This window comes from Medicago sativa, chromosome 5 (genome assembly GCF_051527215.1).
Source record: "Medicago sativa cultivar Bolivia chromosome 5, Bolivia_mono, whole genome shotgun sequence".
NCBI lineage: Eukaryota > Viridiplantae > Streptophyta > Magnoliopsida > Fabales > Fabaceae > Medicago > Medicago sativa.
Window position 1 is genome coordinate 60,450,722 of NC_140753.1, and position 231,814 is coordinate 60,682,535.

Genomic DNA, 231,814 nt, shown 5'->3' on the forward strand with positions numbered 1-231,814 from the left:
TCAAAGTATTGACTTTTCTTACGTCACATCTTCTAGGGCACCAACAATCAATCATTATGACCTCGCCATAAAAGATGAAGCTTGAAGATGAAACCTGAGTTTGAGAGTTGTTTTTGGCCGTACAACCACCACCCATCTTTACGGATTCAATTTGAACAAGTTTTATTGAAGAATTTTGGGAATTATGGATTGTAAATGAGAGATTGGAAAATTAGGGTTTCAGATATATATATAATTGGGGAAGAAAGAGCAGTTGTACAACAGTCCTGAAGCAGGACTTTTTTTCCAGTTCGATCAATTTCGTTTATGCCTTTTTTTACCTTTCGATCAACTTAGTCCTTGAATATGTGACATCTTACTTGGGAAGCCACGTCACAGGTTAACGTCCTACGTCATCACTGTTAACGACCCAACTTGACATATGGACTCAATTGAATGACATTTGTAAAATTCAGGCCTATTGACTATTTTGAAAAATTCAGAGATGAAATTGATCAGTGTATACTAATTCAAGGACGAAATAGCCAATTCATTCCTTATATTGACATTATGTTTTTTTTTTTTTTTTGTGGTGGCCGGGGTTTGAATCCCGGACCTTGCATACATTATGCATTGTCCATACAAACTGAGTTAAGCTCACGAGGACATTCAGATTATGTTTTAACTGTATTTCTTCCTTTTTCTATCTCTATTGTTTTTTAATAATAAAAAAAAGAGAAAAAATTGTCGTAAAAGTTATAAGAAAATAATCGTACAAATATCATTATCCATTCAAATGTAATGATTCATTTGCAAACATGTGGATTTCTTAAAAAAAAGAAAAAATGTGGATGGTACCATAGATTTGAAGATAGAAAAAAGAGAACTAACTAAAAAATAAAACAAAGTAAATGAATAAATCATTTTATGAAATATAGAGACACAAGTGTAATTTTGTGAAACAAATGAAAATAAAAGAACAACAAACGTGCGAGTTCTGAAAGAGCTAGGTTAGAAGATGGAACAAGAACATGGAAGCTTTGAAAGGTTCTTAACATGGACATCACACCTTGGAATATCAGATTCACCAACAACAAACACCGACCAATCTCAACACTCTCTTTCCTCTCTTGGTCATTCTCTCTGCGTTTCTACCTTTCCTCACTCTGGCGGGTAACTCCCAATCAAAACTTTACATTTTTCCTTTTTTTTATTACAATTACAAACTTTGCATTTGTTTTCTTGGGTGATTAATCAAAGGGTAGTGAAAAAAATGATCTTTTGACTTATATTGATGTTAAGAAATTTGACCATTTTGTTGTATTGTTTTGGAGAATGTTGCAGTAGAGGTTTGGGTGCTGTGAGAGATCTTAAGAGGGGAGAAATTATTCTAAGAGTTCCAAAATATGCTTTAATGACTAGTGAGAGTGTTACTATGGAAGATAAGAAGCTATGTCTTGCTGTCAATAGACACTCTTCTCTCTCCTCTGTTCAGGTTTTTCTTCTTAACTTTACTTTAGTGAGGTTTTTCTTCTGTTGATGGTTTTTTTAGGTAGTTGTAACTGTGTTTGCTTCATAGTAAATACTCAATTTGATCCATGAAATTGTAGGAATGTATCAAGCTAGTTCACTGCATTAACAATATTTCAAAATGATACATGACTTTGCAAAATGTTAATCGGATTTGTTCCTCTGTCGGTATTCGTAGGAACTGTAAAGACATTAAGTTTGTAATGTCAGAGATGCATCTGAAACTAAGTAAATAATGTCACGAATACATTTGATAACAGAGTCTGATCAAGAGACGGACCTAATTAACAGTTGATAATGGATAAAGCCAATAGTTTTTTGTATTTAATTCTTAAAATCGTAGGGAGAAGACGATCTGGTACCTGCATTTAATGAAATTACAAAATAATTATTGAAATCGAAAATTTTCTATCGCTCTAGTCCCTTTAGATCGGTCAATTTAGTCATAAAGATTGCCTTCATGAGTCCAATGTGATGGATGATTTTCAATTTAGGGATCATTAGATTTTGTTTTGTTCACATGTTACAACAAGCTGATTTGCACAGCCCAGTTGGGGGCACGCTTGGCATGGTTGGTGTGACTTGAAAGCCAAGCTATTGCTGAGGCTGGACTTTATTGGACGAGGTGAGCTGCCATGACTTGAACACTCAAACCAGTGCTGAGTTGGATCTTGCTAGTCAGTCCAGTCAAGATATAGGGAGCCAAATGGTATGGTCGTCTATACCAGACCACAATCCACCAAACGTCAAGTCTGTTAAGGCGTAGACATTTGTTCTTTATCTGATCGACCCATACCAGTTTATAGTCCACCAAACGTCAAGCCTGTTAAGGTGTAGACGTTTGTTCTTCATTCAGAAGACCCATACCAGTCCAGTTTTCATAAACCAAATTGCCTGAAGTGTGCAATGTTAGAGACTAATGGTCTGTTTGGATTGGCTTATTTGAGCTTATCCACTGACATAAGTTTTGTGAGACAGTTTGGGAGAACTTTTGAAAACAACTTATGGCATGTTTATAAGTTGTTTTCAGCTTATTTTTATAAATTCTCCAATATAACTTATGAAAACAGCTTACAATTTATACAAAATTTAATTTAATTTTATCCCTTTGCTATAGAAATAACTTATACATAAGCGCTCATCATGATAAGGGCTTGTGCTTTAAGCTGCAAATATGTTGGTTGTCCAAACAGGTCTAAATGGTCAAGTTACTCCTCTTAATTTTAATTACCTTCCATTGGTTATTGAACCAATCCAATTTTTTGTTAGAATTATTGTATGCATGGTTAAATCAGGCATTGAGCCTACTTGTTAGGATTTGGTTTCATCACTATTGTTGTGTTACTGTTATGCATCGTTAGTTTTTTACTTTATTCTTATTTTTGAGCTTTTTTATATTGCAGATATTGACTGTTTGCTTGTTATACGAAGTTGCTAAGGGAAAGACTTCAAGATGGCATCCTTACCTCGTCCATTTGCCGCAAAGTTACGACTTGCTAGCCATGTTTGGTGAATTTGAGAAACAAGCTCTGCAAGTTCAGTTTCTGTTAGAATTTTTTAGTTTATCTCGTTAGGTTAGATTATAGCATCTTGGCTAATGATACTTATCAGAATGTGACATGTACTTTGTGTTATAAATAAATCATCTTAATTTGTGATTATCAGGTGGATGAAGCTATGTGGCTAACAGAAAAAGCTGTACAAAAAGCCAAATCAGAATGGAAAGAAGCTCATGCCTTGATGGAGGAACTCATGTTTAAGCCTCAGTTTTTAACATTTAAGGCTTGGGTTTGGGCTGCTGCAACGGTTAGTAAGCTCATGCCTTTCTGGTACTTGGATCAATGTTGTAACAGACTTATTTCGGCTAATCTTCTTGAATCAATGTTGAACGTTGATTCATTTTGGTACATCAGATACCTTTTCATGTGCATTACTTGTCATATTTTATAGCCATTTCAGTTGTCATGAGTAAATCAGAACTCACACTATTGCTCTATCATCTAATCATATTAAACTCTCAAAAACCAGATATCTTCTCGGACATTGCATATACCATGGGATGAAGCTGGTTGTTTATGCCCTGTTGGTGACTTGTTTAATTACGATGCACCTGGAGAGGACCTATCTGGTATTGACGACGTAGATAATTTTCAATCAAATGGAGACAAGAATGAAATGGTAGACGAAGAGCATATTGATTTTAATTCTCAGAGACTAACTGATGGTGGGTTTGAAGAAGATGCTAATGCATATTGCTTTTATGCCAGGACAAATTACAAGAAAGGCGACCAGGTAGTGCACAACTCTTGGAAATTTTAACATAACCATTAGGTTTACATATTCAATTTAGCATGTGAATATTACCCTGAATAAAATTTATCATAAATTGTACATCAAGCTAAAATTCCAGAAACAAATTGTTGCCTGTCTTATGGATGTAGACTATGAACTATTACAGGAACTGATTTTCTTCTTTCCATATAAATATTTTCAATTCGAGTCAAAATTACACCATTGTTTTCGCTCTATCTTCATTCCACCATTTAGTAGATAGGGAATGATAAGTTACCTTGTTTTCACCAGGTTCTATTATGCTATGGAACATACACAAATTTGGAGCTTCTTGAACACTATGGATTTCTCTTGCAAGAAAATCCAAATGACAAAATTTTCATCCCTTTGGAACCTGCTATGTACACTTCTACTTCATGGTCTAAGGAATCACTCTATATCCATCCCAACGGAAAACCTTCGTTTGCGCTTCTAGCTGCGTTACGATTGTGGGCAACCCCTCATAATAAAAGGAGGTCTGTCGGACATCTTGCATATTCTGGTTCTCAACTGTCTGCCGACAATGAAATTATCATTATGAAATGGTTGTCGAAAACTTGTGACACTGTCTTAAAGAATATGCCAACATCTATTGAAGACGATACCTTACTCCTGAATGCATTGGAGTGTAGTCAAGACTTTATAACTTTCATGAAGATTGTTAAACTTATGTCATCCAGGGATGAAGTTTATACCTTCTTAGAAGCTCATAATATAACAGACGCACTTGGTTTTTCTGATATAATTTCATCTATAAAAATGAGAAGGGCAATGGATAGGTGGAAATTAGCCGTCTCATGGAGGCTCAGGTATAAGAGAGTCCTTATTGATTGTATCTCTTATTGCAATGTAATACTGGATTCTTTCATGAAATGATGTTATGATTAATTGTTGTAATGCAAATAAGGTTTTTCCTTATTTTTGTAAGGGATATGATTTACTGGAGAGTGAAATAGGAAAGTCAACCTTGTACAACAGTAATCTGAGCTTTTGCTGATGTGTCTCAATAGTTTTTTAGTTAAAAAATTCATTGATGTCAATGTAGTGTTTAGATTTTAAATGATGGGAATGCAAATTTTATAGCACTATTTAACATTCATTTTCTGATGGTAAGAGTTGAACGAATCAAAATATAGGCCATGCCAGAAGCAACTAAATGTGTAGATTATAGTTCTAAATGTGAGCATGTTTATATATTTACATGTTTATTTCAATGACAAGATTAGTACCGTTTAAGATGATGAGTTAGAAATATGTTCTACTAGTGTATTTACATCACAGAAAGGTTGTTTGGTTTTACAAGTACCAACGTTAACAGAACATTTAAATTCAAAAATCTCCTATCACTCATTCGATAAAGGAAATGTGTGGCATACTAGGTGTTTTATACTTGCGACAAGGTCATGAACACTAATGCTTACACGACACTTGATAAAGAATCGTATATAGTAATTATGTGTGTAGGTTCTTTAACAAGTGCCTCTAACTCTAGTCTTTATTATGGCTTATCTTCTCATTATAAGAAGTGAAGCCAAACACTATCTTAAAAGAGTTGTTAATTAAAAATGAGGCTATTTATATACCAAACTTAGTTATGATTTTTTGAAAAAGTTAGAGATAGATGGGGAGTTTATGACATCTGTGCTAAATGTTACGATTCATTCTTGCAATTCTTGCCTGTTTCTTTCGTAATTTTAGAGCTATGCTAAACGTTACGATAGAATTTGTCCACGAAATGCAAGAATAGGTACGTGTCAACTGTTACCAAACATAAATATTTGTTTTGAAGAAGCAACCAAACATAAATATTGATATTGATAGAAGAATAACTTGAGAATTGTTTTAAAGAAGTGAAGATCAAATTGAAATATTCATATTTTTATGGACCAAATTGACGACGTCTTACAAAGTCAAAAATCATTTTAATGGTTTACTCAATTTCAATTTTTTTTTTGAAGATGAACCCAAAACTATTGATCCACGCTATAGAGCTCTTACATTAGAATTATACAAGTTTAGTTCATCGACAAACATAAATGTTACTATTATAGTGTTCATAATCGGCGACCAATTTTTTTATATGGTAGTTTTTTTTTTTTTTTGATTTGAGAGATTTTATATGGTAGCTAGTGACCAATCTTTTTATTTTTATCATCGTATTAAAACCTATTAAGTTAGAAGAGATTCTTCACCATCTCATAAAACGCTAATCACTATAATATTTTTTTACGAGTATCTATTTATTTATTTTTGAACAAATTACAAATATTTATTTAGAATTTTGAATTTTGTACAAATATCTATTTAAATTAGAAGAAATTTCTTACCATCTTAAAAAAAAGAAAGAAATGTTAATCACTACTCCCTCCATCCCAAACTATAAGCAAAACTAAAAAAAAGTCACACTTATTAAGAAAACTAAAACATAAGAATTTGGAGTATAGTTTTTTGTGTTTTCTTTGAAAAAAAGTTTTATAGGAAAATGAAAAACAATTTTCATTGGCTATTGGTTATGAAAAAAATGAAAGAGAGAGAAAATTGAACGTAATTTGCATTTAATTTTATGAGAATAAACAAAAGTTTTTCTTGAAAAATAGATTTTTTAAAAAAACAAGATTAAATAGGATAAAAGTTTGTCTTTTTTGCTTATATTTTAGGACAATGAAAATGAGTTTTTTTTGTTTATATTATGGGACGGAGGGAGGATAATTTTTTTGTACGAACATCTATTTATATTTTGGGTTAATTATGTTTTTAGTCCCTATAAAATAGCGACCTTGTAAATTTAGTCCTTACTTAATTTTAATAGCATTTTTAGTCCCTATAAAAAAAAATTTACTTATAATTTTAGTCCCTGCTAAAACAAAGTTTGATTAATTATCATTAAACTCTTAAATTTTTGAACGATTTTTTTAAGACAAGATTAGAACACTATGAAAGGTTCGTTTACTAAAATTTAGAATTTTCTGACATGAAATGAATTAAATATGAATTTTTTAAAACGACAAAAGTTAAAGATAAAAAGTAATAAAATCTGGATGTAGAAATCAAATTTTGTGATAATTTTTTGCGGAGGAACTTTTAGTAATGTTCTAAACATGTCTGCAAAAAATTGTTCAAAAATTTAAGAGTTTAAGCATAAATTAAACAAATTTGAATTGAGTAGGGACTAATACTCAGTGCAGAAAAACAAAATTAGGGACTAAAAATGCTATTAAAATTAAGTAAGGACTAAACTCACATGGTCGCTATTTTATAGGGACTAGAAACATAATTAACCCTTATATTTTTTTAACATATTAGGAATATTATTTAGTTAGAATTCAGAATTTTGAACCAAAAAATAAAATAGAATTCTGAAAACCGGGAAAAAAAGAATTGTGAATCCCAACAAAACATATAAATATATTGGATTCAGTTATGAGTCAGTCAGTGTTCACCGAACTTGGGAGAGGGAAAATCCGAACGAAGAACTTCGACGAACCAAAAGGTACCATTGTTCTTGCAACTTTGAAGTGTTCTTCGTTGTTTCTTCAAAATTTCTAAGTTTTCTTCCAAAATTTTGATTCAATTCTTTCAAACTTGCTTTCAATGTGGAACAAAAGTTATTCTATGATCTTGCTTTTTATGGTTGTGGAATTGTGTTGTTCATGGAAATGATGTGATGTGGAATTATGGTTTTTAATAGAATTTTATAGAATTTAAACTATCAATTTAGTCCGTAAACTATACAAATGTAATAAGTAGTCTTTAAAGTGTATAAAAATTGCCAGTTTAGTCCCTAAAGTAGATAAAAATATATCAATCTAGACTTAGTCCGTAACATATTAATAGCAAAGACTAAATAGGTGGATTTTATACTCCCTCCGTTTCAAAATGAGTGTCGTTTTAGGTGTTTACACACATATTAAGAAATGCAATGATTAAGAGAAAGAGAATGGTTATTTTACCAAATTATCCTTATTAACTATTGGTTAGTTTTAAAAGTAATACTTTGAAAGTAGTGTGCAGAGTATTAATTGGAGGGTACAATTGAAAAGAAAAAGTTATTATTGCATTGCAAAACTGAAAGCGACACTCATTTTGAAACGGAGGGAGTATAATTTATGGACTATTTATTATATTTACATAATTTTCGAACTAAGTTGAAGTGAAAGTGATATTTTAGGGACTAAATTGATGGTTTATTCTTTTGGGAGGTTAGAAGCTAGTATACCAATGATGATGTGTTAAGTGGAATCTTAAGTGGGGTGTGAGCATGGGGGTTTGGCGTGTATGTGAAGATAGGAAGGAAAGGTGAAGTAGCTTGAATTTGCATCGAGTCTATTATTTATAGGTGTTATATACACCCTCCGGTCATTATTATAAGCAAAAATCAACATTTTAGATTCATTCATTAAATGATGTATGTGATCTATAATAAAGACTATATACATCATTAATTGAATGAATCTAAAATGTATAAAAGTGACCGGAGGGTGTATTTTTGTTGGAATGTTTTACCTCTTTTTCCTAACTTTGAGTTTATTAGGAGACAAACAAATGCAGCAGTTGACAGTTCACACCCTTTCTAGGTAGGCTACATCTTCGACTAGTCGATACCTATTTCTTTTGGTGAATATATTGATTTGAAATGCAATAAGTTCATTTTAGTCAAAAGAAAAACATGCTAGTTTTTGTTAAGTGCTGAATCATTTGACTGATAAAGCCGGTCATAGACTATGGTGTATTTATCTTGCTCTAATCTCAACATGTCTTCTGGTTTGATTAGTTGGTGTTGATATATCTGTTTCTTTAACTGTTTTCTTTCTGTTCTCTCCCACATATGTATAAGCTATTTTCCTTTCTTTTTGTAGTTACGTTGTTGGTTTTGGTTTGGACATATATTGGTTATTTTTCTAACGGACCAGTTTCTGTTAAAATTAGTTTAGGGACCTATTTCAAAATCCACAAGTAGTTCAGAGACTTGCAAAGTATTTAAACTACTTTCTTATTTTTATCATTATTAGTCAAATGTTCTAATGGAGGCGGGTACCGAAGACTGTGAAGAGACCGTTGATTCCTCAGAAGATGTTAATGAGAAAAATTCAGTTTCTGTGATGATTTCCGACTCAAATGCATTTGATTGCTCCATTTGTTTTCAACCCTTGAGTATCCCTGTGTTCCAGGTATGCATGTAAATTGTTAATTTTTTTAATAACAGTTATTTTTTTACTTGAGAATGGTTAATTTGTTGCCATATTTTATGCAGTATGTATGTTTCTGGTGATTAAATGTGTTCCTCCTACTTTACCAATAAATGGTTTTAACTTTACCAAAGAAAACTTCATACCCCCTTTATATATTTTTGAGGAAAACAATTTGCGAATCATGGAGTTTGGAGAATGATTAATATTTTCTGTTATCCTGTGGTGCCTGTCTAATTTTCTAGCTCAAAGAAATCGAGTTCAAATCTCTATTAATAAAGCATGAACTGATGCATCCCTCTTACCTTACCTGCATAACATGCTATTGCTAGAAGCCTTTGAAAGAAGTTATTACTTATTTTAGTTGATTTTATTCTAGATAATGATTAAGAAGCTAATTTGATGAGTTCTTGTATGTTGCAATTCAGTGTGTTAATGGTCATACTGTTTGCTCTACCTGCTGTGATAAACATCGGAACAAGTGTCCCAAATGCTCAAAACGTATTCGCTTAAAACGTTGTAAAGCCATTGAGAATCTATTGCAATCTTTCGAAATGTCATGCCCGAATGAAAAACATGGCTGCAAGGAGACAATGCGTTACAATGAGAAGAAGAAGCATGAAGAAGAATGTATGTATATGCCATGTTACTGTCCCCTTTCAGGTTGTGACTTTGTTGCCTCATCAGAAGTGTTGTCCAACCATTTCAGCCACAAACACAAGGATTCTCGAAGCACATTTTCTTATGGTCACTCCTTCATCGTCTCCTTAAAGTCTAATGACGAAGCCATTGTTCTTCAAGAGGAATGTGTCAGCAAGCTGTTTATCCTCAATAATAGTATTGTGAGTCTGGGAAATGCGGTCAGTATTAGCTGCATTGGTCCTAACTATTCTGAGCCGCGGTATCAGTATGATATATTGGCCAGGTCTCAAATATGCAGTTTGAAGTTACAGTCTTTTCCGAAGAATGTCCAACGCGTTACTTTAGCAGCTCTTTCTTCAAATTTCCTCGTGATTCCATTTGGTCATTTTGGTTCTTCTGAACTTCTCGAGCTAGAAATTTGCGTAACCCCCAAGGTACCTCCTATCTCTTCCTTTTCATTACTTTGGTTGTTTTTCAAATTATACTATTATTTTTTCTTTCACCTTTTGGATTTATACTCTAGAATTTTATCTCAAATTCATCCGTTTTTTTAAATGCCAAAGACGGTTGTTAGTGTTTTGTATTTGTATTCGTTTTGGACTAGTTCCTGAGATATCAGTATCAAATATTTAATTTCTTTCATCCTGCTGTGTTGCAGTAAAGGTTGCAATGGATTTTTGTTTTCTTTCTCGTGGTTTTATTAGTGATTAATTTGTTGGCAATCGTGTCACAGATGCAAATCTTCATAAAGACCCTGACTGGAAAGACCATCCCCCTGAAGGTGGAGAGTTCATACACAATAGCAAACTTGAAGGCGAAGATTCGAGACAAGGAAAGAATCCCAGTGGATCAGCAATGTCTGGTCTTTGCCAGTAAGGAACTAGCTGACTGCCAGACCCTTGCCAATTACAACATCCAAGAGAAGTCAACCCTCAACCTCATTCTCCGTTTCGGTTCCAGATCCTTACCATAAAGATAATTACCCTAGAAGTAGATATTAGAAAGTATTGATAACATAAAGTGTTTGACTTTTGCTCGTTTTGTTTTATATTGAGCTGTATAGTTATTTTTTACTGGGGATGGTTTTCTGCAATTGAGGAAACAGATTTCGTTTTTATGAATAGCTGAAATTGTACAGAAATTCTCATATAGATACATGTAAATCAGTAATTACTCTTGCAGTATAGTCAGATTGAAGCTTAATTGTAGCACCGAAGTATCATCGTGATCAATAAAAAAGTGGTGAATTTAAAAGAAAGCAAGACTTTTATGTGATTCTCTGATGAGTGAGACAAATTTACGTACGTGATTTGAAGTCTAGCCAGATTGTTAGTGAGTCATTCTTGTTTTGGTTAATGACTCTGTTATTTGTGTTTTGGTTAATGATAGGTATCATTTTTGATTTTTTCTGTGTACCTCGTCTGGTACTTGCTCCAATGTTATAACAGGCCTATTTTGGCTAATCTTTTTGACTTACGTCAAATTATTTCAATGATTAGAGAAAAGGTTTAATTGAACATTGATTTTTTTTGTTCTGCTTAATACATCAGATGCCTCTTTATGCACATTACATGTCATATTAATAGCTATTTTACCTTTCATGGGTAAATCAGAATTCACACTTTATGATCTAAACTCTAAAAAACCGGATATCTTCTCCGACATTGCATGTACCATGGGATGAAGCTGGTTGTTTATGATCTGTGGGTGACTTGTCCATGTAACTGCGTTATCAGATGGAGAGCAGATTGGTTTACCTTTCAGAGACTAACAGACGGTGGGTTTGATAAAGATGCTAATTCATATTGCTTTTATGCTAGGAGACATTACAAGAAAGACGATCAGGTAGTACAAAGATCTTGGAAATTTTAACTTGTAAGTTGGTCATATGTTTGTTTGCTGTTTTATTTCATTCAGTTAAATTAAAGTATATATCTTCATTTTCTGTTTTATAACTTATTTGAATGACAGTATGTATTGGCAAAAGTTCTTTATGTATGCAAATATGAAATATAGAAGAAATAATTTGACTGACTCCGGTAGGCTGTATCAGGTGCAAAGTAATCGGCAAAAGATTTCTGATTTGAGCGGTCATGTTTGAGTTTTGAATTATTTTCTCTTGACTCACGTTGATTCATATTAGATGTAAAATGTGATAATTGTGCCTATTTGGTTAGGATAGCGCAAAGCATATCCTAATTAACGGTATATTTTTTTTTTCCTTCCTTATATTAATTGATGTATATGAATATTGGTATAGAAAAGTATAGGAAGAGGGGAAACTAGGCACACAACAGAAGACCTTTTAGTAGACGCGGATCACTTCTACAACTCAAAGTATCCCGTGTTGCTTGGAGATGTTTAATGTCATCCATTTCAAGTAGCATTTCCATGTAAGTCATATTTTTAAACCATCAACACAAACTCAGACACAATGAACCAATGTTGCCAGAGATTTCTATAATTGGTATTGGCTCAAATTTAATAATTAATTAATGTATGACTATAAGCAGAGGTATATTTATACGATGTTTCAGCACTATTTTTGTTTTGTCTATATTTAAATTCTGTGTTAAGGTGACAGTTAAAATTATTTCATTGAAACATTTAAGAGTAAATAAACTGTATATATAGGATAATGATAGGTCTGTCAGTTATGAAGTTGTTTGTTAGTTATTGCGTATAAATAGAAAGAAAGGGGTAGAGAATGGCCTCGTCATTTGACAGTAATAGGGTTTTATGGCCTTACTTGTTCTGTAAGCAAAGGGGTTTCTTTCCCATTTTCCAGCAAAAGGATACATATTCTATCAGATAATTTACGAAGCCATGAAATGTTGGTGCTAGGCGGAGTTGTTTGCGTCTATCACCATCCTTTTACAATGAGTTTTGGGCTCCATTCTCCGCCAACTGTGAACAGACAATGAAAACATAGATCAATACTAAATTCCAAAGCTTTATCACACATCTTGCAATTAGTAGAACAAGCAACTCCACAATATTGTAACTGTAGTCTACTTGGAAGACAATTACGATACACGTGACAAGAAGTTTTTCACCTTTGGTGGAACCTTTTTACGCCAAATAAGATACCATCTCCCTGCAACCTAAAAGTGAGAGGTATCAACAAAATCATTAATACATAAACGATACATGCTATATATAAAATATCCTCTTGAATCAAAGTGAATAAGGGAGTAGGAACGATTTTGGTGGTTGTACTATGATGAAATAAAGAGTGCACTAAAGGACCATTCCAAGATTTTGTTGACGCTACTAACAAATGAGCCACTAGTAGTTGTCCAAAGAAGCATGGATTGTAATTGATATTTGGATTTCATCTGTCACTTAAACCAATTCTAATCCCTCACAAAAATTTGAGTCATCACTAGCGTGCCACCCCTACTTGTGCCTTCATCGAGTACGGGTTTAGTACTCCAAATGCTTTCCACACATAACTGGAGTTATGGAAGTCTAGCACCAAATAAATAACTCGAAAATAACTTAGCTTTTGAAAAACGAGTGGTAAAAATAACATTTTTTTGCCAAAAATATTAATAATAATCAACTAAAAGACACTAACATCTAATTAAACGATGTATTTTCACACTAACACAATCAACTAAAAGATACGAACTAATATGTCCGGGACACCGTTCATAGATAGTCAATGAGGGGCCACCATCACATGCCAAATTAACTATAGCATTTGCACAAGAATTTGCTTGTCTAAAGGTATGACAAATTCAAACTTCTCAATTTAGCTCCAATAATCTTTTAATATTGATTAACAGACTCCATCCAACAGCTGACCCTCCGTTACCATACTCAAGATTAGACACCACTACTCTTGAATCTACATGAAGCTCCAACTTATGAAAGCCACACTCTCTAGCTATCTTTAAACCTTAAATTCCCCATAACTCTGCTACAAATATACTACACACTCCCATACACTTTGAAAATCCACATATCCACTCATTACGCAAAATTCCTCCGCAACCAGACACACTATTACCTCCAGTAGCTCCACCTGTATTTAGCCGAATCCATCCCATCGCTGGAGGTTGTCACCTAATATTCTCCATTACCAAAGTTCTATTATCCATCCACGGTTTAATGGGCAACACAAAAGTCTCATCTTGCATCATTTTGTTTCTCCAATTCCACATCGTGTGACAAGCTGATTCCCAAAAAACTGCCCATGTCGCAGTACCTTCCAGCTATGCTCATATTAATATTAATCAATTTCTCCAAGCCTGCTGCAAATAATTGGACCTGTTGTTAGAACTAAATCCTCATAAAGAATTGTAGGAATTGATGCCATCCTATTAATTATTTCACTAGGCAACCACTGCAGCAATTCATTTATGGACCGGTCGCCATTCTCATTCCCAAGGTCTGTCACCATACAATTACTCACGTGCTCTCGAATATTAATTCCCAGTTCTGCAATTTGCAGCCATTCCTCTACCCAACAATGCTCCCAAGGTTTGACACTTTCACCATTTCTAACAACCCAAAAGGCCATAGAGGTTAATTTAGGCCAGAGCTGTACCAAATGTTTCCACAAACTCGAGTCATTATTTTTTGGAATAACCTCATCCATTGCCAAATTACTTCTGTCATACTTGCCTTTCAAAACCATACTCCAGAGAAACTTTTTGCCCCTTCTCAATTTCCAACCAAGCTTAAGAAGACATGCCCCATTCATTTCTTCTAATCTTCAAATTCCAAGTCTTCCACATCGCTTCGGCTTTTTCATGGTACTCCAATTAACAACATGCACGTGCTTTTGGAAGTCATTATCACCCCAAATGAAAACTTTTTGCACCTTTTGAATCTCTTGTAGACATGTCTTTGGTATTGCACCATTTTACCAATTGATTTATTCATGCTATGGATAATTTCTTGAGCCACCACTATATTTTCATGAATACATCTACCAAGGATGAAGCCTGTCTGCTTAGGAGATACAATAGTAGCAATGCAATCCTTCATTCTATTAAGTTGCATGAGAACGTAGAGTTACATAATGAAATGGGTCTAAATTGATTCACGAATTGCAGATCCTGAACCTTGGGAATTAAGCAAATATCTGTAAGGTTCATCCCGCCAATAAGATCCGTCTACGCCAATGTTCCGTAATAAAATCTCATATACTCTTACCAACAACATGCCAAGACTTTTGATAGACACCTGCAGGATAACCATCTGGTCCAGGCGCCTTCCATGGAGTCATATTAAGAACTGTCTTATTAATTTCTTCATCTCCAAGAGACAAACTCAGCTGCTCTACCCACACCGCCTATAACCGAGGAAAAGGAAATATTTATTTGAAACCAAGAACTAGATTCAATATCCGTAAAAACAAAATTTACTGACCAACACTTTCACATCTTTATTCTTCTTGAGCCACTTCCAATTTGCATCTCTAAGCTTGATAATTTTATTACGCCTCCTTCTTTGCACTGTTTTTAAATGATAGTAACACGTATTTCTATCACTTCCTAGATCTTTGAAACCACATAATCTCTTCCTGTCGAAGCAACTTTGCTATCTGATCCACTTAAAGCTTCTTTTACAATCTCAACCAACCACCATGACCTCAACCCTATTGAATACATTTTTGGATACCATCCAGCCTTGACATAATTGTCCGCTTCGCATGTTTAACACTGTCAATTGAACGTAATTTCCAGTTATCCACTTGATTATGAAGAGAAGAGAGATTACGCATCACAATGTCACTAACATTCCATGTGCTCTTCAACATCTCTTTATATGACTCCTCCAACAACCAAGCACTCTCCAACATAAATGGTGTAGGCATCTTATCATTCAAATCACCATGATGAAGATAGAATAAGGTGATGACATGAGAAATCTAACCTCGCCAATACTCACACATAAGCATTAGGAAATTCAATCCTCCAATGATCATTACAAAGCGCATGATTCAACCTCTAAAAAATGCGACCTCCTCCATGATAAATAGGACCTCTCCAAGTAAAGTGGTATCCTATTGCACCAAGGTCCATTAATCGACAATCATCAATTCTATTCTTGAAACTAGAACAGTTTCTAATTGATGTTGGAGCTCGTCCTTTCTTCTCATTAGCCACCACAATTTCATTAAAGTCACCCCCAAACTTTCAAGTGAATGAATTGAAAATGCTTATGCAAAGTCACTACATTCATTGTCCCTCTTCCACGCTACAACAATCTCGCGCACCTTTGGGAAGTCATAACCATCAAACCCCAACAAACTAAACATCTTACGCAACTTCTCAAGACCCACTCTAGTTTCCATAATCACCAAAATATCTGGTTTATTCACATCAACATACTTCTTACAGAACATGTAAAATTAAAGCAGTACTCCCCGCTCCTCTACTATTCCACATTATGCTGTAAAATCATAAATAACAAAGTTTATATCCATTGGATCGCCGTTTCCAAAACCCGGAGTCTCTTCAACTAACTCCATATCTGACTCTTCTGCTCGAGATGCATTTTGATCATCTGCATGAGAGTAAACCATGGGTGGCTAAAGAGCAATTTTTTTAGGTTTAAATGTGTAATTGGTCCTTGCACTTTCAACAGATTTTGGCATTGGTCCCTGCACTTTTTTTTGTTTGGCATTGGTCCCTGCACTTTGTAAAAATATTGGCATTGATCCCTGCACTTTTTTTTGTTTGACATTGGTCCCTGCACTTTGGAAAAATATTGGTATTGGTCCCTGCACTTTGGAAAAATATTGGTATTGGTGCCACGTGGCATGAAATGATTGGGACCAATACCAATATTTTTACAAAGTGCAGGGACCAATACCAATATTTTTACAAAGTGCAGGGACCAATACCAAACAAAAAAAAGTGCAGGGACCAATGCCAATATTTTTACAAAGTGCAGGGACCAATGCCAAACAAAAAAAAGTGCAGGGACCAATGCCAAAATCTGTTGAAAGTGCAGGGACCAATTACACATTTAAACCATTTTTTTAATATATTTTGTAGTTTCTCTACGAGTGTTTTTTTTTTCTTTCTTTCTTTCTAATACGTGAGTGTTTTGTTACACGTAATATTTAACAGTCTGATTTTAATTTACTAGAACAACGTGATTATGCTTTACTCAAACTTTTTTTTGATAATATGTTCCCGTGTTTCAGGTATGCATATTTTTATTTTTTTAATATTTTCTTTGAACAAGCCAAAATGGAATAGAAAATTGCTTTTTTGACATGAAATACTTCCTATTGACACAAATAATTTATCAAAAAGCTCCCAGCGGTAGTTAACTACCGTTAGGAAACACGCCGGTAGTTAACTGCCGCTGGACCCAGCAGTTGTTAACTGCCGCTTAATTCTTTCCCCCCAAAACCAGAAAACCCTACCTCCTATTCACTCATCACCTTCTCACCATTACCTAAACCAAAAAAATTCCCATTTGAAAAATGTTGTGTCAAAATCTTGGTTCCAAATCAATGCTGATCGATTGCTAGGACGTTTCTACACACAACATGCATCAAAGAACATGTATTTCAAAGTTAAAATCCATTACATTTGATTGATTTTTTTTTTTTGTACTGTCACGCGTTGTAGCGGCAGTTAACTACCGCTGGGAGTGAGCGGCTGTTAACTGCCGCTAGACACTTAGAAAATTTTCTAAATTTTCAACTGGCAGTAGCTACTGCCAAATTTTTTTTTTCCACAAAATTTTTTCTTTTGTTTTTTTGGTTTGTTTATGTTATTATATGATATTAGATACATGTTTATTAATTAGTTTAGTAATTGTATGTTGTTTATTTATAGATAATGATGAGAATGCGGGTGATCGAAAACCTAGAGTTATCGATTCCATTAAAGTTGAAGCTCCCGCTAAGGTCGAAACTTCCGTTAAAGTTGAGGCTTCAAGCGTCAATTCCGATGGGTGGAAACTTCGTGACAACGAAGTGGACACGGCTCATTTCTTTTCGACCCGAGACACATGGAAAGATAAAGACGAATTGCTCGGTTGGGTCCGTCGACAAGCAAATAGGGCTGATTTACGGTTATCATTAGAAGATCTTGTGAAGGTAGAAATGCTATGTTGGAGTTGGTTTGTGAACGGAGCGGCGAGCACAAAGTGCCGAAGACAAAAGTGAAGCATGAAGCAACTGGATCAAGAAAATGTGGGTGTTTGTTCAAGGTGCATGGATATGTCGTTAGGGAAGACAATGCTTGGAAATTGGCTATTCTTAATGGCGTTCACAACCATGAGATGGTGCCGTATGTAGATGGGCACCTTCTTGCCGGAAGATTAGCGGAGGACGACAAAAAGATTGTACATGACTTGATCGATTCTTCGGTGAAACCAAAAAATATTTTGACAAATTTGAAGAATAAAAGGAAAGAGTCCATGACAAATATCAAGCAAGTCTACAATGAACGACATAAATTCAAAAAGGCAAAAGGGGGTGACTTGACGGAGATGCAATATCTAATCACAAAGTTGGAAGATAATAGATATGTTTATTACGTAATAGGAAAAAAGGAAAGTTAAACCGTTCAAGACATATTTTGGACTCATCCAAAATCGGTAAAGTTGTTTAACAATTTTCCGACTGTTTTGATAATGGATTCCACGTACAAAACCAACTTGTATAGGATGCCATTGTTTGAAATAGTTGGAGTCACCTTAATCTATTTGACATATTCGGTTGGTTTTGCATTTATGACGTCGGAGAAGGAGGATAACTTTACTTGGGCTTTGCAAATGTTGCTTAAAATTCTTGGACCAAATAGCGATATGCCTAAGGTGGTAGTGACCGACAGGGACACGGGTATGATGAATGCCGTAACAAATATTCTCCCCAGTAGTAGTGCAATACTTTGTTATTTCCATGTTGGCAAAAATGTTAGATCAAGAATCATCACCGATTTGCAAAATTAAACAAAATGTTGTTGTGGTGGATGAGCAAAAGAAGATTGTCGACGAGGAGAAGCATAGTAAGTTGGTTGATACCATATTTGATGCATGGGAAAAATTGGTTGAATCTCCTACTCAAGAGTTATATGCTGGTAATCTAGTGGAATTCCAAGATGCTTGTAAGGATCATCCAAAGTTTCTTCACTATGTTGAAACTACCATTTTGAAGCCTTTCAAGGACAAACTAGTGAGGGCATGGACAGACCTTGTGTTACATCTTGGGTGTATGACCATGAATAGAGTTGAAGGAGCTCATGGTGTGGTGAAGGAATATTTGTCCACCTCCAAGGGTGATTTGGGTACTTGTTGGCAAAAAATAGATGAATGTTGGCAAACCAATTTGGGGAGATACAATCATCTTTTGGTAGGAGCGTTACGGTCTTGGAACATCGATACAAAGATGTCACTTTGTACTCCGGGTTGGGGGGTCACGTGTCTAGACAAGCCATGAACTTTATTTTTGTGGAAGAAGAGCGTGCTAGGAAAACCTTGTGCATCGAGAAGAAAAGTTGCGGCTGTGTTCAAAGGACGTCGTATGGCCTACCTTGTGCATGCTTCATTGCTATGAAAATCCGTCACAACAAGCCCATTCGATTGGATGAGATACACCCACATTGGCATAAGTTGTATATGGGTGAAGAAGAAAGTAATGAATATTTGTTTTCGGTCGCGGAGGAGTGACGTTCTATCCAAGAACGTCTCAAAAGAGTTCCGTTCCAAATGAAACTAGAAATCAAAGAGGGTTTGTCGTTGTTAGCGTTTCCGGAGACCACATTGTTGTCACCACCTCCAAGAAAGGTGGCAACCAAAGGAGCTCCCAAAAAAATCAAAACTACACGTAGTAGGATCCCATCTTCGTGGGAGACTATTGATTCTCAACATCCGGAAAGTCAATCTTCACCACGAAAAAAATCTTCACAACCTAAAAGAAAAGGTGCTCGCATTGGCATTTCTCCAGTTCCAGTTCCTATGCCTAGCTTGGTTTCAAGAAATTATGATCCATCGAACCCTATGCATTACATGCCAAAATTCATGAGACCATACATTGAGAGAATTGTGGATGTTATTGGTGACGGACATTGTGGGTTTAGGGCTATAGCCGAATCCGTGGGTTTGACGGAAGAAAATCATGTTATGGTGCGGAGAGCACTTATTCAAGAGCTGAAAGAGCACATGAGCAAATACATCGAGATATATGCGAGCGAGGACCGTTATAAGTACATTTTGGATGGATTGCATCCCCCCAAAAATCCTAGTAGCTTTACACCTCCCGACAAATGGTTGACATTGCCGGATATGGGACACATCGTTGCATCATGTTACAATAGGCCGGTGTTAGAGATGGCTACCTACTTAGACTACATCTCCGAGACTTTTTTCCCACTTAGAGGTCGGCCTCCGGTTAACCCGAAAAGCAACATGATTTGCCTTGGTCTAATCCTAAATCATTTTGTCCTTCTTTCGTTGAAAGATGGTTGCCCACTATCTCCATCATCCACGGAGTGGAAGCTACATAGGAGCGAAGAGGCGGCAACATGGGAGGATGAATTCTTGGATCAACACGATCGTTTCCGAACACTCATGGACATTGAGCTAAAAGAGAAACCGGTTCCACCAAAAAAGCCAACAAATCAAGACAATCCAATTATGTTTGATGACACTCCGGTTAAAGCAAACACCGAATTTGAAGATGTTCTGGAACATTTAGATGATTTGCTTTTATTAGATGAAATGTGACACTTTTTAGTCGGTGTTAATCCATTTTTTGGTCGATACGCGCCGACGTAATTTTTTGGATATATAATGTATTGACCAATTTTTTGGGTGATATGTAACTAACCTTTAACTATATATATATATATTTGAGTTTCGCATTTATTAGTAATTAATGTACATTACGTGTAATGTGTTGCATAATGTGGAAAATTTGACAAATTTCAAACAATTGTGAAACGTTAACGCATTATCGGTTTTGTGTAATGTTACCGAATAATCGATAAACTATGAAATGTTGATGTTTGTGATTGCTGGATGTTGTTGTTTCGGTTTGCTTTCCTCCGAAATTGCCGTTTGAAATAATAGGTAAAACATGACAAATTTCCTGGGAAAAACCAGTGCATACTGCACTGGTTCCGTTAACTGGTGTGAGCGGCATTTAACTGCCGCTAGGTTCCAGTGGTTGTTAACTGCCGGCGTATTATTAAGCGGCTGTTAACTACCGCTGGGGGCATTTATATCATTTACTTGTGTCATTGTGAAGTTTTCTATGTCAGAAAAGCAATTTTCAATGGAATTTGATATATCAAAGTAAGTTATTCATCTCGCACAAGGCGTGCAAAAGAGAACCAACCAAAAGGTTCCGTAAGTGTAGCTCAGTTGGTAGCTATCAGAGATAATTTGTGCAGGGGCCGAAGTTCGAACCCCAGATTCCCCACTTCTCCATACATAATGTGTGTGAATCTAGCCACTAGGCTACATGACAAAAAAAAAGAGAACTACCCAAAAAATTACGGAGTTAAGTATGATACCTCAGCACAATAAACATCACAAAAAAAGAATAAACAAATCAAGTTACAACAAAACACCCATACATGATAAAGGGTGCCACCACCAGTCATTATAACTGTAGGTGAAAGTAGTCAGATGAGCCTTTAACCATTGAAAAGACATCCGCTTTACGTTGTCCGTTATTTGATGAAGATCCACGACCTTCTGATTGAAAACTCAATTGTTCCTTTCCTTCAAAATTACCCAGATACATGCAAGCCACAACAATTTCATGAATGTATGTGTAAATCGCGGTAACCCTGCTATGTGACTGAACTGAAGAAAGTGATCGCAGACCCTGTCAGTAGCAACGAAAGAGATACCTAACCACCACAAGACAAGTAACCACACGCTTCCAAAGGTAGCACAACTAAAAAATAAGTGACATGCAGACTCCTCAACATCGCAACCTCCTACACACTTGTTGTCTTCATGTTGAAGCACACGACGCCGCACAAGATTATCTTTTGTCGGTAGTGTGTTGCGAAGAAGTCTCTAAGAAAATAATGAAACCTTCAGCGGGACATGCTTATGCCAAACATCATCAAACAAACCCCTTGCAAGAGGTTCATCAGTGGTCGTTAGTGATGACAGTGCATCAACACTAGTTTCTTAGTCATATTTGAGTCCTTTTTGTAATGTTTTGAGAGTCAATTACTTGTAATTCATGGTGAAATCAGATCAAAATAGGAATAAGAGCTCGACAGGAGAAATTGATGAAAAGATTGAAAAATGCCTAAGAATGAAGCATCGTGCCACGATGGGAGCATCTCGTGGCACGTTTGATGAACGTGGGACAAAGGATTTGTCACTGGAAATTTCGTGCCACGATGAAGTCTGGAATGTGCAACGATAGGAAAGTTTATCTGCTGCCACGTAGGATTAATGAAGTGATCGTGCCACGATTGGATCGTAACGTGGCACGATGGTGGGCTTTCTGAAACCCTAATTTTGTGTCTATAAAAGCCAGAACATGCAGTGGATCTCACCCAACTCATAGTTGGTTCTGGTTTATGTATGTTCACTATTTTCTATGTATTTGATTGTTTAGTTATGAGTAGCTAAACTCTTAGATTGATTAAGCCATGAGATGAATCTTTGTGATCTGTGAACCATGTAATTTGTTACGAACTCTCTTTGACATCAATGAAAACTTAGTCTTTATTCAGAATTATTTGTGTTTATTGCTTTTCATGATTATTGTTTGTATGACTACTAGCCCTAGCTTCTTGCAATTACATGAATTAATCTTAGGAATTGAATGACTACTAGCCCTAGCTTTTAATCCTGAAATAGTAATTCTGTTTAACTCAGCACTAGGAACCTAGAGATAGGAAATTGAGAGTTATGACTTAAGGAATAACGTTCTGACTTTGCTTCCACGGTTATTCAATCTGGTTAAGAGATTAATAGGGTTATAACTTAGGAAAGGGTTTTGAGTCAAGAGATTGATCAAAACCACTTAGTTAATCCGTCGTAAAGCTAGGTTAATTTCATTGAGAGAGAAGAGAGGCAAATTACTCGCAGTGAGCAATAGAGGATTCGAAAGGCTTGATCATCTGTTTTTAATCCAATTATCAAACCATTTTATTTACTTTGTTTAAGTTTTATAAAACCAAATCCAACTGCCTAGGGCAACCCATAAATTTACTACATCCTTAATTTTAACGTTTTTACCGAGTAGGAATTGAAACAGTCCCTGTGGATACGAACTTATAAATTTTATTACTTCGATAGTTTTGGTAGACTTGCCAAATATCTATCAAGTTGAATCATTTCAACTTGGTAATTTCGTTATTATTTAGGATTTCTGTCATTTATATTTTTTGTTTATATATAAAAAAAAGGAAAAAAATTATTATTTATGCTCTTCACTTCTATTTCTTTGTGCTTTTCTACTAAAAAGTTTATCCAAGTTTTGCAGCTATGATAGACAGGTTACTCCTCTATAACACAGAAGAGATTGCTAAGTTGCAGTATGAAAAATATATGCTATCTTTTAAGATCAGAATTTTGGACAACAAAATCTCGAGTTGTGGTCATTATGAGGCGAATCAACCAGGTAGTGATTGTGAAGGGAAGAAAGAGGTGATCAACATCGATTACAATACTCAACTGCAAAATATTTTAGATGATTTCTTGGTGTCAAATCAAGTTTCATTTGAGAGGTTTGATGTTCAGTGTGGTGATCTTGTTGAGAAAGCACATGAGTCTCAAAGGAAGTTGGTTAAGATGGAGACAAAGTGTCACGAGGTTGTGTTGGAAGAAAATCCAAAAGTGAGGAGTGTAGATATTTTCTCAAAGTCTGAACCAACAGGGGTTAAGGAAATCCCTCGTGTGCAAATGGATGCATGTCCTTCTCTAAGGTGGGAGAGCTTAAATTCCAAAGGTTTAACTGTGAGTGCATGGGAACATCTACTTCTTTGTTACAAATTCATGGAATTTCTACCAAACAAGAGGAAAAAGAAGGATGATGTGTTCTTTCTGACATATTTGCCACCCTAACAGTGGTTGAAGCGTCAAGCTCAATGACGTAAAAGAAAGCGCTAGGTGGGAGGCAACCCACTGAATTTATTTTCAGGTAGTATTTCTTTTATTTTTCTTTTACTTTTCAAACAACAAAACATAAAGCTGGCAGGATTGTTTTTCTTTCAAAATCACATGTGTGAACCTGCCAAGAAAATTGTGATATGATACTGATGTTGTGTCACAATCTTCTCCTCATCAACTCTTTTTCAAAAATTCATGTCCAGAAAAAGTTTTTCATTCTACCATTCAGATTGCGCCACGCTATTTCACAACGCATCGCGATTATAAATGGTCAAATAAAGAAACTGGACTTTGACTACTGCAATTGCGTCGCGGCAATATCCATCGTGACACATTTTTCTCCAAAACTTTTGAGTTCCTCTCTGTTGCTCAAATCGCGTCACGCTGATACTCAACGAGTTACGATTGCAGCAGTTATTTAAATTTTTTGACCGTTACTATTTCAATTGTGTCATGCCACATCTCTAACGCGACGCGATTGCACCTATGCCTATAAATATCCAGCCATTTCTCAGACCTTCTCACACCTTCTACCCTAGTGTTACTCTGCCAAAAATTTTCTCCAACCTTCCCCAAACTCTCAAACACGAAAATCACCCCTTTTCCATCACTTTTTCATCTTCTCAAACTATCCCAACACCAATTTCATCCAACATTCTCAATCTAAACCATCATCTTCCCTCAATTCACATCACCATTTTCATCAAACCTTCACAAAAAGCCTACGTCTTCATCAAACCATCAACCATGGCCCCCAAAAATCCAATTAAACCCAAGAAAACCACCAAGCAAACAGCCACCTCAAGCCAAAGCCAACCCAAACGCAAAAGAACCGACCCTATCCCTCCATCCGACATTAACCCTTTTATCTCTGAAGAAGCAAAGGAAAGGTTTGACGAAATCAAGAGTTATGAGGTTGTGGGTGAGCGAAAGTTTGAAGTCACAAAGCTCACCAAGTATCCAATGTTGACACAATGATTAGGCAAAGGGGATGGGAGGAATTGAATGGAATGGTGAAAGGTCTCAACAACAAATCTGTGATTATGGAGTTCTTTGCTAATGCTCGTTTCTCGCCCACTGTGTATCAAGCTTATGTTAGGGGAAAGATGATCGACTATAGCCCTGATGCTATTAATTCTTTGTTGGGATTGACACCACCGGAAGAGTGTGAAGTGCAGAGGTTGAGGAGAGAAGCGGCGAATATGCCAAATAGCGAGTGGGATGAGTTGCTTGCTAAGATGCATAGGAGGCCCATTACTGGCTCTTATGAGAGGTTTGATAAATCCCGCGAACGGATGGATGCTTATTTTGCTCACCAGGAGCGGTTTGCGGCGTTTATGAAGAAAGAAATCACTGATGATTTCGAGGCAGGGGAGAAGAGAGTTGCTGATGATTTCTTTGATGGATTACCTGCTGCAGGAAGTGATGAGGATTTGGATATGGGGCTGGATCACTGATGGTTCAGCTGGATTTGCTTTTATGTTTTCATTGTACTTTCCTTTTAGTACTTTGTTTTATTTTGTATCGTTTGTATGTATTGTCAAATGTCCATGAACTTGTTATTCCCCGTTTTGTAATGAATCTGCACTTGTTTATTATTGATGAATTTGTTTGTTTTATTGACTTTTTCCAGTTTAGTAACAAATATTTGTTCAAGTGGTATTCCAAGAGTTCAAAAGGAGGAATGACTTGTGATTTCAAAGGCGAAGTGTACAGCAGTTAAAGATAGGTAGTCACAACTCCCAGATATCATAACTGTAAGGTTCATGGCCAAATTTTCTTTTTCAATTTACTTATATAGAGTGTTCCATGCTTATACATTTCTAGAACTTGCATTGTTTCTCTACTATCGATTGATCGTTGTCATTAGCACACTGAGGCAAAAGTGCTTGGTCCTGTGAGCCTTTTTGAAGCCTACCCTGTTTATATTGGAATAATTATCCTTTCTTCAGCCAAATTGAGCCGGTAGGATTAGATCTTTTTGTTCGGTGACAAACTGCATTACAAGCTTAGAGACTTTTAGGACTTGTCCCATATTGTTTTTCTGAGTTAGGCATTGTAGACTGTTGCTAAATATTAAGTTTGGGGTTGCTATTGGAATTTGCAACCAACTAAGTTGGGGGTGGAGGTACTAGAGAACAAAGAAAGAACATTATCATGAAAAATACACTAAATTGGTGTATATACACTCAAAAATGATGTATCAAAAAAAAAAGAGAAAGAAAAGAAAAATAGAATGAAAAAGGGACAACACATTGAAAATCAGAGTAACTTTAAACTCGATTGTCCCAATAGTTACAAGTATTCTCTAGTACCTTTGCAATAATTGTTGTTCCATAAGGTGAATAAATGATGGATTGAATTTTGTGCTTAACTTCCGTAGGAATGCCTAACTTAAATTTTGTGTAGCCTACTTATCCAAATATTATCCCACCTTCACCTAAGCCCCGTTATAACCCTTAAAGACCTCAAAGTGTGCATTGACATTGATTTTGATTGACGTTTAGAAACTTTTCAAGCTTATGGTAATATGTAGATTGCATGTCGACTGTGTGTGAACCCTTTTCATATTGCTGCGTGGAGTTGTGAATTTGTGGTTGCTAACAAGTCAAACTAGCTCATCTTTAGCTAGTAAGGTGTTGAACTTTTGGAATACACGTGGAAGCATATCAAGATGTGTCGAAGACTTGTAATTCATGACGGTTTGTTATTTTCAGATGCTTCTTATTGTGTATATATAGGAATTTTTCATAGGAAATACTCTTGGTTTGAAAATTATATATGATATATTATTCATTATTTTTTTTTAGGAAGATATATTATTCATTATGTTCTTTGGTTGAATTCAGTTCAATGTTTTTTTCTTTCTTTCTAACGTGCAAACCGATAACAAACTAAGGGGTTTGGATTAAATCATGTGTAGATACTAATTTTTAGAAATATGGTTAGGTTTCCGTTCACACACACTATCCAATCATATGTTCATTGAATCAATTGGTTACTCTACTTAGCATCGGAAATCAATCGATACAGTGGATTTTACGTCGTTTGCCAGACATGAAAACATATGATGAGGGATATGTTCACACATAATTGAATCCTATAAACTATATACTAATTGATTAAGAGGATGCACCAAATGAATAGTTGACGACGTCTAATCCTAGCACAAAATCTTGGTATTCATATTTGCAACTCCTTTTACAAATTGTTTTCTAAACAAACTCTTTCACAACCTTGATTAAGAATATTGTAAACTTGAACGGTTGAAACTATTGTAACAAGGGACAAAATACTTTTGGTGTTTTTTTTCCTTAAGAAAAATACTTTTGGTATTTTCTCACGCAAAAGGGGAATGTTAATCGGAATAACTCGTCAAGAATAGGAATTGCACTTCCGTAACATTGTGGCGGGCTATGTCACATGACATAGCCAGTAATATTGTGCCACATGTCACTTCTTTTTTTTTTTAAAAATCATATGAAATAAAAGAAAAGAAACAAAGCAGAAGCAGAACGCGTTCACTTCGACACTTCCTATTACACTCTTCTCCTTCTCAAAAACAAAACCCACCACCATCATCATTTGTTTTTCCTTCACCACCGGTCATCACCGCCAGTCGCCTCCACCGCCATTGTAAGACCCGTAATTTTGAAAAATAAATAAATATTGATAATATAATATTATGTTACTTCGTCTATTTTAAATTACGATCAAATAAAAATAAATAATACCTTCGACGATGAATTTTTATCGTTACTCGAACATTTTGTGATTTTTGTCGCGATAGTGACTCATGATAAAAATTTTGAAAAATTTCTCGAGAATTTAATTCTCAGTCTCTTTGACAAATAAAAATTTGATCGCGCTTAATTTTTTAAAACTAACTCCGCTTTGTGCGGAATTCTTTGTATAGACTCATAAAATTATTTATGATAGATTAATGTAGTGAAAATAATTTTCTAGTCGTGATAGAATACTGGAATAAAAAGTTATTTTACCGGTGCACGTATCATTATCAACTGTAACACCCCGTTTTCCCTACTTGAAAATTTCATTTAAAATCAGAGTATTTAATTCATAAACGGAATGTCACATACTACTTTTAGGTCATAAAATAGATATTAATAAATATCCTTCCAGGTCCAACATCATAAAAGTATGGAAATACGCAGCGGAAATAGTTCAACATGAACAAAGTCTTGGCACGCAGGCCTTATCAGAAAATCTCATAATTTGATTCAATACTTATTCGTAAAAAGTTCATAAAGACACGTAAGGAATAGATAAGAAAGCAAGCCCCATCCCGTTACGTATCAGAGCACCTAGACACAAGTGAGGAGTCCTCTCACGAACACTTCTAATCTTTAATACCTGCACATTACCCACGGTCGAGGCAACATATACGCAGAAGGGGTGAGATTTCACAGTCAACAAATTAAGCATATAATTCATCAAAATGCATTTAACAACGTAAGACATCTCTAAAATATTAAACATTTATCACTTAGCATCTTAACAAATCATAATTAATTATTATCATCATATATCATCATTAGTTCGTAAACAAATATCATTCTTAATTCATAAGCAAAATCACCTTTAAATCATAACCAAGTATCATCATATATTTAACAACTCAAGACATCATAACATCAGCATTAATATTCATTTAGTATCATATTATTATCATCATCAATCATAAACAACATCATCATCAAACATAATCAAAGCATAAACAACCATCATCATCAAATCGTTAGATCCTCATTAAATATAAGTTACGACGACTCTGCAATGCAACAACAACTTCAACAACAACTTAGACAACTTCGACAACAACTTAGACAACTTCGCAACAACTTAGACAAATTCGCAACAACTTAGACAACTTCAACATCAACTTAGACAATTTCAACAACAACTTAGACAACTTCGCAACAACTTAGACAACTTCAACATGCATGTGGTACCACCAGGGCATTAAGCCCCCTTCGCTAAGGTCGCATTTGGACCTGTCGGGCATTAAGCCCCCATCGCTAAGGTCATATAGGACCTGTCGGGCATTAAGCCCCCATCGCTAAGGTCATAAAGGACCTGTCAGGCATTAAGCCCCCATCGCTAACTATGCAACAACACAACTCTAAATGCAACAACTTGGACAACAACGTGAACATCTTATGCAATTCCATTAAAATGGACAACTTCTTAAATCATGACAACTTAGACCGACTTATACATCTTTCGCTAAAACTCAACAGCAACATGATAACTCAGGAATATCATAATAATGAACATCAATCAATAGGCAACAACATCATAAACATCGCACATAAGTCACATAATAATCATATAGCATTAACACACTAATCGTCTCATTAATCATCATAATTCAATAGTAATAGTAACATAGCAGCACATAATCAGCATCATAAAATAGCAATATCATTCAATGAGAAACAACATTATAAACATCTTTATAAATCACATATTAATCATATATTATTATCATTCATCATCTTCTATTAACATAAAATCATATTAACTTAAGCTCTCTGGATACTTTATAATCTCATGAACAACTTTCATCCCTACCCCAAGGTCATTTCAAGACTACATGTGCGAAAGGATCGCAAGGAAGCTAATCAAGGCAACTAAACATCACTTACTCGCAAGGTGGGTTACATTATGGCAAGGAACTACTCCTATAACCCTTAATTAAATCCCTCTCATTAAGCTTATTGATTTGGGGCCTTAATGTACATCTTAGGAACCCTTTAGAGGCATAAAAATGGGTCAAATATAGTTTAAGTCAACACTGCATCGTGGCACGTTGAGGTACCATCGGGGCACGTTTGGACAGCCTAAAAATGGTTTCGGTTCTGGAAAAATCGTGGCACGTTGGGCTTCCATCATGGCACGTTCATAGTTTGACAGACAACTTCAGATTTTCTACCTTTCACGTTTTCGGCCGTAAAACTCAAACCGTTGATCCGTTTTCGATGCCGTTTTCGCCTACGCGCTCCTGACACTAAGCTCTATCATATTCTACAGAAAAATTCAAGTTTAAACCACTCAAAAAAAATCGTTTTCCAAAACCTCACAACCCTAATTCTTAAACTCACCGACATCTCATCTAATCACATAGTTTTAGCTTCAAAATTACTTCTGATAATCATTATGGGGATTATCTAAGGTCTAATTACAGTCTCTTCATCAATCTAACAACCTTTCATCAATTAATCCTCAAACTCCCTCAAACCCTAATTCATCAATTCTCACAAAACTCAACCTAATCATGCTAAATCCATTTTTCAGAATCATACTCTTAATAATATTGAAAGTTAGTCTCACCCTTACCTGGTTATAGATGAAAATCGATGGCCTCCCTCTTGTTCTCCTCTTTTCTGACTTTTCTCCCTTTTTCTCCAAAAACGTACGTTCTGCCTAAAAACTTTTCTCAACCTAACTCCTTCTATTTATAACCTCACTCTAATTTCTCTTTACACCTCTAAAAATACTCTTTTCACACCACAGCCCAAATTCTAATATTTTTATTTTATTTTTCATATCTTATTTTATTTATTAAATAAAATAAGTCACCCAACGTAACAACTTCACAAAATCATATACTCCTCATAATCTTATTTATTTCTAAATTAAATATATCTCTCACAAATAACAAATATATTCACATAAATACATTACATAAATATCACGGCACATAAACCATATAAAATCACATAAATGTTCTCACCACATAAAATCATACGAAATCATATAATATTCACATCTCATCACATAATTCATATAAATATATATAAATATATTTCCAGGCTCAATAAATAAACCAATAAATCAAGTAACAAGGAATAAATCAAGTAATTAAAAAGTGGGCGTTACAACTCTCCCCCACTTAAAGAATTTTCGTCCTCGAAAATTAAACCTCCTGCAAACAACTCTGGATTAGTCTATACAACAAACAACAATTCAAAACAACATACAACAAACAACGAGTTAGAACAACAAAAGACAATGTAAAATTATTACACAACACTACGTGGCTTGACACGACTCTACTACTTGGCCGGACGGACCGACCTGCTCTGATACCAATTGTAACACCCCGTTTTCCCTACTTGAAAATTTCATTTAAAATCAGAGTATTTAATTCATAAACGGAATGTCACATACTACTTTTAGGTCATAAAATAGATATTAATAAATATCCTTCCAGGTCCAACATCATAAAAGTATGGAAATACGCAGCGGAAATAGTTCAACATGAACAAAGTCTTGGCACGCGGGCCTTATCAGAAAATCTCATAATTTGATTCAATACTTATTCGTAAAAAGTTCATAAAGACACGTAAGGAATAGATAAGAAAGCAAGCCCCATCCCGTTACGTATCAGAGCACCTAGACACAAGTGAGGAGTCCTCTCACGAACACTTCTAATCTTTAATACCTGCACATTACCCACGGTCGAGGCAACATATACGCAGAAGGGGTGAGATTTCACAGTCAACAAATTAAGCATATAATTCATCAAAATGCATTTAACAACGTAAGACATCTCTAAAATATTAAACATTTATCACTTAGCATCTTAACAAATCATAATTAATTATTATCATCATATATCATCATTAGTTCGTAAACAAATATCATTCTTAATTCATAAGCAAAATCACCTTTAAATCATAACCAAGTATCATCATATATTTAACAACTCAAGACATCATAACATCAGCATTAATATTCATTTAGTATCATATTATTATCATCATCAATCATAAACAACATCATCATCAAACATAATCAAAGCATAAACAACCATCATCATCAAATCGTTAGATCCTCATTAAATATAAGTTACGACGACTCTGCAATGCAACAACAACTTCAACAACAACTTAGACAACTTCGACAACAACTTAGACAACTTCGCAACAACTTAGACAAATTCGCAACAACTTAGACAACTTCAACATCAACTTAGACAATTTCAACAACAACTTAGACAACTTCGCAACAACTTAGACAACTTCAACATGCATGTGGTACCACCAGGGCATTAAGCCCCCTTCGCTAAGGTCGCATTTGGACCTGTCGGGCATTAAGCCCCCATCGCTAAGGTCATATAGGACCTGTCGGGCATTAAGCCCCCATCGCTAAGGTCATAAAGGACCTGTCAGGCATTAAGCCCCCATCGCTAACTATGCAACAACACAACTCTAAATGCAACAACTTGGACAACAACGTGAACATCTTATGCAATTCCATTAAAATGGACAACTTCTTAAATCATGACAACTTAGACCGACTTATACATCTTTCGCTAAAACTCAACAGCAACATGATAACTCAGGAATATCATAATAATGAACATCAATCAATAGGCAACAACATCATAAACATCGCACATAAGTCACATAATAATCATATAGCATTAACACACTAATCGTCTCATTAATCATCATAATTCAATAGTAATAGTAACATAGCAGCACATAATCAGCATCATAAAATAGCAATATCATTCAATGAGAAACAACATTATAAACATCTTTATAAATCACATATTAATCATATATTATTATCATTCATCATCTTCTATTAACATAAAATCATATTAACTTAAGCTCTCTGGATACTTTATAATCTCATGAACAACTTTCATCCCTACCCCAAGGTCATTTCAAGACTACATGTGCGAAAGGATCGCAAGGAAGCTAATCAAGGCAACTAAACATCACTTACTCGCAAGGTGGGTTACATTATGGCAAGGAACTACTCCTATAACCCTTAATTAAATCCCTCTCATTAAGCTTATTGATTTGGGGCCTTAATGTACATCTTAGGAACCCTTTAGAGGCATAAAAATGGGTCAAATATAGTTTAAGTCAACACTGCATCGTGGCACGTTGAGGTACCATCGGGGCACGTTTGGACAGCCTAAAAATGGTTTCGGTTCTGGAAAAATCGTGGCACGTTGGGCTTCCATCATGGCACGTTCATAGTTTGACAGACAACTTCAGATTTTCTACCTTTCACGTTTTCGGCCGTAAAACTCAAACCGTTGATCCGTTTTCGATGCCGTTTTCGCCTACGCGCTCCTGACACTAAGCTCTATCATATTCTACAGAAAAATTCAAGTTTAAACCACTCAAAAAAAATCGTTTTCCAAAACCTCACAACCCTAATTCTTAAACTCACCGACATCTCATCTAATCACATAGTTTTAGCTTCAAAATTACTTCTGATAATCATTATGGGGATTATCTAAGGTCTAATTACAGTCTCTTCATCAATCTAACAACCTTTCATCAATTAATCCTCAAACTCCCTCAAACCCTAATTCATCAATTCTCACAAAACTCAACCTAATCATGCTAAATCCATTTTTCAGAATCATACTCTTAATAATATTGAAAGTTAGTCTCACCCTTACCTGGTTATAGATGAAAATCGATGGCCTCCCTCTTGTTCTCCTCTTTTCTGACTTTTCTCCCTTTTTCTCCAAAAACGTACGTTCTGCCTAAAAACTTTTCTCAACCTAACTCCTTCTATTTATAACCTCACTCTAATTTCTCTTTACACCTCTAAAAATACTCTTTTCACACCACAGCCCAAATTCTAATATTTTTATTTTATTTTTCATATCTTATTTTATTTATTAAATAAAATAAGTCACCCAACGTAACAACTTCACAAAATCATATACTCCTCATAATCTTATTTATTTCTAAATTAAATATATCTCTCACAAATAACAAATATATTCACATAAATACATTACATAAATATCACGGCACATAAACCATATAAAATCACATAAATGTTCTCACCACATAAAATCATACGAAATCATATAATATTCACATCTCATCACATAATTCATATAAATATATATAAATATATTTCCAGGCTCAATAAATAAACCAATAAATCAAGTAACAAGGAATAAATCAAGTAATTAAAAAGTGGGCGTTACAACTCTCCCCCACTTAAAGAATTTTCGTCCTCGAAAATTAAACCTCCTGCAAACAACTCTGGATTAGTCTATACAACAAACAACAATTCAAAACAACATACAACAAACAACGAGTTAGAACAACAAAAGACAATGTAAAATTATTACACAACACTACGTGGCTTGACACGACTCTACTACTTGGCCGGACGGACCGACCTGCTCTGATACCAATTGTAACACCCCGTTTTCCCTACTTGAAAATTTCATTTAAAATCAGAGTATTTAATTCATAAACGGAATGTCACATACTACTTTTAGGTCATAAAATAGATATTAATAAATATCCTTCCAGGTCCAACATCATAAAAGTATGGAAATACGCAGCGGAAATAGTTCAACATGAACAAAGTCTTGGCACGCGGGCCTTATCAGAAAATCTCATAATTTGATTCAATACTTATTCGTAAAAAGTTCATAAAGACACGTAAGGAATAGATAAGAAAGCAAGCCCCATCCCGTTACGTATCAGAGCACCTAGACACAAGTGAGGAGTCCTCTCACGAACACTTCTAATCTTTAATACCTGCACATTACCCACGGTCGAGGCAACATATACACAGAAGGGGTGAGATTTCACAGTCAACAAATTAAGCATATAATTCATCAAAATGCATTTAACAACGTAAGACATCTCTAAAATATTAAACATTTATCACTTAGCATCTTAACAAATCATAATTAATTATTATCATCATATATCATCATTAGTTCGTAAACAAATATCATTCTTAATTCATAAGCAAAATCACCTTTAAATCATAACCAAGTATCATCATATATTTAACAACTCAAGACATCATAACATCAGCATTAATATTCATTTAGTATCATATTATTATCATCATCAATCATAAACAACATCATCATCAAACATAATCAAAGCATAAACAACCATCATCATCAAATCGTTAGATCCTCATTAAATATAAGTTACGACGACTCTGCAATGCAACAACAACTTCAACAACAACTTAGACAACTTCGACAACAACTTAGACAACTTCGCAACAACTTAGACAAATTCGCAACAACTTAGACAACTTCAACATCAACTTAGACAATTTCAACAACAACTTAGACAACTTCGCAACAACTTAGACAACTTCAACATGCATGTGGTACCACCAGGGCATTAAGCCCCCTTCGCTAAGGTCGCATTTGGACCTGTCGGGCATTAAGCCCCCATCGCTAAGGTCATATAGGACCTGTCGGGCATTAAGCCCCCATCGCTAAGGTCATAAAGGACCTGTCAGGCATTAAGCCCCCATCGCTAACTATGCAACAACACAACTCTAAATGCAACAACTTGGACAACAACGTGAACATCTTATGCAATTCCATTAAAATGGACAACTTCTTAAATCATGACAACTTAGACCGACTTATACATCTTTCGCTAAAACTCAACAGCAACATGATAACTCAGGAATATCATAATAATGAACATCAATCAATAGGCAACAACATCATAAACATCGCACATAAGTCACATAATAATCATATAGCATTAACACACTAATCGTCTCATTAATCATCATAATTCAATAGTAATAGTAACATAGCAGCACATAATCAGCATCATAAAATAGCAATATCATTCAATGAGAAACAACATTATAAACATCTTTATAAATCACATATTAATCATATATTATTATCATTCATCATCTTCTATTAACATAAAATCATATTAACTTAAGCTCTCTGGATACTTTATAATCTCATGAACAACTTTCATCCCTACCCCAAGGTCATTTCAAGACTACATGTGCGAAAGGATCGCAAGGAAGCTAATCAAGGCAACTAAACATCACTTACTCGCAAGGTGGGTTACATTATGGCAAGGAACTACTCCTATAACCCTTAATTAAATCCCTCTCATTAAGCTTATTGATTTGGGGCCTTAATGTACATCTTAGGAACCCTTTAGAGGCATAAAAATGGGTCAAATATAGTTTAAGTCAACACTGCATCGTGGCACGTTGAGGTACCATCGGGGCACGTTTGGACAGCCTAAAAATGGTTTCGGTTCTGGAAAAATCGTGGCACGTTGGGCTTCCATCATGGCACGTTCATAGTTTGACAGACAACTTCAGATTTTCTACCTTTCACGTTTTCGGCCGTAAAACTCAAACCGTTGATCCGTTTTCGATGCCGTTTTCGCCTACGCGCTCCTGACACTAAGCTCTATCATATTCTACAGAAAAATTCAAGTTTAAACCACTCAAAAAAAATCGTTTTCCAAAACCTCACAACCCTAATTCTTAAACTCACCGACATCTCATCTAATCACATAGTTTTAGCTTCAAAATTACTTCTGATAATCATTATGGGGATTATCTAAGGTCTAATTACAGTCTCTTCATCAATCTAACAACCTTTCATCAATTAATCCTCAAACTCCCTCAAACCCTAATTCATCAATTCTCACAAAACTCAACCTAATCATGCTAAATCCATTTTTCAGAATCATACTCTTAATAATATTGAAAGTTAGTCTCACCCTTACCTGGTTATAGATGAAAATCGATGGCCTCCCTCTTGTTCTCCTCTTTTCTGACTTTTCTCCCTTTTTCTCCAAAAACGTACGTTCTGCCTAAAAACTTTTCTCAACCTAACTCCTTCTATTTATAACCTCACTCTAATTTCTCTTTACACCTCTAAAAATACTCTTTTCACACCACAGCCCAAATTCTAATATTTTTATTTTATTTTTCATATCTTATTTTATTTATTAAATAAAATAAGTCACCCAACGTAACAACTTCACAAAATCATATACTCCTCATAATCTTATTTATTTCTAAATTAAATATATCTCTCACAAATAACAAATATATTCACATAAATACATTACATAAATATCACGGCACATAAACCATATAAAATCACATAAATGTTCTCACCACATAAAATCATACGAAATCATATAATATTCACATCTCATCACATAATTCATATAAATATATATAAATATATTTCCAGGCTCAATAAATAAACCAATAAATCAAGTAACAAGGAATAAATCAAGTAATTAAAAAGTGGCCGTTACATCAACCGCGATCATTTACGTTTAAAATTATGTGACGTGTTATGGAAACGAATAATCATGATGAGTTTTTTAGAAGTAACTAAGTGTTTATTGTTATGGAATTAGCAGAACTTAAATTAATTAACGATATAATTGTAACTAGTCAAGTCTAATACTTGCTTTATTCAAAAATACTTGCTTTATGAATGAAAATATCTACTCTATGGTGAAAACATCTACCCTTATCCTCTTTCTAATTACACGTCACAAACATATTAGATGATCCTAATCTTTTCACTTATGTTATATTTTTTTTTCAAAGCCCTTGTGTTATATGTATCCAAACCAAACCAAACCAAAGGTTATATATATATGTATTTACACAGAACAAACATTCTACTCCATCCTCTCATTTCATTTTTCTTTCTTTTGTCACGTCTCTCTCTCCCTCCTATCTTCATACTTCTCTCTTCTTTCTTCATTCTTTCACTTCATCTTCTCTCTTCCTACTTCTCTATCTACAAAACCATAAGCCTCTCATGTCTCTTGTTCCTTCATCTTCATACAAATTATCATCCACATCTAACATAAGAATAAATTCTCACATCATCCTTTTACTTCCTTTTCTATGATCTTTCGGTTCTTCTTTTTCCTTCTTTCTCATATCTTCTACAAAACCTTTTCACCTCTATCGACATATACACAACAAGCCAAAGCCAAAGCCGATCAATCTCAAAGGTTGGTCTTTCAAGGTTGTCATTTTGTATTCCTTATGATTTTATCATTTCACGGTCATTCTCGATTCACTTGCTATGTTGTTTTTCCCAAACCTTCTATACTTTTAATTAATCATTGTTAGAGAAATTTCATCCAAGGCCACACGTATAGGATGTTTGAACATAGGCTATATACTTTTGACTAAATTTAACTATTAAGAACATGATCGATATTTTGCCAACCATCTAATTCATGGACTTTATTCAAGACAAAATAGAATAAATAACCCTAACTATAAGTTAAATTTTTAAATAGTATAACTTGATCCTAATAAAATATAGTACCTACTTTGTTTTGCTTCACCATGAGTGCCTGCTACTACTACTCGTGGTTGGCCTGCGGTAAGTTTTGGTGGTGTTGCTACAGTTTGCAGTTTTCTTATGCTGGTGTGTGTTTCCTGCTTTATCTCCCTTGTTGTTCTGCTCATTTTTTTCTGGTGTTTTTTTAACTGTCCAGAATGGTTCTTCTTCTTTCGTATCTACTCTATACTTAGCCTTATATCCTTTTTCCCTTGATTTAATTATTAATTCTTATTCAGATTTTATTTTGGTCAAAGGGTTATCAATTTTAATCATAAAGAGAGAAAAATATAATTATGTTTAATAACTTTAAAATTGGAATAACTCCTAGTTGAACTAGAACTGGAAATAACACTTTAATTTGGTATTTCTATCTTAAATTATTTCAAATTCTTTTTCATGGATATAAATTTAATTGAGCAAAAAAAACTTTTGGAAATAGTTTGAGATTTTTGAAAACTTCCGCAGGAAAAGAAATTAAATAAATTGACATATTGGATTTCGATTTGTTTCTTCAAACCATCACTAATAAACGCGTAATCTTGTGAGTTGTAAAATAAAGATGTTAAGTTAATTTCTAGAAGACTTATTAGTTCTACACATGGACTTTGGAAAGTAAAATTACTTTTTTGTGTGAAGATAGAATATGAAGTAGGATTAATTTTAACTACTTTTAGTCTAAAAGTCAATGATTTAGTTAGTAACTTAAAAGGGATAGAAAGGTACTATTATTTTTAGAATAACAACTTTAGAGAAAAAATTATATATGGGTTGGAGGTTTCTCGACAAACTAATTTTGGAAATATATATAGATATATATTGATGTAGCTTTGGGACTGTCGAAAAGAAAAATAAAATATATAACTATGTGTCTATATAGAGAAAAAAAAATATAATGTTAAGTTAATTGAAGTAGACTTAAGAGTTGAATTTATGGACTTTGAAATTAAACTTAGTTATGGTGTGAAATAGATTATTTAACATGACTGATTTTTCTTCTTTTCGTAGTTTTAAGGGAATCTTAAAATTGAACCTTTGTTATTACTTTTGGTCTAAAACCAATGAGTTAGTTAGTAACTAAAAAGAATAGTTATTAGACACTAAAGATACTAATATTTTTAGAATGAGAACTTTATAATAAAAATTTATACCGGCTAGATTTATTTTTCTCGAGGCAATGTTTTAGAAAAATAATTGTTTTATTATGTATACTAGGTCCTTTAGAAATAATAATAATTAAATGACTTAAGGATTAACTTATTTAATTAAACAACTATTAGTGAAAAATAATATTCAGGACGTTTTTGATAAATTTAGACCGCGCATAAAAGTTTTAACGTACTTGACGAAATTCAAGAAGTTATTATATAAAAATAAAGTAGACTCCGTCGATTTTTCTTAGAAGTTTAACAACAAAAACGTTAAGAATTATTATAATTCTTGGTTAGTTTAAAATGAGATATATAACTTGATTGAAGTTAGAAATGTTTTCTTGATTAAGAGTAATTTTCAAGTGTTAGTTAATTTTAGGAAAAGAAAACTTCTAATAATTTTAACTTTTACCTAAACAAATAAAATAAATAATAATAGGAACGATAAATCCCGGCTTTATTCATGATCTTCAACACCGTGGTCTCCTTCGGTAGAAACTAGTTGAGTTTTATCTTTCTTGCTCTCTTTCAAGTTCGAGTCGTATTTTCTTGCTTTCTCTCGAGTCCGATCATCTCTCTCTGCACTCCTTTACTTTTCTTTTCCGATTCCTTGAGTGTTGGTGTTGTGAACTTTGAAAGAAGTGAGAGTTGAGTGAGAATAAAGTGAGATTGTGAGAGTTTGGAGAAGTGAGTACGAAGAGACATAAAAGTATTTAATGGGAGAGGTTATTGGAACTTGGAGGGACTTTGATGACTAAAAGAATTTAAGGGACAAAGGATAAATTTGTGAGGATGAAAAGCTAGTCGAGGTAAGGACGCCTATCCACTTTCTAGATACTCTTATACATGTTAAAGTGATTATGTATATTTGCTCTTTTTCTTATGTGTTTTCTTATAAATTTCAAGGTGATTAAATGACAATATATACGTGATCATTTATGCATGAGAAATTAAAACAATTGTTCATGGTATAGTTAAGTAGTAATATGTGACTAAAAGTCCATATACATGGTGAAAATATTATGTTCATCCATTTCATAGTAAACGTGGACACCAGAGAGGAGTCACGAGGTGCACACCGGAGAGGTAGCACGGGGTGCGTTTTAAAACCACCTTATCCCGTAGTGGATCATTGAGTCTGATAGATGAGTAGATACTTATCTACTTAGTGGCGCGGCCACAACCCTCTGCGGAGCGGTGATAATTTCCGGAATCATATGCATGTGATGTCCTGTGATAGGCTTCACACTCATGTAGAGTCTGCATTGCATTAGGAATCGAGTCCTTATAATTTTTAATTGTCTTATTTTCTATTTGTTTCCATACATGGGTTAAAATGAGATCTTTAATCCATGTATAATGTTTTCTCTGTGTATGCTTCTTGTATATTTGTTATTTTCGGATTGGTGACCCTTTCAGTGGATGTGTGGGCTATATGCCATAGATTATGATGGCACCATGGGATTCCGAGATGCTTTCATCGGAGGCGACGAACTTCAACTTCTCTGACAACGGAACTACTATGTCTTGGGGATTTGACCCGGCCTTAGGACGGGTCACATTTACGGGCAACGTACTCGCAACTAGCCATATAGTTATTAGGGAGCCAGATGTGAGTTTATCGTCATTAGAGGGTCTAGTACCCAACTTTCTTCATTTTAAAGTAAAAGTTCAGCTTAGTAGTCCTCTAATTTTGGATAGTACTTTCGAAAGGAAATTCTCCCTATGCGTAGGGATGTAATCATGTCATGTAAATTGTTGAACTGTCATGTAAAACTCTATATAAATCTGACGCTTGTTTTGAAAAGGAACCTTTAATTTATTTTGTGAATAAAAATCTATAACTTGTGCTTAATCAAGTTTAACAGTTTTATTTCGTTATAAAAAAAAAAACTAACACAATTTTTAGTGCTGAAAAACGGGGCGTTACAGCCATTGACCTGCCATGAACCTGCCGTTTTTTTTCTTTATCTATTTTTCTTTTGAACGATTGAAATGCCCATGTGAATGAGAAAAAACCATAATAAAAATCAAAATTTCAATGAAAGCAGAGAATAGGAACACATTAGGAACAAAGCAAACCTTTTTGAACTAGTTTCAATTCATTGGGATTGAATTTTAGGAAATTTAGGGTTTTATTTGAGGATGATACATAACCCATTGCAATGTTACATAAACTCTGTTTTTAACTCTGTTTTTTTTTAATGGATTGACTTATGTTGTTGTTGCTGTTGTTTTTGTTGTTGTGAAATAGGAAAAAGAATTGATTGATCCTTGAGAATTTGTGTCCTTGTCATTCCTTCTTTATTAATGTTTTGTATGTATTGTTTTGTATGCACTGTTTTATTGATCACTATGCCATGATAGACCCTTAGTTCAATTCATACTTCAAAATACCATGCCATGATAATTTTCGTGTTTATGTTTCTTACTGTTACATAAACTCTACTTCTTCTTTTTTTTAATAGCTTGACTTATGTTGTTGTTCTTGTTGTTCCTTGGATAGTTTGATCAAACATGGCATCTACAAATGTTGATTGGAAGCCAGAGGTTGGAATGGGATTTGATAATATGGAAGAGGCTAAACAATTTTGGCTTGCTTATGGTTTACGTGTGGGCTTCAGAATTAGAGTACGTTTTACAAACAGGAAGAAAGACGGTAGTGTAACATCATGTAGGTTTGTTTGTTGTAAGGAAGGGCTAAAGAATAAAGGGAACAAAAATACACTTTCAATTTTTAGAAAAAATTGCCTTGCAAGAATTACACTTTCACGTTGTAAGAACGGGAAAGTTGGCTATCCATGAGTTTCTAGATGAACATAAACATGAACTACAAAATCCAGAGACTACACACTTGCTTCATTCGTCAAAGAAGGTTACATTCGTGATGAAGGTTTCTAGATGAACATAACCATGAACTACAAAATCCATGAACATAACCAAGAATAGGTAGGATACATTAATTAATGGGAAATCAAGGGCGTGTGGCCATATTTTGCTTCATTCGTCAAAGAAGGTTACATTCGTGATATTCTTCAGATCAGTAGCGGCTAAAATCATTACCAATGAAATTGCCTATACTTTATTTCTTGTTTCTCTGTGAGTATTTTGTTTTAATAGCTTGATTTTATTTTACTAGAACAACGTGATTACGCTTTACTCAAAAACTCAATTTTGATAATATATTACTTTTTTTAATCACTATCAGGTAAATGGTGCAACGGAGCCAAGCACGAAAGACAATGAAGAGATCGTTGATTCTTTAAAAGATGTTAGTAAGAACGGCTCAGTTTCTCTTATAATTTCCAACCCTAAAGTGCTTGATTGCTGCAATTGTTACCAACCCTTAAGTATTCCCGTCTTCCAGGTATGCATTCGTTTCGTTTTATTTCTTAAGTTTTTTGTCATGTACAACATAACCATCAAGAGTTTTTAAATTAACAAAGTTTGATTTTTTTTTTTCACTTTAGAGGAGCCAAATTCCTCCAAAAACATGACTTTACTTGCCCTCGAGAAAGATGCATAACAAACGAGGTCTAGTCGTAAAAAGCGTGAGCATGATGATGATGAATAAATGGTTAGAGATAGTGATTCTATTTAAGGAATCACTTTCATTTATTTTAAATGCTTTGATGAGTTATTTTAAGCCTTATAGGCTTAATACTTACTCCCTCCGGTCCTATTTATAAGAGACATTTGAGTCAACAAAAGTGGATGTATCTGGACCAATTTTTTAACCAGATACATTAACTTTTATTGACCAAAATTTCTCTTATAAATAGGACCGGAGGGAGTATTTCCTTTACATTGGGTTTGAATATTTGTAACAATGAACTTTGATCAATAATTAAAAATGTCTTTAATTTTGTATATCATTCTATTTTAGAGATTTTATATGTTTACACTGAGGCAGGACGAAGAGGGCAACCGACCTAGGCCCAAAAAAATAAGTACGAAATTTGGGCCCCAATTTTTTATTTTAGGGGTCAATTAGTCCCTCAAAAAAGCTGCATAGTTTTTTGTATCAAGTTTGATGTTTGAGAATTGCTCTTCTTCCATTTGTTTTTGTTCATTCCCGTGCTACCTGAGTTAACTCACGCTAAAAAATGTCTAACCCACATTGAAAATACACCTACGTGAGTTAACTCACGTTCAAATTTTTTACTTTTTTACGGGAATGTACAATTGTAAATGGGAGAAGAGCAATTCTCTTGATGTTTATATATATTTATTAGTTAGGTTAAGACCCAAATTATAGGTTCGTCCTAGGTCAGCAAAATCTCAGAAATGGCCCTGTATGTATATGGTATGGACTTCTTGTATCGTTTCCCTAAACTTTGATATCTATAATGCCGTAACATTTTCGGTGCCATTGCCAGCTGCAGCATGTCATTGATTACATAGATTTAGAAAAGAATAAACTTAAAATGATTAGCTTTAAGTTGGTTATACTTTTGATTTTTTTTTTGGTAGTGGCCGGGGTTTGAACCCCGGACCTTGCATATTTTATGTATTGTCCCAACCAGCTGAGCTAAGCTCACGAGGACTGGTTATACTTTTGATTGATACTAGCTATCAATCCTTACAAATAAATGTTTTATTTTATTTTATTCTAGCAATTGGTTCAAAGTCTAATTTGATGATTTTCTTTTTTGTTGCAATGCAGTGTGATAATGGACATATTGTTTGCTCTATCTGCTGTCCTAAACTTCGGAACAAGTGTCACAAGTGCTCATTGTCCATCAGCTCAAAACGCTGTAAATCCATTGAGAATCTATTGCTATCTATCGAAATGTCATGTCCGAATACAAAATATGGTTGCAGGGTGAAAATAAATTACAAAAGAACGAGGATGCATGAGGAAGAATGCATTCATAAGCCGTGTTATTGCCCCATTTCAGGTTGTGACTTTGTTGCATCATCAAAAGTGTTTTCTAAGCATTTCAGCAATAAGCATGGGGATTCTCAAATCAAATTTTCCTACGGGCAATCCTTCGTTGTCTCTTTGAAGTCTAATGATGAAACCATTGTTCTTCAGAAGAAAAACGATGGCGAACTATTTATTCTCAATAATAGTATTATGCTTTTAGGAAATGCAGTTAATATTTGCTGCTTTGGTCCAGACGCTTCTGAGTTTGAGTATATTTATGATATATTGACTACGCCTCATATATGGAAAGTGAAATTACGCTCTGTTGCGAAGAATGTCAAATGGGTTACTTTAGCATATCTTTCACCAGAGTTCCTTGTGATTCAATTTCGTTCTTCTGAACCTCTCAAGCTAGAAATTTGTATAACTTGCGTACCTGCCACAGTACCTCCTAAATCCTTTTCTTTGCTTTGGTTATTTTCCTATTGAAGTCTTGTTATTTTATTTTATGTTTTGAATTTATACTCTAGCAAATTATCTCAAATTTATCAGTTTCAAATGCCAAAAAAAGGTTCTTAGTGTTTTCTATTTTGGGATAAATTCTTGAAATATCATCAGTCTCAAATTTTCTTTTATTGATTTAATGGCAATTGTGGAGCAGATGCAAATCTTTGTAAAAAACCTGGATGGAGGTTATTTGACCTTTAAGGTTAAGAGTTCAGACAAGGTAGTCAATCTGAAAGAGAAGATTCTTGACAAGACGATGATCCCGGTGCACGATCAACGTCTGATCTTTTCTACTGAACAACTAGATGACGACAAGACCCTTGCCAATTATAATATCCAAAAGGAGTCAACCATCGAACTCGTCCTCCGCCTCCTTGGGGACTAGAAGACCACCAACACCATCGCTGATTACTACATCTCCAAGAGCAGACAACTGTCTACCTCATCGTTTGCCTCTGCCGGTGACCCTTATCAAAAATACAATCACTCTACAAGTAGAGAAATCATTCATTATTGATAACATAAAGTCTTTGTTGAAGATTTGATTGTTGTTCTTTTTGTTTTGTCTTGAGTTGTATAATGATTTTTTTTTTACTGGTAGATGTTTTGTCTTGTTCAGTAATTCTGATGTAGAGTGGCTAGCTCCTGCTCTATAGTTTGATTGAAACATAATTGCAGCACCAAAGCATCATTTGATCGATATGAATCAAGTAACTTGAATCCATTCCCTGTATCTGAAATAAAACTAGTGAATTGCAAGAGTTTAAACTTTAAGGCTTTGTTTGGGAGTTTGGAGGGGAGGGGAGGGGAGGGTTTTGGAAAAAAAAGGAAGGAACAAGTGGAAGAAATAGAAGACATTGGGAGGAGAGGGCTTTGGAGGTTAATTTTTTACTCATAATAAAAAATCCCCCTTATTTGGGGGAACTCAAAAATTGTATTGGGGGAGGGTTTTGGGGGGTTATGGAGGGTTTATATGAATTTTTCAAATCCAATCTATATTGTTATTATATTCTTAAAATTAAAAGTATATTAATCATAAGTATTAGTTTATCATTCTCTAAAAAACTGTTCTTTCAAAAAATGTGAATTTTTTGTCCATTTTTCTATATATTTCCAACCCCCCAAAACCCTCCCCTCCCTTCCCCTCCAAACTCCCAAACAAAGCCTAAGTGTCTGATCCCTATGAAACTAAGTTCCAATCAGGGTGTAAGATCTCAAGCACATTTTCAGTGTCGATCCTATGATAGGACATTTTAAGTTTTATTTCACCTATCAAACACTTGTTATAATTTTACTTTTTTTTTACTACGTTGTTTCACTTTAGTTTCATAACTATTTTTTGTTTGGTTTTAGTTAGTTTTAACGTCCAAACTTTAACATGGGAGGTTTCTTTCTCTTGTTGTTCATTACATCACTCTCTTGTCTCACCACAATCACAATCTCTGCAGTCACAGACACCTTAACCTCATCACAAATTCTCACAACAAATCAAATCCTATTACAAGATAAATAAAAGTGAAAAATAAGTGATCATGCATGCCATGTGGATAATAAAAAAGCAACGAGATGTGTTATACACATTAGAATCTCTGATATATACTATAATATAAAGAAAATAGGAGATGAGTTGTTTTTTTCGTTATCTCAATTATACCCTTAAAAAGGATGGAATGGAATCATTTCCTCTTATCGTTGGTTGACCAAACTTAGAAAGAATGAGATGGAACTAGTTATTGGTCAAAAATGGGATGGAATAAATAATTATTAAATTAATGTTTCATTCATAGTATCTTTCTTTCCCTTTTTCTTACATCTCTACTTTCTTTTATCTCTCTCCTTTAAAAAAAAAGAAGAAAAACTCACTTACAATTGGGAAAGGTGGTATCTTCTCGAAACAACCTAACAATTAAGCTCCTAACAATTAAGTTTTTTGAAAGCAACAAAATCAACTAGAGTATATTTTTGAAAGCAACAAAATCAAAATCAACTAGAGTATATTCTCGTCAAATTGTTTTTTTTTTTTTTGAAGAAGATAAACTAGCTCACCTAAATTGGCACAGGAGAGAATCGAACCTGAGACCTCGAGCAGGAGCACACTCCCAGATCCCAAGCAAATGCCACCAGGCCAACCCGAATGAGTTTCTTGTCAAATTGATTATATACTTCCATCTTCTAAAAACGACATAACACTTAAACCTTGGAGGAAACAACAATCTACCGCTAATGGGTCAAATACAAGTTTTAATGATTTTGAATATTGATAACTCTAAACAGAGAATAAAAAATATCTGATAAGTGTCAAAATTACATGATTTTACATGTACATTTTATGGAACTTATTTACTTATTTTGCAAGAAACCTAATGAAAATCCCATATTTTGTGTACATATATGAAGAAGCTAGGTTAATTATAAATTCCTTGTACTTTCACCCTTTTTCCAATACATTTTTTAGTTTTTTGGAAGATTAACAGGATGAGTAGCTAGGAAAAGAACAAGGGAAGTGAAGTTGAACCACTTTTCCTGGCAAGCCATGAAATGGCCGAGCGAATTAACAACGAAAAGATGAAGTCTAAAACAGGTCAGATGCACCATGATGAGTATTTACTTGGCCTGAAGAATTAGGGCGGTTTAATGACCCACATGGTTGGGCTGATAACACCTTCAAGGTGAAGAAACATCTATTCGCCCGATAAGTGCATAAATGACCAGAAGAATTTACACTTCAATGAAATCTATAAGTAGGTGGCTTCATTTCCATTTTAGGGCATTCTTCCTTGTTGGATTGGTCCTAACTATTTTGAGCTGCGGTATCAGTGTGATATATTGGCCAGGTCTCAAATATGCAGTTTGAAGTTACAGTCTTTTCCAAATAATGTCCAACGCATTACTTTATCAGCTCTTTCAATAAAGTTCCCCATGATTCCATTTGGTCATTTTGGTTCTTCTGAACTTCTCGAGATAGAAATTTGCATAACCCCCAAGGTACCTCCTATCCCCTCCTTTTCATTAATTTGGTTGTTTTTTCAAATTATACTCTTTTTTTTTTCTCTTTCACCTTTTGAATTTATACTCCGAAATTGTCTCAAACTCATCTGTTTTTTTCTCTTTCACCTTTTGTTTTCTTTCTCGTGATTTTATTGGCGATTAATTTGTTGGCAATTGTGTCACACAGATGCAAATCTTCATAAAGACCCTGAAGGTGGAGAGTTCATACACGGTAGCAAACTTGAAGACGAAGGTTCGAGACAAGAAAAGAATGTCAGTGGATCAGCAATGTATGATCTTTGCTTGTAAAAAACTAGTTGACTGTAAGGGTTCTCAATAGATAATTGCAAATTGATTGTTAAACCAAAGGTAAAATTGATTTATGAGAACCTAATTAGAGTTGGTTTTTGTTGTTTTTGGATTTCCAAATTATTGTATTTGGATTTCCAAATTCTATTATCTGCCGAAGTTGTTACTAGGTTGAGTCACGACCAGGTCGTTCTCTTACATTTCGTGGCACTACCCAAAAATTGTGCAAGGTAGACTATCAACCATGCCGCCTCCAGGATAAAACAAGCCCAACTACAACTGTGCGGTTAACTACTGCACCGTAGAAAACCGTTCGAGAATTACACCCTCAAATATGGTACTAAGACCACTCTTTAATACTGAAACCACTTTAATATGGTATTGTTACCACTCTATTATGGTGCTAAGACCACTCAAATATGGTGTTACCACCATTCTAACCTTAATTTCTCCAAAGTATCAATATGGCACTACGACCACTCAAATATGGTGTTACCACCATTTCTCCTCAAATAAAAATATTGAATAATTTTTATATACCGTTAAGATCATTCTTGATTCCGACGGGACATTGTTTATTCCAAATAGGGACTATGATCTTAAAAGTACTCTTTATTCCGAAGGGACATATATTACCGAAGGGACTATGTTTTTAAGACCATTCTTAATTCTGAAGGGACATTAAACCGAAAAAGGGACTATGGTCTTAATAACACTCTTAATTCCGAAGGGACAGAAAGGAGTAGAAAGAGGAGAAGGACTTGTTAAACAAGTCGAAGGAGGGAGAAGAGAGGAAAGACTCGTCAACACAAGTCAAGAAAGGGAGAAGAGAGAAAGAGTTCCCGACAACTCAATGAAACTCTTTGGTGTGTGGAATGCACTGTGTGAGCTCTCTATTTATAGAAAAAATTCACAACTAATAAGTGAGAAACTTTGGGAACAAGTAATACATTACTTTGTCACATATTAGATCTAGTACAAAAATATCTCAATTGAGTACCAAAATTATTATATTTAGTACAAAAATATATTATATTATGTACCAAAATATATTTCAGATCAAATACTAAAATATATTAGATTGCGTACCCAAATATTTCAGATTGTGTTCCAAAATAGTCTAGATTGTGTTCCTAAAATATTTTAGCAAAACTTGGGGACTAAGAAAACACTTTCTAATAATGATTAAATTAATTTATTATTTAATTTATCATTTCCAAATAATAAAATATATATCAATATATATTTTTCTCTAGTGCTTATGTACCCCCATTAATTAGAGGTACACCCCCACTATATAAACACTACTAATGTGTGTGTTCCATCCGATGTGGGACTTCCACTTTTTTTAAATTCACACAACACTAGTTCTACCCAACATGGGTTGTGTTTAGTCTTTTTAACTCAATTTCCACACATGTTCCAACAGTTTTCTTAGTACATAAAAAGAGAAAGGAAAAAAAAGATAGAAGAAGATTAAGTCTTAGACTTAATCGTTACTCTACAAGAGAGTAGCAAAGGGAGAGAGGAGAGACTTCATTTTTATCTCTTAATCCTTCTTGCTAATCATTGCTCCCTTTTATATAAGGTTAAGAGATTATTTTCTTACTAGAATTATCCCTTAACTGTTGGATCAAGTGACACATATCCCTTTTCTCTAACCCATTGTTGATTCCACTTTGATGACTTGACTTTGCTTATATTTGGATCATTACACTAAGACAATCAAATCACTCATATATCACTAAATGATAAGCATTTGAATTTTAACACGATTTTTTTTTTCTTAAAAAAAAAAGATAAGCATTTGAATTTAGCAACATGATGAAGGATCCACCTAGAAATAAGTGTAAACATAAAATGTTTTACAGCAGCTGCACATATCCTTCCTGACATTTAGTCATCATGCCAATATTCATATATCCAACTTCAGCTGCAAAAACAACCTCAAAAGAGGTTGAAATTGCATAAAGGAACAACTACATAGAAGGTGCAGTAGAGAAATTGAGACACCAAACAAACAAAGCAATACAACAGATGAAGATGATGATAACATAAGTTCTCTACCTACCATTTTGCATCAGCAAGAATGTTCGGATTATGGTATCAATAATAATTAATCTATATGAAGTTATTGACTTCCAACAAAGACACTATGTGAACTCATTGACTTCCAACAAATAAAATAAGGAACTTACCTCTCAATAAAAGAAGGCCATAATTTTACAATTTTCAACTACCATAGATGAGGGTCATTTACCAACAATAGAAATCTAATCTAAATAAAAACAAAAATACAATTATTAAAAATTTTGAATTCCTCCACTCTCTCAAAACATGAGAACTTCTCTGCTACTACTATAATTCCAATCCTCCCATTTCACGATAGATCACTACATCTATTAAGTGCCAAAATCTCAAAACCTTCACATGATTTGATGCTTGCCTCCATATTTTCATAACCAGTAAACCACACAAACAAAAATCATGGACACTTCGGTCATTGATCTGAACACCAAGTTAATTGCAGTTTACTATAAAAATGGAAAACCACCCTCTTTATTTATGGTTCGGAATGATGTCACACTCTCTGGGTTAAAGGATCAATTGAATCAAATCAACCACATAGACACGTGGAGGGTGGATGGTGTTAAGTATCGACGTCAATCGACCGACTCAACTGGAAGAGTGCAGTTCACCCAGATCAGAAACGACAACGACGTGAGAATGATGTTCTCTATATTTGATCAGTACATTACTAATTGACTGATCAAGTTGGATGCTTCAATGGTCAGATCTGTTGAAGAATTTCAGAAAAGTTTGATCCAATCTAAAAACTACGAAGATAGCAGGGCTGATCTGCGATTAGTTATGTTTTATTTTATTATGTGTTTTACTTCGTTAAAAAAATCTTGTCTTAATATTTGGTAAAAAAAAAAAAAAACTTATATGATCTTAAAAAAATCTTGTCTTAATATTTGGTATAAAAAAAAAACTTATATGAACTTATATGAAGATAGATAAATAAATAAAATTCCTAAAAAAAAGAATATATAAAAAATTAAATAAAAGAAAATATAAATAATGGAGGATAGAGATGTCTAAGTCGATGAACCCTAGTCTTTCTGGAATTAGTTACTAACTGAAGAACGTGTTTTAAGATACTCTCAAATCAGTTCAATTGGTAACAGAGGTTTACACGGTCAGCCAGTTACATTTGTGAATGTAAATAAAAAGGTCAGTAATACACAGCACAATTTCATTTTGTACCAATAATTTAATTTAATAAAATTCTTTTGCGGTAACAATTTTTTGCGTAGGTTTCTCTTGGTTGTGCTGTCGGAGATGGAGAAGAAATCTGTGACTAATGAAAGGTTCAGCAACAACTATTTACACGATGATATTGTTTTCTCAATTCTATCAAAATTGCCTCTTAAATCTTTGAAGCTGTTTGAATGCGTACGCAAATCATGGTCCCTTTTATTTGAAAACCCTCGTTTCATGAAGATGATCCGCAACAACTTTTTCTCTAAAGACCCTTCTTGTTGCCATGATGCATCTCTCCTCTTACATATGTTTACACTAACACCACGTGTGAGTGAGTTGTATTCTCTTTCCGGTGAGAGATGTGAGAATATGGTCAAATTACATTTCCCAGATCCATTTCAACAGGATACTCAAACTCTCCACCGTCTCTATTGTTATGATTTTATCAATTTATGCAGTATTAGTGACTTCATTTTCGCCTACTGTAGTCTCCGTCATAACCTCGATTTTGATAGAAGAGTTGCACTATGGAATCCCACTACCGAGGATTTCAGGGTCATTCCTCCACACGGCTCCCAACCTTATGCTGCCAATGCTTCTCATGACGTGATTAATTTTCACTCAATGGATAATCTTCATGGATTTGGCTATGACCGTGCTACAAATGACTATAAGATGATTAGTTATGTAACATTTGTAGCCCCACAGTTGTTTCGAATGACAGGAGGTTATGTACCATTGGGTGATCATATATCTTTACAACCCTTATGGGAGATATATAGCCTTAGAAGTAACTCTTGGAGAAAACTTGATATTGTTATGCCTTCAACTTCTGGTACTACCAATCGAACTAGAGCGTACACAGATGGAGTGTGTCATTGGTGGTGTATACAACATTTTCAACATGAATCTAAAGCAGATTTGGTGTCGTTTGACTTGAGCAATGAGACATTCATTACCACACCCATACCCTTATACATAGATGACTGTACTGATGTGGACGATTATTGTTCATGGAGACACTTGGCAGTGTTAAATGGATCCATTTCCTTGTTCACATATCATGAACATATGGCTACTTTTAAAATATCAATTTTGGGTGAATTAAGTGTGAAAGAATCATGGACCAAGCTCTTCATTCTTGGGTCGTTGCCTTGCATTGAGTATCCTATTGGATTTGGAAAGGGTAAAATATTCTTCATTAGGAAAGACAAAGAAGTAGCATGGTTTGACTTAAATACCCTGATGATCGAGGAGCTTGGTGTTAAAGGTGTAGGAATTTTATTGTTTAATTATTTATTTTAAAGTATTATTACTATTTTCAGTAATATTTTTATTAATTAGTTTCCTTTGGACTAAGTCATATAACTGACTACCTACACATTTATAGCCTAGTCAATGTACACGTTACAGTTTCCTTCTTCAATCCTAAATAATAGTCTTACGGTTATGCTTATATTAATTAATTGTAACGTGAACATGTATCAAGGAGAGGCATATAAATTGGTAGCAGAACACTATGGGGAAGGGGGTTGCAGTTTATCATCTTATATACAATTGAAAGAAACTATATAAGTATAAACATTTTTTGTAACAAACTAAGTTCCCTTAAGCATCCAAGAGTTGTTCCTGTGCCCTCGCTAGTTCATATGCAGTGTTAGTGAGAAGTGGCTGTTGTATCCTGGAGAGCACTAGCTTTGGGACCAACTGCATCAGGTGATTTACCTGTGGTGGCGAAATGCTCTTAAGCCCAGTGCATTTGCACGCCTCAGCCAAAATTTGATAAGTTCCTCTATTCTGTACTTTATTTTATTATAAGTTAATTTGTTTGTGCTATTATTTCTTTTGATTTATTAGTTTATAATAATTCTATGTCCTATTTTTCCAACAATCTTAAGAGCATTTTTTGTTGGCATAGAATTATTATTGTAAATCCTAATTGTCACAAATCCTTTTCTATTTGTTTAATGTTGTGAATGAGAATTTGTTGACTGCGGCATGTTGCAATGTTTTTGATTATTATGATTATCGTAATTCTAACCTATGATGCATGAGTCTATAACTATTGCATCAGTAAGCAGGTACTGAAAGTGGCAGGGTTTTGTTCCTCTAGTTCTTATGATTGATCGAGAGTTTGGTGAACTTGATTTTGCAGAAAATGGAGAATAAATTCTGAGCCATATATTTCTCTCAGGTTCTATCTATTTTGCTTCATTTATCATTATTAAATATGATTTACTTTGTGCTAGCTATAAATGATGTATATCTATATGATATTGTGTTCAAATTTAAGCTGATAAGAATTATTGGCTACGTGTATTCTTGGTGCAATTCTAGTGCTAGGTTTACCTGTGAATATGGTATATGCTTTATTTGATAATAATTGAATTTATATGAGACTTGATTGTTTTTTCAGCTTCCTAATGGTTTTATAATTTATACAATGAAACTGAAACATGTGCACTTATTGGATGGTTATTTAATCTAGATGATACTAGTCCAAGTTTCTGATCTTGAGATTTATTTGAATAACACTTGCATATAACCTATTTTGTTCATTATGTGAATATCATATTGAAATTGCTTGTTCATGGTTTTAAGAGGTGAGCATGGACAATTTCTTTAGCCAAAACTTCCACGAGAATAATTAAGCTTGAAATTATTTTTCTCTTTAAATTAAATTTTGGTTATGCACCCGGTGGTGAATTTCTTACATGCTTGAATAAGTGAAATCTCCTTTTTACATGTGTGTGTCATTTATTCTCAATAAGAGAATTTACTTTTGATCGATGTGCAATTCTCAAAATGTGGGGGTTTTATGTGAAGTTGTTTTGTATTTAGTGACATTACTTGATTTGTCCATGCTCACTATTGGTCAGTATCTTCAACTTTGTGATTAACAACTACTACAAAGCATGCCATGTTTTAATGCTTTTGAGATTGGATTATTGTTTTGGAAAAATTCCTATTGTTGAATATGAACAATTATTTGGAAATAATTTTAAGCTTTTCGTTTGGTATAATTTTTCATTCTCATTATACATGCTTAATTATTCTAACTCTACTTTGATGATTACTATCCTTTGTGGAATATTATATAAACATGAAAGGTTTTGTGACATTAATCAAGAAATGAGTTTGGAAAATGTGTGATCAACCCATACTTGATATGCATGCTATATATGTATAGAATTTTTATATTGTTGTGAAGTATTTATTTTTGTGCCAAAATGTTAGCACATATTTCATGAAGAAACTTTTAAAAATTGAAAATTCTCAGTATAAATATTTGCGATATGCATGACAATATATACTCTTAGTATAAACTTGGTTTTTGTGAAACCAAGTTGATTTGTGTATCCATGAGAATATATATTTGAGAAATTTATTTGATTGTGAAATATTATTTAATTATATTATTGAGAAACTTGTGAAGATATATGATATGCATGAGTGAAATGATGAGTGCAATAGAGGTGTTATGTTGTCGCTTAAAATTAATTTAAGTAGACCTGAATATACTCTAGAACTCTTGATAAACTCATGAGATATATATTGAGATACACCTTAAAATATTGGTGACATGTTACATATTATCCATTGTATTAGAATAATACAATGATGTTTGATTTATCTATGTGTGGATTTATTTTCTCCCATGTGGGGGACTCGTCACTTGAAAAATAATTCAAGCAGACTTGAATAAAATCCACACAAGGATTTATATTTACCTAATGTGGTGGTGTTGTCGCTTGGAAGCATTTCCTAGTAGAACTGTATAATAAATCTAAATGTAGATTTAATTTTCTCCTATGTGGGGGTGTTGTTGCTTAGAATCTAATTAAGCAAACCTATGATAATATATCATAGATGATGATATGGTAATATATATGAGATACTAACTGAGAGACGTCTTAGTTAATGTATAATTTGCGATGCATCAGTATACTGAAAAATATTTATACATCGAAGGGGGATGGATTATGTCCAATACAAAAATTGAGAGTGATGGTAACCCAACATAGATTGTGAAAATTCGCAAGGCTATGTTCATATGGGTAAGAACAAGTCGCTTGTCAATTTGATGAGACACTATCCATTTTATTTTTTAAAGTTCATCCCTATGGTGTAGGATAGTGTATACTACAGCGTTGTAGGTTGAGTTCATGCTCTTAATAAATCTATAGCTCATGCATTTGAGTGGTGTGCTTGACTGTGGTGTACACTTGATAGATTTACCTATATGAGTGTTGGAGGTGGGGCCGCCTCTATGAAAGCTTGGGCAGACTTTCTAGAGCCACTCATGAAATCCAGGCACAGGTGCAAGGCCAAAATGCACCACACCGAGTTGAACAAACTTTGGACGAGAGATCAATGTGAGTGATGAGGTCACTGATTCACATACGGAATGAGGTTCATAGAGGTTATAATCTCACCGACATTCTAGTGGATCAAATTTCATTTGCTCTATGTGCTAGTTCATAGTCCAAAAGACACTAGTGCTTATGCATTGATTTTTCACGCTCTTGGGAACACGTAAAACTTTAAAATAAATAATTGTGGGGGATTGTAGGAATTTTATTGTTTAATTATTTATTTTAAAGTATTATTACTATTTTCAGTAATATTTTTATTAATTAGTTTCCTTTGGACTAAGTCATATAACTGACTACCTACACATTTATAGCCTAGTCAATGTACACGTTACAGTTTCCTTCTTCAATCCTAAATAATAGTCTTACGGTTATGCTTATATTAATTAATTGTAACGTGAACATGTATCAAGGAGAGGCATATAAATTGGTAGCAGAACACTATGGGGAAGGGGGTTGCAGTTTATCATCTTATATACAATTGAAAGAAACTATATAAGTATAAACATTTTTTGTAACAAACTAAGTTCCCTTAAGCATCCAAGAGTTGTTCCTGTGCCCTCGCTAGTTCATATGCAGTGTTAGTGAGAAGTGGCTGTTGTATCCTGGAGAGCACTAGCTTTGGGACCAACTGCATCAGGTGATTTACCTGTGGTGGCGAAATGCTCTTAAGCCCAGTGCATTTGCACGCCTCAGCCAAAATTTGATAAGTTCCTCTATTCTGTACTTTATTTTATTATAAGTTAATTTGTTTGTGCTATTATTTCTTTTGATTTATTAGTTTATAATAATTCTATGTCCTATTTTTCCAACAAAAGGAGACAGTCGTATTTCTCCGTTAGTAGTTTACAAGGAAAACCTTCCAATTAGTGGAATTAAAAAATAATTGTTTTTCTTGTTTTCACCTAGGGGTTTAGGATTAAGGTTATTATGGTATTTGCTTTGTCAATTTTATTTTGAATGTTCACTCTACTTTTACAAACTGGTTTGGTTTCAATATCAATTACAACCGTCTTTTTCCTTTACCAAATGGCCTCTAGTTTAATGTATGGGAAACTTGATTATCTGATGAGGAATAACTCTTTATTAGAACTTCATTGCATTCTATATTCAATTATATATGCATTTCTGTTTAATTTTGCGCTTCATTTTTTTCATTTGCATTTCCAAATCCAAATCAATAAACTGAACATGTTCAAGCTTGATGGCTTAGTTCAAATCAATTAATCTTTTTCATGTCCCCATTATTATAAAGAATCTTACCAGTTTCGGTAATTAAACTTGCCAAAGACTGTTCAGTTTATTTTGAATTCTCTTATTATTTTTGTCTTGTGAAATCTGGGGGTTAGTTTACTTTTTAAATAACAAGTCATCTTTACCTATTTATTGTATTTTGTGATTGGAGCATAACAAGGTGACCTAGCCTTGAAGAAAAGAGCAGGACAGTTCTTTATGAAACATATTACATGAATGTGCATAGTCCAAAATGAAAAAGTAAGAAGTCCATGTTCTTCGAAAATCAGAATAACTATACACCTCAGGAAACGGTAGTACTACAAGAGTTTTCAAGTAAAGGCTATAAACAGTTCTCATATGATTCATGCTTCAATTATTACTGTTGGTACATACTATCACAAATATAGGTCTTAGTATGTTTAAAAATTGATATTTGTTGCTGATTTGTTTAAAAATTGTAATTTAGTGAAAGATGAGTTTTTATGAGCCTATCCCACTTAGGGGGATAAGACTTTGTTATTGTTGTTGTTGTATGAGTTTTTATGGTTCCATATGGATGAACAGAGTTGGTTTTCAATAACTTGAATGTTGCATTTTTTTTTTTATGGTGCCTTTGAATATGATATAAATGTATTGTTCCTTGTGAATCTTTTGCTTGCATTCCATTTAAAAGAAAAGTTCTTAGAGTTGCAAATGGCCAATGCAAAGGTATTGCAAGATGGATAGACTCGGGTGGGGTCATGTTGGTCCTTATCTAATTAATGATTTTGTTCAATACCTTGATGGACAAAGGCTATATAAGAATCAAGACTATGCGTTGCTTTCTGCAATTTTCATTGCAAAGCTTGTAAATGCTTTCCACGAAGGCATTGGATCATTAGGTTGCAGCAACTTCAAGGCAAGACCGCACTTCTAGGGAAATAATCACTTTGAGGCAGCAATTTTGAGGCACGACATCATTTTAGAGTCCGAGACTTTTTTATGTTTTTTCCTGAGTGGACCATTATGACAACGATGTACACATCGTGAGACCAAAATGAATGTTTTCCCTAATACATTATGATAAAAATTTGTTATATTATTACCATGGGGTTTAGCGTATAATATATAAGCATTTTAAGCACTGGTCAAGGTCGAATTAGATTTTTATTCATCAAAACAAAATAATAAAATATCTATACAATGAGATGAAATTCCAAAACGGACCCAGATAAATTCATCAGGGAGACGCCAAAATCAAAATACTACACCTAAGAAAAAGAAGTGTTGTATTAGGAAAAATAACAATTAAAACGATACAATGCCATGCCACGACAGTTTGAATAATTTTTTTAACATGACTATCCAACCAACTAAGTGTAAGGGTTCTCAAAATAGAGAATGTGATAAAATAGATAACTGCAAATTGATTGTTAAATCAAAGGTAAAACTGATTGATGAGAACCTAATTAGAGTTGGTGTTCTTAGTACATAAAAATAGAAAGGAAAAAAAGATCGAAGAAGATTAAGTCTAAGACTTAATCCTTACTCTACAAGAGATTACCAAAGGGAGAAAGGAGAGACTTCATTTTTCTTCACTAGACCATAGACCCGTGCTACCGCACGGGTCCTACCACATAGAAGTTAATCGAATCAATGAAAATAATGTAACCATACATAGTCATAGAAGTTTTATATCATACATAACAAAATGAAATGGTAGTTAACAAAATTGAATAAAATTGAATACTTGTTAACAAAATTGCACATAGCCCTGCACTGCTCGATCTTAAGTCACATCATAAAGAAAAACGGAGAGCATAAAAAAAAGTGTCATTACCGTAAAGAATGGAAACAGAAAATTTAACAAAAAATATACTGCATCAATTTTTTCGTGATGCAATATTTGTTGTTAAATTTTCTGTGCATATTGATGCAAAGCTTTTCCATATAGCGTGACAAATGTGTTTAATATATTTTTTGTGGTTATTTTTTGTTATTGGAGCATATTTGATATATAGCATATATAGCATAGTCGATTAACTTCTCCGTGTATTAAGTTTTTTGTGACCAATTGATATAAATACGTCATAAATGCTTTTAATAGGTAGTAATTGGTAGAATAATTAGTGCATAATGCATAAAAGCAATTAAAAGCAATTGTTATAGGAAAATATGCAAGTTAAAAGTTTTCAGTTGCCACAGTGCGTCATTCGTTGTTAATTGCATTAAAAGTGTATTATTCGTTTTTAATTAGCATTTAGTAAGTTATTCGTTTTTTAATTAGCATTAACTATGTTCTCATGGAGTAATTCAAATTTGATTTCTCATGTGACGATATACCTATTTTGTCGGTTTCTAAGAAATAAATATGTTGATCTCTTAAGACCTTATATTGCAAATCAAATGGCCTTTATCGTCCATGGTTTGAGATATGATCACTACATAATTAATCAAAGAGCCATGATGACTATTATTATTATTTCTATAAATCGGTGACTGTATTTTTTTCACTATTTTTATTATAGTTTTAGTATTTGTTTAGATTGCAACAATAAGATTAATAGATGAACTTATTCTGGTTTCTTTAAGAAAATATAATTAATCTGGTTTTCAATCGCAATATATAAAAGTCTACAATAGATGAAAATAATGAATCAACCAAAACATAGCATCCTTCAATTGAAAATAATAAAAACATATTCCCTCTGGTCACATATATAAGTAAAAAATGACTTTTTAGGTACATTGAATAATTAATGTATCCGGTCACATTTACGGGTTAGATACATTAATTATTCAATGTACCTAAAAAGTTGTTTTTTGCTTATATATGTGACCGGAGGGAGTATCAAATAGGAATTACATGACATTAGATAGCACGTAATCAAAACCATCAGACAACTAAAAATCAAATGTGCAAAATAGGAATGCATTGGGGGCCAAAGTTTTTACTCCAAGCCTTAATGTCGTCCACTCGTACAGATTTGTTGCGATGCAAAACATTTTCCAATCCCCTCCGAACTTGATTTCGTCCTTGTCAAAAAGAATGACCACATTGAACAACCAATGATGTCCGCTATCGTCAATAATTGCCAATTCTTTGCAATTCTTGTCAACCATGCTATCAAATACTTTAGCATAGGAGAAAGTCTGTGTAAAATAAGAAAACAGACACATGAGATCTTATAAATAAATCGACATTGACAAATAACAAACTGAAATATGTGACTAAATCTATAAAGATTGTATACCAGTTGATCAGATGTTACATATGCAAGTGTTAACCATTTGGTGACACTAAATTTAAAACAGTCGCATATGTGGGGATAAGGAGCGGGGTAGTCGATCTGGACAGATCCAGGTGCTGCATTAGGACCGTAAATTAATTGCGCTAGCCTTAAACGTAAAGGAGGGAAATAACTCGGATACTTGATTTCATAGTTATGGCGATCGTGAACCCGAATCACAAAAAGTTGAGGGAAAGCATTGATCAGAGATATCCAACCACCATGCTCTAATTTATAGGCCTTTGTTCAGTTCTTCTATTCCATGAGAGAAATACAACTTTCCATCATATTTATCCACGACAACCTCAAATTGATTGAGTCCTGGATCGATTAAAGTGGCATACCTATTCAACTCATTGTCTATCTCCTTGTTGAAAGCTGTACCCAATATCAAATGCGTCTATATTGGAAACATATATCAAAATAAATCAATTATGCTTTTTATAGCAACTAAATAGCAAAATATTCTCTTTCTTCTATTTTACTTTCTAACAGTATGATTGAGTTCCAGGACTTTTTGTATAAAATACCTCGTCTGGGTGGTACTGCACATGATATGTGCGCCACTTTAGCTTCAGCAGTTGCATAAATGCAGGATCTTCAACGTGATACTCCCATAGTGCAACATCTGCGAAGGAACAATGTTAATATATTATTGCTGTTCCATAGCTACGATATATTTCACTCATCAAAAAATAAGAGTAATCAGATGATATTAACATAAAGTTTCTATTAAACAAAATATACATGAGCATGAGTATAGAGCGAAATCCGTGATATTTTTTGCTGTCGTGAGGTCTAACATCATAGAATTACATGATCATATGTTTTATTAAGGCTTTGATTCGAAAATATGCACCAAAGTTATAAGGAGAAGACAACATTTTATAGAATGCTAATTAATGTGAATGACCATTGTGCTTCTATTGGTAGTAATTCACATACATTGCGAAAATTAAAAGCAATTAATTACCAGCCTATTTTATAGAAATATTTAAAGTAATTCCTATTTAGTCGAAATACTTTTTGGACAGTGGCATATCATTTTATTTAAAGCAATTAGTTATAACAATTTAATTATAGTTAATGGCATATAATTTCGACTTTATTTAAAAAATGTATGTGTGAAACATTGTAATGTCAGTACAAAGAACACCTTTTGATCAGCAATTAGTTAGGGGATTGTTGACCTACTATATTTGCATTAAATACGTCTTCAATTGCATTAACTAAGTAATATGAGAGAAAATTTGTAGACTTTGAATCAACGGGTGTGATCAAGTGTGAAAATAGAGGTTGAACGGATGAGATTAGATTAGTCATTAGTACATGTTTAGGAGGGAAAAATGCACGGGATTAGGGCAAAGAAGGGTGAATTAGGGCAAACATGATAGCCAAGCAAGTCTAGCTTTTATAATAAAGGATATCCTTCTTGCTAATCATTGCTCCCTTTTGTATAAGGTTAAGAGATTATTTTCTTGCTAGAATTATCCCTTAATTGTTGGATCCATAGTCACATAATTCGCTGGCCGAGTGGCGAACCGCTAATTGGTTCGCGCGAACCGATTCGCGGTTCTTTCGCGTATTGGTTCGCTCAGATTCGTGGAGAAATTCGTCAAAACTCGCGAACCAAGAGTACCCGTAGAAGCTAGCGTCGTGAGAGTAAGGGCGATAGCTGTAAGTTGAAGAACGATGTTGTAGCTTGAATGTGAGAAGAACGCGAGCAGGAGTGAAGAAAGCCAGTTGAAGAAAAACTGGACTGGTAGCGGCTGCTGCTGTCTGAAAGGAGGAAGAAGATAAGGAAATTAGGGTTAGTGTGTTGGCTGGGCCCTTGCTGGACTGAACATTCTTTATATTGGGCTTTTCTAAATTTGGCCCAATGAATTGAGAATTGCTATTTGCTACTCAGAAGTAAACAATATAATAAGTATGGCTTTTGTGAAAAAAAATTTAAACGTAAACCAATTTTTTAAAGTAAAATATTTTATTTATTTTTTGTATAAAAATTCTAGTAAAAATAAATATTTTTCTTAAAAATTTATTGATGGCTTACTATATTTAATTAGGTAATATTAGTATTACGAACCGAAGCGTACCGAAGCTCTATACCCCTACACGTACCGAATTCTTCTAATGTCACGTACCGCGAACCCGTACCCGTACCGCGTACCGAGCGAATTGCGAATTATGTGACTATGGTTGGATCAAGTGACACATGTTCCTTTTCTCTAACCCATTGTTGATTCCACTTTGATGACTTGGCTTTGCTTATATTTGGATCATAATATTGACTGCCTGACCCTTGCCAATTACAACATCAAAGAGAAGTCAACCCTCAACCTCATCCTCCGTTTTGGTTCCTGACCCTTACTTTAGAGATAACATAAAGTCCTTGACTTTTGCTCGTTTTGTTTTATATTATGTTGTATAGTTATTTTTTACTGTGCATGATTTTCTGCAATTTAGGAAACAAAATTAGCTTTTAACATTAGCTGAAATTCTGCAAAAATTCTAATATATAGATACATTAAATATGTAATTACTCTTGCCATATAGTCAGATTGAAGCTTAATTGTAAGACCAAAGTATCATCATGATTGATAAGAGTCATGAATTTAAAAGAAATCAAGACTTTTTTGTGATTCTAGACGAGTGAAACAAATTTACGTACGTGATTTGGAGTCCATACAGATCGTTAATGAGCCATTCTTGTTTTGGTTAATGACTCCGTTATTTTTTGTTTTGGTTAATGATAGGTATCATTTTCGAATTTTTTTGCGAACCTGCCTGTTACTTGCACCAATGCTGTAACAGACCTATTTTGGCATATGTTTTTGACATCTTGCTACATACGATAAATTATTCAATGATTAGAGAAATAGTTTGATTGAACATTGACAATTTTTTTTGCTTTGTACATCAGATGCCTCTTCATGCACATTACATGTCATATTAATTGCTATTTTACTTGTCATGGGTAAATCAGAACTCACACTTTATCTTCTATACTCAACAAAACCAGATATATTCGCTGATATTATATGAACCATGGGATGAAGCTGGTTGTTTATGCCCTGGAAAGAATCAATCTGGTACTGAGGATATAGATAATTTTCTATCTAACATTTCAATCCTAGCAAATTGATTTTCAACTTCATTACAAGAAAGGCGTTTCGGTAGCAGAGAGGTGCAAATTTTAACTTGTAAGTTGGTCGTATGTTTTCTTTTTGCTTTATTTTATATAGTTAAAGTATATCTTCATTTTCCGTTTTTTTTAACTTGTGTGAATGATAGTATCTGAGTATTGGCGTTGTTTCTTTATGTATGACCATATGAATTATAAAAGAAATAATTTGACTAACTCTCGTATACGATGTATCAGGTGCAAATTAATAGGCAAAAGTTTTTTGATTAGAGATACGCTTGTTTGTCATTTTTGAGTTTTGAATTGCTTTCTCTTGACTCACATTGATTCTTTTTAGACGTACAATGTAATGCTTGTGGTTAGGATAGTGACAAGCCTCGTGCTTAATGGTATCCTTTATTTTATTTTATTTTATTTTTTCTTTATATTAAAGTGTAGCTGGAGGGAAAACTAGGAACACAGTATAAGACCGTTTAGTAGTTTAAAGCCATCCAACTGTAGTTGAAGTACCATTTCCATGTAAGTCATATTTTTATAGGTCTGTCAGTTATGAAGTTGTTTGTTAGTTATTGCGTATAAAAAGAAAGAAAGTCATTTGAGAGTAATAGGGCCTTATGGCCTTACTTGTTCTGTAATCAAAGGGGTTTCTTTCCCATTTTCCAGTAACAGGATACATATTCTATCAGATAATTTATGAAGCCATGAAATGTTGGTGCTAGGCGGAGTTGTCTGCGCCTGTCTTTTAGCATCCTTTTAGCATAAGCTAACTACTTTAGGCCTCAATAATGATCGTTGGGCTCCGTTCTCCGCCAAATGTGAACAGACAATGAAAACATAGATCAATACTATATTCCAAACCTTTATCACACAACGCGCAATTAGTAGAACAAACAACCCCACGATATTGTAACTGTAGTCTACTTGGAAGACAATTGCGACAAGAATTCACCTTTGGTGGAACCTTTTTGCACAAAATAAAATACTATCTCCCTGCAACATAAAAGTGAGAGGCATCAACAGATTTATTAATACATAAACAATACACACCACTCCAAATAGCCTCCATGCTTTTAAGCTTTCATATATTTTTTTTTTGCACAAGCCAACTTTCATATTTTTTTATCCTCTTGAATCAAAGTGAATAAGGGAGTACTAATGATTTTGATTGTTATACAATGATGAAATAAAGAGTGCACGACCATTCTAAGATTTTGTTGATGCTACTAACAAATGAGCCACTAATATTTGTACATCGAAGGATGGATTGTAGTTGATTTTTGGATTTGATCTGTCACTTAACCAATTCTCATCCCATACAAAATTTGAAGTCATCATTATTCATTAGTGTACCACCCCTACTAGCGTGCCACCCCTACTCCAAATGCTTTATACACATAACTCGAGTTATGGAGTTCTAGCAGGTACCAAATAAATAACTCAAAAAATATTTAGGTTTGAGAAAACGAGTGGTAAAAATAACCTTTTTTTTGGCAAAAATATTAGTTATAATCAACTAAAAGACACCAACGTCTAATTAAATGAGGTGTTACATGATATTGGATATTAATCAATGATGGGCATGAGTGCAATGAGCTCTGAACCTTCAAGCCACCAATAAGCCACCCGACCCACCTAATTCCTCAACACCTAAGATTTCGTTCCGTGACAAACTCCTGGGACCTTCTCAGGAAATCCAAACTCGCCCAAAAGAGGACATGATTGCTAAGAAACTCGTCCGTATCGAATTGGAGGATGGTAACTGCCTCTTACCTAAGGTCTTCATAGAACCAAAAGTATTCCAAGAGCTATGTACACCATGGAAAGATGCAATAGTTGTGAAGTTGTTGGGAAAGACCCTCGGCTACAACACAATGAGAGATCGTTTACAAAAAATCTGGAAGCTACAAGGAGGGTTTGAAATCATGGATAATGACAATGGTTTCTATATGGTGAAGTTTGATTTGGCAGCCGACAAGGAAAAAGTTATCACCGGTGGTCCATGGCTCATATTTGATCACTGTCTTGCAATATCACACTGGTCTCCTGAATTCGCCTCCCCAGATGCCAAAGTAGATCGCACTATTGTTTGGGTTCGTTTTCCAGGGCTGAACCTTGTTTACTATGATGAGAGCTTCCTACTAGCCATGGCTTCTGCGATCGGACGTCCAATCAAAGTTGATTCAAACACTCTAAAAGTCGAAAGAGGTAAATTCGCAAGAGTCTGCGTCGAAATTGACCTCACTGTCCCAATTATAGGAAAGATTTGGGTGAATGGCCATTGGTATAAAGTCCAATACGAGGGTCTGCATCTGATTTGTACCAACTGCGGTTGCTACGGACATTTAGGGCGAAACTGCACCACAACAGCGGCCTCCGTAATCCAATCACCGCCGTCTGAAAAACCATCTGCCGCTAGCAATCCAGAAGATTGCCAAGGACCGGTTCAGCACATTCAAACGCATTCAATGCAGACCTATGAAAACGGTAATAGCACAATTACTTCTCCTATTATTTTGTCACGTAATAATGAGGGAGATAATGGAAAAGTAATTAGTAATAATGAGGGAAATAAGGATCTTCATGGGGATTGGCTATTGGTAACAAGAAAAAAGAAATTGCCAATTAATTCAACCTCGTTTTCAGCTAAAGCCGGTAACAATAGCAACAACCGTTACAGTGTACTCTCAAATTCCTCACACAAAACCAAGCCTGGCCCACACACCACAAAGTATTCCCCACGCCCTAAATCAATAGCCATTCCACGCGCTAGTTCAAGCAAGCAAGAAACAAAAAGACGGCGCAGTGATGATGGCCATCATGACCAAACTTTTGACCCAACTGTTGACCCTCCCCTCATTGGACCAGCACGGAAAACCAAGCCTGCCAAGACACCACACCAAACAGTTACACACATGGAAACACTCTTAACTAAATTGTCTCCAAACCAAGCCAATACCAACGAAAATAATACTGACCCCAGCCCAACAATTGAATCCAACTCCACCACGCAAATTCCCAACGTCCAGGAGCTAGATAAAAACAGTAACAACTACAACATCTCCCCAACCAATAATTTTGTTACTAACCATGAGCCCAACCAGACAATGCCAAGTCATAGTGATGATCAAATGAAAAGCAACACAGACAGACAAGACTTCATTGAAGAAGATATGGTAACTTAGCCCCCCTCCCTCTCGGCCTTTCTTTCTTGTTGTTATCATGGAAGCTCTTTTCGATACCTCATTCCTCTCTTGGAACATCAGAGGGGCTCTCAGTAGTAACGCAAGAAGACATTTGAAAGAATTGATTCGTAAGCATCAACCTACTTTTATGGCTATTCTTGAAACTCATGTCCCGTTTACGAAACTCTCTGTCTTTTGGTCTAATATGGGATACACCCAGGTTCATATTATTGAAGCTAACGGTCACTCTGGAGGAATTTGGCTCCTTCAACATTCTGCTAGTAACATCACTGCCACCGTCCTTGACTCCAACCAATTCTCCATAACTATCAATATTAGCCATGGAAATGTCTCCACTGCATGCACTTGCATCTATGCCAGCCCCAATCATACTCAGCGCCCCAACCTTTGGAGCTACCTCGCAAACATCGGCGAAACCATCGATATCCCTTGGATGCTCTTAGGTGATTTTAATGAAACTCTTCTCCCTAGTGACCAAAGAGGTGGTATATTTCACTATAATCGAGCTGCTCTCCTCTCCCACTTCATGAACAATTGCAACCTCCTTACCTCACAACCTCAGGTGGTCATTTCACTTGGCACCGCAACAACAATGGCATTCGCATCCTTTCCAAAAAACTTGACCGAAGCATTGCTAATGTTGAATGGCGTGTTTCCTTCCCTGAAGCTTTTGTTGAGGTTCTCTGCAGACTCCACTCTGATCATAACCCTCTCCTCCTCCGTTTTGGTGGCCTCCCTTTAGCCAGAGGGCCAAGGCCCTTCCGCTTTGAAGCAGCTTGGATTGATCATAATGGATATGCAGAATTGGTAAAAAGCTCTTGGACTCCTCAAAACAACAACATTACCGCGGCTCTAGCTAATGTTCAAAAGAAATCCATCACTTTTAATCATGAAGTCTTTGGCAATATTTTCAAAAGGAAGAAGCATATTGAAAATAGACTCAAAGGTGTACAAAGCTATCTAGAAAGAGTTGATTCTTCTCGCCACACTCTCCTTGAAAAGGAATTGCAACAAGAATACAATCATATCCTCTTTCAGGAAGAAATGCTTTGGTATCAAAAATCAAGAGAGCAATGGGTTAAATTTGGTGACAAAAACAGCTCCTTCTTCCATGCCCAAACCATCATTAGAAGGAAGAAAAATAGAATTCATAGGCTTCAACTTCCCAATGGCACATGGACCTCAGATAGCTCCATCCTCCAAGAAGAAGCTCAAAATTACTTCAAATTTTTTTTCGGTGGTCATCATCCTCCCACCAACGCCGCCTTCCTTGATGCCGCCCCCTTCCATTGATGACACTGACAAACTCTCCCTTACCAAACCTGTCACTAAAAATGAAGTTTTTGCTGCCCTCAACTCCATGAAACCCTACAAAGCTCCTGGCCCCGACGGTTTTCATTGCATATTTTTCAAACAATATTGGCATATAGTTGGAGATGACATTTTCCATATGGTCCACTCAGCCTTCCACACAGGTTACTTTGACCCGGAGATTTCAAGCACTCTCATTGCACTCATTCCCAAAATTGATCACCCAAACACTTATAAAGATTTTAGACCCATCAGCCTCTGCAACATAATTTACAAGATCATTATTAAAGTTCTTGTGCACCGACTTAGACCTATTCTCAATAATTTGATTGGCCCCTATCAAAGCAGCTTCCTGCCTGGTAGGGGAACTTCTGATAATTCAATTGTTTTGCGGGAAATTATTCATTTTATGAGGAGATCTAAGAAGAAAAAGGGCCATGTTGCTTTCAAGCTCGATTTAGAAAAAACTTTTGATAATGTCAGATGGGAATTCCTTAATTCTTGCCTTCATGAGTTCGGATTTCCAGACATCACCATCAAGCTTATCATGCACTGTGTCACGTCATCCACTCTCTCTATTTTATTGAACGGTAACAAATTGCCCTCTTTCAAGCCTACTCATGGCCTCCGACAAGGTGATCCGCTCTCCCCTTACCTTTTCATCCTTTGCATGGAGAAGCTCTCTATAGCTATTAACAATGTTGTGCATCATGGAAACTGGGAACCTATTCACATCACTAATGGAGGACCCCGGATATCTCACCTTCTCTTTGCAGATGATGTGCTTCTTTTCACCAAGGCAAATAACTCTCAATTTCATTTCATCACTGATTTATTTGATAGATTTACCAGGGCTTCATGTTTGAAGATTAATATTTCCAAGTCTAGAGCATTCTATTCTTCAGGGATACCGCAGGAAAAAATCAACAATTTCACATCAATAACTGGCATCAGAAGCACAACATCTCTTGGCAAGTACCTGGGCTTTCCTATGCTTAAGGGCCACCCCAAAAGAACCGATTTCAACTTCATCATTGAAAAAATGCAAACTAGGCTGGCTACTTGGAAAAACCGTCTTCTCAACAGAACAGGTAGACTTGCTCTAGCTACATCTGTTCTTTCTTCCATCCCTTCCTACTACATGCAAATTAATTGGCTCCCCCAGAACATTTGTGATTCCATTGATCAAACTACTCGCAATTTTATTTGGCGCGGGTCTGGTAACAAGGGTTTTCACTTGGTAAGTTGGAAGAAAATCACTAGCCCAAGGTGTTATGGTGGTCTGGGTATTAGAACGGCTCGAAATGCTAACACTTGCCTCCTTGGAAAGTTAGTTTGGGATATGGTACAGTCCACAAATAAGTTATGGGTGAACCTTCTTTCAGATAAATATTCAGCAGGTCATCAAGTCCTTCATGCGACCGCATCAAGCAGGAGTTCGCCCTCTTGGGCATCTATAATTCGTGCAAAAGACATTTTCAAAAATGGCTATTCTTGGCGTCCAGGTTCGGGCTCTTCCTCTTTCTGGTTCAGCAATTGGTGTCCCCATGGCCCCCTTGGTTCATTGGTTCCTGTTATTGACATTCGTGATAGTCACCTAACGGTTAGAGAGGTGATAGGCTTCGATGGCCAACACACTGATTCCCTCTACACTACTCTCCCTCACCCGATAGCTGATACAATTAATAATTTTCAAGCTAAGTTCAATGCAACCGTTGAAGATGCCTTCATTTGGAGCCATAATAAAAACGGTGTTTACTCGACAAAAAGCGGATACTCCTGGCTTCTCTCTTCCACGGAATCAGCCAACACCGCAACTTCAAGTAATTCGTGGTCCTGGATTTGGAAATTAACAGTTCCGGAGAAATATAAGTTCTTTCTTTGGATGGCTCTTCATGAAGCAGTTCCAATGTTAGCCTTGCTTCATCATCGAAACATCGCTGGATCTGCTATTTGTGGAAGATGCGGGGAAGATGAAGAATCCTTCTTGCATTGTATTCGGGACTGCAATTATTCAAAAGTAATCTGGCACAAGTTCGATTTCAATGACACAATCTTCTTCTCTACCAACAGTCCGCGAGATTGGATAAGGAATGGAGCAAACAGTCCTCGTTCTACCACTTTCCTTGTTTGTCTTTGGTGGATTTGGCGGCATCGCAATCAAATGTTTTTCAACAATGAAGCCTAGTCCCTCACGCGTTTGAGCTTCAACATACAAAACTCAATTGAAACAATCACTAGGAGTTTCCAGACCGCAAACATTTCAGCAACAGAAAACCGCTGGATTAGATGGAATAGCAGCAACTACAGCTGCCACATTCTCAATGTAGATGGCAGCTGCCTTGGCAATCCAATCCGAGCTGGTTATGGAGGTTTGATTCGCAACAATGCAGGGCTGTTTCTGCGTGGCTTCTCAGGTTTCATCGAGAACTCTAGCTGCATTCTCCAAGCCGAACTCATAGCAATCTACAAAGGTATTCAGCTAGCAGTGGAAATGGGAATTGAGGAGTTAGTGTGTTACTCTAACTCTCAACTTTCAGTTAGTCTCATTTCAGGAGAGGTTTCTAAGTTCCATTCCTATGCGGTGCTTATTCAAGATATAAAGGATATCATAGCTTCCAACAATTTCACCGTCGTTCACACGCTCAGAGAAGGAAATCATTGCGCTGATTTCTTGGCCAAGATCGGAGCTTCATCATCTATAGGATTCTTGGAGCATCAGACCCCTCCTCATGATCTTGTCGACAAGATTAGAATTGATGCTATGGGAACTTGCTTCCTAAGAGCTTAGTCTTTTTTCTGTTCCTTCTTTCTTCTTTTTCTGTTTGTTTTTTAATCTTAGCTTTGTAACCAAAAAAAAAAAAAATGAGGTGTTACACTAACATAATCAAACAAACTATACAAGCTAATTTTTGCGGGACACCATTCATAGATAGTCAACGAGGAGCCTCCATCATAAGGTATATGTCCAATTTGAAATAGATTATTTTTTATCTCTAATCAACAAGAGGCTATGGTGGATGGGAGAGATGTTGGAAGATAATGGCAGCTCAATGGAGTGGAATTTTGGATGGATAAAACAATTATTCGCTTGAGAGGAGCAATTATTACATAATTTGATTTAGGATTTGGATGGCTTCGTTTCGTCCCATTTGGAGGATGAGTGGAATTGGAGGATGGGGGTTGTTTTTCAATAAAATCATCTTATGTTAAGTTGGAAGGGTTGATGTTGTTTGACGAAGTTTGGAGTGAGAATGAGAAGAAGGTCTTTGCTAGTTTATGGAAAAGCCTGGCTCTACCGAAAGTAGTGGTTTTTTCATGGAGAGCTCTTGTAGATAGTATCCCCAGTAGGAGGAATTTGGCTTGAGGAATGTTCTCCCAGAGGAGGTGCCTATTTCATATGTTTTGTGTGGGGAATATGAGGAATCGTCGCTAGTAAGGCATATGCCTTACTGTGAGGTGACTAGTAAGGCATGCCAGTTTCTTATGTGTTGGATGGGATGAAATATTGTAAAGCCCCCCCCCCCCCCCCCCCCACATTGGGAGTGTTGGAGTAAGTGGGATTCAAATAAGCGGATCCGAAGGGAATTATGGCTTATTTGACAGACAACAATTTGAGATATCATAAGACCTATTCTTTCTGCTTTCGTAGCTAATCAATCCCTTTCATTCACCACATCAGAAATAAGGTGAGACAATTTATCCATACATATGACAAACAAGTAAGGTGAAATGGGATCTCCATGTCTGAAACCTTTCTTTGGGGAAGGAAAACAAATAAGCTCTTGCATCATTCCATCTCACATTAGTCCTCCTTGTCTTGACATAAGCCATAATAACATTAATTATTTCCATTGGAAAAGCAACTTCAATAAGATTCTCGTGCATAAAGTTCCAACTCAACATATCATAAGCCTCAGCAAGATCCACCTTAATAGTAAAACAACCCATTTTACAAGTTGATTTATTCATGCTATGAATCATTTTTGAGCAACCACTATATTTTCATTAATACATCTAAGGTTACATAGGGGTGTTCAAACCTGAACCAATTCAATAGAAAAACCGCAAACTGAACCAACCCAAACCGAATTTGGTTCGGATGTATTCGGATTATTTTTTTTACTCAACCGCATGTTTTGGTTTGATTTGCGGTTTTTATCTTACTAATAGAACCAATCCAAACTAAACCGCAACATAAGAAAAATACTAATTAAACATATGTTAATTTGACCAATACTCAAATAAACTCAATGGAAAATTTTATAAAATGACATATATTTTCTCTTGTTAAGTTTTTTCTTTGCTTTTTACTTATAAAATATATTTATGTGCTACTTGACCTTTTAGAGAAATATAAAATCATATTTTTTTGCATTTCTTACAAAATAATATTACTTTTTGTCCACGTTTTTAATTTGATCTATGTAGTTGCGAACATTGTTAAATAAAATTAAATTGTAATGTTGTATGAAATTTAAAACATTGTTGGAAAGATTAATGAAAATATGTTGCGTTTTAACCTTTTAACTTTGGGTAATGTTAACTTGCGCCCTAAAGACACATGGTAAGGAACCTAAAAGAGTAATTTTGCATTGAAAAACATAATATTTTAACTTTTAAGAAGTTGACTACACGACTTTTAATATGTATATTTCTATAATGAGTTCCTTAACATGTGCCCTTGAGGGCACAAGTTAACATTTGCTTTTAACTTTATTCGGATTGTATTTTAAAAGTCAACCGAATCAAACCAAACCGCATGCATTTTTATCTTGCAGTTCAGATGACTAATTAAACCAAACCAAACCAAACTGCGCGCACCGCGGGTTACCCACATTATTTGTTTTTGGTCAGACTCTTTTCATACACATGCTAATCCTAATTAAACACATCAATTACGGTCAATAAATAAACTTCTAAAATTATACCCATCAATTAGGATTGGCTTGAATAAATTTATTAGGATCGATTTGAATGTTTTTTTTGGGGAATTTGAAAGGGATTTTTGTAGGATTGGTTTAAATCTAATTAAACCATATATACGTTTTTTTAAAACTATTTTTTAGGATTAACTAGACCAATGACCCGTGCTACCGCACGGGTCCAACCACGTAAAAGTTGATCGGAACAATAAAAATAATGTAACCATACATTTGCGATAGAAGTTTTATATCATACATAACAAAATGAAATGGTAGCATACATAACAAAAAGGTTTGAAACTCAATCGTATAAATCACTGGAATTGAAAAAAAACAAAACAACAAAAAAATTAAAATATATATTATATAGCGCCAATAGGTTTGGCTAAATGTATAAATATGACCTCAATATATAAATAGAAACTCACTTACGCGTACATCGCCGAATATCGCACCCTTTGAATCGAAAATCTGCACAAAGTTATAGGGAGAAGACAACTCTTTATAGAAAGTTTTTAATGTAAATGACAATTGTAAATCAATTGGTATTAATTCCTATTAATTGCAACAATTAATAGCCTTAACCGCGTATTGCTTTGTAAATACTCACAACGTTAATTCATGGACATTCACTCTTGCACCGCGCATTGATTTATAGAAAGTTTTTAATGTAAATGGCTCTTGTAAATCAAACGGTAGTAATTCCTATTAATTGCAGCAATTAAAAGCATTAACCGCGTATTGCTTTGTAAAGTCATAAGAAATAATTCATGGAAATTCTCACTTGTACCGCGTATGGCTTTATAGAAAGTTTTTAATGTAAATGATCACTGTAAATCAATTGGTAGTAATTCCTACTAATTAAAAGTTTTAACCGCGTATTGCTTTGTAAAGTCATAAGAAAACGGTTAGGAGGATTCTATAAATTTCTTGTGACATTATATGAAAAAAAAACTATACATTTAAAACGTAGTAGTCAGTTATATGTTCGTGGGAAGGAAATACTACAGAAATCATCTTTGAAACCTGCAGCATGTTGACAAAGGTATCTGTAGTACACCCCACCTGAGAGTGGATATATGCAAAACGATTAATTTTCATATAGTTGTGATTGCGCAAAAGTGACTGAAATGTTTAAAAGTTTACGTTATGAAAAAACGATTGATTTTCATATAGATGTGATTGTTTCAGGGATCTGTAAAAGTTTTGACATGCTAATAATACGATATTGTATGTATTTCAAAAATATTAGACTTCAGAAACTACTACTAAAAAGTGAGCATCTACAAATCCTTAGTCGTCGAGTTGAAATATGCTTCGAATAATATATATTTTCATAGTTATAGCCTAACTGTAAATTTTAAATTGGATCCATGCCATTTTTGACCTATTAACAGATCATATATATTACTTGATAAATTCGGTAAATATAACTTGAAACAGAATTGTTGCTAGATAAATTTGGTTGCTAGAAATGCAGAATTGTAAATATACTCCATAGATGCTGTTTGGATTACAAAACCATAAACGAAAAAGATAAATACTCAATCTAAGTAGAAAAACGCAAAAAAGAAAGCAGATTAAAATTGTTCAACTTTCATAGAAACTCAATATTTGTCTGAAGGTTTAACTCATTATTTCGCAGAGAAACGCAGAAAAGACCGCTGAAGAGAAACTCACTATTTTTCTTTTGGCTGAACTTTAACACGAACCATTTTAGTTGGTTTGGTTATAGATTCCTCCCCAATTTCTATGACACCACCTCCAGCTGAAGTATTACCATCAGAAGATCTCTTTCTTTCAGATGTGGTTGACGGAGTTCCCAGTTTGTTGGAGTTGCTGCAAGAATCATCTAACTCAGCCAAATCCTAAAAGGAGAATAAAGGCATATCAGGATGATATAATTCGGCCATCAGAATGCTAAAAAAGCATAAGATCAATTAGTCTGCTTATAAATTTATCACCAAATTATTGGCATCACTACCCAGCGCAGTCAACTCTAATTCCTTATCAACACCATCATCATCAGTTGAATTTCTTCCGTGTCAAAATTCTAATATATAACGGCATGCGCAAGAATCCATACCGATATGATAGTACAAAAAAATATAAACAAAAAAAAAACCTTGAGATTGTATTTCTTGATGAATTCATTGATGACTTCAACATCATCAGTAGCACTTTTGACACCATAGTTCCTCCACTTCCTATTGATATTACCATCACTAACCTCCACCTTAAAGAGCATTTTTTTGTCCACAAAAAAGTTGAAATCAATAGGATAACCAATTGACTTGTTCTCAGGCTGCACCAAGCAAATGGGAGTTTGTAGTGATTAGTGTTGACTTGAATCTGCATATAAAATATAAAACTAAGAATAAGAAAGCAACCTTGTTAATTTCTGCAATCAAGTCTTGGACATTCCTTCCTATGAACTGGGTGACAATACGATCAAAGAGAACAAATGTTGTCGAGCCAGAATCATTCATGACAATGACATGCAACTTGAACCTACAATGGATTGATTAATGATATCAGTTATAATCCAATTTAATTATTTGATTTGATATGTTTCATATAAAAAGCGGCATATTTACCTCGGAACAACGCTTTTGCATTCCTTGCATCTTTTGCAAGATAGTTTTCCATCAACCACGGTAACCAACAATGAATACATCAAAGGCATCGATCATATAATTGATTAGGAGGGAAAAAAGGGGGTGATTAGGGCACTAATTGGCATTAACTACGATTTTATTCGCTAAATGAATACATACGATATGATTCCCTAAATAGAAAAGTTTACTAATCGTTGAGAGTTATAGTGATTTGATTGGCATTAACTACGATTTTAATGGACATTATGACGCATCTGTATGAGATAGGAAATGAGTAGTTACGATTTTATTTGCATTATTTGCATTGATTAATGAATACATCAATGACAGCGATCATATAATTGATTAGGAGGGAAAAAAAGGGGTGATTAGGGCACTAATTGGCATTAACTACGATTTTATTTGCTAAATGAATACATACGATATGATTCCCTAAATAGAAAAGTTTACTAATCGTTGGGAGTTATGGTGATTTGATTGGCATTAACTACGATTTTAATGGACATTATGACACATTTGTATGAGATAGGAAATGAGTAGTTACGATTTTATTCGCTAAATGAATACATACGATATGATTCCCTGAATAGAAAAGTTTACTAATCGTTTGGAGTTAGGGTGATTTGATTGGCATTAACTACGATTTTAATCGACATTATGACGCATCTGTATGAGATAGGAAATGAGTAGTTTGAAACATATCATTTGAATCAACGGCTGAGATTAGATTAGCAAGGAATTCGCATCAACGGCTAAGATCATATAATTGCTTAGGAGGGAAAAAGAGGGGGTGATTAGGGCAAACATGATAGCTTGTCAACTCTAGCTTTTATAATAAAGGATAGGGTGAATTAGGGCAAACATGGTAGCCAAGCAAGTCTAGCTTTTATTTTTCGTGACCAATTGATATAAGTTCGTTTTAATGGATGTTTATGATTTTTTTGATTAGCAATTAGTGTAGGGGATTGTTGAATGAATTGATTAGCATTTAATACGTCTTTAATTGCATTAACGAAGTTATATGAGGAAACATTTTTAGAGTTTGAATCAACAAAAGATGTTCAAAGAGGTATTACCCCTCCCCTTTTTGTTTTTGATTATATAATAATAAAGTTGTAATGGTGTAATGTAGTTATATATAATACTTTTTTTTCTTCTTAATATCAATTTTATAGCCAAATCACCGTGTAATGGTGGCACATGCCAACGACTGTGAGGAGACTTCTGATTCTTTGATGATTTCCGACCCTCATGCGTTTGATTGCTGCATTTGTTTTGCACCATTGACTATCCGTGTTCGAGGTATGCATGTCAATTGTTAATCAATATTAATTTGTTGTCATATTTTGTGGTGATTGATTGTGATACAGATACTCCTTTCATATTTTGAGGGAAAATTTTTGAGAATCATGTAGAATGATTAAATTTATTTGTTTGATTCGATCCCATGGGTGGGTAGCCTTAGCCTATGTGTCTCAATACTCATACATACGCTACGACACATGTTAGATAACTCACAACATTGGTGATTTTTTTGCCAATGCGATACTCCTAAACATGTTTAGTTTTCTAAACTCAAAAAGCTGAATTCAAATTTCTAATTGAAAATGAGTACAATTCACGTGTATTTTTGTTATTGAATATGTGAAAATGGTAACAATAAGATTTAAAAGACGGTAAAAAAACACTTTTAAACACATTATTATATGATGTACTTTTCCTAAATAATTTTTCAACACATAGCAATGATATTGTGGTTTGGTAGAATGAGTGAGGAACATAGGGTTTAAGTGATAAAAAGCTGAATTCAAATTTCTAATTGAAAATGAGTACAATTCACGTGTATTTTTGTTATTGAATATATGTGAAAATGGTAACAATAAGATTTAAAAGACCTTTGTTGGAAAAAAAACACTTTTAAACACATTATTATATGATGTACTTTTCCTAAATAATATTTCAACACATAGCAATGATATCATGGTTTGGTAGAATGAGTGCGGAACATAGGGTTTAAGTGATAAGTACGGACGGAAACATGCCGACCTTTCGTAGAGGTCGACGCCATGACCTATTTAAAGCCTAACCCAATTCGGCCTGTTTGATAACAAGGATATGCTCATGCTTTTTGTAAAGTCTATTTAATTAAATAGACATGCCCAATGCTTACAAAAAGTATATTAGGCCTGCCAGACCGGTATGTGTGTGTGTGTGTGTGTGTGTGTGTGTGTGTGTGTCTATATATATATATATATATATGGGGCTGTTAACTTGCACCGACCTAAAAACACTAAGGTGCAAGTTAACAAGCTGCACCTACTAGTTATTTACCAAAACACCCATGTTTTTTTATTATAAACAAATATTATTTATGCTATTTACAAAAATGTCATTTTAATTAAAATAAAGTTTAATAGAGACAAAAAGGTGTTTTAGTAAAGTTAACAGCCCCCACTGTTAACTTGCACCCACCTAAAAACACTAAGGTGCAAGTTAACAAGTTGCACCTACTAGTTATTTACCAAAACACCCATGTTTTTCTATTATAAACAAATATTATTTATGCTATTTACAAAAATGTCCTTTTAATTAAAATAAAGTTTAATAGAGACAAAATGGTGTTTTAGTAAAGTACAAGTAGGTGCAGCTTGTTAACTTGCTCCTTAGTGTTTTTAGGTGGGTGCAAGTTAACAACACCTATATATATATATATATATATATATATATATATATATATATATATATATATATATATATATATATATATATATATATATATATATATATATATAATGTATCTTTCACTTTGCTACCGTTGAAGTTTTCTTCATAAATTAAGGCCCTCATATGATTTGGTTTTTTAGTCGAAGGCCGTTGGTGTGATTAGGTCTTCTTAGGATTTGATTATTTAGTAGCAGACTTGTTGGTGTGTTTAGATCTTCATAAGATTTGACCTATTTAGTAGTTGATTTATATTCAGACTTTACCAAACCTTTAAAATTGTCGGAACATGCCTTAAAAACGAGTCTATGACAGACAATAGGCTAGACTCGAGGCCTATAGTTTTTGTAGTAGGCCAGACTTAGGCTTTATAAAGCCTGGTCCGGCCTGATCCTTTTACACCCCTATTGATACGGAGCTCTCCCTCATAACAAAAATAATAATTAACAACTAACATTAATCCTCCCATTTAAGGGAAAAAAATTAAAATTGAGTTGGTTATACTTTTACTGCATGGCTTGCTATTGCAAGAAAATCTCTTTATTTTAATTAATTTTATTCTAGCAAATGTTTCCAAATCTAACTTGATGATTTTCTTGTATGTCGCAATTCAGTGTGATAATGGTCATGTTGTTTGCTCTACCTGCTGTTCTAAACATGGGAACAGATGTCAAAAATGTTATACAGGCATTACCTTGAAACGATCCAGAGCCATTGAGAATCTATTGCAATCTATCAAAATATCATGTCTGAATATAAAACACGGTTGCAAGGAGAGAATAACTTATAGTGGAAAGAGGAAGCATGAAGAAGAATGCATCTATGTGCCATGTTACTGCCCCATTTTAGGTTGTGACTTTGCTGCGTCATCTAAAGTGTTATCTAACCATTTTAGCCATATGCACAAGGATTCTCGAGCCCAATTTTCATATGGTAGCCCCGTTTTTGTCACCTTGAAGTTTAATGATGAAGCCATTATTCTTCAAGAGAACAGTGTTGGGAAATTGTTCATTCTAAATAATAGAACTGAGAGTGTGGGAAATGCAGTCAATATTAGCTGCATTGGTCCTCCCAACTCTTCTGAACCATGCTACTATTATGATATTTTGGCTAGGTCCCAAAAATCCAGTGCAAAGTTTCATAGTTTTTCGAAGAATGTCCAACGAGTTTCTTTAGAAACTCTTTCATCAGAGTTCCTTTTAATTCAATTTGGTTTTTCGGAACCACTCAAGTTAGAAATTTGCATAACCCCCAAGGTATCCATCTCCTTTTCTTTACCTCACTTGTTCTTCTCAATTAAAGTCTTGATATTTTCATTTTCCTTTCGAATTTTAACTCTATCATTTTATATCAAATTCATTTATTTTTTCAAATGACTAAAAAGATTGTAACATGTTTTAGTTTTTTTTCTGGTGTTATTTATTATTATAGATTAGTTTTGTTGGTAATTGTGGTGTAGATGCAAATCTTCGTGCAAACCTTGACTGAAAAGATTATCCCTTTGAAGGTGGAGAGTTCGGATACGGTGGCCAGCGTGAAAGCAAAAATTTGTGACAAGGAATGGTTCATATTGCACCAGCATTATTTGTTCCTTGCAAATAAGCAACTAGATGACCGCCACACCATTGATGATTACGACATCCAAGATAAGTCCATCCTTTACCTCGTCGGCGACCCTCATTATGAAGACAACCACTCAACCTATAGCTAGATAAATAATACATTATTGTTATCATGGAGTCCTTGACTTTTGCATTTTTTTTTTTAAGGATTTGAATTTTTCCTTTTTATTTTCCTGAGCTGTAAAATGGTTTTTTTTTTCTTTTTTTATCATGGATGGTTTTTTTTTTAAATAGATTCAGTTTTCAAACTTTAGCTAAAATGGTAGACTTAGTTTCGCATGGATACATTTGATCACTCCTGCAATTGACGTTGACAAAAAGTGATTAGGAATATTCTAGTTAACATGTTTGAATTCATGAAAGATTCTTTGCAAACATTATTGAATTCTTTATCTATTAGTCCAGCTTAGGTCTTAGGAGACATCATTCGAGTTACTTGTTGTTGTCTAAGTGAAAACATCAACGCTATGAAATTCAGTTGCAAACATCTACACGTTTTAATTTCTCGCTGATGATGATTATGAGGTCTTAGGCCTCATAAACCTTGACAAAACTGTTGAATTGTTATTTGTCATCCTTAAATAATTTTATGATACTTTCTTTCACATGGTGATGATGATTTCTTCAAGGGAGGGAGGGAACTTTAATTCTATTCTAGTGAATACATGTTTTTGTAAACTTAAAATACAAAGAAGCAAACCAAGGTCAAAACGTCTGTTCCTTTATTCAACAATCCAAACCTCACCACTGCCATGTAGCCTCCATGTATGCTGGTACAATCATGATATCTTTCGTCTCCTCACAACCATCTGCAGCCACTGACGCGATCAGACGTTGTGGAATGCTAGGTTCGATCTTTTCATTCACTACTCTGATCCTATTGCTTCATTCCCACTGATGCTTGATGTTATAGTGTTGCAGTTATAGTTGGTTCACAATCTACACCTCATTTGAGTTAAAAAAAACATTATCTTTAGATGTATTTGTTATCAAATCTACTTATCCAAAAAATTGTTTGTAATTAGGTGTTATGATGTGTTTCATCTATTTCCTTTTCATGGGCTATATTCTTAACATATTTACCATGTTTTAGTAAACTTAATTTAGAAATTAATTGAAGTATCAATATTGTGGATAACTTACTAATCAGATTACAAATAAAAATTAAATGAATATTTACAATGTTTAGTAACATATACAAGTGTAGTCTGTAGACAGACGTCAAAAAATTTCATTTTCTTGTTTAGCTTTTAGCTACAAACAAAATCGTAGCTACATACAATTACAGACGGCCAGAATACCAATGAACCTTTGTCTACAGATAATTGAGCATAATGAGCCTAAGTCCTTTAGCTACAGACAATTGAGCTATATAGCTCAATTGTTTGTAGCTAAAGGACTTAGTTGTCTATATATACAACTTCCCATTCATCCTTGATGACAATACTAATAGAATAGTCATAAGAATATCTTAGTTGGCATAGACATTAAAATATGTATAGGTCGAGATTTCAAACCCGAAATTATCCACTTGTTTATTTTAAGATGTGAAATAATAGTCATAAGAATATCTTAGTTGGCATAGACATTAAAATATGTATAGGTCGAGATTTCAAACCCGAAATTATCCACTTGTTTATTTTAAGATGTGAAATAATGGTCGTTAAACTACTTAAAAAGAGAAGGGATCCATTGACTTCAAGCGTAAGTGTATTGAGTTACTCCAAATCTTAATCCCTTCATTTAGTTTTAATCTAATGGTTCAAATTAATTATTAATCATCTAAAGAGAACCCTAAATTACGCTCTCCCACACTATTTCTCTTCCATACCTTTGTGTTTTTTTTTCTTTCTGCATTTGACGAAAAATCCAACTCCTCCCTCGTTTCACTCTCATTTTTTGGATGCTATCATCACCCGTTTTCATTCATGCATGAGTTCTAGTAATAAATTTTAGTTTTCATTTGTTTTTTATTTTCTTCTAATTTCCCTGCAATTATTTAGAAACAAAAAAATGGATCTTTAATTTAGACACAATTCATGTTTTAGATTGTTTAACTTCCAATTCGTGGTTAATTAAACCTCCAATTTTCAAGAATAAATAAACCGATCATGGTGTTGTTCTTGTTTCTAATCAGATTGCTCATGGAGTGATCTTTCTATCAAATACACATAAAATCTATAATCTAGAAATTGATAGAAGAAAATGGAACCCATGATTGTCGAAATTGATGGAATATCTGATTTGTATCCAAATAAAAGAAATATTGATGCCATGAAAAATTTTGATTGGATAAGCACAATGTGAATGAATGGAGTTGGGTATCAGCCATATCAGCAACCTGCGTCTAAGTTTTCTGGGAAATAAAGAGAAGAATGTTTAGGAGAAATGAGTTTTCTGGGAAATAAGGAGAAGAATGTTTAGGAGAAATGAGACATAAAAAGGGTCACATGAGTAGTAATTAAAACCATATTAGCACCCGTCGGATTAAAATCAAATGGAGGGTGAAGATTTGAAGTAACTCTATTGAGTTACTCTTTGAGTCAATGAATCTCTTCTATATATATAATTTACAAGAGAAAATTGGATCAACAAAAATTGATAGTTTAAAATTTGGACAACATATTAAGTTTTGATGACCCAACTTTTTCTTATAAATAGAATCGGAGAGAGTAATATGAGAAGATATATAAAACGAAATACAAGAAAAAAAAATGGATAGACGGTAATATAATATAATAATATAATATTAGTGTGTCTTTCCGCTAGGAATAGTAATCATATAATATTTTTGAAGGGACAATATAATAGAATATGATTGGTGGACTGACGTGGGTAGACCATTTCCATTTGATTGTTCAAGTCAAGCCAGTCAGCTCAGCACGTCTTCAGTCAACACTAGTTTGATTGTTCAAGTCAAGTCAGTCAGCTCAGTACGTCTTCTGTCAACACTAGTTTGATTGTTCAAGTCAAGCCAGCCAGCTCAGTACGTCTTCAGTCAACACTGGATTGATAGTTCAAGTCAAGCCAGCCAGCTCATCTCATCTTAACTTAATACCACGTGTCATGTACGGACGATCATCACATCTCAACTGATCCACACGCCTAGTACTGATGAGTTGCTTCCTAGTCCACGAGCGACCGTACTCAAAGCAGACAACCAATAGGAGACTCTGGATCACAACTTAATGGGCCTTGAATGATCAGGGAAAGGCCCATTAAACCAACACTTTGAGGACTATAAAAGGGGAACAATGTATTATTCATTTACTTCTTAAGAGTGCTCTTGAGACTCCACATAGGATGTTTCACTAAGCAGCTCACCTGTTGTAATTAACTTGTGTTTACATACGTGAACAATTGGATACTCATGTATTTAACTCAAAAAACTAAAAAATAAAAACTAAAAAAAGTATGGAGAAATATATTAAATAGTAACATGAGATATGCTACAAATAAACGCTCTAACAGTTGCCATTCAACACACGCTTGTGTATGCTGCCACGTCTTAAAATTTTCGTAACCCATTACCTGTTAACTTTTTTTGGTTACAACCCATTACCTGTTAACTCGTTGGACAAGTTTTTCTATTTTTTAATTTTTTTATTTAATTTTTTTACAACTTCACAAAACTTGGAGAAACCTTGTTCCTTAACCATCAACGTACACTTTGATCCATGAAATCAAACTTAGTACACGGAAACGAAGACGAACATTCATCCTAATTATCTGTGCCTTGAAATCTATTGAAATTCCAATCACCACCACCGGAACCTCCACCTCCGCTTCAAAAAACCTGTCACCACCGTCACCTAAGAATTGATAATCACAAAGGATGTCGTGACTTTTGACGGCGGTGACTGTAACGGATTCGGGTCATCACAAACACAAATTCAAACAATATAAAATTGGAAATCCCAAAACAACAGAAAAGAAACACTAAAATAGTAATTGAAAATTGAATGAAAAGTTGGAAATGGAAGTTTTAAGGAAGGATATATGTATTTGAGTTTGATAGGTTGAAGATGATGATTTCTGCAAAAACGGTGGAGAGTTTCACGTGGTAGTGGTGCTGGGTAAAAACTTGAGCAAGTCTTTTTTACGGTAACCTGGACAACCGGTAGCCAAAAAACATGCTTAAAAGGAGGATGACGTGGTCCAATAAGAGAGAGAGTGATAAAGGGAGTGTGTTTGGGCATCTGACGCTAGCATTTCTCATAGTAACATTAATTAATAGGGAACTTCTACGGTACACTCGTAAATTGTGATGTACCGGTACTCCTTCTTCCTAAATCTATAAACTAACGATCAATTTTATGAAAAAAAATAGTTTTTTTTTGAATTGGGAAATATTATTAAACGTCATTCCCGCAAGACGCAGGGTATGAACGAAACAAGATACAAATGGTGCCGCATATAGACGGTACACCATACCCACCTAAGAACACCCCTGAAAATAAACCCACCAAAACAAATCAACACCTAAAACAGACTCCAAAGAAAACAAGCACTGCAAACACGGTATACACCACCGCCCATCGTCACTACTCACCTCCAAAGAACACCCTCAAAATAAAACCCGAATACCCCAACACCCAAGCTAAGCCACATTTCGAAAAGAACCTGACCTAAGGATCATGCAGCTGCCACAACCTCGCGACCCCTGATCCACCGAAAGAGCACAAAATACAAGCCCAAAAACCCACTTTAGTCAAAGAACCGACTCCCGATCTCGAATCAAAAGTGATCGGCCCACCAGACTTTAGAACCAAATAGCAGGGCACCCATCGCCCCCGGTACACCAGAGAAAAACCAAAATAAGTAAAACAGAGATTGCAGCTGGACCCCGACTCCCGATCTCGAAGCCAAATGAACCGGCCCACCGAACACCAGCAAACAATATGTAAGACGAAAGCATGGCATGCGAAGATTAAACAAAAAACAAATCAAAAGGAAAAGGCTCAACGCAATGGGACTCACACCCTCCAAACTCCTAAAACACCTAAACCACCCAAAAAGGCACAAACCAGAGCTAGTGACGACTAACAAGGACCCGTGTAACATGAAGGTAAGAAAAACACAAGAAGGGGGGTTGAATTGTGTTTTGGAAAATTCTTCGTTTCTCCTAAAAACTGAACACACTGGTCAGAAGCTAAGTGAAACAGCTTCTGAAGTGGTTATCAGAATCTAAATGCAGCGGAATAAAACAGAGAGAGAGAAGAAGAACGACACAAAGCAATTATACTGGTTCCTTCCACAAACCGGAAGTAGTCCAGTCCTCCTTGCACTTCCAAGGAGATTTCACTAAGAGTAATATCTGATTACAATTGCTCAAGCACACAAGCAAGAGACTTCCTTTGCTCAAGCACACAAGCAAGAGACTTCCTTTGCTCAAGAACACAATCAAGAGACTTCCCTGCTCAAGCACAACTGCAAGAGACTTCTAGCTAAACAAAATTACACAGAAAATTGTTTAGGGTTGAACACTTGATATACAATCAGAGGTGCTCACAATACAAATCAGATACAGACTCAATTGACTTAAGAATTTCTAAGATATGACTTTGAGACACAGAAATTCTAAGTGAATGCAGAACAATTTCAGCAGAGGTTTGGCACTTGTAAAAATGTTGTGAGTCTTTCGTTCAACATTACCAAAACTCTAAGTCTTCACTCCTTTATATAGAGGTGTGAAAGAGACGTTGTGAAATTGCCAGCACATCAAAGAGTCGTTGTTGAAGCTTGATCTTTTACCAATGATCTTTTGCCTGATTTGGTTGTTGTCCTATGAAGAACCAATTTGAAATCCATTCCTTATCCAAAGGAACATCTATGCAGGCGAAGTCGTATTCTGGAGCTGTTTTCTTGTCTTGTAGTGTGGACACAAAACAGAGTAGTGGAGAAGGTGGTTGTACAGTTCGTACAATAGTACAATGTCAACGCTTTCGTCCAAATTGCAAGCACATGCCTTCAAACACCTTTGAAATGACCGTTGCAATGTTCCATTAATTTTCTGCTATGTTTTCGAATCCAATAGACAGCTTTTGCAGTGTTGATTCTTCAATCTTTGAATGTTTTGCAAATACAGTTGATCTTCAGCTTCTGGTGAAATGACTTCTGATGAGGTAGCTTCTGATGATGCATCTTCTGATAACGCAGCTTTTGATGATGTGGCTTCTGGACCTCTTGTCTTCAGAAGCAGTAATCTTCAGGAGCACCATTTCTTCAGGAGCGCTTTACTCTCTTCAGGAGCAGCTTGACTTCAGGAGCGCTTTCCGTCTTCAGGAGCGTATTGCCTTCAGAAGCATCTAAGCTTCATTTTCTTTTGCTCTTTATTTGCTCATTCAGAACCAATTAATGATGTAACTTTTTAACTGTGGTCCTGTACACTTGAACAAATATTTGCAAGTCCAATTTACAATTTTTAATACCTTGTTATCATCAAAACTCTTTAAGGTTCATTGTTAAACACATTTTGTTCCAACAATCTTCCCCTTTTTGATGATGACAAACAATAGTATTTAAAATTGGTCAATTGTTGTTAATCTAATTAACGAGTTGACTTTGGGGTTTCTGAGGTTTGTAAGCTCAGAGTCTGAGGTTTGTAAGCTCTAACGCCCCCTGAGTCTGATAGTCTTTAAGGTGAGGTTTGTAAGCTCCCCCTAAGTTCTATCCAGGTTAATTAAATTCATTTTTCGGACAATAATACCAGAGCTTAAAAAAATTGAAAGAATTGACTTATAGATAAGAAGAATGGTTCAATTAATTTTATTTGAAATTTGATACTCCCCCTTTTTGATACACCGTTTTAAGGTAAAACAAAAGGATAGAAATTTTCAAAATTTTCAAATATTATTAATGGGGCTCAGAGCCTTTAAATACTATCACATATACTCCCCCTTTTGTCATTAGCAAAAAGACATAAACAAAAAGAAGAGATGAGAAAAACGTAGGATTAAAGGTTCAGAGCATAATTCAAATTATTTTAAAGCATATTAACCATCTTAAAAAAATAATTAAATAAACAGAGCATAGCAAGCATTATTATCAAAGCAAATAACAACACACATGATATAAACAGTTAATGATATTCAGAAGCAAGAAGAATTCAGAAGCATATAATATCAGAAGCGAAAAGAACTGAATTAGAAGCAGAGATGATCATGGAATATTAAAAGCCTAAAGAGACAAAAATAAGCTAAAAGTGTGCAACTATGGGTTTGGCTTATTTCTCTAAAATCTTCTTCAGAAGCTCTTGAACATCAGCATACTTCTTGTCCATATCTTTTCTGTAGTTGTCCTCTCTGATATTGGCTTCTTGCATATCAGCTTCCAATTTTGATATCTTCAGCTTCTGCTCTAGTAGCTCTGTTTCAAGTCTTTCATTTTCTTCTTTGAGCTCCTTGTTTTCCTGAGCTAGAGCCAGGTCAGGTGCATCATTCTTCTCCAGGATCTCAGAAGGGATAATCAGATGCAAATCCTTAGGCATGAATTCACCAGGTTCTCTGCCTCTGATACTGAGTGGGTTCTTAACTCAAGTACCAAGAATTTCTACATCTCCAGTATTCTCTTCCATTCCATTCAACCAATCTTCCAGCTTCTGCTTGGCTTGCTCTTGAGCCTCAATGCAGGAATCATGCAGTGCTAAAATCATGTTGATGACCCTTTCCTTGATCCTTCTCCATTGCTTCTGATAGTTAACTTGATGACCCAAGTCATGTCTTCCTGCTATCAGTCTGAGAACTTCAGAAGCAATATCTTCCCACACATCTTGTAGCACTTGAGAATCCAGGAAAATGGTGGGAGGTGAAGGTTGTTTAGAGGGTTTTGGAGGGGCTAAGTGTACAATGGGTAGGTTTGATGATGATTGGTCATTTGTAGTTAAGGATTGGCTAGTTGATTGTTGGTCAGGAGTGGGGTCAACTACCATATCAGAGGCATGATCATCTTGATCATCCTCAGAGTCTGTGTCCATATCACATACACCAGTATGGTGGGTGATCTTGATGACTTGTACTGGTGAAGGAGTTATGGAAGCAGGGGTTGGCTCAGGAACAATGTGTTCAGGAGCAGCAGTTTCAGATACAGGTTCTAGTATAGATTCAGTATTGGTTGTTCAGGAACAATGTGTTCAGGAACGGTTTGTTTTGGAATTGATTGTCCAGGAACATAAGGTTCAGGAATGGTTGGGGGTGGAATAGATTGTTGAGGAGGTGAAGAGGTCTTTTCTGGTGAAGGTTTTTGTGGTTCAGGTATATGGTGTTGGGGGCTTTCTGAAATGATTTTCTCAGAAGCAACTGCTTCTGGAGCCATTTTAGAGGCTGTTTGTGGGCTTGCGTTAAAGCTAGTTTGGGGTAGTTCACCTAGATAATGGCTTTCTAGGTGATCTAAGAAGGAGGTGTCTTAAGAGGGAATAGAAGATGTGGTACAAGATGTGTGGGAAACTTGAGGTACCTTAGATAACATTGCTGAGTTATCTACTGCTTCTAAAGTAGGCTTTGGACTTGTAGAATCAGAAGTGTCAGCTTTTTTCTTGACTAACTCTTCAGTCTTATCAACAATTTCCCTTACTTCAGCCAACTTCTCAGCAACCAAGCCTTCATCCTTGTCTAAACCAGCTTCCTTGAGCTTAGCATCCCTATTCTTTTTGTTTTGAGCTTCCTTTCTCTTCCTATCAGCTAAGAACTGATCCCTTTGCTCTTTAGCTCTTTTCTCCATTTCAGGAGTGACTTCAAACATGGGAAGAACCTTAGATTCAGAAGCCTTCTTCTTTTTCTTCTTAGGCTCCATCTCTTCTTGTTCTAGCCTCTCAAGAGCTTCTTGCACCGTCTCCTTTTCAGCCTTACCCCTTTTTCTCTTAGCATCCTTCTGTTGCTTGGCTTCTTCAATAGTGGCTTCTGATATAGTAACTGCCTTGGCCTTCTTTCCTTTGACCTCAGCAGGAGCATCTTCCTCCTGAGGATTTACATCTGTCTCTAAGACATAAGCAGCCACTTTCTCAGTTAAGATTTCAGGATTACTTCCTTTAATGATGGAAGGGAAGTCCCTGATAATCTCAGAGCCTTCTGTAGTCATCTCCAACCACTCTTCATCTTGAGGGGCTTTCTTGAACAGATGCATGGAATGCAAGGTCTTGCTACTGATAGTTTTCTCAGCAGTTGAAGCCCTGAAGCATTTATCGGAAGCATCCCTTGTTCTCTTTAGTCTCTCCAGAACTCCTCCTTGGTGGAAGATTTCAGACAGCAATCTTGCATATGGCACTTGCTTCCTTCCTTTATTGAGGCCCTCATTTATAGCCCAACAAAGATGATCCATGACGTATCTTGGGAAATTGATCTTCTCAAAAGTAGACATGAAGTAGATTGCCAGCTTCTGTCGATTATTGGGTTGATCAGACCCACCTCCTCTCTGAAGGAAGCAGTCTGTGCAGAACTTCAACAACATTCTGTTGTGAATTTCCATTTCAGAAGTTTTGGCTTTTGGATTCCCACCCAGAAGCAAGTTACAAAAGCTTTTTAATAGGATATCCTTGGTCTTCACAATCTCTTGGAATCTTCCTGTAGCATCCACTCTGCATGCTTTTGCTATAACCTCCTCAGTGATGGTTACAGGAATACCCATCACATCAGACCTGATTTCCAAGCTACTGAAACAAGTAGGATTCATCTCCAACTTTGACTTACCCTTCTTCGACGCAGCTTGCAAGTTTACCTTTGTACCTTCCCCTTCGTAGACTTCAGCCCTAACCCAGAAGTCTTTAACCAAGTTCACATACGACGGCCCATTTAACATCTTGAAGTACTCAGACAGCTTCTGAGCATCAACCAAAGCCTTCATGTCCACATCATACTTCTTGAGTGAAGTAAAATCTACTGGCGATTCTATTTGAACGATCAGAGATTTTGAAGGGATGGACATAGTTCTTGGTTTGCTTATTGGACCAGATCCGGGTACTCTTTGTTGCAAACTTGAAGATGATTCTGGAATGCTTGAACTTGAGGTTGCCATTGATGAAGATTGAAGAAGATTTAGAGAATTTAGGGTTCTAAGGTTTTTGCGCTTACTTCGCAAGAGGTTTGAGAGCAAATGTGTTTGCTGTGAGTGAGTAGTGTGTGAATTGACAAAGTGTTAAAAGTAAAACGATTGCAATTCAAAAGAGACAAACAAACATAACATTAATGACAAAATTGGGGGCGCGTGAAAAGTACTTTCAAAGCTATTGAATCATCATTGCCCTTTTTAGTTATACACCAATACATACAGGCCACGTCAGAAGTTCTCAGAGTAACTACCAAGTTAGTGGGCCAGAAGTTACCACAAAAAGTAACTCCAAACGTTTCCACTAACTCTACTATTCAGAAGCATAAAATCCAGCTTCTGGACTTCAGATGCTGACGTCATCATCAGAAGCGAGTTTTCCTCAGAACCTCAATAAAGAGCTTCTGATGGACTACTGCTTCTGAACTAACTTCAGAACCTAAAATCCTATTCAGGAGCAAGCAAACATTTAATCAGACACAAAGTGCATGTTCAAATTTTTCTTTATAAAATCAAATCTTTCAACAGTTAAAGGCTTAGTAAATATATCAGCCCATTGATTCTCAGTATCAATGAATTGTATATCTAAAATTCCTTTTTGAACATAGTCTCTGATAAAATGGTGTTTGATTTCAATATGCTTAGCTCTTGAATGCAAAATTGGATTTTTAGACAAACAAATAGCAGCAGTATTATCACAATAAATGGGAATACTGTTAGCAGTTATCTGATAGTCTTCCAACTGATGTTTCATCCAAAGTAATTGTGTACAACAACTTGCGCTGAAATGTATTCTGCTTCTGCTGTAGACATAGCAATAGTTGTTTGTCTTTTGCTAGCCCAGGATATAAGATTATCACCCAGAAATTGACAATTGCCACTGGTTGACTTTCTTTCAATCCTATCACCAGCATAATCAGCATCACAGAATTCAATTAGCTTATAATCTAAGGACTTCCTATAAAGGAGTCCAAGATTAGTTGTTCCTTTCAAATACCTGAAGATTCTCTTGACAACAGTCATATGAGATTCTCTAGGATCTGATTGGAATCTTGCACACAAGCATACACTGACTAAAATATCTGGCCTAGATGCAGTGAGGTATAACAAAAAACCAATCATACCTCTGTACAGCTTCTGATCAACTTTAGCTCCTTCATCTTCTTTGCTTAAGGTGCACGTAGGATGCATTGGAGTGTTCATCACTTTACAATCTTCAAGCTTGAACTTCTTCAGAAGCTCCTTTGTATAGTTTGATTGATGAACATAGACTCCATCTTTGCATTGATTAATTTGAATGCCCAGGAAGAACTTCAGCTCTCCCATCATGCTCATTTCAAATTCATCCTGCATTAACTTAGAAAATTCCTTGCAAAGAGATGGATTAGTAGAACCAAATATTATATCATCAACATATATTTGCACAACAAGAATATCTTTCCCAAGGGTCCTTCTGAAGAGTGTTGTATCAACCTGTCCTCTTTTAAAATCATTTTTGATTAAGAAATTACTTAGTCTATCATACCAAGCTCTAGGAGCTTGTTTCAAGCCATATAGTGATTTCTTCAGTTTAAAAACGTGGTCAGGATATTTAATATCCTCAAATCCAGGAGGTTGCTTGACATACACTTCTTCTTCTATGACTCCATTAAGAAATGCACTCTTGACATCCATTTGATATAATATTATGCCATGATTAACTGCATAGGAAAGAAGTAACCTGATTGCTTCCAATCTTACAACTGAGCAAATGTTTCAGTGTAATCAATGCCTTCTTGTTGACTATACCCTTGTGCAACAAGTCTGGCTTTGTTTCTTGTTACTTCTCCTTGCTCATTCAGCTTGTTTCTGAATACCCATTTTGTTCCAATAATGTTCTTGTGCTGAGGTTTGGGTACCAGATCCCACATATCATTTCTTTGAAATTGATTCAACTCTTCTTGCATAGCTAAGATCCATCCATCATCTGAAAGTGCTTCATCAACTGTTGTAGGTTCAATCATTGAGATCAGTCCAATCATTGACTCTTCTTGTCTGAAGTATGATCTTGTTCTTCTTGGACTATCTTTGTTTCCAATGATTAGCTCATCAGGATGTGAAGACTTGTGCTTGAAAGTGTTTCTGGGAGGATCTTCTTGATGTGAGCCATCTTGTGCTTCATCAGAAGCAGTTTCATCTTGCGCTTCTGATGTGGGTTCAGCTTCTGGACTTTCTTCAGATTCAGCTATCTGATCAGGTTCTGGAGTAACTTCAGGAACCTGTATCTCTGCAACACTTTCACCTTGCTTTGAGGTTTTATCTTCAAGCTCTTTGTCATCAAATTTAACGTGCATAGATTCTTCAACACATAGTGTTTCTGAATTATACACTCTGTATGCCTTTGACCTTTCAGAGTAACCTAAGAAGATTCCTCTTTGGGCCTTGGCATCAAATTTCTTTAGGTAGAGCTTGTTATTTAGAATGTAACATGTACATCCAAATTGATGAAAGTAAGAGATATTGAGTTTTCTTCCTTTAAAGAGTTCATATGCTGTTTTCTCCAAAATAGGTCTAATATAGATCCTGTTTTGAACATAACATGCTGTATTCACTGCTTCTGCCCAAAAATGTTTAGCCAAATTGTTTTCATGGATCATGGTTCTGGCCATTTCTTGTAAAGTTCTATTCTTTCTCTCTACAACCCCATTTTGTTGTGGAGTTCTAGGAGAAGAGAATTCATGGATAATTCCATGTTTTTCACAAAAAGCTTCAAATGCTCATTTTCAAATTCTCCACCATGATCACTTCTGATTTTCAAAATCTTTGACTCTTTTTCAGTTTGAATTTGTGTGCAGAAGTTACTGAATACCTCATATGCATGATCCTTACTTTTCAGGAATTTCACCCAAGTCCATCTGCTGTAATCATCAACAATGACTAATCCATATTTACTTCCATACAAGAATGCAGTACTCACTGGTCCAAATAAATCAATATGGAGTAGTTCTAAGGGTCTTGAGGTTGAGGTCTTGAGGTTGAAACAATGTCTTTGGTTTTAAAAGATGACTTCACAATTTTCCCTCTCTGACATGCACCACATAGTGCATCTGAATGATAGTCAATGTCTGGTAGCCCTTTGACAAGTTGTAACTTACTAAGCTTAGAGATTAACCTCCAGTTAGCATGTCCCAACCTTCTGTGCCACATCCATTTCTTATCATTCACTGATAGAAGGCAAATCACCTTCTGATCAGCCAGTTCAGAAAAATTGATTTTATAGACATTATCAACTCTCTTTCCCTTGAACACAATGAATTTGTCTTCCTTGTTGATTACTGTACAGTTGGTTTTCTCAAAAAGCACATCATAACCATTATCACAAAATTGACTAATGCTCAAAAGGTTATGTTCAAGACCATCTACCAACCATACATTATTAATTGAGGTAGAGGAATTACCAATAGTTCATGTACCTATGATCTTGCCAGATTGGTTGCCTCCAAATTTCACACTTCCTCCTTCTTTCATTGTTAAGCTGAGGAATCTGGACTTCTCTCCTGTCATGTGTCTTGAGCAACCGTTGTCTAGGTACCATGATCTTTGCTTTGGTGCTGCTCTTAGACATACCTGCATCATTGACATTTTCAGATTTAGGTACCCATTTTCCTATGGGTCCTGAAAGGTTAGTACTTAAGGCTTTACTCTTCACTCCTTGTACCTTGTGCTGTGAGTTGGGTTGCTTCTGATTAACCATTACCTTTGGTTTTGGTACTTCAGAAGCAGTAACTGTCTTCTTCTGAAACTTAGACTTCAGAACCTCAGATTTTGGTTTCACCAGACTCTGAGGTACAGGTTCTGATCTTTTCAGGATCCTGATCTTTGAAGTCTTGGAATCAGATTTGATCATTGCCTTTGGCTTAGAGTTCTTTGGCTTTGAAGTAATCTTAGTCTTAGAACTAGAAGCTTCAGGTTCTGATTGAACAACAGTTTCCAACTCAACACCTTCAGGTACAAAAATTGTTTTCAGACCTTCCTTGATGCATTCACAACATGCTTTGAGACTGATTTCATTTGGTTTCCCTCCTGAAAAACCAATCCCTTTGCCATTGTTTCTGTAAATGCTATAAATCATAGAAGCCACTATGCTTCTGTCAATGCCAGATATGATAAAATCTTCAAGAGCAATTTCATGGTTGCTTAAAGGTTTCTCAGTACACTTTTCTTGTAGCTTCTGACATAAGAACCTGAGCTTGTCTTCGTATGTTTTACAAATGAAGTCAAAGCCCCTAAGTCCTTCTTCAGAAGCTTTCAGATCCAATAGAGTTGATTTTTGTTGTTTCATTAACTCAACATATTTTTCTTTTAAATCCTTCAACTCATTGGTTCTTACTTCAAAATGTGTAAGAAGTTCTTTAAGTGACTCAACAAGTTCATTTCTGGGAATTTTGGAATATACCTCGTTTTCATCTTCTGAGTCTGAATCTGATCCAGCTTCTGAAGTTACTGTTGCTACCAACCCAACAGCTATCTTTGCATCTTCATCAGCTTCCCCTTTATCAGATCCAGATTCACTTCCCAAATCATCCCAGGTTGCCATTAAACTCTGCTTGATCTGCTTCTTGAATTTGCTTGGTTTGAATGTAGACCTCTTTGACTTGTCCTTTGTCTTTTCTTTTTGAAGATCAGGGCATTCAGCAATGAAATGTCCAGGCTTCTTACAGTTGAAGCATCCCTTCTGATCTTCTTTTCTTGAGCTTCTGGAGTTGCTCCTCTTGGTTAGAAACTTTCTGTTCTTCTTGGCCGGATACTGAAGTCTGTTTGAGAGCATGGCCATTTCAGCAGCATCTGGTTCAGAATCTGAACTTGATTGTTCTTCCTCTTCAGATTCAACCACTTTGAGAGCTTTTGATGGCCTGCCTTTGGATGGAAGAGCTATTGATTTACTCTTCTTAGTAGACACATGTTCATTAAGACTTAACTCATGAACTTTGAGAGAACTAACAAGATCTTCGACACTTAAAGTGTTTAAATCTTTAGCTTCCTCAATGGCAGTCACCTTTGGTCTCCATCTTGCAGGCAAGCTTCTAAGTATCTTGCTCACATGGTCAGAAGCAACATAGCTCTTCTTTAGAATTTGTAGCCCAGAGACTAAGGTTTGAAACCTTGAGTACATCTCCTCAATAGTTTCATCATCCTTCATCTTGAATAACTCGTACTGATGTACAAGCATGAGAGCTTTAGCTTCTTTGACCTTCTTGCTGCCTTCGTAGTTTGAACAGAGAGAAGCAAACATAGCTTTAGTAGTGGATTTATCACTCATCTTCATGTACGCTGCTTTGGGTATGGCAGTGACAAGGGCTCCTCTGATAATATGATGCTTCTTGTAGAGTTTCTTCAGTTCTGGAGTATGTTTCTTTCTATCCACAGCAGCTCCTTCTTCATCAAGGACTAGGTCACCAATACCATCTTCTAGAATATCCCACATTTCTTCATCTAGGCTCATGATATAACTATAGAAGTTGGTTTTCCACCAAGAAAATTCTTCAGCATCTCCATTGAATTTTGGAATCTTTCCAACACTGGATTTCTTACTATCACTATAATCATGTGAGACATGTTTATAGCTAGTATCACCAGAACCAGTAGGAGGAAGAGTAGACATGTTTTTCTCAGATCTTTGACTGTTGCACGGTTAAGTGTTACACAACAGACCAAGGCTCTAGATACCAATTGAATGTGAGAAAAACGCAAGAAGGGGGGGTTGAATTGTGTTTTGGAAAATTCTTCGTTTCTCCTAAAAACTGAACACACTGGTCAGAAGCTAAGTGAAACAGCTTCTGAAGTGGTTATCAGAATCTAAATGCAGCGGAATAAAACAGAGAGAGAGAGAAGAAGAACGACACAAAGCAATTATACTGGTTCCTTCCACAAACCGGAAGTAGCCCAGTCCCCCTTGCAAGAGACTTCCTTTGCTCAAGAACACAATCAAGAGACTTCCCTGCTCAAGCACAACTGCAAGAGACTTTTAGCTAAACAAAATTACACAGAAAATTGTTTAGGGTTGAACACTTGATATACAATCAGAGTGCTCACAATACAAATCAGATATAGACTCAATTGACTTAAGAATTTCTAAGATATGACTTTGAGACACAGAAATTCTAAGTGAATGCAGAACAATTTCAGCAGAGGTTTGGCACTTGTAAAAATGTTGTGAGTCTTTCGTTCAGCATTACCAAAACTCTAAGTCTTCACTCCTTTATATAGAGGTGTGAAAGAGACGTTGTGAAATTGCCAGCACATCAAAGAGTCGTTGTTGAAGCTTGATCTTTCACCAATGATCTTTTGCCTGATTTGGTTGTTGTCCTATGAAGAACCAATTTGAAATCCATTCCTTATCCAAAGGAACATCTATGCAGGCGAAGCCGTATTCTGGAGCTGTTTTCTTGTCTTGTAGTGTGGACACAAAACAGAGTAGTGGAGAAGGTGGTTGTACAGTTAGTACAATAGTACAATGTCAACGCTTTCGTCCAAATCGCAAGCACATGCCTTCAAACACCTTTGAAATGACCGTTGCAATGTTCCACTAATTTTCTGCTATGTTTTCGAATCCAATAGACAGCTTTTGCAGTGTTGATTCTTCAATCTTTGAATCTTTTGCAAATCCAGTTGATCTTCAGCTTCTGGTGAAATGACTTCTGATGAGGCAGCTTCTGATGATGCAGCTTCTGATAACGCAGCTTTTGATAACGCAACTTCTGATGATGTGGCTTCTGGACCTCTTGTCTTCAGAAGCAGTAATCTTCAGGAGCACCATTTCTTCAGGAGCGCTTTACTCTCTTCAGGAGCAGCTTGACTTCAGGAGCGCTTTACTCTCTTCAGGAGCAGCTTGACTTCAGGAGCGCTTTCCGTCTTCAGGAGCGTATTGCCTTCAGAAGCGTCTAAGCTTCATTTTCTTTTGCTCTTTATTTGCTCATTCAGAACCAATTAATGATGTAACTTTTTAACTGTGGTCCTGTACACTTGAACAAATATTAGCTAGTCCAATTTACAATTTTTAATACCTTGTTATCATCAAAACTCTTTAAGGTTCATTGTTAAACACATTTTGTTCCAACATAACAGAGGTTGTTTCCAAAGGAAATCACCCCAACAAGCACCCACCTCCTCACTTAAAACACCAACCATCACCACACATTATCACCTCCACCACACTTCACCACCACCACACATCACCACCCCCACCACAATTGAATAACCTCCACCACCACTACATCACCACTTCGCATCACCACCACGATCACCATATCACTACGCCGCCAAACATCCTCACCAAGAAAACAAGCAACCACCCAAACATAAATCTAGAGGAAGACGAAATTCAACAACAAAACACGGGCAGCGACGCCGGTTTGAAGCGGAACCACAACCTAGACCATAAAAAGGCGGCCGCCTGTAACTAGGAGAATGCGTTCGTCGCCGTAGTAAAAGAGAACCAATGGTGGAACAAAAAAACGGCGGATCTAAACAGCACTTCCCGGATCCCGAAACCCTCCTCACACCACATCACCACCACCACACAACCTAAACAGCCTCCCAGGTAAACCACACCTATGCCAAAAAACCTCCCATTCCCTCACCACCAAACCTCCCTCCGAACCACCACCATTACCTCAACTCTACCACGGACACTGCCACCACCACCGCAGATCCACCACCACACAACCAAATCCACCACCCAATCAAACTCAAACCGCCATCAACCACCAATCAAAACGACGTCAACTGCACACAACACAACTGCTGCCACACAATCACTTTCACGCCAAAAACAACCTAAAAACAGCCCCAAAACAGCTCCTAAGCTGCACCCAGCCAAGCCACTATCTACCAAATAACAGAAAACAGCAGCAAAGACAAGGCACAACAGCTGCACCACCAACAAACTGCTCCCTTCAGGCACCAAAAAACCAACCGAACACACACCATAACCCACAAAAGTTCACCCCGAAACCACCAACAGGACACATCCTCCATCTAGATCGGTGGCAGATCGAGGCAACAAAGACAACTGGAAGCTGGAAATGGCAAAGAAAGATGCGAACAAAGCCAAAGCAAGAGGCGGGTGAGGAAAGGTGGTGCGGAGACACGGTCTCGTCGCACCACCGTCGCCGAAGATCTACATCAGATCAACCGGTTTTGGATGAAAGGGGAGGGGTAGAAGGTTTGGTTAGTCTAGAGAGAAGTCACAGGAAAAAATTTAGAGAGAGAATAGTACACTTTGAAGATATGATGGCAAATCACATTACGAAATAAATAGTTATTTGTCGCTATTTATATTTTAGAAAATATGATTTCATAAGAAAAGCACATCATTCATTGTTTATAAGAATCATAGTAATTTTTTTACATATTATCGTATAAAATAATCAAATTCTCTATTATGAGCGATAAAAATTAAAAAAAAAAATCACTTTTATTTCGTTTAGGCTTTTGATGAATAAGATTTAATCATTATAATTATAAATGATGAAAACTAATATTTATGTTCAAAAAACAACTCATTTACCTATAAAATTAAAAGTTTGGTGTATCGGTACACTCAAATATGTTGGATGTAAGGTAGAATCTGCCTAATTAATAAATCAATCGAAAAAATAATAATTATTAACAGAGGTCATATTTTTTTTGGCAAAGTCCATGCATGCGTGGCCATATTTTGCGTCAAATATGGCTACATTTGATAGAGACATTCTTTACTCAAAAGCACCAAAGGACAGATCGTTTGCGGCCAAAAATCATTGACAATGAAATTGCCTATATTTTCTAATCTTTTTTCTTTTTTGAAGGTAATATTTTCTAGTTTCTACGTGAATCTTTTGTTTTAATAGCTTGATTTTATTGTACTAGCTAGAAGAACGTGATTATGCTTTACTCAAAAACTTGATTTTGATTATGTATTTGTTTTTATAATCACTATTAGGCAAAAGATGAAAGGGTGACATTCACCAAAGACAGTGAAGAGATCGTTTATTCCGCAAAAGATTGCTGTTATTGTTTCCAACCCTTAACTATTCCCGTCTTTCAGGTATGTATGTATGTGTGTGTGTGTGTCTATATATATATATATATATATATATATATATATATATATATATATATATATATATATATATATATATATATATATATATATATATATATATATATATATATATATATATATATATATATATATATATATATATATATAGACACATCTTTCATAAGATATTTTCTATATCTGAGAAGAGTTAATTTTTTATCATATATGCAATATGTTTCTTCTCATTAAATTCGATACTTTTTCTAGTATATTTCAAGATTGTATTCAATAGTGCCTGCAATACACTTCTATAGTGATAAGAGAAACCCCGTTGTGTTGTGTTGCATTGCGTTTTGTTTCGTTTTTTGAGCAGCACAGCTAGAGATCCACCAGTTTAGGACTCGTAACATACACAGTCACGTCCTGAATGGACAGTTGGAGGGTGACTCCAGTTGCCGATAAACTCTGATACTGTTCAAGAACTATTTATTTGCTTCAGATTGGGTTTGAGTATTAGTAACAATGCACTTAGATAAATAATTATGAATGTCTTTAATTTTGTACATCCTTCTATTTTTCAGACTTTATACGTGTATGGTATGAACTTTGTTGTGTATATTTCCGTAGCATTTTGGGTGCCAGCTGTAGTCTGTCATTTGAGTACATAGATTTTGAGCAGAATAAACTTAGAATGACTACCTTTATGTTGTTTATACTTTTGATTGCATAAGTTGCTGACAAGCCTTACAAAAATATGTCTTATCATATTTTATGGTATTCTAGCAATTAGTTTGAAGTCTAATCTGATGATTTACTTTTTTTGTTGCAATATAGTGTGATAATGGTCATATTGTTTGCTCTATCTGCTGCCCTAAACTTCGGAACAAGTGTCACAAGTGCTCATTGTCCATTAGCTCAAAACGTTGTAAAGCCTTTGAGAATCTATTGCAGTCTATCGAAGTGTCATGTCCGAATAGAAAATATGGTTGCAAGCATGAAGAAAAATGCATCTATAAGCCATGTTACTGTCCCTTTTCAGGTTGTGGCTTTGTTGCAAATAATACTGTGTTGTCTAATCATTTGAGGTTTGAACACAGAGATTTTCGAATCAAATTTTGTTATGGTAAATCATTCGTGGTCTCCTTAAAGTCTAATGATGAAACCATTGTTCTTTATGAGGAAAACGATTGGAAACAATTTATTCTCAATAATAGTACTACGCATTTAGGAAATGCAATCAATATTTGCAACTTTGATCAAAATGCTGGTTGGTTTGAGTATCGGTATGATATATTGGCTACGTCTCAGAAATGCAAACTGAAATTACACTCTATTGTGAAGAGTGTCCAACGGGTTACTTTAGAAAATCTTTCATCAGAGCTCATTGTGATTCCATCTGGTTCTTCTAGTCTTCTCAAGCTAGAAATTTGCATAACTTGCGTAACCTTCACGGTACCTCCCATATCCTTCTATTTGCGTTGGTTATTTGAAACACCCCTACTAGAAAATTACCTAGGATATCTAGCATGAGTGTTAAACTTGGCGTCGGGTACATTAAAATTACAATAAATAAATACTCTCTGAACAAATCATAGAATTTCTCACCTGTTACCTCAGAAATAGTACCACTGACATGTACGTTATATGATCCAGCTATGTCTGCTTCTTCATCACGAGTCATCCTATCGTATAATGACTTGTACATCTGAAATACATAAAAGGGATTTGGGTGAGACAAGATGTCTCAGTGAGTTCCATCTATCCTAGGTTGTAGGCAACCTCGGGGAACCTAGGATCGCCATATATTTCTAAACTTAACCCATTTTGGGTTTATACAATTTCATTATGCATAACTGAGCGGTCAAGGGATAACTAAAATCGCTGTTTGAAATACTATTTTGATCATATAATAAATATAGTCATACTCATAACTTTAATCATAAACATAATCATCATAATCCATAATAATCATAAACATATCTCCAATATATCGTATTCTGGTATAGCTTATACTTTGACATACTTATCTGGGTATGTCTCTGATCCTTTTCTGAAAACAACTAATTTCGGCTAGCTAAGCCGGAGTTCCATAACTAAAATTTCTCAATTTCCATCGTTTGGTAAAAAGGCCCATGAACTATTACTTCGTAGCCAATTTATTCTAAACATAACTTTCATGTTAATATGCGGATACTATGTTAGTATTCATGTTGGAGCGTCCTTAGAATTTTTCCTTGGTTCCATAATTGAATTTTTCTTTTATATCATTAATTACACATTTCAATATGTGTGTATATACCACATTATCTCTTTGTTGTGGCGAACGGAATGTACCACATTATCTCTTCGTTGTGGCGAACGGAATGTACCACATTATCTCTTCGTTGTGGTGAACGGAATATACCACATTATCTCTTCGTTGTGGCGAACGGAAATATACCACATTATCTCTTCGTTGTGGTGAACGGAATATACCACATTATCTCTTCGTTGTGGTGAACGGAATATACCACATTATCTCTTCTTTGCAGCAAACGGAGTTTTTCTTAATATTCTCATTTTTTTTTCTTTTTCTTTCTTTCTTTCTTTCTTTCTTTCTTTTTCTATGAGCATGTTACTCATTTCAATTTTTCTCGTCATTTCAATTTTCTTTCAAATCATTACTATAATTATATAAATCATTCGCGTTGATAGAATTTCCCTCCAACATTTATATTAGCATCATATACTAACATCAATTAATTATGCACAATTAACATTACTATCAAATCACTTATTCTTAAAATCATCACTTATAAATAATATAAACAATCCTCTTACAATTATCACTTATAAATAATATAAGCAATCCTCTAGGTTATCAAACGTGGGAAAACCTCGATAACCTAAACTAACCGACTTGTGAACATAAATGATCGTTACATTAGAACAATCACTGACAAGTTAGTTACCTCAACATTAATAGGTAAGGTGAAGATATATTAACTCCGATAGACGGTGCCCCGTTTACCCCTTCTTACACGTTCCGTCGTAGACGGAGAATCCACCTAGCTAGGATGAATCCTAATTTTCTCACTCAACTTATCAGTTATCTAAATATTTATGAGACATTTACATACTACGAACAAGAATGTCAAATTTCACATCGAATTCACCTTTAGATCAACCATCATCCTTTCATGTAACTTTCATCATTTAAGATCTCTTAGAAAAAGCATAGAACATGAAAGTATACATTGATTATAAAAAACAGAATTTTCTGCTAAATCATCTGTCATTCAAAGCCACAAAAGACATATAAATTGAAGTTATAAATTTTTGTAAACTTTTCTGTACATGACCAACACACACACGAAGACAATGCATTTGGTCCCATATCCAAATTCAAGGTAATCAATTTCAGAAAAATCTAACACTGAAACTGATCTGCAGAAATCAATTCCAGCACAGCAGTCCATAAAACCTATGATTGAATCATTCATATCAAATCAAACATTTATGATTATTTTACTGTATGCAGCCAGCTTATAATTTCAACTTATGCAATTGGTCCCGTCTAAAAATTCAAAATCAATAAATTATTAAAAATCCTGCACTGAAGCTATTTTCTGCAGTAATTTTTCATTAACATCTGAAACTTGTAACTTAATTTTCTCCATCATAACATAATTGAATCAATCCATTCCAAAGCCTATTTCGTGTTAAATTTTGTCTGCTTTCAAATGGTCCAAGTCCCACTGCAAAATGACGTACGTACAGAGAGATATAACATAAACATTCCAGCAACAATAGTGCAGACTTTCAATTTCAGCAACTGAACTTCTAACTCAATTTTCTCAGCCATATCATAACGAAATTAAAGTTTTCTAAAGCCCACTTCATGTTAAATTCTGTCTATTTTCCAATGGTACAATTCTCACTCAAAAATGATTCCTTTACACGTACTTACGACAGTTTTTCCGACAGCAGGTTTATACGAATTTTAGCCAATTATTCATAAAACTCAACCGTAACCAATCTAACAATAGCATTCAATTTCGACAGCAACACCAATTCAAAATACCACAACTGTACATTTTAAGGTTATTAAATTACTATCCCCTTAAGCTATCATCAATATCAAATTCACCTCTATATATTACAATTTCAAACCTAGAAAAGGAACTCACCTTGTAAATTGTGGATGAACTACCATTGATGAACATAAGCTCCAATTCTTTAAAATTCTCTATCAATTCTTCTTGTCCTTGCAGCTCCAAACATACATGTCATACCATTCCTCTATACCCACTTCAATTTCTTGCCAAGAACCAAGCTTTTGCCTCAAAACCACAAACACATAACATAACTACCAATTTAACAAATTTCCAAGCCAAGAGAACAAGAGAAAGGATGGGTCACGTGGCATAGAGGGAATAATAAGGGGATTCAAAGCTTGCTGAAGGTTCCTAGTGTGTTGAGGAACAAGAATGATCACTTGCATATTGATTTTTAAAAGGATTAAGGTTGGATTTTGGTGGTTTATTGAGAATGAGGGAGTGAGCCGAGAGGAAGGAAGAGATAAGGGAAAGAGCTTTTCCACAAAGTGAGAGGAAGTGTGTGGAAGGATAGAGAAAAATGTGGACTTTTCCACTTAAAAAAAATCTCAAGACCCAAATTGCCAAAATACCCTCCAAGGGAAAAGACACATTTACCCTCCATTACTTGTTACCATATAATTTCTCAATAACTAATTAACCCTTTAGAAATTATTTCGGTCTTGACATGCTCAACTGATACATCAGTCTATTTATAATTTCGCGGGATATTACAATCTATCCCCCTTAAAGAAATTTCGTCCTCGAAATTTAGCGATTTACTTGCTAATAAGCACAAATAATTTATCCAACTTTCAACTTTAGATTCCAGCATACGTCTGTTACGAACTGATTACCAGCCACCATTGGCGTTGAATACTTCCTTAAGAGAATTCATTATAAACTTCACATCATGCCTTACCTTCTTCGTACACTTCATTCCTCCAAGGTCCTATTCAGCTCTCAGACATTTGTTCTAAATGTCATATACTAGTTTGAGTTGATCAGGCTCAGCTAGACATGACATTTGGAATAAATATCTGGAACCCAATAGTCCTACTGCATTTTATTGCATTCTAATGACCCAATGCACGATCTGAATCGACCTGCTCTGATACCAAAATGAAACACCCCTACTAGAAAATTACCTAGGATATCTAGCATGAGTGTTAAACTTGGCGTCGGGTACATTAAAATTACAATAAATAAATACTCTCTGAACAAATCATAGAATTTCTCACCTGTTACCTTAGAAATAGTACCACTGACATGTACGTTATATGATCCAGCTATGTCTGCTTCTTCATCACGAGTCATCCTATCGTATAATGACTTGTACATCTGAAATACATAAAAGGGATTTGGGTGAGACAAGATGTCTCAGTGAGTTCCATCTATCCTAGGTTGTAGGCAACCTCGGGGAACCTAGGATCGCCATATATTTCTAAACTTAACCCATTTTGGGTTTATACAATTTCATTATGCATAACTGAGCGATCAAGGGATAACTAAAATCGCTGTTTGAAATACTATTTTGATCATATAATAAATATAGTCATACTCATAACTTTAATCATAAACATAATCATCATAATCCATAATAATCATAAACATATCTCCAATATATCGTATTCTGGTATAGCTTATACTTTGACATACTTATCTGGGTATGTCTCTGATCCTTTTCTGAAAACAACTAATTTCGGCTAGCTAAGCCGGAGTTCCATAACTAAAATTTCTCAATTTCCATCGTTTGGTAAAAAGGCCCATGAACTATTACTTCGTAGCCAATTTATTCTAAACATAACTTTCATGTTAATATGCGGATACTATGTTAGTATTCATGTTGGAGCGTCCTTAGAATTTTTCCTTGGTTCCATAATTGAATTTTTCTTTTATATCATTAATTACACATTTCAATATGTGTGTATATACCACATTATCTCTTCGTTGTGGCGAACGGAATGTACCACATTATCTCTTCGTTGTGGCGAACGGAATGTACCACATTATCTCTTCGTTGTGGTGAACGGAATATACCACATTATCTCTTCGTTGTGGCGAACGGAAATATACCACATTATCTCTTCGTTGTGGTGAACGGAATATACCACATTATCTCTTCGTTGTGGTGAACGGAATATACCACATTATCTCTTCGTTGCAGCAAACGGAGTTTTTCTTAATATTCTCATTTTTTTTTCTTTTTCTTTCTTTCTTTCTTTCTTTCTTTTTCTATAAGCATGTTACTCATTTCAATTTTTCTCGTCATTTCAATTTTCTTTCAAATCATTACTATAATTATATAAATCATTCGCGTTGATAGAATTTCCCTCCAACATTTATATTAGCATCATATACTAACATCAATTAATTATGCACAATTAACATTACTATCAAATCACTTATTCTTAAAATCATCACTTATAAATAATATAAACAATCCTCTTACAATTATCACTTATAAATAATATAAGCAATCCTCTAGGTTATCAAACGTGGGAAAACCTCGATAACCTAAACTAACCGACTTGTGAACATAAATGATCGTTACATTAGAACAATCACTGACAAGTTAGTTACCTCAACATTAATAGGTAAGGTGAAGATATATCAACTCCGATAGACGGTGCCCCGTTTACCCCTTCTTACACGTTCCGTCGTAGACGGAGAATCCACCTAGCTAGGATGAATCCTAATTTTCTCACTCAACTTATCAGTTATCTAAATATTTATGAGACATTTACATACTACGAACAAGAATGTCAAATTTCACATCGAATTCACCTTTAGATCAACCATCATCCTTTCATGTAACTTTCATCATTTAAGATCTCTTAGAAAAAGCATAGAACATGAAAGTATACATTGATTATAAAAAACAGAATTTTCTGCTAAATCATCTGTCATTCAAAGCCACAAAAGACATATAAATTGAAGTTATAAATTTTTGTAAACTTTTCTGTACATGACCAACACACACACGAAGACAATGCATTTGGTCCCATATCCAAATTCAAGGTAATCAATTTCAGAAAAATCTAACACTGAAACTGATCTGCAGAAATCAATTCCAGCACAGCAGTCCATAAAACCTATGATTGAATCATTCATATCAAATCAAACATTTATGATTATTTTACTGTATGCAGCCAGCTTATAATTTCAACTTATGCAATTGGTCCCGTCTAAAAATTCAAAATCAATAAATTATTAAAAATCCTGCACTGAAGCTATTTTCTGCAGTAATTTTTCATTAACATCTGAAACTTGTAACTTAATTTTCTCCATCATAACATAATTGAATCAATCCATTCCAAAGCCTATTTCGTGTTAAATTTTGTCTGCTTTCAAATGGTCCAAGTCCCACTGCAAAATGACGTACGTACAGAGAGATATAACATAAACATTCCAGCAACAATAGTGCAGACTTTCAATTTCAGCAACTGAACTTCTAACTCAATTTTCTCAGCCATATCATAACGAAATTAAAGTTTTCTAAAGCCCACTTCATGTTAAATTCTGTCTATTTTCCAATGGTACAATTCTCACTCAAAAATGATTCCTTTACACGTACTTACGACAGTTTTTCCGACAGCAGGTTTATACGAATTTTAGCCAATTATTCATAAAACTCAACCGTAACCAATCTAACAATAGCATTCAATTTCGACAGCAACACCAATTCAAAATACCACAACAACTGTACATTTTAAGGTTATTAAATTACTATCCCCTTAAGCTATCATCAATATCAAATTCACCTCTATATATTACAATTTCAAACCTAGAAAATGAACTCACCTTGTAAATTGTGGATGAACTACCATTGATGAACATAAGCTCCAATTCTTTAAAATTCTCTATCAATTCTTCTTGTCCTTGCAGCTCCAAACATACATGTCATACCATTCCTCTATACCCACTTCAATTTCTTGCCAAGAACCAAGCTTTTGCCTCAAAACCACAAACACATAACAAAACTACCAATTTAACAAATTTCCAAGCCAAGAGAACAAGAGAAAGGATGGGTCACGTGGCATAGAGGGAATAATAAGGGGATTCAAAGCTTGCTGAAGGTTCCTAGTGTGTTGAGGAACAAGAATGATCACTTGCATATTGATTTTTAAAAGGATTAAGGTTGGATTTTGGTGGTTTATTGAGAATGAGGGAGTGAGCCGAGAGGAAGGAAGAGATAAGGGAAAGAGCTTTTCCACAAAGTGAGAGGAAGTGTGTGGAAGGAATAAGGATAGAGAAAAATGTGGACTTTTCCACTTAAAAAAAATCTCAAGACCCAAATTGCCAAAATACCCTCCAAGGGAAAAGACACATTTACCCTCCATTACTTGTTACCATATAATTTCTCAATAACTAATTAACCCTTTAGAAATTATTTCGGTCTTGACATGCTCAACTGATACATCAGTCTATTTATAATTTCGCGGGATATTACATTATTTTCCTATTAAAGACTTATTATTTTATCTTATTTTTTGATCAATTCTTGAAATATCAGTCTTAAATTTTCTTTTATTGATATAATGGCAATTGTGGAGCAGATGGAAGTCTGGGTTAAAGGCCTGGATGGAGAGATGATGACCATTAAGATTAATAGTTCAGACGACGTAGTCAATTTGAAAGAGAAGATTATTTACAAGACTGCCATCCCAGTGCACGACCAACGTCTGATCTTTTCTGGTAAACAACTAGAGGACGACCGGACCCTTGCCGATTATAACATCCAAGATAAGACAACCATCCATCTCCTCCTCCGCCTCCTTGGGGACTAGAAGACCACCACACCATCGCTGATTACTACATCAAAGAGCAGACAATTGTGCACCTCATCGTTTGCCGCCGTTGGTGACCCTTATCATGAATACAATCACTCTACAAGTAGAGAAATCATTAGTTATTGATAACATAGAGTCTTTGTCGAAGATTTGACTGTTGTTCTTCTTTGGTTTGTCTGATTTTTTACAATTGAGGAAACACATTTACTTTTTAAATATTGCTGAAATCGTTCAGTAATTCTGACATAGAGTGGCTCCTGCTCTATAGTCTGATTGAAACATAATTGCAGCACCAAAACATCATTTGATCGATATGAATCAAGTAACTTGAATCCATTCTCTGATTCCCTGTGTATGAAATAAAAGTAGTGAATTGCAAGAGTATGTATGGTTGCAAAGTTGGATATATAAAAGGATTTGGAGGCCCTAAGCAGTTTGCCATTGAGTCATCTAGTGCTGCTGCTGCATAGGAGACTGAAACATCAAAACTAGAAAAACTTTCAGCGTCGATCATGCATATGCCATGAGTGATAAACTAATACACTCTTCATTTTTTCCCTGAAAAGAATTATGTCCCTTGAAGTCCTAAATTTACAATGTAAATCATATTTTTAAACCATCAACAAAAACTCAGACACAATGAACCAATGATGCCACAACGTGATTTCTATAATTGGTACCGACTCAAATTTAATAATTAATTAATGTATGACTATGAGTAGAGGTATATTGATATGATGTTTCAGCACTATATTTGTTTTGTTTATATTTAAATTCATTGTCTTAATTTAACATTTAAAATTTGATTGAAACATTTAAGAGTAAATAAACTGAATATAGGATAATGGCATCTTGTCATTTGAGAGTAATAGGGCCTTATGGGGGTTCTTTCCCATTTTCCAGCAACAGGATACATATTCTATCAGATAATTTATGAAGCCATGAAATGTTGGTGCTAGGCGGAGTTGTTTGCGTCTATCACCATCCTTTTACAATGATTGTTGGGCTCCGTTCTCCGACAACTGTGAACACTACTTGGACAATGAAAACATAGATCAATACTATCTTCCAAACCTTCATCACACAACGTGCAATTAGTAGCAGAATCAACTCCACGATATTGTAACTGTAGTCTACTTGGAAGACAATTGTGACTAGAAGTTTTTCATCTTTGATGGAACCTTTTTGCACAAAATAAGATACCATCTCCCTGCAACTTAAAAGTGAGAAGCATCAACAAAGTCACCGCAACTAGTGCCTTCATCGAGTAGGGGTTTAGTACTCCAAATGCTTTCCACACATAACTGGAGTTAATTGAAGTCTAGCATCAAATAATAAACTCGAAACATATTTAGCTTTGAATAAACGAGCACTGAAAATGACCTTTTTTTTGCCAAAAATATTAATAATATTGTTTTGTACCAAAAATTCCGTGTACATTTATAATACGATTTTTTTTAGAATACAAAAGGGCCTAAGCCTAAAAGAAGACAATAATGTCTAATCAAACGAGGTGTTGTCACACCAGCATAATCAACTAAAAGATATAAACTAATCTGTACGGGACACCGTTCGTAGATGATTAAAGAGAAGCCACCATCACATGCCAAATTCACTAGAGCATTTGCACAAGAATTTGCTTCTCTAAAGGTATGACAAATTCAAACCTCCCAATTTAACTCCAAATTTTCTTCTAATATTGATTTACAAACTCCACCCAATAACAGACCCATGGTTACCAAACTCAAGATTAGACCCCACTACTCTTGAATCTACAGGAAACTCCAATTTATGAAAGCCACACTCTCTAGCTATCTTCAAACCATAAAAAATTCCCCATAACTCTGCTACAAATGCACTGCACACTCCCAGACACTTTGAAAATCCACATATATCCACTCACCTGTATCATTACGCAAAATTCATCCTTAACCATACACACTATTAACTCTAGTAGCTCCACCTGTATTTAGTTGAATCCATCCCATCGTTAGAGGTTGCCACCCAAGGTTCTCCATTACCGACATGCAATTATCCATCACTTGTTGCTTGTTGTAAACTGAATCATATAGGTGTACTCTTTTGCTAATTTCCATCCACGGTTTAACGGGCAACAAAAAAGTCTCTTCTTGAACCATTTTGTTTCTTCAATTCCACATTGTGTGACAAGTTGTTGCCCAAAAATTTGCGTAAGTCGCAGTACCTTGCAGCCCCAACTCTACGCTCATATTAATATTAATCCATTCCTCCAAGTTTGCTGCAAAAAACCCGCTCCGGTTCGAGACTCATACTGTATTCATCCAAATGGCCATTGCTAATGGACAATCTCTCAAAACATGTAATGTGGTCTCGAGCTCATCCCCACAGTGGTAACACAATGGTGACCCTAGATGTATCTTGGCAAGCCGGACATTAGTTAATAACCTGTCGTGTTGAAGGATCCATATTAAACAACGTACTCACAATGACATTCAATATCCAAACCCAGGACCAAATATTGTCCCTGTTGTTGGAACAAAACCCACACAAAGAATTGTAAGTATAAGCAATTGAAAATTTTCCACTTTTAGAACCCGGCCAAACACACATATCCGTTCCATAATCTTCACGCGGTGTAGGAAATGATGCCATCCTATTAATTATTTCACTAGGCAGCCTTTACAGCAAGTCATTTATGCACCAATTTCCATTCTCATTCAAAAGTCATTTATTTTTCCATCTCCACTTGAAGCTTCTTTTACAATCTCAACCAACGACCTTGACCTCAACCCTATTGAATACATTTTTGAATACCATCCAGCCTTGACATACTTGTCCGCTACACATGATTATCACTATCAATTGAACGTGATTTTCAGTTATCCACTTGACTATGAAGAGAAGAGAGACTATGCATCACAATGTCACCAACATTCCATGTGCTCTTCAAAATCTCTTTATATGATACCTCCAACAAACAAGCACTCTTGAACCGAAATGGCGTAGACATCATATCATTCAAATCACCATGAGGAAGAATTAGAATAGGGTGCTGATCTTAGAAATCCAACCTCTCCGATGATCATTACAAAGTGCACGATTCAACCTCTCAAAAATGCGACCTCCTCCATGATAATAGGACCTCTCCAAGTAAAGGGAGATCCTATTACACAAGGTCCATTAATCAACAATCATCTATTCTATTCTTAAAAAAATTAGTTAAATCTATTTATAGTAGGAACAACATTAGAATAGGCCCCTCAAAAAAAAAAATCTCCTTAAAATAGGAATAATATAAGTTAAACATTTGTTTGATTGTGCTATATACTAGGTTATAACCCTACTAGTATGTTAACCCGTACAATGCACGGGCGACATACTAATGTTTTTTAATCTCTAAAAATATAACATTTTTTTTATTTATTGATGAAAATTATTTATCTCTTATTTTTTTTCCTTATAAATTTGTCCGTGTTTTTTTAAACCGCAATGACAAATTTGTCCGGGCGACATACTAATTTTTTTTCCTTAGAAATCAGACAAGTTAGACAAACTGAAAGAGATGATTCATGACAAGACTGAGATCCCAGTGGTCGCTCAACGTCTGATCTTTTGCGTTAGATACCTATATGGAAACCTAACCCTTTTCGATTACAACATTTATAACGAATCAACCGTCTCACTCTAGCGTTCTCTTGGGACTAGACGGCCGGAAGACGATTTGACTTTTGTTATGGATTTGACTTTTGTTTTTGTTTTGTCTTTAGTTGTTTTATGTGTTTTTTTTAATGGGGACGATTTTTAACAGTTGAAGAAACATATTTACTTTTGAACAATAGCTGAAATCGTTCAGTAATTCTCACCTCACAGAGTGACTCTTGCAATATAGTCCGATTGAAACTTAATTGCAGCACAAAAGTATCATACACGATAGTCAATGTGAAAGAGAAGATTCATGACAAGGAAGAGATCCCAGTGCACTCCCAATGAAAACCTAGATGAAATCACGTAGACCTAGATGAAAACCTGACCCATCGGCTTCCTTGATGACTAGGTGACCACCACTCCATTCCCAATTACTATATCTAAGAGTAGGAAACCTCCCACCTCATCGTTTTCCGCCACCAGAGACCCTTATAACGAATACAATCACCTTATAAGTAGAAAAAAATCATACATTATGAATAAAGTATAAAAACCATACATTATCGATAACAAATAGTCTGACTTTTTCATTTCTTATCAAGTAATTGACTTTTGTTCTTTCTGTTTTATCTTGAGCTGCATTTCTTATGAATTTAACTTTTAACTTTTAACAATAGTTGAAATCGTTGAGTAATCCACGCCCTTTGTTTGACATTAGAGTGTGGAATTGTACAGAACTTAAATTTATTTGTGATTCTCTAAGTAAGGTGAATTGTTGAATTGTCAAACACAATTTAAGTTTACACCGATGTAGACCTTTGGGCCTCAAAATTGTTGTTTCTCATCCAAATATTTTTATGATACTTCTCTAAATGATAATTTTTTTCAAGGGAGGGAGGACACATGTTTTAGTACACTAAAAATCAAAAGAACCTAATTAAACACATAAATTACGGTCAATAAATAAACTTCTAAAATTAGACCCATCAATTAGGATTGACTTGAATACATTTATTAGATCCATTTGAATGGCTTTTTGTAGGATTTGGTTTAAATCTAATTAAAACAAATATACGTTTTTTTTTTAAACTATTTTTTAGGATTGATTTGAATTTGAGAATTCACCAACACACGTTGGCTCAGTTGGTAAGGAACGGGCCACTTCCCCTCAGAAGGTTGTGTGTTCGATTCCCACTGCCGATGTGAGGACGGTGTTGGTGGGTGATCTGTAAGTACCTCTGTAAGTGCCCTTTGGGCCCGGAGGCCTGCCCTGACCCTGGTGGTGACCGGAGCCGAATCCACCTAAACTTTTTGTAACCAAAAAAAAAAAATTTGAGAATTCAGTTGCCTTTAAAAGAGAGGTATCGGTTACTACATAAAAGAGAGAGAGAGATCGATCAGTATCTAGCAAATCCGAAAGCAACATGTTCAAAAAGACGTTTAAAGAGGTATTACCCCTCCCCTTTTTGTTTTTGATTATATAATAATAAAGTTGTAATGGTGTTTTTATATTATTAAGAGTTGTAAAATGGTGTGAAATGGTATAATACTTTTCATTTTTATCAATATTATAGCCTAATCACCGTGACGAGACTTCTGATTCCTTGATGATTTCCAATCCTCATGCGTTTGATTGCTGCATTTGTTTTGCATTCTTGACTATCCCTGTGTTCGAGGTATGCATGTCAATTGTTATTCAATATTATTGTTTTTAGTCTTAGAATAATTAATTAATTTGTTGTCATATTTTGTGGTGATTGATTTTGATACACCTTTCATATTTTGAGGGAAATTTTTTTTGAGAATCATGTGGAAATGATTAATTTTATTGGTTCGATCCCATGAGTGGGTAGCCTAAGTTTCTATATTGAACGCATAGTGTCAGACACTCATACATATGCTACAACACATGTTAGATAACTCAAAATATTGGTGATTTTTTTGCCTCTGCGATACTCCTAAACATGTTTAGTTTTCTAAACTTAAAAAGCTGAATTATAATCTCTAATTGAAAATGAGTACAACTCATGTGTATTTTTGTTATAGAATATGTGAAAATGTTAACAACAAGATTTAAAAGACCTTTGTTGTGAAAAAAATCACTTTTTCAACACATTATTATATGATGTACTTTTGCTAAATAATATTTCAACACATAAATGATAAACTGGTTTGGTAGAATGAGTGAGGAACATAGGGTTTAAGTGATAACTATGATCGGGAACAGGCCGACTGCCCGACAGATCTCGACGACATGATCTATTTAAAGCCTAACCCCACTCGCCTCCTTGATAACAAGGATAGGCTCAGGCGTTTTGTAAAGTCTATTTCATTAAATAGAGCATCACAATGCTTACAAAAAGTCTATTAGACTTGTCAGACCGGTTCATTTATATATATATATATATATATATATATATATATATATATATAATATAGCTTTCACTTGGCTATTGTTGAAGCTTTCTTTATAAATTCAGGCCTTCATATGATTTGGTTTTTTAGTCGAAGGCCATTGATGCGATTAGGTCTTCATTGAATTTGATTATTAGTAGCAGACTTGTTCGTGTGATCTTCATAAGATTTGACTTATTTAGCAGTTGATTTATTTATTTTGCTTTGCTAGGCCTTTGTAGTAAAATTAGTTTTCAGGCTTTTCCAGATCTTTAAAAATGTCAGGCTAGACTCAAGGCCTATAGTTCTTGTAGTATGCCAGACTAAGACTTTATAAAGCCTAGTCCGGCTTGAGCCTTTTACACCCCTAGATAAGGAACTCTCCCTCGTAATAAAAATAATTATTAACAACTAACATTCCTCCTCCCATATATGAAAAAAATTAAAATTGAGGTTGTTATACATTTTACTGCATGGCTTGCTATTGCACGAAACCTTTGAAAGAAAATCTCTTTATTTTAATTGATTTTATTCCAGGAAATGTTTCCCAATCTAACTTGCTGATTTTCTTGTATGTCGCAATTCATTGTGATAATGGTCATGTTGTTTGCTCTATCTGCTGTTCTAAACATGGGACCAGGTGTCAAAGATGTTTTCCAGGCATTACCTTAAAACGATCCAGATCCATTGAAAATCTATTGCAATCTATCAAAATATCATGTCCGAACGTAAAACATGGTTGCAAGGTGAAAATAACTTATAGTGGAAAGAAGAAGCATGAAGAAGAATGCATCTATGTGCCATGTTCCTGCCCCGTTTTAGGTTGTGACTTTGTGACGTCATCTGAAGTGTTATCTAGCCATTTTAGCCATAAGCACAAGGATTCTCGAATTCAATTTTCATATGATAGCCCCTTCTTTGTCACCTTGAAGTTTAATGATGAAGCCATTATTCTTTAAGAGAAAAGTGTTGGGAAATTGTTCATTCTAAATAAAAGAACTAGGAGTGTGGAAAATGCATTCAATATTAGCTGCATTGGTCCTCCCAAATCTTCTGAACCACGCTACTATTATAATATTTTGGTTAGGTCACAGAAATCCAATGCAAAGTTCCACAGTTTTTCTAAGAATGTCCAACGAGTTTCTTTAGAAACTCTTTCATCAGAGTTCCTTTTAATTCAATTTGGTTCTTCCGAACCACTCAAGTTAGAAATTTGCATAACCCCCAAGGTATCTATCTCCTTTTCTTTACCTCACTTGTTCTTCTCAATTAAAGTCTTGATATTTTCATTTTCCTATCGAATTTTAACTCTATCATTTTATATGAAATTCATTCGTTTTTTTTAAATGACTAAAAAGATTGTAACATGTTTTAGTTTTTTTTTTTCTTTTTCTGGTGTTATTTATTATTATTGATTAGTTTTGTTGGTAATTGTGGTGTAGATGCAAATCTTCGTACAAACCCTGACTGGAAAGATTATCCCTTTGAAGGTGGAGAGTTCGGATACGGTGGCCAGCGTGAAAGCAAAAATTTGTGACAAGGAATGGTTCATATTGCACCAACATTATTTGTTCCTTGCAAATAAGCAACTAGATGACCGCCACACCATTGATGATTACGACATCCAAGATAAGTCCATCCTTTACCTCGTCGGCGACCCTCATCATGATGACAACCACTCACCCTAGCTAGATAAATCATACATTATTGTTAACATGGAGTCCTTGACTTTTGCATTTCTTGTTTAAGGATTTGAATTTTTCCTTTTTTTTTCTTGAGCTGTAAAAAGGTTTTTTTTTTTTTTTTTTATCATGGATGATTTTCTGCAATTGAAGAAATAGATTCAGTTTTCAAACTTTAGCTAAAACTGTAGAGTTATTCTCGCATGGATACATTCGATCACTCCTGCAATTGACGTTGACAACAAGTGATTAGGAATATTCTAGTTAACATGTTTGAATTCAGGCAAGATTCTTTGCAAACATGTTTGAATTCTTTATCTATTAGTCCAGATTAGGTCTTAGGAGACATCATTCGAGTTACTTGTTGTTGTTTCAGTGAAAGCATCAACGCTATGAAATTCAGTTGCAAACATCTACACGTTTTAATTTCTAGCTGATGATGATTATGAGGTCTTAGGCCTCATAAACCTTGACAAAACTGTTGAATTGTTATTTGTCATCCTTAAATAATTTTATGAAACTTTCTTTCACATGGTGATGATGATTTCTTCAAGGGAGGGAGGGAACATTAATTCTATTCTAGTGAATGCATGTTTTTGTAAACTTAAAATACAAAGAACCAAACCTCACCACTGCCATGTAGCCTCCATGTATGCTGGTACAATCATGATATCTTTCGTCTCCTCACAACCATCTGCAGCCACTGACGCGATCAGACGTTGTGGTATGCTAGGTTCGATTTTTCATTCACTACTCTGATCCTATTGCTTCATTTCCACTGATGCTTGATGTTATATTGTGGTTGTTTACCCCGGGTCTGGATTTGATTCTTTACCCCTTTCTATTTCATCTACTTATAGTGTTGCAGTTCTAGTTGGTTCACAATCTACACCTCATTTGAGTTAAAAAAACATTATCTTTAGATGTATTTGTTATCAAATCTAATTATCCCTTTAATAAAAAAAATCTACTTATCCCAAAAAATTGCTTGTAATTATGTGTTATTATGTGTTTTATCTATTTCCTTTTCATGGGATATATTTTTAAGATACTTAACATAGTTTTAGTAAACTTAATTTAGAAATTAATTGAAGTATCAATATTGTGGATAACTTATTAATCAGATTAGAAATAAAAATTAAATGAATATTTACAATGTTTAGTAAAATATACAAGTGTAGTCTGTAGACAGACGTCAAAAAATTTCATTTTCTTGTTTAGCTTTTAGCTACAAACAGAATCGTAGCTACAGACAATTACAGACGGCCAGAATACCAATGAACCTTTAGCTACAGACAGTTGAGCTATACAACTTCCCATTCATCCTTGATGACAATACTAATAGTATAGTCATAAGAATATCTTAGTTGGCATAGACATTAAAATATGTATAGGTCGAGATTTCAAACCCAAAATTATCCACTTGTTTATTTTAAGAGGTGAAATAATGGTCGTTAAACTACTTAAAAAGAGAAGGGATCCATTGACTTCAAGCGTAAGTGTATTGAGTTACTCCAAACCTTAATCCCTTCATTTAGTTTTAATCTAATGGTTCAAATTAATTATTAATCATCTAAAGAGAACCCTAAATTAAGTTCTCCCACACTATTTCTCTTCCATACCTTTGTTTTTTTTTCTTTCTGCATTTGACGAAAAATCCAACTCCTCCCTCGTTTCACTCTCATTTTTTGGATGCTATCATCACCCGTTTTCATTCATGCATGAGTTCTAGTAATAAATTTTAGTTTTCATTTGTTTTTTATTTTCTTCTAATTTCCCTGCAATTATTTAGAAACAAAAAAAGGGATCTTTAATTTAGACACAATTCATGTTTTAGATTGTTTAACTTCCAATTCGTGGTTAATTAAACCTCCAATTTTCAAGAATAAATAAACCGATCATGGTGTTGTTCTTGTTTCTAATCAGATTGCTCATGGCGTGATCTTTCTATCAAATACACATAAAATCTATAATCTAGAAACTGATAGAAGAAAATGGAACCCATGATTGTCGAAATTGATGGAATATCTGATTTGTATCCAAATAAAAGAAATATTGATGCCATGAAAAAATTTGATTGGATAAGCACAATGTGAATGAATGGAGTTAGGTATCAGCCATATCAGCAACTTGCGTTTAAGTTTTCTGGGAAATAAAGAGAAGAATGTTTAGGAGAAATGAGACATAAAAAGGGTCACATGAGTAGTAATTAAAACCATATTAGCACCCGTCGGATTAAAATCAAATGGAGGGTGAAGATTTGAAGTAACTCTATTGAGTTACTCTTTGAGTCAATGGATCTCTTCTATATATATAATTTACAAGAGAAAATTGGATCAACAAAAATTGATGTATTTAGTTTAAAATTTGGACAACATATTAAGTTTTGATGACCCAACTTTTTCTTATATACATAATCGGAGAGAGTATAATATGAGAAGATATATAAAACGAAATACAAGAAAAAAATATGGATAGACGGTAATATAATATAATAATATAATATTAGTGTGTCTTTCCGCTAGGAATAGTAATAATATAATATTTTTGAAGGGACAATATAATAGAATATGATTGGTGGACTGGCATGGGTAGACCATTTCCATTTGATTGTTCAAGTCAAGCCAGTCAGTTCAGCACGTCTTCAGTCAACACTGGTTTGATTGTTCAAGTCAAGCCAGCCAGCTCGGCACGTCTTCAGTCAACACTGGATTGATTGTTCAAGTCAAGCTAGTCAGCTCAGCACGTCTTCAGTCAACACTAGTTTGATTGTTCAAGTCAAGCCAGCCAGCTCAGCACGTCTTCAGTCAACACTGGATTGATAGTTCAAGTCAAGCCAGCCAGCTCATCTCATCTTAACTTAATACCACGTGTCATGTACGGACGATCATCACATCTCAACTCCACGCGCCTAGTATGGATGAGTTGCTTCCTAGTCCACGTGTGGCCGTACTCAAAGCAGGAGGTTCTGGATCACATCTTAATGGGCCTTGAATGATCACGGAAAGGCCCATTAAACCAACACTTTGAGGACTATAAAAGGAGAACAGTGTATTATTCATTTACTTCTTAAGAGTGCTCTTGAGACTCCACATAGGACGTTTCACGTGAGCAGGTCACCTGTTGTAATTAACTTGTGTTTACATACGTGAACAATTGGATACTCATGTATTTAACTCAAAAAACTCAAAAATAAAAACTAAAAAAAGTATGGAGAAATATATTAAATAGTAACATGAGATATGCTACAAACAAACACTCTAACAGTTGCCATTCGACACACGCTTGTGTATGCTGCCACGTCTTAAAATTTTCTTAACCCATTACCTGTTAACTTTTTTTGGTTACAACTCATTACCTGTTAACTGGTTGGACAAGTTTTTCTATTTTTTAATTTTCTTATTTAATTTTTTTACAACTTCACAAAACTTGGAGAAACCTTGTTCCTTAACCATCAACGTACACTTTGATCCATGAAATCAAACTTAGTACACGGAAACGAAGACGAACATTCATCCTAATTATCTGTGCCTTGAAATCTATTGAAATTCCAATCACCACCACCGGAACCTCCACCTCCGCTTCAAAAAACCCTGTCACCGCCATCACCTAAGAATTGATAATCACAAAGGATGCCGTGACTTTTGACGGCGGTGACTGTAACGGAATCGGGTCATCACAAACACAAATTCAAACAATATAAAATTGGAAATCCCAAAACAACAGAAAAGAAACACTAAAATAGTAATTGAAAATTGAATGAAAATTTGGAAATGGAAGTTTTAAGGAAGGATATATGTATTTGAATCTGATAGGTTGAAGATGATGATTTCTGCAAAAATGTGGGAGAGTTTCACGTGGTAGTGGTGCTGGGTAAAAACTTGAGCAAGTCTTTTTTACGGTAACCTAGACAACCGGTAGCCAAAAAACATGCTTAAAAAGAGGATGACGTGGTCCAATAAGAGAGAGAGTGACAAAGGGACGCTAGCATTTCTCATAGTAACATTAATTAATAAATCAATCGAAAAAATAATAATTATTAACGGAGAGGTCATATTTTTTTTTGGCAAAGTCCATGCATGCGTGGCCATATTTTGCGTCAAATATGGTTACATTTGATAGAGACATTCTTTACTCAAAAGCACCAAAGGACAGATCGTTTGCGGCCAAAAATCATTGACAATGAAATTGCCTATATTTTCTAATCTTTTTTCTTTTTTGAAGGTAATATTTTCTAGTTTCTACGTGAATCTTTTGTTTTAATAGCTTGATTTTATTGTACTAGAAGAACGTGATTATGCTTTACTCAAAAACTTGATTTTGATTATGTATTTGTTTTTATAATCACTATTAGGCAAAAGATGAAAGGGTGACATTCACCAAAGACAGTGAAGAGATCGTTTATTCCGCAAAAGATTGCTGTTATTGTTTTCAACCCTTAACTATTCCCGTCTTTCAGGTATGTATGTATGTGTGTGTGTGTCTATATATATATATATATATATATATGAGAAGAGTTAATTTTTTATCATATATGCAATATGTTTCTTCTCATTAAATTTGATACTTTTTCTAGTATATTTCAAGTTTGTATTCAATAGTGCCTGCAATACATTTCTCCTATAGTGATAAGAAAAACCCCGTTGTGTTGCATTGCGTTGCGTTTCGTTTCATTTTTTGAGCAGCACAGCTAGAGATCCACCAGTTTAGGACTCGTAACATACACAGTCACGTCCTGAATGGACAGTTGGAGGGTGACTCCAGTTGCCGATAAACTCTGATACTGTTCAAGAATTATTTATTTGCTTCACATTGGGTTTGAGTATTAGTAACAATGCACTTCGATAAATAAGTATGAATGTCTTTAATTTTGTACATCCTTCTATTTTTCAGACTTTATACGTGTATGGTATGAACTTTGTTGTGTATATTTCCGTAGCATTTTGGGTGCCAGCTGTAGTCTGTCATTGAGTACATAGATCTTGAGAAGAATAAACTTAAAATGACTACCTTTATGTTGTTTATACTTTTGATTGCATAACTTGCTGACAAGCCTTACATAGAAATGTCATATCATATTTTATGCTATTCTAGCAATTAGTTGAAAGTCTAATCTGATGATTTACTTTTTTGTTGCAATATAGTGTGATAATGGTCATATTGTTTGCTCTATCTGCTGCCCTAAACTTCGGAACAAGTGTCACAAGTGCTCATTGTCCATTAGCTCAAAACGTTGTAAAGCCATTGAGAATCTATTGCAGTCTATCGAAGTGTCATGTCCGAATAGAACATATGGTTGCAAGCATGAAGAAAAATGCATCTATAAGCCATGTTACTGTCCCTTTTCAGGTTGTGGCTTTGTTGCAAATAATACTGTGTTGTCTAATCATTTGAGGTTTGAACACAGAGATTTTCGAATCAAATTCTGTTATGGTAAATCATTCGTGGTCTCCTTAAAGTCTAATGATGAAACCATTGTTCTTTATGAGGAAAACGATTGGAAACAATTTATTCTCAATAATAGTACTACGCATTTAGGAAATGCAATCAATATTTGCAACTTTGATCAAAATGCTGGTTGGTTTGAGTATCGGTATGATATATTGGCTACGTCTCAGAAATGCAAACTGAAATTACACTCTATTGTGAAGAGTGTCCAACGGGTTACTTTAGAAAATCTTTCATCAGAGCTCATTGTGATTCCATCTGGTTCTTCTAGTCTTCTCAAGCTAGAAATTTGCATAACTTGCGTAACCTTCACGGTACCTCCCATATCCTTCTATTTGCGTTGGTTATTTTCCTATTAAAGACTTATTATTTTATCTTATTTTTTGATCAATTCTTGAAATATCAGTCTTAAATTTTCTTTTATTGATATAATGGCAATTGTGGAGCAGATGGAAGTCTGGGTTAAAGGCCTGGATGGAGAGATGATGACCATTAAGATTAATAGTTCAGACGACGTAGTCAATTTGAAAGAGAAGATTCTTTACAAGACTGCCATCCCAGTGCACGACCAACGTCTGATCTTTTCTGGTAAACAACTAGAGGACGGCCGGACCCTTGCCGATTATAACATCCAAGATAAGACAACCATCCATCTCCTCCTCCGTCTCCTTGGGGACTAGAAGACCACCACACCATCGCTGATTACTACATCAAAGAGCAGACAATTGTGCACCTCATCGTTTGCCGCCGTTGGTGACCCTTATCATGAATACAATCACTCTACAAGTAGAGAAATCATTAGTTATTGATAACATAGAGTCTTTGTCGAAGATTTGACTGTTGTTCTTCTTTGGTTTGTCTAATTTTTTACAATTGAGGAAACACATTTACTTTTCAAATATTGCTGAAATCGTTCAGTAATTCTGACATAGAGTGGCTCCTGCTCTATAGTCTGATTGAAACATAATTGCAGCACCAAAACATCATTTGATCGATATGAATCAAGTAACTTGAATCCATTCTCTGATTCCCTGTGTATGAAATAAAAGTAGTGAATTGCAAGAGTATGTATGGTTGCAAAGTTGGATATATAAAAGGATTTGGAGGCCCTAAGCAGTTTGCCATTGAGTCATCTAGTGCTGCTGCTGCATAGGAGACTGAAACATCAAAACTAGAAAAACTTTCAGCGTCGATCATGCATATGCCATGAGTGATAAACTAATACACTCTTCATTTTTTCCCTGAAAAGAATTATGTCCCTTGAAGTCCTAAATTTACAATGTAAATCATATTTTTAAACCATCAACAAAAACTCAGACACAATGAACCAATGATGCCACAACGTGATTTCTATAATTGGTACCGACTCAAATTTAATAATTAATTAATGTATGACTATGAGTAGAGGTATATTGATATGATGTTTCAGCACTATATTTGTTTTGTTTATATTTAAATTCATTGTCTTAATTTAACATTTAAAATTTGATTGAAACATTTAAGAGTAAATAAACTGAATATAGGATAATGGCATCTTGTCATTTGAGAGTAATAGGGCCTTATGGGGGTTCTTTCCCATTTTCCAGCAACAGGATACATATTCTATCAGATAATTTATGAAGCCATGAAATGTTGGTGCTAGGCGGAGTTGTTTGCGTCTATCACCATCCTTTTACAATGATTGTTGGGCTCCGTTCTCCGACAACTGTGAACACTACTTGGACAATGAAAACATAGATCAATACTATCTTCCAAACCTTCATCACACAACGTGCAATTAGTAGCAGAATCAACTCCACGATATTGTAACTGTAGTCTACTTGGAAGACAATTGTGACTAGAAGTTTTTCATCTTTGATGGAACCTTTTTGCACAAAATAAGATACCATCTCCCTGCAACTTAAAAGTGAGAAGCATCAACAAAGTCACCGCAACTAGTGCCTTCATCGAGTAGGGGTTTAGTACTCCAAATGCTTTCCACACATAACTGGAGTTAATTGAAGTCTAGCATCAAATAATAAACTCGAAACATATTTAGCTTTGAATAAACGAGCACTGAAAATGACCTTTTTTTTGCCAAAAATATTAATAATATTGTTTTGTACCAAAAATTCCGTGTACATTTATAATACGATTTTTTTTAGAATACAAAAGGGCCTAAGCCTAAAAGAAGACAATAATGTCTAATCAAACGAGGTGTTGTCACACCAGCATAATCAACTAAAAGATATAAACTAATCTGTACGGGACACCGTTCGTAGATGATTAAAGAGAAGCCACCATCACATGCCAAATTCACTAGAGCATTTGCACAAGAATTTGCTTCTCTAAAGGTATGACAAATTCAAACCTCCCAATTTAACTCCAAATTTTCTTCTAATATTGATTTACAAACTCCACCCAATAACAGACCCATGGTTACCAAACTCAAGATTAGACCCCACTACTCTTGAATCTACAGGAAACTCCAATTTATGAAAGCCACACTCTCTAGCTATCTTCAAACCATAAAAAATTCCCCATAACTCTGCTACAAATGCACTGCACACTCCCAGACACTTTGAAAATCCACATATATCCACTCACCTGTATCATTACGCAAAATTCATCCTTAACCATACACACTATTAACTCTAGTAGCTCCACCTGTATTTAGTTGAATCCATCCCATCGTTAGAGGTTGCCACCCAAGGTTCTCCATTACCGACATGCAATTATCCATCACTTGTTGCTTGTTGTAAACTGAATCATATAGGTGTACTCTTTTGCTAATTTCCATCCACGGTTTAACGGGCAACAAAAAAGTCTCTTCTTGAACCATTTTGTTTCTTCAATTCCACATTGTGTGACAAGTTGTTGCCCAAAAATTTGCGTAAGTCGCAGTACCTTGCAGCCCCAACTCTACGCTCATATTAATATTAATCCATTCCTCCAAGTTTGCTGCAAAAAACCCGCTCCGGTTCGAGACTCATACTGTATTCATCCAAATGGCCATTGCTAATGGACAATCTCTCAAAACATGTAATGTGGTCTCGAGCTCATCCCCACAGTGGTAACACAATGGTGACCCTAGATGTATCTTGGCAAGCCGGACATTAGTTAATAACCTGTCGTGTTGAAGGATCCATATTAAACAACGTACTCACAATGACATTCAATATCCAAACCCAGGACCAAATATTGTCCCTGTTGTTGGAACAAAACCCACACAAAGAATTGTAAGTATAAGCAATTGAAAATTTTCCACTTTTAGAACCCGGCCAAACACACATATCCGTTCCATAATCTTCACGCGGTGTAGGAAATGATGCCATCCTATTAATTATTTCACTAGGCAGCCTTTACAGCAAGTCATTTATGCACCAATTTCCATTCTCATTCAAAAGTCATTTATTTTTCCATCTCCACTTGAAGCTTCTTTTACAATCTCAACCAACGACCTTGACCTCAACCCTATTGAATACATTTTTGAATACCATCCAGCCTTGACATACTTGTCCGCTACACATGATTATCACTATCAATTGAACGTGATTTTCAGTTATCCACTTGACTATGAAGAGAAGAGAGACTATGCATCACAATGTCACCAACATTCCATGTGCTCTTCAAAATCTCTTTATATGATACCTCCAACAAACAAGCACTCTTGAACCGAAATGGCGTAGACATCATATCATTCAAATCACCATGAGGAAGAATTAGAATAGGGTGCTGATCTTAGAAATCCAACCTCTCCGATGATCATTACAAAGTGCACGATTCAACCTCTCAAAAATGCGACCTCCTCCATGATAATAGGACCTCTCCAAGTAAAGGGAGATCCTATTACACAAGGTCCATTAATCAACAATCATCTATTCTATTCTTAAAAAAATTAGTTAAATCTATTTATAGTAGGAACAACATTAGAATAGGCCCCTCAAAAAAAAAATCTCCTTAAAATAGGAATAATATAAGTTAAACATTTGTTTGATTGTGCTATATACTAGGTTATAACCCTACTAGTATGTTAACCCGTACAATGCACGGGCGACATACTAATGTTTTTTAATCTCTAAAAATATAACATTTTTTTTATTTATTGATGAAAATTATTTATCTCTTATTTTTTTTCCTTATAAATTTGTCCGTGTTTTTTTAAACCGCAATGACAAATTTGTCCGGGCGACATACTAATTTTTTTTCCTTAGAAATCAGACAAGTTAGACAAACTGAAAGAGATGATTCATGACAAGACTGAGATCCCAGTGGTCGCTCAACGTCTGATCTTTTGCGTTAGATACCTATATGGAAACCTAACCCTTTTCGATTACAACATTTATAACGAATCAACCGTCTCACTCTAGCGTTCTCTTGGGACTAGACGGCCGGAAGACGATTGCCGATTAGTACATCCAACATTTGACAATTGTCCACCTCATCCTTTTCCGCCGTTGACGAGATGACCACCTCATTCTTTTTATTATGGATTTGACTTTTGTTTTTGTTTTGTCTTTAGTTGTTTTATGTGTTTTTTTTAATGGGGACGATTTTTAACAGTTGAAGAAACATATTTACTTTTGAACAATAGCTGAAATCGTTCAGTAATTCTCACCTCACAGAGTGACTCTTGCAATATAGTCCGATTGAAACTTAATTGCAGCACAAAAGTATCATACACGATAGTCAATGTGAAAGAGAAGATTCATGACAAGGAAGAGATCCCAGTGCACTCCCAATGAAAACCTAGATGAAATCACGTAGACCTAGATGAAAACCTGACCCATCGGCTTCCTTGATGACTAGGTGACCACCACTCCATTCCCAATTACTATATCTAAGAGTAGGAAACCTCCCACCTCATCGTTTTCCGCCACCAGAGACCCTTATAACGAATACAATCACCTTATAAGTAGAAAAAAATCATACATTATGAATAAAGTATAAAAACCATACATTATCGATAACAAATAGTCTGACTTTTTCATTTCTTATCAAGTAATTGACTTTTGTTCTTTCTGTTTTATCTTGAGCTGCATTTCTTATGAATTTAACTTTTAACTTTTAACAATAGTTGAAATCGTTGAGTAATCCACGCCCTTTGTTTGACATTAGAGTGTGGAATTGTACAGAACTTAAATTTATTTGTGATTCTCTAAGTAAGGTGAATTGTTGAATTGTCAAACACAATTTAAGTTTACACCGATGTAGACCTTTGGGCCTCAAAATTGTTGTTTCTCATCCAAATATTTTTATGATACTTCTCTAAATGATAATTTTTTTCAAGGGAGGGAGGACACATGTTTTAGTACACTAAAAATCAAAAGAACCTAATTAAACACATAAATTACGGTCAATAAATAAACTTCTAAAATTAGACCCATCAATTAGGATTGACTTGAATACATTTATTAGATCCATTTGAATGGCTTTTTGTAGGATTGGTTTAAATCTAATTAAAACAAATATACGTTTTTTTTTAAAACTATTTTTTAGGATTGATTTGAATTTGAGAATTCACCAACACACGTTGGCTCAGTTGGTAAGGAACGGGCCACTTCCCCTCAGAAGGTTGTGTGTTCGATTCCCACTGCCGATGTGAGGACGGTGTTGGTGGGTGATCTGTAAGTACCTCTGTAAGTGCCCTTTGGGCCCGGAGGCCTGCCCTGACCCTGGTGGTGACCGGAGCCGAATCCACCTAAACTTTTTGTAACCAAAAAAAAAAAATTTGAGAATTCAGTTGCCTTTAAAAGAGAGGTATCGGTTACTACATAAAAGAGAGAGAGAGATCGATCAGTATCTAGCAAATCCGAAAGCAACATGTTCAAAAAGACGTTTAAAGAGGTATTACCCCTCCCCTTTTTGTTTTTGATTATATAATAATAAAGTTGTAATGGTGTTTTTATATTATTAAGAGTTGTAAAATGGTGTGAAATGGTATAATACTTTTCATTTTTATCAATATTATAGCCTAATCACCGTGACGAGACTTCTGATTCCTTGATGATTTCCAATCCTCATGCGTTTGATTGCTGCATTTGTTTTGCATTCTTGACTATCCCTGTGTTCGAGGTATGCATGTCAATTGTTATTCAATATTATTGTTTTTAGTCTTAGAATAATTAATTAATTTGTTGTCATATTTTGTGGTGATTGATTTTGATACACCTTTCATATTTTGAGGGAAATTTTTTTTGAGAATCATGTGGAAATGATTAATTTTATTGGTTCGATCCCATGAGTGGGTAGCCTAAGTTTCTATATTGAACGCATAGTGTCAGACACTCATACATATGCTACAACACATGTTAGATAACTCAAAATATTGGTGATTTTTTTGCCTCTGCGATACTCCTAAACATGTTTAGTTTTCTAAACTTAAAAAGCTGAATTATAATCTCTAATTGAAAATGAGTACAACTCATGTGTATTTTTGTTATAGAATATGTGAAAATGTTAACAACAAGATTTAAAAGACCTTTGTTGTGAAAAAAATCACTTTTTCAACACATTATTATATGATGTACTTTTGCTAAATAATATTTCAACACATAAATGATAAACTGGTTTGGTAGAATGAGTGAGGAACATAGGGTTTAAGTGATAACTATGATCGGGAACAGGCCGACTGCCCGACAGATCTCGACGACATGATCTATTTAAAGCCTAACCCCACTCGCCTCCTTGATAACAAGGATAGGCTCAGGCGTTTTGTAAAGTCTATTTCATTAAATAGAGCATCACAATGCTTACAAAAAGTCTATTAGACTTGTCAGACCGGTTCATTTATATATATATATATATATATATATATATATATATATATATATATATATATATATATAATATAGCTTTCACTTGGCTATTGTTGAAGCTTTCTTTATAAATTCAGGCCTTCATATGATTTGGTTTTTTAGTCGAAGGCCATTGATGCGATTAGGTCTTCATTGAATTTGATTATTAGTAGCAGACTTGTTCGTGTGATCTTCATAAGATTTGACTTATTTAGTAGTTGATTTATTTATTTTGCTTTGCTAGGCCTTTGTAGTAAAATTAGTTTTCAGGCTTTTCCAGATCTTTAAAAATGTCAGGCTAGACTCAAGGCCTATAGTTCTTGTAGTATGCCAGACTAAGACTTTATAAAGCCTAGTCCGGCTTGAGCCTTTTACACCCCTAGATAAGGAACTCTCCCTCGTAATAAAAATAATTATTAACAACTAACATTCCTCCTCCCATATATGAAAAAAATTAAAATTGAGGTTGTTATACATTTTACTGCATGGCTTGCTATTGCACGAAACCTTTGAAAGAAAATCTCTTTATTTTAATTGATTTTATTCCAGGAAATGTTTCCCAATCTAACTTGCTGATTTTCTTGTATGTCGCAATTCAGTGTGATAATGGTCATGTTGTTTGCTCTATCTGCTGTTCTAAACATGGGACCAGGTGTCAAAGATGTTTTCCAGGCATTACCTTAAAACGATCCAGATCCATTGAAAATCTATTGCAATCTATCAAAATATCATGTCCGAACGTAAAACATGGTTGCAAGGTGAAAATAACTTATAGTGGAAAGAAGAAGCATGAAGAAGAATGCATCTATGTGCCATGTTCCTGCCCCGTTTTAGGTTGTGACTTTGTGACGTCATCTGAAGTGTTATCTAGCCATTTTAGCCATAAGCACAAGGATTCTCGAATTCAATTTTCATATGATAGCCCCTTCTTTGTCACCTTGAAGTTTAATGATGAAGCCATTATTCTTTAAGAGAAAAGTGTTGGGAAATTGTTCATTCTAAATAAAAGAACTAGGAGTGTGGAAAATGCATTCAATATTAGCTGCATTGGTCCTCCCAAATCTTCTGAACCACGCTACTATTATAATATTTTGGTTAGGTCACAGAAATCCAATGCAAAGTTCCACAGTTTTTCTAAGAATGTCCAACGAGTTTCTTTAGAAACTCTTTCATCAGAGTTCCTTTTAATTCAATTTGGTTCTTCCGAACCACTCAAGTTAGAAATTTGCATAACCCCCAAGGTATCTATCTCCTTTTCTTTACCTCACTTGTTCTTCTCAATTAAAGTCTTGATATTTTCATTTTCCTATCGAATTTTAACTCTATCATTTTATATGAAATTCATTCGTTTTTTTTAAATGACTAAAAAGATTGTAACATGTTTTAGTTTTTTTTTTCTTTTTCTGGTGTTATTTATTATTATTGATTAGTTTTGTTGGTAATTGTGGTGTAGATGCAAATCTTCGTACAAACCCTGACTGGAAAGATTATCCCTTTGAAGGTGGAGAGTTCGGATACGGTGGCCAGCGTGAAAGCAAAAATTTGTGACAAGGAATGGTTCATATTGCACCAACATTATTTGTTCCTTGCAAATAAGCAACTAGATGACCGCCACACCATTGATGATTACGACATCCAAGATAAGTCCATCCTTTACCTCGTCGGCGACCCTCATCATGATGACAACCACTCACCCTAGCTAGATAAATCATACATTATTGTTAACATGGAGTCCTTGACTTTTGCATTTCTTGTTTAAGGATTTGAATTTTTCCTTTTTTTTTTCTTGAGCTGTAAAAAGGTTTTTTTTTTTTTTTTTTTTATCATGGATGATTTTCTGCAATTGAAGAAATAGATTCAGTTTTCAAACTTTAGCTAAAACTGTAGAGTTATTCTCGCATGGATACATTCGATCACTCCTGCAATTGACGTTGACAACAAGTGATTAGGAATATTCTAGTTAACATGTTTGAATTCAGGCAAGATTCTTTGCAAACATGTTTGAATTCTTTATCTATTAGTCCAGATTAGGTCTTAGGAGACATCATTCGAGTTACTTGTTGTTGTTTCAGTGAAAGCATCAACGCTATGAAATTCAGTTGCAAACATCTACACGTTTTAATTTCTAGCTGATGATGATTATGAGGTCTTAGGCCTCATAAACCTTGACAAAACTGTTGAATTGTTATTTGTCATCCTTAAATAATTTTATGAAACTTTCTTTCACATGGTGATGATGATTTCTTCAAGGGAGGGAGGGAACATTAATTCTATTCTAGTGAATGCATGTTTTTGTAAACTTAAAATACAAAGAACCAAACCTCACCACTGCCATGTAGCCTCCATGTATGCTGGTACAATCATGATATCTTTCGTCTCCTCACAACCATCTGCAGCCACTGACGCGATCAGACGTTGTGGTATGCTAGGTTCGATTTTTCATTCACTACTCTGATCCTATTGCTTCATTTCCACTGATGCTTGATGTTATATTGTGGTTGTTTACCCCGGGTCTGGATTTGATTCTTTACCCCTTTCTATTTCATCTACTTATAGTGTTGCAGTTCTAGTTGGTTCACAATCTACACCTCATTTGAGTTAAAAAAACATTATCTTTAGATGTATTTGTTATCAAATCTAATTATCCCTTTAATAAAAAAAATCTACTTATCCCAAAAAATTGCTTGTAATTATGTGTTATTATGTGTTTTATCTATTTCCTTTTCATGGGATATATTTTTAAGATACTTAACATAGTTTTAGTAAACTTAATTTAGAAATTAATTGAAGTATCAATATTGTGGATAACTTATTAATCAGATTAGAAATAAAAATTAAATGAATATTTACAATGTTTAGTAAAATATACAAGTGTAGTCTGTAGACAGACGTCAAAAAATTTCATTTTCTTGTTTAGCTTTTAGCTACAAACAGAATCGTAGCTACAGACAATTACAGACGGCCAGAATACCAATGAACCTTTAGCTACAGACAGTTGAGCTATACAACTTCCCATTCATCCTTGATGACAATACTAATAGTATAGTCATAAGAATATCTTAGTTGGCATAGACATTAAAATATGTATAGGTCGAGATTTCAAACCCAAAATTATCCACTTGTTTATTTTAAGAGGTGAAATAATGGTCGTTAAACTACTTAAAAAGAGAAGGGATCCATTGACTTCAAGCGTAAGTGTATTGAGTTACTCCAAACCTTAATCCCTTCATTTAGTTTTAATCTAATGGTTCAAATTAATTATTAATCATCTAAAGAGAACCCTAAATTAAGTTCTCCCACACTATTTCTCTTCCATACCTTTGTTTTTTTTTCTTTCTGCATTTGACGAAAAATCCAACTCCTCCCTCGTTTCACTCTCATTTTTTGGATGCTATCATCACCCGTTTTCATTCATGCATGAGTTCTAGTAATAAATTTTAGTTTTCATTTGTTTTTTATTTTCTTCTAATTTCCCTGCAATTATTTAGAAACAAAAAAAGGGATCTTTAATTTAGACACAATTCATGTTTTAGATTGTTTAACTTCCAATTCGTGGTTAATTAAACCTCCAATTTTCAAGAATAAATAAACCGATCATGGTGTTGTTCTTGTTTCTAATCAGATTGCTCATGGCGTGATCTTTCTATCAAATACACATAAAATCTATAATCTAGAAACTGATAGAAGAAAATGGAACCCATGATTGTCGAAATTGATGGAATATCTGATTTGTATCCAAATAAAAGAAATATTGATGCCATGAAAAAATTTGATTGGATAAGCACAATGTGAATGAATGGAGTTAGGTATCAGCCATATCAGCAACTTGCGTTTAAGTTTTCTGGGAAATAAAGAGAAGAATGTTTAGGAGAAATGAGACATAAAAAGGGTCACATGAGTAGTAATTAAAACCATATTAGCACCCGTCGGATTAAAATCAAATGGAGGGTGAAGATTTGAAGTAACTCTATTGAGTTACTCTTTGAGTCAATGGATCTCTTCTATATATATAATTTACAAGAGAAAATTGGATCAACAAAAATTGATGTATTTAGTTTAAAATTTGGACAACATATTAAGTTTTGATGACCCAACTTTTTCTTATATACATAATCGGAGAGAGTATAATATGAGAAGATATATAAAACGAAATACAAGAAAAAAATATGGATAGACGGTAATATAATATAATAATATAATATTAGTGTGTCTTTCCGCTAGGAATAGTAATAATATAATATTTTTGAAGGGACAATATAATAGAATATGATTGGTGGACTGACATGGGTAGACCATTTCCATTTGATTGTTCAAGTCAAGCCAGTCAGTTCAGCATGTCTTCAGTCAACACTGGTTTGATTGTTCAAGTCAAGCCAGCAAGCTCGGCACGTCTTCAGTCAACACTGGATTGATTGTTCAAGTCAAGCTAGTCAGCTCAGCACGTCTTCAGTCAACACTAGTTTGATTGTTCAAGTCAAGCCAGCCAGCTCAGCACGTCTTCAGTCAACACTGGATTGATAGTTCAAGTCAAGCCAGCCAGCTCATCTCATCTTAACTTAATACCACGTGTCATGTACGGACGATCATCACATCTCAACTCCACGCGCCTAGTATGGATGAGTTGCTTCCTAGTCCACGTGTGGCCGTACTCAAAGCAGGAGGTTCTGGATCACATCTTAATGGGCCTTGAATGATCACAGAAAGGCCCATTAAACCAACACTTTGAGGACTATAAAAGGAGAACAGTGTATTATTCATTTACTTCTTAAGAGTGCTCTTGAGACTCCACATAGGACGTTTCACGTGAGCAGGTCACCTGTTGTAATTAACTTGTGTTTACATACGTGAACAATTGGATACTCATGTATTTAACTCAAAAAACTCAAAAATAAAAACTAAAAAAAGTATGGAGAAATATATCCTTTATTATAAAAGCTCAACTTGATGTGCTGGCACTTTTGCCCTAATCTCTCCCTAATTTCCCTCCTAATCCCATATTAATTGCTAGCCTAAACTGCCAACCACCCCAGTTAATCTCAGCCGTTGTATACCTGACGTTTCATATACATACATCAACCAATCAGCTCTTTTGCTTTTACTATTCTCCCTCTATATTTCCAAAGACTCTTCTGGAATACCAATCCCCAACACAACTTCTCTCCCTTCCCCTTCGGTTCGAAATTCAAACCCTCTGTTTGAAGCTGCGGTTTCCTCTTCTCCATTAATCTATACAAACATAGTATTTTAAGTAGCTGTTCATATTTCCAGGTATCCGAATCCATCACTCCTACTCTCTTATGCATACAGATTTATTGAAAACATCTCAAAAATATTTGTTCCATAGTTAAATCTTTCTCATCTCATCTCTATGACAAATGGGTTTGATTTCTCTTCGTAAAAAAAATCCAATCAGCTTCTCTCTGGTTCGTTCATAGTGAACCCAATCGCCATCTCCAAACGGTAAGCCCTTCTCTCTTACACGAATCCTATTTTGCGGTTTTCTTTTTCTTTACAAATTAGTTGTTCTTTTTCTACCATAGAAAAAAGACATTGTTGCATTGTTTCATTCTTGAGAAATGTAATGGTTACAACTTCATATTGGCTACTTATTTGTTTGGTTAGTGATTATTTGCATGTTTGCTTGGATGGGGAGGATGGACATCTATATAAGGAAGCTTCAAAATGACCAGTTTTTTTAACCTAAATGTATGTTATATTTGATGTCTATTTTATTTACTGTTTTTTGTTTTTACATCTGTGAAACTAAGTAGCGCCATGGCTTACGTTGCTTTATGTTTGAATTCATTGTTTTAGTTTTTATTGTTCTCAGGTTTTAGGGTAAATGTCAATGAAAAATATTGTCCTTCTCTTAAGTATTCTTACATTATTGATATGTAGTTAGTACTATTTCAGGCTTCATAAGAAGATAATAATCAGTCTACATCTGCCTTAATTTTAGGGTGTGCTACAATTGTTAATGGCTTTGAATTTTGATTGTTTTTCAACTCTGTTAAGTTTAATTTAAAATTAAATTAGTTGTGATACCTTAAATTTTTTAGAGTTGTTTTTGAAAATCTATATAATTAAAGTTTGGCATGTATGCATTCGTTTTGTCCACTTTATTTTTGAGAGCTGTTTGGTGCTGAGTTTTTGAGAGCTGTTTTTTGTGCCCCACTCTCGGCCTGTCCTGTGTGTTTTTTGCTAATTTTCTTCTGGTTTGTAAGGAAGGTTTGTTATTTACAAGGATGTCCAGTTTTTGGTGTGCTGCTTTATTCATTTAGGGGCTGAGAATGAGGAAACTGCTATTGGAGTTGACATACATGCGCACAAACTTTAATTGGAATAGCTACATCTTATGTAAGAGGAACTTTCATTTGGTTTGAGCATTAAAGATTACTTTAATTGACTGCATTCTCTCTGAGCAAACAATGCATACATGCCTCAGATTTAAATAAAGCAGTCTGGCTATTGTTTAATAGAGATTCTATAAATTAACTGAAAGTTGAAATTAACTTGATAGTTGAAGAGTTTCTTCCTTTGTTTGAATTTCAATTTATTCTCCTTTCTATTTATCATCTCCTCACAAGGGGTTGTTTGTATGTGGGCAACAGATGCCTATGGAAACCTATAATCTTACTATATTATAATAAGTTTTAGTTCTATATTTATAACATTAGCTCTTGAGTAGTTTTTGCTGTAAGTTAATTGAGATACATGGTAAAAGAAGTGTGGTGAAATTGGCAAACCAGATTTATGATTTGCTATAAGGCTGATAGTACATGTTTTGTCATCATCCATAAGTTTTGATTAAACTATACCTATAAATGTTGTGATTATGTTTAACAAATTTAATTTTTAATAAATGTAATTGTACTCTTTTAAGATCATGTATATTTTGAATTCTATTTACTAATAACAACTTCAGTGTTGTATGTTAAGGTTCAATTTATTTAGCATGATTAGTTAGGAGAAGAAAAACAAGGAAAGAAAATGAACCATTTGATAACATGATTACTAACAGATTGATAAACTATTCATGATTTCACCTATGGGGCTTTGTTTCGATTGTCATATTTCATTTCTGTTTGTATCTGATCATATTTAACTTCTTTTACAGCTGATGCTTATACTTATCTTTGTGTCTGCAGGACCTTAATCAATGGAAAGTGAAAGACAAGGTAGAAATGAATTTTTTTTTTTTGAAGAAACCAGAAATGAAAAATAATAGTATATGGATCCTTTCATCAATGTACTATTTTAAGCATAATTAGAGTTTTTTAAGAGCATTGAATGGTAGCTTTGAATGTTATATCAAAAATTCAATTAGAATATGCTTTTGTTCAATCATGGGTTCTTCGGATGACCACTGCATAAATTGGCCTCTGCTATTTGTATTTGTCTCTTTAAAGTAGTTGGTTTTGTTTTGTTTTCGAGATAGTTAAATAAACGCCTTCAATCAAACTCAATTCTTGCTTAGATCATTATTGTAGAATATCCATTTTGATTCTTTATCATACTACTTCGATTGGATACTATGTTTTAATATGTTATAACTTATTCGTTTATATTTTTCTACCTGTCTAATTAGAAAATTGTATCTTATCTATTCAAGAACCTTAGTGTTGCTTTGAGTATAAAGAAATAGTTCTCACTGAGTTCAAATTGGCATGCTCTTTTCTACAAGGAAAATGTTCCTTCCTATGCTCTTTTCAATGTCATTTTCACTAAAAATGGCGTCTGCTCAAATCAATAACATTATATTTGATTGTCATCTGGTGGATGTTAGATTATATAACTTAATATGTTAATAACAATTCAATATTGGTTGTAAAAATATATAACAGTCTAAACTACTAACAGACCCGTGCGATAGCACGGGTCAAGAGTCTAGTTAAATAGTAACATGAGATATGCTACAAACAAACACTCTAACAGTTGCCATTCGACACACGCTTGTGTATGCTGCCACGTCTTAAAATTTTCTTAACCCATTACCTGTTAACTTTTTTTGGTTACAACTCATTACCTGTTAACTGGTTGGACAAGTTTTTCTATTTTTTAATTTTCTTATTTAATTTTTTTACAACTTCACAAAACTTGGAGAAACCTTGCTCCTTAACCATCAACGTACACTTTGATCCATGAAATCAAACTTAGTACACGGAAACGAAGACGAACATTCATCCTAATTATCTGTGCCTTGAAATCTATTGAAATTCCAATCACCACCACCGGAACCTCCACCTCCGCTTCAAAAAACCCTGTCACCGCCATCACCTAAGAATTGATAATCACAAAGGATGCCGTGACTTTTGACGGCGGTGACTGTAACGGAATCGGGTCATCACAAACACAAATTCAAACAATATAAAATTGGAAATCCCAAAACAACAGAAAAGAAACACTAAAATAGTAATTGAAAATTGAATGAAAATTTGGAAATGGAAGTTTTAAGGAAGGATATATGTATTTGAGTCTGATAGGTTGAAGATGATGATTTCTGCAAAAATGTGGGAGAGTTTCACGTGGTAGTGGTGCTGGGTAAAAACTTGAGCAAGTCTTTTTTACGGTAACCTAGACAACCGGTAGCCAAAAAACATGCTTAAAAAGAGGATGACGTGGTCCAATAAGAGAGAGAGTGACAAAGGGACGCTAGCATTTCTCATAGTAACATTAATTAATAAATCAATCGAAAAAATAATAATTATTAACGGACAGGTCATATTTTTTTTGGCAAAGTCCATGCATGCGTGGCCATATTTTGCGTCAAATATGGTTACATTTGATAGAGACATTCTTTACTCAAAAGCACCAAAGGACAGATCGTTTGCGGCCAAAAATCATTGACAATGAAATTGCCTATATTTTCTAATCTTTTTTCTTTTTTGAAGGTAATATTTTCTAGTTTCTACGTGAATCTTTTGTTTTAATAGCTTGATTTTATTGTACTAGAAGAACGTGATTATGCTTTACTCAAAAACTTGATTTTGATTATGTATTTGTTTTTATAATCACTATTAGGCAAAAGATGAAAGGGTGACATTCACCAAAGACAGTGAAGAGATCGTTTATTCCGCAAAAGATTGCTGTTATTGTTTTCAACCCTTAACTATTCCCGTCTTTCAGGTATGTATGTATGTGTGTGTGTGTCTATATATATATACATATATATATATATATATGAGAAGAGTTAATTTTTTATCATATATGCAATATGTTTCTTCTCATTAAATTTGATACTTTTTCTAGTATATTTCAAGTTTGTATTCGATAGTGCCTGCAATACATTTCTCCTATAGTGATAAGAGAAACCCCGTTGTGTTGCATTGCGTTGCGTTTCGTTTCGTTTTTTGAGCAGCACAGCTAGAGATCCACCAGTTTAGGACTCGTAACATACACAGTCACGTCCTGAATGGACAGTTGGAGGGTGACTCCAGTTGCCGATAAACTCTGATACTGTTCAAGAATTATTTATTTGCTTCACATTGGGTTTGAGTATTAGTAACAATGCACTTCGATAAATAAGTATGAATGTCTTTAATTTTGTACATCCTTCTATTTTTCAGACTTTATACGTGTATGGTATGAACTTTGTTGTGTATATTTCCGTAGCATTTTGGGTGCCAGCTGTAGTCTGTCATTGAGTACATAGATCTTGAGAAGAATAAACTTAAAATGACTACCTTTATGTTGTTTATACTTTTGATTGCATAACTTGCTGACAAGCCTTACATAGAAATGTCATATCATATTTTATGCTATTCTAGCAATTAGTTGAAAGTCTAATCTGATGATTTACTTTTTTGTTGCAATATAGTGTGATAATGGTCATATTGTTTACTCTATCTGCTGCCCTAAACTTCGGAACAAGTGTCACAAGTGCTCATTGTCCATTAGCTCAAAACGTTGTAAAGCCATTGAGAATCTATTGCAATCTATCGAAATGTCTTGTTCGAATAGAAAATATGGTTGCAGGGAGAAAATAAGGAATCATGAAGAAAAAGGCATCTATAAGCCATATTACTGTCCCCTTTCAGGTTGTGGCTTTGTTGCATCATCTAAAGTGTTGTCTGATCATTTGAGCCATAAACACGGAGATTTTATTATCAAATTTTGTTATGGTAAATCATTCGTGGTCTCTTTGAAGTCTAATGATGAAACCGTTGTTCTTCAAGAGGAAAACGATGGCAAACAATTTATTCTGAATAATAGTACTACGCATTTAGGAAATGCAATCAATATTTGCAGCTTTGGTCCAAATGCTTATTGGTCTGAGTATAGTTATGATATATTGGCAACGTCTCAGAAATGCAAAGTGAAATTACACTCTATTGTGAATAGTGTCCAACGGGTTACTTTAGAAAATCTTTCATCAGAGCTCATTGTGATTCCATTTGGTTCTTCTAAATATCCCGAGCTAGAAATTTGCATAACTTGTGTAACCTTAACGGTACCTCCCATATCCTTTCATTTGCATTGCTTATTTTCCTATTAAAGTCTTATTATTTTATCTTATGTTCTGAATTTATAATCTAACATTTAATCTCAAATTCACTAGTTATTTTCTATTTTTTGATCAGTTCTTGAAATATCAGTCATAAATTTTCTTTTATTGATATAATGGAAATTGTGGAGCAGATGGAACTATTTGTTAAAGGCCTGGATGGAGAGACGATGACCATTAAGGTTAATAGTTCAGACATGGTAGTCAATCTGAAATAGCAGATTCTTTACATGACTGCGATCCCAGTCCACAACCAACGTCTGATCTTTGCTGGTAAACAACTAGAGGACGACCGGACCCTTGCAGATTATAACATCCAAGGTTCGTCAACCATCCACGTCCTCCTCCGCCTCCTTGGGGACTAGAAGACCACCACATCATCGCTGATTACTACATAGAAGAGCAGACAATCGTCCACCTCATCGTTTACCGCCGTTGGTGACCCTTATCATGAATACAATCACTCTACAAGTAGAGAAATCATTCATTATTGATAACATAGAGTCTTTGTTGAAGATTTGACTGTTGTTCTTTTTTGTTTTGTTTTGAGTTGTATACTGATTATTTTTTACTGGGAGATGATTTTTAACAATTGAGGAAACATATTTACTTCTCAAATTTTGCTGAAATCGTTCAGTAATTCTGACATAGAGTGGCTCCTGCCCTATAGCCTGATTGAAACATAATTGCAGCACCAAGGAATCATTTGATCGATATGAATCAACTAACTTGAATCCATTTCCCGTGTCTGAAATAAATGTAATGAACTGCAAGAGTATGTATGGTTACAAAGTTTGATATATAAAAGGATTTGGAGGCCCTATACAGTTTGCCACTGAGTCATCTAAACTTATTTGTTTAAATTCTTCATTTCCTAGTGCCGCTTCTGCATAGGAGACTGAAACATCAAAACTAGAAAAACTTTCAGTGTCGATCATGCATATGCCATGAGTGATAAACTAATACACTCTTCATTTATTTCTTCAAAAGAATTCTGTCCCTTGAAGTCCTAAATTTACAGTGTAAAGCTCTTAATGCAATCCAACTGTAGTTCAAGTAACATTTCCAATTTCCTTGCAAGTCATATACTTAAACCTTCAATACAAACTCTGACACAATGAACCAATGATGCCACAATGTGATTTCTACAATTGGTACCGATTCAAATTTAATAATTAATTGATGTATGTCTATGAGCAGAGTTATATTGATATGATGTTTCATTGTCTTAATTTAACCGTTAAAATAATTTGATTGAAACATTTAAGAGTAAAAAAACTGTATATTTGATAATGATAGGTCTGTCAGTTATGTTGTTAGTTAGTTATAGCATATAAATCGAAAGAAAGTGGTAGAGAATGGAATCTTGTCGTTTGAGTAATAGGGCTTTATCGCCTTGTTCTGTAATCAAAGGGGTTTCTTTCCCTTTTTTCCAGCAACAGGATACATATTCTATCAGAGAATTTATGAAGCCATGAAATGTTGGTGCTAGGCGGATTTGTTTGCGTCCGTCACCATCCTTTTAGCATAAGCTCACTATTTTAGGCTTCAACAATGAGTGTTGGGCTCCGTTGTCTGCCAACTGTGAATACTACTTGAACAATGAAAACATAGATCAATACTATCTTCCAAATCTTTATCACACAGCGCGCAATTAGTAGAACAATTAACTCCACAATCTTGTAACTGTAGTATACTTGGAAGACAATTGCGACAAGAAGTTTTTCACCTTTGGTGGAACCTTTTTGCACAAAATAAGATACCATCTCCCTGCAACTTAAAAGTGAGTAGCATCAACTCTCACCAATTCTATGCTTTTAAGCTTCCATAGAAGGATGGATTGTGCTTAATTTTTGTATTTGATCTGCTACTTAACCAATTCTCATCCCACACAAAATTCTGAATCATCACTAGTGTACCTTCATCGAGAAGGGGGGTTAGTACTCCGAATGCTTTCCACATATAACTGGAGTTATTGAAGTCTAGCATCAAATAAATAACTCGAAAAATATTTAGCTTTGAAAAAATAAGCACTAAAAATGACCTTTTTTTTTTGCCAAAAATATTAATAATATTGTTTTGTACCAAAAAATCTGTGTACATTTATACTACGATTTTTTTTAGAATACAAAAGGGCCTAAGCCGAAAAAATGACAACAATTTCTAATCAAACAAGGTGTTGTCACACCAGCATAATCAACTGAAAGATGCAAACTAATATGTACCGGACACCGTTCATAGATGATTAAAGAGGAGCCACCATCACACACCAAATTCACTAGAACATCTGCACAAGATTTTGCTTCTCTAAAGGTATGACAAATTCAAACCTCCTAATTTAGCTCCAATTTTTCTTCTAATATTTGATTAACAAACTCCAATTTATGAAAGTCACACTCTCTAGCTATCTTCAAACCTTAAATAAAAACTCCCCGTAACTCTGCTACAAATGCACTGCACACTCCTAGACACTTTGAAAATCCACATATATCCACTCACCTCTATCATTAAGCAAAATTCATCCTTAACCATACACACTATTAACTCTAGTAGCTCCACCTGTATTTAGCTGAATCCATCCCATCGTTAGAGGTTGCCACCCAATGTTCTCCATTACCGAAGTGCTATTATCCATCACTTGTTGCTTGTAGTAAACTGAATCATATAGGTGAACTCTTTTGCTAATTTCCATCTTGAACCTTTTTGTTTCTTCAATTCCAAAAATTTGCCCATGTCGACTAAAAATTTTGCCCATGTGAACTCTTTTTACCATTATATAAATTGCAACTAAAAAATTACACACCGACTAACTACTTTTTGGTTGGTGTATTTTTGAATAAAATTACGCATAACAATTTGATATATATTTTTTTAAAGTAAATCTAAAGCAACGCCAAAATTATAGAAAAAATGATATTAATTATCTTTTAGTTGAAACTTTTTTTTGTTAAAAACATCCCTTAGTGATCTTTTTAAATTAAAGTAAGTATTTTACAATATATAACATAGTAAAATGACTGAATATGCAATTTGGTTCTCAAATTTACATGCATTGGTCAATTTTGTCCCTTAATTTTTTGAAATAGGCAATATTCCATGAATTTTATAAATGTCACTCACCGTTAATAGTGTTGACATGTCAGCTTCCACGTGTACAATGACAAATTTGATCGAAAAAACTTGTGAATTTTTTTTGTATTTTTTTAAAAGAAAAGTCAATATAAATTGTTACACTATCAAATCGATCCTGAATTATGTCACTCACTATCAAATCGATCCCTAAATTATTTATCTTATCTATCAATTTGATCATTTATATTGTCAAATAAATGCTAAAAACTAAAAGAATGTGAAGAACCTGTGAGGAACAAGTTAGAAATAACAGTTAAACATTATAGTTTCAACACCTTCTAATAAATAACATTTAAACTTAATGATTAATTCTTTGAGGAGTCAAAATTGATTCTAAAGTTGTAAAATTTGGTTTTGATATATGTCCGTAGAATTTATTTCGCTAATGTTCACTTTTGTAGTTTTGTTTATGACTTTCTTTTCTTATTTTTCATTTTTTTTTTGTGTATTGTTTAATTAGCCACAAAGTGCTGATATATCTTTACTAAGTAATACACTTGATGGGCTAACCTCTCAGTTTAAGTCTCACAAAGAGCCCTTCGTTTTTAGATTTGATACAAACCAAACTATTTCAAAGGAATTGGGTTAATGCAAATACTGATAATTTAAACTCTGAAGTGAAAAAAGAAGAGTTAGACTTCTGTCGAAAAGCTCCATACTTCAAATTAAATTTCCCAGCTACACTTTTAAAAATTGGATAATATGAAGGTTCATTCAAGATTCTGCATGCGATTTTGTGTTTTGGGAAATTTATACTTTCAATGAATTTAACTTATATTGATGTTGTCTTTATTGCGGTACGGAGCAAAATATGAAGGTGACTTAATGGGAATGTGTTACTTTGCTTCTAAAATACTTCCATGGTTCTTCAACATGTAAAACACATGTGCAATTATGCATGAGTAATTGTCCGGTGTTCAATGATTTATGGATGATATTTTGTGTATTTGCAAGACAACCTCTTTTCATTCAAATAGATTTAAAAGTACAATGGTTTTGTTGGTTTGTCATAAACTAAGTAGGAGAACCAACATTTAACACCTTTATAAAATAATAGAAACTGATTTCCAAATGGGACATTCAACGAATGCTCTCATGTAAAAGTCCAAAAAAAAGATTCAATTTTTTTTTTAATATCAAATTTGTCATTAGACACGTGAAAGCTGACTTGGAACTCAACGTCCGAGCTTAATGTCACTCGTCAACACTGTTAACGGTGAGACTTGACGGAGGGACTAAATTGATTGACATTTACAAAATTCAAGAATGTATTGGCGATTCCGAAAAATTGAGGGATGAAATTGACTGGTGCAGACAAATTTGAGGACCAAAATACCTATTCACTCGTAATAAAATATATACAACAAAGTACAATAAAAAATGTGGATAGATTATTATGTTACCGCACATCTTTCCACCAGTAGTAATAATATAATATGATTGGACACACATGTATTAAACTAAAAAAGGATGGATAAATATATTGCAGAAATATTTGGTTTATAAGAGAAAATTGGATCAACAAAAACTAATGTATTTGATTTAAAATTTGGACCATATACATCAACTTTGGTTGACCTAACTTTCTGTTTTATGTAGGACCGAATGAAAAAATATGATAAAATCAAATATATACAATGAAATACAAGAAAAAAAATGTGATACACAGTCAAATTAATGCTTGTCTCTCTGCTAGTAGTCTATATCTACACTTCTATATACAATTGATAAGTGCTCAAAAGTAATATATTTCATGTGTTAAAAGAGGCATTTTTAGTGACTTGTTATGCAAGTTATCTATGGAAAAGCAATCAATTGTTGTAATTTTACCATTTATGCTTTATATGCCTAATTCTACCCAATTTATGCAGGAAATGACAAGCAAGGACCAAAACTCAAGTGTGTGAACCAAGCAAATCTCGCTTACGCGAGGTCATCTCGCTTAAGCGAGATTCCTCCAGGGAGAAGCTCAACCTTCGCTTGCATCTCGCTTCCAAGGTCGCTTGTGGATTTTAGAATCTCGCTTACGCGAGATCATCTCGCTTACGCGAGATTTCTAGGGAACAATTGTAAATTTCGCTCCCATCTCGCTTCCAAGTCGCTCAAGCAGGATTCAAAGGCGGTTTAAGTTTGAAGCAACCTCGCTTACGCGAGTTCTAACTCGCTTACGCGAGATTTCTCTAGGGATCACTCGCTTCTGGCTCGCTTCCAACTCGCTTACGCGAGATGCAACACATCAAGGATCAGGGCTACGTGGCAATACTTTATTGGCCATGGCTAGATATTTTGGTTTCTCGCTTAAGCGAGATGTATCTCGCTTAAGCAAGATTACACGTTTTCAGCCCATTTAAATACAAGTTTTCCCTCTCTCTAGACTATTCACTATTCCATTAAAACATTTTATACATTTCTAGAGAGAGGTTAGAGCTATTTCAAAGAGAGAAACACAAAGCAAGTGATTAAGGAGTAGATTCAACCCTAGATTCATTGAGACATCAAGGATCTTGGCATGGAATCTTCATCTTTCCTTCATTCCTTGCATTAGTTTACATGTCTATGTGTAACTATCACCTTCTTTGTAGTATTGAGGTAACAATCAAGCTATTATGTAATCTTTTGATCTTTTAATATATAAGGTTCTAGCTTAATGATTCAATATTGTTGTTATTCTTGCTTTTAATGCTTTCAAAGAGATTCAAGATGATTTGGACACAAACTCTTGAATCTATAACTAGAATAACAATCTATCTTATGTTATATCACTCTTGACAAGTTTGTAAACCTTTGATAATTACTTGTAATCAAGATTTTAATGCTTTCGGATACTTAATCAGGCTGGACACGGTCGATTAAGTTATCCGATCGACTTTGTTATCTTTTAAGGAATTTGGACACGAATGTTTAAACGCTAACTTGGAAATAACGATGTCGCTTTGGACACGAAGGATGTTGTTGAAATGATTGTAATAATATTGGTTATAAAGCTAGAGTCTGTTAATCGATCGAGAGATTGCTGCTGTTATGCTTGCTCGTTATCTTATACCGCAAGCGAAATAGTTCGATCCCCTCTCGTTTTTACTTTATTGTCATCTATGGATATAGTGTTACAAACAAACATTTTATAAATGATACCTTAATGTGAAAGATTGTGAAAACGCTTATGATATAACGCAACTCCCTGTGGAAAACGATCCTATATATACTCACGTGTACATAGTTATATGACATGTAGAAAAACTACATCAAAATGGCGCCGTTGCCGGGGAGTAGCGTATTTTATATTATAAGTTTTGAAACAATTTTGTCATGTTAAGTCAATTTTGCACAAAATTCTTTCATGCATATACTTATACACTTATATCATTCATTATTTTTGATGCTAACCACCTGGTATAGTCTTGGTAAACTTTGTTTATGCGAGGTACCGTTTCTAAAGAAGACCTTCAATTTGATCCAGAAATAGAGAAAACTGCTAGGTTACTTAAGAAGCAAGCAAAGGAAGCTAAGAGATTAGCCAGGCTGGCTCAGCCGGAATCATCTAGTTCTATTCACTCTCCTTCGGGTTCGGTTCAGACACTTACTCCGGGTGGTTCTCTACACACAACTCCACCATCATCACCGGAAAGGGAAACTATTGTAACTATGGCTAATGAAGATGAGAATGCTCTTCCAAGTTGGGTTAGTCCAAGAAGGCTTGCTAACCTTGGTAATCAAAATGCCAAGCAAGTCGAGTTGAAATCAGGGTTGATAAATTTGATAACTCAGAATCAATTCACTGGAATGGATCATGAAGACCCTTACAAACATCTCACAAATTTCTGTTACCGCCGGTACTCTTGGTATGAAGGAAGATGAGGAAGAACCAATGTTTTTCAAATTATTTCCTCACTCTTTGATTGGTAAGGCTAAGGAGTGGTACTTAGATCAACCTACTTCTTTGATGAAAATTGGCCTGCATTGGAGAAAATGTTTCAAGAGAGGTTCTTTCTGGAGGATAGGCATCTTGAAGCTAAAACATCACTCACAACTTTTTCTCAAGGTCAAAGTGAGTCTCTATGTGATGCTTGGGAGCGATACAAGTCTTTGCTTAGGAGCTGTCCTAAGCATGGTTATGATAGCCAGATGCAAATCTACCTATTTCGTCAAGGGCTTCAAGACATGTCCAAGACGATGCTAGATGCAAGTGCTGGAGGATCTATTGCTTTGAAAAGTCCAGCTGATGCTGTCAAAATCATTAACCAAATGGCTCTCAACACAAGAAAATCTTCTCACAACCGGAATCCTAATCAAAGGAAAGCCGATATCCTTGAACTAGAAGCAAACGATGCAGTTTTAGCTCAAAATAAGCTTCTCACTCAACAAATAGAAACCATGCAAAAGGAGATGAGAGCTATGCCAAAACAAATTCTTGAATCTCTCAAGCAAGAAGGAGGAACATCTCAGGTTAATGCTTGCGAGCTTTGCACGGGAGATCATCCCACCGACTTTTGTCCCACACCCGGTTCTTTCGAAGAAGAGGTAAATTATGTGGGAAACCAACAAAGACCTAACCAACCACAACAAGCCGGAACTTCACAACAAGCTCAAAATCCGGGTACTTCCAACTTCCAAGGAAGATATCCGGCCAACCAAAACCAACAAAGACCTTGGAGAACACCTTACAACAATAACTATCAATATCCACCATCAAACTTCTACCAACAACCTTACCCTCAATTCCAACAACCATTCAATAATCAATACCAATTTCCACCACCAAATAACCCCCAACAACCTAACAATTCCCAAAGCACCGAAGAAACCTTGAAGCAATTCATGCAAATGTCCATGGCTAACCAGAAAAACACCGACGCGTCCATCAAAGGCCTTGAGACGCAAGTTGGTCAGTTAGCACAACAAATGGCTCAAGGTCCTCCGCAAGTGGGAACTTTCACCGCTAACACTCAACCAAATCCTAAGGAGCACCACAAAGCATAGCAGTCAAAAGCTATTGCTACAAGGAGTGGTAGAGTAGTAGGTAAAGGGGTAGGTGTAGATATTGTTGTTGAAGAGAAGGATGATGAAGTTGTCAATGAGGAGGTAAAAGAGAAGTTCGAGGAGGATGTTGTAGAGATAGAGAAGGAAGTGTATATAAAGAATAAAGAAGAATTAGTTGAAAAAGAAAAAAATCAAAAAAGAGATCTAGTGGAACAAGAGGAGATGGAGAGGAAGAATAAAGATGTGGGGAAAGATAAAGGGAAGAAACAAGAAGTTGAGAAGCAAGTGGTGGCTCAACGCTTACCATACCCACATGCTCCATGAACAAAGACAAAGAGCGGCAATACGCAAGGTTTCTTGAACTCTTCAAGAAGTTGCAAATTGATATACCATTCTCAGAAGCCTTGGAGCAAATGCCGGTCTATGCGAAGTTCATGAAAGATATCCTTTCCAAGAAAAGAAGAGTCAACGATGAAGAGACGATCCAAATTGATGCCAATTGTAGTGCTATTATTCAAAGAACGTTGCCTAAGAAAGAGCAAGATCCGGGAAGAGTCACTCTACCGGTAGCTATTGGCACAACACATGTAGGTAAAGCACTACTTGATCTTGGATCAAGCATCAATCTCATGCCTTTGTCCGTTGCCAAAAGAGTTGGTGACCTTTGTATAAAGTGGACTAGGATGATGTTGCAATTGGCCGACAAATCCTTTGCAAAACCACTAGGTATGGCCGAAGATGTTCTTGTAAAAGTGGACAAATTTATTTTTCCGGCTGACTTTGTGGTTATGGATGTCGAAGAAGATGAGGATGTGCCTATCTTAATGGGAAGGAATTTCATGCAAACGACTCGGATGATGATTGATCTTGATGATAATATCATGAAGGTCAAGGTAAATGATGAAGAGGTTACTTTCAACATCCAAGAAGCCTTGAAGTACTCGAAAGACAAGGGTGCATGTTTCAAAATGGATGCAACCGAAGAAGTCATCTTGACTACTCGGAAGCAATTGCATAATAGAACACCCCTTGAGAGTGCTTTGGTGGACGCACTCAATGCTATTGATGAAGACGAAGCAAGAGCTATTGAAGAGTGTTTGAAGGAGCTAAATTCCTTGAAGGAGATTCTTCCTAATCAAGTCATTCTTGAAGATTTGAAAGAAGAATCCAAGGAAGAAGCAAAAGTTGATGACACCAAGGTAGAATTAAATGTTTTACCATCTAATTTGAAATATGTTTTTCTTGAGAAAGATGGTACAAAACCGGTGATCATTAGTAACTCCTTGTCCATCGATGAAGAAACAAAGTTGGTAAAGGTCCTCCAGGCCAACAAGGAAGCGATATGGTGGAAATTATCCGACTTGAAAGGGATAAGTCCATCTTATTGTATGCACAAGATTATGATGGAAGAAAACTTCAAGCCGGTAGCACAACCACAACGCCGCTTAAATCCAAACATGAAAGAGGTGATGCGAAAGGAAGTAGTGAAGTTGCTTGAAGCCGGCATGATCTATCCTATCTCGGATAGTGCTTGGGTAAGCCCGGTTCAAGTAGTTCCCAAGAAAGGAGGAATGACGGTGATCACTAATGATAAAGATGAGTTGATCCCAACTAGAACCGTCACCGGATGGAGGATGTGTATAGATTATAGAAGACTCAATCAAGCAACAAGGAAGGATCACTTCCCCTTGCCCTTCATGGATCAAATGCTTGAAAGACTCTCCGGTCAATCCTTTTATTGCTTCCTAGATGGTTACTCCGGTTACAATCAAATCGCCATGAACCCAGATGATCACGAGAAGACAGCTTTCACTTGCCCCTTTGGTATTTTTGCTTATCGAAGAATGCCATTTGGTTTGTGTAATGCACCCGCAACTTTTCAACGGTGTGTTCAAGCAATCTTCTCCAACTTTATTGGTAAATGCATGGAGGTGTTCATGGATGATTTCTCAGTTTTCGGTTCGTCATTTGATATGTGTTTGAATAGCTTGGATACCGTGCTGAAGCGGTGTATTGAAACTAGCTTGGTGCTCAATTGGGATAAATGTCACTTCATGGTTACCGAGGGTATTGTCCTTGGTCATAAGATTTCTGCTAAGGGTATTGAGGTAGACCAAGCAAAGGTCGATGTTATTGGAAAGCTACCACCAAGGGTGAATGTCAAAGGTGTTCGGAGTTTTCTTGGTCATGCCGGATTTTACCGGAGATTCATTAAAGACTTCTCAAAGATAGCAAAGCCTATGAGCAACCTGCTCAACAAAGATAAGTCTTTTATTTTTGATAATGAATGTCTTTTAGCATTTGAAACTTTGAAAGAAAGATTGACCACTGCACCAATAATCATTGCTCCTAATTGGAATTTAAATTTTGAATTAATGTGTGATGCAAGTGATTATGCTGTTGGTGTGGTCTTGGGTCAACGTAAGGATAAATTTTTTCATGCTATTCACTATGCAAGTAAGGTTTTAAATGAGGCACAAATCAATTATGCCACAACTGAAAAAGAGTTACTTGCAATAGTTTATGCAATGGAGAAATTTCGTTCTTACCTTGTAGGTTCCAAAATTGTTGTCTATACTGACCATGCAGCTATCAAGTATCTCCTTACTAAGTCCGACTCAAAGCCAAGGCTCATCCATTGGATGTTGTTGCTTCAAGAGTTTGACTTAGAGATCAAAGATAAGAAAGGCACGGAGAATCTTGTAGCTGATCACATTTCAAGGTTGACAAACAATGAGGTAACCAAGAATGAACCGGAAGTTCGTGAAGAATTTCCCGACGAAAGGTTGCTTACAATCAATGTGAGACCGTGGTTTGCCGACATGGTGAACTACAAAGCAACCGGGTTCATTTTGGAAGATTTTGAATGGCAACAACGTAAGAAGTTCCTCCATGATGCTAACCACTATGTGTGGGATGAGCCTTACTTGTTCAAAATTGGAGCGGACAATCTCTTGCGTAGGTGTGTGGATGATGAAGAGGCAAAGAAGATCCTATGGCAATGTCATAATTCGCCCTATGGAGGTCACTTCAATGGGGAGAGAACAGCCGCAAAGGTACTTCAATCCGGGTTCTATTGGCCAACTCTATTCAAAGATGCCAATTTACATTGGCATCATTGTGATGAATGCCAAAGAACCGGATCAATGTCAAAGAGAAATGAGATGCCTCTACAACTCATCGTTGAAGTGGAAGTATTTGATTGTTGGGGTATAGATTTTGTTGGCCCCTTTCCTTCTTCATATTCCAATGAGTACATCTTGGTCGCTGTTGATTATGTTTCAAAGTGGGTGGAAGCCGTTGCATCGCCTAAAGCCGATAGCAAGACGGTAGTGAAGTTCCTAAAGAAGAATATTTTCACCCAGTTTGGCACACCAAGAGTTCTTGTTAGTGATGGAGGGTCACACTTTTGCAACACACAACTTGCCAAGGCCCTAGATCATTATGGAGTCAAGCACAAAGTAGCATCACCGTATCATCCGCAAATGAATGGACAGGCCGAAGTTTCTAACCGGGAGGTCAAACGAATACTTGAGAAGACGGTCTCTACATCTCGGAAGGATTGGTCGGCTAAACTTGATGAAGCTTTGTGGGCATATAGGACTGCATACAAATCTCCTATAGGCCTCACTCCTTTCCAAATGGTTTATGGCAAATCTTGTCACTTACCGGTCGAGCTCGAACATAAAGCATTTTGGGCATTGAAGTTCCTAAACTTTGATCATGAGAAGGCCGGTGAAAGAAGAAAAGTTCAAATGCATGAGCTTGAAGAATTGAGAAATCAAGCTTATGAATCTTCAAAGCTCTACAAAGAAAGGACCAAGAAGTATCATGACAAGAAGATCATTCTGAGACAATTCATGTCGGGGCAAATGGTGTTACTTTTCAATTCAAGACTAAGACTGTTTCCGGGCAAATTGAAGTCTAAGTGGTCCGGACCTTTCATGGTTAAAGAGGTCAAACCATATGGAGCTGTTGAGCTTGAGGATCCAGTCACAAAAGCCAACTGGACGGTGAATGGGCAGAGACTTAAGCCCTACTTCGGTGGTGAAATTGATCGGTGTTTGTTGACAATTTCACTAATCGAACCATGATTTCTTCGAAATGCGTCGAGCTCATGACGTAAAACAAGCTCTTGCTGGGAGGCACACCCAGTTTTGTAAGTATGTTTATGTTTTATAGCATGTAGAATAATATCATGAGCATTGCAAAGCAAAGTAAGAAGCATATCTGGGTAAATCTCGCTTCAAGCGAAGTTCATCTCGCTTAAGCGAGATTGCTGCATTTTTGAACTTTTGGTTACGGGAGAAATCTCGCTTAAGCGAGTTAATCTCGCGCAAGCGAGATGAGTTTTTAATTCAAAAAGTGTAACGGTTTCCAAGGGGATTAACTCCCCTTAACCACTCCCCCATCCACTCATTTTTCCCTTTTACGTTTCCCAACTCCTCTTCTCTCCACTTTCTCTAAACTTCTTTTCTCTCACAAACACTAACCCTAAATCACCAAATCATTCCTCTTTGATTCAAGTCAAGCATTCATCATTAGCATACAATTACATCTTGCACTTGCATTATCTTTAATTGATTTAACAGGTTTGATTTCTCTCCTTCTATTTCATACTTTTCAATTTCCAAATTCATGCTTTATGAAAATTTAGAATGGCTAGGGTTAGATGTAGGTGTTTATGATTAGAGACTATTTCCTTAGGTTCATAACAATGAAAATGAATCAAAATCATCACTGTTTTTCTTCAACATTCAATTTTGTAAATTTTGACCCATTTTGGAATCTTTGGAAAATAAGGGTTTTGATTTAATGTTGAACACAAGTCTTGATTTTGGTTTCTTTTTATGAGTTGGTTTTGTGAGTAGAGGATTGAGGTTGAAGTTTGGTTGAAAATATTGTGGGTTTGGTTGAAAATTCTGGAAATGGGTTGATTTTCGCAGGTTCAGAAGAACCTCGCTTAAGCGAAGTTCTTAGTTACTTTTCTCGCTTAAGCGAGACTTCATATTTTTTGCCCAGATTTTCTTCAATATCTCGCTTCTGGTCTCGCTTAAGCGAGTTGCAAGCGAGATAGCCCAGTACCTTGTTGTTGTTTCTGACTTTTGTGTTAATCTAATTTGTGTACTTCCATTTGATTCCATACTGTGCTGATCAATTGTTGCTATACTGTATATGGTTTTTCTGGTTGTTTTGCAGATGGCCCCCAAAAATCAACAAACCAAGAAACGAAAAACCACTGCTTCCTCATCCGGTGTTGTAAACCGTCCTGCACCCTTACCTAGAAACCCGGACCGTACCATTTACACTTCCAACAAAACCTATGCCAGGTTTCTCGAGCTGAAAAAAGAGAAAACTTGGCATGACAAAATTTTCCGGATTAACCATGAGAGAAAGTGGGAGAAACTCCTTAACCCATACCCCAAAATAAACCTGGATCTCTTGAGAGAGTTCTATGCCAATTCTTTACCAGATTGTGATGCTAAGGAAATGCATGCTGCGTTTTCTTACACTACCATGGTGAGAGGAAAAACCATCCGCTTTGATAGGGATGCGATCAATGAGTATATAGGCAATCCTTACACCCTACCTGAGCCCGAGGACCCTGACACACCTGCCTTGTGTCCTTATGGGGAAAGAGAAGAGGCTGCTGATTGGAATCTTGGTAAGATTGAGAGGGAAATTTTGCTACCGGGAAAGACATACACGGAGTCCAAAGCGGGTAATCGCAATTTGGCAGCTTTCACTGATATGAGGCCAAAAGCTGGGATTATTTTTAAGTTTTTGGTTCATAATGTCTGGCCAAAGAGCCATGTCACCACAACTCCCAAGAAAGTGATGCCTCCTCTGATTTGGCATATTTGCAAAGGAAGGCCGGTGGATCTGGCTTCAATTATTTCAAGAGAGCTGAAGCATGTAGCTCTCAGTGGTGTAGCAGGCCCAGAGACCAGACTTGCTTTTCCGGGCTTTATTATGGGATTACTTAGGCATCATGAGGTGCCAGTCACCGAGCCTTTTTCAGAAGAGCTGGTTTCTCCCATTGATGACAAGTACATTCGGGGTTACATTTCCAGAGCACTATCTAAAGGTGCTGCTTCTTCTTCTCAAGTACCCCAACCTGAGGATGTACCCCCACCTGAGGACTTTCCAGAGCATGAAGATCCTCACCAGACTATGCCACCACCTCAGCAGCCCGGTACTTTTGATTTTTCTTCCTTGCAGGCTTGGATGGCTCAGCATGAGCAGAATGCGCAGAATAGAGCTTTCAGGCAAGAGTTGAGAGATAATCACATAATGGATCAGCAGGCTGCTATCTTCCGCAGCAACCAGGGCATCTACTCGCATCTTTACGATGCTCACATGGATCCCCGGTGTTTTATGTTCACTCCTGCACAGTACTATGATTCTTGCATGTGGCCTGGGGACAGGCCAACCTACCCAGGAGGGGGCAGTGGTGCAGCATTTGGTGGAGCAGCTGATGACCTTGCTAGGACAGCCAGTGTCCACATTGGTGGTGATGCAGTGAGGACTGCTAGTATGCATGGGACAGCTAGTGTGCATGGTGTTGATGATGATGCAGACAGGACAGCCAGTGTCCATCTATCTCATGATGATATGGATGACGATGCAGCACATTGACAGTATTTCTTGATTGTTTAGTGATGCTTAGTTTGCTTTGACTCTTTAGGTTGCTTTGACTCTTTAGTTTATGTTTTTATTTTATGCTGGAACAATTTATCGCTTTTGAACTTATACTTTTTGAGCACGGTTTTGGGTGTTCAATACATTGGTTTAATTTTAATTTCGTTTTGGGTTAAATAGCTTAGCTTGTTGTTTGGTTTTTAACTTATTGCTTTGGATGAAATTTTTTGCTTAATTTTGCTTGTGTTTCGTCAAAAGAAAAATTGCTCATGAACATCAAAGTTTAAAGTGCTCCATGGAGCCAATTATTGAGCAAAAGCAGGTGAGTGATAATGATATGAATTGTGAGAAAGCGCAATGCCAAGGTATTGGTTTCCTGTTGTTCTAGGTGTTACTATGAATGTGAAATTTGTACTTTGCGCAAAATATATATCATTTAATTCTTGTCATAAACATAAAATTTTTTGAACCACTTAGTACTTAACATAAATGTGAGGTAGCTTCAATCTGTTGTATATATGCTGGAGACCGATAATCACCGTCTAACTTGTTTTAGTTATGTTAAATCTGATAATTATTTTGAACTGTTTGAAAGCATGGAAAGGATCAAGGCACTTTTTGAATCGAGAGTAACCTACTTGACCACATAAAGCCTACCTGTGAGAAGAGCGAGTATCTGATACCCCAATCTGAGCCAAATGAATCAAGTCCTCAAACATGAACTGTCAATATTCATAAGCACAATGCTTGTTGAATTTGCCTGAAATTTTTCAAAAATCAAGTTCATGGTTGAATCTTATAGGACTTTGATAATTTTACTTTGTTGAACCCTTAACCTTTTTGTACTTTGTCCCTTGCCTTAGGATAGGGGAACATTCAATTAGAGTTTTGTTGTATTCAAGTTGGGGAGAAAAAGGAGGCATTATATGTTAAGTTCTGGTGAAGTTGTAAAATAACCTGACAACATTGAATCAAAGAAAAAGTTGTACATTTGAAAAAGAAAAGAAAAGAAAAGAAAAAGAAGAAAAAGAAAGAAAAAATCAAAAATAGAATAAGTTGTCAAGGTTATTGGTTTGATTGTTAATCATCAAAGGTTGTAATTTTTGGTAGGGAAGATTTTGAATTTCAAGTTGTATTACAAAGAATGTTCCTCTTTGATAGGCTTTCTGATCAATTGCCCCACATATGACATTTCTTTTGTAGCCCGGCCAAGTTATAACCCTTGCAAGACCTTTTGATCCATGCTTTTATGCTTTTTGAGACGATATTTGGATGAACACCTAACTTAAATAGAATGTTAGCATGATTGTTGGATGTGTGTTCATTACCTTACTCATTGTTATCTTGGTATTCCATTTACTTTTAAAGAAGTGTGTTAAGTGTGGTTCATAGATAGTTATGTTTATGCTTTGAAGTTTATGATGTGTATTTTGTGCTTAGGACTTGTTTCACATTTATAGCTGTGCTAGGAATAATGAAGAACTTCATGCTTGCGGTGCATTCACATTTGAATCACCACTTGAAAATTTTTATTTGATGTGAATTGTTTGGTACTGTGCTAGAAAGAAAGCTTGTCCAAAGCCTTGTGAGTTTCCTTTTGATTCTTTTGTTTGAGGACAAACAAAAAGCTAAGTTGGGGAGAGTTTGATAAGTGCTCAAAAGTAATATATTTCATGTGTTAAAAGAGGCATTTTTAGTGACTTGTTATGCAAGTTATCTATGGAAAAGCAATCAATTGTTGTAATTTTACCATTTATGCTTTATATGCCTAATTCTACCCAATTTATGCAGGAAATGACAAGCAAGGACCAAAACTCAAGTGTGTGAACCAAGCAAATCTCGCTTACGCGAGGTCATCTCGCTTAAGCGAGATTCCTCCAGGGAGAAGCTCAACTTTCGCTTGCATCTCGCTTCCAGGGTCGCTTGTGGATTTTAGAATCTCGCTTACGCGAGATCATCTCGCTTACGCGAGATTTCTCCAGGGAACAATTGTAAATTTCGCTCCCATCTCGCTTCCAAGTCGCTCAAGCAGGATTCAAAGGCGGTTTAAGTTTGAAGCAACCTCGCTTACGCGAATTCTAACTCGCTTACGCGAGATTTCTCCAGGGATCACTCGCTTCTGGCTCGCTTCCAACTCGCTTACGCGAGATGCAACACATCAAGGATCAGGGCTACGTGGCAATACTTTATTGGCTATGGCTAGATATTTTGGCTTCTCGCTTAAGCGAGATGTATCTCGCTTAAGCGAGATTACACGTTTTCAGCCCATTTAAATACAAGTTTTCCCTCTCTCTAGACTATTCACTATTCCATTAAAACATTTTATACATTTCTAGAGAGAGGTTAGAGCTATTTCAAAGAGAGAAACACAAAGCAAGTGATTAAGGAGTAGATTCAACCCTAGATTCATTGAGACATCAAGGATCTTGGCATGGAATCTTCATCTTTCCTTCATTCCTTGCATTAGTTTACATGTCTATGTGTAACTATCACCTTCTTTGTAGTATTGAGGTAACAATCAAGCTATTATGTAATCTTTTGATCTTTTAATATATAAGGTTCTAGCTTAATGATTCAATATTGTTGTTATTCTTGCTTTTAATGCTTTCAAAGAGATTCAAGATGATTTAGACACAAACTCTTGAATCTAGAACTAGAATAACAATCTATCTTATGTTATATCACTCTTGACAAGTTTGTAAACCTTTGATAATTACTTGTAATCAAGATTTTAATGCTTTCGGATACTTAATCAGGCTGGACACGGTCGATTAAGTTATCCGATCGACTTTGTTATCGTTTAAGGAATTTGGACACGAATGTTTAAACGCTAACTTGGAAATAACGATGTCGCTTTGGACACGAAGGATGTTGTAGAAATGATTGTAATAATATTGGTTATAAAGCTAGAGTCTGTTAATCGATCGAGAGATTGCTGCTGTTATGCTTGCTCGTTATCTTATACCGCAAGCGAAATAGTTCGATCCCCTCTCGTTTTTACTTTATTGTCATCTATGGATATAGTGTTACAAACAAACATTTTATAAATGATACCTTAATGTGAAAGATTGTGAAAACGCTTATGATATAACGCAACTCCCTGTGGAAAACGATCCTATATATACTCACGTGTACATAGTTATATGACATGTAGAAAAACTACATCAACAATGGGCTGGTTTTTTCTCCTTCCAATTATACCCTTAACTAAATATGACTGTATGAATGTTATTTTATTGGCGTCATTCAAAAAGATAAGAATTTATATTTTTTGTTATATTTTTTTTTTGAAAAATATTATATTTGGTATCATTGAAAAAGATAAAAGATAAGTATAGTTTGTTACAATATGACAGTGCAAAATATCTATTACCTTAATCAAAATCAATAAATTTAATCAAAATTTCGTTAAAACTTTCGCTCGTAATTTACACGCATTAGCGTAATAAAAAGACGGGACAAATTTCATAAAAACTATTTTTCTTTCCCGTCTAAACACTAGTATATGTAAAGGGAATACATGGTTTTTGAGTGACTTTTTTACTTTCAATTATATCCTTAAACAAATTTGTCAACTAGAATGATATATTGTCAGTGTCATTTAAAAGGATAAGAATTTAGACTATATTTACTAGAATGATATATTGTTACAATATGAAAGGGCTAAACATCTATCTTTTTTTTTTTTAGGGGGGGGGGGGGGGGGGGGGGGGGGGGGGCTAAACATCTATCTATAACGATCTATAACAATAAATAAAGGAAATACAATATACTTTTTGGTCGAAATTTTCATTATTAAAGTTATAACCTTAACTATATATAATTTTATTCAAAATCAAAACTTCATAAAAAATTATTGTATATACATGCATTAGAAAGGTAAAAGAAGCGGAGGTCCCCATATGAAAGCTAATACCTATAATTTAAATCAAAATAAGAAATTCAAAAATTCTATTGTTTGAAATTTATACGCATTAGCACAATAAAAAGAGTCGATAGATTGACACGGAGTTTCCGTATGAACGCTGATAACATACATTTTTTTTAAGATCTAGTAACGATGTAGCCTCAAGACCGGTGGTGTGCAGGCATCGCTCTATTGCATCCCCCAAAAATAAACCCCATACAGGGTTGTTAAGCAGCCGTCGACGGTGTTTTAACCGTGGATTGCTCTGTTACTCACACTTAACCAGGATGTGATTTTCTTTGTGTTGTTGCATTGTCGTGTTCGTCGTTCTGTTTTTGAGGTAAACAAAAGTTGTTGGGTTCACTATGTTGATGAGATGGCGTCATCCATTCTTTGTTTATGTATTCTTGGTCCATTTTTGATATGGCATCGTGATTTTGTTTGTTTCATTCCTTAAGTTCATTTGGTTCTGATTGATTGGGGTTCATTGGTTGCGGTTTTCTGGTGGGCTTCACCGCGCCTTTGCTGTTGTTCCGAAATGGGTCCGAACAACAATCTTCAGTGGTCGTCCCAATGTTCTTAGTCGTTCTTCAGTTGTGATTGTTTCAAGGTTCACTTAGTTAGAGAAGGATCGTTAGTTAGAACACTGTCATTCAACGGTGTGCTGTTTTGCGGGGGTCGTCATTTTGGTTTTGTTTGGCTTTGGGGGGTTGTTTTGGTTGTGATTATTGTGGTGAGGAATTGTGTTTGTGAATGTTGAAGGGTTTGATTTTTTAACGCGGTGATGGAGTTTGAGTAAGATGAATTTTGTAGGGAAGATTGTCGTGTATCAATTTGTACAAATGGAACGAGGTGTGACTGTTGAAAGTGGTTTCACCTTTGTCTCTCTGTTTTGGGTTTCGGCAACGGCAGGGGTGTTGGTGTTTGGTGTTGTGGTTTTTATTTGGTTTTTAGGGCTGTTGTGGGGAGGTCTTGTATTGACTTGTGTCGGACGAAGTGCGGATGTGGTGGAAGGTTGTGGTAGGGGCAGATATGGTTGTTTCTCAATGGATTCTTGTTATGGGTTTTGTTTGCTTATTGTTTTGGAAATCATATTGATGCACTAGCTTGCGGATATGGACAAATTTTAGTGGTCTTTTAGGTTGAGGGTTGGGGCCATTGTTAATGTTCATGGGAGTTTGTGCGGTTTGGTTTGGTTGTTTTGCGCAATTGTTTGGGTGTTGTTGGTAGCTCTTTGTGGGGTTATCAATATAGCTTTTATTGTGAGGTTTTGTACATGGATTTTGCTTTGTTTGTATCTCTCTTTTTGGGTGTTCCGCCTATATACGAGTTTGTGCGGTTTGGTTTGGTTGTTTTGCGCAATTGTTTGGGTGTTGTTGGTAGCTCTTTGTGGGGTTATCAATATGGCTTTTATTGTGAGGTTTTGTACATGGATTTTGCTTTGTCTGTACCTCTCTTTTTGGGTGTTATACGACATTGTTGCTTTGTAAATCTTGTTTCACTTGCCTTTGTTTGACTTGAACAACGATTTTTTTTTTTGTTGGATTAATCAACAACAAAACTTTGGGATAACCCTTGAACAAGGAATTTTTATTAATAAATTTAGCCTTTTCAAAAAAAAAAAAAGAATATGATTGGATACTCATGTATTAAACTAAAAAAAAGTATGGAGAGTTTTATATTTTTGATGGAGTACGGTGAAATATACTATTAAATAGTATAAATTAATTAATAATCAATAAAAAAACATTAATTAATAACGGATAACTCATGGTTTTGTTTTTTTTTGCGAAGCCCAAGCGTATATGTGGCCATATTTTGCTTCAAATAAGGTTTGTTACATTCGACAGAGACATTCTTAAAATAGGCAGCCGCCAAAAGCACACATCGGTAGCAACGTGATTATGTCTATATTTTCTTGTTTCTTTGTGAGTATTTTGTTTTAATAGCTTGATTTTATTGTACTAGAAGAACGTGATTATGCTTTACTCAAAAACTTGATTTTGATATGTATTTGTTTTTTTGATCAATATTAGGCAAAAGATAAAAGGGAGACATGCAACAAAGACAGTGAAGAGATCGTTAATTCCGTAAAAGATGTTAGTAAGAACAGTTCCGTTCCTCTTATAATTTCCGACCCTAAATTGCTTGAGTGCTGCAATTGTTATCAACCCTTAAAGATTCCTGTTTTTCAGGTATGCATTTGATTTATTTGATTTCATAAAGTATTTGCTATATCTGAGAAGAATTAATCTGATGTCATATATTCAATATGCTTCTGGTCATTAAATTTGATACCTTTTTCTAGTATATTTCAATATTCTATTTAATATACACTCCTCCCTTAAGTGCTATGTGAAACTCCTTTGTGTTGTTACGTCCACGAATATACATTTCGAGGGTGACACAAGTGACCGATAACGGTGATCTGGTAATAAACGACCCAACAAATTTTCAAATTTGAGTTGTACCTAACTCAATCCCCCATTTATATACTCATATTTAAACTTTATCTCATTCAATGTGAGACTTTTAACAAGTAAATCACTTTAGAAGATAAAGTAAGTATTATCAAATGTTAATTAGAAAATTGAGGATAATAAGATAAGAGGTACATCATAACAATCAAGTGTTTTTAAATTGACGAAGCTTGACTTTCTCACTTTAGAGGAGCCAAATTCTTCTAAAAAAATGACATTACTCGCAGCATCATCTTAAGCGGCGTTTGTAGGCAGTAGAAACGAATGGGAACCACTTATGCCAAAAAGGAGAAAGATGCATAACAAATGCGGTCTAGTAGTAAAAAGAGTGAGCCTGATGATGATGAATAAATGGTTAGAGATAGTGATTTATTTAAGGAATCACTTGCATTTATTTTAAATGCTTTGATGAGTTAATTTAAGCCTTATAGACTTAAGACTTGTTCGCTTTACATTGGGTTTGAAGATTAGTAACAATGAACTTTGATAAATAATTATGAATGTCTTGAATATTGTATATCCTTCTATTTTTGAGATTTTATATGTGCAAGGTACGAACTTCTTGTTTTTTTCCATAAACTTTGATATCTATACTGTCAACGCATTTTTGGTAACAGCTACTGTCAGTCATTGAGTACATAGATTTTAAGAAGAATAAACTTAGTGTGATTAGCTTTGTTGGTTATACTTTTGATCGCATAACTTGCTAACAAGCCTTATAAAGAAATGTCTTACTTTATTTTATTATAGCAATTGGTTCAAAGTCGAATTTGATGGTTTTGTTTTTTTGCTGCAATACAGTGTGATAATGGTCATATTGTCTGCTCTACTTGCTGTCCTAATCTTCGGAACAAGTGTCACAAGTGCTCATTGTCCATCAGCTCTAAACGTTGTGAAGCCATTGAGAATCTATTGCGATCTATTGAAATGCCATGTCCGAATGCAAAATTTGGTTGCAGGGTGAAAAATAAGTACATTAGGCAGAGGCATCATGAAGACGAATGCATCCATAAGCCATGTTACTGTCCCTTTTTAGGATGTGACTTTGTTGAATCATCAAAAGTGTTGTCTATGCATTTTTGCCATAAACACGGGGATTCCCAAATCAAATTTTCTTATGGTCAATCCTTCGTTATCTCCTTGAAGTCTAATGATGAAACCATTGTTCTTCGAGAGGAAAATGATGACAAACTATTTATTCTCAATAATAGTACCACATTGTTAGGAAATGCTGTCAATATTTGCTGCTTTGGTCCAGACGCTTCTGAGTCTGAGTATAGTTACGATATATTGGCTACGTCTCATATATGTAATCTGAAATTACACTCTTTTGCCAAGAATGTCCAACGGATTACTTTAGCAAATCTTTCATCGGAGTTCCTTGTGATTCCATTTGGTTCCTCTGAACCTCTCAAGTTAGAAATTTTCATAACTTGCGCAACCCCCAAGGTACTTCCTATATCCTTTTCTTTGCTTTGTTATTTTCCTATTTAATTGTTAATATCTTCTTTCTATGTATTGAATTTATATCCTAACTCTTGATCTCAAATTTATCACTATTTCAAATGCCAAAAAAGTGTTGTTAGTGATTTCGATTTTTCTATTGTTGATCAGTTCCTTAAATATCAGTCTAAAATTTTGTTGTATCGATTTATTGGCAATTGTGGTGCAGATGCAAATCTTTGTAAAGGGTCTAGATGGAAAGACAATGACCCTTAACGTTAAGAGTTCATACAGGATGACCAAAGTGAAAGAGATGATTTTTGACAGGGATGATATCCCAGTGCACGACCAACGTCTGATCTTTGCTGGTATGCAACTCTATGGCAACCATACCCTTGCCGATTACAACGTCAAAAATGATTCAACCCTCCACCTTGTCCTCCGCCTCCTTGGGGACTAGATGACCACAACACCATCACTGATTACTACATCCAAGAGTTGGCAATTGTCCACCTTATCATTTTCGTCGTTGGCGACCCTTAGCACACATACAATCACCCAATAAGTAGAGAAATAATAAATTATTGATAAAATAGAGTCTTCCACTTTTTCATTTATTCATAGAGTCTTTCACTTTTGCATTTCTTATTAATGATTTGACTTTTGTTCCATTTGTTTTGTCTTGAGCTGTATATGATATTTTTTAACTGGGGGGTGATTTTAGCAATTGAAGAAACATATTTACTTTTCAACAATAGTTGAAAACGTTCAATAATTCTTACATAGAGTGACTCATGCATTATATTTTGATTGAAACATAATTGCAGCATCAAAGTATCATATAATCAATAAGAGTCAAGTAACTTGAGTCCACTCACTATGTTTGAAATAAAAATGGTCAATTGTAAAGAACTTAAGACTTATATGTGGTTTTGAGTAAGTCAAATCATAGCTGTTTCAATTATGGTGTAATACTCAAAACCGTCAAATTTTTGTTTCTCATCCAAATGTTTTTATGAAACTTCCTTGAGGGTTGCTTGTAACATAAATGTTTGTATTTAAAAATATTCTTATATCCAAATATTTTTATGAAACTTTAAATTTAATTTTTATTATGATGGAGGCCAACTATGATCACAAACTAAGAAAATCAGACAAATGCAAGTTGTTATGTAGTCAGATAGCTAAACCCTTCTTATGTGTCATAGTTTGGTTTACAAGGCAATAAAAACTTAAATTTGATACATCAATTTTACAATAAGATTTAAAATGATATAATTACAATCGATTTTATTAGTTTATTTTTTGTACAATATTTATTAAAGGAAAGGGAATATGGATATGAATTGTTTTTATTTGTCTTGTGTAAATTGAAATGGAAGAAAAAAAAATGAAAAAGAGAATGAAGAAGCTTCTCGTATGAGAAAAAGAAAGGAAAAAACAGATATGAGGAAAGTGACTGAAAAGGTTTTGGGTAGGGTTCAGTGGATTTGCTTTGGTTTTATTTCATTTGTTTTTATTCTATTTTATTTTATTTTATTTAAAAATGAAACGGCGCGTTTCATTTTTTTTTTATGATCATCTAGTAATATAATAGATTATGATTTTCATAAAAAAAATATATAATAGATTATGATTGGATACTTATGTATTAAACTCAAAAAAATGTCTAGAAATCTTAGCTCAACTGGCAAATGCCGAAATTGCAAGGTTGGACGTCGTGACCCGAGTTCGAACCCGGGACCTCACAGTTGTGTGTAAGTTTAATTTCAGTGGATTACCACTTCATATAAGACCAACAAAAATAAACTCAAAAAAATGTATGGAGAATTTTTTGTTTGATGGAGCATGGAGAAATATATTAAATAGTATAATTTTTTTTTGAAACAAAATAGTATGAATTAATTAATAATCAACAAAAACACATTAATTAATAACGGATAACTCATGTTTTTGTGTTTTTTATTTTTTTGGAAGCCCAAGCATATTAATAGAAGAAGAAATAGAGAAGCAAGATGACTAGTTCTTTAGTTTACTTGGAGCCCAAGTTTCTAGTTAACTTGGGGCGCAAGTTATCTTCACACATGTATTTTTCTTGCTTATAAATACTCTACTTGTAACTGATTCTGTTAGATCAATAATAATACTTTTTCATTCCATTACTCTCTCTTTCTCTTTGATTGAAACTCTGAGATGGTATCAGAGTAGATTCAATTCTGCTCTGTTTCCGCTGCGTGAAGATGAACAATTCTTGATTCTTCGTTCTGTTCTTGTTGATTCTTTCAATTGATTCATCTTTGAATCAGTTTCTTCTACTTTCTTTGAATTTTTTTCGGTTATTGTGTTCGATTTGATTCACCATGGTGAGGAACAACAATAACAATCAGGATCAAAGTTTGGATCCGTATTTTGTTCATCCTTCAGAAAATTCTAGTACAGTGAGTGTAACACCGCAATTGAACGGTGACAATTATCACTCTTGGTCTATGAAGATGCGTAGAGCTTTGGCAATGAAGAACAAATTCAAGTTTGTTGATGGATCTATTGAGGTACCAGATGAAGAAGATCTCAATCCTGCTAGTTGGGAAAGGTGCAACAATCTGGTTCATACTTGGATAATCAATTCGATTTCACCATCAATTGCGCAAAGTGTGGTTTTTATTGAGAATGCTGTGGATATGTGGAATGATCTTAAAGATCGTTTCATGAGAGGAGATCGCATTAGAGTGGCACAATTGCAACAAGAAATCTTCAATCTGAAACAAGGTAGCAAGAAAGTCACTGATTATTTCACTGAGATGAGAGCCTTGTGGGAAGAATTGGAGCAGTACAGACCCATGCCACATTGCACTTGTCCAGTTCCTTGCAATTGTTTAGCTATGCGTGATGCAAGAGGATTCAGATTAGAAGATAGGATTATTCAATTTCTGATTGGATTGAATGAAGAGTATCAAGGTGTAACATCACAAGTTTTACTAATGGATCCATTACCTCTAATCAATAGAGTCTTTTCCATGATTATGCAGCAAGAAAGGAAAGCTCAATATGGTATGATTTCTCCACATGTTTCTGCTGTAGAAGATAATAGTACTGGATTGGTTAATGCTGTTGATGCACAGAGACAGTGTGGAAGAGGAAGAGGAAATACTGGTTTTCAAGGAAGAGGAAGAGGTAATGGAAGAGTGTGTAGTTTCTGTGGAAGGTCAAATCACACCATAGAAACTTGTTATAAGAAGCATGGTTTTCCTCCTAATCGGGGAAGAGGAGGAGGTAATTCATATGGATCCAGTTCAGGTTCTACAAACATGGTAGAATCTGAAGACTATGAGGTTAAAGGTACCAGTAGTGGGACTAAGAATGATGATGGTGGTATGATGTTAACCAGAGATCAGTATCAAAATCTAATGGAATTACTTGAGAAGAATTCTATTGATGCCAAAGGATCTGTTAACATGATGAAGGCAAGCAGTTCAGTTGAAAACATAGGAGGTAACTTTTATGAACACTCCAAGAAATTTGATGATACTAATTGGATAGTAGATACTGGTGCCACAAACAACACTTGCTATGACATCAATTGGTTTACCACTTATAGAGAAATTGATCCTATTAGTGTTAAACTACCTAATAACAATATAGCACAAGCTTACTGTAAAGGAAAAGTACAACTTAATGAGCACTTGCAAATTGATGATGTGGTATATCTGCCTGATTTTGCTGTGAATCTTATATTTGTTTCCAAGTTATGTAAGGAACAAGATTGTATTGTGGGATTTGAGTCTGATCAATGCATTATACATGAAAAGAAGGATTTGAGGAGGATTGGTTTGGCTAAAGAGATGAATGGACTTTATTACTTGAAGGCTGAAAGAAACAAGAATAAAGTAGCCAAAGTTTCAAGTATTTCTGCATTTGATAGTTCACCTGAGAATGCCATTCCACCTGGAGTTTTATGGCATCTCAGGTTAGGGCATCTATCACATGATAGAATGCAATGCATGAATAAAATGTATAGTTACATTCCTGTTAGTTTACACACAGCTTGTGATGTTTGTCAAATGGCCAGACAGAAGAAGTTACCTTTTCCTGTCAGTAAAAATAATGCCAAAAATATATTTGATTTGGTTCATTTGGATATATGGGGACCCTTCTCCACTATCTCTATTCATGGTTTCAAGTATTTTTTGACCATTCTTAATGACTATAGCAGACATGTTTGGGTAGTCATGTTAAAATTTAAGTCAGAAGCATCTGACAAAGTAAAGAGTTTTGTTCATATGGTGGAAAATCAATTTGAAAAAAAAGGTGAAGGCTATTAGAAGTGATAATGGTCCTGAGTTCCTTTTGAAAGATTTTTATGATGCTAAAGGAATTTTGCACCAAAGGAGCTGTGTTTATACACCAGAGCAGAATGGTAGGATTGAAAGAAGGCACCAACATATTTTGAACATTAGCAGAGCACTAATGTTTCAATCTAAACTGCCAAAGAAATTTTGGTCATATGCTGTTCTACATTCAGTTGTTAAACCCTAATTTTGGACCTAAAAATACTAGCTCCACTCTTCTTTTCTTGCATTTCAAGTCATTTGAACTGTCTCTGATCAATTACATCTTTCTCTGCATCTTATTTCAATGTTATTTGCAAAATTCATGGAAGAAGGGTATTTTAGTCATTTCCTGCATTCAACTCATTTTAATCCTTGAAAATTGTTTGAGTCTTTTCAATTAGTTTGTATGAGTCCTTGTTTCAATCTCATGTTAAAATCCATTTCAAAAATTACGTTTAAAGTCATTTTGAGTCAGTTTAGCCCCTAGGGGCATTTTAGTCCTTTCATGTGTTAAAACTCTGTTTAATTTCTAAAAATTTGTCTCTGAGTCTTTTCAACTTGTATGAATAAGCTCTTGCTTTAATTTCATGATAAAATCCATTTTAAAATTGCATCTGAGTCATTTTGAGTCGTTTTAGTCCCTAGGGGCATTTTGGTCATTTCACATGAAATTTTGGCAGAGAGAGGTTACTTTAAAGTACCTCACTAGAACATCGACCCGTGCATCGCACGAGTCAAACCAACCAAAAAAAGTCATGAATAAGTTTTACCGGATAACTAAAATGTAATTGAATATATATATTTTTTTTTAGGGGAATTGAATAGTTCACATGATGATTATGATGTATTACACAATTCATATTAAATTGACATCGTTAGAGTTTGAGGCTTGAACAAAGAGAGACATTAATATATTTTAGAAAATTGCTATTTAGAATGATGCAGCCACTAATTTTAAGCGCGATACCTAAAGAAACTTATATTGAATAGTTAACAAAACTTAATCATTTTCCGTCACTTCAAATAAGATATTCAAGAACATGGTAGGGTTTACAAAACTTGAAACTTAAAAGTAAATTTGCAAGTTGTTACTTGTTAATCATTCCAACAACTGTAACCAATAAGATCAACATGCCTCAATGACTTATAAGATTCCAACTGTAACCAATATCTTCATTCTTATGTGGAATGTGTTAGGATTTACTTTATTATTTACATGATATCAAATCATCAATGACTTATAGTGACACGCAAAGCAATTTTAAAAATGAATAATAGTATCATAGTAAGCTTAGAGAAGGCATCATACTATGAATATAACTCGATCAACTTACTATTAACGAAGCCTCAACAAATTCACATCTAAACCCTACAAAATATTCCTTTGGATGACTTAAAAATACTAAACCAATTGCCTTCCACAACCTCATAATCTAGGGCTATATAAAAAACAATCCAAAGCACTACAAATGGAAAACTTCAAAATACTGTAAAGATCCAATATGCAGACCAATTAAGAGAGACTGACAACATGACGATCCCCAAACTAATTAATTTATTCGATAAAGAATAGACTGACATGTTAAAAGATGCAGGAAAAAAAATGTGACACTTCATTCCAGCTCTCTCCACAAAAACATGTCTACTCTTAAAATAACAAAAACAGGACCTCAATATCTCTAAAAATAACAAACACAGAATCACAATAGTGCCAATTACTGCTAGGAAACAATAACAGAGACTGATACAAAACTGGGCGTGGGATTTGGCTGCTCCATTCAAGACATACTCGTAGACTGCTACTGATGAATAATTTGCCCAAAACACCTGAACATCTTTGGCAAACTGCTCTGAACGAAAACAATTTCTTCTCGAATGAGTACGAATTCTCACCTCCTAATACTGATGCAATTGTTGTTTGTCGTCCATGTATCTGCTAAACCATCAAGAGTATGAATGAAAATAACGTACGACAGGGAAATTAGAGCAACATATAAGTATTTTGAATCCCCGAATATTAGTTCACCACTTATGCTGAAAATATATACAATCTCACAAAAAAAAGTTGTTGAGCATGAATCCATTGTTTAAAATCACAAAAAGAAGCTATTCCAAAATAAGTCTCATCTCAATCCATCAAAAAATAATTATGTAGAATCCAACTAAAGTGCACTTAACCTATGGATAATGAAGCATACGACAGGATGGTTACAACTTACAAAAAACAAAATGTTGATGCATCACTATTGAAAAACCTAAATACCACGAAAACATAAGTGTCTCTGATATGAACATCATATCATATTAAATATAGAACACAATATGAAATTTCATAGCATAATATTACCTTATGAGAAGGCAATCGATTTATTTGATATTTTTAATTATTTTCTTTGTTGGTATACACCAAATATGAGCTACTCTAGCTTTCATCTTAAAATCTCTCTTTCCTCTAGTAACAGCTATAAGAGCGGAGTGTAAGTGTTGGCCATACTTTCAAATCAAAAATCACCATGTATAACCTTTGTTTTTCGTTTCCAAGCTACTGCAAGTAAAGAGATGAGTACCTTAGATATATACAGGGAGCTGATACATACAAATAAAGGTGCAAGTGATAACAACTAATGTGCATTGAATACGCATTACAGCTGTGTCTTTGTATCCTTTGATAACTAAATAATAGGCTTAGAGTTGCGACATCAATGAGAATAACTAAAATTGAGCAAAATTAGAGTTCCCTTGATAACTAAATAGTAGGCGCAGAAAAATTGGCCAAAATATAGTGTAATTCAGATTGTAAACTATACACCAACAAACTACAAATTTGTTTGAGTATATTAGTACATGAAATATAGTGTAATTCATGCTGGCTAGTATCTAATCTTCCTACACACAGGTTTGCAATACGAATTAAGCATGTTGTACAATGTCGATGCATAAGTTTCGCCCTCTAAATTAACCGGCCATAAACAAATAAGTGATATATTCAGATTAGCTATCCAGACAGAGAAGTAAATTTAACCTATAAAAAAAACACTACAGTTTTAACAATCAGACTTACCAGGCGCACCAAGTACACGTCTTTGTTTGTGCAAATTATCATCAATTAGATTAGGCGAAGTGTTATTCCAAACAACCTCTGGTCTGGACAGCTAATCAGAGACCATCAATGCTGCAAAAAGTCTTCGCAAATAATGTATGTTTCGACCTGAACTCTTTTGCATGAAATTAATGTCGGATACCACTGTCTCTTTAATAAAATCACCAACAACCGGATTTTTGGCTAAAACTCCATTGTCCACGCCTGAACCATGGCCTATACGTGATAAATTAATAATATATAAGAAAGAATGTCAAAAAATAGAAGTATAACTATGCCAAAAATTAAAATTGCTTAAAGGTCCGTAACCGTAATCTGCTAACCCGAGTTGTTTGGTTTACTGCAACCTTCAATATTCTCAGTAGAGTCTGCATAAGGGCAAGATATGGTGAGGTTTCTCTGAAGCTTTACATTTGATAAAACATGTTTTCCAGGTCCAAGAAGCTTAGAATACTCTATGCTACAGCTGCTGCGTTTGAACACTGAAAAAATATATCCTTAGTGGCAGTTCCTTGAACCTTAAAAAGGAGAAGCATAATTACCATGATTAGTGAAAGCTATGCTTACCACTTGTTATATCACTCAATGGAAATCCTAAACCCGAACCTATGTGATTTTGGCACATTAATTCCTGACCATTGAAATACAAATCATTTGTAACCACCAACTCTAAGGTAAATACAAATAAGAAGGGCGATGGTGCGATCAATGCTAAATGGCTTAATGTAAAATCTTCCTTTGAAATATTTCTCCCTATGTTGCCATCTTAATTTGATGACATACAGAGCTTTGAATCTCTAACCCAAATCTCAAAACTATAATGTATGACCTTTGAAATATTACTCAATACTTCAACCTAAATACCAAATGAAAAAAATTAAACAGCAAAAAACCTATTAACAAATATGAGCTTTGCTATTTTTTACCGTAAGCATAAGTTATAGACGGATTATACTCGTTTCTCACTATAGTATCTCCATCTGTATACCAGCAATCTCTTTGCCACGAATTTCCCTCTGACTGTCACACAAATAATATATCACACATCAATCAAATTAACATCAACAGCTATCGCACAACACAATAACAAAATTTACAATCACATACTTTAAAGAACAAAACTGAATAGTCATAGTTATATTCTCTTTGGTTTTTTGAGAATCCAAAGGCACATTTTCATGATAAAATTGTGGCTTACTTCGCATTGACGCCGACGCCGACAGTGTTTAGATGACGAAGTTGTTGAAGAGGACGACCCATTCACACATTTCTTGCTCCAATTGATCCCAATCGTTTCTATTTAGCTACTTGTTTCGATGCCATTTACAGTTCTCGCCGAACAAACAAAAATCAACAAAATAATTAGAAAAAATAATAATAATCAAAACAATTGAGTGAGATTTCATCGAATTCAACTATAATCGCAGGCGTGTTCGTGAAAGTTATTAGAGTGACAAAAATTGATGAGAAATGCATAAGGAATATTATTAGCTTAAGATAAGAAGAATTGAAAACTGACCTCAAAATGATGACGGAGCAATTTCATGAATCCGAAGTTGGCAGAATCGGGAGAAGAGATTCGAAGAGGTGAACCTCAAGCAAATATAGTTTTAGTGATATTGGTATAGTTTAGTGAATGCAAGCAAATATAGTTCTACTTTTATGGATCGTGTGATGCGTTGCTTCACAACTAAAGAGATGGAAATATGGCAAAATTATAGCAAACTTCGTAACAAAATTCGTCTGGCCAAAATTATAGCAAACTTGATAACAGAATTCGGCTGGCATTAATTAAGTAAGATGACCAATGACTAAAATTGAATGGCGCCTAAATGTGTAAGATCCAATGGTTCAGAAAAGTGGAGGGAGAAATGGGGGGAAAATATTAGGGTTAGAAATAGCTTTAGGGGTTAAACTTTATTATATATAAGATATAAGATATAACATATAAGATTGAGAGAAACAGGTTTAGGGCTTCGTATATATAACCAAAATATTTGCTTCATAAAAAAAAAGGCAAGAGGATAAGAATAAAATTTGTGCGATGCATTTTTTTAGATGGAATTTGTTATGTTAAATTGCAATCGTAAAAGTGTAGAAAATATTTGTTTCAAAAAAAAAAAAAGGAGGATACGAATGAAATTTGTTAGGTTAATTTTTTTTTTGAAAGGGAAATTTGTTAGGTTAATTAATAAATAAGGATTCGGATGGCCAAAACTATAGGAAAACAAATTTCGGATTTAAGTGAATTGATAACAAATTTCGGATATGACCAAAATTATAATTAGAGATAAATATGAAATAGTTGTTTCGGAAAATAGAAGAGATAAATACGAAATAGTTGTTTCGGAAAATAGAAGAGATAAATATAATATGATCAATGGCTAAAATTGAATGGCGCTTAAATGCGCAAGATCCAATGGCTTAGAAAAGTGGATGAAAAAATGGGGGGAAAAATTAGGTTTAGGGTTAGCTTTACGGGTTAAGCTTTAGTAAATAAGATAAAAAAAACACTACAGTTTTAACAATCAGACTTACCAGGCGCACCAAGTACACGTCTTTGTTTGTGCAAATTATCATCAATTAGATTAGGCGAAGTGTTATTCCAAACAACCTCTGGTCTGGACAGCTAATCAGAGACCATCAATGCTGCAAAAAGTCTTCGCAAATAATGTATGTTTCGACCTGAACTCTTTTGCATGAAATTAATGTCGGATACCACTGTCTCTTTAATAAAATCACCAACAACCGGATTTTTGGCTAAAACTCCATTGTCCACGCCTGAACCATGGCCTATACGTGATAAATTAATAATATATAAGAAAGAATGTCAAAAAATAGAAGTATAACTATGCCAAAAATTAAAATTGCTTAAAGGTCCGTAACCGTAATCTGCTAACCCGAGTTGTTTGGTTTACTGCAACCTTCAATATTCTCAGTAGAGTCTGCATAAGGGCAAGATATGGTGAGGTTTCTCTGAAGCTTTACATTTGATAAAACATGTTTTCCAGGTCCAAGAAGCTTAGAGTACTCTATGCTACAGCTGCTGCGTTTGAACACTGAAAAAATATATCCTTAGTGGCAGTTCCTTGAACCTTAAAAAGGAGAAGCATAATTACCATGATTAGTGAAAGCTATGCTTACCACTTGTTATATCACTCAATGGAAATCCTAAACCCGAACCTATGTGATTTTGGCACATTAATTCCTGACCATTGAAATACAAATCATTTGTAACCACCAACTCTAAGGTAAATACAAATAAGAAGGGCGATGGTGCGATCAATGCTAAATGGCTTAATGTAAAATCTTCCTTTGAAATATTTCTCCCTATGTTGCCATCTTAATTTGATGACATACAGAGCTTTGAATCTCTAACCCAAATCTCAAAACTATAATGTATGACCTTTGAAATATTACTCAATACTTCAACCTAAATACCAAATGAAAAAAATTAAACAGCAAAAAACCTATTAACAAATATGAGCTTTGCTATTTTTTACCGTAAGCATAAGTTATAGACGGATTATACTCGTTTCTCACTATAGTATCTCCATCTGTATACCAGCAATCTCTTTGCCACGAATTTCCCTCTGACTGTCACACAAATAATATATCACACATCAATCAAATTAACATCAACAGCTATCGCACAACACAATAACAAAATTTACAATCACATACTTTAAAGAACAAAACTGAATAGTCATAGTTATATTCTCTTTGGTTTTTTGAGAATCCAAAGGCACATTTTCATGATAAAATTGTGGCTTACTTCGCATTGACGCCGACGCCGACAGTGTTTAGATGACGAAGTTGTTGAAGAGGACGACCCATTCACACATTTCTTGCTCCAATTGATCCCAATCGTTTCTATTTAGCTACTTGTTTCGATGCCATTTACAGTTCTCGCCGAACAAACAAAAATCAACAAAATAATTAGAAAAAATAATAATAATCAAAACAATTGAGTGAGATTTCATCGAATTCAACTATAATCGCAGGCGTGTTCGTGAAAGTTATTAGAGTGACAAAAATTGATGAGAAATGCATAAGGAATATTATTAGCTTAAGATAAGAAGAATTGAAAACTGACCTGAAAATGATGACGGAGCAATTTCATGAATCCGAAGTTGGCAGAATCGGGAGAAGAGATTCGAAGAGGTGAACCTCAAGCAAATATAGTTTTAGTGATATTGGTATAGTTTAGTGAATGCAAGCAAATATAGTTCTACTTTTATGGATCGTGTGATGCGTTGCTTCACAACTAAAGAGATGGAAATATGGCAAAATTATAGCAAACTTCGTAACAAAATTCGTCTGGCCAAAATTATAGCAAACTTGATAACAGAATTCGGCTGGCATTAATTAAGTAAGATGACCAATGACTAAAATTGAATGGCGCCTAAATGTGTAAGATCCAATGGTTCAGAAAAGTGGAGGGAGAAATGGGGGGAAAATATTAGGGTTAGAAATAGCTTTAGGGGTTAAACTTTATTATATATAAGATATAAGATATAACATATAAGATTGAGAGAAACAGGTTTAGGGCTTCGTATATATAACCAAAATATTTGCTTCATAAAAAAAAAGGCAAGAGGATAAGAATAAAATTTGTGCGATGCATTTTTTTAGATGGAATTTGTTATGTTAAATTGCAATCGTAAAAGTGTAGAAAATATTTGTTTCAAAAAAAAAAAAGGAGGATACGAATGAAATTTGTTAGGTTAATTTTTTTTTTTGAAAGGGAAATTTGTTAGGTTAATTAATAAATAAGGATTCGGATGGCCAAAACTATAGGAAAACAAATTTCGGATTTAAGTGAATTGATAACAAATTTCGGATATGACCAAAATTATAATTAGAGATAAATATGAAATAGTTGTTTCGGAAAATAGAAGAGATAAATACGAAATAGTTGTTTCGGAAAATAGAAGAGATAAATATAATATGATCAATGGCTAAAATTGAATGGCGCTTAAATGCGCAAGATCCAATGGCTTAGAAAAGTGGATGAAAAAATGGGGGGAAAAATTAGGTTTAGGGTTAGCTTTACGGGTTAAGCTTTAGTAAATAAGATTAAGTAGTTGGTTCGTTTTAGTCCGTTTTGTGTCTTTTATTGGTTTCACTTTACGTTTTTTCCAATTTACCAATTTTATTCCAATTTTATTATTATTTTCATTTTAGTCCCTAAACTTTTAGAAATTGCACTTTGGTCCTTTTATGTCACTTTATTTCTTTTAAGGTTTTTTTATTTTAATTTTTAGTCCTTTAATTCAATTTTTGTTTTAAAGTCTTTTTTTTTGGGGTCAATTGCAGTCCAGTCCTCTAAATTTCAATAAATTGCAGATTGGTCTTTTTTTAAAATTGCAGGTCAGCCTCTTAAGTTCCAGAAATTGCAAAGAGGCCCTTAAGTCCAAATTGGTCCAAGTTCAGTCCAAAACAAGTCCAGAAACACGTGGCAGTCCCACATTGGCCCAGAACATCACACATGGCCTATAAATAGAGGCCAACTCATCAATGCACAAAAAAAATCACCATTCAATCACTGACACATCATCAGAAAGCCCTAACAAACTTTCTCTTCCCCCCAAACCCTAGCCACCGTAACAGAATACCACCACCACCGTAACAGAATACAACCACCACAACAGAATCATAAACCACCGCAACAAACTCTCAAATTCGCACCAAATTCATCACTAAGCATACAAAATCAATACGAATTTCTAGAAAATCAAAGTTGAAGCATTCAATTCAACAAAATCCTTTTGAAATTAGGTTTGTTCTCAGTGATTTTCTTCGAAAATCATCATCATCGAACTGTTTTCCTTCATCTTCTTGCAATTCAAGTCAAAGACGATCACAAGAAGAAGGTTTGAGGAAGAGAAGAAGAGGAATTAAAGAGGAATTGAACCGGTGAAGAAAGAGAAGAAGATTCACCGATTTATTTTCGGTCTCAAAGGTTTCGAATACTTACCAGAACAATCAAGAACGAACACGTGGATCTTTTGTTCGAATCTCCAATCAACTCCAGGTATATTCGAGAAAACCTTCTTGTTTTAGTTTGTAATCATCATCGAAGGTCCATAAGCAAAAGTAAACGGTGAAACAACGTGGATTAACAAGTTTAGAACTTGTTCATACGAAAAAGTTCAAAAAGATTCGAAAAGCTTTGAAACTGAACCCTAAAAATGTAATTCATGAAGATTCACCGTTTATTTTTCAAATTAGAGTTCAAATTCGTCATCAGTGAAGAAGATAGAGTAGATTAGGGTTTCGTTTCAAAAGATTCGAAAGAGTTTTGAAAACCCTAAACCGAAAAGTTCAATTGTAGATCTACTCTGATCTAAGCATCTTTTCAAGAAAACAGTTTCAAAATCGTAAAGAGGAGACTCAGATGAACACAATGATGTAAAAAGATTTTAGAAAATGTTCAGGTGTGGCGGCGCCGCCGGCGAACCACCACACCTCCGTCGTTGTGTTCATCGGAGATGATGAAGGGAGGTTGCAGAGCATCTCTCTCTAAAAAACGTTGTAGTGAGAGAAAGGGGAGAATGAAATGAGCTGGACCGGTTGTCTTGTGTTTATATAAACACATGAACCGGTCTGGTTCAGTTTGGTTCATTCTTTTCATGATCTACGTCGTTGGATCTTTGGTTCGCCACGTGTACGATCCAGATGCCTTGCTTCCATGTACTTGAACCACCTTATGGTGTGCTGCATGCTTTTGGCCTTTAGATCTAGGGTTTCAGTTGATCTGGATCAATCCAACGCCTCTGAGGCTCTTGGATGATCCAGACCCGTCCATACATTGGGCTTGGACCTATTCCTTTGCAAATTTTCGTTTCTTCACTTGTTTTTGCTATTTCCACATTATTTCTTTGCTAATTGAACCCCTGGCATGACTAATTGGTTTTAGAAAATCTTATGAAATATACATATATTTTCTTGTTAATTTTGTGTTGTTTTTGTGGTATTTGCTTACTAAAAAACTTGATAAAAATATTGTGATATTGTTTTGTTTTATTACTTGACTTTCATAATAAAAGGCCTTTGAAAAATTGCATGATTAAATTCCTTTTCTTGACGGATGTTTGGTATTCATGATATATGATCTTGTGAGGATTTTGTCACTGTTTGAATGTTGTGTTTGTGTTGAAAACGTGCATGTGTTGGTCAATTTCTTGTTTTGCAAGTAATGTGAGTATTCTTGTGAAAATAAAGTGTAAAATATGCCTAGAATGTGCCATAAGGCTTGGCTTGATATTTCCTCATAATTCTTGTGTTGGAAACTGAACTAAAACACTTTGTAAAGTGGCCATGATATGAGAATTATAGGTCATGTGTTTGCCTTGTTGTTGTGGTGAACTTTTAGGCATGTTTTGCTACTTGTTTTGCTAAGTTTTGTCACTTTGTTAGTACTATCTTACTTACCTATATCTCTATCTCTTTATGCCTCACATTACTAACAACTTCCCCTATTTGTTTCATACATCATGAGCATTTCATCTTCCATCTCACATTTTCATCCTTTTATTTTCCTACACTTTAAAATTGATGCAAGACTTAGTATGTAAAAGCTTAGGAATTCTTGTACTTTACTTCCATGCAATTTAATTTCTTGCAAGACCATAGAATGTATCTAGGCCAATGATGTAAAGGACAATGGACTCTAATGATGTACACCGACACAAGCACCGACACATGCACACACATCACATAGATACTTTAGATGTATGCTTTGGCTATGCATGTTTAGATGTATGTTTAGGATTGTATGTTTAGATGTATGCTTAGGATTTACACTTAGAAGAAAAATCAATTTTCCAAAAATATGAACCAACTTCACTCAAACCATTTTCATAATAAACCTTGGGATCCAAAATCCCATTGATTTTCTCTTTTATTTTCTTAATCAAGATTTCAATGAATCTTAACCATACTTGACTATTTTTTCCAAAATAACTAATCAAACCTCACCTTTTCTTAAAATCTCATGCCTTTAAGGCCTCTCAATCTCCATTCTTCAAAATTCCAATTTTCAAACTTAAAATCAACCAACAAACACAAAAACAATTTTGGAAGAGAACTACGGTGGATTTGATCCCTTAAACGGGTACGTAGGCAAGGAATCAGAATTCCTTCAATTCAAATAAAACAAAAAGTCAAACACATTCTTCTCCCTCCAATACTTCACTTAGTAAATTTTAGGTGTAAATATCACTTTTCAAATAGCATTTAAAAATAAAGCGCGTAGAAAGTAAATACGGTTCCTATAGGTTACTATAGTCGTTATGGGTGCCTAATACCTTCCCGTAGCGAAAACAACTCCCAGACCTCGATTCTCAAGGGCTTTGCTTATTTTTTCCCTTCCCAAGAAAAAATTAGATATCACCGGTTAAAAAGGTTCAAACGTAATCAATGTTTAACACCCAAAAACCAAGATAAAACAGCTGGCGACTTCACTGGGGAGATTCGAGAGTTACGCCTAGTATTTATTTCCACGCTTGCGCTTTGTTTTTACTTGTTTCTTTTACTTGCTTCCTTATGTGAATAAATGTTTAAATTCTTGCAAACGTGTGGGGTGAGAATATCAAGAGTCCTACACCCGGGCTGAGTGAACTTAGGATTTAGGAGGGATATAATCGACAATTCATTCCGGGGGTTGCCTCGTGTTTTGGATTATGCGATCAATCCCACATAGCTGAGGCATTTTGGGGGTGATGTTGTCGGCGCGTGTTGTCGCGTTTAGGCACTTTACTTCTAATTGTTCTATGACGCTATGAACCGTAAATAACCAAACCCATCCATGGCCATTTTCTAGGATGTAGTGCGGAGGCTAGACCGAGTGTTGTCTTGAGCTTTAGTCGTCACGCGATGCTACACTCAAGTTAGACCTTCTTGCGGATAATCATGGAGCGAGTGTTGTCTTGTGACACCATGATATACGTCGGAGAGGTTGCAACTTGGGAACCTTTTTAGAACCCGGTTACTATTTCCTAAAGCCCTAGTTTCACCGGACACCGTGTCCACCCATGACTCCTCGACTTTGAATTTCAACCCACCATGTTTTCTCCGTACTTGAACATGATCATGCATACATGCATACATGCATAAACTTTTTCCATGCATTTTATCGAAGGGCTTAGACAAATTGAATTTGTAAACGTTGTAGGAATGGGGAAGACAAAGTCCTACAAGTTCAAGGAAGTGGATTTGGCTAGTTTGAGAGATTTGGCACTCAAGGTCGAGGATCCGACTGGTTTCCGACATCGTTACGGGGCTTTACTTACTATTCTCCAGACTAATGTGGATGAGAAGCTTGTGCACACTCTAGTGCAATTCTATGATCGGGAGTATCGGTGCTTTACTTTTCCCGACTTTCAGTTGGTGCCTACTCTAGAGGCTTATTCTTCCTTGACAGGTTTACCTATTGATAAGGGGGTACCCTTCGCGGGACTTGAGAATCCTCCTACTCCATTGGTTATTGCTAAAGATCTCTATCTCAAGACCACCGATGTCTCCAAGAATCTTGTCACTAAAGCTCGTATCCGAGGGTTCACTTCGAAGTATCTACTTGAGAAAGCCAACCTCAAGACCACTTGTCAAGACACTCTTGAGGCTATTCTTGCACTCCTCATCTATGGGCTTATTCTCTTTCCAAATCTTGATGACTTCGTGGACATGAATGCTATTATGATCTTCCACTCCAAGAATCCGGTTCCTACTTTGCTAGCTGACACATACCATGCTATTCACGATCGATCCGGCAAGGGTCGTGGATACATTCTCTGTTGTGTACCACTCCTCTATAGGTGGTTTATTTCGCACCTTCCGAAGTCTTTCCACGACAATCCGGAGAATTGGTCTATTTCACAGAGGATTATGGCTCTCACTCCTAATGAAGTAGTTTGGCTTACTCCAGCTTCTAGAGTTAAGGAAATTATCTTTGGTGGTGGGAAGTTTCTTAATGTACCTCTTCTTGGTACCCGGGGTGGAATCAACTATAACCCGGAGCTCGCCCTGCGACAATTTGGTTTCCCGATGAAAGAAAAGCCCATCAATCTTGCTACATCTCCCTACTTCTTCCAATACTCCAATGCTCCCACGGGAATAAGAGAAGATTTCATGGAAGCTTGGTCTAAACTTCGGAAGAAAGAGGTGAAGCATATGGGTGTAAGGTCCGGTGTTGCTCATGAGGCCTATACACAGTGGGTCATAAACCAAGCTGAGGAGATTGGTATGCCTTACCCCTCCATGAGATATGTGTCTGCATCTATTCCAACCATGCCTTTGCCACTACTTCCACCTACTCAGGAGATGTATCAGGAGCATCTAGCTATGGAGAGTTAGGAGAAGCATCAGTGGAGGACTAGATACTATGAGGCTGAGAACTTGATCATGACCTTGGATGGAAAGGATGAGCAGAAGACTCATGAGGTCTTGACACTGAAGAAAGAGTTGGCTAAAGCTAGGAAGGAAATTGAAGAAAAAGATAGGTTGCTTATGAGGGATTCCAAGAGGGCTAGGGGGGCCCGTGACTTCTATGCATGATACTGTAGCTATGAGTCTGAGTCTGAGTCTGAGGATGATGCTTCCACTTCCTATGCTTAAGGATTCCTATTCCCTGTTGTTATTTCCATTTGTTTATGTTGTTTTACATTGTAAGACCTTGTAATGTTTGAATATGTTTCAGTTGTTAGTGATGTTCATAAGTTTCTAATTTGTCTAAAACCCTTCGATAACACAAAAAAGAGTCTTTTGCATATGCATTAACACATTTCATGCATCATATGCATTCATTGGTCACAAAAAAAAAAAACTTCCCTCGTGCTCATTTGCCTCCTGGTTTTGTCCGCCGCAGTCTGAAAAGTGGCTCGTGTTCGCAAGGTTTACCAACCAGATAGAGTTCATCACACAAGATTTCACAAGAGAAGAATCATGGCTAACTTTGAAGAAGAAAATGCTCAGCTCCGTGCCGAATTGGCTGCTATGAAAGAAGACTTGGCTAAGGCTCATGAAACTATGTCAACTCTGATGGCTGCTCAAGAACAACCAGCCACATCTGTCCCAGGTTCTACTGAAGTGATTCCGTCTATCCCACTGTCTACTGTGGCTACTGATGCTCGTTTTGTAATGCCCAATGGGCGCCCTTATGGACTCTCAACTTTCTATTCTCCTAATACTGCTGCTGGTATCTCTGGTTTTGCTGGTCAAGGACAGATTCCTATGACAACTTTTGTTGGTGCAAGTACGTCTATGCCTCAAGTAACTACTGTCATTACCGACCCTGTTGTACACACTGTGCAGCAGGTAATTGATGTTGATACTCCGCGTGGACAAGACCCCGTAGTGGAGGCTATGAGACAACAGTTAAGGGAGTTAGCTGGAGAACTCCGAGAGGTCAAAGCTAGCCGTGGGAACGGTGTTTCTGCTAAGGCTCGTGATCTATGCTTGGTATCCCGATTTGAGATTCCTAAGAAGTTCAAGGTGCCAGATTTTGACAAATACAATGGATCTTCTTGTCCACATAGCCATGTCATTCGGTACATCCGAAAGATGGCCAACTACGCAGACAATGAAGCACTGATGATTCACTGCTGCCAGGATAGCTTGATAGAAGATGCGGCAGACTGGTACACTAGTTTGAGCAAAGACAATATCCATACTTTTGAAGAACTTGCTGCTGCTTTTGAAAGTCATTATGAGTTCAATACCCGCTTGAAGCCAAATAGGGACTCTCTTAAGTCCTTGTTTCAGAAGTCAGATGAAACCTTCCGTGAATATGCTCAGAGATGGAAAGGGGCAGCTGCCCGTGTTTCTCCTCGGCTTGATGAGGAAGAATTGACACAGACATTCCTAAAGACTCTGAAGAAGGAATATAAGGAAAGAATGATAGTCTCTGCTCCAAACCACTTCTCTAACATGGTTACCATGGGAACTCGTCTAGAAGAGGTTGTCAGAGAGGGTATCATTGTTCTTGAAAAGGGTGAATCTTCAGCCGGTGCACCAAAGAAGTATGGTAATGGCCACCATAAGAGGAAAGAATCAGAAGTAGAGATGGTATCCGGTAACCCATCTACAACTGCTACTCAATTGCCTTTGCCCTACCAATACATGCAGTACTCTCAACATCCTTTCTTCCCGCCGTTCTATCAGCAATATCCTCTGCCACCGGGTCAACCACCAGTGCCCGTTAATGTCATTGCTCAGCAGGTACAACAACAGCCTCCTGCTCCACAGCAACAACAACAGGGTCCCCGACCCAGAACTTCTTTTCCACCAATACCAATGCGGTATGCTGATCTGCTCCCAACTTTACTTGCTAAGGGACATTGCGTCACCAGGCCAGGCAAACCTCCGCCTACGCCATTGCCTCCCAGATTTCGTCAGGATCTCACATGTGAATTCCATTAGGGCGCTCAAGGCCACGATGTTGAAGGTTGCTATGCTCTGAAGTATATTGTAAAGGACCTGATAGAAAAAGGACGGTTGACTTTTGAAAATAGCATTCCCCATGTTCTTGACAATCCACTTCCAAACCATGATGTTGTTAACATGATTGAAGCTTTTGAAAGAATTCCCGTTCCTCAAGAGGATCCCATGTTGGATGTCCGCAATGTTGTTACTCCCTTGGTACCGCTACATGTCAAACTTTGCCGAGCTTCTTTGTTCAGCCACGACCATGCTTCTTGTTCAGAATGTCTTCAAAACCCTATGGGTTGTTGTGTGGTACAAGATGATATACAAAGCCTGATGGATGACAAACACTTGATTGTCAGTGATGTATGTGTGATTGTGCCAGTGTTTCATGACTCTCCTGCTGGAAGTGCATCCCAGACAAGGAATGTTGAACCCTTAGTGATCAGATTACCTGGTCTTGTATCTTATGCCTCTACAAAAGCAATCCCTTATAAGTACAATGCAACCATGATTGAGAATGGAGTGGAAGTGCCTTTGGTATCCCCTGCTACAGTTGATAATGTTGCCAGTGAAATTACAGCTCTGAGAAGCGGGAAAGCCCGTCCACCCTTGTTCCAAAAGAAGGTGGCTACACCTGTTGCTACAATAACTCCACCAGTTGCTCCTCCTGTTGACAAGAACACCGGCCCATCAGGCCAATCTATTGAAGAGTCTAATCTGTACGAAATTCTGAGGCTTATTAAAAAGAGTGACTATAAGATTGTTGACCAGCTGCTGCAAACTCCATCAAAGATATCCATCTTGTCTCTGCTCTTGAGCTCAGAAGCTCACAGGAAAGTGTTGATGAAAGTACTGGAACAGGCCTATGTTGATCATGAAGTCTCTGTGGATCAGTTTGATGGGATAATGGGTAACATTACTGCTTGCAATAACTTGGGGTTTGGTGACGATGAGCTCCCTGAAGCAGGGAAACACCACAATTTAGCTCTGCATATCTCAGTGCACTGCAAGTCTGACATGATATCCAATGTATTAGTGGACACCGGATCATCCTTAAATGTAATGCCTGAGTCTAAACTGAGACAGTTGAGTCATCATGGAATTTCCCTAAGGGGAAGTAGCTATTTGGTTAAGGCTTTTGACGGATCTCGCAAGGATGTGCTTGGGGAGGTAGATCTACCAATTACCATTGGCCCTGAGACATTTTAGATTACTTTCCAGGTCATGGACATCAATGCTTCTTACAGTTGTCTCCTCGGAAGGCCGTGGATTCACGACGCTGGGGCAGTAACTTCTACTTTACATCAGAAACTCAAGTTTGTGAGGAATGGTAAGATTGTCATTGTGCATGGTGAAGAAGCATATCTGGTTAGCCAAGTGTCATCTTTCTCTTGTGTTGAAGCAGGGTCCGCTGAAGGGACGTCATTTCAAGGCTTGACTGTTGAAGGTGCAGAACCCCGGAGAGCCAGTGCTAGTATGGTTTCACTGAATGATGCCCAGAAAGCTGTTCAAGAAGGACAAGCTGCTGGCTGGGGCAAAGTGATACAAATTTTGGAAAACAAGCGTAAAGAGGGCCTTGGATTCTCCCCAACCTCAGGCATTTCAACAGGAACTTTCTATAGTGCTGGGTTTATCAATGCTATTGCTGAAGATACTGCTGAAAATAGTTATGTGCCTACATTTGTTGTACCAGGAGGCACTGTGAGAAATTAGGAAGCCATTGATGTTCCTTTAGTCATGCATGCTTCCATGTAATGTGTCTTGTTGCTCATGTTTTTCTTTGTTTTCAAAATAACAATCCTTTCGCTCTGCCCAAGGCGAAAGTGATATCATTGTAAGGGCATGTTTGTTTCGGCATTGCCGTTATCAATAAAAGTTGTCGTTTTTCTCACGACTCTTTGTTTTTTATACTTTTTAGTGCCTTTTTCTTGGAAATAATGGTAATGCTAGAAAAAACCAAAACATCTGTATTTTCTTATTAATTTCAAAAATCTGCATAGAAAACATTTTTCTAAAATCATCCCAATCATATTATGCAGATTGAACCATAATAAACCCGTTGAACACAGTGACCCTATGGTTCCTCCAAATTTTGAATTCCCTGTATATGAAGCTGAAGATGAGGAGGATAATGAAGAGATACCGTATGAGATCACTCGGCTGCTTGGGCAAGAAAGAAGAGCCATTCAGCCTCACCAGGGAGAGATTGAGCTTATCAACCTGGGTACTGAAGAGAACAAGCGAGAGATTAAGATCGGTGCCGCACTCGAGCCAGAAGTGAAAAAGAAGATTACTCAGCTTCTCCATGATTATCGAGATGTCTTTGCATGGTCCTATGAAGATATGCCGGGTCTAGATCCCAAGATTGTGGAACATCGGATACCGACAAGACCTGAATGTCCTCCTGTCAAACAGAAATTGAGAAGGTCTCGTCCAGACATGGCTCTTAAGATCAAGGCTGAAGTGCAAAAGCAAATTGATGCGGGTTTCCTCATGACAGCTGAATATCCTGAGTGGATTGCCAATATTGTACCAGTACCAAAGAAAGATGGGAAAGTTCGAATGTGTGTTGACTACAGAGATCTGAATAAAGCCAGTCCGAAAGATAACTTCCCATTGCCTCACATTGATGTGCTTATTGACAGTACTGCTCAGTCTAAAGTATTCTCTTTTATGGATGGTTTCTCCGGCTATAACCAGATACGAATGTCACCTGAAGATAGAGAAAAGACGTCCTTCATTACTCCGTGGGGAACGTTCTGTTATAAGGTGATGCCGTTTGGCTTGATAAATGCTGGTGCTACCTATCAAAGGGGTATGACAACTCTATTCCATGATATGATTCACAAAGAGATTGAAGTATATGTTGATGACATGATTGTGAAGTCAAGTGATGAAGAGAAGCATGTTGTGTATTTGAAAAAGATGTTTGAAAGATTGAGAAAGTACAAGCTGTGGTTGAATCCTAATAAGTGCACATTTGGTGTAAGATCTGGAAAGTTGCTAGGCTTCATTGTCAGCCAAAGAGGCATTGAAGTTGATCCTGACAAGGTCCGAGCCATCAGAGAGATGTCGGCCCCTCAAACTGAAAAGCAAGTCAGAGGTTTCCTCGGACGCCTGAATTATATTTCAAGATTCATATCTCACATGACCACTACATGCGGACCAATTTTCAAATTACTCAAAAAGAATCAGCCTGTTGTATGGAATGATGAATGTCAGGAAGCTTTTGATAGCATTAAAGAATATTTGTTGGAACCACCTATCCTTGTCCCACCAGTGGAAGGAAGGCCTTTGATTATGTATCTATCAGTGTTAGATGATTCTGTGGGTTGTGTCCTCAGTCAACAAGATGAGACTGGAAAGAAAGAACATGCTATCTACTATCTGAGCAAGAAGTTCACTGACTGTGAGACTCGGTATACAATGCTTGAAAAGACTTGTTGTGCTTTAGCTTGGGCTGCCAAACGTCTGCGTCATTATTTGGTGAATCATACAACTTGGTTGATATCCCGAATGGATCCAATCAAGTACATCTTTGAGAAGCCTGCTGTTACTGGAAAGATTGCACGTTGGCAAATGCTGTTGTCTGAATATGATATTGTGTACAAAGCTCAGAAAGCAATCAAAGGAAGCATCCTTGCTGAGCATCTTGCTTGTCAACCTCTCGATGATTACCAGCCGATTAAGTTTAATTTCCCTGATGAAGAGATTATGTACTTGAAAGCGAAAGACTGTGAAGAGCCACTGATCAATGAAGGGCCGGATCCCAATAGCAAGTGGGGGTTAGTCTTTGATGGTGCTGTCAACGCTTACGGTAAAGGAATTGGGGCCATTATTGTAACTCCGCAGGGGCACCACATTCCTTTCACTGCTCGAATAACTTTTGAATGCACAAACAACATAGCTGAATATGAAGCATGCATCTTGGGCATTGAAGAAGCCATTGATCTGAGGATTAAGCACCTTGACATCTATGGAGATTCTGCACTTGTTATTAATCAGATAAAAGGTGAATGGGAGACTCATCATGAGAAGCTGATCCCTTACCGTGACTATGCAAGACGTCTGTTGACATACTTTACCAAGGTTGAGCTGCACCACATCCCTCGGGATGAAAACCAAATGGCTGATGCTCTTGTCACTTTGTCTTCCATGTTTCATGTCAATCATTGGAATGATGTGCCCGTGATCAAAGTGCAGCGTCTTGATAGACCCGCTCATGTGTTTACTATTGAAAATATGCCAGATCAAGCTGATAAAGATGTGAATAATAGAAAACCTTGGTATTATAACATCAAACAGTTCTTGCAGAATCATGAATATCCACCTGGTGCTTCCAACAGGGATAAAAAGACTTTGAGACGATGGGCTAGTAAATTCCTTCTGGACGGAGAAATCCTATACAAGAGGAACTATGACATGGTCTTGTTGAGATGTGTTGACAAACAAGAAGCTGAGAAATTGATGCATGATGTACATGATGGTACTTTTGGGACCCATGCTTCGGGCCACACCATGTCAAGAAAACTGTTAAGAGCCGACTATTACTGGATAACCAAGGAGCGTGACTGCCACAAACATGCTAAGAGATGCCACAAATGTCAAATTTATGCTGATAAGATTCATGTGCCTCCACACGCTCTCAAAGTTATATCTTCCCCATGGCCTTTCTCTATGTGCGGCATTGACATGATCGGAAGAATTGAACCAAAAGCTTCCAACGGACATCGTTTCATTCTAGTGGCAATTGACTATTTCACCAAGTGGGTTGAAGCTGCTTCCTATGCAAATGTGACCAAGCAAGTGGTTGTCAAGTTTATCAAGAATAACATCATCTGTCGATATGGTGTTCCCAACAAGATCATCACTGACAATGGTTCCAATCTGAACAATAGCATGATGCAAGCCTTATACGAAGAATTCAAAATTGAACATCACAACTCTTCTCCTTATAGACCTCAGATGAATGGTGCAGTTGAGGCCGCTAACAAGAACATCAAGAGGATTGTTCAGAAGATGGTTACTACTTACGAAGACTGGCATGAAATGCTACCGTTTGCCTTGCATGGTTACCGTACTACGGTGCGCAGCTCAACCGGGGCAACTCCCTTCTCTTTGGTATATGGCATGGAAGCAGTTCTCCCTCTGGAAGTGGAGATTCCATCTCTTCGAGTGATCATGGAAGCAAAATTAACTGAAGCTGAATGGTGTCAAAGTCGGTATGATCAGTTGAATTTGATTGAAGAGAAACGTATGGATGCTATGGCTCATGGACAGTTGTATCAAGTACGAATGAAGAATGCTTTTGACAAGAAAGTCTGACCTCGAGAATTCAAGGAAGGCGAGCTTGTATTGAAAAGAAGGATAAGTCAGCAACCCGACCCAAGGGGCAAGTGGACACCTAACTATGAAGGTCCTTATGTTGTCAAGAAGGCTTTCTCTGGTGGTGCTTTGATCCTTACACACATGGATGGTGTTGAACTCCCAAATCCTATTAATGCCGATATAGTCAAGAAATACTTTGTCTAAAAAGAAAAGAACAGCGTGGTAGGTCGAAAACCCGAAAGGGCGGCCTAGGCAAAAATGCGCTTCCCGGTGGATCGAAAACCCGAAAGGGCGGTCCAGGCAAAAGTTAGGGACAAAAAAAATGAATATGAAAGAGCTCGCTGAGATTGTACGCAACTCAGGCAAAAAGGAGCGCCTCGATGAGCCGAAAACCCGAAAGGGCGGTTCATGCAAAAATGAGGTTGACAATAAAGGACAAGTAACTATATGTGGCAAACCACCATCACCCCTTGGGGCATCTGCAACTGTCAATGATCATCTTCATCAGAAGCTTCTGTACTCGTGAATTCAAAATTTCTAAGAAATGTAGCGGTCATCGTGTTCAATGTATCACCAACCAATAAAATTACCATTTTCCAAGCTTTGTAAATCCGTGGAGTCATGCCTTTGGCTAACTCTCATTTCTTCTACATCAATTTGAGCCTGTGCTTTTGTGTGAAATTCTATTTTTTCCTTCTACTTTCAATGTTATATACAAAATATTTTCTTTCTATTTGATAATGTCGATGTCTGAAACAAACATTTTTGAAAATTGAAAACTCTTTTCCTGTCTATTTTGAAAGCAAACCTGAGCAATAGGGTACATTTCAATGAAACATGCATGAATAAATGAATGTCTATGTCTATTTCAATACATATCACAAGCAGGTTATTCCCCAGGATGATCTGTGGTCAATGGCAAGAATGAAAAAACAGAATGAAAATAAAAAAAAATGAAAAATGCAAATAAAAAGCTCGCTAAGTCGAAAACCCGAAAGGGCGGCTTAGGCAAAAATGAGCACCCCGCTGATTGACAACCTATGAAGGCAATTCAGGCAAAAATGGGGCAATGAAAAGAACTTTATTCCCCGGTGAATCGAAAACCCGAGAGGGCGGTTCAGGCAAAAGTGGGATTGAAAAATGAAAAAATGAAAAGAATGAAATATTGAAAAGCGTTGACCACAGATACGAACATCCAAACGTTTACCCAGCACTGACACGCCTAACAACGGCGACCTTTATCCAAGAATCTTCCAAGGGTCCCTCCTCTACAAGTTTTATTGCCCTCAGCCATGGTTTTGATACGTCTCTCAACGACGATCTCTCCAAAGAGGATTTTCATGTGAATATGTCATAGCACGAGCCACTACGTGCCCAATCTTCCAATGTCTTGTCTATCTCTGCGAAACTTCTCTGTCAAATTACAAACCCCAATCATGCATTTCCAAACATTCATACATGCATAACCATGCATTTTATGTGCTCATATATTCAATAATCTTGTTACACCATACATACATCTTGCATTTCCAATCTCAACTTTCAATTCATTCCAAATCTCAATTCAACTCAATTTCAATCTCCAATTTCAATTCAACTTCAATTTCGATTCAATTCAATTTCAACTGTCAAATTCAATTCAATTTCAACTTTCAATCCAATTCCAATCCCCAATTCAATGCAACTTCAACTTTTCAATTCAATTTCAATTTCCAATTCAATTCAACTTCAACTATCAACTCAATGTCTATGTCTATGCTTACTCTCAACTTTCAACGTTTCTTCCAATGTTAACTTTCAATTCGATCCAAGTCAATGTTAATCAACCCTCAATTTACTCTTGGGCCAACAAAAATGGTCATGACTATTCTCAAATCAAGTCAATATCAACCTACTCTCAATTTGTATCTTTCCAAATCAAATTTCCAATTTGTATCTCGTTATTGGTCAAGTAGCTAGTTCGATCCAAAGAACAGCTTGTACCTGCTTATACCTATACTTCCGGACAAACAACAAGTTCGATCCAAAGAACAGTTTGTACCCAGCTTATGCTTTGTTATCAGTCAAACGACAAGTTCGATCCAAAGAACAGTTTGCACCTACCCACATGATGTGGTGATGATCCAGCTGCGAGTTCGATCCAAAGAACAATTTGTATCTACCCTTTTGTCTATATCTCCAGCCAAACAGTCAGTTCGATCCAAAGAACAGTTTGTACCTGTCTATCTGTTTGTATCTTCAATCAAGTGTCAAGTTCGATCCAAAGAACAACTTGTATCTGCCTATATGTCTATGTTTCCGGTCAAGTTCCAAGTTTGATCCCAAGAACAGCTTGTGCCCATCTCTTGTTTGTATTCCTTGGTCAAGTGGCTAGTTCGATCCCAAGAACAACTTGTACCCTATCTCTTATCCCCTGGTTTGTCTACCCTGTCATTGTCCACCTGAATCCCCAGTGACATGACATGCTCCATAGACTCCAGTTGTTTGTCTTGCATTCATAATCAAAATATTGCATGGCATTCATTAATTTTGAAAATCCGAGAGCGTATTTTTATGTCCAAAAACAGTGCAAATGTTAATATTTAAGTATCTTCGTCCTGTCAACTCAAAGACTTCGTCTCTTGACTCTCTGGACAAAGAAACTTAAATAGGGGCAGCTGTTATACCCTAATTTTGGACCTAAAAATACTAGCTCCACTCTTCTTTTCTTGCATTTCAAGTCATTTGAACGGTCTCTGATCAATTACATCTTTCTCTGCATCTTATTTCAATGTTATTTGCAAAATTCATGGAAGAAGGGAATTTTAGTCATTTCCTGCATTCAACTCATTTTAATCCTTGAAAATTGTTTGAGTCTTTTCAATTAGTTTGTATGAGTCCTTGTTTCAATCTCATGTTAAAATCCATTTCAAAAATTACGTTTAAAGTCATTTTGAGTCAGTTTAGCCCCTAGGGGCATTTTAGTCCTTTCATGTGTTAAAACTCTGTTTAATTTCTAAAAATTTGTCTCTGAGTCTTTTCAACTTGTATGAATAAGCTCTTGCTTTAATTTCATGATAAAATCCATTTTAAAATTGCATCTGAGTCATTTTGAGTCGTTTTAGTCCCTAGGGGCATTTTGGTCATTTCACATGAAATTTTGGCAGAGAGAGGTTACTTTAAGTACCTCATTAAGTAGTTGGTTCGTTTTAGTCCGTTTTGTGTCTTTTATTGGTTTCACTTTACGTTTTTTCCAATTTACCAATTTTATTCCAATTTTATTATTATTTTCATTTTAGTCCCTAAACTTTTAGAAATTGCACTTTGGTCCTTTTATGTCACTTTATTTCTTTTAAGGTTTTTTATTTTAATTTTTAGTCCTTTAAGTCAATTTTTGTTTTAAAGTCTTTTTTTTTTTGGGTCAATTGCAGTCCAGTCCTCTAAATTTCAATAAATTGCAGATTGGTCTTTTTTTAAAATTGCAGGTCAGCCTCTTAAGTTCCAGAAATTGCAAAGAGGCCCTTAAGTCCAAATTGGTCCAAGTTCAGTCCAAAACAAGTCCAGAAACACGTGGCAGTCCCACATTGGCCCAGAACATCACACATGGCCTATAAATAGAGGCCAACTCATCAATGCACAAAAAAAATCACCATTCAATCACTGACACATCATCAGAAAGCCCTAACAAGCTTTCTCTTCCCCCCAAACCCTAGCCACCGTAACAGAATACCTCCACCACCGTAACATAATACAACCACCACAATAGAATCATAAACCACCGCAACAAACTCTCAAATTCGCACCAAATTCATCACTAAGCATACAAAATCAATACGAATTTCTAGAAAATCAAAGCTGAAGCATTCAATTCAACAAAATCCTTTTGAAATTAGGTTTGTTCTCAGTGATTTTCTTCGAAAATCATCATCATCGAACTGTTTTCCTTCATCTTCTTGCAATTCAAGTCAAAGACGATCACAAGAAGAAGGTTTGAGGAAGAGAAGAAGAGGAATTAAAGAGGAATTGAACCGGTGAAGAAAGAGAAGAAGATTCACCGATTTATTTTCGGTCTCAAAGGTTTCGAATACTTACCAGAACAATCAAGAACGAACGCGTGGATCTTTTGTTCGAATCTCCAATCAACTCCAGGTATATTCGAGAAAACCTTCTCGTTTTAGTTTGTAATCATCATCGAAGGTCCATAAGCAAAAGTAAACGGTGAAACAACGTGGATTAACAAGTTTAGAACTTGTTCATACGAAAAAGTTCAAAAAGATTCGAAAAGCTTTGAAACCGAACCCTAAAAATGTAATTCATGAAGATTCACCGTTTATTTTTCAAATTAGAGTTCAAATTCGTCATCAGTGAAGAAGATAGAGTAGATTAGGGTTTCGTTTCAAAAGATTCGAAAGAGTTTTGAAAACCCTAAACCGAAAAGTTCAATTGTAGATCTACTCTGATCTAAGCATCTTTTCAAGAAAACAGTTTCGAAATCGTAAAGAGGAGACTCAGATGAACACAATGATGTAAAAAGATTTTAGAAAATGTTCAGGTGTGGCGGCGCCGCCGGCGAACCACCACACCTCCGTCGTTGTGTTCATCGGAGAAGATGAAGGGAGGTTGCAGAGCATCTCTCTCTGAAAAACGTTGTAGTGAGAGAAAGGGGAGAATGAAATGAGCTGGACCGGTTGTCTTGTGTTTATATAAACACATGAACCGGTCTGGTTCAGTTTGGTTCATTCTTTTCATGATCTACGTCGTTGGATCTTTGGTTCGCCACGTGTACGATCCAGATGCCTTGCTTCCATGTACTTGAACCACCTTATGGTGTGCTGCATGCTTTTGACCTTTAGATCTAGGGTTTCAGTTGATCTGGATCAATCCAAGGCCTCTGAGGCTCTTGGATGATCCAGACCCGTCCATACATTGGGCTTGGACCTATTCCTTTGCAAATTTTTGTTTCTTCACTTGTTTTTGCTATTTCCACATTATTTCTTTGCTAATTGAACCCCTGGCATGACTAATTGGTTTTAGAAAATCTTATGAAATATACATATATTTTCTTGTTAATTTTGTGTTGTTTTTGTGGTATTTGCTTACTAAAAAACTTGATAAAAATATTGTGATATTGTTTTGTTTTATTACTTGACTTTCATAATAAAAGGCCTTTGAAAAATTGCATGATTAAATTCCTTTTCTTGACGGATGTTTGGTATTCATGATATTTGATCTTGTGAGGATTTTGTCACTGTTTGAATGTTGTGTTTGTGTTGAAAACGTGCATGTGTTGGTCAATTTCTTGTTTTGCAAGTAATGTGAGTATTCTTGTGAAAATAAAGTGTAAAATATGCCTAGAATGTGCCATAAGGATTGGCTTGATATTTCCTCATAATTCTTGTGTTGGAAACTGAACTAAAACACTTTGTAAAGTGGCCATGATATGAGAATTATAGGTCATGTGTTTGCCTTGTTGTTGTGGTGAACTTTTAGGCATGTTTTGCTACTTGTTTTGCTAAGTTTTGTCACTTTGTTAGTACTATCTTACTTACCTATATCTCTATCTCTTTATGCCTCACATTACTAACAACTTCCCCTATTTGTTTCATACATCATGAGCATTTCATCTTCCATCTCACATTTTCATCCTTTTATTTTCCTACACTTTAAAATTGATGCAAGACTTAGTATGTAAAAGCTTAGGAATTCTTGTACTTTACTTCCATGCAATTTAATTTCTTGCAAGACCATAGAATGTATCTAGGCCAATGATGTAAAGGACAATGGACTCTAATGATGTACACCGACACAAGCACCGACACATGCACACACATCCAATAGATACTTTAGATGTATGCTTAGGCTATGCATGTTTAGATGTATGTTTAGGATTGTATGTTTAGATGTATGCTTAGGATTTACACTTAGAAGAAAAATCAATTTTCCAAAAATATGAACCAACTTCACTCAAACCATTTTCATAATAAACCTTGGGATCCAAAATCCCATTGATTTTCTCTTTTATTTTCTTAATCAAGATTTCAATGAATCTTAACCATACTTGACTATTTTTTCCAAAATAACTAATCAAACCTCACCTTTTCTTAAAATCTCATGCCTTTAAGGCCTCTCAATCTCCATTCTTCAAAATTCCAATTTTCAAACTTAAAATCAACCAACAAACACAAAAACAATTTTGGAAGAGAACTACGGTGGATTTGATCCCTTAAACGGGTACGTAGGCAAGGAATCAGAATTCCTTCAATTCAAATAAAACAAAAAGTCAAACACATTCTTCTCCCTCCAATTCTTCACTTAGTAAATTTTAGGTGTAAATATCACTTTTCAAATAGCATTTAAAAATAAAGTGCGAGCGTAGAAAGTAAAGACGGTTCCTATAGGTTACTATAGTCATTATGGGTGCCTAATACCTTCCCGTAGCGAAAACAACTCCCGGACCTCGATTCTCAAGGGTTTTGCTTATTTTTTCCCTTCCCAAGAAAAAATGAGATATCACCGGTTAAAAAGGTTCAAACGTAATCAATGTTTGACACCCGAAAACCAAGATAAAACATCAGTATTTTTGCTAAACAGAATTCCTACTAAAGTTTTACACAACAAATCTTCTTATGAAGTTTTATATGGACATACACCTGATCTCAGTCAATTGAAAGTGTTTGGTTGTTTGAGTTATGCCTCTACCTTACCTGTCAACAGACATAAATTTGATCCTAGAGCAAGAAAATGCGCTTTCTTAGGATACAAGGCAAGAATGAAAGGTTTTATTTTGGTTGATGTACATTCCAATGAAATATTGATTTCTAGGAATGTCAAGTTCTTTGATCTTGAGTTTCCTTTTCACTCTTCCATTGTCCATGCTATTCCCAATACTCACATTTACTTAGAGACTTCAGTGCCTGTTTTCTCTAAGCAAAATAATACACATGAAGTTCATGATGATTCACTATCCATTCCAGAAGTTGACACTGCATCAGAAACTGAGCAACATGATGCAGTGCCTGCTCTAAATGATGTCATAGCCTCTCCTGAGACTGTTAGGAGATCTCACAGAGTTAGTAAGCCACCTGCACATTTGCAGGACTACATATGTTCCACAAAAGTGTATCCCATTACTAACTATGTTGCTTATTCACAATTGTCTCCTCAACATCAAGCTTATGCACTGTCTCTCACTTCTGAAGTGGAACCTGTTAACTTTCAAGCTGCCAGTAAAGATTCCAGATGGGTGGCAGCTATGGATAAAGAGATAAGTGTCCTGAATGAAAATAACACTTGGGAGTTTGTTGATTTACCTCCCAATGCTGTAACTATTGGAAGTAAATGGGTTTACAAGATTAAAAGGCATGTTAATGGATCAATTGAAAGATTCAAAGCTAGACTTGTGGCACAAGGCTTCACTTAAACTGAAGGGTTGGATTACTTTGAGACTTTCTCCCCAGTTGCTAAGTTGTCTACCATTAGAGTTCTCTTAGCATTGGCATCTATTCATGGTTGGCATTTACATCAGTTAGATGTTAACAATGCTTTTCTGCATGGATATCTCAATGAGTCTGTCTATATGAGAGTGCCTCAAGGTGTGATTCCTCCAAAGTCAGGGCAAGTTTGCAAACTTAAAAAGTCATTATATGGACTCAAACAGGCTAGTAGACAATGGTTTGAGAAGCTGACTCAGTTTCTATTCACACATGGGTTTACTCAAGCAGCTTCAGATCATACTCTGTTCATCAAATCCACTTCCACATCTTTTACTGTCATCCTTGTTTATGTGGATAATATCATTTTAGCTGGAACTTCTTTGGATATTTTTGATGATCTCAAAGCTGCTCTTCATACTGCCTTCTGCATTAAGGATTTGGGAAATCTTAAATTCTTTCTGGGACTGGAAGTTGCACGTACTTCTAAGGGTATTTCCCTGTGTCAAAGGAAATATTGCCTTGAGCTCTTAGAAGATGCTGGTCTCACTTCTTGCAAACCTGCAAATACTCCTTTCGACCCTTCCATGCGTCTATCTCAGGATGGAGGACCTCCCTATACTGATGTGAAGCTAACCCCCAGTGTTCTGTGGTGGACCGCCTACCTGTTTGTATGAATGGGTAGACGGCGTGCAGGTTTAGTTTTGTTGCTTGCTTGGTGAGTGCTTGAGGATAGTGGGAGCTACCTTGTCTATCTGTTTCGATGTCTTAGATTAGGCTCTGATCTAGGATGTTTGTCTCTATTTGTTTATTTTGAACATGTTGTCGAGATTTTTACCCTTATGTTGGGATTTGGAGATTTTATATATTTGGAGTTTATGACATGTATACTTGGAGATGTATATCCGCTGCGTAGTTGCTTGAATTTTTATGCATGTTATATTTTTGGAGAACTTTTGTAGACGTGGCGTCTATTTCTTGAATAATTGCATTATTCGCGTGTTTTATCGCTTTAATAGAAATAGGGTGTTACACTATGTGACTGAACTGAAGAAAGTGATCGCAGACCCTGTCAGTAGCAACGAAAGAGATACCAAACCACCGCAAGACAAGTAACCACACGCTTCCAAAGGTAGCACAAGTAACAAATAAGTGACGTGCAGACTTCTCACCATCGCAACCTCCTACACACTTGTTGTCTTCATGTTGAAGCACACGACGCCACACAAGATTATCTTTTGTCCGTAGTCTGTTGCGAAGAAGTCTCCAAGCAAATAATGAAACCTTCAGCGGGACATGCTTATGCCAAACATCATCAAACAAACCCCTTGCAAGAGGTTCATCAGTGGTCGTTAGGAAATGATAGGTCCCCTTAAAGGAATAACCATTAACGGGATCAAGAAGCCATTTCCACCTGTCGGTAATATCATCCTACAAAACAACATTATGCAGCAAAACACACTCCTCCTCCCAGGCTAATAGACGCCTCCTCCACATCCAGGTACCACCCCCATCCTGCCACCCTCTCCTCCACCGTCGCCCATTTATTTTCAGCCAAAGCAAAAATGCCAGGAAATCTAACCTGTAAGGGAACACCTCCTACCCACCATCATCCGCCACCAAATAGAGCTCTCCGCCCCCTCCCTTAAACAGCCCCCCTTCCTCTCCTTACCTAGCCTTTAAGACTCAATACCAAAGGCCCTCTCTATCTAAAAGTATCCTCCAACACCATTTTCCTAAAATCAAAATATTAAATTCGCGTAACCTTCTAACTCCAAGCCCTCCGTCCTCCTTAGGTAGACAAACCGAGTCCTAATCGACCCAGACAATTTTCCCAAGTCCTCACCTCCCCCTAATTTTTTTTATTTTTTTAAAAATAAAGATTCGATAGAAGAAATTACACCTGTGGGTGCCATGAAGAAGGAAAGAAAGTAAAATGGAAGAGGCGACATGACAGATTTCAGAAGAATCAGGCGGCCCCCAATGAAAGGAATTTATTGTTCAAATTCAACAATCTATTAGTAATACGGTTCAACACAAATTTCCAAAAATCCAACCTCCGAGCATCCCCACCTATAGGCAGCCCCAAATACACAAAGGGAATAGCTCCTGTTCGACTGTTCATCACCACAACAACCTAAGACAACCAAGAATTGGACACGTTAACTCCCGTTAACATACTTTTGTGGAAATTAACCTTTAGGCCAGACACTTGTTCAAAAAGAATCAAAGTAGCCCGCATGTGATGCACATTTGCCCAACTTTTTTCACCAAGTATCAAAGTGTCATCTGCAAATTAAAGATGAGATAAACAAACACCGTCGTGATGCCCAACATGATAACCACGATACAACCCGCATCCACCAACACCGTTATCAACACATTGAGAGCCTCTACCGCAGGTAAAAAAAAGAAACGGAGAGAGAGGATCTCCTTGCTTAGGCCCCCTCTCCATAGGAAACTCCTCCGCAGGGCTGCCATTCACCAAAATCGAAGTTGTAGGTGATCGAACACAGTCTGATATCCACTTCCTCCAAAGTGTTGGAAAATTCATTTTCACCATAACATCGTCAAGATAATGCAAGTCAACATAGTTGTAAGCCTTTTCAAAATCAACTTTAAATAACAACAATTCCTTATTAGAACGGCGAGTTTCATCGACAACCTCATCAGCAACTAGAATGCCATCCAGAATTTGCTTTCCTTTGACAAAGGCGCACTGTGAATCTTAAACAACACTCCCAATAACAGCACATAGTCTATTTGCAAGAACTTACGCCAAAATCTTATACATGCAGCCCACCAATGATATAGGTCTTAAACCATTCAATCTTTGAGGGCTATCCACCTTTGGAATGAGAGCAATAAATGTAGAATTGATACCCTTGTCAGCTTGCCTTTTTGATGAAATTCAATCAAGAATCGCATAAAGTCGTCTTTCATATCTGTCCAAAATTGTTTGATAAATCCAAATGAAATACCATCCGGTCCCAAACTCTTGAAGCTATCACAATCCCACACCGCTTGCTTAACCTCTTATAGGGAAAAAGGCCAAATTAAAGAACCGGAATCTGCCACTGATAACCTGCGAAATTCCAATTCCTCCACCGCCGGGTGCTCAATATTAACTGCTTTGAAATGTGAAGAAAAATGAGTGAAGACAGCCTATCTAATGTTTTAGACCCCCTCTACATGAATACCATTAACATTGATCAACTAAATAGCATTATGACGACGTCTGGAGGACATAACAACATGGTTTTTTTTTTTTAATTAGTGTCACCTTCTTGTAACCAATTCAACCTTGCCTTTTGCCAGCACATACTCGAATGAACACGTGACAGGGAATGTAAATTGATAGATAAACCATGAAGCTCCTCCACCTCCTCTAATAACAGATCGGACGACTCCCCTTTAGAGTCTAAGGAAGCCATCCTATCTTTAACCTCCTGAAGCTTACCCTCCAAGTTTTGAGAATGTTGTTGGTGCCATTCCTTTAAGCCGCCTTTTATCAACTTAAGCTTCTCTTTTAGAACATAACCGCCCCAGCCATGCAAATTATAGGACCCCCACCGCTCACGAACAAATTCAGCATAACCAGGATATTCCGCCCAACATTTCAACATCCTAAGGGACGAGGGGCCCAATAGCATATATTGAGTAAGACACAATTTCACACGTTAGTGCAATAGTACAATATGCTTTATTTATTTTGATTTTGATCTATCCATGGTCATGCGTATTCTTCTAAAAAGATAACTATTTTACTCTTTGCCGTCAACTTTTCTTCTTCCAACAGAAATGATGTCCCTGATTTGGGGTTTATAATTTACCAGGCACAAAATTTCAAGTGAAATGAGAAATTTATTTAAACTTTCAAAGTTTAATTTTATCAAGGTTTGATCGGGGAGATGTGTTTCTTGCTTAAATAGCAATAAGGGAAGATACAAATGAGACAATTCAGCTTTCATTTTTTTTTTTTCCTATTGTTATTTGCTAACCTCATACACTAAACATATACACTAAACATATGTATTTACATCTTTTGGTTGATCCATTTTTTATCCATATGAATATAATTGTGTAATCTATAAATAGCTAAACAAACCAATTTATAAAAAGAAACATAATCAATTATTTTTTAACCATACGGAGTTATAATAATATAGATTAAATTAGTGCAATACATAAGATTAAAAACCAACAAGCAACATGATTATTCAATATATAGTACTAATAAAAAAATAAATAAATATGTATTAATATTTACTTTTGCAATTCGGTTTCGCGCTCATACGTGGGTTCACTGGATTGTCCGTGGCAGTGATTGTCTAGGGTTGTTGTTCGTTGTATATCACTTTGTACTGAAATTGTTGTATTTTGATTTTGTGGTTCATTGCCCCCCAGTCTTGTACTTCCTTTTCTATTTTAATTTAATTCCTATTTTGTCTAAAAAAATAAAAAAAATAAGTATTAATATTTACTTTTGCGGTTCATTCGGGTTGGTTTTAAAAAGTGACCCGAAATCCGATCCGATCCTAGCAGTTGTTATAAAACAACATCCTCAAATCCAAAGATATTCAGTTTTTTTTTTGTTGTGATTTTTGGTTTTTTAGATGAGTTTGCAGTTTTATTTTAGATCGGTTTGAATTTGAACACTCCTAGCAGTGACCAAGAATTGTTCCCAGGAGTAGTATTTAGTATACATTAATTAAGGGGAAGTCAACAAAAAAAAAATTCCTTAAAACAAAAAAACAACAAAACAAACATTGATTAATAACGGACAGTCATGTTTTTTTGGCGAAGCCCAAGCGTGCGTGGCCATATTTTAATTCAAATAAGGTTACATTTGTGATATTCATCAGATCGGTAGCGGCCAAAAGCATTACCAATGACATTGCCTATACTTTATTCCTTTTTTTCTTTTTTGAAGAAAATATTTTCTTGTTTCTCTGTGAGTATTCTGCTTTAATATCTTGATTTTATTTTACTCAAAAACTTGATTTTGATAATATGTTACTTTTTTTAATCACTGTTAGGTAAAAGGTGCAACGGAGCCATGCACGAAAGACAATGAAGAGATCGTTGATTCCTTAAAAGATGTTAGTAAGAACAGCTCCATTTCTGCTATAATTTCCAACCCTGAAGTGCTTGACTGCTGCAATTGTTATCAACCTTTAAGCATTCCCGTCTTTCAGGTATGCATATTCGTTTTGTTTTTTTGTTTTGGTTTACTATTCTTTTTGTTTTATTTCTTATGCAATAAATGGGCAATTACTTAGGTAGAAAAGGAGAAAGATGTATAACAAACGAGGTCTGGTAGTAAAAAGAGTGAGCATGATGATGAATAAATGGTTAGAGATAGTGATTCTATTTAAGGAAACAATTTAATTTATTTTAGGGTTAAATAAGTTTTTCGTTCTTAAAAATATAGTGAATTTTGATTCTAGTCCATAAAAAATAAAATGAGATGTTTTCATCCTCACAAATTTTTCTATTTTATTTTTGGTCCCTAATGGATATAATTTTGACATTTTTTTTTTACATTTTTTGAACCTTAATATAAATATATAAATGTTGAACATAATAAACGGACATAATATGAATACATTTTGACCATAAAAGAGTTATAACCTTACATTTATTTTTGGTAACAAAAGAGGGCTGACGCCCAGAAAACGAAAAAAACTACAAAGTTACATGAATGTTTCTAGGCATACTAGCCCCTGAAATGTCACAAAAAAGGAGACTAGAGACCTCACTAGTAGGAGTATCCATAACATGAAAATTAAAAGAGTCCATCGAAAAATTAAAATTGGCTAGCCAATCAGCACTCCTGTTTCCTTCTCGCCATGTATGATTGAACTGCACCTGCCAATTCAACTTTAAAAGCTCCAGTATACGGCGCACCAAGGTGGGCGGATTGCCATTTATGTTGATTTTCCCTGTGATCATGTCAACCAGAGTTTTTGAGTCACTTTCCACTTGAAGATGATGGAAACCTTGTCTCCAAGCAAGCTGCATTCCCAAGTACATTCCCCACATTTCAGCACAAAACGCGTCACAATTTCCGATTTTGCGAGTGTACCCTTTAAGCCATCTACCATTTGAGTTCCTGATTAGACAAACACAACCAGCTAGACCCAAGGAATCCTTGTATGCTCCGTCACAATTAAGTTTAACCCACCCCTCCTGAGGTCTTTTCCAGCCAATAAAAATAGTGTCGTATTGGTGAGTTTTCAAAGTATGGTGGGAGTATTTATGTGTGTCTTCAACCATTTTGAGAATAGCATAAGCCGAAAATCATCCTCAAAGATAGTTTTATTCCTCCACATCCATATGTGCCAGCAAGCCACTAAAAAAATTGTTCTCCACTATATGAACATAAAATGGTCATTAAGGACCAAAAACAAAATAATTTTTTTATGAGGATGAAAACATTCTATTTATTATTTAAGGACTAAAATCGAAATTCACTATATTTATAGGGACGAAAAACTTATTTAACCCTCTATTTTAAATGCTTTGATGAGTTATTTTAAGCCTTATAGGCTTAATACTTATTTCCTTTACATTGAGTTTGAATATCAGTAACAATGAGCTTCGATAAATAATTAAGAATGTCTTTAATTTTGTATCTCATTCTATTTTTGAGATTTTATTTCCTTTACATTGGGGTTGAATAATTAACAATGATATTTTGTTTGTGTATGGTATGAGCTTCTTGTATTATTTCCCTAAACTTTGATATCTATATTGACGTAGCATTTTAAGTCCAGCTGCGGTCCATCATTACTTATTCAAAAATTTCAATAAGTGGGGTTAAAGTAATTCATAACAAATAAAATGATGAAAGTCATTATTATCACTAAGCAAAACATTGAAGATTACAATAATTATACCATTGTATTTTCAAAAACTAAAGATACTTTAATATCGAAGAATTATAATTGCTCTCTCCGTAAATTTATATTTTGAAAGTGTTTTAGGATGCTTTTTCATTTTTAAAGACATTCTTAACAAAATTCATAGAAGAGAAACTCCTTTCAACAACTACACTTGCCAATGCAAAAGTAATGCTAACCTTAAAAGTAAGTACTCATTGCATAAGCAATATGTTTTATAGTTTCCACCAACATTCTTAGAAGATCATTAATCCCACCCAAATTGGAACACTGTTCACAAAAATGAATGTTGATTTTCATAATCTCCGAAGAAGAAATTCCTGACGGATAAAATCGAGCCTTGGGATTCAGACTGTGACTTTCAACTTTTCGTCTTTCACTGGAAAATGAGTACCATTTTTTTTTATTTATTTTTTTATATCTTTGTTTGTGGAATTTCCTTTTTTCCTTTAAATAAAACCAAAAGTTAAGTTAGAGGCTTAAAGCCCAATGATTACTAACTGGGTTATGTCATTTTGGGTTGGTAAGATAATAGTTACAGTGGAGTCAATATAGAAAAATACCCTACTATTATGGTTGCGCATCTGATTCTTAATTTGATGATTTTCTTTTTTGTTGCAATGCAGTGTGATAATGGTCATATTGTTTGCTCTATCTGCTGTCCCAAACTTCAGAACAAGTGTCACAAGTGCTCATTGTCCATTAGCTCAAAATGTTGTAAAGCCATTGAGAATCTATTGCAATCTATCGAAATGTCATGTCTTAATGTGAACTATGGTTGCAGGGTGAAAATAAGTTACACTATAAAGAGGATGCATGAAGAACAATGCATCCGTAAGCCATGTTACTGTCCCTTTTCAGGTTGTGACTTTGTTCAATCATCAAACATGTTTTCTGTGCATTTCAGCGATAAACACGGGGATTCTCAAATCAAATTTTCTTATGGGAAATCCTTCATTGTCTCCTTGAAGTCTAATGATGAAACCATTGTTCTTCAAGAGGAAAATTATGGCAAACTCTTTACTCTCAATAATATTATTACTCTTTTAGGAAATGCAGTCAATATTTGCTGCTTTGGTCCAGACACACCCGAGTCCGAGTATAGTTATGATATATTGTCTACGTCTCAGTTATGCAAATTGAAATTACAATCTATTGCAAAGAATGTCCAACAGGTTACTTTACCAAATCTTTCATCAGAGTTTCTTGTGATTCCATTTGATTCTTCTGAACCTCTCAAGCTAGAAATTTGCATTCACGTAACCTCCACGGTATTTCCTATATCCTATTCTTTGCTTTGGCTATTTTCCTAGTGAAATCTTGGTATTTTATTTTATGTTTTGAATTTATACTCTAGCAAATTATCTCAAATTCATCGGTTTTTCAAACGCCAAAAAACGGTTGTTTGTGTTTTCTATTTTTTGATAAAATCTTGAAGTATCATAAGTCTCAAATTTTCTTTTATTGATTTAATGGAAATTGTGGTGCAGATCCAAATCTTTGTAAAGGGCCTAGATGGAAAGTGTATGACCCTTAGAGTTAAGAAATCAGACAAGTTAGACAAACTTAAAGAGATGATTCATGACAAGACTGAGATCCCAGTGGCCGCTCAACGTCTGATCTTTTGCGGTAGATACCTATATGGAAACCTGACCCTTTTCGACTACAACATTTATAATGAATCAACCGTCTCACTCCAGCGTTCTCTTGGGACTAGACGGCCGGAAGACGATTGGCGATTAGTACATCCAACATTTGACAATTGTCCACCTCATCCTTTTCCGCCGTTGACGAGATGACCACCTCATTCTTTTTATTATGGATTTGACTTTTGTTTTTGTTTTGTCTTTAGTTGTTTTATGTGTTTTTTTTAATGGGGACGATTTTTAACTGTTGAAGAAACATATTTACTTTTGAACAATAGCTGAAATCGTTCAGTAATTCTCACCTCACAGAGTGACTCTTGCAATATAGTCCGATCGGCCTCCTTGGTGAAAACCTGATCCATCGGCCTCCTTGGTGACTAGATGACTACCACTCCATTCCCAATTACTATATCATGAATACAATCACCTTATAAGTAGAAAAAAAAATCATACATTATCAATAAAGTAGAAAAATCATACATTATCGATAACTAATAGTCTAACTTTTTAATTTCTTCTTACGTAATTGACTTTTGTTCTTTCTGTTTTATCTTGAGCTGCAGCATTTCTTATGAATTTAACTTTTAACTTTTAACAATAGTTGAAATCGATGAGTAATTCACACATAGAGCAGTGACTCTGGTAGTATAGTTTGACTGCAACACCAAAGTATCGTAAGATCGATGAGAGTCAAGTAACTAGAATCCACGCCCTTTGTTTGACATTAGAGTGGTGAATTGTACAAAACTTAAATTTATTTGTGATTCTCTAAGTAAGGTGAATTTACATAAGGGAAATGTTAACCAGTGCCCCGGGGCACTGGTTAAGGAGTTATAAAAGGAAATTATGTGTTAAAAATTGTGTATTCTACTTTTTGAAAGTTAAAAAGTGTTCTTTTCAATGCAAAACTTGATTTTTCTTTCTACTTTTAGTTTCTTAGCTAGTGTCCGAGGGCACTGGTTAACAACACCCTTTACATAATTGGTTTGGATAGGAGACTGAAACAAAGTTCCAATCAGAGTCTAATTCTCAAACAGAATTTAAGTTTACACCGATGTAGCCCTTTGGGCCTCAAAATTGTCGAATTGTTGTTTCTCATCCAAATATTTTTATGATACTTACTTTCTCTAAATGATAGTTTTTTTCAAGGGAGGGAGGACACATGTTTTCGTATCTAAGAACGTAACTGCCATGGAAAACGCCATGGTTAAAGCTTGAAGCTTGAGGAAGAAGAAAGTGAAATGAAAATCTCTTATTGATTCAATGTGTAAAACGGTTACAGTGGTTGCTTATTTATAAGCTCTGAATCTGTAACTAACTACATGCAATACAAATGAAATGTAAATGAAACTCAAATTACAATTCAACTAGAGTTTACTTGGCGCGCTGTTTTATCTTGGTTTTCGGGTGTCAAACATTGATTACGTTTGAACCTTTCTAACCGGTGATATCTTATTTTTTCTTGGGAAGGGAAAAAGTAAGCAAAACCCTTGAGAATCGAGGTCCGGGAGTTGTTTTCGCTACGGGAAGGTGTTAGGCACCCATAACGACTATAGTATCCTATAGGAACCGTCTTTAATTTCTACGCGTGCGCTTTATTTTTAAATGCTATTTTGAAAGTGTTTATTAAACCTAAAGTTTGCTAAGTGAAGAATTGGAGGGAGAAGAATGTTTTTGGATTTTTATTTTTAGTTGAATTGAAGGAATTTTGTTCCTTGCCTACGTACCCGTTTAAGGGATCAAATCCACCGTAGTTCTCTCTCAAAAAATGTTTTTTGTTTTTGTTGGTTGATTTTAAGTTTGAAAATGGATTTTGAAGAATAGAAAGAGGCCTCAAGGGCATGAGATTAGGAAATAGTGAGGTTGGATTAGTGAATTGCAAAAGAAGTCAAAGTTTGATTATTTTCATTGAAATTTGATTAAGAAAATGGAAAAGAAAATACAATGGGATATTGGATCCCAAGGTTTATTTGGAAAAGCTTTGAGTGAAGTTGTTCACATTTGTTTGGAAAATTGGTTTTTCTAAGTATGAATCCTAGACATTCATCTAAACATACAATCCTAAACATACATCTAAACATGCATATTCTAGCTATATAGTGATGTGTGTGCATGTGTCGGTGCTTGTGTCGGTGTACATCATTAGAGTCCATTGTCCTTTACATCATATCCTAGATACATTCTATGGCCTCTTTGCCAAGAAAATTAAAAGCATGAAAGGAAGAATATTACAAGAATTCCTAAATGTTTACATTCTAGCTTTGGTACAAATTAAGTTGCAAGAAAGAAAAATAGATGAATATAGGATGAAATGGAGATGCTTATGAAATGATGAAACATGAAATGAAAGGAGTTAGTAGGACATGACAATATCAAAGAAGTGAAGTAAGAAAAAATACTAGAATGTAAAAGATAGAAAATAAGTGCAAACATGGCTAAAATTTTGTTCATAAAATGCAAGAACCAAGTGACCTATAATTCCCACATTCCAATTGCATTTTAAAGGTTTAGAAACAAGTTTTGGAATGGGAATTAAGGCTACATGATTTACTTGACATTTTTTAAAACAAATTTGGAGCATATTTACATTATTAACTACTCAACTAACTTGTAAGCTAAGCAACCATCTAAATTTCACACACAAGCATCAAAATCAGTCTCAAACAGTGGCTAAACTCTATGGAGTCAAGTGGTATAGGTCACAAAGATTCACCAAGCAATTGGGATTAAAATCAAGTAAATTTTCATTCAATTTTAGCACAAAATATAACAAAAATACCAAGAAAATTAGCCACATCATGTTCATCAATTTTTTAATATGCAAAATTATCACAAGAACACCACAAAACTATCAAGAAATGTGTATGAAAATTTTTAGAATTTTTCACAAGATTTTTGGGCTCAAACTTCATATAAACTTCACAATTTTTTAACAAAAAAAAAAGTAAACATTTCACAAGAAGGTACCACATACTTTTCAATCAGGATTTTAAAACATAATCAACATCACAAAAATGTCAAAAAACAACTAAGAACACCTAGAAAACTTTTTAGGGATTTTAAAAGGATTTTTTTAGCTAAAAATTGCAAGAAAATTATTAATTCTTAGTAAAAATAAGGAAAAAAATGCTATGCATATTTCTTGTCAATCTTCACGTGTAAAAAACCACAAAATTATCACAAAATCACCAAGAACATGTATGAATTATTTTTTTAGATTTTTTTACAAAGATTTTAAGCATAACAGGGGTGCAGTTATCAGAAAGTAGTGTCAATATAGTAAAAAAGAGCAAAAAAATGAAATCTGCATACAAACAAATCCCAGGCCCAACCCTAAAGTGGAAACACGGGTCAGCTGAAGGCACAGGGGGCGTTGGATCGATCCAATTGGGTTGGATCCAAGATCCAACGCTCAAACACGCGCCAGCACACAAGTCAATATAACAGGTCAAGGGAGGGTTCACAATAGCCGTTAGATCAAAGATCTAATGGCTCAAACGAAAGAGGCGCAAAGAGGACGAAGCACGCGCGCACACCAGAACACACAGTGGTATATAAGCTTGCTAACACACAATTGCTCATTCTAACCCTAATTTCTAAACGGCTGCTCCTTGTCTGCGTTCCTCACTCCCTCAAACGGCCACCTCTAGACAGTGATACACCGGAAGTGATGAAACTCGACCGGAAACTGGAGAGTTCCGTCGGAAACTTCATCGTTTCCGATGATCAAACACCCTAAGGCTATGACTCTGAGACAAACAGGCATCAAAACACTCGGATTTCAAAATTAAACATCAATCCAAACCTTACAAGCACCAGAAACGAATAGATCGGCATAGATCAAAGGGAAATCGCTGCGGCTTTTGAATCTTTTGGTTTTTTAAACTATTTTTTGGTGAAAAGAGCACTTGCAAGCCTTCGATCTATGCTGATCTTGTGAATGATGACCAAGAACGAACCCTAGATGCTCGAAATCATGAAACAGCAAAGAGAACGATGGAAAAGAAGAAGGCGAGGAACTTACTTTGGTGAAAATGGAGGAAAAGACGAGGAGAGGACGATGATCCTTTTCTTCGTGCTTTTGGTGAGGATTTTCTAGCTTGAACACCGAAAATAAATCGGCACTTCTCCTTTTTCTTCCTCTTCTCACTTTTGCGAGCGTTCTTGAATGATTCTGGTAATTGCTTCTTCGTTGCTCCTCGATTTCGATTTCCCTCTTTCTCTTCTTCTCGATGTTCCTTCTCTGTGATCGTATGGAAATCCCGTACTGGAATTGCAGAGAAGCAATTCAATGATGAAGATTCGATTGAATCTCTGAGAATTGCAGAAAAAATGCACTCAATTCTTCTTTGATTTTGATTCTGGAGAATCTAGGATTCGTGATTGTTGTTGTTGATTTTCTGGCTGTGGATTCTGTTTGGTTATGGATGAAGGTGATGATTGCAGTGGCAATGTGGTGGTTTTGGGATTTGTTACGGTGGAGTAATGGTTGTTACGGTGGTGACTGTGGTGGTCGTAACAGTTTGTTACGGCGGAGAGAGTTGGAATAGAGAGAGAAAAATGATTGTGTGGTGGATGATGTGTAAAAAAGTGAATGGGTCTTCTTGACTTTGACTGGTGAGTTGGCTTTTATAGCTGACACATGTATGGACTGGACCAATGGGACTTTGACATGTGGCATCCCCTTGTAACAAACTTCCGTGGACCACTAAGACTCTGACACGTGTACAGAATAGATGATTTGGACAAAAGAGGACTAAATGGCAAAATAACAAAATTAAAAGGCCTAAAAAGAAAATTAAAAAGGGACTTGAATGTAATTTGGACACCTTGGACTTAGGAAAAAAACTAACAATAAAATTGGAATAAAAAATGGTAATTTGACTAAACGTAAAGCGAAACGATTAAAATTTGACGAAACGGACTAAAACGAACCAATGGTCTAAATGAGGTACTTTAAAGTACCTCTCTGCCGAAATTTCGTGTGAAATGACCAAAATGCCCCTAGGGCTAAAACGACTGAAAATGACTCAGATGCGAATTTTAAAATGGATTTTTAACAAGGGTTTAAAGCAAAGACTTATACAAGCAAAATTAACAGACTCAGAGACAATTTTAAGGGTTTAAACAGTGACTTGACACCTGAAATGACCAAAATGCCCCTAGGGGCAAAACTGACTCGAAATGACTTCAAATGCAGTTTTTGAAATGGATTTTGACATAGAATGAAACAGAGGCTTATTCACACTATTTGAAAGGACTCAAACAAAATTTTGAAAGACTGAGAGAAATTTGACACAGGAAATGACTAAAATACCCTTGCATGTGAATTTTGCAAATAACATTGAAACAAAATGCAGAGAAAGATGCAATTGATCAGAGATAGTTCAAATGACTTATAATGCAAGAAAAGAGGAATTGAGTTAGTATTTTTAGGTCCAAAATTAGGGTATAACAGCTGCCCCTATTTAAGTTTCTTTGTCCGGAAAGTCAAGAGACGAAGTCTTAGATTTGACGGGACGAAGATACTTAAATATTAACATTTGCACTGTTTTTGGACGTAAAAATACGCTTTCAAGATTTTCAAAGTTATGAATGCTATGCAATATTTGATTATGAATGCAAGACAAACAACTGGAGTCTATGGAACCTGTCATGTTACTGGGGATTCAGATAGACACTGGCAGGGTAGATAAACCAGGGATAGAAAGTAAGGTACAAGCTGTTCTTTGGGTCGAACTAGTCACTTGACCAAGGAATACAAAACAAGAGATAGGTGCAAGCTGTTCTTGGGATTGAACTTGGCACTTGACCGGAAACATAGACATATAGGCAGATACAAGCGGTTCTTTGGATCGAACTCGACACTTGATTGAAAACACAAACAGATAGGCAGACACAAACTGTTCTTTTGGATTGAACTGGCTGTTTGGTTGGAGACATAGACAAAAGGGTTGATACAAGCTGTTTCTTTGGATCGAACTTGCTTGTTGGATTATCACCACATCATGTGGGAGAGTGCAGACTGTTCTCTTAGATCGAACTTGTCGTTTGACCAATAACAAAGCATAAGCTGGGTACAAACTGTTCTTCAGATTGAACTTGCCGTCTGACTGATAACAAAGCATAAGCTGGGTACAAACTGTTCTATCGAACTTGCCGTTTGACCGATAATAAAGCATAAGCTGGGTACAAACTGTTCTTCAAATCGAACTTGCCGTTTGTCCGGAAGCACAGGTATACAAGCAGGTACAAGTGGTTCTTTTTGAATTGAACCTGGCACTTGACCAGTAACAAGATACAAATTGAGAGTCTGGTTTAACAAGATACCAATTGAGGGTAAATTGTCATTGACCCGATTTTGCAAATAGACATGACCATTTTGGTTGGCCCAAGAGTAAATTGACATTGATTTGGATTGAATTGAAAGTTGACATTGACATTTGACACTGGCTTGGAAATTAAAATTGACATTGACATTGACTTGGAAATTGAAATTGACATTGACATTGACATTGACATTGACATCGGCTTGGAAATTGAAATTGACATTGACATTGACATTGGAATTGAAATTGGATATTGACATTGGACATTGACATTTGACATTTGACATTGACATTGGATTGAATTGGAAATTGACATTGGAATTGGATTGAATTGGAAGTTGACATTGGAATTGGGATTGGAGATTGACATTGGAATTGGAATTGGAGATTGGCATTGGAACTGGAATTGGAGGTTGACATTGACATTGTCATTGGATGTCAACATTGGAATTGGGGATTGACATTGACATTGTCATTGGATGTCAACATTGGAATTGGAGATTGACATTGACATTGTCATTGGATGTCAACATTGACATTGTCATTGAATGTTGACATTGACATTGTTATTGAAGTTGAGATTGCTTTGAATTTGCCAGTTGAAATTGAAATTGAGATTGGAAAGTTGAGATTGCATCGAATTTGACGATTGAAATTGAGTTGAATTTGACAGTTTGACATTGAAATTGAGATTGGAATTGACATTGGAGATTGGAAATTGCTTCGAATTTGACAGTTGACATGACTGGAATTGAAGTTGGAGAGTTGAAACTTGCATTGAATTGGGCAGTTGAAAGTTGGATATGCAACATGTAGGTATGGTATAGCAAGATTATTGGATGTATGAGCACATAAAATGCATGATTATGCATGTATGAATGCTTGAAATGCATGATGGATTGGCAGTTTGACAGAGAAGTTTCACAAAGGCAGATGAGACATTGGAAGATTGGGCACGTAGTGGCTCGTGCTGCAACATATTCACAGGGGAAAACCTCTTTGGAGAGACCGTCGTTGAGAGACGTATCGAAACCATGGCTGAGGGCAATAAAACTTGTAAAGGGAGGAACCCTTGGAAGGTTCTCTGGATACAGGTCGCCGTTGCTAGGCGTGTCAGTGCTGGGTAAACATTGGATGTTCGCATCTGTGGTCAATGCTTTTATATTCTTCCATTTTTCATTTTCAAACCCCATTTTTGCCTGAACCGCCCTTTCGGGTTTTCGATTCACCGGGGAATAAGATTCTTTTCATTGCCCCATTTTTGCCTGAATTGCCTTCACAGGTTGTCAATCAGCGGGGTGCTCATTTTTGCCTAAGTCGCCCTTTCGGGTTTTCAACTTAGCGAGCTTTTCATTTTCATTTTTTCAACTTTTCATTTTCCATTCTGTTTTTTCATTCTTGCCATTGACCACAGATCATCCCGGGGAGTAACCTGCTTGTAACATGTATTGAAATAGACATTGATATTCATTCATTCATGCATGTTTCATTGAAATGTACCCTGTTGCTCAGGTTTGCTTTCAAAATAGACAGAAAAAGATGTTTTAATTTTCAAAAGATGTTTGTTTCAGACATTGACATTATCAATTAGAAAGAAATTGTTTTGTATAAAGCATTGAAAGTGGAAAGAAAAATAGAGTTTCAAACAATAGCACAGGCTCAAATTGATGTAGAAGAATGAGAGTCAGCCAAAGGCATAACTTCACGAATTTACAAAGCTTGGAAAATGGTAATTTTATTGGTTGGTGATACATTGAACACGGTGACCGCTACATTTCATAGAAACTTTGAATTCACAAGTACGGAAGCCTCTGATGAAGAAGATCATTGACAGTTGCAGATGCCCCCAAGGGGTGATGGTGATTTGCCAGATATAGTTACTTGTCTTTTATCAACCTCATTTTTGCATGAACCGCCCTTTCGGGTTTTCGGCTCATCGAGGCGCTCATTCTTGCCTGAGTTGCGTGCAATCTCAGCGAGCTTTTTCATATTCGTTTTTTTGTCCCTAACTTTTGCCTGGATCGCCCTTTCGGGTTTTCGATCCACCGGGAAGCGCATTTTTGCCTAGGCCGCCCTTTCGGGTTTTCGACCTACCACGCTGTTCTTTTCTTTCTAGACAAAGTATTTCTTGACTATATCGGCATTAACAGGATTTGGAAGCTCAACACCATCCATGTGTGTAAGAATCAAAGCACCACCAGAGAAAGCCTTCTTGACGACATAAGGACCTTCATAGTTAGGTGTCCACTTGCCCCTTGGGTCGGGTTGTTGACTTATTCTTCTTTTCAATACAAGTTCGCCTTCCTTGAATTCTCGAGGTCGGACTTTCTTGTCAAAAGCATTCTTCATTCGTACCTGATACAACTGTCCATGAGTCATAGCATCCATACGTTTCTCTTCAATCAGATTCAATTGATCATACCGACTTTGACACCATTCAGCCTCAGTTAACTTTGCTTCCATGATCACTCGGAGAGATGGAATCTCCACTTCTAGAGGGAGAACTGCTTCCATACCATATACAAGAGAGAAAGGAGTTGCCCCGGTTGAACTGCGTACCGTAGTACGGTAACCATGCAAGGCAAAAGGTAGCATTTCATGCCAGTCTTTGTAAGTAGTGACCATCTTCTGAACAATCTTCTTGATGTTCTTGTTAGCGGCCTCAACTGCACCATTCATCTGAGGTCTATAAGGAGAAGAGTTGTGATGTTCAATTTTGAATTCTTCACATAAAGCTTGCATCATGCTATTGTTCAGATTGGAACCATTGTCAGTGATGATTTTGTTGGGAACACCATATCGACAGATGATGTTATTCTTGATAAACTTGACAACCACTTGCTTGGTCACATTGGCATAGGAAGCAGCTTCAACCCACTTGGTGAAATAGTCAATTGCCACTAGAATGAATCGATGTCCATTGGAAGCCTTCGGTTCAATTCTTCCGATCATGTCAATGCCCCACATAGAGAAAGGCCATGGGGAAGAGATAACATTGAGGGCATGTGGAGGCACATGAATCTTGTCAGCATAAATTTGACATTTGTGGCATCTTTTAGCATGTTTGTGGCAGTCACGTTCCATAGTTATCCAGTAATAGCCGGCTCTTAACAGTTTCCTTGACATGGTGTGACCCGAAGCATGGGTCCCAAAGGTACCATCATGTACATCATGCATCAATTTCTCAGCTTCTTGTTTGTCAACACATCTCAATAAGACCATGTCATAGTTCCTCTTGTATAGGATTTCTCCGTCCAGAAGGAATCTGCTAGCCCATCGTCTCAAAGTCTTCTTATCTCTGTTGGAAGCACCAGGTGGATATTCACGGTTCTGCAAGAATTGCTTGATGTTGTAATACCAAGGCTTTTTATCATTCACATCTTTGTCAGCTTGATCTGGCATATTTTCAATGGTGAACACATGAGCGGGTCTATCAAGACGCTGCACTTTGATTACAGGCACATCATTCCAGTGATTGACACGAAACATGGAAGACAAAGTAGCAAGAGCGTCAGCCATCTGATTTTCATCCCGAGGGATATGGTGCAGCTCAACCTTGGTAAAGTATGTCAACAGACGTCTTGCATAGTCACGGTAAGGGATCAGCTTCTCATGATGAGTCTCCCATTCACCCTTTATCTGATTAATAACAAGTGCAGAATCTCCATAGATGTCAAGGTGCTTGATTCTCAGGTCAAGGGCTTCTTCGATGCCCAAGATGCATGCTTCATATTCAGCTATGTTGTTTGTGCATTCAAAAGTTATTCGAGCGGTGAAAGGAATATGGTGCCCTTGTGGAGTTATAATGATGGCTCCAATTCCTTTACCATAAGCATTAACAGCACCATCAAACACCAATCCCCACTTGCTATTGGGGTCCGGCCCTTCATTGATCAGTGGCTCTTCACAGTCTTTTGCTTTCAGATACATGACCTCTTCGTCAGGGAAATCAAACTTAATCGGCTGGTAATCATCAAGAGGCTGACAAGCAAGATGCTCAGCAAGGACACTTCCTTTGATTGCTTTCTGAGCTTTGTACATAATATCATATTCAGATAACAACATTTGCCAACGTGCAATTTTCCCAGTAACAGCAGGCTTTTCAAAGATGTACTTGATTGGATCCATTCGGGATATCAACCAAGTTGTATGATTCACCATATAATGACGCAGGCGTTTGGCAGCCCAAGCTAAAGCACAACAAGTCTTTTCAAGCATTGTATACCGAGTCTCGCAGTCGGTGAACTTCTTGCTCAGATAGTAGATGGCATGCTCTTTCTTACCAGTCTCATCTTGTTGACCGAGAACACAACCAACTGAATCATCTAACACTGACAGCAGATACATAATCAAAGGCCTTCCTTCCACTGGCGGGACAAGGATAGGTGGTTCCAACAGGTATTCTTTAATGCTATCAAAAGCTTCCTGACATTCATCGTTCCATACAACAGGCTGATTCTTTTTGAGCAACTTGAAAATTGGACCACAAGTAGTAGTCATGTGAGATATGAATCTTGAAATATAATTCAGACGTCCGAGGAAACCTCTGACTTGCTTTTCAGTTTGAGGGGCCGGCATTTCTCTGATGGCTCGGACTTTGTCAGGATCAACTTCAATGCCTCTTTGGCTGACAATGAAGCCTAGCAACTTTCCAGATCGTACACCAAATGTGCATTTGTTAGGATTCAACCGCAGCTTGTATTTTCTCAATCTTTCAAACATCTTTTTCAAATACACAACATGCTGCTCTTCATCACTTGACTTCACAATCATGTCATCAACATATACTTCAATCTCTTTGTGAATCATATCATGAAACAGAGTGGTCATACCCCTTTGATAGGTAGCACCAGCATTTATCAAGCCGAATGGCATCACTTTATAACAGAATGTTCCCCACGGAGTGATGAAGGACGTCTTTTCTCTATCTTCAGGAGACATTCGTATTTGGTTATAGCCAGAGAAACCATCCATGAAAGAGAACACTTTGGATTGAGCAGTGCTGTCAACAAGCACATCAATATGAGGCAATGGGAAGTTATCTTTTGGACTGGCTTTATTCAAATCTCTGTAATCAACACACATTCGAACTTTCCCATCTTTCTTTGGTACTGGTACGATGTTGGCAATCCACTCAGGATATTCAGCTGTCATGAGGAAACCCGCATCAATTTGCTTCTGCACCTCAGCCTTGATCTTAAGAGCCATGTCTGGACGAGACCTTCTCAATTTCTGTTTGACAGGAGGACATTCAGGTCTTGTCGGAATTCGGTGTTCCACAATCTTGGGATCTAGACCCGGCATATCTTCATAGGACCATGCAAAGACATCTGGATAATCATGGAGAAGCTGAATAATCTTCTTTTTCACTTCTGGCTCAAGTGCAGCACCGATCTTGATCTCTCGCTTGTTCTCTTCAGTACCCAGGTTGATAAGCTCAATCTCTTCCTGGTGAGGCTGAATGGCTCTTCTTTCTTGCTCAAGCAGTCGAGTGATCTCATACGGTATCTCCTCATAATCATCATCCTCATCTTCAGCTTCATATACAGGGAATTCAAAATTTGGAGGAACCATAGGGTCACTGTGTTCAACGGGTTTATTGTGGTTCAATCTGCATAATATGATTGGGATGATTTTAGAAAAAAAAGTTTTTTTTTATGCAGATTTTTGAAATTAATAAGAAAAATACAGATGTTTTGGTTTTTTCTGGCATTACCATTATTTCCAAGAAAAAGGCACTAAAAAGTAAAAAAAACAAAGAGTCGTGAGAAAGACGACAACTTTTATTGATAACGGCAATGCCGAAACAAACATGCCCTTACAATGGTATCACTTTCGCCTTGGGCAGAGCGAAAGGATTGTTATTTTGAAAACAAAAGACATGAGCAACAAAACACATTACATGGCAGCATGCATGACTAAAGGAACATCAATGGCCTCCCAATTTCTCACAGTGCCTCCTGGTATAACAAATGTGGGCACGTAACTACTTTCAGCAGCATCTTCAGCAATAGCATTGATGAACCCAGCACTGTAGAAAGTTCCCTTTAAGACAGCAGATGTCGGGGAGAATCCAAGGCCCTCTTTACGCTTGTTTTCCAAGATCTGAATCACCTTGCCCCAGCCGGCAGCCTGCCCTGCCTGGACAGCCTTCTGGGCATCCTTCAATGAAGCCATGCTAGCACCAGCCCTCCGGGGTTCTGCACCCTCAACAGTCAAGCCTTGAAACGACGTCCCTTCAGCGGACCCTGCTTCAACACAAGATAAAGATGACACTTGGCTAACTAGGTATGCTTCCTCACCGTGCACAGTGACAATCTTACCATTCCTCATGAACTTGAGCTTCTGATGCAAAGTGGATGTGACTGCTCCAGCGTCGTGGATCCATGGTCTTCCGAGGAGACAGCTGTAAGAGGCATTGATATCCATGACTTGGAAGGTTATCTGAAAGGTCTCAGGACCAATGGTAATTGGCAAGTCCACTTCCCCGAGAACATCTTTGCGGGATCCATCAAGCTTTAACCAGATAGCTGCTACCTCTCAGAGAAATTCCATGATGACTTAACTGCCTTAGTGTGGATTCAGGCATTACATTCAGAGACGATCCAGTGTCTACCAACACATTAGATATCATGTCAGATCCACAATGTACTGAGATATGTAGAGCCAAGTTGTGGTGTCTTCCCGCTTCAGGGAGTTCATCGTCACCGAATCCCAAGTTGTTGCAGGCAGTGATATTACCCACTATTCCATTGAATTGATCCACAGAGACTTCGTGGTCAACATAAGCTTGCTCCAGTATCTTCATCAACACTTTCCTGTGAGCTTCTGAGCTCATAAGCAGAGACAAGATGGATATCTTTGACGGAGTTTGCAGCAGCTGGTCAACAATCTTATAATTGCTCTTTTTAATAAGCCTCAGAATTTCGTCCAGATTAGACTCTTCAATGGGCTGGCCCGAGGGGCTGGCATTCTTTTCCTCAAGGTTAGCCATGTTTCTTCTCTTGTACAATCTTGTTGATGAATTCTAGCCGGTTGGTAAACCTTACGAGCACGAGCCACCTTTCAGACTGCGGCGGAAAAACCAGGAGACAATGAGCACGGGAAGCCATTTGTGACCGATGAATGATGCATATGATGCATGATATGCAAATGCGAAAAGACTCTTTTTTTGTCAGAGGACTTCGTCAAAGTGGTTGTGAACATCACGGAGAAACACGGTTTTATTTGAAAATGTTGAGCAAAACTAAAAGTTTAGTTGAGATGATATCACTTGGCGTTCACATCCGTGATGTTTAAAAGATGACTTGTCTAAGTCCTCTGATAAATGCATGGGAAAAAAGTTTATGCATGTATGCATGAATGCATGATTATGTTCAAGTTCGGAGAAAACATGGTAGGTTGAAGTTCAAAGTCGAGGAGTCATGGGTGGACACGGTGTCCGGTGAAACTAGGGCTTTAGGATAAAAGTAACCGGGTTCTAAAAAAGGTTCCCAAGTTGCAACCTCTCCGACGTATCTCATGGTGCCACGAGACAACACTCGCGCCATGATTATACATAAGAAGGTCTAGCTTGAGTGTAGTATCGCGTGACGACTAAAACTCGAGACGACACTCGGTTTAGCCTCCGCACTACGTCCTAGAAAATGGCCATGGATGGGTTTGGTTATCTACGGTCCATAGCGTCATAGAACAATTAGAAGCAAAGTGCCTAAACGCGACAACCCGCGCCGACAACATCACCTCCAAAATGCCTCAGCTATGTGGGATTGATCGCATAATCCAAAACACGAGGCAACCCCCGGAATGAATTGTCGATTATATCCCTCCTAAATCCTAAGTTCACTCAGCCCGGGTGCAGGACTTTTGATATTCTCACCCCACACGTTTGCAAGAAATTAAACATTTATTCACATAGGAAAGCAAGTAAAGGAAGCAAGTAAAAATACAAGCGCAAGCGTAAAAATAAAGACTAGGCGTAACTCTCGAATCTCCCCAGTGAAGTCGCCAGCTGTTTTATCTTGGTTTTCGGGTGTCAAACATTGATTACGTTTGAACCTTTCTAACCGGTGATATCTTATTTTTTCTTGGGAAGGGAAAAAGTAAGCAAAACCCTTGAGAATCGAGGTCCGGGAGTTGTTTTCGCTACGGGAAGGTGTTAGGCACCCATAACGACTATAGTATCCTATAGGAACCGTCTTTAATTTCTACGCGTGCGCTTTATTTTTAAATGCTATTTTGAAAGTGTTTATTAAACCTAAAGTTTGCTAAGTGAAGAATTGGAGGGAGAAGAATGTTTTTGGATTTTTATTTTTAGTTGAATTGAAGGAATTTTGTTCCTTGCCTACGTACCCGTTTAAGGGATCAAATCTACCGTAGTTCTCTCTCAAAAAATGTTTTTTGTTTTTGTTGGTTGATTTTAAGTTTGAAAATGGATTTTGAAGAATAGAAAGAGGCCTCAAGGGCATGAGATTAGGAAATAGTGAGGTTGGATTAGTGAATTGCAAAAGAAGTCAAAGTTTGATTATTTTCATTGAAATTTGATTAAGAAAATGGAAAAGAAAATACAATGGGATATTGGATCCCAAGGTTTATTTGGAAAAGCTTTGAGTGAAGTTGTTCACATTTGTTTGGAAAATTGGTTTTTCTAAGTATGAATCCTAGACATTCATCTAAACATACAATCCTAAACATACATCTAAACATGCATATTCTAGCTATATAGTGATGTGTGTGCATGTGTCGGTGCTTGTGTCGGTGTACATCATTAGAGTCCATTGTCCTTTACATCATATCCTAGATACATTCTATGGCCTCTTTGCCAAGAAAATTAAAAGCATGAAAGGAAGAATATTACAAGAATTCCTAAATGTTTACATTCTAGCTTTGGTACAAATTAAGTTGCAAGAAAGAAAAAGAGATGAATATAGGATGAAATGGAGATGCTTATGAAATGATGAAACATGAAATGAAAGGAGTTAGTAGGACATGACAATATCAAAGAAGTGAAGTAAGAAAAAATACTAGAATGTAAAAGATAGAAAATAAGTGCAAACATGGCTAAAATTTTGTTCATAAAATGCAAGAACCAAGTGACCTATAATTCCCACATTCCAATTGCATTTTAAAGGTTTAGAAACAAGTTTTGGAATGGGAATTAAGGCTACATGATTTACTTGACATTTTTTAAAACAAATTTGGAGCATATTTACATTATTAACTACTCAACTAACTTGTAAGCTAAGCAACCATCTAAATTTCACACACAAGCATCAAAATCAGTCTCAAACAGTGGCTAAACTCTATGGAGTCAAGTGGTATAGGTCACAAAGATTCACCAAGCAATTGGGATTAAAATCAAGTAAATTTTCATTCAATTTTAGCACAAAATATAACAAAAATACCAAGAAAATTAGCCACATCATGTTCATCAATTTTTTAATATGCAAAATTATCACAAGAACACCACAAAACTATCAAGAAATGTGTATGAAAATTTTTAGAATTTTTCACAAGATTTTTGGGCTCAAACTTCATATAAACTTCACAATTTTTTAACAAAAAAAAAAGTAAACATTTCACAAGAAGGTACCACATACTTTTCAATCAGGATTTTAAAACATAATCAACATCACAAAAATGTCAAAAAACAACTAAGAACACCTAGAAAACTTTTTAGGGATTTTAAAAGGATTTTTTTAGCTAAAAATTGCAAGAAAATTATTAATTCTTAGTAAAAATAAGGAAAAAAATGCTATGCATATTTCTTGTCAATCTTCACGTGTAAAAAACCACAAAATTATCACAAAATCACCAAGAACATGTATGAATTATTTTTTTAGATTTTTTTACAAAGATTTTAAGCATAACAGGGGTGCAGTTATCAGAAAGCAGTGTCAATATAGTAAAAAAGAGCAAAAAAATGAAATCTGCATACAAACAAATCCCAGGCCCAACCCTAAAGTGGAAACACGGGTCAGCTGAAGGCACAGGGGGCGTTGGATCGATCCAATTGGGTTGGATCCAAGATCCAACGCTCAAACACGCGCCAGCACACAAGTCAATATAACAGGTCAAGGGAGGGTTCACAATAGCCGTTAGATCAAAGATCTAATGGCTCAAACGAAAGAGGCGCAAAGAGGACGAAGCACGCGCGCACACCAGAACACACAGTGGTATATAAGCTTGCTAACACACAATTGCTCATTCTAACCCTAATTTCTAAACGGCTGCTCCTTGTCTGCGTTCCTCACTCCCTCAAACGGCCACCTCTAGACAGTGATACACCGGAAGTGATGAAACTCGACCGGAAACTGGAGAGTTCCGTCGGAAACTTCATCGTTTCCGATGATCAAACACCCTAAGGCTATGACTCTGAGACAAACAGGCATCAAAACACTCGGATTTCAAAATTAAACATCAATCCAAACCTTACAAGCACCAGAAACGAATAGATCGGCATAGATCAAAGGGAAATCGCTGCGGCTTTTGAATCTTTTGGTTTTTTAAACTATTTTTTGGTGAAAAGAGCACTTGCAAGCCTTCGATCTATGCTGATCTTGTGAATGATGACCAAGAACGAACCCTAGATGCTCGAAATCATGAAACAGCAAAGAGAACGATGGAAAAGAAGAAGGCGAGGAACTTACTTTGGTGAAAATGGAGGAAAAGACGAGGAGAGGACGATGATCCTTTTCTTCGTGCTTTTGGTGAGGATTTTCTAGCTTGAACACCGAAAATAAATCGGTACTTCTCCTTTTTCTTCCTCTTCTCACTTTTGCGAGCGTTCTTGAATGATTCTGGTAATTGCTTCTTCGTTGCTCCTCGATTTCGATTTCCCTCTTTCTCTTCTTCTCGATGTTCCTTCTCTGTGATCGTATGGAAATCCCGTACTGGAATTGCAGAGAAGCAATTCAATGATGAAGATTCGATTGAATCTCTGAGAATTGCAGAAAAAATGCACTCAATTCTTCTTTGATTTTGATTCTGGAGAATCTAGGATTCGTGATTGTTGTTGTTGATTTTCTGGCTGTGGATTCTGTTTGGTTATGGATGAAGGTGATGATTGCAGTGGCAATGTGGTGGTTTTGGGATTTGTTACGGTGGAGTAATGGTTGTTACGGTGGTGACTGTGGTGGTCGTAACAGTTTGTTACGGCGGAGAGAGTTGGAATAGAGAGAGAAAAATGATTGTGTGGTGGATGATGTGTAAAAAAGTGAATGGGTCTTCTTGACTTTGACTGGTGAGTTGGCTTTTATAGCTGACACATGTATGGACTGGACCAATGGGACTTTGACATGTGGCATCCCCTTGTAACAAACTTCTGTGGACCACTAAGACTCTGACACGTGTACAGAATAGATGATTTGGACAAAAGAGGACTAAATGGCAAAATAACAAAATTAAAAGGCCTAAAAAGAAAATTAAAAAGGGACTTGAATGTAATTTGGACACCTTGGACTTAGGAAAAAAACTAACAATAAAATTGGAATAAAAAATGGTAATTTGACTAAACGTAAAGCGAAACGATTAAAATTTGACGAAACGGACTAAAACGAACCAATGGTCTAAATGAGGTACTTTAAAGTACCTCTCTGCCGAAATTTCGTGTGAAATGACCAAAATGCCCCTAGGGCTAAAACGACTGAAAATGACTCAGATGCGAATTTTAAAATGGATTTTTAACAAGGGTTTAAAGCAAAGACTTATACAAGCAAAATTAACAGACTCAGAGACAATTTTAAGGGTTTAAACAGTGACTTGACACCTGAAATGACCAAAATGCCCCTAGGGGCAAAACTGACTCGAAATGACTTCAAATGCAGTTTTTGAAATGGATTTTGACATAGAATGAAACAGAGGCTTATTCACACTATTTGAAAGGACTCAAACAAAATTTTGAAAGACTGAGAGAAATTTGACACAGGAAATGACTAAAATACCCTTGCATGTGAATTTTGCAAATAACATTGAAACAAAATGCAGAGAAAGATGCAATTGATCAGAGATAGTTCAAATGACTTATAATGCAAGAAAAGAGGAATTGAGTTAGTATTTTTAGGTCCAAAATTAGGGTATAACACGCGCAAGTAATAGCTCTTTCTTCACTCTTTTGTATTGCCATGCTTTGTTCTTTCTTGCTTGCCTCTAATACCCCCCCCCCCCACAAGATGGAGGTTGGTAAATATCCAGCATCCCAAGCTTGTTGATACACTCATAAAACTGGTGTGGTCCTGAAGCTTTAGTAAACACATCTGCAGTTTGATTGTGGGAAGAAACAGGGAGCAACCTCATAACTCCAGCTTGTAGCTTCTCACGCACAAGGTGGCAATCAATATCTAAATGCTTAGTGCGCTCATGAAAAATAGGATTAGCTGATATATGGAGAGCACTTTGATTGTAACAATACAACACAGGCCAACGGGATGGTGACTGTTGTAAGTCATGAAGGAGGAAGCATATCCATTGCAATTCACGTGTTGCTGAAGCCAAAGCCATATATTCTGCCTCTGCAGATGAACAAGAAATTGTGCTTTGTTTCTTTGACTTCCATGATACCAGAGAGTGACCAATGAAGAAGCAATATCCAGAAATGGATTTTCTAGTATCTATACATCCTCCCCAGTCAGCATCACTAAAGCCCAACAACTGTAAATCAGAGGTTTGAGGGAAGAATAAACCACACCCAGGAGATCTCTTGAGATACCTCAAAACCCTAAGAGCTGCCTGATGATGTATTACAGTTGGGGAAGCCATGAATTGACTTAATTACTGCGTGGCATATGCTATGTATGGCCTGGTAGTAGTGAGATAAAGCAATCCACCCACCAATCTCATATACCCAGAAACATCATGATGAAGAGAACCTCCATCTTGATGCAAACGTGTTGCAGGATCCAGAGGAGTACTTGCAGGTTTACAGTTAGTGAGCTTTGCATCCTCCAAGAGTTCCAAGCAGTATTTTCTCTGGCATAGAGTAATACCTTTGGAAGATCGAGCCACCTCAAGACCAACAAAGAATTTAAGCTGCCCAAGATTTTTGATCTTGAAAGTTTGATGAAGAGCAAGCTTCAATTGATCAAACACTGTGAGAGATGTACCAGCAAGAATGATATCATCCACATACACCAAGAGTGCAGTAAAGGATGAGGCAGTGGATTTGATAAACAAAGTATGATCAGAAGTAGCCTGAACAAAACCTTGTGCATAAAGAAACTGTGTGAGTTTTTCAACCATTGCCTGCTTGCTTGTTTCAAACCATATAAAGATTTGAGAAGTTTGCAGACCTGGCCTGACTTAGGAGCAGAAACTCCTTGTGGTACTCTCATATACACAACTTCATTCAAGTCTCCATGAAGAAAAGCATTATTTACATCCAATTGGTGAAGATACCAACCATGTATGGATGCAAGTGCCAGGAGAACTCTGATAGTTGACAACTTGGCAACAGGAGAAAAAGTCTCAAAATAATCCAACCCTTCAGTTTGAGTGTATCCCTGTGCCACCAATCTAGCCTTGTATCTCTCTACACTTACATCAGCATGTCTTTTGATTTTATAGACCCATTTGCTCCCAATTGCAACAGCATTAGGAGGCAAATCCACAAACTTCCAAGTATGATTTGCATTAAGTCCCTCAATTTCATTCTGCATAGCAACTAACCACTTGGAATCTTAACAAGCTTGATGATAAGTGGTAGGCTCTATATCATGTGAAATGGAGAGAGCATAGTGTTGATGATGGGATGCAAGCTGTGAATAGCACACATAGTTTGCCATAGAGTAATCTTTGGACTGACAAACATAATCTTGCAGATGAGAAGGGGGCCTGCTAACCCTTTGAGACCTTCTAACAGTTGCTGATTGAACATCCTCAACATTATTGTTTTGATGTACAATCTCTTCTAGGTCATCATCATCATCACACACATTTTCAATGTGTGAAGTATCTTCAACAAATTCATTTGTGACAGCTGGTGCCTTGTCAGACAAGTCATGACTGCTATCTATATAAATGTGATTATGTGGAAGAGGATTCAAGGACTTTGAGTGAAAAGGAAACTCCAAATCAAAGAATTTCATATTTCTCGAGATCAAAATCTCATTATTACAAGTATTAACCAGGATGTATCCCTTCATGCCTGATTTGTAACCCAGAAATGCACATTTCTTTGCTTTGGGGTCAAACTTGTGCCTGTTAACTGGCAAAGTAGATGCATAACTGAGATAGCCAAAAACTCTAAGATGACTTAAGTCAGGTGCATGTCCATATAAGAGCTCATAAGAAGACCTATTTTGAAGTAATTTGGTTGGTATTCTATTCAAGAGATACACTGCATGCAATACTGCATAGGACCAAAACTTCTTAGGTAACTTGGACTGAAACATTAAAGCCCTGCTGATATTCAAAATATGCTGATGCCTCCCTTCAACTCTTCCATTCTGCTGAGGAGTATAAACACAACTTCTCTGGTGTAAAATTCCTCTCTCAGTATAAAACTCTTGCAATAAGAACTCAGGTCCATTATCACTTCTAATGGATTTGATTTTCTTTTCAAACTGATTTTCTATCATACAAACAAAACCTTTAACTTTTGATGAGGCTTCTGACTTGGATTTCAACATAGCAACCCAAACATGCCTACTATGATCATCCAAAATGGTCAAGAAATATCTAAAACCATGTATGCACTCAGTGGAGAAAGGTCCCCAAATATCAACATGTATAAGATCAAACATGTTCTGTGCATTATTTAAACTGATGGAAAAAGGCAACTTCTTTTGTCTAGACATTTGACAAACATCACAAGCAACATGTGAACTTACAGAAATATAGCTGTACAGTTTATTCATGCATTGCATTCTATCATGAGATAGATGCCTAAGTCTAAGGTGCCATAGGATTCCTAAAGGCACTAAACTACTGTCTTTATTTTGTAAAGCAGAAATACTAGAAATCTTAGCAACATTTTGTGACTCTTTTATAGTCTTCAAGTGGTAAAGTCCATCCACTTCTTCAACCAAACCAATCTTCCTCATATCCTTCTTGTCCTCACTACTACAGAAATGACATCTCACATCAGTGGAAATCGACATTTCACATCGGGTGGCACCCGATGTAACTAAAGGTGATGTTGTATGTCATTCACTTTTCACATCAGGCCATGAACCGTTGTGATATGTCGAAAACCACATCGGGTGGACAGCCACTGATGTCATATGATCTGTAATAGTGCAAAAAGATAGGATTTCACATCAGCTGTACAAAAGTAGCCGATGTCAAATATGTGTTATTCACATCGGCAATAACCTGCACTGATGTGAGTTTTAGTGTGCTAAAACACCTTTTACATCAGGTGAATTTGTACCGATGTGAATTACCTCGTTTTTTTAAAAATGTTTTGAATTTTCTGCTTACTAGCCTGGTACAAGACCAGATAAAATATGCCTTTTTTTCTTTGAATGGACAAATTTTCACAATAATACTTATAACTTCAACCATTCTTCTAAATCAAACAAAACCTTCAAAATGTCTATGTCAACAGCAACCAAAACCAAGAAGGGTACATCCACAACAAACAAGGTTCATACACACAAAACAAGACAAGAAGTTTCATGCTAGAAATATACTGATACTACTTTATCCCTCCCAGTTTGCAGCGCAACTTCCCCTTTTCTTAGAAACCGTTTTTCCTTTTCTCCTTTGTTTCTATGTGATCTTATTTTTACATATAAAGGGTGTTTGGTCTACTGGGCCTTAGGTTTGGGTAAACGGATTCACTAATGAAAGTGGCCCAATCAACTTCTTTTCTTTTCAATCAAAACCAGTAACAGAAGCCAATTATTTCAATCAAAACATAACAACCTGCAATAGTTCCAAACAACACAGTTACACAAACCATCAGTCACACACACAATCAAATCCACAATCACCAAAACCATTTCCAGAAATTCAACAACACACAATTTTACCATAAACCCACACATCACAGCTGTGAATCCAGCAGCATAACATCAAGCCAGAATCCATCTCAAAATCAATTCACAAACCGTACCCGTAAACAAAATCAACCACAAAATCGTCAAAAATCCGGTACCAAACAATTAAAGGTAGTCTTTTCCATATTAGATCAAGAGTTAGTATAGTTTTTTTTTTTTATTTACTGTTCTTAAAAAACGAAAAAAAGAATGTAGAAAGAGAGAAAAAGAAGAGTGAACGAGAGGGAGAAAAAAAGGAGGATAGAAGAGAGAAAGAGCATATGCAGAATGAGAAAAGAAAACTCTTACGCGTTGAGGAAGGAGAGTGGATTTGAGAAGAAAGGGTCTTTGGGATTCAAGAACCGAAAGGAGAGTGGATTTGAGCTGATCCGGAAGAGTTGTTCGCTTAGATCTGGGGTTTGTGCACTTAGATCTGGGGAACCAAAAGGAGGAGAGAGGAGGGTCTCTGTGTTGAATGATGCGGGTGTTAATGTTATGCGGTGAGTGACTATTAAATCTTACGCGTGTTTATTTTGATAGGGAGGCTTTTTCCCATCAGGCATTATTGCCACTGATGTGAAAATGTCACCGTCCAGTGTTTTCCCATCAGGTATCCTATCTGCTGATGTGAAGACATGATGCATATTTTGCAATAATTACAAAAATGCCACCGCGTTGCTTTTGCCATCAAGTAATGTTCCACTGATGTGAAATCTCTGATGTTAAATGTCCTTTTTCTAGTAGTGCCTGTATGATACACTGATTAGCTTCAAAATTCAGTATACAGTCTTGCTCTTTGCATAATTTTGAAACAGATATCAGATTCACAGCAAATTGTGGCAAGTATAATACATCATGAATGTGCAAAGATTCTGTCAACTTCACATTTCCTTTGTAACATGCCTCCACTATAGTCTTATTAGGTAATGTTACACTAATTGGTTTAATTTCATAGTAGCTAATAAACCAACTCAAATCATGGCAAGTGTGATGTGTAGCACCTGTATCAACTATCCAGCTATTATCATCAAATTTGCATCTAGCATTACTGGTAAAGAATTTACCTCCTGCATTCATAGTTGAACTGCTAGCCTTCATCACATTTGCAGAACCTTTAGCTTCAACATTGCTTTTCTCTAACAATGCAATCAAACTTTAATACTGATCTTTGGTCAGCATCATTCCATTTTCATCATTTTTCCCAGTGGATGCATTTCCTTTGAACTCAGTTTCTTCACCTTCAACAAAATTAGCATTAGCAAATGTATTTCCTCCTCCTCTTCCCCAATTTGGAGGATATCCATGCTTCTTGTAACAAGTTTCAACTGTATGATTAGTTCTATTGCAAAAACTGCAAACTCTGGGATTTCCTCTTCCTCTTCCTTGAGGAGAATATCCTCTACCTCTTCCAAATTGTCTTTGTCCATCCATTGCATTAACAAGACCAGATGTTGTATCATCTATAGGAGTAGCTACCACATTGTACTGCATCTTCCTTTCTTGCTGCAATACCATAGAGAAAACCCTATTTATTTGAGGTAAAGGATCCATCAGTAATACTTGTGATGTTACACCTTGATAATCATCACTCAATCCCATTAAGAACTTAATGATTCTATCTTCAGCTCGAAATGCTTTGTTATTCCTCATAGCAAAACAAGTGCACTGAATTGGACAGGTACATTGAGCCATAGGCCTGAACTGATCTAACTCTTCCCATAGACCTCTCAGATCAGTGAAGTATTCAGTGACTTTCTTAGTTCCTTGTTTCAGATTAGCAATTTCTTCTTGCAATTGTGCAACCCTAATTCTATCACCTCTCATGAATCTATCCTTTAGATCATTCCACATATCCACAACATTCTCAATAAACACTACACTTTGAGCAATTGAAGGCGAAATAGAATTGATTATCCAAGTATGAACAAGATTGTTGCACCTTTCCCAAGCTGCATATAGCAAATCATCCTCTTCTGGTATAGGTATAGATCCATCAACAAATTTGAATTTGTTCTTCATCGCAAGAGCTCTTCGCATCTTCATAGACCAAGAGTGATAGTTTTCACCGGTTAGTTGAGGCGTAACCGTAACCGTTGAGGAATTTTCTGAAGGACGAACGTAGTAAGGATCAAGAGCTTGATCCTGATTATTGTTATTGTTATTTCTCACCATTGTTGAACCAAAGATTCAATCACAAACGAAGAATCTCAAAGAAGCAAAAAGATTCGAAGAAACAGAGTAATCAAAACGCAATGAAATGCGAAGAAAGAGAAAAGATGAATCGAACAGCGTTCAATCTATATCATGCGGAAGCAGAGCAAGATTCACTTGCTCTGATACCATCTAAGAACGTAACTGCCATGGAAAACGCCAATGTTAAAGCTTGAAGCTTGAGGAAGAAGAAAGTGAAATGAAAATCTCTTATTGATTCAATGTGTAAAACGGTTACAGTGGTTGCTTATTTATAAGCTCTGAATCTGTAACTAACTACATGCAATACAAATGAAATGTAAATGAAACTCAAATTACAATTCAACTAGAGTTTACTTGGCGCGCAAGTAATAGCTCTTTCTTCACTCTTTTGTATTGCCATGCTTTGTTCTTTCTTGCTTGCCTCTAATATCGTACACTAAAAATCAAAAGAACCTAATTAAACACATTAAATTACGGTCAATAAATAAACTTCTATAGGATTGACTTGAATACATTTATTAGGATCCATTTGAATGGCTTTTTTGTAGGATTGGTTTAAATCTAATTGAATCATATACATTTTTTTAAAACTATTTTTTAGGATTGATTTGAATTTGAGAATTCAGTTGCCTTTAAAAGAGAGATGTCGGTTACTACACAAAAGAGAGAGAGAGATCGATCAGTATCTAGCAAATCCGAAAGCAACATGTTCAAAAAGACGTTTAAAGAGGTATTACCCCTCCCCTTTTTGTTTTTGATTATATAATAATAAAGTTGTAAGAGTGGGGATCCATTGACTCCAAGAGTAAGTCTAAAGACTTACTCCAAATCTTAACCCTTCATCTTAATAATAATTAATGGCTATAATTGATTACTAATAATTCCTATGTGTGGTTAACTTAGGAGCATTGCATTGTATTGGTGCACTACATTCATCCCTTTCAGGTTCCATGACAATGGCGCACACACAGCCCTTCGTCTACCAACGCATATGGCTTAAATATTTCATATTTTAGAATTTTAATTTTCAATATCATTTTATTCTTCTCTAGGAAATCGATTCATTCTATTTAGGTTTTTTTTTTGGTAGAAGGTTTTTTTTAAATCCATTCATTTATTAATGAAATTGTACCTTCATCACTATATCATGTAAGTGCCGTGGAAAATAATCGGTGCATTGATACAAATTCAATATCTGAACCAAACATTATAAAAAATCCTACACCAAATTATGAAGGAAAAAAAACTGTGTTTGAAACTTGTTGATTGCAAATTAAAAGGTCCGATTTGATGAGTGACCTATGATTATGCATAATGAATTTCGATGAAACCAATTCCTGGTAGATTTGTAGCATTAATCAAATAGTGGAACGATACTGTGCTGATTCTTTTGGATTGGAGACACGCATGTTTGTGTCAAAACCAATCTTTCCATGTCTTTTGCCGTTGGAATCACGAAGAAGGCCTATACCATGCATAGAGATTATTAAGAATCAATTATAGCCATTAATTATTATTAAGATGAAGGGTTAAGATTTGGAGTAAGTCTTTAGACTTACTCTTGGAGTCAATGGATCCCCCTCAAGTTGTAATGGTGTTTTTTTATTATTAAGAGTTGTAAAATGGTGTAATGTAGTTATCTATAATACTTTTCATTTTTATCAATATTATAGCCTAATCACCGTGTAATGGAGGCACGTACCAACAACTGTGACGAGACTTCTGATTCTTTGATGATTTCCAATCCTCATGCGTTTGATTGCTGCATTTGTTATGCATTCTTGACTATCCCTGTGTTCGAGGTATGCATGAATAATTAATTTGTTGTCATATTTTGTGGTGATTGATTTTGAGGGAAAAAATTGAGAATCATGTGGAAATGATTAATTTTATTGGTTCGATCCCATGAGTGGGTAGCCTAAGTTTCGATATTGAACGCATAGTGTCAGACACTCGTACATATGCTACAACACATGTTAGATAACTCAAAATATTGGTGATTTTTTTGCCTATGCGATACTCCTAAACATGTTTAGTTTTCTAAACTTAAAAAGTTGAATTAAAATCTCTAATTGAAAATGAGTACAACTCATGTGTATTTTTGTTATAGAATATGTGAAAACGTTAACAACAAGATTTAAAAGACCTTTGTTGTGAAAAAAATCACTTTTTCAACACATTATTATAAGATGTACTTTTGCTAAATAATATTTCAACACATAGAAATGATAAACTGGTTTGGTAGAATGAGTGACGAACATAGGGTTTAAGTGATAACTATGATTGGGAACAAGCCGACTGCCCGACAGATGTCGACTACATGATCTATTTAAAGCCTAACCCCACTCGCCTCCTTGATAACAAGGATAGGCTCAGGCGTTTTGTAAAGTCTATTTCATTATATAGAGCATCACAATGCTTACAAAAAGTCTATTAGACTTGTCAGACCTGTCCATTTATATATATTAAAATAAGTTTTCAGGCTTTTCCAGATCTTTAAAAATGTCAGGCTAGATTCAAGGCCTATAGTTCTTGTAGTAGGCCAGACTATGAATTTATAAAGCCTAGTCCAGCCTGACCCTTTTACACCCCTAGATATGGAACTCTCCCTCGTAATAAATATAATGATTAACAACTAACATTCCTCCTCCCATATATGAAAAAAAATTAAAATTGAGGTTGTTATACTTTTTACTGCATGGCTTGCTATTGCACGAAACCTTTGAAAGAAAATCTCTTTATTTTAATTGATTTTATTCCAGCAAATGTTTCCCAATCTAACTTGATGATTTTCTTGTATGTCGCAATTCAGTGTGATAATGGTCATGTTGTTTGCTCTATCTGCTGTTCTAGACACATGACCAGGTGTCAAAGATGTTTTCCAGGCATTACCTTAAAACGATCCAGAGCCATTGAGAATCTATTGCAATCTATCAAAATATCATGTCCGAACGTAAAACATGGTTGCAAGGAGAGAATAACTTATAGTGGAAAGAAGAAGCATGAAGAAGAATGCATCTATGTGCCATGTTCCTGCCCCGTTTTAGGTTGTGACTTTGTGACGTCATCTGAAGTGTTATCTAGCCATTTTAGCCATAAGCACAGGGATTCTCGAATCCAATTTTCATATGATAGCCCCTTCTTTGTCACCTTGAAGTTTAATGATGAAGCCATTATTCTTCAAGAGAAAAGTGCTGGGAAATTGTTCATTCTAAATAAAAGAACTAGGAGTGTGGAAAATGCATTCAATATTAGATGCATTGGTCCTCCCAAATCTTCTGAACCACGCTACTATTATGATATTTTGGTTAGGTCACAGAAATCCAGTGCAAAGTTCCACAGTTTTTCGAAGAATGTCCAACGAGTTTCTTTAGAAACTCTTTCATCAGAGTTCCTTTTAATTCAATTTGGTTCTTCCGAACCACTCAAGTTAGAAATTTGCATAACCCCCAAGGTATCTATCTCTTTTCTTTACCTCAATTGTTCTTCTCAATTAAAGTCTTGATATTTTCTTTTTCCTTTCGAATTTTAACTCTATCATTTTATATGAAATTCATTCGTTTTTTTAAATGACTAAAAAGATTGTAACATGTTTCAGTTTTTTTTTTCTGGTGTTATTTATTATTATTGATTAGTTTTGTTGGTAATTGTGGTGTAGATGCAAATCTTCGTACAAACCCTGACTGGAAAGATTATCCCCTTGAAGGTGGAGAGTTCAGATACGGTGGCCAGCGTGAAAGCAAAAATTTGTGACAAGGAATGGTTCATATTGCACCAGCATTATTTGTTCCTTGCAAATAAGCAACTAGATGACCGCCACACCATTGATGATTACGACATCCAAGATAAGTCCATCCTTTACCTCGTCGGCGACCCTCATCATGAAGGCAACCACTCACACTATAGCTAGATTAAATATCAGACATTATTGATAACATGTAGTCCTTGACTTTTGCATTTCTTGTTTAAGGATTTGAATTTTTCCTTTTTTTTTTCTTGAGCTGTAAAATAGTTTTTTATGATGGATGATTTTCTGCAATTGAAGAAATATATTCAGTTTTCAAACTTTAGCTAAAATTGTAGAGTTATTCTCGCATGGATACATTTGATCACTCCTGCAATTGATGTTGACAAAAAGCGATTAGGAATATTCTAGTTAACATGTTTGAATTCTTTGCAAACATGTTTGAATTCAAGTTACTTGTTGTTGTCTCAGCGAAAACATCAACACTATTAAATTCAGTTACAAACATCTACACGTTTTAAGTTCTCGCTGATGTAGACCTCTCAGCTAATAAAACCTTGACAAAACTATTGATTTGTTTTTTTTTTTTTTTTGAGGGAACTACTGTTGAATTGTTATTTGTCATCATTAAATATTTTTATGATACTTTTTTTCACATGGTGATGATGATTTCTTCAAGGGAGGGAGGGAACTTTCTATTCTAGTGAGTACATGTTTTTGTAAAATATAAAGAACCAAACCAATGTCAAAACGTCTGTTCCTTTATTCAACAATCCAAACCTCACCACCGCCATGTAGCCTCCATGTCGTCTGGTACAATCACGATATCTTCCGTCGCGTCACAACCCCCCTTGAATCCCTGAAGGGGCAGTTAAATCAGCCACCAAAGCGATCAGCCGTTGTGGTATGCTAGATTCGATCTTCTTTTCATTCGCTACTCTGATCATGTTGCTTCATGTCCACTAATGCTTGATGTTATTGTGTTTCGATGCATTCAATGTGTATCATGATCTAAGTTCTGTACTAGCGAATGTTCGCACACCATATTTTTTTGCAATTTAGTTGCGTGCTCGTGTGATGGCTTGATGAATTGTGCATGTGGTGTGTGATTGTTTACCTCGGATTTGGATTTGATTCTTTACCCCTTTGGATTGATATGTACTACTCTTGTTGGGTGGTTTGTTTTTGGCGTTAATGGATACGGTTTTATGTCCCCTAGACATTTATAACCTTCCTTTTTATTTCATCTACTTATAGTTGTAGTTGTACATCGGTTCACAATCTACACCTCATTTGAGTTAAAAAAAACATTATCTTTAGATGTATTTGTGATCAAATCTACTTATATATCTAGTTTATAAGAGAAAATACGACATTAATTATCTTTTAGTTGAACATTTTTTTTTGTTAAAAACACACCCTTAGTAATATTTTTAAATTAAAGTATTTTACAATATATAACATAATAAAAAACTCACCTGGGTTTGTACCAAAAAAAAAATTCATTTGGGTTAGTTTGGTGATATTGTCTTGAGATCTTGGATACATGGTTCCGTTAATGCACATCTTTCTTCTAGTAATAATAATATAATATAATATGATTGAACACGTATGTATTAAACTTAAAACGTATGGAGAAATATACTCCCTCCATATATATCTAGTTTATAAGAGAAAGTTGGATCAACAAAAAAAAAGATGTATTTAGTTTAAAATTTGAACAACATACATAAACTTTTGTTGACCCAACTTTTTCTTATATATAGAATCGGAGGAAGTAATATGAGAAGATATATAAAACGAAATACAAGAAAAAATATGGATAGACGGTCAAATTTAGTGTGTCTTTCCACTAGGAATAGTAATAATATAATTTTTTTTTTGTTCTTTCAAAAAAAAAATATAATTTTTTTTTGTGAAGGAATAATATAATAGAATATGATTGGATACTCATTTATTTAACTAAAAAAACTCAAAACAAAAAAAAAAACTCAAAAAAGTATGGAGAAACATATTAAATACTAACATTAATTAATAAATCAACCGAAAAAAATA

The 231,814-nt window shown here is 35.7% G+C and overlaps 11 protein-coding genes, 5 long non-coding RNA genes and 3 pseudogenes across 23 annotated transcripts; 14 read left to right on the top strand and 5 right to left on the bottom strand.

Moving 5' to 3' along the window:
- The first annotated feature begins 918 nt into the window (after positions 1-918).
- LOC146923662 (protein SET DOMAIN GROUP 40-like) lies at positions 919-4,939 on the top strand. 2 transcript variants are annotated; one of them, XM_085708770.1, is made up of 6 exons: positions 919-1,152; positions 1,324-1,474; positions 2,913-3,044; positions 3,175-3,315; positions 3,538-3,801; positions 4,093-4,939. In XM_085708770.1, exons 1-6 carry the CDS (start codon positions 998-1,000, stop codon positions 4,714-4,716), a joined length of 1,467 nt encoding a protein of 488 aa, XP_085564896.1. In that variant the 5' UTR covers positions 919-997; the 3' UTR covers positions 4,717-4,939. The 2 variants fall into 2 exon arrangements, with proteins under 2 accessions (XP_085564896.1, XP_085564897.1); XM_085708771.1 differs by lacking the exon at positions 1,324-1,474 and having other exon boundaries at positions 921-1,152.
- A 3,572-nt stretch (positions 4,940-8,511) lies between these two features.
- Positions 8,512-10,329, top strand: LOC146923663 (E3 ubiquitin-protein ligase SINA-like 10). The gene is made up of 3 exons (XM_085711751.1): positions 8,512-9,008; positions 9,455-10,102; positions 10,273-10,329. Exons 1-3 carry the CDS (start codon positions 8,862-8,864, stop codon positions 10,327-10,329), a joined length of 852 nt encoding a protein of 283 aa, XP_085567877.1. The 5' UTR covers positions 8,512-8,861.
- A 72-nt stretch (positions 10,330-10,401) lies between these two features.
- Positions 10,402-107,748, top strand: LOC146923664 (polyubiquitin-like). The gene is made up of 9 exons (XM_085708815.1): positions 10,402-10,621; positions 28,144-28,148; positions 44,558-44,788; positions 47,582-47,721; positions 62,146-62,198; positions 64,446-64,459; positions 79,231-79,437; positions 97,546-97,566; positions 107,131-107,748. The coding sequence occupies exons 1-9, from the start codon at positions 10,402-10,404 to the stop codon at positions 107,359-107,361; spliced, it is 1,122 nt and encodes a 373-aa protein (XP_085564941.1). The 3' UTR covers positions 107,362-107,748.
- On the bottom strand, positions 27,805-31,298 carry LOC146923665 (uncharacterized). Its single transcript, XR_015009851.1, has 2 exons — positions 31,127-31,298; positions 27,805-28,106 (listed from the first exon to the last, which is right to left on the bottom strand). It is a non-coding gene; the product is annotated as an uncharacterized LOC146923665 (long non-coding RNA).
- LOC146923666 (putative E3 ubiquitin-protein ligase SINA-like 6) lies at positions 41,547-44,428 on the top strand. The gene is made up of 3 exons (XM_085710521.1): positions 41,547-41,660; positions 42,238-42,396; positions 43,696-44,428. The coding sequence occupies exons 1-3, from the start codon at positions 41,547-41,549 to the stop codon at positions 44,386-44,388; spliced, it is 966 nt and encodes a 321-aa protein (XP_085566647.1). The 3' UTR covers positions 44,389-44,428.
- Positions 51,028-56,367, top strand: LOC146923667 (putative F-box protein At3g17490). Its single transcript, XM_085708825.1, has 3 exons — positions 51,028-52,240; positions 52,499-52,501; positions 56,162-56,367. The coding sequence occupies exons 1-3, from the start codon at positions 51,049-51,051 to the stop codon at positions 56,227-56,229; spliced, it is 1,263 nt and encodes a 420-aa protein (XP_085564951.1). The 5' UTR covers positions 51,028-51,048; the 3' UTR covers positions 56,230-56,367.
- Positions 74,143-74,915, bottom strand: LOC146923668 (uncharacterized). Its single transcript, XR_015009848.1, has 3 exons — positions 74,823-74,915; positions 74,397-74,737; positions 74,143-74,300 (listed from the first exon to the last, which is right to left on the bottom strand). It is a non-coding gene; the product is annotated as an uncharacterized LOC146923668 (long non-coding RNA).
- Positions 98,218-100,114, top strand: LOC146923669 (E3 ubiquitin-protein ligase SINA-like 10). Its single transcript, XM_085710522.1, has 3 exons — positions 98,218-98,259; positions 98,394-98,498; positions 99,330-100,114. Exons 1-3 carry the CDS (start codon positions 98,218-98,220, stop codon positions 100,023-100,025), a joined length of 843 nt encoding a protein of 280 aa, XP_085566648.1. The 3' UTR covers positions 100,026-100,114.
- Positions 101,141-106,802, bottom strand: LOC146923670 (uncharacterized). The gene is made up of 2 exons (XR_015009844.1): positions 106,376-106,802; positions 101,141-103,912 (listed from the first exon to the last, which is right to left on the bottom strand). It is a non-coding gene; the product is annotated as an uncharacterized LOC146923670 (long non-coding RNA).
- A 4,569-nt stretch (positions 107,749-112,317) lies between the features above and the next one.
- LOC146923671 (E3 ubiquitin-protein ligase SINA-like 7) lies at positions 112,318-115,351 on the top strand (annotated as a pseudogene). The gene is made up of 4 exons (XR_015009843.1): positions 112,318-112,436; positions 112,563-112,659; positions 113,965-114,611; positions 114,825-115,351. The product of XR_015009843.1 is annotated as an E3 ubiquitin-protein ligase SINA-like 7 (transcript).
- A 3,868-nt stretch (positions 115,352-119,219) lies between these two features.
- LOC146923672 (E3 ubiquitin-protein ligase SINA-like 10) lies at positions 119,220-121,579 on the top strand. The gene is made up of 4 exons (XM_085708814.1): positions 119,220-119,288; positions 119,419-119,523; positions 120,209-120,826; positions 120,962-121,579. The coding sequence occupies exons 1-4, from the start codon at positions 119,247-119,249 to the stop codon at positions 121,190-121,192; spliced, it is 996 nt and encodes a 331-aa protein (XP_085564940.1). The 5' UTR covers positions 119,220-119,246; the 3' UTR covers positions 121,193-121,579.
- A 4,640-nt stretch (positions 121,580-126,219) lies between these two features.
- Positions 126,220-129,271, top strand: LOC146923673 (E3 ubiquitin-protein ligase SINA-like 7; annotated as a pseudogene). Its single transcript, XR_015009842.1, has 4 exons — positions 126,220-126,338; positions 126,465-126,566; positions 127,888-128,529; positions 128,742-129,271. The product of XR_015009842.1 is annotated as an E3 ubiquitin-protein ligase SINA-like 7 (transcript).
- A 2,935-nt stretch (positions 129,272-132,206) lies between these two features.
- On the top strand, positions 132,207-134,823 carry LOC146923674 (uncharacterized). Of its 3 annotated transcripts, none has more exons than XR_015009846.1 (3): positions 132,215-132,748; positions 132,911-133,645; positions 134,437-134,477. It is a non-coding gene; the product is annotated as an uncharacterized LOC146923674 (long non-coding RNA). The 3 variants fall into 3 exon arrangements; XR_015009847.1 differs by having other exon boundaries at positions 132,219-132,994; positions 133,517-133,645; XR_015009845.1 differs by having other exon boundaries at positions 132,207-133,645; positions 134,437-134,823.
- Positions 134,824-136,700: 1,877 nt separating this feature from the next.
- On the top strand, positions 136,701-138,410 carry LOC146923675 (uncharacterized; annotated as a pseudogene). The gene is made up of 4 exons (XR_015011176.1): positions 136,701-136,715; positions 136,855-136,917; positions 137,106-137,738; positions 137,927-138,410. The product of XR_015011176.1 is annotated as an uncharacterized LOC146923675 (transcript).
- Positions 138,411-158,255: 19,845 nt separating this feature from the next.
- Positions 158,256-161,128, top strand: LOC146923676 (putative E3 ubiquitin-protein ligase SINA-like 6). The gene is made up of 4 exons (XM_085711752.1): positions 158,256-158,282; positions 158,487-158,645; positions 159,732-160,379; positions 160,603-161,128. Exons 1-4 carry the CDS (start codon positions 158,256-158,258, stop codon positions 160,831-160,833), a joined length of 1,065 nt encoding a protein of 354 aa, XP_085567878.1. The 3' UTR covers positions 160,834-161,128.
- Positions 161,129-166,233: 5,105 nt separating this feature from the next.
- On the bottom strand, positions 166,234-169,284 carry LOC146923677 (uncharacterized). 2 transcript variants are annotated; one of them, XR_015009849.1, is made up of 5 exons: positions 169,000-169,284; positions 168,728-168,821; positions 168,125-168,319; positions 167,763-168,017; positions 166,234-166,634 (listed from the first exon to the last, which is right to left on the bottom strand). It is a non-coding gene; the product is annotated as an uncharacterized LOC146923677 (long non-coding RNA). The 2 variants fall into 2 exon arrangements; XR_015009850.1 differs by having other exon boundaries at positions 168,111-168,319.
- A 28,571-nt stretch (positions 169,285-197,855) lies between these two features.
- On the top strand, positions 197,856-201,865 carry LOC146923678 (putative E3 ubiquitin-protein ligase SINA-like 6). Its single transcript, XM_085711754.1, has 4 exons — positions 197,856-197,918; positions 198,004-198,162; positions 200,496-201,140; positions 201,360-201,865. The coding sequence occupies exons 1-4, from the start codon at positions 197,856-197,858 to the stop codon at positions 201,666-201,668; spliced, it is 1,176 nt and encodes a 391-aa protein (XP_085567880.1). The 3' UTR covers positions 201,669-201,865.
- Positions 201,866-224,976: 23,111 nt separating this feature from the next.
- On the bottom strand, positions 224,977-225,993 carry LOC146923679 (uncharacterized). Its single transcript, XM_085711755.1, has one exon. The coding sequence runs from the start codon at positions 225,991-225,993 to the stop codon at positions 224,977-224,979; it is 1,017 nt and encodes a 338-aa protein (XP_085567881.1).
- Positions 225,994-228,592: 2,599 nt separating this feature from the next.
- On the top strand, positions 228,593-231,096 carry LOC146923680 (E3 ubiquitin-protein ligase SINA-like 7). Its single transcript, XM_085708813.1, has 2 exons — positions 228,593-229,468; positions 229,673-231,096. Exons 1-2 carry the CDS (start codon positions 228,713-228,715, stop codon positions 229,922-229,924), a joined length of 1,008 nt encoding a protein of 335 aa, XP_085564939.1. The 5' UTR covers positions 228,593-228,712; the 3' UTR covers positions 229,925-231,096.
- Positions 231,097-231,814: the final 718 nt, after the last annotated feature.

What these genes read in the sequence shown, in the direction of transcription:
- LOC146923663 (XM_085711751.1), top strand. Translation starts at nt 8,862, where the DNA reads ATGGAGGCGGGTACCGAAGACTGTGAAGAGACCGTTGATTCCTCAGAA. An exon ending in TGAGTATCCCTGTGTTCCAG is followed by an intron (nt 9,009 to 9,454) that starts GTATGCATGTAA and finishes GTTGCAATTCAG; the next exon opens with TGTGTTAATGGTCATACTGT. An exon ending in AAATTTGCGTAACCCCCAAG is followed by an intron (nt 10,103 to 10,272) that starts GTACCTCCTATC and finishes GTTTTGGACTAG; the next exon opens with TTCCTGAGATATCAGTATCA.
- LOC146923672 (XM_085708814.1), top strand. Translation starts at nt 119,247, where the DNA reads ATGAAATTGCCTATATTTTCTAATCTTTTTTCTTTTTTGAAG. An exon ending in TAACTATTCCCGTCTTTCAG is followed by an intron (nt 119,524 to 120,208) that starts GTATGTATGTAT and finishes GTTGCAATATAG; the next exon opens with TGTGATAATGGTCATATTGT. An exon ending in TAACTTGCGTAACCTTCACG is followed by an intron (nt 120,827 to 120,961) that starts GTACCTCCCATA and finishes ATTGTGGAGCAG; the next exon opens with ATGGAAGTCTGGGTTAAAGG.
- LOC146923669 (XM_085710522.1), top strand. Translation starts at nt 98,218, where the DNA reads ATGAAATTGCCTATATTTTCTAATCTTTTTTCTTTTTTGAAG. An exon ending in ATCTTTTTTCTTTTTTGAAG is followed by an intron (nt 98,260 to 98,393) that starts GTAATATTTTCT and finishes AATCACTATTAG; the next exon opens with GCAAAAGATGAAAGGGTGAC. An exon ending in TAACTATTCCCGTCTTTCAG is followed by an intron (nt 98,499 to 99,329) that starts GTATGTATGTAT and finishes GTTGCAATATAG; the next exon opens with TGTGATAATGGTCATATTGT.
- LOC146923667 (XM_085708825.1), top strand. Translation starts at nt 51,049, where the DNA reads ATGGAGAAGAAATCTGTGACTAATGAAAGGTTCAGCAACAACTATTTA.
- LOC146923662 (XM_085708770.1), top strand. Translation starts at nt 998, where the DNA reads ATGGAACAAGAACATGGAAGCTTTGAAAGGTTCTTAACATGGACATCA. An exon ending in TTGAGAAACAAGCTCTGCAA is followed by an intron (nt 3,045 to 3,174) that starts GTTCAGTTTCTG and finishes TGTGATTATCAG; the next exon opens with GTGGATGAAGCTATGTGGCT. An exon ending in GGGTTTGGGCTGCTGCAACG is followed by an intron (nt 3,316 to 3,537) that starts GTTAGTAAGCTC and finishes CTCAAAAACCAG; the next exon opens with ATATCTTCTCGGACATTGCA.
- LOC146923679 (XM_085711755.1), bottom strand. Translation starts at nt 225,993, where the DNA reads ATGGTGAGAAATAACAATAACAATAATCAGGATCAAGCTCTTGATCCT.
- LOC146923680 (XM_085708813.1), top strand. Translation starts at nt 228,713, where the DNA reads ATGGCTTGCTATTGCACGAAACCTTTGAAAGAAAATCTCTTTATTTTA. An exon ending in AAATTTGCATAACCCCCAAG is followed by an intron (nt 229,469 to 229,672) that starts GTATCTATCTCT and finishes ATTGTGGTGTAG; the next exon opens with ATGCAAATCTTCGTACAAAC.
- LOC146923664 (XM_085708815.1), top strand. Translation starts at nt 10,402, where the DNA reads ATGCAAATCTTCATAAAGACCCTGACTGGAAAGACCATCCCCCTGAAG. An exon ending in TCCTCCGCCTCCTTGGGGAC is followed by an intron (nt 44,789 to 47,581) that starts TAGAAGACCACC and finishes TGTGTCACACAG; the next exon opens with ATGCAAATCTTCATAAAGAC. An exon ending in AAAAAACTAGTTGACTGTAA is followed by an intron (nt 47,722 to 62,145) that starts GGGTTCTCAATA and finishes TATTGACTGCCT; the next exon opens with GACCCTTGCCAATTACAACA.
- LOC146923678 (XM_085711754.1), top strand. Translation starts at nt 197,856, where the DNA reads ATGACATTGCCTATACTTTATTCCTTTTTTTCTTTTTTGAAGAAAATA. An exon ending in AAATATTTTCTTGTTTCTCT is followed by an intron (nt 197,919 to 198,003) that starts GTGAGTATTCTG and finishes AATCACTGTTAG; the next exon opens with GTAAAAGGTGCAACGGAGCC. An exon ending in TAAGCATTCCCGTCTTTCAG is followed by an intron (nt 198,163 to 200,495) that starts GTATGCATATTC and finishes GTTGCAATGCAG; the next exon opens with TGTGATAATGGTCATATTGT.
- LOC146923676 (XM_085711752.1), top strand. Translation starts at nt 158,256, where the DNA reads ATGTGGCCATATTTTGCTTCAAATAAG. An exon ending in TAAAGATTCCTGTTTTTCAG is followed by an intron (nt 158,646 to 159,731) that starts GTATGCATTTGA and finishes GCTGCAATACAG; the next exon opens with TGTGATAATGGTCATATTGT. An exon ending in TAACTTGCGCAACCCCCAAG is followed by an intron (nt 160,380 to 160,602) that starts GTACTTCCTATA and finishes ATTGTGGTGCAG; the next exon opens with ATGCAAATCTTTGTAAAGGG.
- LOC146923666 (XM_085710521.1), top strand. Translation starts at nt 41,547, where the DNA reads ATGGCATCTACAAATGTTGATTGGAAGCCAGAGGTTGGAATGGGATTT. An exon ending in GTGTGGGCTTCAGAATTAGA is followed by an intron (nt 41,661 to 42,237) that starts GTACGTTTTACA and finishes AATCACTATCAG; the next exon opens with GTAAATGGTGCAACGGAGCC. An exon ending in TAAGTATTCCCGTCTTCCAG is followed by an intron (nt 42,397 to 43,695) that starts GTATGCATTCGT and finishes GTTGCAATGCAG; the next exon opens with TGTGATAATGGACATATTGT.